Genomic DNA, 223720 nt, shown 5'->3' on the forward strand with positions numbered 1-223720 from the left:
TGCTTTTGTGACTATTCCAAAGCCTTTGAGTGTATGGATCACAATAAACTGTGGAAAATTCTGAAAGAAATGGGAATACTAGAACACCTGACCTGCCTCTTGAGAAACCTATATGCAGGTCAGGAAGCAACAGTTAGAACTGGACATGGAACAACAGACTGGTTCCAAATAGCAAAAGGAGTATGTCAAGGCTGTATATTGTCACCCTGTGTATTTAACTTATATGCAGAGTACATCATGAGAAACGCTGGGCTGGAAGAAGCACAAGCTGGAATCAAGACTGCTGGGAGAAATATCAATAGCCTCAGATATGCAGATGACACCACCCTTATGGCAGAAAATGAAGAGGAACTCAAAAGCCTCTTGATGAAAGTAAAAGTGGAGAGTGAAAAGGTTGGCTTAAAGCTCAACATTCAGAAAACGAAGATCATGGCATCTGGTCCCATCACTTCATGGCAAATAGATGGGGAAACAGTGGAAACAGTGTCAGACTTTATTTTGGGGGGCTCCAAAATCACTACAGATGGTGACTGCAGCCATGAAATTAAAGGACAGTTACTCCTTGGGAAAAAAGTTATGACCAACCTAGATAGCATATTGAAATGCTGCAGAGAGACATTACTTTACCAACAAAGGTCCATCTAGTCAAGGCTATGGTTTTTCCAGTGGTCATGTATGGATGTGAGAGTTGGACTGTGAAGAAAGCTGAGTGCCGAAGAATTGATGCTTTTGAACTGTGGTGTTGGAGAGGACTTTTGAGAGTCCCTTGGACTGCAAGGAGATCCAACCAGTCCATTCTGAAGGAGATCAGCCCTGGGATTTCTTTGGAAGGAATGATGCTAAAGCTGAAACTCCAGTACTTTGGCCACCTCATGTGAAGAGTTGACTCATTGGAAAAGACTCTGATGCTGGGAGGGATTGGGGGCAGGAGGAGAAGGGGACGACAGAGGATGAGATGGCTAGATGGCATCACCGACTTAATGGAAGTGAGTTTGAGTGAACTCTGGGAGTTGGTGATGGACAGGGAGGCCTGGCGTGCTGCGATTCATGGGGTTGCAAAGAGTCGGACACGACTGAGCAACTGAACTGAACTGAATTGAACTGATAGGGTTATGGTGGTTTCCAGTGCTTATAGACAAGTGAAGGGTGATTATAAAGGAAATATAGAAGAATTCTTGGGGGGTGATGGGACTGTTCTGTACTTGATGATGGAGGTGATTATACAAATCTATACCTGTGGCAAAATTTATAGAATTGTACCCCTAAAAGGGAAAAATAAGACAACTTTACTGTATGATGACTGTTTTTAAAAAAAACTGCCTCTCATCTGTAAAATGAGGGTAACTGTTGAGACATAAGGTAAAGTCACTGGAAACACTGCTGCTGCTGCTAAGTCACTTTAGTCGTGTCCGACTCTGTGTGACCCCATGGACGGAAGCCCACCAGGCCCCGCCATCCCTGGGATTCTCCAGGCAAGAATACTGGAGTGGGTTGCCATTTCCTTCTCCAATGCATGAAAGTGAAAAGTGAAAGTGAAGTTGCTCAGTCGCATCCGACTCTTTGCGACCTCATGGACTGCAGCCTACCAGGCTCCTCCGTCCATGGGATTTTCCAGGCAAGAGTACTGGAGTGGGGTACTGGAAACACTGCCTAGTCATAAAACACAATCTATAAATGTTTGCTGTCATCATTTCTATCAATGTGTTTCTTAGGAAGCTTGTTTTACATCATGAAAAGAAGTGTTCAGAAACACTTCAATAACCTGAAATAAATGGTGGACTCTATACCTTGCCAACATTAAAGGCAATTAAGGAGTATCCCCATGGGGTATTTCTTTTCTGTTTCTGTTTTTTTTTTTTTCCTGTTTCTGTTTTTACCTAATTCCAATTTCAGAAATTTTGCATGGCAAACCCTTGGTGCTGACAGTCTGTTGAGTGGCTACTCTAACTTCAAACACTTGCCAATCTTGTCCGGTGTGCTGGTCACACAGAGGAAAATATGACATGGTCCCAGGAACAGAAGAATTGTCAGTGTATGAAAAAGAGACAAGAAACAAAGAGTGGTCCAATGGCTATGACCCCGTGTTTCCAATGCATGGGACCCAGCTTTGATCTCTAGTGGAAGAACAAAGGTCCCAAACACTGTGGGGCAACTACTGAGCCTGTCCATTCTGGAGCCCATGTGCCACAGCTGGAGAGAACCTCACAACAAAAGATCCCGCGTGCCGCAATGAAGATCCTGAGTGCCGCAACTAAGACCCAATGCAGCCAAATAAATAAATATTAAAAAAAAAAAAAGAAACAAAGAGCCCTAAGACATAGGTGAGTCAAACTATACAGCAGAAAACAAATGTTATCACCATCACTCTCCAGAGTACAATGCTCTCGTGTCCCCACGCTTTCTCAAATGAGTGTCATTTTCCAAGCTGCAAAAATAAAAACCTTCAAGTAGCTGCTGACATCTCCCTTTCTTGGTTTTGCATATAAACAGTGTGTCATAATCAGTTTGGGGCAGTTATAATCACAAATCGGTCACTATTGTACTAACTCAGTGTTGGAGACTTGCTTTAAAATGCTAAACAACAGCAACAACAAAAATTGGGAGAGAGGATGTGTTGATACGAGACTGATGAATGATAACACGGGTTGAATTTGGGTGATGGTTCTCCAGGGGTTCATTATTTTATTCTTATTACATTTGGCTCTGCTTGTAAATTTCCATTGTAAAAATTTAACAGGAAAATAAAATCTATCATACCTATTTTGTAAAACTTCAGTAAAAATCCAAAAATAAATCTACAGAACAGGAAAACATTAAAATTTACTACTGTTATCTCTATATCCTGTACTACATCCTTATACTTCATGTATTTTCTTAATTCTCTATAATATGCAAGCATTATTTAATAATCAAAATATGAGTTACAATATTATTTCAAATAAAACACAAATAAACCACAGATGTGGAGAAGGCAATGGCAACCCACTCCAGTACTCTTGCCTGGAAGATCCCATAGGCGGAAGAGCCTGCTGGGCTACAGTCCATTGGGTCACGAAGAGTTGGACAAGACTGAGAGACTTCACTTGCCCTTTTCATTTTCATGCACTGGAGAAGGAAATGGCAACCCACTCCAGTGTTTTTGCCTGGAGAATCCCAGGGACGGTGGAGCCTGGTGGTCTGACTTAGCAGCAGCAGCAGCAAACCGCAGATGACTGAAAAGCTATCATGAAAAACTCAAAATTTTCATGGCCCCATACAAAAATCCAAAATTGCCTTCTCAACGTGACACTAAACACATTAAGAACCAAAGCAGCATATTGAAACTTCTCGTTGCTGTTCAGTTGCCCAGTCATGTCCGACTCTTTGCGACCTCATGGGCTGCAGCATGCCAGACTTCCCTGTCCTTCATTATCTCCTGGAATTTGCTCAAACTCATGTCCACTGAGTCGATGATGCCATCCAACCATCTCATACTCTGTCGTCCCCTTCTCCTGCTCTCAATCTTTCCCAGCATAAGGGTCTTGAAATTACCTGAATTCTAATCCCAGTTAAGCCTCTTACTATGTGGTCTAGAATAAACAGCTCATGCTCAGAACTTCCCTGGTAGCCCGGGGCTAAGGCTCCGTGCTTCCAACACAGGGGGCAAGGATTCAATCCCTGAACAGGGACCTAAATCCCACATGCCACAACTAAGACCCGGCGCAACCAAATTAACAAAATTACTTAAAAAAGAAAGCATCATACTCTCTGTCTGTTTCCTCATCTTTAACATGAGAATAACAGTATCCACTCTTGTAAGGATTAAGTACATTCATTCATAGAAAATTCCGAGACTAACGTTTAAATACTGTCATTATTAGCTTCCCAGGTGGCTCAGTGGTAAAGAATCCCCCTGCTGATGCAAGAGACATAGGAGACAGGGTTTTGATCCTTGGGTCAGGAAGATCCCCTGGAGGAGGAAATGGCAACCCACTCCAATATTCGTGCCTGGAAAATTCCATGGACAGAGCAGACTGGCGGGCAACAGGCTTTGGGGTCACAAAGCATCAGACATGACGGAGCATGCAAGTACGGCTGTAATCATTAACTATGCCCAAGCACTCCCCCATCCCTTCTAGCATTTATTCAACAAATATCAGGGCATCTTTGTAGAAGAATTTGTCCATGAGTGGCATGAATGTCTTCTCCCCTGTGAAGAGATGATGTAAGAGGAAGAAGGATGCTAAGTCCCACTCAGGTGAGGCTCTGCTGTCTGGGGCCAAAGGGGCATTCCCTTCTCACTGCAGCTTTTTTCAAGAAGTCAAGGCTGTGAAGCAGAAAGGAACCTGAGAGAAATCGGAACTCCATCAGCATTCCCGCATAAATCTCAGTGCACACCCCAGACTACGGGCAGAACTGACCCTCTCCAAAAATTTAAATTTAAAAATCATTAGGAATCTGGGTACAGCCCTGACTCCTTCTGGGATTAGAGAACGGCCAGGAACACTGCTGCAAGAGCTCTGACCTCAACCCGGATTCACAGAAGCCTTTAGGAAACCAAGCGCTCCTCGGGAAATTAAAAAATACTAGTAACAAGAGACCTTGTGATTTTTAACCACAGGTTAGCCTCTGTTCTAAGTCTTTCCCTATACATTCTCATTTAACTCTCAAACTACCCCTATTAGGTTGACACTGCGGCTTCCCATATGGCTCAGTGGTAAAGAATCCGCCTGCCAAGGCAGGAGACCAAAGACACGCGGGTTAGATCCCAGGGTTGGGAAGATCCCCAGGAGGACAGCTCGGCAACCCACTCCAGTATTCTCACCTGGAAAACTCCATGGACAGGGGAGGCTGGCGGGCTGTAGTTCATGGGGTCGCAAAGAGTTGGACAACCGAGCACACATACACAGGTAGACACTAATATCAACTTTAAAGAAGAAGAAACGGAGGCAGAGACGTTAAGACTCTCGTGGAATATACTGTTAGGAAGCGTCATCACGGGCTGGTGGTCAAGAAACGGGTTGGGAAAGTACAGAACCCAGGAGACAAACCAAACCCAGCGACAGAGGGCCCTGGCCGGGGGCCCCTAAACGGGGGATACACCGACAGTCCCGCGCTCCAGGAGGCTTAGTCAAAGGGAGCACCATCCCCGCTGCGCCGCAGGCGGTTCCTTCCACCAGACCGAGGGCCAGGTCGCTACTGGCCCACAACAAAGCGAAGAAAGGTCAGTGTGGACGCGGAGAGAGGGGACCGGCAAACGGAGGGCTCACCTTTCCGAGAAGAACGAAGGCCGCGGCCTCGCGTACCTGAGCCGGAAGTGACTCTGCCTACAGAGACCTCCCGGACTACGCTTCCCAGAATTCCCGACAGGAGCATGGACACAACCACCGCCTGGAGCGGAAATTCTTCAAAGGCGGTATTCCCGTACTACACTAACCAGAATTTCCAGGCACGTCCTAATCTTCGAAAGGGCTGGTCGCTATACTGAGCTTGTGGATTGTATTTTCACAGCATCCCTGCTCGGAACGAATTTCGTAACCCCGCCTCCCTGGAGCCGAAACGTTTCCAAACCTAGAGCGCTCTACTACACAATTCTGTTATTTTCTCTAGCAGACAATGCATTAACACCGCCTTTTCAGAGCGTAGTTGTCTCTGGGATTATTAAGAATTCAATATTTTCTTTATGCTTTATATAGTCTCTTAATTATCTACAACGTTTCATTATTCAGTTATCCAACCATTATTTCAGTAAAGTATCTACTTACTATTACTTGAAATAAAATACAATAAAAAGCTGGATATGCATGAGAAAGCTCACTAGAAACACAATCATTTACATACTTTCTTGGTCTTTTACAAACTATTCCTTCTAGACTAGACAACAAACAAATCAAAATGAGGTTGGGGACTGCAAATACCTTGGTTCAATTCCCAATTCAGGTTCTTAGTAGTTGGATGACCTCAGCTAGGAAAATTTTGCTCTGAGTCTCAATGTCCTCCTTTTTAAATGGGCAGATAACCCACCTCCCTGGGCTTTTGTGAGAATTAAATGTGGTGATTTGTATCAAGCCCTTAAAATGGCTATTATCAGTATTATTTATGCCCAAGTATTCCTCCTACCCACTCCTATTTTATTCAACAAATATTTAAATATGTAGCAGACTGTGTAATAATTATTAAAAGAAACTTCTCCACTGAGAAGAGAGATGATATGGCAAAAAGAAGGATGTTAAATCCTACTCAGGCTAAGGTTCTGCTGCTAGGACCTGGAGTTATTCAAATCTCCTTCCTACAGCCCTCTTCAAGTTAGGGCTAAGAAAGGAAAGGGAGCAGGGAGAAATCAGAACTCTGTCTCCCTTGCGCACACACACTATCCTGGAGACACATACACACATACCAACTCCACTTCTGAGACAGAACATGAATCCAGAAGGAATCAAGGAATAGCCCAGATTCCTGCAGGGATCAGAGGGCTAGTAGTACTGCAGGTGGAAATCTGATCTCTTCCTGGACTCATACAAGTTTTCAGGTAACTGAATATCTGGAATCAAGATTGCTAGAAGTATCAATAATCTCAGATATACAGATAACACCACCCTTATGGCAGAAAGAGAAGAAGAACTAAAGAGCCTCTTAATGAAAGTGAAAGAGGAGAGTGAAAAAGCTGGCTTAAAACTCAACATTCAAAAAACTAAGATCATGGCATCCAGTCCCAACACTTCATGGCAAATAGATAGGGAAACAATGGAAACAGTAAGAGACTATTTTCTTGGGCTCCAAAATCACAGCAGATGGTGATTGCAAGCATAAAATTAAAAGATGCTTGTTCCTTGGAAGAAAAGCTATGACCAACATTGACAGCATATTAAAAAGCAGAGACATTACTTTGCCGATAAAGGTCCATCTAGTCAAAACTATGGTTTTTCCAGTAGTCATGTATGGATATGAGAGTTGGACCATAAAGAAAGCTGAGCACCAAAGAATTGATGCTTTTGAACTGTGGTGTTGGAGAAAACTCTTGAGAGTCCCTTGGACTGCAAGGAGATCCAACCAGTCCATCCTAAAGGAAATCAGTCCTGAATATTCATTGGAGGGACTGATGCTTAAGTTTCAATACTTTGGCCACCTCGTGCGAAGAGTTGACTCATTGGAAAAGACCCTGATGCTGGGAAAGATTGAGGAGAAGGGGACAACAGAGGATGAGATGACTGGATGGCATCACTGACTCTATGGTCATGTTTGAACAAGCTCCAGGAATTGGTGATGGACAGGGGAGCCTGGCGTGCTACAGTCCAGGTGTTCCAAAGAGTTGGACAGGACTGAGTGACTGAACTAAACTGAACATTCCTCAGGAAATACATTAGCTAAAGAAATCTTTCACCCTTTTATTTGTGACTATCTTATTTAACTCTCCAAACAATTTTACTAGGTAGTTAATGTCATGCCCCTTATTTTACAGAAAACAAATCCCACCTCTTTTAAGTTGTCACAGAGCACCAGGTTGAGTTCCCTCTGTACCCACAATTCTTGATTATGCTCCCGGAATTCCCCAGGAGATAATGGTCACACCACGCCCCTCTGCAGAGGCAGTTGGCTACCTATACAGAGCTGTTGGACTACACTTTCCAGAACCCCTATGTCATAGCCTTCCTAGGACAGAAGGTCAGCTACTACCCTTAGAGCCTGGATTACATTTCATAGGATTCCAGAACACAGTCAAGCAACTTGATTCAACATGTTTATTTATTGGATAATCAATCTAATTTTTCATGTATGTACTTGCTATAGCAATTGCTTCTTTTAAAACCTTGCCTATTCATATCCTTTGTAGTCATATCTATATTCCTATTGGGGTTTCATTATCTTAAGATTCATGTTAAGGATTTTAATCCATTTTCTAGCATATATGCCAGTATATGTCAAATAGGTTAATATATGTCAAATAGGTCAGTATTTTCAGCCCAGTTGACTGTCTTACTTTCACGTATGCTGCCTTTTTAACACAGGGAAATCAAAATTGTTTCATACATAATTGATTATTGTTGGCTGGAGCTTTGTGCATCCATAACAAGCAGCTTTTTCTGTGCGCCATTACTATTCCATATGTTTTAAAGTTATTAACTTCATTTAACTTCCACAATCCCACTGAGTAAGTACTATATAATTATACGCCAGCCATTAGGCTTCTCTATCCATGGGATTTTCCAGGCAAGAGTACTGGAGTGGGGCGCCACTGCCTTCTCCGGATTCAGAGATTAACTTGCCCAAAGTTATAACACTAGCAAGTGGCCGTGCTGATTGCGAATCAAGGAGAGGCTGGGGGAATACAGAACCCAGAAGTGAAGTGAAATGAAATGAAAGTGTTAATCACTCAGTCGTGTCTGACTCTTTGCGACCCCACAAACTGTAGCCCACCAGGCTTCTCTGTTCATGGGATTCTCTAGGCAAGAATACTGCAGTGGATTGCCATTCTCTTCTCCAGGGGATCGAACCATGGTCTCCTGCATTGCAGACAGATTCTTTACCTTTGAGCTATGGGGAAGTCCAAGTGCTAGTGGTCACTAGTATAGTGAGTGCTCAGTCGCTTCAATCAAGTCCGACTCTGTGCAACCGCATGGACTGTAGCCTGCCAGGCTCCTCAGTCCACGGAATTTTCCAGGGAAGAATACTGGAGTGGGTTGCCAAGTCCTCCTCCAGGGGATCTTCCCGACCCAGGTATCCAACCCGTGTCTCTTCTGGGTCTCCTGCACTGCAGGCGGGTTCACCGGGGAAGCCCATCCATCAAAAAAGCCATGTACTATACCAGCCCGCTCCCAACCAACTGCTCTGCAAACGCTAGGATTTTCTGCCGAGAAGGAAACGCAAATGCTTCTAACCATTGTCACCCACCGACCATCGCTTCTCTTCCAGGACCACTGTTGGCCCCTTGCCTAGACTGAGGAAGCGCGGAGCTGTTACTGGGATTCAAGTCAACACTGCACAAAGAAAGTGATGGCCGCAACCTCCCGTGAAACGGAAGTTCTTGCGAGTCACTTCGCAGGTTCCGGAGACTCTCCGAGAGGGCAACACCCCGCACTCCTGAATAGGAAGTGTTGATTGCACGAAACTTCTGGACTACAGTTCCCAGGAATCCCAAAGGGGTATGGGACTACAGCCCTGCCTGTCTGGGGTGGAACTGCTTCCGACTACACCTCCCAGAATCCTCTGCATGGTCGTGCTTCCGCCTTCCCTCCACTATTTCTTTGAGTTAAACTCAACCTGAGTCATTTAAGCACAGTTAGCATTTGGCCTTTTTGTTTTTTGTAAATTTTTTTTTTTTTTTTTTCAAGAAGAAAACTAGAACGTGGGCATTTAAAGGAACTATAGATATTTAGAGGGGAAAAAGAGAAGATTCTCACATGTAAAGAAAATGAACAAATTTTAGCAGGAAAGCTATGCCTATGACAAGACTTGCTCTGTGCTGCACTGGACATCGACCTTAAGGAACATGGAATCTCCGATTTGGTTTGACTCCATTGTCTCTTTATATATGTCTGTATTCATCTACTTCTGACTTTGCTGTCTAGCATATACTATGTACTCCAAGATGCCAAGCACAAGGAGTTCCAAGCACAGGCCATAAAACAAACTGCTTCCTTGTTTCTGACAAATGAGAAGAGCAGCATGGGCAAAGAACTGGAGAAAATACTGTAATAGGAAAAAAGTTTCTTTCCTTGGAATTTTTTAAGTTCAAACTCAAGCTTTCCTTTGACTACTCCTATATTGTTCTTTTTGATACTGTATATTTGCTATGAATCTTTTTAGACAAGGTGAGGTCATTATTATTTAGGGCTGGGGGATAGGTAAGTTGATGTGGGAGATGGAGTCCATATAACGACAACAAGTGAAACTACAGGAAGTATGTACTTAGCACTTTCTTCTGGGCAGGAAATAATTTAAAAAGTGAAACTTCTAAAAATAGTACATAGTATTGCGAATAGTAACATGAAGTTCAGTTCAGTTCAGTTGCTCAGTCCTGTCCAACTCTTTGCAACCCCATGAATTGCAGCACGCCAGGCCTCCCTGTCCATCACCAACTCCCGGAGTTCATTCAGACTCACTTCCATCAAGTCGGTGATGCCGTCCAGCCATCTCATCCTCTGTCGTCCCCTTCTCCTCCTGCCCCCAATCCCTCCCACCATCAGAGTCTTTTCCAATGAGTCAACTCTTCGCATGAGGTGGCCAAAGTCCTGGAGTTTCAGCATTAGCATCATTCCTTCCAAAGAAATCCCAGGGCTGATCTCCTTCAGAATGGACTGGTTGGATCTCCTTGCAGTCCAAGGGACTCTCAAGAGTCTTCTCCAATACCACAGTTCAAAAGCATCAATTCTTCAGCGCTCAGCTTTCTTCACAGTCCAACTCTCACATCCATACATGACTACTGAAAAACCATAGCCTTGACTAAACGGACCTTTGAGGCAAAGTAATGTCTCTGCTTTTGAATATGCTGTCTAGTTTGGTCATAACTTTCCTTCCAAGGAGTAAGCGTCTTTTAATTTCATGGCTGCAGTCACCATCTGCAGTGATTTTGGAGCCCCCCAAAATAAAGTCTGACACTGTTTCCATTGTACAAAACACTAGCTTTGTTTGTAGTGATGCTTTCTAAGGCCCACTTGACTTCACATTCCAGGATGTCTGGCTCTAGGTGAGTGATCACACCATTGTGATTATCTTGGTCCTGAAGATCTTTTTTGTAACATGAAGTATTAAATACATATAGGTTAAATTCAACACTTATCAACATTATGCCACACTGGCTTCATGTATCACTTTAAAATTTTGTTACTAAAGAATTTTAAGGACTTCCCAGGTGGTGCAGTGGTAAAGAATCTGCCTGCCAATGCAGGAAACACAAGATATGCAGTTCCATCCCAGGGTCAGGAAGATCCCCTGGAGCAGGAAATGGCAACCCATTCCAGTATTCTTGCCAGGGAAATCCCATGGACAGAGGAGCCTGGTGGGCTACAGTCCATGGGGTTTCAAAGAGTCAGAGGCAACTAAGCACACTTATAAAGAACTTTAAAGCAGTCTTTAACACTATCATTTCCTTTCAAATATCATATTGCTTAAAAATAATAAAATTATTTTACAGCTGGTTTACTCCAGTCAGTATCCAAATTGATGACTTCTTTGTATTTGATTGCTATCTCACCTGAGGCTCATTTATTCTAAAACTATATCCTACACCATTTACAGCCACCACCACCTCTAATGTCCTTGAACTGTTGGAGAAACAAAGATGTCAAATTATGTGTCTGAATTCTGGATTTGTCTATTGGCTTCTCGTACTTTCTCCTCAAAACTTCTAAACATCCTATAAGTAGAATTTTTATTTAAAGGCTATCTTAGATACAGGTTTTTTGTTTTTCCTTTTGGCAAAAACATGTCACAGAAAGGAACGGAAATATTTGAACATGAAACATATTCTGTTCAAACAAAGCCAATGCAAAGCCTGGGCAAGTTTCTGGAGAGAAAAACCAAAATAAATAACAGCAAATATGTTAAAAACACCTAACTTAAAACAAGGAAACCATTACCACAAATCACATCTCATGATCCTCTATATTACAGATTCTATCTTTAAGAAAGGAAAGAGAATATTTGGTCATCTCAGTTTTGAAGTTTCACATATATTAAACAGGATAAGATAACAGCAAAGATTTTTCATATGAGGAAAATAATTTGGAGAAAACATTTCCTATGTTAGACATATCCCCACTTGTGTTAAATCCCCCAAGCAAACCTTGCAACAACACTGAGAAGTGCAATGTAGAGCAGTGGTGGAGCACTGGTCCCAGTGCTGCTCTGCATCCTATTGTCTATTATAGATCATACTTGATCTTCTATAACTTGATGTTTTCTCCAAACAATATGTGAAAACGTATAGGTCTAAATCATTTTAATGGTTGGTATTATTCCTTTCTGTGGGCTTCCCAGGTGGTACAGTGGGGTAAAGAATGCACCTACCAATGCAGGAGACTTCAAGAGATGCAGGGTCGATCCCTGGGTCAGGAACATCTCCTAAGAGAAGGGAATGGCAACCCACTTGAGTATTCTTGCCTGGAAAATTCCATGGACAGAGGAGCCAGGTGGGCTATAGTCCATGGGGTTACAAAGAGTCAGACACACCCACACATTATTCCATTATATGAGGATGACATAATTTGCTCAATCTCTTATTCATAGAACTTTAGGTTGTCTGCAACTTTTATTACTGCAAATATTCTTAGAATATGCTCCCTTCTTTAAACTGTCTTTTCCAACCTGTGCAATCATGTCTTAAAGACAAATTCTGAGCAGTTGCATTAGTGGTTGAAAGATAATGCTCCTTATACACTTTGATACATATATATAAAATCCTCTTCAGAAGTTACACCTGTTTTTGTTTTTTTTTTTTCACTAACATATGGTAAGGATGCTAACTTTTTTCTACTCCCTTACTGACACTGAGTTTAGTTAATCTGTCACTATTGCCAACCTGAATTGGTAAGAACGTAATACTTCAGGGGTGGTTTTATTTGCATTTGAATGGCTGTTTCATATACAAACAATAACTAGTATGAAAATGTAATGTAAAAAAAAAAAAAAACAACTAAAGGGACTTCCCTGGTGGTCCAGAGGTTAAGAATTCACTTTGCAATGCAGGGGTTTCAGGTTCAATCCCTGGTCAGGGAACAAAGATCCCACGGGCCACAGCTAAGACCTGATGCAGCCAAATAAATACTCTTTTAAAAAGGAAAGAAAACTAGGGATAAAATATGATCAAAATAACAAACAAAATAAACATACAAAAATACATTGTTATTGAAGATAAAGATACTGTAAAAATATGTCCTCCTCCAAAATCCAACTATAATCCCAAACTGAATCGTGGTTTTGATAGGAACATGACAAAATGAGCACCTTCTAAAAACCCATTATTAAACAACATGCTGAGAAAGAGTGGTGTCTGCTTCTGACAATGAACACTTTGGCTTGGAAAATAGAACCAGTAGGAATATGAATACATATCAGTGTCTCTGCCACACCCTTAAAATATCACTTCCATAGAGCTTCTCGACTGTATGAAGAATCTAATGGATTTGAAAACCTGAGTATGGCCTAATTCTTACCATAATAATAACACAGCTTTCATCTCTGAGCACTATTTTGAATGTTCTTAGCAGAGAATACATTTCTAGAGGAGATTCTAAAAACAAGCAAAAACACCTACAGGTTTTGGCTGGACTGAAGTTCTTGCTGGCTCCATCCCAATTAGAATTTCCTTCCTGGGCACACCCATTAATGGAAATTTGACCTCTAAATACTGTCATTGCCACAAACAGCCCATTTGTCAAGAATCACTTTCTTGGCCTATGACAGCTGATGGGCATTTCAAGAAAGGTGTTGAGATCCACAGTAGTTTCCTGGAATGCCCTTAAGAAACATGTGCTTTAGTGCTGCACGCTGACATCATGGGTGGCAGCATCCCTGTCCTTTGCTCCTCCAGCCCTCCCAATGGCTGAATGTCTATCATCTGAAACACCTAGAGTGGCTTCTGTTTTCCTCATTGAACCCAGACTGGCTACATTTATAATGTTTCTGTCCTCTTGTGGAGTCTTGGCTGAGTAAGAAGGTCCAAGCTATATATTTCCTGAGCCTTGTCGTGCTCATGACATGCATAATCCATCTCATCCCTATGAACTCTCTAATGGGCAAGAAGATATGAGTTACAACTGATGCCCTTCTCACACTCCTTACACTTATAGGGCCTCTCTCCTATGTGGACTCAGAGATGAACCTGAAGATCTGAGTTCCAACTGAAGCCCTTCCCACAACCGTCATATTTATATGGCTTCTCTTGGGTGTGATCTCTCTGATGTAAGTGAAAATAGAAGCCCTTATCACACACTTGGCACATGTGAGGCTTTTCTCCTGTGTGAACTCTCTAATGAGTGTGCAGAACTGAGCTGTATGTGAAAGCCTTCCTGCACACATCACATTTGTAGGGTTTCTCCCGTGTGCACCCTCTAGTGAGTGTGCACGTGTGTGCTTTGGCTGAAGCTCTTCCCACCCTCGTCACACTCGTAAGGCTTCTTCCCCATGTGCAGCTTCTGGTGAACTTGGAGAATGGAGCTGGAACTGACGCATTTGCTGTACTCGCTGCATTTGTAGGGTTTCTCCCCTGTGTGGACAAGAAGGTTGGAGCTCTGATCAAAGTCCTTCCCACACTTGGTGCACTTATACGGCCTTTTCCCACTGTGGACCCTCTGATGGAAACACAGGAGCAACCCAAATCCGAACCCCTTCCCACACACATCACAGGTGTAGGGTATCTCCCCCATGTGGACTCAGCAATGGTTATGAAGAGAGGAATCGCAACTGAAGCCTTTGCCACATTCCACGCATTTATAGGGCTTGTCTCCTAGAGGGCCATTGGGATTTCTAGGAAGGTTTGAGTTCTATTTGCAGCCCTGAGCCCACTCTTGACCTTCACAAGTTTCCTCCCCTGAATGGGTTTTATCATGAACAGTATGTTCTGAGCTCTGGCTAAAGTGCCTTCCATACCTATGGTGTTTATAAGATATTCCTCCGTGTGAGCATTGTGATGAACATGAGCATCATCTGTGAAGCCCATTCCAGGGTTATTACATCTGAAAGTGTGCCACACTGCATGGACATGTGACTGTGTTTGACTGTTGACTTTATAACCAAGTGTTTCCCACAGTTGGTGTATCTACAAAGTTCCTCTCCTTTACATTCTTGGGAATCATCATAATCACTCAAGGTCTGAAAGAAGCTGTCATCACACCGAGCACATCCATCCAGTTTCTCTTCTATCTGCTTTCTCCGAGAATTATGGGGCTCAGTCGTTAGGTTGGCTTTCTTCCAGGATTCTGGGGTAAGGACCTGTGTCAGGATTTTCTAAGCTGTGATGTCTTGATTTTCTAAATTAATGGCATTTATTACATGGTTTTCATTTTCAGAAATCTGAACAGACACTCCTGGCCACTCTTCACAGAGGGAAATGTCTCCTAAATACTGGGGACAATCCCCTTGAAGATTCATAATAACATAATCATGACTCATGGTCAATTCACTGATCCTTTGGTTCCAAATTTGCCAAAAGTAGAGCACTTCTGGAGAAGGCAATGGCATCCCACTCCAGTCCTCTTGCCTGGAGAATCCTATGGACGGAGGAGCCTGGTGGGCTGCAGTCCATGGGGTCGCTGGGAGTCGGACACGACTGAGCGGCTTCACTTTGATTTTCACTTTCATGCATTGGAGGAGGAAATGGCAACCCACTCCATTGTTCTTGCCTGGAGAGTCCCATGGACAGAGGAGCCTGGTGGGCTGCAGTCCATGGGGTCGCACAGAGTCGGACACGACTGAAGTGACTTAGCAGCAGCAGCAGCAGCAGAGCACTTCTGGTGAGAGGTAACTCAAGCCTTTTTCCTGAAGGTTCATAAGGTTGTTTTTAATCCTGTCTTCTATGAGGAGAAAGAGAATTTGGCTAAGCAAACAAGTAGATCATCTATCCAAAGGCTCTGAGGATATGAAGCTGGGTGGGATGAGAAGTTGCCACTGGATCCTAGTTGTGTATGAAACAATTAGAAACCTAATCTGTGAGCTGCCAATCAAAAACCACTGACTGCAGATGCATCAAAAGAAATACTGGAAACAATTTATAAAGGAAGAAATTCACCTCTCTGCTATTAGAGTAGTCCATAAAAAGACTTTAGTCGTTTTGCTAATTTGTTTTTAAGTAATGGATTTGATATCCATGACCTCTAAAGCCTATAGTTTTTTCAGCAATATTTAAAAATAAATTTATCTAGAATAATTTTTCTTCCAAAATACACAAGCTTTTATAGTTTTTAAGCACATATTTACTGTGAGACAACTTTAAAACTTAATAAATCTCTGTGTGGGTACTTTTGTAAGAATTATGTATATCTGTGAGGCTTTAAGGAGAAGGCAATGGCACCCAACTCCAGTACTCTTGCCTGGAAAATCCTATGGATGGAGGAGCCTAGTAGGCTGCAGTCCATGGGGTCGCTAAGAGTCAGACACAACTGAGCGACTCCACTTTCACTTTTCACTTTCATGCATTGGAGAAGGAAATGGCAACCCACTCCAGTGTTCTTGCCTGGAGAGTCCTAGGGATGGGGGAGCCTGGTGGGCTGCCGTCTATGGAGTTGCACAGAGTCGGACACGACTGAAGTGACTTAGTAGCAGCAGCAGTGAGGCTTTAAAGGGAGATGCCCTTTTAAACACTGTACATATTGAACCACACTGAAATGGAATGCACCATACTTGAAATGTGTTGTTCACTGTGAATTCATTTTCAACATATTCTTGGTTATTGCTGTTTCTGACTGAAGGGGTGAGTATACATCAGAAAGAATCATCATAGCTACCACACCATGTGACTATTTATTCATTACATGATATGAAGTTAGAAGAACAAAAATATGTAAAAAGACAAAAACAAAAACCCCCAAACATAAGGGGAAGGTTCCTATATGATTTATGTAATATATATAATAATGGAGTTCTGGACATGGTGAGAGATATAAAGGATCACAGAGACCTTCCAGGATCCTGTAGAAGGTTGCAGAAACAAGCAGCACGTCCTCTCTCCTAACCAAGTCCTTGCCTTTACATCAGCTATTAAACATGATAGAACTATCATGTATATTTGTGTACCACATGCACAACTGAACACAGCGGGCCTACAGCTGCAGTGGGGATTGAAATGGGGATAATTTTGTGAAATATGGGACATCCTTTTTATTTCCCTGAGGTTTTCTGGCTTTGTGAAGAGACAAAATCCCTCAAGACCCTATAGTCCAATTCCCAACTTCTCCCCTTTGAGGTTATTGCAGAATCTCTAACAGCCATGGCTAGGAGAATGGGCAGCGTGGAACTGTTCACGGCCTGGCACCCAGGAAGCAAGATTGTACGAAAAATTCATAAGAAATAGATGGTCACAACACCTTGGCACCCAAAAATAGGCTTCACAAAATGTCACAAACATCATCTGGACACTGCTTCTAGTTCAAGGTAATTTTCTGATTCATTTTATTGAGTGACTTTGGTTCATAAAGTGGTGTCAGAGGAAACAGGAACAGGCTTAAAGCAGTAGTTTTCCAACTGTTTGGACTGTACCCATAGCAAGAAAAGCATTTACACTGTGACCCAGTAGCTACACAGACACACAGACCAGAAACTAAAATACTGTGATCAGTTGAGGCTTACCTTACCAGGTGCAACGTACTCTGATAAATCCTTTCATGTTCTAGTCCATGGATTTGTTTTGCTTTTTAAAAACTGCTAGCTATGGCATGGTCACTTGATTTCAGGACTCACCAATGGGGTCAGTCCTGCACATTGAGGCCAAGGATCTCTGTTTACAATCTATGGACATGGCAGTACTTCATGTCACCTGGTTATTACAAGCACAGGGCTGAGGGTCAGACTGGGAGGTTCAAATCCCAGTTCCTCTGACAAGCTGGGTGATCCTGGGCAAGTTACTCGTCTACTCTGCACCTCAGTTGTTTGCTCTGTAGAAGGGGGACAATAAGAGCAACTATCTCATAAACTAAACTGAGGTCACAGATACCTGTATACAGGGCTCTGAGAAATTGAAGCTAGGATAGATATTGATCAGCAAGAGGGCAAATAAGCGGACACTCACAGTGTACTGACTACCAACCTGATCCTAACTTGGTTCCTTTAATACCAGTTTTTCCAAAACATTGGTTAAAAAAAAAGAAAACTGAAAAAAAAAAAAAAAAAAAAACCCACCCTGGTTTTATTCTAGAGGCAACCAAGGGACCAAGGCCTTGGTAATGTGTGAACTTCCTCAGTCCTGTTCTGGAAAATATGAAGGAATGAGAGCCTAAACACGTGATGAGATCAACGTAGGTTTGCCAACTGCACCGGATGCCCACTGGCAGGGGGCACAGGCCAGAGGAGAGCTCCCTCACCCACCCACAACTCACAAGGGACCACCTGCTCACAGTTATTAAAACTCATTAACTGCAGGTTGTCATCTGCATGTGTATCCCTTAGGAGGTTTCCCTTTGTGCTCCAGCTGAAATATTCTATCCAGTTTGAAGCTGCTCACTTGAGAAAATGGGACCAGTGGTCTGATGCTTAGTTATAGGGGCTTGTTGTCCTCACCCACGGAGACCAGGTTCCTGAAGTTCTCCAGCATCACATCTTGGTACAGGTTTATCTGGGCAGAGTCCAAGAGTGTCAGCTCTTCCTTGGAGAAGACCATGGCCATGTCCTTGAAGGTCAAGGTTTCCTGAAACATCAAGCACATGCCACGTTCATCATCTGGACCAATGGCTCCTGGAAGAAGAGCTACATTGGAAGCTTCTGTATCAGTCATTAAGTTTTTATCTTTTTGCTCCAAATCCTCTTAGTTCCCTGACCAGGAATTGAACCTAGAGCCACAGCTGTGAAAGCATGGAGTTCTAACCCCACCAAGGAGTTCTCCAAACCCTTGCTTTTGTTTTCTTTTAAAAAAATATTTATGTATTTGGCTGCCTTTCAGCATGCTGGTTGTGCCACAGCATGTGGGATCTTAGTTCCCAGACCAGGAATTGAACCCATGTCCCCTGCATTGCAAGGTGGATTCTTAACCACTGGATCACCAGGGAAGTCCCTTACTCTTGATTTCTGTACTTATCTCTCATGGACCAGGGACAAGCACCTCATTGACTGGCACTGGTAAGCAAACTGAACTTGGGAGCAACCCTGGATCAGACAGCCTGACATCTCTGAGCCTGTTGCTTAATTTCTCCAAAGGGAATAATACCACTACCTTTCCCAGCTGTTATAAATAAGGTAAAGTGCCTACCACACAGAAGTCACTCAAAAATTGCTGACTTCCTTTTGGAAAATAGAGATACCCAGCTCCTCAGAATGGACATAGCATTTAAGACAAAGAAAGGAAACTTCAGCTTACCTGGAGCTTAATCATACTGTCTTCCTCTTAGAGAGAGCAGGAGCCAGAGAAACCAGAACTGCAAAGGAGAATCCATGAGACCGGGGGTTTAACAAGTTGTGAATGAATATTGGTTCCTTGTGGACTGGACGGTTTTCTCACACATTCTTTTTTTTCCAAGATGTCTTTTCCTCTCCTCTTACTCTCACCAGACGAGATTCCCACCTCCTCAAGCCGCCCACCCACCAATCCCATCCCAGACACCTGTATAACTCCTCTTTCCTCAAGCTTTCGGGTCAAACTGTCACATTTTCTTTCAATATTTATTTTTTTGGCCGTGCTGGGCCTCAGGTGTGGCACACAGGATCTTCAGTCTTGACTGCAGCATAGTTGTGGCATGTGGGAATCTACTTCCCTGACACGGAATTGAACCTGGGCCCCCTGGACTGGGAGTGTGGAGCCTTGGCTACTGAACCACCAGGGAAATCCTGCCATTAGGTTTTCAACATAATGAATTTGAGGGGGACACAAACATTCAGACTATGGCAGGTACCACTTCTCCTACGATAGCATTATACTGCAGTGGCTTAATTGCCTTCTGTCTCTGTCTCTAAGCTCAGAGAGGACAGGGACTGCATTCCCTCATGTAACACATACTTATTTAGTGCCTACTGAGTACGAAGATCATGGCATCTGGTCCCACCACTTCATGGGAAATAGATGGGGAAACAGTGGAAACAGTGCCAGACTTTATTTTTCTGGGCTCCAAAATCACTGCAGATGGTGACTGCAGCCATGAAATTAAAAGACGCTTACTCCTTGGAAGGAAAGTTATGTCCAACCCAGATAGCATATTCAAAAGCAGAGACATTACTTTGCCTACAAAGGTCCGTTTAGTCAAGGCTATGGTTTTTCCAGTGGTCATGTATGGATGTGAGAGTTGGACTGTGAAGAAGGCTGAGCGCCGAAGAATTGATGCTTTTGAACTGTGGTGTTGGAGAAGACTCTTGAGAGTCCCTTGGACTGCAAGGACATCCAACCAGTCCATTCTGAAGGAGATCAGCCCTGGGATTTCTTTGCAGGGAATGATGCTGCAGCTGAAACTTCAGTACTTTGGCCACCTCATGCGAAGAGCTGACTCATTGGAAAAGACTCTGATGCTGGGAGGGATTGCAGGCAGGAGGAGAAGGGGACAACAGAAGATGAGATGGCTGGATGGCATCACCGATTCAATGGAAGTGAGTTTGAGTGAACTCCGGGAGTGGGTGATGGACAGGGAGGCCTGGCGTGCTGCGATTCATGGGGTTGCAAAGAGTCAGACACGACTGAGCAACTGAACTGAACTGAACTGAACTGAGTGCCAGGCAGTGATCTGGACACTGAAGATACCACAGTGATCAATGCTATGGAGCAAAAAATTAAAAAAGCAGGGAAGGGGGACTGGAAGTGAAACAGGGTGGTCAGGAAATGTCTCACTGAGGTGATACTTAATGAAGTAAGGGAGTGGGCAATGCAAGTATGTGTACAGAGCATTCTAGACGGAGGAAATAGCAAGTGCAAAGACCTTGGGGTGGCAGCATGGACATGGCTCAAGTGGAGTGAGTGTGAGAATGAGCCAGAGGGAACAGAGTGCAGGTAAAGGGAGCCAGGTGGTAGATGCTATAAGAACACTTGAAGGTTTGGGCTGCTAGTCTCATTAGTTAGAAGTAATGGGAGGATTCTGAACAGAGGAGTGACATGATTCAAATTAGGTATTAACAGGATCATGCTAGCTGCTGTGATGAATGGACTGCCAATTGGGATTGACATATATATATACTATTGATGCTATGTATGAAATGGATAACTAGTGAGAACCTACTGTATAGCTGAGGGAATTCTATTCAATGCTCTGTGTTGATCTAAATGGGAAGGAAATCCAAAAAACAGGGGATATATGTATAGCTGATTCAGGGCTTCCTTGCTGGCTCAGGCAGTAAAGAATCTGCCTTCTATGTAGGAGACCCAGGTTCGATCCCTCAGTTGGGAAGATCTCCTGGAGGAGGGAATGCCTACCCACTCCAGTACTCTTGCCTGAAGAATTCCATGGACAAAGGAACCTGGCGGGCTACAGTCCACAGGGTCACAAAGAGCCAGATACGACTGAGCGACACACACACACATACACACACACATAGGTGATTCATTTTGCTGTACAGTAGAAACTAACACAACATTGTAAAGTAACTATACTCCAATAAAAATTAACTTTAAATCCCCACAAAACCAGAATAGACATATACACAAAGAATGGACTACCAACGGTAAGAAGGGGAGCAGGAAGACTAGTTAGGTGGTTTTCAGGAAATCCCAGTCAGAGATGACGGTGCCTTGGATCAGAGAAGCAGAGGTGGAGGTAGTGAGAAATGGCAGGGATCAGGATTTATACCAATGATCTGGTCAATACGATCTGTTGATGATTTGCATGTGGGCAGAGAAAGAAAGAAAGGAGACGGAACTTTGGCTTCAGTTACTGCAAAGACGGAGTTGTCCTTGACAGAGATGGGGAAGTCCATAGGAGGGACAGGTTTTGTAAGGAGAATCAGAAGTTCAGTTTTGGAAATAATAGGTTTGAGATGTTGAAAAACACACTGATATTCACAGAGATAGAATTGAAAAACTGTCCCATTTACAAGGGGCAAAAGACATAAACGACCTCAACTTTACTGAGAAAGGAAGAAAACTACAGAATTTTATTGAAAGGCCTGAAACTCTGACTACACCTTGGAGCTCACAGGGACTCCCAGGGCATTGGGGTCTAGTCTGAAGGGGGATTTCCAAGGTCTGGCCCCACATACTATGTGCAACTAAGAGGAAAATCCAACTTTCCTATGCTTCAGGTATTTCCTAGCTAGTTAACTGGAAAATTGTTTCCAAAATATTGTATTATGGAAATTTCTAACATATACAGAGGCAGACAGAATAGCACAGTGAACCCCCAGGTACCAGTCACTTGGTTTAAACAATTATTAACATGTGGTCACTCTTGTTTCAACTACACCTCTACCCATTCCCCACATATTCACATACTATTTTGAAGCAATTCCCTGACATATTATTTTGTCCATACATATTTCAGTAAGTAGCTCTAAAAGATATGAAATCATCTTTAAAATGTTAATGTGACACCTCAACAATTCCCTAATGTTATCAAATGTAGAGTCAGTGTTCATATTTGTTGACTGCAGTTTAACAATTTACAATTTGCTATGTGTCTTATAATCCTCAAAAATAGCACTCTGTCTTCATACTGTATTCAGAGACATACTCCCGGCCAGGACATACAGAGAAGGGATGTACAGTTTGAGTTGCCCCCCTATTTCCAGAGGTCAGAACTTCTGCCCTAAAGTCAAGATTGCCCCGCTGGAGTCAAGAGCTGCCACACCCCAAACGCAGAAACCTTCAGAAACTAAGACTCCAAGGATGTTGGATGCTGAGCCGGAATCGCCCCTCCGCCGAAACGAGGAATGAACAGACCAAGCTGTCCTTCCTCTCGGAGATGACCCAACTGCTTGGGTCAATTTCTCTCCCCATCAGGGAGGGAGGGTGTGTGGGTGTGTGTGTCACTCAGTCCTGTCCGTGTCCGACTCTTTGTGACCCCATGGACTGTAGCCCGCCAGGCTCCTCTGTTCTCTCCAGGCAAGAATACTGGAGTGGGTTGCCATTCCCGACTCCAGAGGATCTTCCTGACCCGGGGAATCGAACCCGGGTCTCCGGCATTGCGGGCAGATTCTTTGCTGACTGAGCTACCAGGAAAACCCTCCCCATCATGGGCGCCTGGCCCAAATCAGCATCTTCAAAACCTGAGGCCACGCCCCCTGCCCCCCGCCTGGGTTGAGATGCACGTGCCAAGACTCACACCAACTCTGACCCGGAGTTGCACATCCTACAAGCCTGCAGGGGCACCACCTCGCAAACCAGCCCAAGCTCCCCACTCCGGATCCCATTCCAGGGATGCCGGGCGGGAGCCCCTCACCACTTCACCTCGCCAAGGAAGTCCTTTTATCGGTCACTAGTCCCCGCTTCCTACGCCTCCCATTCCAGTTCACAAGGTCGGGCTACAGTTTCACAACCCCCACCCCCCACCCCCCCTTACACAGTGACTCCGAGCCACACTCACCTCAGCGCCCCAAATAATGTGGCCCATAGCATCTGTCCCGGCCCATGGCGCATGCGCGAGGTAGCCTGTGGACTACAATCCCCAGAAGCCCCTGCGCGGCACTAGGGCCGTGCCAGGTTGCTCGTAGTTTACAGTGCTGCAGGGACTAAAGCTCAATATTCATCAGCCGTTAAAAAGAATACATTTGAATCAGTTCTAATGAAAAAAAAAAGAAAAAAAAAATAAAGCTCAACATTCAGAAAACGAAGATCATGGCATCCGGTCCCATCACTTCATGGGAAATAGATGGGCAAACAGTGGAAACAGTGTCAGACTTTATTTTTGGGGGCTCCAAAATCACTGCAGATGGTGACTGCAGCCATGAAATTAAAAGACGCTTACTCCTTGGAAGGAAAGTTATGACCAACCTAGATAGCATATTCAAAAGCAGAGACATTACTTTGCCAACAAAAGTCCGTCTAGTCAAGGCTATGGTTTTTCCTGTGGTCATCTATGGATGTTAGAGCTGGACTGTGAAGAAGGCTGAGCGCCGAGGAATTGATGCTTTTGAACTGTGGTGTTGGAGAAGACTCTTGAGAGTCCCCTGGACTGCAAGGAGATCCAACCAGTCCATTCTGAAGGAGATCAGCCCTGGGATTTCTTTGGAAGGAATGACGTTAAAGCTGAAACTCCAGTACTTTGGCCACCTCATGCGAAGAGTTGACTCATTGGAAAAGACTCTGATGCTGGGAGGGATTGAGGGCAGGAGGAGAAGGGGACGACAGAGGATGAGATGGCTGGATGGCATCACTGACTCGATGGATGTGAGTCTGAGGTGAACTCCGGGAGTTGGTGATGGACAGGGAGGCCTGGTATGCTGCGATTCATGGGGTCGCAAAGAGTCGGACACGACTGAGTAACTGAACTGAACTGAACTGAGGGACCACCTGGACTCTATCTTTGTAAAATAATAACAACAATCACAGCAGTGATAAAATAACAGCAAAATGTTAAAAATAAATTTTAAAAATCTCTACCCAAGATAAAAAAGAAGAGTGAAGAGTCAATGTCTTACCACCTAAAAATGAGCACTTGTTATATTTTAGTGAAAATCTTCAAAGGTACTTATTCTGTAGGCATATCCTTTACTTTTGTTTGTTTTTGTTTCAACTGTTTATTAACCAGATTACAAAAATAATCCTGCTAGATACCTTAGTTCATCCTTGTAATAAGCCTGGTCTTCCCTGTTGCCAGCATCTCCACCTTCTACAAAATGGGTGGTCTTTTTCTTAATTCCACTTCGTAGAGAAGACAATTTAAAGGGCCAAAGGAAGTTGTTTGCTTCTTTGAAACGTTTTCCAATGGTATAGATCTCATGAATCAGATCCTCCATGCATATTTCCCAAGAGATCGAGCAATCAATGCGTTGTCTGTCAGGGCAATTCGCTTCTTGTTGATTTTGCCATAACCACGCTTGTAGATCAATTCATTTGCTGCAGTCCATGGGGTCGCTAGGAGTCGGACACGACTGAGCGACTTCACTTTCACTTTTCACTTTCATGCATTGGAGAAGGAAATGGCAACCCACTCCAGTGTTCTTGCCTGGAGAATCCCAGGGATGGGGGAGCCTGGTGGGTTGCCGTCTATAGGGTCGCACAGAGTCGGACACGACTGAAGCGACTTAGCAGCAGCAGCAGCATGCAATGTATGGCTCCACAATTCTCAGAATGTTAATTGAAGCCTTGTTGAGCTTCACAAAGGTGCCACAGAAGATCTGCTGGAGGCGAAGGAGCTGCAGCACCTTTCGAACTTTCAGGCTCACACCGTTGATACCTCTGATTCTGATGACAAATGCCAATTTGGGTTTCGCGGGTACATAGAAGTCGCCGGCTTTTCGTGCCATCCTAGCCACTCGAATGTCAGTTCTGTACGTCTGCCTGTATTCCTTGTGATATGCTTAGCTTTTTCATAGATAAGCTTCCTCCTTGCCATTCGAAGCATCTTTTAGGCAAACTTCCTTCGCAGGCGCTTGATCTTAAGCTCTGAGAAATTCTTTCGCTTTTTCGTAAGGGTTTCTGACACAGCAGGAACCTTCTTTTTCTTCTCTTCTGCTCCCTCCATGGTGCCAGCCGGGAAAGAGGCTATCTTTTACTTTTATAAACACACAAGTTTTCAATTAAAATTTACTTCCCTTTGTTTTCAGGATTTGTTTCCATTTAAGAAGACTCTGGGAAATCTTCCACAGGACACCTGACTTTTCCCCTTAGGAGAAGCAGAAAGACGTAGGAACTAGTCAGTAGGTGCTGTCCTTTATCAGGCAATTGTAGGAGTTTGGGGTTCTCTTCAAAGAGATACATTTCAACAAACTATGAAAACATGGAAAGCTTTCACATTCTCTTTGAAAGCTCCCTTGTTGGGACTTAATGTTTTTTCTCATTTTAAGATTTCTATTAAACATTTTCATTTTTCAATACCTTAAATTTGAATTGGGATTGATTGGGCCTTAAAATTAAATAAGGAGTATATTAGAGCCTATAATTCTGACCTATAAAGGGTCAAAACAAACAAAACACCCCAAAAATGGATGAGAACTATCTCTGTCGGCTCTAAGTCTAGATTAGACAGTTGGTGATTGGCAGGAGCTGAAAGGATTACATTCAACAATAGCTTAACATTGAAACTTGGGGCACACAAAGAGAATAGTGAAATAAATGCTTTGGGCCTGTCTCTTGTCATTTGATGAAATGTTTCACTGTGACTTTTTTAAAAATCTAGTAAAATCTGCCACAGAGATGACAGTCACCCTTAATTATGGCAGAGCTTAACAGTCTTTTTTTATCAGATGGAGAGGAGGATGGTTTCTATAATACATCTCAGTAATATTTGTGATAAATAGGTAGATCCTCCATTTCTAAATTAATTTATCCACTTTAGTCCCTCCTCTCTTACCTAATCTTCCATTACGTCCTCACTTGCCCATTCTGGTCCAATGTTGGGCTTTGTGTTATCCGTCAAACCTGATCACTGTTCCTCTGCTGGTATGTTCTTTACCTCAGTGGCCACAAAGTTTGCTTCACCTTCTTTATTCTTTGCTGAAATGTTACTCTCAGGGAGGTCTACTATTTAAAAGTGTAACAGCCCCGGGCACTTCATCACCTGCCTCACCCCACTTTCCCTTTCCTTTCTTGGTACTTATCACCTTCTGAAATGCAGGCAAGCATTGAAAAGCAGAGACATTACTTTGCCAACAAAGGTCCGTCTAGTCAAGGCTATGGTTTTTCCTGTGGTCATGTATGGATGTGAGAGTTGGACTGTGAAGAAAGCTAAGCGCTGAAGAATTGATGCTTTTGAACTGTGGTGTTGGAGAACTCTTGAGAGTCCCTTGGACTGCAAGGAGATCCAACCAGTCCATTCTGAAGGAGATCAGCCCTGGGATTTCTTTGGAAGGAATGATGTTAAAGCTGAAACTCCAGTACTTTGGCCACCTCATGCGAAGAGTTGACTCATTGGAAAAGACTCTGATGCTGGGAGGGATTGGGGGCAGGAGGAGAAGGGGATGACGGAGGATGAGATGGCTGGATGGCATCACTTACTCGATGGACGTGAGTCTGGTTGAACTCCAGGAGTTGGTGATGGACAGGGAGGCCTGGCATGCTGCAATTCATGGGGTCGCAAAGAGTCAGACATGACTGAGCGACTGAACTGAACTGAACTGAAACCTTGTTTTATTGAACTCCACAGATACTGTGCTTTTACAAAGTGACAGTTTGTAGCAAGCCTGTGGCAAGCAAGTGTATCAGCACCATTTTTTCAACAGTATTTGCTCACTTTGTATCTCTGTGTCACACTTTGGCAATTCTTGCAATATTTCAAACTTTTTCATCATTGCTGTATTTGTTAGGTTGATCTATGATTGGTGATCTTTTAAAAAAAATTTTGTTTGTTAAAAACCTTTTACTGTGATCAGTGATTTCTGATGTTAACTGTTGCAAAAAGATTACAACTCACTGAAGACTCAGACGATGGTTAGCATTTTTTAGCAAGAGTATTTTATCATTTTGGCTGTGCTGTGTGGCTTGCAGGATCTTAGTTTCCCAATCAGAGGTTGGGTCCACAGCAATAAAAGCACCCAATTCTAACCAATGGACCCCCAGGGAAAAAGTATTTTTGAATTAAGGTGTGTATTTATTTTTTAGATATAATGCTACTGCATACTTAATAGACTACAATATATAGTACTACAGACATAAGTTTCATGTACACTGGGAAACCAAAAAAGTCATGTGACCTGTTTTACTGCAGTATTTGCTTATAGCAGTGGTTTGGAATCAAATCTGCAAATCTTTGAGATATGTGTGTCACTTAGATTCCTTTCCTTGCAGCCCCAGGTAACAGAAAGGGACTCAGCCCAGGTCATGCCTCAGGCCTCCTGAGTCATCCAGGTGGAGACATCAGACTAGAGTTATGGTGCACTATTCTCTATTGAAGCCAGGCTTGTGGGCTCCGGATCCCAGAAGGCCAAAATGTAGGACAGAAGTACTAAACAGGTCCTCCCAATGATCCAGAACACCTCATCTTCTACCAGCCAGCAAAAATGATGCAGCCTCTGAAAGTATCTAAATCACAAATTTCACAGTTCACTTGTACACCTTGTATTTGGTACTAGGTGCTAAGTGAATAGTAGAAAAAGAAAAAAAATTATAGAGTTTATAACCTGGATCCTTGACCATACGGGATTACTCCAGCAGACTAATTTTTTTTTTTTAAACAATAGCTTTACTGTTGTTATAAAATTAATGTATACTTTTTGTAATAAATATGTAGAAGTCCGTGAAAGTATTACAGACCCCGTATTCCGTCTGCTAGAAATAAGCACTTATGATACTGACCTTTCACACATTATTTTTCCTTCTCTCTTTATAAACACACAATATGAACAAAATGGGGTCATAGTATAATTGTCATTCTACAAGTTTTCTTGTTCTCTAAATAGTTTGTAGGCAACTTTTGATGTCATTACAGGTGTGCCTGAATATTTTTAGTGGTTTGTCCTCATATACACATGCCTTAACTTACTACAACTGGAGAATTAACATTTGTGGGGTTTTCCTATGGTTAAAAAAAAAATACTGAGCTTGGTCATATGCACACATCTTTTCCCACATCTGTAACTATCTCCCAAGTATAAATTATTACACACTGATTGCCACTTTGAAGGTTACACAAATTGAATTTGATACACTGAGAAATTCTTTCAAAAAAGGCTACCTATTTTCATTCTCATCAATAAGTGTGTAAGAGTACATGTTTCTACAGCTCCATGGACATGGCTTTGGTGACCCTGTTTTACCACTGCTGTTCTGACAAGTTAAAAATGCTATTTCTGAATTTTAAAAGTGTATGAATATTTGTCTTACAAGTTAAAAATAACCCAACCCTCTATGAAATAAAATGGGTAAAAATATATTCATGATAAACGTAAAACAAAATCCTAGAAATATATTTAAGAATATTCAGAACCTATCTTTTAAAATCTCTAAAAAAATATGACTGAAAGATCATTTAAAATACTTTAGTAAGTGGAAATAAATAGCATTTTCAAAATGGAAAAAAATCAGCATTTCAAATATGTAGATTCTTTCTAGATTAACCTATAAATTCCATACAATGCCAATTAAAAGCCCAATCAGATTTTACTTAAAATGATAAAACATTCCTTCAGTTTCCAGCACCTTTGCTATGAGAGCAGTTTATCTCTGTGAGATAAAACCCCATCACAGAAGCATGATGAAAATGTGCTAGAGATACATTACCCAGGCCTGCCAAGAGAATGTCTCTCCTTGAAGCCATTCCTGGCCTTCTAAAGGTAACTTGCCTCAATGAATGTCAACATTTTTACTTTTTATAAAAACTATCTTTTTTTTTTTTTTTTTGCTGTGCCACACAGCACATGGGATCTCATTTTCCTGACCAGGGATGGAAACCTCACCCTTGCATTGGAAGTGCAGAGGCTTGATCACTGGACTGCCAGGGAAGTCCCTATAAAAACCATCTCCTAAAATGTATGGACATTATTGGTTTGAGTAAGAGGACAATGTTTTTCTTACATTTGCTCTGTTTACAGGTATTTCCCCCGCCACAAGTACTGTGTATAATCTGCTCCTAGGATACATTCTCGTTACTGTCATCATTTGTAAAACCTCCCTCCTAGGCCAGCTCTGATGAAGGTGACCATTTTCACTGAAGCCGCTGGCCAGGTCATTGCCTTAAGGAGTATTCAACTGTGCAACAGACTCTTGAAGACTGAAGTTTGTGACTGAAGTGCTTTCCCTATTTACCAAACTTGCAGATTTTCCCTTCCTAGGCAGACCAGTAGCTATGAAAACATCAGCCCTTCCTGAGGATCTCCATACACATCACATCTATAATGTTTTTCTCTTGTTTGGGCTCTGAGATGAAGGCAAAGTTCTAAACTGGAGACCTTGACTCACATCTACTTGTAAGGCTTCTTGCTTACACGCACCCTCTGATGATTTCACAGACCTGAGCTATAACTGAAGCCTTTCCCACACTCTGCACATCTGTAGGGCTTTTTTTTTTTTCACACATTGGCCGCAACACTATTGCATGTGGGATCCTAGCTCCCTGACCAGGGATCAAACCTGCGCCACCAGCGTGGAAGTGCAGAGTCCTAATCACTGGATTGCAAGGGAAGTCCCCCAAAAGAAATTCTGAATAATATTTTACACACACGTTTACTTCTTCATTTTAATAATGCTGTTGTTAACAACAATGTCAAACACCATTACAACACTTCTATGTACCAAAGAGGTGCATATACTAACTTCTTTAACCCTCAGAGGAACATGGAGGTAGAAACTGTCATGATCTTCATTTTACAGAGGAGAACACCCAGGCACAGAGAGGGTAAGTGGCCGAGTTAAGTTACTCCAGCATGCCTGAGGAAGTGTTGAGCTGGGACTGCAGCACACAAGCCTGGTCTTAGAGCCCACACTTGGTGGGCATTCTCATCACACCATCTTGCAGGGCAACTGTGAGGCTGGGTACATGTGAGCTGAACCTCCGAAGGGCTCCATCTGTGGCTGTGTGTTCTGTGAGCATATTCAGGAGGAATCAGGCAATACGGATAGGTCTGGACACATAAAAATCTCAACATACCCGGGTCACTGCTGGCGAGCCAGCAGACTGTTGTATTTACTGCAGCATTCCATGTGACCTGAAAAATGTGTCCATGCTGTCTGACACTCTTCATTGGCTTTTCTCTTTTAAGGTTCAGGTAACACGAACCTGTTTATGGCCATGAATCTGTAGAATATTGGAGGTAAGTGAGAAATCCATCAGAGGATAGAGTCAACCTTCTGGAACAGACTGTCTACTACCGGCTTGCTTGTCTTACACTGCCTCTTTCTATCAGAGAAAAGGCACTCCAGAGACCATTTGCTCCCCCTGGGGATGCTACTCTCTGGAAAGCATGAAGGCAGCATGAAAAGATGGGGACTGAGTAAGAGAAATGAGGCTGCACAACAATCACCTACCACGGTACCTGCTGTATCCACAGGAAAGACCAAGGTCAGGGAATGGCCTCTGCATGGCCAGCTAACCCTTCACTGTCAGGCTGGGACTCTAGCCTGGGGAACGGCTATTGTGTTTCCCTGGTTGGTTCAGTGGTAAAGAACTTACCTGTCGAACCCTGGGTTAGAAGATCCCCTGGAGAAGGAAACAGCAGATGGCAGAGGAGCTCGGTGGGCTACAGTCCATGGGGTCACAAAGAGTGAGACACGACTTAGCGGCTAAACAAGTACTTTTCTTAAAGTTACCTCTTAGTACTAACATGTTCACATTGTAGAAAGTCTGACATTATTCTCAAACAAATCCACAATCTTTCACAGGATGCAAAAGCATTATTGATGTTTTGGTGTGAATTACATATAGAGAAGGGACTTCCCTGGTGACTCAGACGGTAAAGAATCTGCCTGCAATGCAGGAGACCAAGGTTTCATCCTTGGGTCAGGAAGGTTCCCTGGGAAGGAAATGGCAACCCACTCCAGTATTCTTGCCTGGAAAATCTCATGGACAGAGGAGCCTGGTGGGCTTCAGTCCATGGGGTTGCAAAAGAGTTGGACACTAAATAACAAATCCCTATCAGATGTCATTTTAGCTTTTTGTTTCTTCAGGGAATTTACCTCCATTCTGTGCTCTCTCAGTTCAACTCTATTTTTCAGTAACTCTCCAGGATCAGAGTTTTCAGGTCCACGATAATCCATAGGATTAGAATTCATGATTTAGGGGCAAGGGCCAGAAAGACTTGTGAACCAAATCTAAAAAAAAAAAACAAAAAACCCAATGAGAAACTACAATTATTACCTCACTAAAAGCATTCTTGTGAACTTAATTTAGGCGGTGAGCACTTAGCCAGGGCAATATCTTCCCACTCAGAGGATTCTCGAATTAGGGAACATATCCTGGATGGTAAAAAGATAATACTACATAAGGAGAGAAAAAGAAAAAAAAAAAAAAAAACACCTTAAAAACAGAGCTCTTTTATACTGCTTTGGATAAGATGGGTTTAAAAGAAAAAGATAAAAACTCATCTGCCCTCTGTACTACCCATGAATTCTCATTTAATTCTCTGGCATAAATTTCCAGTTCCACATTGCCAGGAAAATATTTAAGTTCTGATTTTATTTATTTTTGACCGTGCTGGGTCTTTGTTGCTACATGGTCTTTTCTCTAGTTGCAGAGAATGGGGGGCTACTCTCTAGCTGTGGTGTGTGGGCTTCTCATTGTGGTGGCTTCTCTTGCTGAGCACAGGTTCTAGGGTATGTGGCTCAATAGCTGCAGTTCCTAAGCTCTAGAGAATAGGCTCAATAGTTGTGGCACATAGGCTTAGTTGCTCCTTGGCATGTGGGATCTTCCTGGATCAGGGATGGAACCCATGTCTCCTGCATTAGCAGGTCGATTACTCACCACTGAGCCACCACAGAAGCCTGAAATATTTTATTTTCAATAAGGAATATTCCTGGGAATCTACATCCTAAGGAGTGACCTATTCATGCTAATCCAAATGAACTCTCAGAAGCATGAGGGATCTCTGTTATCTGGCTAAATGGTCAAAGGAGATGGGTATTTTTCTATTTTTGGACTATTTATTTCTGATATCATTCATTAGTATTATAAAAAAGCACACAGTCCAAAAAACAAATGAAAAAAGTATAAATCTAAAATTAAAAGAGATACACCTAGAATCCCTTTAGATTCTGATCCAAGCACAAATATATCTTTTCATGATTCTAGAAATGAATGTTCTATACTCTTGCCCTGCAATTTTCAGTTCACAGCCATTTCCCTTTTTTTTTTTTTTTTTTTACAAAATATTTACATATAAGATAAAAGTGCTTATGAAACAAATCACCAAGTAGTGCTGGAGAAATCACATTGGAAAAGGATACACTGAAATTCTGTTTTCCAGTCTAAGTTCTAATGTGCTGTGTGCTAAGTCACCTCAGTCATGTCCAACTCTTTTGCAACCCCATGGACTGTAGTCCCCCAGGCTCCTCTGTCCATGGAATTGTCCAGGCAAGAATACTGGAGTGGTTTGTAATAACTACAGCAATTTCCCAACATTTTCAACAAGACAACCAGTATTAGCATTCTTTTATTCCTTTTTTTTTTTTTTTAGGTGCCATAGCTTTATTCTCTTTAGATTTACTATCTTTTTTTAATTGCAGGATAATTGCTTTACAATATTGTGTTAGTTTTTGCCATATATCAACATGAATCAGTCATAGGTGTATATATGTCCCCTCTCATTTATTCTTTATTGGAAAAGAGGTCTACCTCACTGGCAATCACTCCACAGCATATTGACCATTTAATAATTCTCTCAAATTCAGGTCGAAGTGCTTTCTTCAAGGAAAAGTGCCAAGAGTTATCATGCTCATGGGAATGTTTAACAAGGGTCAAGTTTGATTTTTTAAAACATGGAATTGCCAAGTAAAATACATGACTCATACTTTTTCTTTCTTCTCCAGAAAGAGTTTTCAGATACACAGTTGAACAGAGAGCTAATGGAAAGCTTTTTTTCCACACACACTATTTTCATGCTTGTTCTTTCCAATACATGTAATCCTGGAGGAATGGAAGGAGGGAACAAGGGAATGAGGGGCTGAAGGGAGAAAGGGAAAGAGTGAGGGAGAAAGGGAGGCAAGGAGGAAGGGATATCCTCTGCTGAAAGATTTCCAGGCTAGTTACATCCATAGGGTTTCTCTTCTGTATGAGTTGCCTGATGTCTAATAAGTTTAGAACTATTAATGAAAGCTTTCCCACATTGATTACACGTAAAGGGTTTCTCTCCAGTATGAGTTCTTTGATGTACAATAAGTCGAGCACTCAAGCTGAATGTTTTCCCACACTGATTACATTCATAGGGTTTCTCTCCAGTATGAGTTCTCTGATGTTGAGTAAGGCATGAACTCTGCCTGAAGGATTTTCCACACTCACTGCACTCATAGGGCTTTTCGCCAGTGTGAGTTCTCTGATGTACAACAAGGACATAACTCTGGCTGAAGGACTTCCCACACTGGTTACATTCATAGGGTTTTTCTCCAGTGTGAGTTCTCTGATGCATAACAAGGTGAGAACTGCGGTTGAAAGATTTCCCACACTCATTACATTCGTAGGGTTTCTCTCCAGTGTGAGTTCTTTGGTGTGCAACAAGTTGAGAGCTCCAGCTGAAGGATTTTCCACACTGATTACATTCAAAGGGTTTTTCTCCTGTGTGAGTTCTCTGGTGGGCAACAAGTTTGTAACTTTGACTAAAAGACTTTCCACATTGATTGCATTCATAGGGCTTTTCTCCAGTATGAATTCTTTGATGGGCAATAAGTTTATAGCTCTGGATAAATGATTTCCCACATTGATTACATTCGTAGGGCTTCTCTCCAGTATGAGTTCTTTGATGTGCGATAAGTTTGTAGCTCTGTCTGAATGACTTTCCACACTGATTGCACTCGTAAGGCTTCTCTCCAGTATGAGTTCTCTGATGCACAACAAGGACATAGCTCTGGCTAAAGGATTTACCACACTGATTACATCTGTAAGGTTTCTCTCCAGTATGAGTTCTTTGATGGGAAACAAGGTGAGAGCTGCGGCTGAATGATTTCCCACATTCATTACATTCATAAGGTTTCTCCCCTGTATGAGTTCTCTGATGTGCAACAAGATGAGAGCTCCAACTGAAGGATTTTCCACACTGATTACATTCAAAGGGCTTCTCTTCAGAATGATTTCTCATGTTTTGAGCAAGGGATGAACTCTGGGAGGTCTTATGACATTTATACTGACTCTCTCCAATGGAGTTTCTCTGTTGTTCGTTATGGGATATGCTGTGGTTCAAAATTTGCCCACATTCTTTAAAATCAAAGGATCTTCCTTGTGCATGTGTTTTCTCATGTATGTTTAAGGGTGTACCATGGTTAAAAGGTTGAATACTGTCACTAAATCCATAGGATTTATCTTCTGTTTGAGTTCTTGTAAACTGAATAAAATGAATACTCTGGGGGAGGTTTCCAAATTCATTATTTTCACAGAGTTTCTCAGTATCAGTAATCATCTGATGAGTGTTTACCATAGAATTATAATGTAATTTTTTAACATGTGAAGCGTGTTTATGAAAATGGTTCCTTATGGGTATCATCTGTGATGAAAGAAGATTGGAATTCAGACCAGCCTTCTCCTCAGGGCTATCATTTTTGCAGTCTCTCTCATGAGTAATGGCATTCCTGTGAGTAAATGTCACTTCCTTCAAAAGTCTCTCTTGTTTTTCCTGTTGCTTCTCCAACAGCTCCTTACAATCCTGAAATTCTTTGCATGAAGATAACCAAGGATCATCTCTTGTCAACTTTTCTATCTTCACACTATGGGATAGTTTGTCATCAAAAACGCTCTGCTTCAATCTTGATTCTCTTCTTCCAAGTGCAGTTGCCAAGTCTGGAAGAAAGCAAAATAGAATACCCTAGCCAAAAATTGTTAGAGCTGGAATAGTGGGGGGAAAGCTGACAAGAAAGTATGAAAATTATATGTAGATTTATTTTCAGCTATAGACCAAAATATAAATTGAAAAGCAAAATGATGAGATGAGCAGTAAGCAGAGAACTACCACAGTCAGAGAGCATAACAAGGAATTAATATGAAACTATATCATATCTTAGTGTTGCTGAATAAAGACTTTAGATGTCAAATATCTCCATATTCCAAAATAGGATCATCTATGCAAAACTTACAGGATTTTAAAACAATTCTGCAATTCTTAGTAAAAACACAAAGGATCCTTTCTACCCTCTTTAGTGCTAAGACACATGTTCACTGAAATAGAAATTAATGTTTACATTTCTAGGACTTTCTGAAGGCATGAAACTTGTTAGTACAGTCGTGTTAGTAAGATGAAGTCAAACTACTTTGTGAACCAGGAAAAAATAATGAGTGCACTGTTATCCCAGGTTCCCTAAATGCCTTAGAGGCTAATATGGCCCCATGGATTCCTTTGGTCCCAAGTGAGAGAGGATGGAGATCTGCTCATACACAGAAGCCTGAGTGGCTATTAGGCCAAGCAACAGAAGGTACATTTGGGAAAAAGTGGTGATGTATATAGTCCTCTTTGAGTGGGAGAAAAGATAAATATGTGGCATGCCCTATGGGGATTTCTCAAACAAATCTATACCTGTGAAAGAAAGTGAAAGTGTTAGTCATTCAGTCGTGTCTGACTCTTTGCAACCCCAATGCACTATAACCCACGAGGCTCCTCTGTCCATGGGATTCCCCAGGCAATAATACTGGAGTGGATTGCCATTTCCTTCTCCAGGGGATCTTCCTGACCCAGGGATCGAACCCACATCTCCTGCATTGGCAGGCTGATTCTTTACCACCCAGCCACCAGGGAAGTCTACCTGTAATGACTCCTAAATGTCTATTTCTCACCTGGATATGTATGTGGGGAAACTCTTTTTATACTCATCCTCTTGTTTGAACTAGATTACATCTAGTTTGGAAAGCTGAGAGGAAAGATATAGAACTTTGGGTGTCTGGACTGGGGACAAAAGAAAGTCACTGCAGAATCTGGTCCCTGTCTTTGGCTCTTAGGAACCTAGCAGACTGAATAAGCTCAAACTCACGAAGTTGTACCTTTGTTACCCTACAAACTAAAACTATATCTTTACCATACTAATCTTTGTGTGGCCAAAATCATTCTGGCCTCTGAACTCCCTAGATCCTGATCTGTAGAAATGAGAAATTATTTCAATATACAGATACCATTAAAGGGGACTGTACTCTTACCCCAAGAGTCCCCGTGGTTTTCCAGGATCACATCTCTGTCCAGGGTCCTCTGAGCAGAGCTCAAAGTGCCTTCTTCTTCCTGAGTGAAGTCCACAGTCACTATTTTGAAGTTCACTCCCTCCTAAAACAGGACACACATTCCTACTCAGCTGGGTATCATTTCCTTCCAGTGTTCAGAGAGGAAAAGTTTGACAGATGGAAGAAGGAAAACCTGATGGCCTGGAAACAGTCCTGAGATAGTCAACATTCAAAAGATTCTAGGGGTACAAGTACCTTTTAGGCAAGCCCCTTTGGGTTTTGGATGCTGGACCTGTTTATATATAACCCCAAAGAGGAACATCAGAAAGAAATGACAAACTGTTATCTTTCTTGTAGACCTTAAAGAAAATGCTAATTCTGATTTTTGTGTTGGTGAATATGGAATTCCAACTTAGGAATTCCCTCCAAATTATCAAGAAACTAACAAAACAGGTTCAGCAAATTTTTAACTGTCAAAGGTCAGAGAGCAAATATTTTAGGCTTAGCAAGCCATACAGCCTCTCTTACAATTAGTCAGCTCTGCTGCTATAGCAAGACAGCAGCCACAGAAAATATATGAACAAATGGTTGTGAGTATATTACAATAAAACCTTATTTACAAAAACAGGTGATGGGCCAGATTCGGCACACAGCTTTGGTGATGCAGAGAATGAAATGTGGGACAGAAAATGAAATGTAGGCCTTAATGAAAGGCAGGATGTATAAGCTAAGAGCACTGGATTTGGAAAAGAGACTTGGGTTTTTTCCTCTATTAAGAGCATATGTCTGATTTTTTTTTTTAAATGTATCTAATCTGACTGTCTCTTAATGGTGAGGTTATTCCATTTCTACTTATTAGGCTTAACCATACCCAACTCATATGTTGTTGAGTGAATTAAATTGTAATGATACATAAAAAGCCATTAGCAGAGTTTACTGAACAAAAAACAAAGGCTGGTAATTATCAGGATGCTTAGGTTTGAGAACACTGAAAAATTAAATGACAGTCAATGAGAGATCTTTATCCTGAACTCTTAGTCTTCAGAAAACAGTTCTATTTTGCCCACACTATGAGCTGCACCACAGAGCCTGTCATTACTGCCATGTAAACAGGGGGTCTCTTGAGCTGCCTCCTGTAAGCAGGAAGAACCCTCCTTTTAGGACTCTGTGTGTGTATGTGTATGTGTGTGTGTGTGTGTGTGTTTTAATCACTCAGTCGTGTCCGACTCTTTGCGACTCCATGGACTACAGCCCACCAGGCTTCTTTGTCCATGGAATTTTCCAGGCAAGGATACTGGAGTGGGTTGCCATTTCCTTCTTCACCTTTTTGGACTATTTGGTGATTAATCAAACTACACTCCAATAAAATATTTTTAATTGAGTTTAAAAAAAAAAAACTATTGGGCAGGAATTTTGTTCCAAAAAAGTACTGGATGTGATCTGTCCTTATCCAAAGGCAGCAAAAGCCACTGAAGTCAAATGCCACTTGCCAGGACATTTTAAAACAGATGGAGTGTTCTTAAGCTGTGGTTCATGAATAGGACACAAGGTCCCTGAAGTCCATAAAACTTGATGCAAAATGCTACTGTACTTGCATTTTTCTAAGCTATGGCTCATAATTTTCACTAAAAATCTCAAAGATTTTCATAATGAGCCCAAAATGAGATTCAGAAAACTGCTCCCTGTGTTCAACATGGATCTATAGATACTGTTTTTCAACTTCCAATCCATGCTTCCTTTTTAAAATTAAAAAAAAATAAATTTATGTGCTTATTTTTTGGCTGCACTAGGTCTTTGTTGCTGTGTGGGCTTTTCTCTAGTTGTGCTGAGGTGGGGCTACTCCCTAGTTGCGATGCCTGGGCTTCTTATTGCAGTGGCTTGTCGTGTTGCAGGGCTCGGGCTCTAGATCACAGGCTCAATAGTTGTGGCTCACAGGCCCACATGTGGGATTTCCCAGAGAAATAGAACCTGTGTCTCCTGCATTGGCAGGCAGATTCTTTACCACTGAGCTACCAAGGAAGCCCCATGCTTCCTTTTAATTAACATGTCTCTTCAGTGTTTAATGTAGTCCCTTTAATATCAAACTTCTTCAAATGTCAAATAAATAATACTAGACTAGATTATCACCCCCCCTCCACGTCAAGCTTTATATTCTCAAAGTTCCAGGAATTTCTATCATAAGACCCACCACCCTTTCTTATCGTTTGCATAGTGGTCATCTTGGTCACTAGGCTGTAATCCATGATGGCAGGGACAAGGTATTTATTTATGCTTAGTACAGTATTGGTGTATAGTACAGACTAATTACATATTTGGTAACTTATTTCAGTAAGTGAAACAGTATATCAATAGACTTAGTAATACATCAAAAAAATCCTGGTTCAAATTCTGATTTAAGTCCTCTCTGTTCACCTGAATCTCACAAGGCTTATCACATACTCATTAGAAAAAGTCCCTTAAGTATGGATACTGGCTTTTCTGGACTTCTATCCCTTCTTATTCTATACTTCATCTACTTGTCCCCAGCTCCTCACTGCTCAAAATTCCTTCCCAAACCTTTCAATTTGGGAATTCTTCTATAATAATGAAATCTTACATCTTCACCAAATATTCTCTCTGCATCCCTGTTTTTTTTTTTTTTTAAATAAGTATAGTAGTCTTTTTTTTGGCTGTGCTAGGTCTGCATTGCTGTGTGGGTTTTTCTCTGTAGTTGCAGCAAGTGGGGGCCACTCTAAAGCTGCAGTGTGTGGGCTTCTCATGGCAGTGGCTTCTCTTGTTGTGGAGCGTGGAATCTTGGACTCTAGGGCCATGGCATGGAATTCAGCAGTCATGGCATGTGGGCTCCACAGCACAGACTCAGTAGTTGTGGCACATAGGCTTGGTTGCTCTGTGGCACACGGGATCTTCCTGGATTAGGGATCAAACATGTCTCTTGCATTGGCAGGCGGATTCTTTACCACTGACCCATCAGGGATGCCCCATTCCTGAGTTAATAAAAACCTACACTTCCCTGCAAGGACTCCCTCCTCTGCAGACCTCACAGGCTCAGGGTGGTCATGCTCTCCCATCCAGGGGTCTCAGCATCAAAGCTGGAAAAGAGTGTGTATCCTCCCAGAAACCCTGAAACTCATGCCATTTACCTCACTTCTTGGAGCCTTGTTCTACCAATAACTTGACCACCACCTCCCTTCCATTCCACTGAAGATTTATATTAATAACACCTAGGATTTATCCTCTAATTCAACAAGTTGTATTGTCTTGTCTTGGATGGTCTATAGCATCCATTTGTAGAGTTTTCTGGTAATAATAGAAAAATAACTGACTCTAATGAAGCACTTACTGTGCGGTGTCAGGTAATGTGTTAGCCTATTGCATAAATTTGTTCTTGTTGTTCAGTCGCTGTGTCCAGCTCTTTTTTGACCCCATGGACTGTAGCCCACCATGGGATTTCCCAGGCAAGAATACTGGAGGGGGGTGCCATTTCTTCCTCCAGGTGACCTTCCTGTGGGATTGAATCCCTGTGATCTTCCTCCAGGGAGTGAACCTGTGTCTCCTGCACTGGCAGGCGGATTCTTTACCACTTTAGCCACCAGAGAAGCCCACTGCATAAATTACTGTTCATTGATTTCTTACAAGGTCCCTGAGAAAATACTATTAGCAGCACCATTTTTCAGATGAAAAGCCAGAAGGTTAGAGAAAGTAACACATATGCCTAACTGGGATGCAACTTCAAGTTTCCCTAACATCATAGACTATGTTCTCAGTCATCAATTCATACAGCCAGCCTGACTTATAGCCCCTCACTCTTAGCGTGAGACCCTAGATCTTGAAACCACCATAAAGTACTCCACCTCCCAAGTCACACACAGAGAACTGCTCACTCTTTCATTACAACATCAGATTTCTCCACTTTACTTGCTCAGTTGTCCCCTTTACTCTTCTCATTCTTTGATGGTTTGGGGTCTTTATTCTATTGAAAATGAAGTCGCTCAGTCATGTCTGACTCTTTGCAACCCCATGGACTGTAGCCTACCGGGCTCCTCCGTCCATGGGATTTTCTGGGCAAAGGTACTGGAGTGGGGTGCCATTTCCTCCTCCAGAGGGTCTTCCCAACCCAGGGATCGAACCCAGGTCTACCTGCACTGCAGGCAGACGCTTTACCCTCTGAGCCACTAGAGAAGCTCTTTATTTTATTCTATTGAAACACCTACTATGACTATTCTCTAGTCTATAGTCTTTTCCTTTCTGTTTAGTATCCTTTTTATCTTTTCTATCTTAATTATTCAGTTGAGAGTCTATGGATCATTCATCTTAATCTTTCTATTTGATATAGTCAAAAATTCCCTTTTAAATATTGCCTTAAACCTGTGGGCTGTGGGGCTTCCATTGAATGTAACTAAATACATCTAAATATCAACCTGCTCTCCATTATTATTAATGGCTACTATCTCAGAATGCCATCTGATGTGAAGAGCCAACTCATTGGAAAAGACCCTGATGCTTGGAGAGATTGAGGGCAGGAGGACAAGTGAGTCAAAGAGGATGAGATGGCTGGACAGCATCACTGACTCAACAGGAGATACTGAAGGACAGGTAAGCCTGGCATGTCCATAGAGTTGCAGAGTTGGACACGACTTAGCGACCAAACAACAATCTCAGAATGAATTTTTGGGACTGACCAGAAACCTCACTGTACCTCCTGGAGCAGCCTGTCTCCCCTAATCCAAGTTACTACTTTAAGCCTTCTCCACTCTTCATCCAACATCTCTCCATTCTGATTACCACCCTCATGCTCAACAGAACATCTGATGGTTCACAGAGAAAAATGTAAGCCTTCCAATAATTCCCTCAACCTCACTTTTCTTATATGAGCCCTTCTTCCTCTAACAGAGCCAATGCATTCACATATGTTCTGAATTAATTCCCCTGACACTAATCAAGGACTGTTTTTTTAATGGCTATTTTTAATTTTTATACAATTTTGAAAGGTTACTTTCCCTTTACAGTTATTACAAAATATTGGCTGTATTGCCCATGTTGTATAATCTACCCTCAGGCCTGTCTTATACTCCATACTTTATACCTCCCAATTCTTCCCCTCAGCTTCCGCCACCTCCAGCACTAGTAACCACTTGTTCTTTGTATCTGTGAGTTCTGCTTTATAGTTGTAGCTTCTCTCTCTCCTGACCCTGAATTTTTTTTCACTTACTCTGTCCTGCAACCATTTAAACCAAGCCAAATTCTTTCAAACCTTTAGAGGGAAGAAAATGACAATACTCACTCTCAAGTTTCCATGCAGTTATCACTCTCCTTGCATTATAACCAACTTTGTGTAAAAAGTATCCATTCATCTCAATTTCCTCATTTTCTAATCATTTTCTAATCAGTTCACTTCAATGTGGCTTCTGCTGCCTGTCAGCCATGCACATTTCTCAATCGAAAGACACAAAGGCCCTGTCCAACTCACCTGGGATGGGACGGCCAGTGACCGGGCATCTTCTCCCTCAACCTTGATGATAATCTCCTGAGGAAGCAGAGAGTCCTGAGAAGGCAGAGCAGATGAGAAAAAGGAGAATAATCAGGGCTCAAAATGCCCACTGTGAGTTGGCTAGGACCCAGTAGACCACCTGTTTTAACACATCCCACCAACAAAACTTCTGCTCCTTCCCACCGGTAAGCACAGGTAGGCCACGTGGGGAGAGACATGGGATACCCAGAGGAGCACTGAGGCACAAGACATGGCCTGCTATCTCTGTGCATCTTTCAGACCAGCCCAGTTAGCAGCTGAATGGAGTTGAGTGACCCCAGACACCATATAGAAGGAAAGAACTGTCCAGCTGGGCCCTGCCTGAATTCCTGGAACACAGAATTGTAAGCAAATAGGATGGAATACAGCATGACTGAAGAATGATAAAGGAAAAGAACACCAAATTAACTTCATAAAATGTTTGGCAAAAAATACCACCGATAAGAATCTATGCTGTTACGATTTCTTCCAAATCAGGAAGAAAAAGGTAGAGACGTCCCTGGTGGTCCAGTGGTTAAGACTCTAAGCTCCCAATGCAGGGGGCCCAGGTTCAATCCCTAATCAGGGAACTAGATTCCACATGCTACAACTAAGATCCAACACAGCCAAATAAATACATATTTTTTAAAAAAGAAAGAAAAAGGTAGCTTCAACCGAAAAATGGACAAAGGAAAATGCACAGGAAACCCAACTATGAAGAAATAAAACGGCCAGTGAATACACAAAAAGATGCTCATCTCTTTCAATCAGATAAAATCACATCTCTATTTCTATAACTATCTCTGCCCATTAGAGACCATAAATTCACACTGATATTTCCAATTTAACAACACATTTTATTCTGGCCTCCCTGCTTTCTATATTTTTACCCTCCTTACCTGGATCCCATTATTCTATTTATATTTACTTCTTTGCTCAAACCCCTGTATGTAACCAATATCCCAACCACATGGACTATTTCTTGGGCCTGTTGCTGATGACCTCTGCCCTGGTGGCCCACGATTTAAGAGATTCATATTCATATACTCTTAGTGGAGTTTTAAGTTGATACAACCTTCCTGGATTGGCGATATATTTTTTTAAATAACATTTTACTTGGAAATAGTTAAATACTCACAAGAAGTTACAAAAATAAAACAGACTTCCTGTGTCTGCTTCACCCAGTTTCCCCCAATGATAGTATCGTATACAACCACAGAACACTGTCAAAACCATGAAACTGATATTAGATCCACATTTTTAACTCGGGTACACACTTTATCCCGATCTTATCAGTTTTTATATATACTCTTTGCCTTTATGTTTGTTTTTTAATGGTAATGTTTAAAAATATGTAATAGCCAATAAGTCTACTTGAAAGCATTTCCTTAGGAAATAACAGAAAATACACTTAGGGAATCTCCTGGCAGTCTAGTGGTTAGGACTTAGGACTTTCACTACCGTGGCCTGAGTTCAGTCCCTGGTCAGGAAACGAAGATCCTGCAAACTGTGCAGCACAGTCCCGCCCTCCCCTCTAGCCCCAGAAAACAAGAAACCTCATTAAAAAGTTACATTAACATAGCAAAAATGGGAGGAGGGATTAAGTGTCCATTAGTAAGTGCCTATTTAAATAAATTATGCTTCATCCAGGTAACTGACTACTCTTCAGCAGCCAAGAGAAGAAAAGATAGATTTGCATGGATTGAGGCATACAAATGACAGAAAGATGTCTGTAACATATTGTTGAGTAAAAAAAAAATTAAGAACAGCATATGGACTATGAATAAATTTTTATAGAATATAAATAAGCACAGAAAAGTCTGGAAAGACAGTCTCAAAAGCATTAAAAGCAGTTGTATTTTGGAAACGCAGAATTGAGGGACAAGTTCACAGTCTGTGTTTCAACACTGTATCCATTTTTAAACGACATTTGTTTTCCTATATTCAATATAGAAAAAAAAAAAAAACAGCAAAAAATGTTTCCTCTTGAATAATCACTTTGAAACAAGGCAATTCCTTTGTGGCTTCCTGAAGTTTTTACTACCGAGTATAATGACTCAATCCGTCAACTGACAGTCCCTTCAAGAATAGGCGTATCTCTTTTTATTGTGCTTTACAGATACTGCCTTTTACAAACTGAAGTCTGTGGCAACATCACATCAAGCGAAGCTACTGGTTCCATGTTGCCAACAGCATCTGCCCACTTCCTGTCTGTATGTCACATGTCATTAATTCTCAAAACATTTAAAACTTTTTAAGTATTACTGTATTTGTCATGGTGATCTGTGATCAGTGATCTCTGATGTTACTATTGTGATTGTTTGGGGCTTCCCAGGTGGCTTAGCTGTAAAATATCCTCTTATAATGCAGGAGACTTCGGTTCAACCCCTGGGTCCAGAAGATCCCCTAGAGAATGAAAGGGCAACCCACTCCAGTATTCCTGCCTGGGAAATCCCACGGACAGAGAAGCCTGGTAGGCTACAGTCCATGGGGTTGCAAAGAGTCAGACAGGACTCAGCCACTAAACAACAACAAAATTGTGATTGTTCTGGGATGTCAAGAATCGTGCCCACATATAAGAGGGCAAATTTAACCCATAAATGTTGTGTAGATTCTAACTGCTCTACTGACTAGCCCTTCCTCTGTCTCTCTCCCTCTCCTCAGGATTCCTAATTCTCTGAAACACAACAATATTTAATTAGGCCAATCAATAGCCCTTCAGGGGCCTCTAAGTGTTCAGGTGAAAGGGACAAATTTCATGTCTCTCAATTTAAAAGCTAGAAAGGATTAAGTTTAACATGGAAGGCATGTGAAAGCTGAGACAGGCCGAAAGCGAGACCTCTAGCACCAAACAGCCAAGTTCTGAATACAGAGGAAAAGGTCTTGAAGGAAATGAAAAGCACTACTCCAGTGAGCACACGGATGACACAAGAAAGCAAAACAGCTTTATTTCTGATATGGAGAAAGTGAGTATTCTGGAGAGAAGATCAAACCAGCCACAACATTCCCTTCAGCCAAAACCTCATCCACAGTAACATGCTATCCCTTAAATTCTGTGAAGGCTGAGAGAGGTGAGGACGCTGCAGAAGAAAAGTTTGAAGCTACCAGAGATTGGTTCATAAGGTTTAAGGAAAGAAGCTGTTTCCTGTGACATAAAAGTGCAAAGACAAACAGCAAGTGCTGATGAAGAAGCCGCAGCAAGTTATGCAGAAGATCTAGCTAAGTAGTTACTGAAGGTGGCTATACTCAACAACAGATTTTTCATGTAGACAAAACAGCCTTATACTGGAATAAGATACCATCTAGGACTTTCCTAGCTAGAGAGGAGAATCGATGTTTGGCTTCAAAGTTTCAGAGGACAGGCTGACTCTCTTGTTAGGGACCAATGCAGCTGGTGACTAATTTCATGCCAGCGCTCATTTACCACTCCGAAAATCCTAGGGCCCTTAAAAATTATGTTAAATCACTCTGCCTGTGCTCTATAAATTGAAAAACAAAGTCTGGATGATGGCATATCTCTTTACAACATGGTTTACCAAACATGTTAAGCCTGCTGTTGAGACCTATTGCTCAGAAGGAAAGATTCTTTTCAAAATATTACTGCTCACCTGAGAGCTCTGACGGAGATGTACAATGAGGTTAATGTTGTTTTGATGCCAGCTAACACAACTTCCATTCTGCAGCCCATGAAGAGGGATCACTTCAACTCTCAAGTCTTATTTGAGAAATGCATTTCATAAGGTCATAGCTGCCAAAGACAGTGATTCTGCTGGTGGATCTGGGCAAAGAAAATTGAAAATCTTCTGGAAAGGATTCATCAGTCTAGATGCCATTAAGGAGATTCATGTGTGTATGTGGTGTGTGTGTGTGTGTGTGTGTGTGTGTATGTGTGTGTGTGTGTGGAAAATCTTCTGGAAAGGATTCATCAGTCTAGATGCTATTAAGGAGATTTATTTGTGTGTGCGTGTGCATGCGCATGCACACATGCTCAGTCATGTCTGAGTCTTTGTGACCCCATGGACTGTGGCCTGTCAAGCTCCTCTGTCCATGGGATTTTTCAGGCAAGAATACTGGAGTGGGTTGCCATATCCTCCTCCAGGAGACCTATGGGACGAGGAATTTGGATGAAGCTGATGCTAACCCTCATGGATGACTTTGAGGAGTTCAAGACTTCAGTGGAGGAAGTCACTGTAGATGAAGTGAAAATATCAAGAGAACTAGAATTAGAAGTGGAGCCTGAAGATGGGACTGAATTGCTGCAATCTCATGGAAAAAAACTTTAATGAATGAGGAATGGTTTCTTAAGGATGGGTAAAGAAAAGTGGTTTCTTGAGTTGGAATCAATTCCTGGTGAACACGCTGGTGAAATGACAACAAAGTATTGGACTTCCTTGATGGTCCAGAGATTAAGAATCTGCCTGCCAAAGCAGTGGACACGGGTTCAATTCCTAGTCCGGGAAGATCCTACAAGTCGTGGGGCAACTAAGCCCAAGGGCCCTAGAGCCTGTGCTCCGCAACAGAAGCTACCACGGTGAGAAGCCTACGGACCCCAACTAGAGAGTAGCTTCACTCTCCACAACTAGAGAAAGCCCGTGCACAGCAACGAAGACCCTAGTGCAGCCAAAAGAAAGAAAGAAAGAAAGAAAACCTAAAAAAAAAAAAAAGGAATTAGAATATGACCTGAAGTTAGTTGATAACTCAGCAGGAGGATGAGAGGATTGACTCCTATTCCGAAAGAAGTTATATTTTCAGTTATGTGGGTTAATGCTACCAGACGGCACTGCAGGCTACAGAGATACTGTTCATAAATGAACAAGTCAATTGATAAGGCAAATTTCACTGTTACCTTCTTTTAAAAAATTGCTACAGCCACCCTAACCTTCAGCAACCACCACCCCAATCAGTCAGCAGCCACCAATGAGGCAAGGCCCTCCACCAGCAAAAAGATTATGACTTGCTGAAGGCTCAGATGTTGATTAGCAATTTTTAAGCAGTAAGATATTTTAAAATTAAGGTGTGTACCTTGTTATGGAGCTTCCCTGGTGGCTCAGAGGTAAAGAATCTGCCTACTAATGCAGGAGACTGGGGTTTGATCCCTGGGTCAGAAAGATCCCCTGGAGAAGGAAATGGTAACCCAATCCAGTATTCTTGCCTGGGAAATCCCATGGACAGAGGAGCCTGCAGGTTTACAGTCCATGGGGTTGCAAAAGAGTTAGATGCAACTTAGCAACTAAACAACAAAAACACTGCTTATTTAGACACAGTGCTACTGCACACTTAACAGACTCCAGTATAGTGTACACGTAACTCTGATATGCACTGGGAAATCAAAACATTCATGTGCCTCCCACTGATAGGGAACAGAGTAAAGGGACAAAGTAGGTAATTAAACAGTTAATCCCACTAGGGGATTTAAGTAAAGAAAAATGTATAGGAGACCCCTGTAAGTTAATGATCACTCAAGAAAGCACGCTTGCCTAGCAACAAAACCAGGCAGCAGGAGCATATGAGACACGCCCCCAAAAGAATAAAAGAATGGTGGTGTGAGACCCGCATCCTGATAGGCGAGCTCAGTGAGTTAATGATTCCTATGACACGCTCCTCTGTGTACACAAAAACAAAAATATAAGTAAATGGTGACATTCTGTTTACTAAAACCTGAGACAATGTACCATTTTTAGCATGAGCATATGTTATTTCAGTTCAGTTCAGTTGCTCAGTCGTGTCCGACTCTTTGCAACCCCATGAATTGCAGTACACCAGGCCTCCTTCTCCATCACCAACTCCCAGAGTTCACTCAAACGTCCATCGAGTTGGTGAGGCCATCCAGCCATCTCATCCTCTGTCGTCCCCTTCTCCTCCTCTCCAATCTCCCCTTCTCCAATCCCTCCCAGCATCAGTCTTTTCCAATGAGTCAACTCTCTGCATGAGGTGGCCAAAGTACTAGAGTTTAACCTTTAGCATCATTCCTTCCAAAGAACACCCAGGACTGATCTCCTTTAGAATGGACTGGCTGGATCTCCTTGCAGTCCAAGGGACTCTCAAGAGTCTTCTCCAACACCACAGTTCAAAAGCATCAATTCATATGTTACTTACCCTTATGCAAAAGAGCATAATCTCTTTTGTTCATTTCCACTGCGCCATGATAGTCCCATGACCATGTAGGGACAAGAAAACTTCCCTGCCCAATGTGGAGGAGGAGTTAATGATAGAAGCATGACATCTACTCAAGAAGGAGGAAGGTGGTCCTCTCCCCCTCCTCACTTTTCCCTTGATTATAAAACTGTAGCCCACTAAGTTTCAGGGGCATGGCCCCCTCTCGCCCGCCTGCTTGTAAGCCTCACAAGTGTCCTATCCTAATAAGTCACTTTTTTAGCTATCACTTTGCCTCACTGTGCTGAGATAGAAAGAACTGGAGCTCCTTGGAGCCCCAGAAATGCCACCCAGCGGTTTCTGTTGTTGTTGTTAAGTTCTTAAGTCATGTCTGACTCTTTGTGACCCCCTGGACTACAGCACACCAGGCTTCTCTGTCCTCTACTGACTCCTGGAGTTTGCTCAAATTCACGTCCATTGAATTGGTGATGCTGTCTAACCATCTCATCCTCTGCCACCCCCTTTTCCTCCTGCCCTCAATCTTTCCCAGCATCAGGGTCTTTTCCAGTGAGACAGCTCTTCACATCAGCTGGCCAACATACTGGAGCTTCAGCTTCAGCATCAATGCTTCCAATGAATGTTCAGGGTTGATTTCCCTTAGGATTGGCCTAAAGTGGTTTCACCATGACCCTTTTTAGATTTACTTATCTGATCAACTCCTCTGTAAGTAACTGATCTCCCATTTCCACTGCCACGCTCTCTCCCACACAGGCACCCCTTGGCCCACCAGGACTCTGCTGCCCCACAGGAGGCCGGCCTCTGCCAAAAAGCCCTTGTCATGCTGCCTGGGCTCTGACTCTGCAGGCCTCTTCTCACGTGCCACTTGGCTGTGGCCTCTGTGTTGATGCCCTTATCATCCTGCCTGAGCTCTGATACTCCACGTTGGGGCACTCTCACATGTAGATACTCTCTGCCTGCTCAGGCTGTGACATGCCACACCAGGATGCACCTCCACCCCCAAACACGGGTGCCTGTCTCACCCTGCTGTGGCTCGGACACCCCAGGCCGGACCAGCCCTTGCGTGGACACCCCCACTGCACTTGGGCTACCCACACTGGTGCATCCACTCCCGGGAAGTCCTTCTCACCACTTCTGTTCCTGTCACCCCAAACGAGCATCTCCTCCTCTGTATGGGCACTTACCTCACCTGACCTGGGCTCGGACTCCTGATGCCACCATCCTCACCCTGCTTGGTCACTGACGTCCCCACACATGGACACCCTCATCACCCTGATCAGGCTGTGACGCCCCATGGTAGGTAGCCCTCCCTTAGCTGCAGACGCCTAACTGGCTCTGCTCCACCTAACAGCTTCAGGACTGAACTGTTCAGGAAGGGAAAGGTGAAATTCTAATTTAACTAATTTTTTTTTTAAGTTTGATTTTTTTTTTTGATGTGGGCCATTTTTAAAGTCTTTATTGAAGGTATTACAATATTGTTTCTGTTTTATGTTTTGGTTTTTTTGGCTGGGAGGCATGGGGGATCTTAGCTCTCCCAACCAGGGATTGAACCCACACCCCCTGCATTGGATGGAGAAGTCTTAATTACTGGACAACCAGGGAACTCCCCTAATTTAACATTTTAAAGAAATGAAATGTTCTCAAAGAAGATGTGCTGTAGGAAAATGCTTTAAACTGTTTATTTCCTAGACTTAAAATGCACTGCATAAAAGGACAAAAATAGAGCTAAATGAAAACAGAAAGTCATTCGGAATACAACTTACAGATAATCTTTGTTAACTGATAAATTTATAACATATTTTCCACGTACATACAAATTATACCCCTTTATAAAAAGCATTTTGAAATGCTATTTACTTAACCCAGATCATAAATATCTTTTCAGCCTATCAGTATCTACAGTGAATTCCATTCAAGGTTTTACTATAACTCATTTAACTCTCTTCTTACATTGAATATTCTTGAAATTTCTTTCCAACTGCTCATTCCCAAGCAAAGCTGTGAGTTGCTGGTCAAGAGGGAAACAGTAGCCTAAGGGCTTTACATTGTTGTCATTTAGTTGCTCAGCTGTGTCCAACTCTTTGCAACCCTATGGACTGTAGCCCGCCAGGCTCCTCTGTCCATGGAATGTCCTAGGCAAGAACACTGGAGTGGGTTGCCATTTCCTTCTCCAGGGCATCTTCCCACCCAGGGACTGAACTCACATGTCCTACACTGGCAGGCAGATTCTTTACCACTGACCACCAAGGAAGCCCAGGGCTTTTGATACGAGATGCCAAATTCCTTCCAGAAAGAGTTATTGGGTAAAAGGGTGAGGAAGAGTAGGGAGCTCCATAAAATGTAGAAAAAGTGTGAGAAGCTTGCTGACTGGGAGGGACCAGAAGCCCCAAAACATGACAAAGAGAGCCAGACATGCTCCCTCCTCCCATGCCCAGAGGATCAGACTGTGAGGCATAGGGGGAGCAAACTCTGGTCTCCCAGGAGAAGGGAAGCTCCACTCACCTGCACGCAGACCTTCAGGGACCCTTGGGGCTTCTCATCCTGCTCTTCCATACTCTCCTCCAGGCACAGGCAGGGACCTGAGATCCTGAGCTGCAAGAGGAGAAGCCCTGAGTATAGCATCCTCCTGTAGGTCCACTGTGGGCCACACCCCACCATCAGCCTCTGCTTCGGGGATGCAGTCTCCATGGCAACTGTGTTTCTAGAAGCTCCTGCCCAGATAGAGTCTTGCCTGAATAGCTATGCTTGTACCTAGAGTCGCTAGTCCCTCTCCCAGGCCAAGACTCTGCAGTTCCACTGGATGGTCCAGTGTTTGGGGCCTCTGGGCCACCTACCTGGAAGCCCACCATGTGCCCGAGCTCCACCTTACACCCATCACCAAAATCTGCAGCATGAATCAGTCTCTGTCCCACTGGATCCTGGGACACCCCCCACCCCCACAAACACCCAGCACACTGAGGATCCCCTAGTGTCCACCTGCCACCCTCAACCTGAATCTGCAGACCCAAATCAGCACTTCTTCCTAAGGCAAAGAGCAGGGCTCTGGCCTTGATGTTGTTGTTGTTTACTTGCTAAGTCATGTCCAACTCTTGCAACCCCATGGACTGTAAACCCACAGGCTCCTCTGTCCATGGGATTTCCTAGGGAAGAATACTCGAGTGGGTTGCCATTCACTTCTCCAGGGCATCTTCCCATCCCAGGGATCGAACCTTTGTCTCCTGCACTGCAGCCACTGAGCCACCATGTAGCCCCCTGGGCTTGATGATCCACAGTCAAATACCTGATTAACTGCGTGAAGTTCATTACTTAGCCGTGCCCCTCCCAGGATCCTATCCTTCCACTGACCCTCCAGCACCTGGCGATTGCCTCTCACTTCCTGTTCAAAAAGCCAAGCATACGCACAGAGCTCAGCTGCACCCACGACCTCCTCCCTCCTGGGATCGGTGGGCCCCTACCAGAAGAGTACCAGCCCAGACTCCCCACCACTCAAAATCCTCCTGGGCCCCCCATCAACCCGGTGTCCTCACCGCTGAATCCAAAACGTGGCCAGCATGGGGCTGGGGGGCGCCCTGACAAGCATAGTACCTGCTAGCCCCTCCTAGGCCCTTAATGTGGACCTGTTGTCTGCGTACCGGCTCGAAGTTTCTGGGTCTGAGACTCGAACAGTTCCTGGCAAATCCCCGCCTCCACAAGCCATCTCTGCCCCATTGCTCTCTCTTACCCATCCCTCAGCACCCCTGGATCCTCACTCAAACAGTACAGTGTGAGTTCATAATGCAGCTGTACCCTGAACCTGCACCCAAACCGCTTTCTCCACCAATCTCCCCAGGCCCCTACGTGCGTCGCACCTGGGACGCGCGCAGAGCACAGTACCGGGATCTGCAGTTGCCCCAGCATCACCACCAACTTCTGTAATCTGAGGCTGAAGCACCGCCCACGCAGGTCCCAGATCGCCCACCCACATACTCCGTCCCAGCCACCCGCCCAGACCCTGCGCATGCGCGCACCAGGCACCCGGCGTTGCCCCGCCCCCTCACCAACCTGAGAGTCCACCAGCTCGAGGTCCAGGCAGGGCCTGTCACAGCTTCAGTGCCCACCACCGCTCTGCGGCAAGACGAGCTCGGTTAGGCAATTCTCTACCACGACTCTGCACACGACAGACTAGGCTTAAGCTAGTTCTATCCCCTCCCTTAGTCGGCATCCACAAGGCCGCTCGGCTTAACCGCCAAAGGGCCGAGGTGCACGTAGATTGCAAGCGTCCGCGCACGGGACAATGGCTGCACTTCTGCCCGAACCCGGAAGTGCGTTTGGACTCTGCGAGCCGGAACTACAATTCCCAGAAGGCCTCGGCGGTGCGGGCGGTAATTGTGGGGTGTTTCCAGCTTCATACCCGGGGTGGACTCGGGAGGTGGCCACACAAGAACCAGGAGTGAAAACTGAATTAGCGGCTGAGGGGTGAGAGTGTGCGCGTCCGAGTTTTTGCGCGGCGTTGAGACTAGGAAATGGAGGCCAAAAGACCGATGCGTGGGAAGTGGCTGTCTTGGGAAAGGCCGGCCCTGGGCTCGGCTAGACGTTCAGGAGTGACAGTGAAAACGGGATGCGGTTGGAAACGTGTTTTCATACAGCTTTATTTTTAAGCTTTCTCTTTTAATACTATCAAGAAACTGTAGTTTTCCTCACGTAAATCTGACTTTAACAACAAAAAATTATTGCTGTTTGAAATGTAATCTCTACCCCCCAAAGTTTCTTATAGCTGGTTATTGTGGTTGATTTTTTTTTTTAAGTATTTATTTTGTATCTGGTTAACCTACTGAAATGTTCTGAATTCTCATAGTATTCCATTTTATTTTCCTGGCTTCTCTAGTGAGCCAGTCATCTACAGATAGTAATTTCATCTCTTCCTTACCGGTATTTTAAACCAGATACTCCCTTTTACAAAAAATGAAACTGAAGCCCAGTAATATTAAGTAACAGGTTGTATTGTAAGGGCAGAATTAGTATTTGAGTTCAAGAAGTCTGACTCTGCAAAGTACATTGGTAGAAACATGGGATGGGGACAGTTTCAGTTTAGGAAGGTGAAAAATTCGGGACATGGAAGACGCTGAGATTTTCACAATAATATCAATGCACTTAGTGCCACTGAACTGTATGGTTAAATATAGTTAAGCTAGTATGTTTTAAATTATGTGACTTTTACCACAATTAAAGAGAAAAGTCTGACTCTGGAATCCATGCTCTTAATTTCTACATTACACAATTTGCTCCTTGCCCACATACCAGCATCTTTCCTCTACAAAAGCAATATTTAGTTTACAAACAAGACAGAGAAAGGAGCTTCCCTGGTGGCTCAGCAATAAAGAATCCGCCTACCGATGCAGAAGACATGGGTTCAATCCCTGTTCCAGGAAGATCCCACTTACCATGGAGTGTATCTATGGAGTGTATCTATCGAGCCTGTGCTAGAGCCCAGGAACTGCAACTATGGAAGCCTGTGGGCCCTAGAACCCATGCTCAGCAAGAGAAGCTCACGTACCAAAGCTAGTGGGTAGCTCCTGCTCACCACAACTAGAGAAAAGCCCAAGGAGTAACGAAGACCCAGCACAGCCAGTAAATAAAATAAATTTTTTAAAAAAGACAGAGAAAGGTTCACATTTATTTATAAGAGAAGCAAAAAAGAAGCCCTACAAATAAATTTAGTAAAATATATAGAGACATTAGTAGAAGCCTTCAAAACTACTGAGATCAAAGACATACAAACGCCACATTACAATGGTTGTGTTGTAAAGAGGTAAAACCTTGTAGATTGATCTACAGATTTAGTATAATAAGACAAAATCACAATGGGGTCTTTGGAGCGTTATCTCCTCTTTTTTCTGTTCACTTTTTTGTTTTCATTGTTTTTTTCACTTCAAGATATTCAGACATTAAATCTGAATATTTAGACACTACTACTATATAGCTTAAAACTGACTTTGTCTTCTGTTTTGCCATTTTTTTTTTCTTTAAAAACAAATAAGATGGTAATATCTACTTGCAAGAGCACCTGAATCCCTGACCTAACCTGAATATTACAGACTTTGGAATAGCTACTCCTGAGGAACAGAAACTCACTCTACACAGATGACCTTGTAACCCAGAGATTTCTCTCTCAGTTGCTTGAGAATTGGCTGAGACCCAAGTTTCATACTGAGGTTCTATTGGCCAGGAGTTGGGTGAGGGCTCAACATCTATGGAAGAACAAGGAAGTTATGAATTCATCTGCTTCAAAGACAAAGATAAGGGAGAGGGAGAGTGTAATCTGTCTCTCTGATATTCGGGGGAAGCAAGGAGGAAGTTCTCAGCAGGATAAAAAGGACAGTCCTTTTCCTTTGCTGAATCCTCTACCTCAAACTATAAATGTTGAAGGGACCCATGCTTAGTTTATCAGCCCCTACTCTTCTCTGTCGTCATCTACTGTCTTTGGGATCTGTAGGGGAAGAGGTTAACTCAGCAGGTCTGAGTTACTCAAACCCTACCTATTCCCCCCAAAAAGCCTATTTCCAAGGACTATTTCTTGGTCAACTTCCTGGAAACTGAGGAACATGGTTTCTTCCAGACTTCATCTGTACCTTTTCCTCTTGCTGATTTTACTCTCTGTCCTTTTGCTGTCATGAGCCATAACAATGGTCATAACAACTTGGAGGTCCTGTGAATCCTTTTAGCAAATCATTGAGCCTGAGGGTGGTCCTGGGGACCCTTGACACAAGATCTCATCTAACCCCATAACTTCAAATCCCACTGACAACTCCTAATGTATATTTCCAGCCCTGCTCTATGTAGACTTTTTAAAAATTTTTTCTGTTTACAGGTTTATTCAACACAAAGCAATCTCTTTCAGCTTTACTGAGGTGGCTGACCACGTCCGTGACCAAATTCACCTCTAAACGAATTCAGTTGCTGACCCAGCCCCAGCCTCAGCTTTCCTGTGGGCACCAGGGGGCACGGCATTTTGTCTGTAGGTGTTTCTTTTGTCTGTAGCTTCCCCTTGCGTGAGCCTTGCAGGTCGCTCTCCCTGCAGACCTTGGGCCGTGGCTGGCCAGTCTCAGGATGTCTGTGATGCTGGGTGGCAGGCACAATTTCAGGGGGCAGGTTGGAAGATGCCCTTGTTGGTGAGGTACCAACAAAGTGAGTAGAAGTGTCTCCAGGCAAACTGTTCCTTCACATAGCCTCGTGATTTGAGAGACTGCATGGCTTTTAAGACGTGCAGATTGGGCACATTCTTATCTGCCAGCTCTGGGTGATATGGCATGTGGACATCCTTCTTGGCCACCATCATCCCCTCCTTAAAAAGAGTTCATAAACGGCAATCCAGTTCTTCTTGGGCATCAACATCATGACCGCTGCTGCATTTGGGGCTGGAGCTGGAAAGGGAGCTTCCTAGACTGTTATGAACATTTGCCTGCTTGATTCTCTGCTTGATCCTTGACGTGCAAGCCAAATTCTTGATTTCTCTCTCTGTCCCAGATTTACTCCTTCCCCACTGTTGCTTCAGAAAGTGGCCTGAAGAAACTGTCATCCAGTTGCTCTGGCCAGAAACCTGGGAGTCATCCTGGACTCCTTGTTCCCTTTAGCAAATCTCATCCTCACTTCTCCATCCCTGAGTCTCTTGGGATTCAAAGCATCTCGTGCCTGCACCTCCCTAGGTGCCTCATTCCCATGCTTCATTCTGTGTTTTCTCTTGTCATCTCTTAACAGCTCCTTGTTCCTTATCCTCTACCATGATGTGAAAAGACACTGCTTGTCTGACCCATGGATACATCCCATGCTCCACTCGGGCTGACTCAAGCTCACACTTCTCCCCGCCTGCTTTGTCCACCAATGATGTATGTAGTAAACACTATGAGATCCCCAGCTTCTGGGTATCAGACCTTGGTCCTTTAATTCTAGGTGGCTTTTGACTTGTTTCTATTGCTTTTAAAGAAACATGAGCCCAAAGCGTAAGATTTGGTGAGAGCTAGGGTCTAGAGACTGAAAAAACATCGAAACAGAATGTCACAAGGTTTGCAAAGAGAATGGCTGGAACATAATGTGTATTAATAAACATCATTGAATATATGATTGAACGTGACTTCTTTAGGATTTCTGGAGGAAGGATCTCTGCTTCCATTAGGTGGAACGGTTGATTTGGCAGTAGATGCTGTGTTCTGGATTCACAAGCGCCTATTACACAAAGAGAAGAGGTAAGTTCCAGTTCTGGTGGGCTTTCCTGGGCTACCTACTGTAGGGGCTCAAACTCTCTGGCATTCTCCTTTCTCAACCTTGAAAATTCCAAAGGGCTTCCTTTCTCATTGTACTTCAGTCATGCTGACACCTTTCCATACCTGGAATGGCCTTTGCTTCCCCATTGTGGAGGACAGAGTCTAAGGTGACCCCCATAATCCTCACCTGTGGGTATTCATGCATGCGTCTGTGCTTAGTCCCTCAGTCATGACAGATTCTTTGCCAGCCTATGGATTGTAGCATACCAGGCTCCTCTGTCCATGGGATTTCCCGGGCAAGAAGACTGGAGTGGATGGCCATTTCCTTCTCCAGGGGATCTTCCCAACCCAGGGCTCAAAGCCGGGTCTCCTGCATTGCAGGAGGATTCTTCATCATCTGAGTCATCAGGGAAGTCCCTTGATTTTCATGCCCTGATGCAGACCTCCCCTTGAGGGCAAGACCTGTGACTTACATCTAACCATTTGAATATGGCAAAGGTGACAGGTGGTATCTGCTTACATTAAGTGATTCTGTTATATAACAGTGTGACATCTGTCTTGGCTTTGAGGAAGCGAGATACAATGTTCTGAGCTGCCTATGGAAAGCACTGAAAAGACTGAATGCAGCCTCCAGCTGACAGCCAGTAAGACACTGAGGCCCTCATTATGACAGCCTGCAAGGGACTGAATGCTTCCAACAACCGTAAGAGCTCAGACGTGGATCCCTTCCCAGTAGAGCCTCAGATGAGACCTGAGACTTGGCCAATGCCTTTCTTGCAGCCTTGCAGAAGACCCATCTGAGAATTGCCCGAACTCCTGATCCAGGAAACTGTGAGATAATAAGTGGGTGTTGTTTTAAGCTGCTAAGTTTGTGGTAATTCTTTATGCAACAATAGAAAAAAATACATTCACTTCAGGACCTTTTCACCTGATGCTCCTCAACTCAGAACACTCTACTCCAAACCCTCTGCATTGTTTGCTCCTTCTCATCCCTTCAGAAGGTAGCAGACACTGAGGAGGCTGACTTGACACTCCTGTATCTTCCCTCTTGCCTGCTTCTATTGGAGAGACTGGGAAGGATAACAGGTAATTTTCTCAGCCTTCCTTGCAACAAGTGCCACACGACAGCATCCCAACCCAAGCAGACATAAGAGGAAGTTTAGTGGGTGAGATTTCCACGAAGAGCTTTTGCTCCACTGATAAAAAGGAACAAATGAGACTCCTTTCCCCTAGAGCCTGATGAAGAGAGGGACCTAAGAGGCTGTGTCTGTTCACAGCTAATTAGAGAGCTGACAAATGTCAGCACAATCCATACAATGGCCTGAACAACTGTGCTTCTCCTCTGAAGAATCTGAACCTAGAAACCCTTAGATAGTAGTAGAGGGTGTTGTCATATATAATTTGAAGTTATAGAGGAGCAGTGACCAGGAAGTTTGTATAGGAATTCAATCTGAACCAAGGAGAATGGAACAAATTCATTGATCAGCAAAAATGAGCAACCACCCTTATTAAAATGTACAAGGCACAAATAAATACTTTTCCTTATTTAAAAAAAAAAAAATAAGCAGCCATAAGAGAGAAAAACTTCCTGATTCTAATCCCCACAAGGCCCACAAGTAATTTCTGACATTGGTTACCTGAGATTCCTCAGTGTTTTCTCAATTAATCCCCGCTTTAATTAATCTGAACTACTGTCACGGGGTTTGTTTTTCTTATTAAAAATCCTGAAGATATTTAAACATTCACATCTTTTGAGAATGCTTCATATGACAGGTAATGGAGCAGAATGGAATGTGGTACAACAGGGTGGGATGGATTAAAGAAGAATGAACAGGAAACAGAAGAGTGGTGGTGGGGTGGATTGGGAGTTGGAGATTAGCAGATGCAAACTATTACGTGTGTGTGTGTGTGTACATATATATACAAATATATATGTATAACTGAGTCACTTTTCTGTACACAAGAAGATAACACCACATTATCTCAGTGAAGTAAATCAAGTAGACGTCAATAAAATAATTTTTTGAAAGTAGAAATAGAATGGAAGACAATGCAATGAAAGGGAACAGAAAATAATGAAACAGAACTGAATGGCAGGGGAAGGGATGAGGAAGAGGAAATGAAAGAAAGAAGGGAATGAAAAGAAATAGAATGAGAAGAAATGGAAGGTGGTGGAATGAAATGAAAGCTGACCAAATGGAAATGAACGTCAATAGGACACTGACTAGAAAGGAGTGGACGAGTAGGAGACAGAACGAAAGGAGTGGATTAAACATGTGGGTGGAAAGGACAGGAGTGATAAGGAACAGGAAGGAGAAGAATGGAAATGAAATAAGAGAATAATGAAAGTGAAATAATAAGAGTAATAAATGAAAGTTATGGTATGGACATGGCAAAGTGATAACCAGGATTAAAATAGACATAAATGGAGTGTGGAAGAAATGAACAGGTGGGATTACAAAGGAAAAATAAAAAGGAATAAAAGGTAACAGGGAGAAGTGGGAAAGAATGGAAAGGAATGAAAGAAGAAAGAAAAAACTTGACACAATGGATGAAGTAGAATGGAATGGGATGGAATGCATAGGAATGCACCGAGTGGTGGGAAGCGATGACAAGGGATGGAATGGGAAGTAAGAAGAGGAACAGAAGAAATGGAAAGGAAATAAAAGGAATTTTATGGAAAGAAATGGAGTGAGAGGGAGTGGAATGGAATGAAAAAAAAATGGACTGGAGAGGAAACAGTTGGAATAAAATGAGAATAAATGAAATTAAATGGATAGAAAGTTAAAGGGGTAGAGTGAAAATAAGTGTGATGGGAACATGGGATGGAGTGAAATGGATGGACAGGAAGGGAATGAATGAAATGAACCAGAAAGTGAGAGGATGGAAGTGGGTGCAAAGGGATTGAAAAGATTTTTGAAAGGAAATCTCGTGATAGGTTATCCTACAGACTCTTTAGCAAGGAGGAAAAGGGAGATTGGTGGCAGCTGTCCATCTGTCCAAAGACTCTGTGTGGCATAAAAATACCTCATAGTTTGACTCTGCATTTTCTTTTTGTGGAGTTGGGACCAAGGGATTGGAGGATGGCTTCCTGGGGCCATGAGAGTACCGGCTGTGGCTGGTGGGAGGTGATAACTGCTGCAAGTGAACAGAGAGATCAGTTAGGGCCCACAAGCAGTTTGTCTTAAAACCACAGCGTCTGGAAAGTGCCAACGTGCACTCTTCAGAGATCCAAAGACAAAGAGATTCCCAACCAGGGTCTCTCAAGGGATCAGAAGCAGAAGTAGGTCTAGGACCAGGACTCTTCCTTTTCACCTGGCTACGTCTGCAACTTCTACTCCGAAACTTCCTTTGCATCCCGTCACATGTTAGGCCGGTATTAGCTTATTTGCAACCCCACTGCAAGCACTGGAAGCGGAAGCAGCACAGGGCAGGAGCTAGAATCCTAGACTCTAACCCAGGGACTTCCCTGGTGGTCCAGTGGTTAAGAATCCGCCTTCTAATGCAGGGGATGTGGATTCGATCCCTGGTGGGAAACTAAGATCCCACAGGTCTTGGGGAGACTAAGCCCACACTGCAACCACTGAGCCCACGCATTCTGGAGCCCTCGAGCCACAACTATAGAGAAACCCACCACACTACAACGATCCCACATGCTGCAACAAAAAACCACACTACAACGATCGCACATCCCTGCCGTGCTGCAACTAAGACCTGACACAGCCATAAATAAACAAATAAATATATTTTTTAAAAGAAACCTAGCCCAGCTCCCTGTGAGGCCTAGAGCCACTTGCTTCCCATTCCTGGCCCAGCAATGCTCAATGAAAGATTTAGACAAGATGATTTCTCATACTTGTCAAATATAACATCCTCAGATTGTATTCCTTTGCAACTTCTTTAATAAAATCAAGCAAGGCCAACCTACCTCATATAATTGCTCTGGAGGGTCTACTGGCAGCATCTGGGGGGAAAAGAAAATAGTGAAGAGGTCCTGAGGCCTGGGATAAAAGATCACCCCTGGAAATTCTTGGAAATAGCTCAGGCCTCAGAGGCAGTTACATCTCTTCTGATTCCCAGAGCGGGCTCCAGGTTAGGCATTGTCAAGTGAAAGAGAAAACAAGGAGAAGAGATGAAAAAGCCATGGAAGGTCTTGAGATCCCCAGAGAAAGTAGGGACCCAAGCTACCACTGGGCATCCTTAAGAGAACATGCCTAAACTTCACCCCCACCCCAAGAGGTGAGACAAAACAGCCCTGCTGGGCTGGGAAGTGCCGGACAGTCAGGGGAGTAGAGGGGGTGCCTCTGGAGAATTACCCACCTTTTTGACTGGTATCTGTCCTTCAATGGCGGGTGCATTGGCATACACAGGCATGGGCCAGCCTAGAGAAAGTGAATGCCAGCCCAAGGCTGGAGTTAGGGAGAGATATGAGGGAAGAAGGGGCCTCCCCAGTGTCTCAGCGGTAAAGAATCTACCTGCAATGCAGGAGACACGGGTTTGATCCCTGGATTGGGAAGATCCCCTGGAGGAGGGCATGGCAACCCACTCCAGTATTCTTGCGGGTAAAATCCCATGGACAGAGGAGTCTGGTGGGCTACAGTCCATGGGCTCGCAAAGAGCCGGACATGACTGAAGTGACTGAGCACGCACACATGCATGAGGCTCAAGGGGCGATTTGTCCAGGCAGGGCACTTCTATCCCCAGGAAGGATGTGGTAGAAACCTTCCTTCTTTTATCCCCAGGACTACCCCATCACATCTCCAGTGATCTTGACCTGGGAAGGTCTTGGAAATCAAGTTCTGGGTTAGATAAGGCTGTTTGATGACACAGATGAGGGCAGAAGTCTTAGATCAAGCCCCAGGTGCACCAGGGTCCTCTGTAGCCTGTGCTTATCATATATCCTTCCTGGCCTTGGTTTTCTTTTCTGTAAAACTGAGCTGAATTGGACAGTCCCCAGAGGACTTCTGCTTCATGAGCCCATCTTACCAGAATCTTAGACCAGATATAGCAAAGATGTTTTGTTTTGCCTTTGGTCAGAGAAGGCTGCATGAGGTACTATATTGAGATGGACAATGACACTTGTTTTGAATTTAGCAGGCAGGAGTGTCATGACTGATTCTCTCTGCTTATAGCAATCCATTAACAAAGTTTTCTGAGTGTGAGGAAGACAGAATGGCGGAAATGTTGTTGTATTTGTGTTGTGGCTGTTGGGACAGGCAGAACTCCTCAGAGTTCTCGACGCTGATCTCATCCATTTTCCAGATGGGGACACAGAGGGTCCAAGACTACAGGGCTTGCCCATGATGTCATAGTGACCCAGGGGTGAAGCTGGGAGCAGAAGCCTGGGCTCTCGGCACCAGCCTCTTCTCCAGACCTCACTGCTGCCCTGGGTATCAGCTATGGAGGCACTTACTGCGACCGAGCTCTTCAGGGTGACCCTCTTCAGAAGTGGGTGTCATGTTCTCATAGGCGGTATGCTCTGTTGTTCTCCTTGAGAGCCTGAAACCCCAAGACCCTTGTTCACTATGCCTCTAGTCCTTGCCCATCTCCACAGGCTCCCGTTTTGGGCAACGTCCCAAACCCTCTCAGTGCCCAACAGGCACCACTCAGCACCATGGTCAGCAACCCTCCTACTGGGCAGGTCCCCCATAGGCCACACCCCCACCCCATTCTGAGAGTTACCCTTCGGCATTTCCAGTGTGTATGAAGCAGCCCAGCCCTATGGCCAGGGCAACGATAGCCAGGATCCCGACGGTAATGCCAACGATGGCCCCTACAGAGAGGGATGACCGGTGACCTGGGCAAGGAGAGAGAATCAGGACCTCATCCCTGTCCCCAACCTCATTCCCAATCTTAGGGCTTTATCTCCACTGTCATTTGATGAGTACTTGTTTTCCAGCCATTGGGAGGCAGAAGTTTGTAGTAGTAATAGAATCATTTCTGGAGTCAAATGTCCTAAGTTCACATCTTAGCTGTGTGACCCTGGCCATGCTACTTAACCTCTTTGTGCTTCCTTTGGCTCTTCTGTAAAAACAAAGATAATATGAAGCCTATTCCATATTGTTGCTGAAAAGATTAAACACATATGTATTCATGTTCAGTAAATGTAAGGTTCGGTATGTTCAATGTGGGTGAAGTATTTAGACCCATGGAAAGTGATCAGTCAGTGTTGGTGTGATGATGTTACTGATTAAGAGGAAGAATCAAATATGGTCGTCACAGCAAAGGGCTTTGGCAACTGGAAACTTGAGTCACCTTTGATTCTCTGGGGTTCTGTGGACACAGACAAAAGTAACTACTCTTTCTGAGTCTCATTTCCTCATTTGCAAAGTCGGGGAAATGGTACCTACTGTATAGGGATGTTTTGAAGATGAAATGAGATCATGAATTTTTTTTTCTATTTTTTGACCACTTTGCAGCATGCAGCATCTTAGTTCCCTGACCAGGGATTGAACCCTTGCCCCCTGCAATGGAAGCACACAGCTTCTTAACCACTGGATCTCCAGGGAAGTCCTGAGTCTGAGTGTTAGTGGCTGGAATTCAACAGCTCTGGACTAGGAACCTGCCCACGCAGGACAGTCAGTGCCACACTCCAGTCCTTAGTAAGGGAAGATCAGAGTGCTAAGGCCAGCATCAGAGAAAGTCACCTGGACCCAAGGGGAAGGCGTACCTGAAAGACTCACCTATGACGCTGACCATGACCGAGGCAGAGCAGGTCAGCATTGTGACAGAGTTAGAAGCTGTGCAGCTGTAATTCCCTTGGTGTTTCCAAGTCAGGGCCTCGATAACCAGCTGCTGCCCCTTGTACACACTGGTGTTGTCATGGGTCCAGTTAAACTCAGCATCCGGCTGGGATTCAGCCCAACACCGCAGGGTTAGGCGGGAGTTGAGCTCCACACTGACCGTGGTGTCCGCCAGGGTCTCCGACCCGCTGGTGAAATACATTCGATCGGGGCCGTCTGCGTGCAGAGCCGAATATTATGCTCCCATCCTCCACTGGTGAGATAATCTATTTTATCCCATTCAATTCCACATATGAAGTTCTGCTTTCTTTTTTCCCCCCTTCTCAATTCTAACTGAGGGAATTCCTGGGAGTCAAAGGCTCTTCCAACTGCTGCTGAAAGGAATCTCGGCAAGAGAAGGAAGATACAAAGGTCCCTTTTCCTCCCTTAGGTGCGGAGCAAGCAGAATGTAATCCACAACACAGAGGGGGAAAGTCCAAAACAAAACAAAATTAAAATCAAAAACAAAAACCCCTGCCCTTGAAAAAGTGAATTCTAACAAGGGAGCCTCATAAGACATCCAGGCTTCAGAAATTGTTGCTGTGTCCTGTGACATGTAGCCCCTAACTTCCAACATGTTTATAGTTCTTATAGTTCTGATGGTAGCTTAGGCCAAAAAAAAAAAGAATCTTAGAGTCATTCTTGACTCCTCCCTTTCTCTCTTGCTTCTTGTCAACTAGCAGTAAACCCTGTGACTTTGATATTTAAAATATATTCATGGCCTGATCGCTACAGCTGTCGCTGGCTCAGCCTCGTCATTTCTTGATGGATGACTGTGGCTACCACGAGAGGATGCCTCACAGACCTCCATGGGTAAGAGTGGAATTGACCAAGGGCCCAGCTGCGGTACCCCGCAATCCACTCCCAGACCTCTCCTGGGCTGCACCCTGCCAGGACCTGAGAGTGTTGGAGAAAGTAAGGCAGACCCCTTCCTAGGAGACCTGGGCTCCCCGAGAGTCCTGACAACGTTCCTTAGACTCCACGGTGGTCTACATGCTCCCACCAACTCTGTACTCTGTCTTCCTCCCTCGCTCCAAGTACCTCGGTCTGAGGGCAATCACATTCTTTTGAGGCTCCCTCCCTACTTTTTCTGCACAAGAGCATTCCCTTAAGAAAATCTTTGCATGTATAATTCCATTGAATCCTTGGGATCTGCCTCTCCATGGAATCAGACAAAAACAACTGCATCACCTCCTCCCTCTCCCCTGTTCCCACCCTTTAGACAAGAGCCAGAGAGACTGTGCAAACCCCAGTCTAATCCTCTCTCTCCTCTGCTCAGAGCCTTTTGTAGCTCAAGTGTCACACGACGGCCCCCCACCCTCCCAGCTTCTTCTGTTCCATTCTCGCTATAATTTATCTCTCCAGTCATCTTGGCCTCTGGGCATTCCTCTGACAGGCCAAGCAAGTCCCACCTCCCCAGCCTTGGAACTCACTTCCCTTGGTCACCTGCACAGCTCTCTCCCTACCTCCTGCTGCACACATACCGCCTACTCCAGGAAGCCTCTCCTGACCACCCCAGCCAGGACTGCAACACCTCTCCGGCTTCCCAGCCTTGCCTGTCTTTCTCACTGCCTCTAGTCCCATCTGACACAGCATGGATTTCCCCTTGTTCAGCTGTGTATAGTCTGTCTCCCCCGACTAGAACATAAAGCTCCGTGAGGGTGGCCTTGTCCCCTGCTCAGACATGCCTGTCACAGAGCAGGTGTTTGATAATTATGGGATGAGTGGCTGGAAGCAAGAACTTCAGCAAGGGAGAGAGGAGGAAGGAGGAGAAGATCCAAGCTAGGGACGACTCACAGCTGATGTTCAACTTCAGGGGTTCACTCCGTGCCTGGCTGCCCCAGTTCCAGACCTCGCACGCATAGGGCCCTGTGTCATTCCGCCGAAGGCCGTGGATGATCAGGTCCCTGTTGTTGGGTGCCAGGTGCTCGCTGGACTGGAGGAGCTGGTCCCCCAGGAACCACCGGACTCCAACTCCCTCATGGGTGGTCTGGCAGGTCAGGACCACAGAGCTGGTGTCCTCCACGAGAGTCCGGTTTGGGGCCATGACGTAAGGCTTGGTCACTCTTTCTGGAAACACAGAGAGAGATGGGACAGGGTCCAGGGACACCCTATGCCAGTCTCCTGCCCATATGGGGCCCACAGGATTTCCCAGGGATGTGTGTTTATGTGGTGTGTGGTGTGTGTGTGTGTGCTTTGCATATGACTGTGCTGTGTGGGTGGTCTTTTGTGTATGAGCGTGTGTTGTGTGACAATTATGTTACAGGTTTTGTGTGCATGGAGGGTGTGGTATACGGATGAGTTTTGTGTGTGAGTGTGTGCTTGGTGTGTATTTTTGCCTGTGCTGGGTTTTTGTTGCTGCATGAGGGCTTTCTTTAGTTGTGCTGTGTGGGGCCTGTTCTGTAGTTGCGGTGCATGGGCTTCTCACTGTGGTGGCTTCTCTCGTTGTGGAGCACGGGCTCTAGGGCGTGCGGGCTCAGTAGCTGTGGTACACAGACTTAGGAGCTCCCTGGCATGAGGGATCTTCCCAGACCAAGGACTGAACCCTTGTCTCCTGCATTGGCCACTGGACTTAACCACTGGACCACCAGAGAAGTCCCTTTTGTGTCCATCTACATGTGTGTGTTGTGTATACACATATTGTGAGTGTGAGGTATGGCAGTGTGTATATCATACATACACACATATACACACACACACACGTACTTTGTGTGCAAGTGGGTATATGTTGTGTGTATGTATCTCTGTACATGAGTATATGCTATGTGTCTGTGGGAATGTATGCGTTCTGTGTATATGCTCTACTGTGTATTCACAAGCACCACACATGGAGCACATACCTACATGCTTGGTATATCACTACCATGTGTGAAGTGCAGTTACATACTGTGTGTGTTCTGCATGTGTGGAGGGTGTTAAATGTGTGGTGTGGGGGGTGTTTTCTGTGTTGGACATGAGGATGTGGAGTGTCTGTGATATGTGTTGTGGGTGTCTGTTGTGTGCATATTATGTTTCGTGTGTATACGTGTTTTATGAGAGAATATGTTGTGTGTCTGTGGTATCGTTTGCCGCATATTTGAGATGTGTGTCTGTGTTTTGTAAGTATTGTGTATGTGCTCTGCCTGTGTGTGAGTACGTTTCTGTACATGCCGTGGGCTTTATGTGTGCATGTGGTGTGTATGATGCGTTACGCCCCGTGTGTTTCATGTATTGTGTGTCTGTTGGGTACATGTTATATGTCTTGTGTGTGTGTGTATTATGTGCTTTTGTATGCTGTGTCTATGTGTTGTGTGTGAGTTGTGTGTGTTGTATGTGAGTTGTATGTGTCTGTGGTGCACATGTGTGTATCTGCGATGCATGCATGACTGTTTCTTTTTTTTTGGCCATGTCATGCGGCATGAGGAATCTTAGTTCCCCAACCGGGAATCAAACCCAGGCCCCTGCACTGGGAGCACAGTCTTAACCACCAGAACACCAGAATCCCCTGCATGTGTGATTGTTATGTGTGTGTGTCCACGTGTGTATGGGGATGTATGAGTGCTGTGTTAGTGTTTGTATGTTTAGAGAATCGCCTCCCACACTTCATGAGAATTAAGTGACAGACATCCCACAGAGAGCCTCCAAAGCCTTGTGGAGGATGTGCCAACAAGGACCCAGGTCCTCCCTGTGCCCAGAGCCACAATCTGCCACGAGCCACAAGGGCAAGCCCCGCTCCACTACGTCCTCCTCAAGCTCCAGGACGTCAGTGCAGCCCTGATTCTCAGAGACACAAAGGAGAGGAATGGGGGAAAGAGACTCACCAAGGACGCGGACTTTGACAGCATCCCTGAGGGACTTCTGGGCGGCAGCATTGGACACCAAGCACGCGTAGGTGCCCTCGTGTTCCTTGGACACGGCAGGGATGGTAACATTGCTCATGTTGAAGAACAAGCTCCAAGTGATGGGCTTGGAGTCATTGGAGAAAAACCATGAATATGAAGCTTGTGGGTAAGACTCAGTTTCTGCTGAGAAGGTCACACTGGAGCCCTCCATCACCTCAACTGTGTCCCCGTTGGGTACACCAGGCTCCACCTTGATCGTGACTGAGTCAGGGCCATCTGGAAGGACAAGAACAATTGTAGCAGCAACAACAGCATCAGTGAGAGAGCTCTCTTGGGGGACCCAGCCATTCAATAAGCAGGAACTTTTCTCTTCTCTCCCCTCAAACTCTGGAACCATTACAAAGGAGATGTTAGAGTCTGACAGTGAGGGTATGTCACATGCATCCCTGGGTAAGCCAGGATTGAAAGACACACCTAAAGCTTGCCAGCAAGGGACTTCCCTGGCAGTCCACTGGTCATGAATTTGCCTTCCAATGCAGGGATGCAGGTTTGATCCCTGGTCGGGGAACTAAGATCCCACATGCCGTGGGGCCACTATGCCTGTGTTGCAATTACTGAGCCCAAGTGCTCTAGAGCCTGTGCCCCACAACAAGAGAAGCCCGCCTGTCACCCAGAGCAGTAAAAAGAAAAACAATACATAAAAAAATAAAGCATGCTGACAATTGCTCTTTCCTCACGACTACCTAGGCAATATTTTGGATCAAACATTCGAAAGTTAAGGAGCTCGATTTTAGGCACGTCACGTTGGACGTTCCCAGGAGAATCCAACTAGAGATGTCAAACAGCTATGTGTCTGGAGTTCAAGGATGGACAAGTCTGCATTTGGATGGTATGTGAAGCTGTGAGACTAGATGAAATCACCGAGGAAGTGGGTGTTGCTGAGGGGCTGGGGAGAATGGAAAGGCACTCACAGTACACAATCAGGTAGGTAGGGTCACTGCTCTTCATCTGGAGGTCACCCCAAGCTTCACATTGGTACGTCCCAGCATCCTTCCGCTGGACACTGAGGATGGTGAGGGTCTTGCCATCTGTGGACAGCTGTATGCGCTCATGGAATAACAGGGGCTGGTGGTTGAAGACCCAGTGGATGGTGATGTTGACGTCTGGGGTGTCACAGTAGAAGGTCACATTTTCCCTGTGCTCTATGACTGTGCCCTGGCTGACTGAAATGGTGGGCTTGGCCAGAGATTCTACAGAGGGAGAAACAGAGTAGGGGGAGACAGAAGCAGAGACACAGGTGAAGGACAGACCAAGCAAAATACAGTCACAGAGGGACCCCGAGAAACAGGGAGGGGTTGGGGTTGCAGGCAGACACCCCTCAGCTCCATGACTGGCCGCCAATGCTGGACCTAGTTCTCATTCTAGGTGAGGTCTTGGGACCCTCGAGTCTCCTCTCCCCCAGTAAATGAGATGTTGCAAATAAAACAGATGGTCAGGGACATGACGGTGGGTCAATTATTGGCTGCAAAGAAGTCAAGCTTGTACTGGGGACAACAACCAGGTCCCTCTACCACTTCTTAGCCAATTTTCCCTAGCCCCAGCCAGGACAGCCACCCCTTCACACCCCCCGCCCCCTCTCCAACACAACTGACTGGACCAGTTGTTGCCTGACTGGGCCAATCAGGTTTGTCCTGTTGGGACTTTGGGCACGGAACCCTGATGAGCAGTTGAGGGTGGAGATAGAGACCAGAATGAGAGCTTTGTTTTCTGTGCTCCTAATCTACCATGAGTCTGGGGTAACCAAGGGGCCCCAAATGTAGACGGAACAATATCCTCCTCACTTTGGATGACAGCATCACGGGAGATCTGGGCTGCAGCTGTCAAGCTCCACACGGTCAAAAGTGAGGCTGGAGGGAGAAAGAGGAGGCGTTCAGGGAGGAAGCTGCGTTGGGGGGGTCCAGTTGTGGTCTTCCTAAGTGGAGGGAGGTCTGAGGTCATGAATGGGGCCCTCTACCCCTAGAGGCTTGACTTTTACTCACCACTTCCTGGCTATGTGACTTGAGGCATGTTTTGTTGTCGCTGAGCCTCAGTTCCCCCAGCTATAAAATGGGAGTAATATCGTCTGCCTTCTAGGATTGGAGGGGGTGGTAATGAACACTGACCAGTTTTGACTGGGTCCCCTGAGGGTCACTGCGCTCTCTCCAGTGATGCTCATTCCATGGAAGATGCCTCTCCCTTCCATTGCTGCTGCTGCTAAGTCGCTTCAGTTGTGTCCGACTCTGTGCGACCCCAGAGATGGCAGCCCACCAGGCTCCCCTGTCCCTGGCATTCTCCAGGCAAGAACACTGGAGTGGGTTGCCATTTCCTTCTCCAATGCATGAAAGTGAAAAGTGAAAGTGAAGTTGCTCAGTCATGTCCAACTCCTAGCGACCCCATGGACTGCAGCCTACCAGGCTCCTCTGTCCATGGGATTTGCCAAGCAAGAGTACTGGAGTGGGTTGCGCTCAGATCAGTGAAGTCACTTTCCAAAACCAGATAGTAAGCGTCAGAAGCTAGACTTGAACCTGGCTTGCCAGTTCCTAAAGACTTTGCTCTCAACACTGTGCAGTTCCTCTGGTCCAGGGATGGGCACAGAGCCAGCCCCCAATAAAGGAGAACTTCTTCTGTTATCTTTGATGGGAGAAATTAACCGCTTGCTCTCAGGCAAGATTTCCTCTGCACAGAGGGGAGAAAAGGGAAAAAGATAGCATGAGCTTTCGGTTTTCTATTTGGTTATTCTGCACACAGTTTTATGGAAGCTCAGAGACTGTGGGCATAGGTGGGGATGCCCAACCCCAGCAGCTATGGCCATGAGCCGCTGACCTTGAAACTCCTGTCCTTGCCCTAACCATCAGCCCAATTAACAAAGGCAGGCAGTCATGACTTTCTCCAGCCCTCTGCTGCTGCTGGTGCTAAGTCGCTTCAGTCGTGTCCAACTCTGTGCAGCCCCATAGATGGCAGCCATCAGGCTCCCCCATCCCTGGGATTTTCCAGGCAAGAGTACTGGAGTGGGGTACCATTGCCTTCTCCGTCTCCAGCCCTCAGATGACCCCAATTTAGATCAAGCATTGCCCCATCCCCTGCTCATTTGGGTTAAAGACAAGGGCTCTTAGGAGCAAATATGGACTCTGATAATGATAATGGACTTTGTCTGTTATCATGGGCAAGGGGCTTTCTCTTTGTGAGCCTCAGTTTCTTCAACTGCAAAACAGGGAGAACGGTAGAACTTAGTTCACCAGGTTATTGTGAGGTCTGATATCAGACGTGACAGTTCGCAGTGTTAGTCACTATTATTAGCACTTAGTTATTATTACTATTATTGTCTTTGTTATTTGCTGTGCTTGTAATAACTGACGGTGGAAAACCATCTGAAATTCTCTATCCTCAGTGCTATTGGAGGTGAAGTCCATAGGCTCATTCACTGGAAGGACTGATGCTGAAGCTGAAGTTCCAATACTCTGGCCACCTGATGGGAAGAGCCAGCTCATTGGAAAAGACCCTGATGCTGGGAAAGATTGAAGGCAAAACGAGAAGGGGTGGCAGAGGATGAGATGGTTAGATAGCATCACCAACTCAATGGACATGAATGTGAGCAGACTCCAGGCGACAGGGAAGAACAGAGCAGCCTGGCGTGCCTCTCAGGGCTGGCATAACCTCTCGTCGCCAGTCTCACTCCTGTCTGTTATACTCCAGCTCTGGTTCTCTGCCTCTCCCTGCCCCGACTCCCCTGAATCTGTTTATCTGTATGTATCTTGAAAAGCTTTCTTTTTAAAAACAATTAATTTTGAGTATGTATGTATTTATGGCTGTGCTGCGTCTTTGTTGCTGCCTGGGCTTCTGTCTGGTTTCGGTGCTCAGGCTTCTCACTATGGTGGGCTCTCTTGTTATGGAGCACGGGCTCTAGGGCATGCGGGCTCCAGTAGTTGCCGCACACCGGATTAGTTATTCCGCAGCGTGTGGGATCTTCCAGGTCAGGGATCAAACCTGCATCTCCGGCATTGGCAGGCGGATTCTTGACCCCTGAGCCACCAGAGAAGCCCTGAAGAGTTTTTTTGCTCTTTGTCCTCAGTCTCCCTCTCTCCTCTTTGCTCTGTTTTCCCCTCTGGTACAGTTTCTATTGTAATTTTCACTCTCTCTTGCCTCTCTCTGGTTCTATGGCTCTGATTCCATCTCTCTCTCCTCCTCTGTGTATGTGTCTTTGTCTCTTTCTCTGTCCCCCTTTGTCAATCTCTCTCTTATTTTATTTGGCTGCACCGGGTTTTAGTTGAGGCATGTGGGATCTAGTTTTCTGACCAAGGATTGAACCTGGGCCCCGTGCATTGGGAGTTGGGAGCATGGACTAGACTGCTGGGGAAGTCTCTGCCAATCTCTTGTATTTGTGTTTATTCCTGTCTCTGTTTCTCTCTTGTCTCTATTTGGGTCTCTTTCGTGCACATGTACACACCCACCCTCCCCTACCCCACCTAAAGGGAGCTGGACACTCACCTGAGAGCAGGATTCCTGCCCAGCGGTGGCCCCGTAGATCAGGGGACTCCATGGGTCCTGACACCTGACTTCAGAGCGCCAAGCTATCTTCCCGGCTTCCGCACGATGACCCGGTCCTCACTCCGTCTGCAGCCTCTCCAGCTCTCTTCTTTTCCTCTCTGCCCAGCTGCCCACTCACAGGCACTTCGGTGACAGTGGCTCCCAGGACAGACAGCGAGGGTGGCAGGGGAGGAACTTTGGCTGCACCCTCCTCAGTCCTCTACCCCAGGCTTTACTTTCCTCCTCCTCCCAGCACGGAGAGAACCAAAGTCCCAACGTCCCCAGAACCCTGGGGTTTCCCCCAAGGCTCGAAAGGAGGAAGAAGCCCCACCTTCTGGCCACGGATCCCCTTGAAAATTACACCGCTTCCCATTCAAAGGCCCACTTGGGATGGGGGTGAGGGAGCTGCCAGGGAGAAGCAGTGCCAGGGAGGGGTAATTTAAGCATATCAGCGTTAAAGGGACCGGGAACTGAGATTATAATGGTCAACAGCTACAACAATAAAGTCAATAATGATGGTTCCTGGTTATCCAGAGCTTAATAAAACAGCGCCAGGTTCACCATAAGCTCAGTCGCATCCGACTCTTTGTGACCCCCTGAACTGTACCTCAGTCCATAGGATTTTCCAGACAAGAATACTGGAGTGGGTTGCCATTTTTTTCTCTAGTAGTTCACCATGAGCTGCCTGGAAATACAAAATGAACTGAAGTGACACATGATATGAAGTCCTGGTCACAAACACGCTGGAGTCCGAAGGGCGGGATGCCTAGAGTTGGGTGGGGATAGCCCCAAGGGGTACCTGACTCAGCCTTCCGGGAGGAGGCAGGGAAGACTTGTTGGAGGTGGGGACATCTGAGCTGAGACCTGGAAGATTAAAAAAAAAAAAAAAAAAGCCCTGTATCTGAGTGTTAATTCTTCTTTTTAAAAAAATTCCATTTGGGCAAGACATGCTGTTGGGAGCCTCAAAAACCAAGACTGAATGTAATCGACCCCGTCAGAGAACTACCTTCAACCTATATCTTTTACTTCAGTTCATTCATTCCTTCATAATAACAGCTGTTTCCCAAACTCTTCCTCTGGGCTGATTCCTGGACCAAATAGTATATAATAATACAGCAGAAATCTCCAGGTCTACCTTCACAAGCTCAAGGTCCAGCAGAGCAGACAGACCTGTCCCCAGTCAGTGATGACCCAGAGTGAGTGGGGCTGGGGTGGGGGAGCACAGAGTGGGTGCCTGACCCAGCCTGAGGATCAGAGATGGCTTCCTGGAGGAGAGGGCATCAGAGACGAAGATGAAGGGATGAGCCGGGGGTGAGTCTGGTAGGCAGAGGGAGCGGGATGTGAGAAGGTGCTGAGTTGGAGGCACAAAGAAAATTCAAGTGGCTCCAGAAGAGAGGAAGTGAGAGGGTGGGTGGTTCAAGATAAGGTTGAGAACACGTCATCGTGATTACTTAGGCCAGGAGGGGCAGTTTGGCATCAGGGGAAAGCGATCTCAGCTCACCTCCAACAGCTGCTCCTGTTTGGGTCCCATTCACGCCACAGCATTCACCAAGGATCTGCTCCAGTGAAGCCTGAGGCTGAGCAAACCAGCTCTGGAGCCATACTGCAGGGGTTGGAATCCTGGCTCCCCTACCTGCGAGCTGTGAGGCCTTGGGCGTGTAAGTCCATCCCCCTCTCTGGTCATCACTTTCCTCAGCTTTAAGATGGTAATGGTTTGCCTCTTCAGGGGCTGTGGTCCAAGCTCTCCATGCCCCAGAAGTGGTTTCTTGAGAAGGTTATATCATCCTGTGGGTGTCAGTGTTCTCGTCTGCAGACTGGACATAAATAACAGTCTCCCCTCACACAGTCCTGTGAAGATCAAGCAAGTGAATGCTGGGAAAGTACTGGGAACAGCGCCTGGGTACTGGCACGGAGTGAGCGCTCAGAACACGCGAAACCCCGCTAGGCGTTGTGACTGGGGGGTGTTGTAAAACTCACAGGAAGTGAGGAATACACTTACTCAGTCATTCAACACACTCCCTGAGCCCCTACTGCTCCTGCTCTAGGTGCTGAGAGAATGCAGGGGACAGAAAAGAGAAAACCCAGCTCTAGTGGGGAAGAGACAATAAAGAAATGTAACAAATAGGCACATTATATGGGATCTTAGACGATGACACATGGTATGGAAAAATGAAAAGTAGAGTAGGCTAAGTGATATTATTCCATTTCATAGTTAAGAACACTGATGCTTACAGAGGTGCAATGACTTGTCCAATTGAGGCCAGGGATTCTGGTCTACCTGGCTTTTAACCTTCTCGTGTGCCACCTTCCAAGGTCCTAAGGTGGCTTCTGGCGATCTCCAGCCCCATCTCTGTACACCCCAATCAGTCAGTGCCTGTGACCCCATCACTCCAGTACATTCTTAAACTCTATGGTTCCCTGGGCAGAGGGCACCTGCGGTAGACAAGTCAGCCTTTAAGGTCTTTACCATCTACCCTGTTCTTCCTGGAATATCTGAGTCTTCTGACCACCCACCCACTCCTCTCCTGACATTCTCTGATCTGTGCCACCTACTTGGGGCCCCCTTCCTTCCTCTCCTCCACCCCACCCAAGAGGACACAGCTGCCACTGGAGTAGGCTTCCCAAATTTGCCTCTTTATAAGGAATAAGGTTTTCTCTCCCTGAATCCGACCTACCCAGCTTCCCCTCAACCCCCATGAAGGTTCTGTCTTTCCCTGTCCCACAAGAAAGAGGGACTTTCTGGGTCCTTCTCATAGCATACCTTCCACTTTCTTTCCAACAGGTGAAAATAAAGCCAGGTCCTTCCCGCCTCCACACCCTTTCCTAGTGGTCTCAGCTGGCTGGGCTGACTCACGGTTGTCTTTCCATGAGCGACCTCAGCTCACCTTCCAACCTGTATTGCTGCCCCAGGGCTGCCCCCCACCATTCACTCAGCAAAGACTTTTTGACTCCACTACATGCCAAGCACTATGTTAGGTGCTTTTTAAAAGCTACAAATAGCAGGTTCAGTGGTTAAGACTCCAAACTTCCACTGCAGGGGTCACAGGTTTGCTCCCTGATCAGGGAACTAAGATCCTGCATGCCATATGGCCAAAAAATAAAGAAAATCAATTAATTTTTAAAAATTGTAAGGATACAAATACTGTATCGAGTTCTCTGTATTGGTATCACAAAACCGATCCTTCACTGCGTGTGCTGTGCTTAGTTGCTCAGTCACGTCCAGCTCCTTGTGACCCCATGGACTGTAGCCCACCAGGCTCCTCTGACGTCCAACTCCTTGTGACCCCATGGACTGTAGCCCACCAGGCTCCTCTGTCCATGGAATTCTCCAGGCAAGAATACTGGGGTGGGTTGCCATGGCCTCCTCTAGGGTATCTTCCCAACCCAGGGATTGAACCCAGGTCTCCTGCATTGTAGGCAGATTCTTTACCAGCTGAGCTACCAGGGAAGCCCACTAGAAAAAAAAAAAAAAGCCTGTATTGATTGAATTGAACAGAATGTGGGGACCTGCCAGTTCTGACTAGCTAGTCCATGAAAACAAGTTCATATATGATTTTAAAAAGAGGAGGGATATTGGCTGGTACAGTGCTCTGCAATCTCTCAGTTTTGATTACAAAAGCAGGCCTTACAATATTGATCTCATACAATATGCATCATTCGCCCAGTTTTGTTTGTCCTAATTAGATAAGATGCACACTGTTAGCAATGAAATATAGGTCTCAGCCCTTAAAGAAATTACATTTTATACAAGGATGGGGGAAGGGTGGAGGGAGACAAATAATAAGCAAGCTACATAATATATAACTGAATTATCTATGATGTTAGAAAGTAATGGAGTCACAGGGGATCAGGGCAAGGGAGTTAGAGTGCTGTGGTGGACGTGCAGAATGTAGGACTGAAGCCGGTGATCTGGGTCGGCCTCACAGTTTTGAGAATGACTTGAAGGAGGTCAAGCAAACCCCCAGAGGTTCCTGGGAATTAATTCACTTCTGGAAAAAAAAATGGAGGCAAGGTCCCAAAGAGCCATCCCCTGCTTCCTGCGGTTCAATAACTGTATGAGAGATTTCCCTGGTGGTCCAGTGGCTAAGACTCCATGTTCCCAATGCAGGGGGCCTGGGCTCAATTCCTGGTGAGGGAACTAAATCCCACATGCCTCAGCTAAAGATCTTGAATGCTGAAGAGCAACTGAGCCCGTGCAGAACTATTGAGCCCTCACTCTAGAGCTCAGGAGCTGCAACCAGAAGCCTGAACACCTGTGTGACCAGGCGCCTGTGTGACCCCCAGAAGCCTGTGTGACCTCTACAGCTCAGGAGCTGCAACTCAGAAGCCTGAACGCCCTAGGGCCTGTGTTCCACAGTGAGAGAGGCCACCGCAAAGAGAAGCCTGCACGCTGCAACGAGACAGTGCCCCCCGCTCGCCGCAACTAGAGAAAAGCCCATGCAGCGATGAAGTCCCAGCACAGCCAAGAACAAATAAATAAATAAAATTTTAAAAAAACACAGAGAGATTCCAAGATCCCCAGCAAACCCTACAAGAAGTCTGAGATACTCCCATCTCTCCCCCGACAAATCCAGGGTGAACGTGAAACTCCTAATTCTAGCATCTGAAGCTTCATTGCCTGGGGGCTTCCCTCTCTTGCTTCTGTCCTCAGCAGCTCCTGCACACACACAGTGCAGGGCTCTTGGGCTCATTTTACCCAGAGGGATTTTATTTTTTTTCTTTCTTTTTAAAAAAGATTTATTTTAATTGGAGGCTAATTACTTTACAATATTGTGGTGGTTTTTGCCATACATTCACATGAATTAGCCATGGGTGTACCTGTGTTCCCCATCCTGACCCTCCCTCCCACCTCCCTCCTCATCCCATCCCTCAGGGTCATCCCAGTGCACCAGCCCTGAGCACTCTGTCTCATACATTACCTAGATGCATTTTAGAGAGTATTTTTCCTCTGAAAGAATATTTCAAAGGTGAACTCCACAGGATTCTTGGGCTGCAGAGAAAGAGACGACGTCTCAAAAGGAAGAAGAAGTTGCAAAAGAAAGGTAGGGAAAGTACCTGCCTCTATGGCTGAGCCGGAACAAGGCCATCTTCCCTCTCCCACTTTCAAAAGAGGGGAAAGAGGGCAAAAAGATGAGATTGCTGCTTTAAGGATGAGCCTGAGGTCCCCAAGAACCTTGGAGGCAGAGCAAACCTGTCATCTTGATGTGGTGACTCTGGGGTCCATTCCAGCAGGTGTGCTTGTTTGGGGTCCACTCACTTGTTCAGCCACTCAGATGTGGTGTGCTGACATGGCATCTTAGTCCCGACCCTCCACAACCCTCTGCTCTAGTCTTCACGTGTTTGAGGGAGCCTTACAGTGGAGTGGTTAAGGAGCCAGGCTCTGGGCCAGACAGAAATGGGTTCAAAGCCCAGCTACTCCCGCCAGCTAGCTGTGTGACCTTAAGCAAAAGGCTGAACCTCTTTAAGCTTCAGTTTATTCTTCTACAAAATGGGTGTAACCAAAGCACCTCCCTCTCAATGAGATGCTGAACCTAACAGCTCAGCAAGGAGTGAAGTAAACTTTTTAAATTAATTCTTTAATTATTTCCCATTTGTATTTACCCTTACACAGGCATAAGTATCAACTCTTTAACTCTTCCTAATAATCCACTGGAGAAGGAAATGGCAACCCACTCCCATATTCTTGCCTGGAAAATCCCATGGACAGAGGAGCCTGGCCGGCTAGAGTCCATGGGGTCACAAGAGTCGGACACGACTTGGCAACTAAAACAAACAATAATCCACTATTACCAGCCTCAAATTTATAGGTCAAGAAACCAAGACTGGAAAGTTCAAGAATTCATCCAAGGTAACAAAAGCCCGGAAGTGGTGGAGCAGGGACTTGAACGCAGGCCTTTCTGCGTGGGAAGCAGCTTGGCATATGAGATCAAGTGCAGATCCTGTGTGACCCTGGCTCTGATTCTTTGAGCCTCCATTTCTCTTCCTCTCAACTGGAAAAAATAATATGCATGGCTTCTTCTTAAATTTGTTGGGAGGATTTCAGAGTAAACCCAGAACCATGATTGGTGCAGTTAGCTCTTTGTAATTTAGCAGTATCTATGATGAATGATGATGTAATTATAATATTGGGCTTCCCAGATGGCTCAGTGGTAAAGAATCTACCTGAAATGCAGGAGATGCAGGAGATGTAGGTTCAATCTCTGGGTCATGAAGATCCCCTGGAGAAGGAAATGGCAACCCATGCAGTGTTCTTGCCTGAAAAATCCCAGGGACAGAGGAGCCTGGTGGGCTATACAGTCCGAAGTGTTGCAAAGAGTCAGACGTGACTGAGCAACTGAGCACACTGAGCAATTATAATACCATAATAGCTAGAAGTTAGCGGGCACTACACGAGCTATAATTTGTCATTTACTTTAACAATATTATTAATAGTAATAGGCTTAGTGACCATTTACATGAGCAGACACTGGCTAAGCCCCAGTGCTGCCAGTGAACTGTCATGGCAATTCTATGGCTATATGCTGTGTGCTCAGTAGCTTCAGTTGTGCTGACTCTTTGCGACCCCATAGACTGTAGCCCACCAGGCTCCTCTATCCATGGGATTTCCCAGGTGAGAATACTGGAGTGGGTTGCCATGCCCTCCTCCAGGGGACCTTCCTGACCCAGGGATTGAACCTTCATCTCCTGCATTGCAGGTGGATTCCTTACCACTGAGCCACTAGCAGAGTCTGCTATGGCTACATTTATCCCCATTTCACAGATGAGGAAACTGAGGCAGGAAGGGGTGGGTCACTTTTCCAAAAGTACCACTGCTAGAAAATGGTGACCAGGTATTTAAGCTCACTTCTGCTAACTGGGGAGCCTAGGATCTAATCACTACACTAAACTGGGAACAAGTGAGAAGTGCCCACCTCCAGCCCCAGTCCTGGTCCCCAGGTCCTCAGGCACATTCCTTCCCCGAAGACCTGCCCTAGGCGATCCCCCAGCTCCCAGCCCACATGGCTTCCAGCAGTGCAGCCCTCTGAACTCCCCAGATGCTCGGCCTCAGCTCTGTGACCTCTGAAGAGCCCAGAGCTGATACCTGGGACCTCATGACCCTGACAAAGGAGCCAGCCACCCCTGTGAGTGCCACATCGATGAGGACACCGAGAGTGATCCCCGCGATGCCCCCCGCAGGAATGGTGGTCCTGAGGAAGACGGGCTGCAGGATGCTCTCTGGAGCCTCTACAGGAGAGAAGGGAAGAGAAAGAGAGAAAGAGAGAGACTGGGAGAGAGAGCAAGGTAGAAGGGCTCTGAGTTTCAGGTCCTCTGGACTTGGCATACCTTTTGTATGCCCTTTTCTCCCTCCATTTTACAGATTTGAAAACTGAGGCCCAGAGAAGGAATAGATAATGATTATTATCTATATAATAGATAATAATAATATAATAATAATTATCTATATAATAGATAATCACTGTTAGTCATGGCTAACAGTGATTAAGACTAGTAAAGTATATGATCTCATTTATTGCTTAACATAACTATGAGATAGGTTTTATTAATATCCCCATTTTTCAGAGGGAGAAACTGAGGCACAGAGAGGTCAAACTACTGAGCCAATATCACCCACATGGTAGAGTTATAATTTGAAACATACTGATGCCAGAGCCCACAGTCTGAATCCCTCCATCATTTAGCCTCTGGGGATCATATTTATCTATTCCCCCATTCAGTAGACATTTATTTAGTACCTACTGTGTGCCAGGTACTTTTTTTAGGTACTGGAGATACAGCTGGAACAGAGCAGGTAGAAATCCCCTGCCGTCCTGGAGTTACACTTCAGGAGAGATATGAGACCCCAAACACACAGTGGGGCAAATAAGTATTATTAAAGTTTTACCAGTGAGTGTGATAAAGGAGCAGAATGGGATGTTCTGTGAGGTCCTTCCAGGAAGATCAGATCTAACCAGGGGTAATCAGGGAAGCTGAGCTGGACGTAATGACATTTAAACTGAGATCCAAAGGTTGAATCCAAGGTCAGTAGGTCTAAGGGTGAGTCTCCTGGGCAGAGTGACTAGAGTTTCATTCATTCATTCAGCAAACTGTTCTAGTCACCAAGGGCACAGCAGGCAACAAGGTAAACAAGGTCTTTGCCCTCATAGATCTGAGCATCTAATGGGGAGACTGACTAATGATTAAAAAAATCAATATGACTCAGTGAAGTCAAAGAAGGCAAAGTATCACATGATGTGGCTTATACGTGGGATCTTAAAACAGTAGTACAAATGAACTTATTTGTTGTTGTTTAGCCACTCGGTCATGAACGACTCTTTTGTGACCCCCATGGACTGTAGCCCACCAGGCTCCTCTATCCATGCAATTTCCCAGGTAAGAACACTGGAGTGGGTTGCCATTTCCTCCTCCAGGGGATCTTCCTGACCCAGGGATCGAACCTGCGTCTCCTGCAAGTTTCCTGCATTGGCAGGCAGATTCTTGACCACTGAGCTACCAGGAAGCCATGAACTTATTTACAAAAGAAAAATAGAGTTAATGATGTAGAAAACAATCTTAGGGTTACAAGAGGTTTAGAGGGGAAGGGATAAAATGGGAGAAATTGGGATCAACACGTACACATTACTATATATAAAATAGATAGCAAGTAGAGGGATTGGGGGCAGGAGGAGAAGGGGACGACAGAGGATGAGATGGCTGGATGGCATCACCGACTCAATGGATGTGAGTCTGAGTGAACTCCAGGAGTCGGTGGTGGACAGGGAGGCCTGGCGTGCTGCGATTCATGGGGTCGCAAAGAGTCAGACACGACTGAGCGATTGAACTGAACTGAACCTACTGTATAGCACAGGGAACTCAGCACTCTGTAATGACCTATATGGAAAAGAATCTAACAAAGTGGATACATGTATATATATAACTGATTCACTTTGTTACACAGCAGAAGGTAACGATACTCAATTTTTTTTTAATAAAAAAATACTGAGAAAAAAATCACCATGATAACTAAGTAAATTATCTACTGTGTTAGGAGATAAGGGCAGGGGTCAGAGAAAGGAACCACAGAGAAGAGACCAGGAGGAGAAGGAGAGTGGGCTAGTTTAGAATCTAAAATAGTGCAGTGAAGGTAGACATCACAAAATAGGAACATCTGAGCAAAGACCTGAACACAGGGAGGGAGCCAAGGACATCATCGAGGGGAAGAGAAATCCTGAGCAAGAGTATGTCAGGCTTGTCTGAGGAACCACAAAGTGGCTGGTGTGGCTGAAAGCGAGAGGAGAGTCATGAGAGCTGAGTTTGGAAGTGTGGGGAACATACCACAAGAGGTGAGTGTGGAAACTGTAAGACTGCCACGGGTCAAGCAACAGACGGTGGCAGCCAGACCAAGGTGGAGGCAAGGGAGGAGGTGAGAAACGGTTCTGGATATATTTTTGTAAATATTTATTTATCTGGGGCATCCCTGGTGGCTCAGATGGTAATGAATCTGCCTGTAATGCAGGAGACCCAGGTTCAATCCCTGGGTCAGGAAGATCCCCTGGAGAAGGGAATGGCAACTCACTCTACTAGCCTGGAGAATTCCATGGATGGAGGAGTCTGGCGGGATATATTTTTAAAATATTTATTTATTAATTTGGCTGTACCAGGTCTTAGTTGCAGCATGTGGGATCTAGTTCCATGACCAGGGATTGAACCCAAGCCTCCCTGTATTGGGAGCACAGAGTTTTAACCACTGGACCATCAGAGAAGTCCCTGGATATATCTTCAAGGTAGAGCCCATGGGATCGGATATGGGGAGAGAGGGAAGTCGGAGTCCAAATATGACCTGAGCATCTGCATGGATGGAGTTTCCACAAAATGAGATGGAAACGAAATCGGTAGAGTGGGTTTTGAGGAGAGTGAAGGGTGCAGTATGGGCTGCATTGAGCTGGAGATTCCCATCAGAACTCTAAGTGGAGGTGGAGGTGTCAAGCGAATACGTATCAATTGAATACACGAGTGGGAGCTCAGCGAGAAACCAGGCTAGGTATACAAAGAAGATTCATGGGCATAGGGCTGGTGTGAACGGGCCATGAGCCTGGACAGGATCTATTTGCAGGGGAGTGACAGAGATGAGAAATGACAAGATGGGGCAAGAAGAGGGCTCCAGTCAGAGGAGTTTGGGAGCAGAAGCCAGAGTGGAGTCACAGGCTGCCAAGGCTTGCAGAATCAGATCATATCAGGTTCTGGAAGTCACCCGAGCGTTCTGAATATGTTCTAAGAGCAACGGGAGGACAAGGCCACTGACTTGACTTTTCTTTTTTGGCTGCACCAAGTATCAAGTAGGATCTTTAGTTCCCAAACCAGGGATTGACCCTGAGCCCCTTGCAGTAGCAATGCACAGTCTTAACCACTGCACCGTCAGAAAAGTCCCCCAACTTGCACTTTTAAAAGCTCACTCTGGCGGCAGAGTTGATGTAGGTAGGGTGGAAGGATGGCACCACAGAAAAGGAATACCAGTAAAGAAGAGGCTATTGTAGGTGTCCGGACGAGGCATGCCACCTGTGCAGTTTGGGCTAAGGTGGCTGCTGTGGGAAGGAGTGATGAGCATGGCTTCCCAAGAGCATGCAAGACAGACTCTCGAGCCAGGGTTCCCAGTTCCAATCCTAGCCTCACTAGCTGGGTGGCCTTGGCAGGTCACTTCACCTCTGTGAAGTCCACTCTCTCCATCTGTAAAGTGGAGGTACCAGAGGAGGCACCTCCCAATGAAGTGGGAGGAGTAAATGAGCTCATACATACAAGGCGCTGGGAGGAAGCCTGACACCTTTGTGCTTTCGTGGTTTTTGTGTGGAAGACCAGGGCCAGGATGAATCTCAGGGCCAGTAGAACAGCAGATACACCCAGAATAGAGAAGAAGTAGGTTGGGGGAGATGACTGGTTTGGACCACATTGGTCTCATGAGGCTTGTGATATGTCTTAGCTAGCTAGTGTTATTCAGTCATGTCCAACTCTGTGACTCCACGGATTGTAGCCCACCAGATTCCTCTCTCTGTCCATGGAATTCTCCAGGCAAGAACACTGGAGTGGACAGCCATTCCTTTCTGCAGGGGAACTTCCCAATCCAGGATTGAACCTGCATCTCCTACACTGCAGGTGGATTTTTTTTTTTACCACTGAGCCACCAGGGAAGCCTGTTGCATAAATTCAGTTCAGTTCAATTGCTCAGTCATGTCCAACTCTTTGTGATCCAATGGATTGCAGCATGCCAGGCTTTCATAAATTACCATTCATTTAATTCTCACAAGGTCCCTGAGAAAATACTATTAGTAGCACCATTTTTCAGATGAAGAGCTAGAAGTTTAGAGAAATTAACACATATGCCCAAGGTTAGTGACTGGGATGCAACTTCAAGTTTCCCTAACGTCGCAGACTGTGTTCTCAGTCATCAACTTATACAGCCAGCCCAATTTCCAGCTCCTCACTCATAGCATGAGACCTCAGATCTTGAAATCACCATAAAGTACTCCACCTCTCAAGTCACACACAGAGATCTTCCTTGATCTTAGAATAAATAAGCCATTAAAAAAAATTCATCTGAGATTTCCCTGGTGGCGCAGCAGATAAGTGTCTGCCTGGCAATGCAGGGAACATGGATTAATGCCTGGTCTGGGAAGATTCCACATGCTCTGAGGCAACTAAATCCATGACTACTGAGCTCATGCTCTGGAACCTGTGAGCTGCAACTACAGAGTCTGTGTACTACAGCTAATGAGGCCCATGTGCCTAGAGCCTGCGCTCTGCTCTCCACCACAGTGAGAAGCCCACATACCGCAATATACCCCCGCTCACTGAAACTAGAGAAAGCCAGTGCATGGCAGTGAAGACCCAGCACAGCCAAAAATAAACAAACTAATTAAAAATGTAAAATTTCATCCATTTAACACATATTTACTGAGAACCCACTTGGGTGCCGAAAAGAGATCCGTGACCTAGTCTCCCACCCAGTGGAGGCGTACATTGCTGCCAGAGCTAGGGTTTCATGTCCTGCACATAGGGTTTGCAGGCCTTTCCCAAGTGCTCAGATGGATCATCTGCTCCTGAGAAGTCGGTAACATGTCTCACAGTGGGATGGAGCATCTCTGGCCTGGAGAAACTTAAAACAGGACCCTCAACTATCATGAGGCCTTTATGCAAATAATACAAGCCCCCTGCCTTAGGGCAGACACCACCAGCTTGGCCAACAGAACCAGCTGGATTTCAACCCCTGCTTCACCCCTCAGACACACTCTTGTGGTGTCCCCACCCACCTTTTAGCAAGGCCCTCAACTCACAAATGACTTTGATGAGAATAGGGTTGCTGATGCTGCTGGTAGCTGAGTTGCAGCTCTCACACTGGTAGAAGCCCGAGTCATTCCTGGTGATGTTCCATACAGTATCCTGTGGTCAGAGGACAGCTCCCTGTGGCCCCCAGTGAAGAGCTTCTGGCCCCGGATGTACCACTGGATGGCCACAGAGCTCTTTGGGTTCAAGCTGTGCAGGCTGATGGATTCCACATGCTCCTGGGGCTGAGTTGTTGACTGTGACATTGGGCTGGGGAAGTGTCTCTGCAGGGAAATTAGGAAGAGGTAGAAATGTTGAGTCCTGACAGGTAATAGGCTTAGGGACAGAATGCCTGGGTAGAATTCAGTACCCTTATCAATCATTCTTCTAATAATCTGTCCACCCAATCACCTGTCCATACACCTGTCCCTAAGTTCATCTGTTTACCCACCAACTCAGCTGTTCATACATCTATCCAGTCAATGATGAACACTTCCTTCCTTCCATCCTACCCATAAATCCACCATCCCATTGAGGAAGCGGAAATAGGACTTGAAACCGTATACAAGCCTCTGTGTCCGTATCTTTTGAACTAAAAGGCTGACTCAAGAGTTAATGATTAGGGGACTTCCCTTGTGGTCCAGTGGTTAACAATCTGCCTTCCAATGCAGGGCACACAGTTTCAATCCCTGGTCAGGGAACTAAGATCCCACATGCCTCGGGGCAGCTAAGTCCTTGCACCACAATCAGAGAGGACCATGCACTGCAACTAATACCTAAAGCAGCCAAATAAATAAATATTTTTTAAAACTTTTTTTAAAAGAGTTAATGATTGGAAAATGTGAAGATGTAGAAACAAACAACGGACGTACCAGACCACTCTATCTGTCTCCTGAGAAACCTGTATGCAGCTCAAGAAGCAACCGTTAGAATCGGACATGGAACAATGGACTGGTTCAAAATTGGGGAAGAGAGTATGACAAGGCTGTATACTGTCACCTTGCTTATTTAACTTCAATGCAGAGTACATCATGTGAAATGCCAGGGTGGATGAAGCACAAGCTGGAATCAAGATTGCTGGGAGAAATATCAACAACCTCAGATACGCAGATGATACCATTCCAATGGCAGAAAGTGAAGAGGAACTAAAGAGCCTCTTGATGAGGATGAATGAGCAGAGTGAAAGAGCTGGCTTGAAATTCAACATTCAAAAAACTAAGATCGTGGCATCGGGTCCCACCACTTCATGGCAAATAGAAAGGGGTAAAGTGGAAACAGAAACAGATTTTATTTTCTTGGGCTCCAAAATCATTGCAGAGGGTGATTGCAGCCATGAAATTAAAAGACACTTGCTCCTTGGAAAGAAAGCTATAGCAAACCTAGGCAGTGTATTAAAAAGTAGAGACGTCACTTTGCCAACAAAGGTTTCCAGTAGTCATGTACGGGAGTGAGAGTTGGACCATAAGGAAGGCTGAGCACCAAAGAACTGATGCTTTTGAATTATGGTGATGGAGAAGACTTTTGAGAGCCCCTTGAACAGCAAAGAAATCAAACCAGTCAATCCTAAAGGAAATCAACCCTGAATGTTTATTGGAAGGACTGATGCTGAAGCTGAAGCTCCAATACTTTGGCCACCTGATGTGAAGAACCGACTTATTGGAAAAGACCCTGATGATGCTGGGAAATATTAGGGCAAGAGGAGAAAGGGGCAAGAGAGGATGAGATGGTTGGATGGCATCACTGACCCAGTGAACATGAGTTTAAGCAGACTCTGGGAGATAGTATAGGACAGGGAAGCCTGGCGTGCTGCAGTACATGGGGTCGCAAATAATAGTCAGACGTGACTGAGTGACTGAACAACAAGCGGTAGTTCTACTTGTAATTTTTTAAGGAACCTCCATATTATTTTCCACGATGGCTGCACCAATTTACATTGCCACCAACAGTGACAAGGGTTCCCTTTTCTCCACATCCTCATCAATGCTTGTTATTTTGCTTTAACTTTTCAAACCAGCAATCCTACTCCTAGGAAGTTAGCCTGAAGAAACATTTCCAACACTGTGAAAACACATGTGCACAAGGCTATTTGTTCCAACACTGTTTGCCATTGAAAAATATTGGAAAGTACCTAAATGCCCAAGCATAGGATAGCGGTTGAATACACATGGCACCTAGAGTCCAGGGAGTACCATGCAGCTATTTTGTAAAAATGAGGAAGAGCTCTATGAACTGACATGGGGTGATTTCCCAGACATTCTGTAAAGTTAAAAAATAAAAAGCAAAGTACAAACAGCATTCACAATATGCTATCTGTTGTATAAGAAAAAAGAGATAATGAGAAAACATACACATGTCTGCTTATTTTTACAAAAAAATAAGAAGGATAAACCAGAAAACAATGAAGCTGGTTGCCCACAAGGATGGAAGAGATTTGGGAGTGAAGGACAGTTCTCTGAGTACATCTTTAGGTGTACTGTTGACTTCTGGAATCACATTACTACTGTACGTATTCAAGAAATTAAATTAAATCATTAAGAGTTGGAAAAGGGAACGAAAACTGAAAAGAAACTAAAGCAAATAAACCTAATTGCACTTCAAATGAATATCAGAATCACACTGAGGGGAAAGGAAGGGAGGAAGGTGTGAGGAGAGGTAACCCAAGTAATTTGTAAACAGACTATTTGACTATATATACTCCCTTTTTGGCAGGAGAATTGCAAATAAGTTCAGAACTCTTTTCAGTAGGATTTTTACACGACTGAGCGACTTCACTTTCACTTTTCACTTTCATGCATTGGAGAAGGAAATGGCAATCCACTCCAGTGTTCTTGCCTGGAGAATCCCAGGGACAGGGGAGCCTGGTGGGCTGCCGTCTATGGGGTTGCACAGAGTCGGACACGACTGAAGCGACTTAGCAGGTTAAGCAATTAAAAAATAGTTTAGATGCATTATAATGAGGAAATTGTTATATTGAGCAATATAAATAAATGTGTTGGGCTTCTCAGGTGGCTCAGGGAGTGAAGAACCTGCCTGCAATGCAGGAGACACAGAGAGATGCAAGTTCAATCCCCGGGTCGGGAAGATCCCCTAGAGGAGGGTATGGCAAAACCAGTTCAGTACTCTTGCCTGGAGGATCCCACGTTACAGGGGAGTGTGGCGGGCTACAGTCCATAGTGTTGCAATGAGTCAGATATGACTGAAGAGACTGAGTGCACACTCATGCAAGTAAGTGTGTTAATGTCGCTGGGAGCCAGCATTCTCACTGTGAAAGAAGAGGCGCACAATTATGGCATGGAGGAAGTTAAGAAAGAACCTGGAATTTGAGGTATTGGTGTAAACTCATGATTTTAAAAATATACATAATTTTGTGTATATGTATGCATAAGTGTACTTATATACGATGCATGCATATAGGTGTGTATATGTGTATGTACATGCGTATTGTGGTTAGTCACCAAGTCAGGTCTGACTCTTGTGACCCCGTGGAGCTTGCCAGGCTCCTCTGTCAATGGGATTTTCCAGGCAAGAGTACTGGAGGGGTTGCTATTTCCTTCTCCAGGGAATCTTCTTGACCCAGGGATTGAACCCAGGTCTCCTGCATTACGGGCAGATTCTTTACTGACTAAGCCACCAGGAAAGCCTAGTTCTGTTCCCTGAAATGTCCTAGACACAAAGGCACCCCAGTAGTAATGAGCACACCCTGATCTTGGTCCCTAATCCTATTCTCCACTAAAAGTTACCCATCCCCCAAAAAAATGGCTGACCCAAGTTCTCGGTTCACATACTGGTGAAGCCTAGCTTGAAGGATTTTGAGCGTTACCTTGCTTGCATGTGAAATGAATGCAATTGTACAGTAGTTTGAACATTCTTTGGCATTGCCTTTTTTGAGGATTGTAATGAAAACTGACCTTTTCCAGTCTTGTGGCCACTGCTGAGTTTTCCAAATTTCCTGGCATATTGAGTGCAATACTTTAACAGCATCATCCTGTAGGATTTGAAATAGCTCGGCTGGAATTCCATCACCTTCACTAGCTTTGTTTGTACTAATGCTTCCTAAGGCCCACTCGACCTCACATTCCAGGATGTCTGGCTCTGGGTGAGTGACCACACCACCCTGGTTATAAGGGTCATTAAGATCTTTTTTGTACAGTTTTTCTGTGTATTCTTGCCACCTCTTCTTTATCTCTTCCATTTCTGTTAGGTCCTTGCCATTTCTGTCCATTATTGTGTTCGTCTTTGCATGAAATATTCCCTTGGCATCTCAGATTTTCTTGAAGCAATCTCTAGTCTTTCCAATGGAAGTCTCAAAGGTCGGATGCTTGTTCTCCCATCCTCCTCTGAGTCAGGAAACAGGCACATGACCAGGGGTCAGGCAACCTGACCCATCTTCCCTGGACTTTGAATTGAGAGCTAGTGATATAAAATAGCAGGACAAGGGAGTTCCCGGTAGTCTAGTGGTTAGAATTGGGTGCATGCTATGATGTCCATGTACTGAGCTTTTCATTTCAGCTGTCAAATTTTTCACAACAAATGCCTCTGGTGGGGTCGTCTTGCTAAAACTGTGCTCCTCCAGCTTCCTACTCCCAGCACTCTTTCATTTACCAGAGAAGATCAAGCTTACATTCACGTCCTATACAGTCTGCTCCAGTTATTCTGCCGTTGGGAATAGGTGATTGACATTCTCTTTATTACACACCACAAGCTTTCTTACGTCTTTGTGCTGTAGTGTTAGTTCTCCTAAATACACGTGGAACCGAGGTTGGTCTGTCTGAACTGACACCAGAATCATGTGTGATCAGCACCTGGCCAGATTCACTTAGGCGGGAAGGAATAAAGGAAGTGAGAGGGGGGAGGGGAGGGCTGGGAGTTTGGGATTAGCAGACGCTAATGATCATATACAGAATGGATAAAAACAAGGTCCCACTGTACAGCAAAGGGAACTATATTCAATACCCAGTGATAAACCATAATGAAAAGGAATATGAAAAATATATATATGTATATGACTGAATCACTTTGCTGTATCATAGAAACTAACACAACATTGTAAATCAACTATACTTCAATAAAATAAAATTTTAAAAAAGGAAGTGAGAGGTGTCAACAGCCTGGCTTCTGGAAGCAGAGGGTTCTGAACATACTGATTCAGAGAGCAAACTGGAAATGCTTTCATGTATGGGCTCTGGGTTTGAATTCTGGCTCACCACTTTCCAGCTGAGTGATCTTGGGTAAATTACTAGACCTCTCCAAGCCTCCATTTCCTCATCTGATTAAAAAAAAAAAAAGAGAGAGATTACAATATACTTTTATCATGAGGTTGTTAAGATATTAAAATGGCTGCAAATTCTTTGTTACTACTCCCACAGAGAGGTGAGGACCACGGCCCCTCCCCTGGCATCTAGGCCAGCTCAGGACTGCTTTGACCAAGACACAAGTGACGCTGCACGACCTTCCTGGTGAGGTTACAAAAGCTCATGGAGTTTCCACTGGTTCTCTTGGTGTCTTACTTTCCTGTGGCTGCTGTATCAAATTGCCACAAACATCGTGGCTTAAACAAACAGCAGGGTATCATTTCAGTTCCAGAAGTCAGAAATTTAAGTGGCTTGGCAGGGCTGCATTCCTTCTGGGTGCTAGAAGGGAATCCATCTCATTGCCTCTTCCAGCTTCTAGAAGAGGCCACCTACTAGCTGATGGCTCCTTCATCGCATCACTCTGACCTCTACGTCATCGTGATGTCTCCTTCTCTGGCTCAGATCCTCCTGCTTCCCTTAAAAGGACTCTTGTGATCACACGGGTCCATCCACGTAAGCCAGGATGATCTCTCCATCTCGAGATCCTTGACCTTATTATATCTTCAAAGTCCCTTTTGACATGTGAAGTAACATACTCACAGGTTCAAGGGACTAAGATATGGACACGTTTGCTGCTGCTGCTGCTGCTAAGTCGCTTCAGTCGTGCCCGACTCTGTGCGACCGACCCCATAGACGGCAGCCCACCAGGCTCTGCCGTCCCTGGGATTCTCCAGGCAAGAATGCTGGAGTGGGTTGCCATTTCCCTCTCCGATGCACGAAAGTGAAAAGTGAAAGTGAAGTCGCTCAGTCGTGTCCGACTCTTAGCGACCCCATGGACTGCAGCCTACCAGGCTCCTCCGTCCATGGGATTTTCCAGGCAAGAGTACTGGAGTGGGGTGCCATTGCCTTCTCCAATGGACACGTTTAGGGGGCCATTATTCAGCCGAGCACAGCTGGATAGATGTTGCCTTTCTGTGCCTCAGTTTCTTCATCCTTAAAATGAAGGTGACAGTGGTACTCAGCTCTGAAGTTGTCTCGAAAATTAAATGAAATCATACGTGCTTGGAAGCAGACCCAGCACCAAGAAGGGCTCAAAAGTATCAGCTATTTTCTTAGTTTAGAATCTCCCAGAAGATGACAGTGAAACCACACAGTCGATCTGGGAAGTGCAGGAAAGAGTGCACTTGTGGGAGGTGATACAGGGAAGAGAAATTAAATAATGAAGGGTAGTCACTCTGCCGGAGAAGACCCCCTCCACCTCCCCACTACCTCCCCATGAACCAAACAGAAGAATGTCCACAAGCTGATCACACACCCCTCTTCCTCACCCTGTCTTTACAAACCTTTCCCTGAAAGCCAATGGAGAGTTTGGGTATTTTGGGCATTAGCTGCCTTGCTGGGTGTACCCCTTGCTTGGTGCCTGCAGTAAATGCTGCACTTTCTCTCACCACAACCTGATGTCAGGAGATTGGCTTTCCTGTGCTCAGGTAAGCAGACCTAAGTTTGGTTCGGTGACAATCCTGAGGTCATGGAGGATAACTGTCACACCCAGCCAGGACTGCTTTAAGGCACAGCCCTAAAGAATCTGCCTGCAGTGCAGGAGACCAGGGTTCGATCTCTGGATCAAGAAGATCCCCTGGAGAAGGGAATGGCTACCCACTCCAGTATTCTTGCCTGGAATATTCCATGAACAGAAAAGTATGGTGGGCTACGGTCCATGGGGTCACAAAGAGTCAGACATGACTGAGCGACCAACACATTTTGATACTTTACCAGCTCTTAGTGCTAGTCGAGGCTGCTTGGGCCTTCTGAGGGAAGGGATCCCCCTCCAAAAAGAGCTGTGAGCTCTTGTGTTGCGGGTCATCCCCACTTCACGCCCTTGGTCATGAGACATGAACTAGATATCAATGGGCAGTGAACCAAGGAAGCCCATGAGACCACAAGAGAGGGAGAGGCAAGCCACTCCTGAGAGGCTGAGGGAATCTGCCCCACTAGATGGACCCCATATTCAGCGAATCAAACCACCCCCAGAGATGGGCACCCAGAGCAACTCAGGGTTTGGGGTCCCTGAGGAGGCCCATGCCTACTGGCCTCACAGGACAGGAAAGTCCAACATGAAGTCATCCAAATGAAAAGAGGTTTATTATCAGGAGACCAAAGGGTGCCTCCAAATCAAATACAGGACGGGGCTGGTCTCACGGACCTGAGCAGCCAGGGCCCCCACACCCTCAGTGTGGCTTCTCTCCATCTCCCTCAACTCAGATGGATCCAGTTCAAATTCCACTTCACAGCCCACAAGCTGTGTGATCTCCAGTTGCTACACCCCTATGACCCTCAGTTTCATTATCTGTTCTCACACACAAGAGGGATAATACTAACTTTCCTTCCGGTGGGAACACTGCCTGACCCACAGTATGGCTTTGAGTTTCTTGTCATATTTTTGTTGTTGTTTAGTTGCTAAATTGTGTCCGACTCTTTGCGACCCCATGGACTGCAGCACACAAGGCTTCCCTGTCCTTCACTATCTCCCAGAGTTTGCTCAAACTCATGTCCAGAGCAGGTGACACTATCCAACCATCTCATCCTCCGCCGCCCTCTTCTCCTTTTGCCTTCAATCTTTCCCAGCCTCAGGGGCTTGTTGTCATATGTTGTTGCTCAGTCACCAAGTGGTGTCCAACTCTTCGTGACCCCATGGACTGCAGCACGCCAGGCTTCCCTGTCCCTCACCGTTTTCCGGAGTCTCCCCAAGTTCATGTTACCATATATATGATGTGCAACTATAACATATAATTACATATGTTACATGTAGTGTATATTAACATTCTCAACTATCCTCTCACTGACAAGTTCTCACTGATTTTATGCCTCTGAAAGGCAGCCACCAGAGGGCGCCAGACTCTTTGGTTTTAAGTCCCAGAAACAACTTCCTGACTCGTTTGAAACTGAGTCATTTAATGCTGGGAAAGACTGAAAGCCGGAAAGGAGATGACAGAGGATGAGATGGTAGGATGGCATCACCGACTCAACTGACGTGAGTTTGAGTAAATTCCGGGAGTTGGTGATGGACAGGGAGGCCTGGAGTGCTGCAGTCCTTGGGGTCACAAAGACTCAGACAAAACTGAGCAACTGACCTGAACAACTCCCTGAAGCCAGCTGGTGCCACAGTCCGGGATATTCTGAGGCCTCTTTTCTAGAAAGTTCATGGAAATGGAATCATAAGTCATGTGGTCTTTCCTATCCAGCATATTTTGCTCAGCATCATGCATCTGAGACTCTGTGGATATTCTGTGGATCCTCAAGTTACTCTGTGGATCAAGCGCTCGATCTGTTTTATGTAAATTGGTGCAGCCACTATGGAAAACGGTATGGACGTTCCTTAAAAGACTAAAAATAGAGTTATGGGTTCCTGAAAACCCACTCTTGAGAATATATCCCAACAAAACTATAATTTGAAAAGATACATGCACCCTTAAGTTCACAGCAACACTTTTTTCACTAGCCAAGATTTGGAAGCAAACTAAATGCCCATCAACAGAAGAATGGATAAGAAGATGTGATATATATATATGTGTGTGTGTGTGTGTGTGTATACACACACAATAGAATACTGCTGCTAAGTCACTTCAGTCATGTCCGACTCTGTGCGACCCCATAGACGGGAGCCCACCAGGCTCCCCCATCCCTGGGATTCTCCAGGCAAGAACACTGGAGTGGGTTACCATTTCCTTCTCCAGTGCATGAAAGTGAAAAGTGAAAGTGAAGACGTTCAGTCGTATCTGACTTGTAGTGACCCCATGGACTGCAGCCTACCAGGCTCCTCCGTCCATGAGATTTTCCAGGCAAAAGTACTGGAGGGGGGTGCCATTGCCTTCTCCGCAATAGAATACTACTCAGCCATAAAAAAGAATGAAATAATGCCATTTGCAGCAACATGGAATGGTCCTAGAGATTAACATACTAAATGAAGTATGTCGGAAAGAAAAAGACAAATACCATATGATATCACATGTATATGGACTCTAAAATACGGCACGAATGAACTTAGCTATGAAACAGAAACAGACCCACAGACACAGAGAATAGATCTGTGGTTGCCAAGAGGAAGGGGATTGGGGAGGAATGGATTGAAAGTTCAGGACTAGCAGATGCAATCTATTAATATTACATATAGAATGGACAGACAGCAACGTCCTACTGTCTAGCACAGGGAACTATATTCAATATCCTGCAATAAACTGTAAAGCAAAAGAACATGAAAGGTGTATATATATAACTGAATTACTTTGCTGTAGAGCACAAATTAGTAACATGTTGCGAATCAACTATAGTTCCATAAAAACATTTTTTTTTTTTTTTAAAAAAGAGCTCATTCTGTTTTCTTGCCAAGAGGTCTCCACTGTGTGGATGGCCCACATTTCGTTTCTCTGTTCATCTGGTGATGGGCATTTGGATGAGTTCCAGTTGAGGCTGTCATGAATAATGCATGAACAGACAGACACTGCTGTGGACATTCAAGCCCAAGTCTCTGTGTGAAGGCTCTGTCTCAGGTTTGAACTGCATTTACAATACGTGGGGGACGGTCATCCTCAGCGATTGAACTTGGTGGAGCCACTGGAGCTTGCGTATTTCTGCCCAGCGCAAGACTTCTCCAAGGGGCTGTCTTGGCTCCAGAGCTCCTCCCCAAGTGGCTAGGACTTTGTCAAGTCAGCACATGGTCTGTGTCCCTCTCTTCTCTCCTGTCACAGGTGTGTCTTCCTACCAAACCTCTTGCACTATTGACTTAGTCTTGATGTCAGCTTTGCAGAGCACCCAGCCCGAGGCACACATGGAATGTGCTCGGAACAGTACCTGGCATATTGTTTATCATTGTGATCATAATGTGGAGGCAGGCACATGGGTTCTGGTGCTGGATGACTGGGTTCAGCTCCAGTGCCCCCTGAGGGGATAACGGCAGTGCCAGAGCCTGTCCCACTTGGGCCCAGCCATCCAGAACTTTCCAGTAAAAAATCCACCTGCAATGTAGGAGAATCGGGCTCCATCCCTGGGTCGGGAAGATCCCCTGGAGGAGGAAATGGCAACCCACTCCAGTATTCTTGCCTGGGAAAGCTCATGGATAGAGAAGCCTGGAGGCCTATAGTCCGTGGGGTCGCAGAGAGTCGGACACGACTGAGCATGCGCAAGTGCCAGGGCTCCGCTCTAAAGAGGGAGGGAGTGAGGAGAGCGGGTCAGCAACCCAGGCAGAGAAAATAGAGGAGAATATTCCATTCTTTTTGTTCTTTTTTTCTGACAGGGAAGTAGGATTTATTAGTGAGCATGTGCAAGGAGGGGACAGCGCCAAAGTTCTCGTGAGTGCTGCTGCTGCTAAGATGCTTCAGTCGTGTCCGACTCTGTGCGACCCATAGACGGCAGCCCACCAGGCTTCCCGTCCCTGGGATTCTCCAGGCAAGAACACTGGAGTGGGTTGCCATTTCCTTCTCCAATGCATTCAAGTGAAAAGTGAAAGTGAAGTCGCTCAGTCGTGTCGAACTCTAGTGACCCCATGGACTGCCGCCTACCAGGCTCTTCCGTCCATGGGATTTTCTAAGCAAAAGTACTGGAGTGGGGTGCCAGTGCAGGATCTGCTATTTATCCAGAGGGCCACGATTAGGGATGTATTTAACCCTTAGGGATGTATTTAACCCCTAGCCATCTCGGATGAGCCGCTTTTCTGCTACCATGTTTCCAAATTCATCCGCCTTAAACTTAGTAAATCCTCATGTCTTGGATCTTCTGGCAGCCAGGGAACTTGAACCTGGCCCTGTGGAGGGCATCCATCACATGCTCCTTGTTCTGCAGCTTGGCGCAGACAGACATTATGACTAGCCCGATGTGGACACCGGCCACTATGCTCTGGGGCTTTCCAAAGGCACTGCACCTACCTGTCTAGAGCCTAGACTGGGGACAGCAGGCCAGTCATGAGTGTCCACTGGAAAGGGCTGTCTCCAAGGTCCCTTAGGGCAACCGGCTGCGGACGTGGCTGAGGCGGCTGCTGTTTGCAGCCATTGCACAGCAGACCCACCCTTTTTTGTTCTGTCCTCAGCTTCCCAGTCTGAAGCCGCCTTGGGGAAGCAAGAATCTTGGTAACATTCTGAGCTGTCATGATGAAATGGTGCTGCATAATTTTATTACTGAACCGAGACAGCTCTTGGGACAAAAGGCAGTTTCAGGGCCTTTTATTACTGAAGAGGATCTGAAACATTTGCATTTTGCCTGATATTGTGTCCAAAGGGCATGGAGGAATTGTCCTTATAATTGTCCACAGGAACAAGGAAGGGAAAAAAAAAAAAAAACAGACATTGGGTCAGCTTGTGCCCCTGGAGTCCTGATACTCCACTTGGTAGACATGGCGATTCCACAATGGTCATTTCCTGCCTCTCCCTGAACACTCTGGGACAAAAGCCATTAGGTGGGACAGAGTTAGTAGGCAAGGGCTGGGGGAGGGCCGTCTGGCCCAGAGAAGGGAGTCAGAGTCTGCCCAGCGTGAAGGAGACATGGAGGCAGGGAGTAGGCATGGGAGAAGGCCACACATAACATGCAACAGGGTCCATCGAGTAAGCAAATGAATTCACGATTACAGGAGCGGGGTTCTCCCTGTCAAAGTGGCGAGGCTGAAACAGGAAGGGAGAAAGCCAGCACGACACTGGCTGTAGGCTGGAATTAGACATCAGTGTGAACCTGAGGTTCTCCATAAGTCGTCAAGAGATACACATGGACGTAAAAGTGTGTGTGCACTAAACGGTATTGAGCACACAGATATCGGCCTCTAAGTACCATTAACCACTATCAAGAACCAGGGATCTTTGTAGAATGGACTCATTTTGAGGGGACTGTGTGTGTATGTTAGTCGCTCAGTCATGTCTGACTCTTTGAGACCCCGTGGACTATAGCATCTGTCCATGGAATTCTCCAGGCAAGAATACTGGAGTGCATTAGCCATTCCGTTCTCCAGGGGATCTTTCCAACCCAGGAATCGAACCTGGGTCTCCTGCATTGCAGGCAGATTCTTCACTATCTGAGCCACCAGGGAAAACCACAGCAGCAAAAGTTCAAGGTGAGTCTGAGACATCAGTAAAGACGTGCACGAGGAAGGATGGGGTCATGTCGAGAGGATGCAGAAGTCACCTGACGTCCTCTGGCCTAAAAAGGGATAACTGGGACATCAAAATAAATCATAGTAACTTGTTTGATTCCTACAGCTGATGTAACCAAGTGCCATAGAGTGGCTCAAACAACAGAAACGAATTTGTTTCACAGGCCTGGAGTCCACGATCCAGGTGTTGGCAGGGCTGGCTCCTTCTGAGGCTCTGAGGGAACATCTGTCCCCTGTCTCTCTCTCAGCTTCCGATGGCTTGCTGGCAATCTTTGCTTTCTTTGGCTTGTAGAAGCATCACCCTGATCTCTGTTTTCATTTTCACAGGGCATTCTCCCCATAGGTCATTGTCCAAATTTCCCCTTTAAAAGGACACCAGTCATGTTGGAGTAGGGACCACCCTACTTCAGTCTGACCTTATCTTAACTAATGACCCTATTTTCAAATAAGGTCACATTCTGAAGTCCTGGGGAGTAAGGACTTCAATAGATTTTAAATTGGGGGGGGTACACAACTCAACCTGTAATACATGATAGCAGATTGTAATGTAAGGGATCAACAGGAAGCCACAGGTCCATATTGATATATAAATACTGATTTAAATAAATTAATTCACTCAAAAAGCCAATGTGTGATGAGGAACAAGAGATTTATATAGTATCAAAGCACCTCCCCACTAGTTACTTATTCATGACCAAGGGTAAAAGGAGAACCTGTAAAGAGGCCCCATCTCCAGATAGAGTCACCTTAGGGTGAGGGCTTCAACATATGAATTTCATGGTCAGGGAGCAAGATTTGGTCCATAACAACTACTTTGCTCCCAAGGAGGGGGGCTGAGGGGATGTCATGCTATGGTTCTTAGAGGTCCCCAGCAGTCACCTGCTCATCAGTACCCCTAGGGTTGCCTCCCTTTCCTCCCATGTCCCCACCCTCTATAGGTGCTTCCGGGGATCCTGCAGCCAAATCAACCACATGCCCTTGAATCCTGGTCACAGGTGCTGCTTCTGGGGACTCCAAACTCACCCGGTGCCCCTACCTCCAGCTTTGAACCAGATCTCCAGCCTGGCATGGAGAGGAGCGGCCAGATGCCACCCTGGGTCAGGGGTGAGCGCACCTGTGCAACTTCAGAATCCCAGTCTGGACGCCTGACTGGCACTGGCTGACAAGAGTCTCTTTCCCGGGGAATTTGGGACTGAGACCAAGAGATTCTGGCTCAGCCTCTCAAAGAGAAGTTATGAAATGGGAGCTGGGGACTCCCCTGGCGGTCCAGTGATTAAGACTCCATGCTTCCACTGCAGGGGGTATAGGTTCCATTCCTGGCTGGGCGATTAACATCCCATGGTTCGGCCAAATAAAATAAAATTAAATTTTAAAAATTAAAAAACAAAAACAAAAACAGAGCTGGAGGAAGCCTGCTTTCCCCATGCCATGACCTGAGAGACAGGGAAAGCAGAGCTGCAGGAAAGGAGGAGAAAGATGGACAGAGGAGCACAGAGGCGAGGTAGTGCGGGGCACTGATGATGCTCTGGCATTGTTTCTTTTTCCTATCTCTTCTGAGGCCTGGCTGAGCCCTCTCACAACACGTGCTGTGTCCTAGCATACCCTCCCTTCCTCCTTCCTATTTTCTTTAAGGTGTCCTGGGTTAGTGCCCCAGTTACTATTGATGCAAAACAAATTACCCCAACATCGAGCAGCTTGAAACAACCACGTTACTCTCTCTCCCAGTTTCTATGGGTCGGGAATGGAGGAAGGGCTCCATGGGGTGGTTCTGGTTTAGGACCCTTCACACAGGTGCAACTAGCCATGCCACTTCCCACAGGGGTGATATGACTGCTTCTTATCTAAGCCACTACCTTTGGGATTCCCTGGTAGCTCAGAGGGTAAAGAATCTGCCCACAATGCGGGAGACCTGGGTTCGATCCCTGGGTTGGGAAGATCCCCTGGAAGAGGAAATGGCAACCCACTCCGGTATTCTAGCCTGGAGATCCCATGGACAGAGGAGCCTGGAGGACTACAGTCCATGGGGTCACAAAGAGTTGGACATGACTGAGTGACTAGGCTCACACACACACACACACACACACACATCTTTGGGAAGCCTGGCATGCTGCAGTTCATGGGGCGCAGAGTCGGACAGGACTTAGCAACTGAACAACCAGCACCTTTGGGGGCAATTTGTTTACACAGCAATATATAATAAATACACCTAGAAAGCGGCAGAGCTGACATCTTGGACTGAGATCTAAAACTAGTGTTTTTCTCCCTAGAAAATATTGAAGCTCCAAGCCTGGGGAGGGCCAGGAGACTTTTGGGAGGCTGCAGGTGGTGATGGTTGAGGAAGGCGGCAGGTTTAATGATTTCCTGAAAGGGGAAGATGGAAGTTTTGTGAATTAACCTAAAGCAAGACAGACAAGGGAAGAGAACAGAGAAGATGGTCTAACTCTGGCCTGTTTCTTTGGGAAAGCTTTATTTGCCTTTAGTTTTACTGTAGTTGTCCGTTTCTTTGTAATTCTACCTCATTTTAAAAATTGTTCATTTATTTATTTTTGGCTGTGCTCGGTCTTCATTGCTGTGTGGGCTTTTTCTAGCTGCAGTGAGGCGAGCCGGGGCTACCCTTTAGTTGCAATGCACAGGCTTCTCCTCCTCTTGTTGTGGAGGACAGGCTCTAGGGCACTCAGGCTTCCACAGTTGCAGTCCTTGGGCTTAACAGTCGCAGTTCCTGGGCTCCAGAGCACAGGCTCAGTAGTTGTGGCTCACAGGCTTAGTTGCTCTGCAGCCTGTGGGACCTTCCTGGATCAGGGATTGAACCTGTGTCTCTTGCATTGGCAGGTTCTTTAACCTCTGAGCCCCCAGGGAAGCCCTCTACCTAATTTTTAATTAGGAATTAAATTTTACAAATTGATTTATTAACTAATTAGGAATTAGATTATCTAATTTCTAATTTTAATTAGGTAAGAACAGTACAACGAACATCTACATCCCTTTACATCAATTTCATAAATGATGAACATTTTCCACATCAGTTTTACCACACTCCAAAAATTTTCTCATGCATTTAGAAGAGAAGTATGCAGGACCTAAGCAGAGAGTTCAAACTCTCACAAAGGATGACGCCCACGTAAGCATGAGCTAGAGCCTGCCAGGGACAGATGCTGCCCTTGATTCCCCTCATCCCCCACCCACCCTCCTCCCCAAAAGCAACTATCGGCATGCTTCTCAAATCACATCACTGGGGCAGGTTTGAAATGAGATTGTTCTCATCATAATCCTTCTAGGGAGGATTAAAGATTCCTTGGAGAATCAGCAGAAAGCTCTCCAGGCCTCTCTTCTAGCTGAAAATGCAGGTAACACATACCAGTTGCCACTCAACTTGTAGAGATGGCCAGCCCTGAAGCTCACCCCAGAATGAACCTCCGGGAAAAGGCGAAAGCAGGCACAGCTGGCTCCCGGGGGCTCCTGGGAGACTTGGCTCAGGCCGTTCTGCAAGGATCAGCGAGAGAGTCCTGCCTGGCCTTCCTCTTCCTCCCCTGGGAATCTAGCTGCTTCCCTCTGCAAGTGACCAGAGGATGCCCTTTGGTACGGTTGCTGGCTGTGTCATCTGAGTCGGGGGGCAGATGAGAACAAGCTAGGGTGGGACTGGAGTCAGGGCTGACTGATGGGTTTGTGAGCACAGGTGGGACGTTTTAGAATGTAGATTTTACTTCTATTCAGGCATGGTGAGGCCAAGAGATCAAGACTCAACTGCCAATGGAAAGATAGGTAATGACTCATAGGTCCCAAGAGGAGGGGGATAAGTCAAGCCCTGAAAGGCCCCATGAGAGAACACTGAGGTTGCTCTCAGGCCTGGGTGGGGAGGTGGGTGAGAGCCTTTATTGTGGTTTATACGGGATGGAACCTCCCGCAGGGTTAAGTCAGCTTAAAATTGGCTTGTTTGAATCATTTCAGTGGGCCCTGAGGCGTTAAAGGGCTGTCCCTAGTTGACTGATGAAGGAAGGCGATACTGGGCCCAAACAGGAGCGTTCCAGAAAAAGAAAGCGGCTGGGGACACGAGTTCTGGGTTGGTTAATTTGCATATGAAAGGCCTGCTAGCAGGCAAGCCTTTTGCTATCTTTAGGAATCAGCCAACTCTGTAGGTTGTCGAGGGTCACCAAGGCCCCAGATGCATCATAATACAGAAAACTTGTAAAATGCGGTTAAAACAATTCATGAGCCAAGAAATCTGTTAAACACTTTCTCTGCGTTAGCTCTTTCAGCCCTGGCAGCGAAATTATGAGGCGTGATCAAATTTATCTGATAAGGACACTGGGAAGGTTTCCCACAGTTTGACAACTCAAATTTATTCATGTTGCAGCAGAGGACTTCCGAATCCTCTGCGCTCTCTCCCCAAGCAGAAGACCTAGGGTTATATTAGATGTGGGGAAGGGTAATGTATGGGTGAAATTTAAATGATACTTTTTTTTTTTTTTGCCATCCCAAGCAGCTTGTGGGATCTTAGTTCCCCAACCAGGGACTGAACCCATACCTTAAGCAGTGAGAGCGTGCAGTCCTAACCACTGGACCGCCAGGGAATTGCTGACTTGGTGTACTGACTGACAAAGAAAAGCAGGGCTGTGAGCAAGAGGATCAATAAGGCCTGAGCTGCGAAGAGAATTCAGCGCCCCGTTTCCTTGGAAGCTATGAAATTAAGCTCAGTATGTAACACTGAGCCTGGAGACCCCTTATCTGAAGCTCTGAACCTGGGCTGGGGCTGGAGATTATGTCTCCAGGTCAGAGTTATTTAGACCCCTCAGGCAAAAATGGAATGTCCCATTCTCATTAGTTTGATTTCAAATGTCCAAGTCTCTGAGAGTCGATTTTAGAGAATGATGTTTCTCCACCTTTTGTCCTTGGAAGTTAATTAACAAAAGCAATTTTACAGATTCATAGATAAATACTATTCAATACCCATTTCACAGATGAGGAAACTGAGGCTCGGCAATATAAGTCTCTTTTTCTAAGTCATGACTGAATCAGCAGCAAACCATACCTATCTGGCTCCAGAGCCTGGAGTCTAATACTTCCCAGACTGCAGTGTGGGCACCAAGAGGGGCGCACTCAGAACCCCCTCCTTCACCCACCCCAGGGCTTCTAATCCATCCCAGACTCCCAAGTGGAAAAAGCTAGACATAAATTTCTTAGTCTTGAGCATGTGTCAAAGTTGATTTCTCACCAACAGTGGGATTGCAGGAGGCAGGGAGTGGTGGGAGGCCAGGGTTGGGGGTGGGGGACCAGAAGATAGAGTGAGCCTGGTGGAGGTGGGCAGGGAGAGAGCAGAGCAGCCAGGCACAGTCTTATTTCCCCAGGATGTCAAAGCACCACATTCTCATTAGCGTAGCATTAGATGTGGGAGGACATCTTTAGGCAGAAGACGTTAATTGGAAATAATAAGCAATTTCTGAGAAGCGAAGCCAATCCACCTGAGGCCATGGAGTTGATCCCCTGCTGCTGCTGCTGCTGCTGCTGCTAAGTCAATTCAGTCATGTCTGACTCTGTGCAATCCCATAGACAGCAGCCCACCAGGCTCCCCCGTCCCTGGGATTCTCCAAGCAAGAACACTGGAGTGGGTTGCCATTTCCTTCTCCAATGCATGAAAGTGAAAAGTGAAAGTGAAATCACTCAGTCATGTCCAACTCTTAGCGACCCCATAGACTGCAGCCTACCAGGCTCCTCCTTCCATGGGATTTTCCAGGCAAGAGTACTGGAGTGGGGTACCATTGCCTTCTCCGACTGATCCCCTGCTGCTGCTGCTGCTAAGTTGCTTCAGTCGTGTCCAACTCTGTGCGACCCCATAGACGGCAGCCCATCAGGCTCCCCTGTCCCTGGGATTCTCCAGGCAAGAACACTGGAGTGGGTTGCCATTTCCTTCTCCAGCCCTAGCAGAAGCCAATCAGCAGCCAGCCACCAACAGTCCATCTCCAAAGGGTCAGGTGGGGGTCTGTCCGGCAAAGGGGCTCCACGAGCAGTGATCTGTACATTTCTCTAGTGAGTAAAGATGCAGAACACATGGTGGGCTTCAGTTTCAGTTTGGGGACAAAATGTTTTCTTTCTCAGAAGCAAGTAGGAGTGGGACGGTGTTTTGTTTGGGGCAAATTGAGCTTAGAGACTGAGACAGTCTTTGTCAAATATTTTACCTAACAGGCTCACTGTGAGAATTTTAATAATTTCAAAAGGCAGCAGCATACAAGATAATGTATGTATGTATGTAAGAAGTCAGTAAAGAAAGATGGCTCAGATGGTAAAGACTCTGCCTACAATGCAGGAGACTTGGATTCAATCCCTGGGTGGGGAAGATCCCCTGGAGAAGGGGATGGCAACCCACTCCAGTATTCTTGCCGGGGAAATCCCATGGACAGAGGAGCCTGGTGAGTTACTGACCGTGGGGTCACAAAAAGTCAGACATGACTGAATGACTAACACTTTCACTTTTCTGCACATCAGTGACAAATGAACTACACTGTTGTTCCAGGCAAGGGAAGATGAAAGAAATATAGTCCAAATTTGGTTGCTGCTGCTGCTAAGTCGCTTTAGTCGTGTCTGACTCTGTGAGACCCCATAGACGGCAGCCCACCAGGCTCCCCCGTCCCTGGGATTCTCCAGGCAAGAACACTGGAGTGGGTTGCCATTTCCTTCTCCAATGCATGAAAGTGAAAAGTGAAAGTGAAGTGGCTCAGTCGTGTCCGACTCTTACTTAGCAACCCCATGGACCTCAGCCTACCAGGCTCCTCCGCCCATGGAATTTTCCAGGCAAGAATACTGGAGTGGGGTGCCACTGCCTTCTCCGAAGTTCAGTTGAGCTGTACCCTTAAACAAATTGGTTCTTGGGAAAGGCTGCTTAACCAACCATGAGATGATGTCCAGCTACCAACCAGGGAAAACAAAAGTCTTTTCATTGCTAGAGCACGTTGCTAGGGGAAAATGTAGGCATTGGCCGGCAGGATGATCTTTCTCTAGGCTGCTGATGGCTTTTTGCCCCTGAGAGGAAAAAAGTCACCTCTGCAGTGGCAAAAGCTAAAAACTCAAGGTCTTCAGAGAGTTATTTTTACTTTTTCTCTTTTTAAAATATGGAGCACAGTTGATTAGTTTCAGGTGTACAGAAAAGTGAGTCAGTTATACATATCCACATACCCACTCTTTTTTAGATTTATTTCCCATATACTGCAAGGAAATCAAACCAGTAAATCCTAAAGGAAATCAACCCTGAATATTCACTGGAAGGACTGATGCTGAAGCTGAAGCTCCAATACTTTGACCACCTGATGCGAAGAACCAACTCATTGAAAAAGACCCCGATGCTGGGAAAGATTGAAGGCAAAAGGAGAAGGGGGCGGTAGAGGATGAGATGGTTAGATACATCCTTAACACAATGGACATGAATTTGAGCAAACTCTGGGAGATGCTGGAGGACAGAGGAGCCTGGCGTGCTGCAATCCACAGGGTATCAACAGAGTTGGACATAACTTAGCAACTGAACAACCACCACCTTATAGGCCATTAGAGACTATTGAGTAGAGTTCCCTGTGCTCTACACCAGGTTCTTATCAGTTTTTTATTTTATATATAGTGGTGTGTATACGTCAATCCCAGTCTCCCCACTTATCCCTCTCCTCTTCATCTCCTGGTAACCATAAATTTGTTTTCTACATCCATGACTCTACTTCTGTTTTGTTAGTTCATGTGTACCCCCTTCCCTTTTTTTCTTAGATTCCACAGAGAGATTTATTTAGTTCAGCAAAAGGTAGTTTTGTCCAGACCGGACACTCTTGGATGGTCCTCGTAAATTCTGCGCATTTATACTCTAAACACCCGATGCCCACAGTTGCCTTTTCATCTGTTCTTATTGACAAGCCCCCAGTGGGGTCTCCGAGCAGCTGAGCTCCTAGTGCTTATCAGCAACCCCAGATGTGGAAGATGACATCCTGACATCCGATTTCATTTTTACCTCAAAATAGTACCTTCATCCTTGAAAACAACTTCACTCTTAAAAACAACTTCATTTTTGCCATAAACAAGTGGATCTGAAATCATATCATAATCACTACAGAGCAGACAGACCGGCTGGACCCAGGGTCTGGCACTTCACCACTAGGCACCACATCCACCTGGGCTTCACACTCCAGCCTAGCAGCCTGCAGCTGCTGGCTGGGGAATCTGCCTGAAATAAGCCCCCGGCAGATGGTTTCCTAAAGAGCCAACCCACTCTGCAGTTTACCTATAACTCACACCCTCTTGAAAGGGTTTTTTTCATTCTTTCGTATTTTCTAGGCTCTTTAAAAAACAATGTGATACTGAATTAACAGCACTGCCCATATCAATTTCCTGATTTTGACAAGGTGCTATTGTTATGTAAAATGGGAGCCTTGAGGGAAAGCTGGGTGTGATACAATAGAAACTAAATATTTGGTCTTTGACCCCAGTTCCTGGCACACAGTTCCTGAAATCTTCAAAGTGAGAGTGTTCTGTGTAGGCAAATGAGGTGATTGGTTATTAGGGGTCCCTAGAAAGCCGGGGGAAATATCAATAACCTCAGATATGCAGATGACACCACCCTTATGGCTGAAAGTGAAGAACTAAAGAGCCACTTGATGAAAGTGAAAGAGGAGAGTGAAAAAGTTGGCTTAAAGCTCAACATCCAGAAAACGAAGATCATGGCATCCGGTCCCATCACTTCATGGGAAATAGATGGGGAAACAGTGAAAACAGTGTCAGACTTTATTTTGGGGGGCTCCAAAATCACTGCAGATGGTGATTACAATCATGAAATTAAAAGATACTTACTCCTTGGAAGGAAAGTTATGACCAACCTAGATAGCATATTCAAAAGCAGAGACATTACTTTGCCAACAAAGGTCCGTCTAGTCAAGGCTATGGTTTTTCCAGTGGTCATGTATGGATGTGAGAGTTGGACTGTGAAGAAGGCTGAGCGCCAAAGAATTGATGCTTTTGAACTGTGGTGTTGGAGAAGACTCTTGAGAGTCCCTTGGACTGCAAGGAGATCCAATCAGTCCATCCTAAAGGAGATCGGTCGTGGGTGTTTTTTGGAAGTACTGATGCTAAAGCTGAAACTCCAGTACTTTGGCCACCTCATGCGAAGGGTTGACTCATTGGAAAAGACTCTGATGCTGGGAGGGATTGGGGGCAGGAGGAGAAGGGGATGCCAGAGGATGAGATGGCTGGATGGCATCACCGACTCGATGGATGTGAATCTGAGTGAACTCCGGGAGTTGGTGATGGACAGGGAAGCCTGGCATGCTGCAATTCATGGGGTCACAAAAAGTTGGACACGACTGAGCAACTGAACTGAACTGAGAAAGCATCAGGATAGGGGCTGGTCACCAGAAAGACCAAGGCACGATTAGAGGGGTCAAACTTTCTAACCCTAACCCTAAACTAACCCTAACCCTCATCCCACCTTGGACCTCTGGGGAAGGGACAGGGGTTAGAGGTTGAATGAATCACCAGTGGCCAATGGTGTAATCAATCATGCCTGTGTGATGAAACTTGCATAAAAACCCTAAGTGACAGGATTCAGACAGCTTCTGGGTTGGAGAAGACATCAAGTTTCTAGGAGGGTGGTGTTCCCAGAGAGGGTATGGAAGTTCTGCACACACATTCCCCATACCTAGCCTTATGCATCTCTTCTATTTGGCTGTTTCTGAGTTGCATCCTTTATTAAAAAAAAAAAAAAAAAGAGGGACATCCCTGGCAGTTCAGTGGTAAGGCTCTATGCTTCCACTGCAGGGGGCTTGGGTTCCATCTCTGGTCAGGGAACAAAGATCCCACATGCCCCGAGGTTCAGCCATAAAATACTAATAATAAACCACAAAATGCAAGTTAAGTGCTCCCTGAGTTTTACAAGCTGTTCTGGCAAATGACTGAACCTGAAAGGGAGGGGGCTGTGGAAACCCCCAACCTTGTAGCCAAGTCTGAGTGAAGTTCAGCTAACTTGGGGACCCAGTGCTTGTTACTGGCATCTGAAGTGAGGGCAATCTTTTGGGCTGAGCCCCTAACCTGTGGAGTCTGACTGACTCTGGGCAGCTGTTGTCATACTGAACTGCAGGACCCTAGCTGGTGTTATGGAGAAGGAAATGGCAACCCACTCCAGCGTTCTTGCCTGGAGAATCCCAGGGACGGCGGAGCCTGGTGGGCTTCCATCTATGGGGTCACACAGAGTCAGACACGACTGAAGCAATTAGCAGTAGCAGCAGCAGCAGCTGGTGTTAGAAACTCAGAGACAGTATGAGAAAAGAAAACCACACATTTAATATCAGTAGTATTGTGAGTAAAAACATCTCAGTAAGTGAAGAGTGCACACAGGAACGCTTGCTCCTATTTCTGCAACTTCTTTTGAATTAAACTATTTCAAAATGAAATGTTATAATTTTCTTTTAAAAGAAGTGAAGGGCACTTGGATTTAATTTTTCACTTACAATAAACTTTTTTCAAATTTGGAGCTTTTTGCAAAGGACAGCATTATATTACACACCTCTCTATTTTATCTACCTTGGCAAGACTTTGTGGACTTTTGAAGCAATTCGCCTAACCACCTTTCCTTTCTAAAATAAAATTTAAATTTAGCTTTCATTGTCCATTAAATGTAACGTAAAATTTCACAACACTCAGATGCAAATACATTCCAGAGGGGTTGAATATAAGGTAAGCCACTCATTCAGAGAAGTCACCCAAGATTTAGAAGCAGGAGTTCAGAACCTAGAACCTGCCTCCTTTGGGTAAGTGGGGGTGTTGTCTGCAGACCAGCTCTACCTAAACCTGGATAATGAAAGTAAACATTTATTGAGTGCGTACTGTGTGCCAGGCACAGTTTTAAGAGCCTTATTGGATTAACTCACTTAATCTTTACGTCAACCCTGTGCTATTTAGTCACTAAGTTGTGTCTGACTCTTTTTCGACCCCATGGACTGTAACCTGCCAGGTTCCTCTGTCCATGGGATTTTCCAGGCAAGAATACTGGAGTGGGCTGCCATTTCTTTCTCCAGGGGATCTTCCTGAGCCAGGGATTGAACCGGAATCTCCTGCATTGGTAGGCAGATTCTTTACCACTGAGCTACCAGCGAAATGTCAACTCTAGGAAGAAGGTATTAGTAGTTTTACAAGATCACACAGCCAATGTGTGACAAGACTGAAATCTGAACCCCGGCCATCCAGCACGAGGTCTTCACCGCCCTGCTACAGAAGCAGGCTGAGGCATGAGCCTGGCTTCAGACTGGTCACGTGTGGTCCCTTCCAAGTCCCTCACCAGACTTCACTGCATCCCTGTTTGCCTGGTGTCCCTGGAAACAGACTCTGAGACAGGAAGCTGTATGTGAGAGGTCTGCCGGGAGAATGTTTTCAGGTCCAGCCTTGTGAGGTGGTGAGGAAGGCAGGGTTGGGTGGAGAGAGAAGCTGATCTACTGTGGGAAAAAAAGGGAGGCCTCGGATCACTCTGAGGCTCCACAGGGAGCTCAAGTTGAGACCAAAGAGTTACTGTGGGTTGAGCTGTTTTCCCACCAAGAAGATGAAGTTCCAGATTCCCAGGACCTGGAGTGAGTGTGAACTTATTTGGAAATAGGGTCTTTGCGCTCATCAAGCTGTGGTCATTAGGGTGGGCCCTCATCCATTAGGACTGTGTCCTTATAAAAGGAGGAGCATCCAGATGGAGGGAGCAGACCGGGCGGAGGACAGCAGTCTACCCTGAGTCAAAGCATGACTGGGCATGGTGCGGTAACAAACAGCCAGGAGATGGGGTGGCCAAAGGAGAATAAGTGTGGTGGGGAGGGGTGGTGAGAGATGAGGGCAGAAAGCTAACTGTGAAGGTGGGGTGAATGTGTCCGTGAGGTGAGGACTTGATATTTACTCTGCTTGAGAGGGAGCAGAACAAAGACACAACTTCGGTTTTAATGGAATCCCTGTGGCTATATGAGGGGGAAAGATGGCGGGGGCAAGAGGGCAATTCAGGGAGATGGGGGAGACTGTGATGACCCAGACCATGGGGGACAGGGCCCAGACCAGGATATTTCTAGTTTCATGAAACTGGAATGGCCCAGGTGTCCATCAGTAGAGGAGTGGATAAACAAATGATGCAAACTCCATACAATGGACTGCTATGCAGCCATAAAAAGGAAAAAGCTATTGATAACCCAGTAACATGGATAAATCTCCAAATTGTCATGCTGAGTAAAAGAAGTCAGGCGGAAGCAGAGTATCTGCTGTGTGATTCCACTTACATAAAAGATGAGAAAATAGTGACAGAAAGCTGACCAGTGGATTCCTGGGGTGTCAGGGGTGGGGGGACCCACAGGGAAAGCAATGGGAAATTCAGGAGATATTCTGGAGGTAGAGTTAACAGGATTTGATGACCTACTGGATCAAGTAGTATGAGACAGAGGGGTGCTGGGGATGACTGTGAGGTGTGGGAGGGCAGAGCATGGATGTACTCGGAACAGGGCAGAGTGCAGGTGACAACGCTGAGTTCCCATATGGGGCTTGAGGGGCCTGTGGGTCCTATGTGGCAACTTACAGGAAACAGGTGAAAAGATTGTTCTGGTTCTCAGAAGGGAGGTGGACAACAGAAGAAGATTTTTGGGAAACATGGAATCGGGGCCACGATGTGTGCTAGTAAACTAGTCCTCTGAAAGAAGAGTAAAAGCCCTGATTTGTTCTGCTTGTTGGTTTCTGTGGAGTGCATATTGCCACCAATTTCAAGCTACTAATGGCTTCACAAGGAGCTGGCATTCCTGAATATTTAACAGCTCAACCAATCTGGTAGGGGTTGGCTCCAGCAGCCATTATGAAGGGGTGGAGACAGTAACTATCCTGAGAATGAACATCTAGCAAGCACTAATTCTGCCCCAGCTGTAACGCATCCTGTCTCCTTCAGTTTTCACAATGTGCTTTCCTCTCAGAGGAGGAAATGGAGACACAGAGGGGGGCTTTGCTCAAAGCCTCAGCCACCAAATGCAAGTGGAAAAACTGGGATTAAGACTCAGCAGACAGAGGCAGCACTGCATGTATTTTGTTTTGCTTTGCTTTTTGATTTATAATGTTGTGTTAGTTTTTGCTGTACAGCAAAAGTGAGTCAGTTATACGTATACATATATTCACTTTTTTGATTCTTTTTCCACAAGGTCATTACAGAATAGAGTTCCCTGTGCTATAGAGTAGGTCCATATTATCCATAATCCCAATCTCCCAATTCATCCCTCCCCTCTTACCCCCCTGGTAACTATAAGATTGCTTTTTACATCGGTGACTCTATTTCTGTTTTGTAAATAAGTTCATTTGTATCACTGTTTAAGATTCCATATATAAGTGATATCATACGCTATTTGCCTTTGACATCACTCAGGAGGACAATCTCTGATCCACCCATGTCGCTGCAAATGGCATTGTTTCATTCCTTTTTTGTGGCTGAGTAACAGTCCATTGTATATATGTTCCACATTTTCTTTATCCATTCCTCTGTCGGTAGACACTCAGGTTGCTTCCATGTCCTGGCTGTTGTAAATAGTGCTTCAGTGAAACTTGGGGTGCATGTATCTTTTTGAATTAGAGTTTTCATCTTCCCCAGATATATGTCCAAGAGTGAGACCGCTGGATCGCATGACAGCTCTATTTTTAGTTAGGGAAACTTCGTATTGTTCTCCATAATGGTTGCACCTATTTATATTTCCACCAACAGGGTAGGAGGGCTCCCTCTTCTCCACACGCTCTCCAGCATTTACCGTTTGTAGGATTTTTTGATGATGGCCATTCCCATGTAGGGTGACACCTTGCAGGTTTGATTTGTGTTTCTCTAATAGTTAGAGATGTTAAGGATCTTGTCATGTTCCCGTTGGCCATCTGTATATATTCTTTGAGAAACGTATCTTTAGATCTTGCACCCATTTCTTGATGGGGGTTTGTTTTTTATATGGAGCTGCATGAGCTGTTTGTATATTTTGGAGATTAATCCCTTGTTGGTCTGTTTGCAAATATTTTTTCCCATTCTGGGGGTTGTCTTTTTGTTTATGGTTTCCTTTCCTATACAAATGTTTTAAAGTTTAATTAGGCCCCATTTGTTTATTTTTGTTTTCATTTTCATTACTCTAGGAGGTGGATCCAAAAAGATCTTGCTGTAGTGTTCTACCTATGTTTTCCTCTGAGAGTTTTATTGTGTCCTGCCTGACACTGAGATCTTTAATCCATTGTGAGTTTATTTTTGTGTATAGTGTTAAGCTGCATAAGTGTTGATACTTTGGTTGCTATGACCCAGAAGTTTCTTGAACTGAGCCACTCATCACCCAGCAGGCACTATCCTAGGACTGTTACTTCTAACAAACCTAGGAGGTAGATTCCATTATAATTCCATTTTAGATAGAGAAACTGTGGGTAGAAGGAACAATAGCTTATCTGATGGCTCATGGCTGGCTGATGATGAAGGCAGGACTTGTACCCAGGCTGGTTCCACGATTATGCCCTCAACCTCTGGGTTATGCCACCCACAGGCCAGGCTGCCTTCCCCACCCTTAATTCAGATCACTGAATCTTACTGAGAAGCTGAGCTCAGAGGTTTCAGCAACAAGCAATTTTATCCCACTCTTAGTCCAGTCCATATTATGTCACCAACATTTCCTCCCATTGTTCAGTTTGTCTAAGAAGACCAGATTTTAGTGACTCAGGGATTGTTCTAGTTGGCACAATCAGGACAAGGGACACCTGACTAAAAGGAGTGGGGAGGTTGGGGAGACAGATGCTAGCGGTTGCAGCGGGCATGGCTTGGGAGGCTGTGAGGTAGGGAAGCTCAGATGCTGCCCATGATCAGAGCCTCAGGTCAGCACCCCTCCAGTACGCCACTGTGCTCACTCAGGATTCCCAGCCAGGGGAGCCTGAGAGAATCTGTTTCCCTTTGGGTGGCCAAAAATGCAAGAGAGCTTAGGGGCTAGGAGCAGTTATGTTCTTGCCTCTGGGGAAAAAGTCAAGCTGTAAGAAGAGAGAAGAATGAATGCAAGGTACAGAGGGAGGCAGATATGAAAGGGAGAACAAAAGTCCCTGCAGAGGTTTGAGCTTCCGGTCTGGGTGTCCTTGAAACGCAGCCCACTCTTATCTTGGAATTCCCCTACAACAACTTTTCCTTTTTCCTTCCAGTGGGATTCCTGTCAAGCAGCCCCAAAAGAATTTCAAGAGATACACTTGACTTGACAGGATGTATCCTGACTTTCTTCTCCATGAGAGAGTATTTTTGTCAAGACTAGGTTGAACTGCACATAATAGAAAAACCCAAAATCATATAACCTAAACAAGCTGGAAGCTTAATTTGTTTTTACAGAGTCTAGAGGTAGGGCATTCAGGGCTAATGTGGCAGCTTCATAGTCATTAGTACCCAGCCTCTTTCAATATTATTGCTCTGGCATCTTCAGTATATAACTTGTGATCCAAGATGGTTGCTGGAGCTCCGGCCATCATATCCACATTCCAGTCAGTAGTATAAAGGACAAAGGACTTAGAAAAATTCTTTAAGATCAACCCCGAGAAGGCCCACACAATGCTTCTACTGGCACCTATTGGCCAAAATGTCATCACCTGGCCACACTTAGGGAAACATAGACAATCTAGTTTTTGCTGGTTTAATGTGTCCATTTAAAAATCAAGGTTTGTATTACTAAGGGAGAAAGGGGCAGGGATATCAGAGGACTCTCTTCCAGAATCTTACCCTTCAGCAGAGATACAAGGGAATCCTGAAGCTTCCACCAAGATCCTCTAAACTGAGAGGTTTCCTCACAGGCCTTCAGAGAATTGATTGCACAAAACCCAAACTATTCACAGTGGACCCGTGGATGTAGCTCACCAGGGGACAGGTGGTGACCTGGGAAGCAGACACAAGCCAAAGAGCTGTTGATCTTCTGCTAGAGCCTAGTTCCATCCCTTCTTATCAACAGAGAAAACCATCCCAGCCCCACCCAGGGCAAGGTTCCCTGCTGCCCAGCTGGGAGCTGACACTAATCAAGAATCCAGACTTCCCATGAGGCAACAACAATGAATGCGTACCTGTGACTCCCAAGAGCTGTAAATGGGGAGGGGCTTTGTTCTCTTGCCACCCCCAGAGATAGAAGACCCCCACTACCCCCAGTTCTCCCCTGGCCTACTGTCTGGACCATCCTACCAATGTCCCCTTTTAAAATACACACCTCCACCAACAGGAGGCGCCATTCACAAAGCATATCCAACAGAGTTATGCAAAGCAGTGGCATCCTGGTCCACATCCCAGTGGGGTGGAAAGGGAGCAGAAGAACTAGGTTGAGGGGGTCTATAAATTTTTTACGGCATACAAGTATTACAGTCATACTCATAATACAGTACTGGGAACCTTGTCGCTTTTTTTTTTTAAATCACTTATCTAAGTAAGTGTAGGAGGACACACAGTTTCTTCAATTATGAGGGGGAGGGAGAAAGATATACTGGAATTTAATTCTTTGAAAGCAAAGTCATAAAAACACTAAGAAAGCTAACATGTTAATTTTATATTAAATGTATAAATATATTCAGCTTATGCCTATGTAAGGATAGGCACCTCAAAACAAGGCTTGCACATGATGTTCTACACATATATTCTTGTGTATTTTTTGAAAAAAAATCTGCGTGTAAGTGGACCCATGCAGCTCAAAACCGTGTCATTCAAGGGTTAACTGTACTCAGCAGTAAAAAGGAATGAAGTACTGGGACAAGCAACCATGTGGCTGAATTTCAAAAACATGCTGAGTTAAAAGACTGCTTCAGAATGGACTCAAAAGAAGGCATTCAGTGTAATTCCTCTGATAAGAAATGCTGAGAGAGACAAACCTAATTTTTTTCCCTAAAAAAAGGCCAATCAATGGTTGCCTGGGATGGGGGGATTAACTGCAAAGAGGCACAAAGGAATCTTTTGGAGTCACAAAAATGTTTTGTATCTTGACTGTAGTGGCGGCTGTGCATGCGTGTTAAGTCGCTCCAGTCATGTCTGACTCTTTGTGACCCTATGGACAGTAGCTCACCAGGCTCCTCTGTCCAAGGGATTCTCCAGGCAAGAATATTGGAGGGGGCTGCCATGCCCTCTTCCAGGAGATCTTCCCAACTTAGGGATCAAACCTGTGTTTCTTATGCCTCCTGCATTGGCAGACAGGTTCTTTACCACCAGCACCACCAGGGAAGCCCAGGGGTGGTTACATGGATTAAATACATCAAATGTGCACTTGGAAAACAATCAAATATAGTTGATTTACAATGTTTTGTTAGTTTCAAGTGTAGAGCAAAATGATTTGAACCTGCACAGATTTTCAAAATCCCCCATGATCTGGTCCTAACATGCTTATTCACAGTTAGCAGCTATCAGTCTCACATAAACCATCTATTCAAAAATCTGGCTTCCTTACCATCATCTTGACTTTCATATCTGTCATTTTGCTTTTTTTTTTTAACTTGACCTGATACGTCTTTCCCTAAAACTTCAAAGTTTGGTACATGGCTTGTCCTCTACAAACCTTCCCTGGCAGTTCCAGTTTATACTGACCTCTTTTCAAACTCAATTGTTCCCACATTCGAATCAGGTATGGAGCTTCTGCCCACCCCTGTGAGATACTGACTTAGTGGCTCTCATATGGAGCCTGAGGATCTGTATGTTCACAGAGCTGTACTAATGATTCTGATATATACACAGGAATGCAAAGTACCTCCTGGCATGTAATATGTCTCCTGTACCAATCATTAAACATGTGTTCAATATTGCCTCCATTGCCTGGGGGCCCTGGGGATACACACACATAGCAGCATCCTTATGTTCAGGTAGCACAGAGTGTACTGTGGCATTCCCTCAAATAAATGTGATGAAGGAGGTATGGATCCAGTGCTTTGGGAGCAGAATGGTAAATGGTTACCAAAGGGACCATGGAGGAACTTGAGGTGGCCCTTGACGAAGAGTTGCATTTTGTTGTTTAGTCTCTAAGCCATGTTTGACTCTTTGCAAATCCATGGTCTGTAGCCCACTGGGCCCCATTGTCCATAGGATTTCCCAGGCAAGAATACTGCAGAGGATTGTCATTTCCTTCTCCAGGGGATCTTTCTGATCCAGAGATCCAACCCATGTTTTCTGCATTGGCAGGGGGATTCTTTACTACTGAGCCACCAGGGAAGCCCAGTTGGATTTTCAGTTCAGTTCACTTCAGTCGCTCAGTCGTGTCTGACTCTTTGCGACCCCATGAATCGCAGCATGCCAGGCCTCCCTGTCCATCACCAACTCCCAGAGTTCACTCAGACTCACGTCCATCGAGTCAGTGATGCCATCCAGCCATCTCATCCTCTGGCATCCCCTTCTCCTCCTGCCCTTAATCCCTCCCACCATCAGAGTCTTTTCCAATGAGTCAACTCTTCGCATGAGGTGGCCAAAGTACTGGAGTTTCAGCTTCAGCATCATTCCCTCCAAAGAAACCCCAGGGCTGATCTCCTTCAGAATGGACTGGTTAGATCTCCTTGCAGTCCAAGGGACTCTCAAGAGTCTTCTCCAACACCACAGTTCAAAAGCATCAATTCTTTGGCGCTCAGCCTTCTTCACAGTCCAACTCTCACATCCATACATGACCACAGGAAAAACCATAGCCTTGACTAGACGAACCTTTGTTGGCAAAGTAATGTCTCTGCTTTTGAATATGCTATCTAGGTTGGTCATAACTTTCCTTCCAAGGAGTAAGCGTCTTTTAATTTCATGGCTGCAGTCACCATCTGCAGTGATTTTGGAGCCCCCAAAAATAAAGTCTGATACTGTTTGCCCATCTATTTCCCATGAAGTGATGGGACCGGATGCCATGATCTTCGTTTTCTGAATGTTGAGCTTTAAGCCAACTTTTTCACTCTCCACTTTCACCTTCATCAAGAGGCTTTTTAGTTCCTCTTCACTTTCTGCCATAAGGGTGTTATCATCTGCATACCTGAGATTATTGATATTTCTCCCGGCAATCTTGATTCCAGCTTGTGTTTCTTCCAGCCCAGGGTTTCTCATGATGTACTCTGCATATAAGTTAAATAAGCAGGAGGAGGCAATAGCACCCCACTCCAGTACTCTTGCCTGGAAAATCCCATGGATGGAGGAGCCTGGTGGGCTGCAGTTCATGGGGTCGCTAAGAGTCGGACACGATTGAGCGACTTCACTTTCACTTTTCACTTTCATGCATTGGAGAAAGAAATGGCAACCCATTCCAGTGTTCTTGCCTGGAGAATCCCAGGGACGGGGGAGCCTGGTGGGCTGCCATCTATGGGGTCGAACAGAGTCAGACATGACTGAAGCGACTTAGCAGCAGCAGCAGCAAGCAGGGTGACAATATACAGCCTTGACGTACTCCTTTTCCTATTTGGAACCAGTCTGTTGTTCCATGTCCAGTTCCAACTGTTGTTTCCTGACCTGCATACAGATTTCTCAGGTCAGGTGGTCTGGTATTCCCATTTCTTTCAGAATTTTCCACAGTTTATTGTGATCCACACAGTCAAAGGCTTTGGCATAGTCAATAAAGCAGAAATAGATGTTTTTCTGGAACTCTCTTGCTTTTTCCATGATCCAGCAGATGTTGGCAATTTGATTTCTGGTTTCTCTGCCTTTTCTAAAACCAGCTTGAACATCAGGAAGTTCACGGTTCATGTATTGCTGGATTTTATCCACTCTCAAATAATAGGGCTATTTTAGCTGTGGCCACATACAGAGTATACACCTCCAAATACTCTGGTGGAGACTATATGAAGGAAATGACAGAGTCAGAATGGAAATGCTGGTAGAGATTAGAACATGAAGAACGTCGAATATCACACTAAGAATGTCACTGATTCCATCTGGAGAACTGAAAATAATTTAAGGAAGAAACATCCAACTTAGTTGTTGTTATTGTTTTCCAGCACAGATTCACATGACAGTAATCTCTTTGAGTATGGTTCTATTCTATTCACTTCTATTAAAACTGTGTCAAAACATTAAAAAAAATTTTTTTGAAAAGGGACCTCCCCAGTGGTCCAGTGGTTAAGATACTGTGCTTTCAAAACAGGGGCATGGGTTAGATCTCTGGTTGGGGAGCTGAGATCCCATATGCCTCGCTGCACAGTCAGAAACTAAAAAAAAAAGAAAAAGAAATAATAAAAATTTTTATAAATTATAAAAAGGTTTATGACAATCGATTTTGTGTAAGAAATACCAAGTCAGAGTCTCTCTAAATGTATAAGAATACTACATTCTCATCTAGTTTTTCTTTCACTAATAATTCACAATACCCAAGTTTCAAGTTATAATTTTCAATGATTCTTAAAACGATATATCTTAACTACATCTAGCTTCAGTTACAATTACTAACAAATCCAAATGCACCAGAAGATGACCACCTGAAACCAATTTTATGTACATGGTAGCAAACAGGTGAAAATAAGTATCCTGTCTGCTTTTTGTTATTATTTACAATTTTTGCCCACAGCCCTTCGCCTGCCACACCCTGCAGCATGCAGGACCTTATTTCCCTGGCTGCTAAGTTGCTTCAGTTGTGTCCGACTCTGTGCAACCCCATAGACGGCAGCCCACCAGGCTCCCCTGTCCCTGGGATTCTCCAGGCAAGAACACTGGAGTGGGTTGCCATTTCCTTCTCCAGTGCGTGAAAGTGAAAAGTGAAAGTGCAGTCACTCAGTCGTGTCCGACTCTTAGCGACCCCATAGACTGCAGCCTACCAGGCTCCTCCATCCATGGGATTTTCCAGCCAAGAGTACTGGTGCCATTGCCTTCTCCAGACCAGGGATCAAAAACCATGCCCCCTGCAGTGGTAGGTGGGGTTTTAACCACTGCACTACCAGGGAAGTCTTTGTCTTTCTGCTTCTTAAGGTAACTCCTAGAAATTTTAAAAACATATATCTATGGCATGCAATATATTTCCATTGTTCAGAACTGCTTCAGACTGCAATGCTACCCACTTCCCAAGGATTGGTACATGGCTCAGTTCAGCTTAAGTCTGTAAGTAAAAGAGACTGATTTTAAATCATTGAGGGGGTAGGGGGAGTTTGATAAGCCTTAGGAAATACTGAAACAGTAATTGGTAGCATTTAAACAGACCGAACTGTGTGCCAAGCACATGTGCTTATCTATTACCTCACTGAATCCGATGAATCCCTAGTTTCTGTGAAGAAGTGTAACAAATTACTCCAAAAACTCATGGCTTAAAAAAAAAAAGTTTTTAAGCACAGCTTCTGTGTGTCAGGAATTTAGGAGCGGCTTACCTGGGTAGTTCTGCTAAGAGTGTCTCTCACAAGGTTTCGGTCAAGATGAGAACCAAAGTAGCAGTCAACTAAAGGTTAAAAGATCTGCTTTCTAGATGGTTCATTCCCTTGGCTGTTGACTGAAGACCCCAGGTCTCCACCAGGTGGACTTCTCCTGAGGGCTGCTTTGAAGTGTGAGGGAACGCAGAGGGAAGAGCCTGAGACTGGAACGGGTGGAAGGGGGCTGTAAACCCGGCTTTGTGAGGCGGCTACCCGCCTCAAATGTAGCAGGTGTGGGAGACTAGCGGAGGCTGGTGGGGTACCTCCCAGTAGCATCCACTCCTCCCTGTCTCCCTTGCTTGAAGTGCTCCCACAGCTGTAAAATGAACACCGTGCCCTTTTCCCTCTGTGGGGAATTAAGGACAGGAACCCGCCAAAAAAAAAAAAAGTCCTGATTGGTAACAGCTGAACCAATCATGATGTTCCTATCCCCAGCAATAGACATGTGACCTGGTACCGAGTGGGATGACGTCTTCTCGGGGGTGCTGATGGGAAAGAGTTTATTCTGTCTTAAAGAGAGCTAGGGGTCCTTTTTTCTGCCTTTGGAAGTTGTTGGCCCACATAGTGACTATCCTGGACTGTGAAGGGATTTGGCCTCAGAGTTCAACCTGCTGAGAGCAGTGAAGGAAGATGCAGAACTTGGGTCTTTGGTGTTATCACCAAGCTGCTGGGTTAACCAACCCAGAACTGCTCTATCCTTGGAATCCTGCTACATAGGATAATACATGTCAGATTTTTAAATCATTTTGAGTTGGGTTATCCATTTTTTTTTTTTTTTTTTGCAACCAAACATATTTTGGAGGCAGATTTTCTCATCTGATCATAGTCCCCACTCAATTAAGCATGATACGAGGTGAGGCGCAGGGACATAGGCAGCAAGAAGGAAGGTCTATTAAAAGGTTTTAAAATGTGACGTTAAGGGGAAGAGCCCCACCCACCCACATAAGACTTGAAGACTGGACTTGTCACCACTGTGGAGTTCTTAACTTTGCAAGAAAACAACAGTTTTTCAAATGCAACTCTCTGAGAAGTGAGGCGATTGTGCAAGGTAGATTTTCCCCCCAATAATTGGGGTATCTGAATGTCATCATTAACCTCCAAATGGGATACAGCTTAAAAGTGACAGGTTATTTATGGGACTTCCCTGGTGTCCAGTGGCTAGCACTCTGTGTTCCCAATGCAAGGGGCTCAGGTTTGATCCCTGGTCAGAGAATAGATCCCACAGGCCAAAACTAAAGATCGGCATGGCTCAATGAAGATTGTAAATCCTGTGTGCTGCAATTAAGACCTGGCGCAGCCAAACAAATTTTAAAAAGAGAGAGAGTATCGCCTTCATACTCAAAACATTAAAAATAAAAAGTGACAGAACCTGAGTCCAAAAGACTGGTTTGGGTTCACAGCCATCCTGGTACCCCTCAAACTACAATTTTTACTTTTCTCTCCAACGTCTTCATTTTAATGGATGCAAACTGTTGCATGCCTCATGTTCTATTTGTTAATAATCATCTTAATCCCATTTGCCTTTACATTGTAAGTTTTGACCATACTGAGACTACTTCTTTGTTTTCTTAACACTGAAAAAAAAAGTGTGATTGCAAGACTTTGCTTTGAAACTCTAGGCTATTTTAACTGGTAACAGAAATCTTAGCAACAATCTCTCTTCTACAGCTTCTGAAAAGCAGAGACTTTGGCTCGTGAAATCCTCTTTGTACATGTATTTTGAATAAAGGAGTCTTATAAGAAACCCGGACTTCAAAAGCTGATGTTGCTTCATCATTTGAAAGCCCCCATTAACCTGCTGTATTAGTTTGCTAGGGCTGTCTTAATAAAATACTACAGGCTAGGTGGCTTAAATGAAATCAGTCAATTCTGAAGGGAAAGCTCTGGAAGTGAGTCACTCAGTTGTGTCTGACTCCTTGTGACCCCATGGACTATACAGTCCATGGAACTCTCCAGGCCAGAATATGGTGTACCCTTTCCCTTCTCCCTTCTCCCTTTCCCTTTCCCTTCTCTTGGGAAGGGGATCTTCCCAACCCATGGATTGAACCCAGGTCTCCCACATTGTGGGAACATTCTTTACCAACTAAGCCACAACGGAAACCCAAGAATACTGGAGTGGGCAGCCTATCCCTTCTCCAGCGGACCTTCCCAACCCAGGAATCAAACCAGGGTCTCCTGCATTGCAGGTGGATTCTTTACCAACTGAGCTACCAGGGAAGCCCCCCTGGAGGAAATCAACCCTGGATATTCATTGAAAGGACTGATGCTGAAGCTGAAGCTCCAATACTTTGGCCACCTGATGCAAAGAGCCAACTCATTGGAAAAGACCCTGGTGCTGAGAAAGATTGAAGGCAAAACAAGAAGGGGATGGCAGAGAATGAGATGGTCAGATAGCATCACCAACTCAATGGACATGAATTTAAGCAAACTCCAGGAGACAGTGAAGGACAGGGAAGCCTGATGTGCTGCAGTCCATGGGGTCACAGAGTTGGACATGACTTAATGACTGAACAACCACGAGATGGCTTAAACAATAGAAAAAATGTTCTCATACTTCCAGCAGTCCAAGGTCAAGGTGCTAGCAGATTTGGTTTCTCCTAAGGTCTCTCTTCTTGGCTTGCAGATGGGTGACCTCTTACTGTGTCCTCAGATGACCTTTTCCCTGCATGCATGCCCATCCCTGGTGTCTTTTCTTATGAGATCACTGGGCCTGTTAGGTTAGGGCTCCATGATTATAACCTCATTAAACTTAATTACCCCTTTAAAGAACTGTCTCCAATACAGTCACATGAGGGTTTAGGGCTTCAACATATGGATTTTGGAGGACACAGTTTAGTTGCTAATACCTCCCAAATCTGGACTGGTTGTTTTAATAATAATCTGTTGCCCCTGATAATAATATCTACATTGATACTCCCTTTTCCTGAAAAATTCCAAGATCAGTTTTCATTGTTGTTTCTCTCTTCTTCTACCCTCATGGAGCTAAGAAGAACACTCATGACTCTTCTAGATCCTTTATTTAAACAAATAGTGTTGTATCACTTAAATTAATGTTTACCTCCTATTGCTATGGGCCGTGTCTTAAAAGAGGAAGGTGAGAAAATCGCTTTCACTTAGAAGATAATATTGCCCTTGTGTTTTCTATATGTTGGGAAGGTAGATGATCTGGTGCTATGACATCCTTGTGTCCATGATTGACTTAAGAGTGGATTGATTTTTTAAATAAATTTATTTATTTATTTTTGGCTGTGCGGGGTCTTCATTGCTGCATATAGGCTTTCTCTAGTTGCAGCAAGAAGGATCTAGTTGCAACGCACGGGCTTTCATTGCGGTGATATCTCTTGTTGCAGAGCATGGGCTCCAGAGCACAAGCTCGATAGTTGTGAGGCAAATGGTTGGTTATATTGGATCTTCCCAGACCGAGGACTGAACCCATATCCCCTGAATTGGCAGGCAGGTTCTTAACCACAAGACCACCAAGGAAGCCCTGGATTAATTTAAATTGGCTGAAAGGGACAGACCTGCACCTACAGATATTACAGATTTAGTTCCAGGCCATTACAATAAAGTGAATATCACAATAAAGCAAGCCACAGGAATCTCTCGGTTTCCCAGTTCAGATAAAAGTTATGTTTACACTATACTGGAGTCTATCAAGTGTGCAACAGTATTATGTTTAAAAAAATGCACATGCTTGAATTTAAAAATACTTTATTGCTAAAAAACGCTAACCATCATCTGAGCCTTCAGCCAGTTGCACTAACAACACCAAAGATCATCCATCAAGGCCACTAAAACAAATATAGTAATAATGAGAAAGTTCGAGAAATTGTGAGAATTACCAAAATCTGACACAGAGATATGAAGTGAATAAATGCTATTGGGAAAATGGCACCAATCGTCTTGTTCAACACATGGTTGCCACAGACCTTCAGTTTGTACAAAACATAATCTCTGCGAAGCACAATGAAACGAGTAGGTCTGTTCTGGCCCCAGAACCACACCATACTTGCTGAGTTCACAAAGAGCCTCTCAAAACACACAAAGCCAGTCACTGGTGGTGCCTTACAATAAACACCAGTCTCTCCATGACTGGCTTTACAAAAATCCATAGCAGAAGCATCATGAGCAAAGCTTCCATTTCACTTTCATTTTCCAAATCTCATGCAAGTATGTCATATTGGCTTTAAGGGAAGTAAGGAAATATAGCTTCCCACCCTCTGTGGTACTGGAAGGTGTTCTAAAAGGGGAAAGTCTCAGATGGTGAGCAAAGAAATGCAACAATCTAAAACCCCTGGGACATTTTCTCTTCAGCTTCCTACATCCAGGGGGAACTCCACTGCTGATCTGTCCCCTGCGTAAGTAAGGCCTGCTTTGCAGAAGAAAGTCCAGATAATCTCTGGTTTCTTTACACCCATTTTTCTACCAGCAACTGGGTGGAGATTGAAGATCTCAGTGAATATCACCCTTTGTCCTGATCTGCAGGTAGTAACAATTGAGAGAGAAAAAGAGATGCAGGGGTGTGTAAGAGAGAGGATAACATGATGGTTTTATTACCTGAACTATAAGCAATAGCAGGGAACATGGCTGAGTCCTGTGGCCCAGTGGGTTTACCATCACCTTCCCCTCCTTTCTGCTGCCCCCAAACTGAATAGCTTAAAATTTGGCTGCATGTGAGATATTCAAAATAATGATAGCTTGCATTACACAGAAATGTTATTTCTCTCTCCTGCCACAGTCCAAGTTGGTGTGCAGCTCTGCTCTGTGAAGGTGCCAAGGGTTCTTCCATACTGTGATACTTGTCCCCTTGGCCCAGGATGCCAGCTCACGATGTCCCCACTCTAGCCTGAAGAAAGGGGAAACGAGAAAGGGAGGCCCTCTTCCTTTAAATTCAGTTCAGTCACTCAGTCGTGTCCAACTCTGCAACCCCATAAACCGCAGCACGCCAGGCCTCCCTGTCCATCACCATCTCCCGGAGTCCACCCAGACCCATGTCCATTGAGTCGATGATGCCATCCAACCATCTCATCCTCTGTCATCCCCTTCTCCTCCTGCCCTCAATCTTTCCCAGCATCAGGGTCTTTTCAAATGAGTCAGCTCTCTGCATCAGGTGGCCAAAGTATTGGAGTTTCAGCTTCAACATCAGTTCTACCAATGAACACCCAGGACTGATCTCCTTTAGGATGGACTGGTTGGATCTCCTTGCAGTCCAAGGGACTCTCAAGAGTCTTCTCCAACACCACAGTTCAAAAGCATCAATTCTTCAGCGCTCAGCTTTCTTTATAGTCCAACTCTCACATCCCTACGTGACCATGACCTAAAAACTCCACCTCTGCTCATGTCTCATGGACCAGAATCTGGTCACACGACCACACCTGCTGTAAGAGAAGCTGGGAAATGTAGTCCTTATTCCATACAATTAAGGGTCCTGCTAAAGTTTCTTTAACTATGAAAGAAGAGGCTAACAGGTCAGGGATGGGGGCACCACTAGTTTCTCTTCCTCATAAACTTACCTTCCATAGGCCCTATAATCACATGACAGGAGGCGACAGACCAAAATGTGCAGATCCAAAAAAAGAGGAACACGAAACAGGACAAAAACCAGAGCCACATGAGCCTTACTCCAATCCCACCTTTCTAACTGGTGTGCTGTTGGCCTTTTCTTTTTTTAAAGTATTTATTTATTTATGTTTATTTGTTGGCCACACAGCATGTGGGATCTTAGTTCCCCAACCAAGGATTAAACCCTTGCCTCCTGCATTGGAAGCACCAAGTCTTAACTACTGGACCACCAGGGAAGTCCCACTATTGGCTTTTCAGGTGAGGCAAATCTCTGGTATATGGGACAGTCCCATCTATTATTGCTGGATCTTTACAGCAATAAATGTCAGTGCTATTTCATCCTCAGGCATGTGACAACCAAAATGTAGAGAGATATTTCCAAAACCCCTGGAAGGGGCTGTGGCTGCCTCTGATGAATGGCAGGACATCCTGCCATGGAAATGTGAAACATGTGGGATAAGGTTTGCCCCATCCACACTTAGCCCCTGGCGGGACTGGGAGTTCTTTTGGCCTTTAAGTTGCATTTCACAACTCTGTCCAAGACTGCACCTCATTGCTATTTGTCCTGTTATTAACAAAATGATGCTTTGGACTTCTCTGCTGGTCCAGTGGTTAGGAATCTGCCTGCCAATGCAGGGGACACAGGTTCAATCCCTGGACAAGGAAAAGCCCACATGCCAGGGAGCAATTAAGCCGGTGTGCCACAACTACTGAAGCCCATGCACATTACAGCCTGTGCTCTGCAAAAAGAGAAACCACTGCAGCGAGAAGCCCACTCACTGTAACTAGAGAAAGTCCGTGTGCAGCAACAGATACCCAGTGCAACCAAAAATAAATAAATTGTTTTAAAATGATGCTTTACTGCTCCTCTCTGATGTACCATCAAACACACACACACACACACACACACGCGCGCGCGCGCGCAAAGAAATAAATGATGCTGCAAGTATTCAAGGAGCCAAGGACACAGGAAATGACCTGTGCCTCGGGGAATGCATTGTCTGAGGACAGGAGGAAGGAAGTGAGGCTGGTTTGGGGTGACTGTGACTTACATGTGTGTGACCTTGAGCAATTTATTTAACCTCAACCATGTATCTCTGTTTCCTCATACGAAAATATGAAAACAATAATATCTGCCACTTACGGATGTTAGAAGGCCCAAATGATTTTTTTAAATAAAATTTATTGGAGTATAGTTGATTTGCCATGTTGTGTTTGTTTCCCAAACGACAATAAAAGATTGTTGTATATAATGTTTAAGATCACAGACTCTGGAAACTGGCGCCTGGGTCTGCCCAGCCATCCACCAGCTGTGTAACCTTAGATAAGTCACTCACCCTCTCCATGACTTCATTTCCTCCTCTGTAATAGGGGAATGGCAGCACTTGCCTCAGAGGGGTGTTGAAAGGATAAATGAGCTAACAGATGATAATGAGCTAACCGATAAATGAGCTAACAGATAATAAATGAGCTAAAGTGTTCACAGCAGTGCCCCATTCAGAGTTGAGTTCTCTGTAAATGTTAGCAATTGCTATGTCAGGATTATGTCCTCCAAGTAGGACTCGCGTTTGTTTGTTTGTTTCCATTACACTCTAGACTGTATTCTAATTTCACCAATTTTTCCGTTAAAGTTCTTCTGTTTCAGGATGCAATCCGGATTACCATATCACATGTTGTTTCCATGTCTCCTGGGTTTCCTTTGTGGCAGGTTCTTAGTCTTACCTTGCTTTTCATGGTTGTCAAAGTTTTAAGGAACACTGGTCAGATTTTGTAGAACGTCTCTCAGTCTGGGTTGGTCTGAGTTTTTCTCAGACTGGGGTTATAGGTTTGGAGGGAGGGGAGAAATACCATAGAGATGAAGTCCCCTTCTTATCACATCATATGAGGAGCTACATAACACTCACATGACATCACTACCGATGGTAGACTAAGCTGTCTGACTCTAATGAAAGAGAAGTAACTTATTAGATATTGCATCTCCCATTTGCATTCTTTCTTCCTATTTGAGTATTCAGTCCCTTCCCCAAGTTAACTACAGACTTGATGATGGTTTGTTATGATTTCTACATAAGTAATTTTGCCATTTATTGGAATATAAGCAAGGGTTTATTTTAGACTGTCAAGACAAGCTATGTACATGATTGCTCCTGGCTCTCTTCTGGTTAAAAAAAAATTTTTTTTTAATTGTGGTTTCAAAAAACACCTCATGATACAAAATTTTAAGGTACAGTTAATTTTATTTTTGAGGTACAGTTCAGAAATGTTAAGTATCTTATCATCATGAAGCAACAGACTAGGGCTCGTATTCTTTTGGTGACACGCCAAAAAATTTACACCATTTATGTGGAAAAATAGGTTTTATATTCATCATTATGTTTTAATTTTCATCTGCGTTAATATAAGTTGCATATTAGTATATAATTTTGTGAATTTTAGTGTTTAAAAACTGAGTTGAGCTTATTTTAGTTGAGTTGTTTTAAGGAAAACTATTAAGTAAATAAGTTGAAATCTATGTGGGTGTGCATATGGAAGGTATTATGATGTGGTAAGAGAATGTGGTAAGTTGAGAAACACCGACCTGCTAAATCCTCCTCCTCCCCCAGGGTCAGTTTAACCATCTCCTTCACAGGGCACTTCCCCTACCATCCTCAGTCTCTGCTAGATCCCAAATCATATGGTCTCAAAACTCTGTTTTTCACTTTTTCTTTCAATCAAATTTCTTTTGGAGACAAGTAACTGAATCCCAAATCAAACTGGTCTGGGAAGATCAATGGAAATATATAGACTCACGCAACACAAAATGTGAAGTCAACATTAGTACCAGCTTCAGGCACAGCTAGATCTCGGTGTTTAAATGATATCCCCTGAAATTTCTGTTCATTCTAGCTGTGCTTTCCTGTGTGTTGGCCTCATTCCTTTACAGCCTCTCTACTCAAGGTAGAAAGAGGGCCCCAAGCAGCTCCACATTTAGATCCCTTCTGCTTAGTAAGCCCAGGAGAAAGCAGTGCTATATTTCCCAGAATTCCAGTAAAAGTCCTCATTTTTCTCCTCCTTGGCCTGCTTTGGGTATGTGCCCAAGTCTCAAGAAATTACTGAGGCTTGAGGCTAAAATGCTCTGATCGGTTAAGCTCGGGTCACAATTCCAGCCCTCACTCAGTCACTGTGGTTGAAGAGTGTGAAGTGCTCTGATAGGTCAGGCCTGGGCTCCTCGGCTCCCTGGAACCAAGAGGAAGTTAGTTTCTCAAAAGAAGCTCCACTTGTTATCACCTAGATAAAAGAACGTGAACACTGGCGGATCAGAAACCACAGAGTTCTCATCCATAGGTGGTTATTAACCATACTGCAAATATTTGTTTATTACCCATCCCTGATCCCCTGGCCTGGCTAGCTGCCCTAGCAGAGGCCTTCAGAAAAATCATAAAAAAGGCAGTATGGCTAGTACCAGTAAAGACATAACTCTGTCACTTGATGATGACTACTTTTAGAGATTCAAGGGGGAGACTTTGTCCCAGGGTGGGGTAGAACCTAGACATCTCTGGGAGAGAAAAATAGGAACTTCTGAGTCAGACATGAGTTCAAATTCCAACACTCCCATTATTTCATTATTTCCAACACTCATTCTTTCATGCATTCACTAAAGGAAATTTATTGGGCACCCATGATGGGCCAGGTATCAGTACTGCTCTAGACCCTGGGACATAGTCATGAGCCAAACATGACTGAAGGGCTCCTCCTGGGTCTGACATTCTAGCCAGGGAGGTAGGTGTGGGGGATAAGAGACAAATAATAAACAAAAAAAGAAATGATTTCAGAGTGTATAATAGCAGATATTATACTGAAAATAAAGCAGTGTATCTTGCTAGCAAGAAGCAGGAGGGGCCTGACTTACAGTAGGTGTTTAGGGAAGACCTTTGTGGGGCATTACTATTTGAATTGATATTTGACTTGAGATTAGAATAATGAGATGATGATTATTCTCATCTCAGCCAGTCATGAGATGATTCGTGAAAGCCTCCAAGAAGGAGCAGCAGTACTAAGGCCCTGAGGTGGCTCACTCCAAGAACTGACAAAAGCCATTATGAATAGCTGTGTGGCATTGCATGAATTTCTTAGCCTCTGTGAACCCTGGAAAATGAGGATATTCATATCAACCCCTCAAGGTACTATGAGGAGCCAACCAGAAAACAATTGTAAATAGCAATAACTGGCACCCAATGGGTATTCAGTAAATCCAAGCTAGTATTTGGGCAGTATTATTGTTAACTTGATTAGGAAAGACTAAGCCTGAAGGGCCAAAAGGATGAGAGAAAGAAGCTTTGGCGGCTTCTCCTTCTAGAATCCAAAATTTAGGATACATAATATGAGCACAGCCATGAGAAAGGGCTCCTGATCATGACTTGAGAACATCCAAGATTCCAATAATAATAATTATAATTAGCATTATTGTAATAGCCACGGCCATTTTTTGAGTACCTAGGACATGCCAGACACTCTGTTGAGCACCTGATTTCTGTACGAATGGGCCCCTCTGACCCCCTGAGTACCTAGGACATGCCAGACATTCTGTTGAGCACCTGATTTCTGTACGAATGGGCCCCTCTGACCCTGGGGAAGGCACTATCAACCCCCTCATTTTACAGAGGCTCAGAGTTAATAGTCTGAAGGTCTAGAGCAAACTCAGGAGGCCAGCACGAGGCCTAGCTCCCCGCCTACCTGGTGACCTTTGGCCAGTCGTTGCCTCTGTTCCAGGGACAGTTCTGTCCTAGTTCTCCATCTTCATCGTTCTCCCGGCCCAGAGGGGCTGGGAGCGGGAGCCGGAGAGAGAGGTGAGCTCAACTCCAGAGCCTCTTCTCCAAAGACCCTTCCCCAGCCTGCTCGCCACCCACCACTGCCACGAACCCAGTGCTAGAGAAGAGACTTCCCAGCTCATCACTGGAGACCAAGGCTGGGCACCGTGTGGGTGTGGCCAGGGAATGGGCGGGGGCTTGCAGGGGCGGGGCCAAGGTTGTGTACTTGACTGTGTGGTCTAGGAGACCCCACTCCAGAAGGGCGGCCTCTCCTGCGCAGCTGCCTCCCGTGCAGGACAGAACGCGGCATGATGTGGCCTCTGGGCACCAGCTCTAGCCACAGCCCCGCCTGGACAAGGCTGCTTCTAACAGGTGCGTTAGAGACAAGGGCTGCACTCACGGGTTGGGGACAAAGAGGAGACATCCTTGCAGAGGAAGAGAGTCTTTATCCAAATCAGAGACGCCCCTACTCTGAGTTCTGACTCTGGTCATGTTACAGCCCACGCAGCATGGGCAACCGACGCACAAGAGCTCTTGAAATCCCCAAGAGGCCTCTGTGATTGACCCCTTTTACAAAGGAGTAAAGTGAGGCTCAGATAAGGGTGGGGTCACTTGCTCAAGAGCAGGCGGCTGGCAAAGGCAAAATAAGAATTCAGTACCCACAAGCCAGCCCTTTTCCACCAGAGCACCCTGTCTGACTCTAGCTATCCATATCTAATAATAATTTTTCAATAACAACCATAACAATGAAAATAGTATAACAATCATAATAAAAAGAGGCCATTGTGACTGAGTACTTCTCCATGTCAGCCTCTTCTAAGTGCTTTCATGTAGTAACAGTTAATTCTTAACCCCAGGAGGCTAGAGCCACAGGAGCCCCATTTCATAGAGCGGGAAACTGACACACAGAGAGGTTATGGGTCCTCCCCAGGCCACACAGCTTGAAAGTAACAGAAGGAGGACTTGGCCCCTTATGATCTGGCCACCAAGAACACACTTTCCAGAAACCACCCACATTTACCTCTTGGAGAGTAAATGAATTGCTTCTTTGTCCAGTCCTTAAAAAGTTCAGTTCTGTGTAATTTCAAAACTTCAGCCACAGTTGAGAACTTCACTCCTGCCCCAGCTCGGACCTGAGTCAGGCTGCAGTGAGGATGTAGGGGGATGTGGTGGGCCTTGTTCCTATGTCTCTCTGTGTCCTTTCTCCCCACCCAGAGGTGAGGTCTGTGCCCACCCCCTCCACCCCACCAGGCCAAGGGTAGAGGAGAGGAAGGCAAGGAGGGTGCAGGAAGGTTTCAGCTTGACTGCTGTAGTGGTAAGGTGGGGACATGGCCTTCTGTGTGGCTGAGGCATGTTGGAGAGATCTTCCTGGGTGGGGAATCTACCCAGCAAGTCATCTCCTATGGGGCTTTTTGCCAGGACAGGCTCCAGAGATGCCCCCATTCAGAGCTTTGACTGGCTCCTTCAGCGCATTCACACTGGCTCATGGGAAACTCGTGGACATCTCTGTTGTCCCACCAAATGCAGGAGGTATGGACCACATCCATCCTGCCCACTCCGCCTCCATCTGTCACCTGAAGACTTACAGGTCTAAGTTCCCACAAACTCCACAGCACACATCTCCAGCACTCCAAGAGGTTCCCTTGGAGCCCCCCTCACTTAGCAGGAGGTGGAGGAAACTCCCAGTCCCAGCGGGGACCTCCAGTCCCCCAAAAAACCTCACTCTGAGCCATCTCCTCTTCTCTGTGAGCTCTCAGCCTTCTCTCTTGGCAGGGGTAAAGTGGCTGGTGCTGGCAGAACTGGTGATGGGTAACCCCTGTTAGCTGGGCTTCCCTGATGGCTCAGATGCTAAAGAATCTGCCTGCAATGCAGGTGAACCCAGGTTCAGTCCCTGGGTTGGGAAGATCCCCTGGAGAAGGGAATGGCAACCCACTCTAGTATTCTTGCTTGGAGAATTCCATGGACAGGGGAGTCTGGCGAGCTACAGTCCTTGGGGTCGCAAAGAGTCAGATAGGACTGAGTGACTAATTCAACAACAACCCCTGTTAGCTAGACCTCAGCTGGGAATGGGGAGTTCTTGGTGTCTGTTCTTTTGTTCTCAGCCTCTGGAAACTTTGGGGAGATTCTGTGACAATGGAAGTCAAGTTTAACATTCTGGTGTATTTATATTTATATATAGTGATTCAGGGACCTGTTCTGGGATCAAACAGGAAAAAATTGAATAGTGACTTTTTCACATTTGATTGAAGGTTAGAAATGAAATAAAATAGCCATGCTCCGGTCAAGTAGGACTTCTGGAATTATCTCTATGGTTCTAGCTCTGAAATTCCATATGTATACACATATGGAATTATATATATATTATATATATATAGGTTTTATATGTATTGTGTGTGTATATATATATAAATTGAGTGTACATGCTAAGTTGCTTCAGCTGTGTCCAGCTGTCTGCGACCCCATGGACTGTAGGCCACCAGGCTCCTCTGTCCGTGGGATTTTCCAGGCAAGAATACTGGAGTGGGGTGCCATACCCTCCTCCAAGGGATCTTCCCCACCCAGTGATCGAACCCTTGTGTCCTGCATTGGCAGGCAGATTCTTTACCACTGTGCCACCTAGGAAGCCCCTTTTTATTTATTATTATCACCGTTGTCACATCAGCTCTCCATGGCACACATTCTCACCAGCACGGGGTTAGCGGCTGGGGCAGCATCTTGCCTTTGGTCCCATTGCTCCCTCGCTCTCTCTTCTCCCTCCCACCCTCCTACAAGGCACCCTGCTCGCATTCAGTACCTGCTCTGCCTCCTTGGAACTGCTCTCCTCTGTGTCTCTGGACCCCTTGACTGAAGGAGCCAGTGCCCACCTGCCAGTCCCTAGAAGCCTGGATAGGGTTCTCGCCACCTCTTGGTTCCGAGGGCATGAAGTCCGGCCAGAAGCCATGATCTTCTCTCCCGAGGGCCTCCCAGGGCCTGGCCACACTGGCCGGGAGACGCTGGACACCCAGGGCAGCCTGATCATCAGAAACGTGACGACTCTAGATGCGGGCAGCTACATGGTGGTACTGGAAACCAGCAGGGGACGCAGGAGTGGGACGGAGCAGATACCGATCAAGGGTAATTTCACGCCCCCACCCCTCCCTCCATGGCAGGGCGGGAGGGACAGAGTTCTCAGTCCGCAGGGCCCCAGGGGACCCATTCTGAACCCATCATCCGTTCCAAACATCCCAGAACTTAGAAGGGCAACCAGTTTTTTTTTAGCTCTTGATTCTTGTCAACAGCTCTGGTCTCAGCTAATTTTAGCCAGGCTCACTCTGGTGTCTGCAGTCAGCAGGTTTGGAAGGATTGCCTAGGCACTGGTGCAGAATGGCCTCCTCCCTGTCTGGCAGTGGCCTGGCTGGCAGTTGGGGCGATGGGAGGAATTAGGCCACGAGCCTTCCCATCCTCCAGCCAGGTAGCCTGAGCTCATTCGGTTATCAAAGGAGCAGAAGCTGCAAGGCTCTGGAGGCCCAGGCTCAGAACCGGCCTGCCAGTACTTCCGCCATGTTTTATTGGCCAAAGTGAGTCACATGACCGGTTTTGCTCCAATGGGAGGGAAATAGTCTGAGGTCCATCAGTCTGGGCTTCTCAGGGGGCTCAGTGGTAAAGAACCCGCTTGCCAATGCAGGAGGCAGAAGAGACCGGGTTTGATCCCTCGGTCGGGAAGCTCCACTGAAGGAGGAAATGGCAACCCACTCCAGTATTCGTGCCTGGGAAATCCCATGAACAGAGGAGCCTGGCAGGCTGCAGTCCACGGGGTCACAACAGTCGGACTTGATTTTGCAACTAAACCACCACCATCGGTCTACATATCTGTGATTTGAAGGCCAGTTCTTCTAGAACTGCCTAGAGCGTGTGCAGATTCTGAAACCCAAACCACCTGTGCCGAGTCCTTGCTCCTTCACTTCCTAGCCACGTCTCTTTGCAAAGTGACTTGCCCTCTGTGTGCTTCAGCATCCTCCTCTGTAAAATAGAATCATGGTAGACCCACCCTTGTAGGAGTGCTATGAGGAACAAACAAATTAATCCACACCAAATACCTAGAACAGTGCCTGGCACCTGTTGCCAAAATCTTGGTTCTCTGTGGGAGATGCCGGGTAAAGATACAGAGACAGGGTTTTGGAGGAAAGAGAAAGAGTCACTTTATTTCTTTACCAGGCAAAGTGGGGACACACTTTTTTACTTTTACTCTATTATAAGAACTGTGTCCCTGCTGGAGGGGCTAGTGAGGAGTTTTATAATCGTTATAATGGGGCTCATGGTCTGGGATACGTGATAAGGATCAAAGTAAGAAAGGTCTTGTGTTCTTCTTCCGTTTGCTGAGTTTCAAAACAGCCCTAGTTGACATCAGGCGACTCTGTGACTCTGGCTGGCTGTCTCCGAGGGTTATTGGCCCATTATCTTCTTTCTGAAAGGAAGAATGCTATAGGGGATTGTTACAAGAAGTGTGGGGGAAGGTGAACCCCAAGTGCAGGGTGTAACTCACATAGAGTCTGAGAGTGGTTAAGGAATTAGCTTTGTGAAAGGCAGGCGTGCACAGTGAATCAGTGGCAGTTAAAGTAAAACTAGGATTGCTTAACTCTTTCAGGCCAGTTTATACTATTTCCCCAGGCTGTTCATTGGGTCCTTATTTTCCTTCTTTATCAGAAAAGTCTCATTTCTATCTTTGCTGCAACACACAGAGTAAGCAAATGTTCGCCATGAGTATTTCAGGGGACTTGACCTCTTTGAGCCCTTGTTTTCCCATTAAAAGGATGATAACAATGAAATCTACCTTGTAGGGTTGTTGTGAGGATTAAACGAGTAAATCCAGTGGCTTTCAAGTTTTTTAAATCATGACCCTGTATGTTCATATATCTACACATCACAAGTTACTTGTCTTTATAAGTGTCATAAAATAACAATTATTGCTAAGTGCAATGCATTCTGATACTTTCTTTTACAGCTCATTTCACATTTTAAATGCTGATTATTCACTCAGTGTGCTCAGTCATGTCTGACTCCTTGGGACCCCATGGACTGCAGCCCTAAATGCTGATTGCTGCTGCTGCTAAGTCACTTCAGTCGTGTCCGACTCTGTGCAACCCCACAGATTACAACCTACTAAAACAACCTACTAAATGACTTCACCCAAGCATGGGTCTTACTCGTAACATAACAAGCCAAGTAATATAACGAGCTGTAGTTAACGTGTGTTTAGAATGGTGCTTGGCTCACAGTAAGAGTCCAAACTAGATGGCTATTAAATCAATTCTTTTTTAAAAAGATAATTTTATTTCTTTTTGGCTGCGCTGTGTCTTCATTGCTTTGTGGGTTTTTCTCTAGTTGCATTGAGTGGGGGCCACTCTGGTTGTGGTGTGCAGGCTTCTCCTGCGGTGGCGTCTGTTCTTGCCAAGCACAGGCTCTAGGTGCATGGGCTTCAGTAGTTGTGGCTCATGGGCTCCAGAGCACAGGCTCAGTAGTTGTAGCACAGGGGCTTAGTTGTTCTGTGGCATGTGGAATCTTGCCAGACTAAGGATCGAACCTGTGTCTTCTGTGTTGGCAGGCAGATTCTTTACCACTGAGCCCCTACATTGATTCTCATTTCCACACCCGTGGGTTCTTTCTCCTCCTGCAAGGCTTAGCTCATGCACCACCTCCTCCAGGAAGACTTCTCTGAGCTCTTTGGCTGGATTGAAGTTTTTTTCACTTTTCATATTGCATTGAATGGTAATCAGCTCCATATGGAGGTCCCCAGCACTCACCATGACATCAGATCCAAATCCCAGCTGTGTGTCTCTCTCTCTGACCATGAGCCCTGGCCCTAAGACCCCCAGACCTCAGAGTCTTTCAGCTGAAAAAAAAAATAAAGAACTATGGTGAGGAAGTGGTGAGGGGAGCTTCCCTGGTGGCTCAGCAGTAAAGAATCTGCTTGCCAATGCAGGAAATGTGGGTTCCATCCCTGGGTCAGGAAGATCCCCTGGAGAAGGAAATGGCAACCGACTCCAATATTCTTGCCTAGGAAATCCCCTGGACAGAGGAGCCTGGTGAGCTACAGTCCATAGGGTCACAAAGAGTCGGACACGACTTAGTGACTCAATAATAACAACAAATGGTGAGGATGATGTATGCTGTCTGTAAGGAGCCCTCCCAGTAGCCAGCGGCCAGGCCCCAAGCCTTGGAGGACCCCTTGACCACCACCACCCTCACCTACACCCAATCTATCAGCAAATCCTGTGGACTCTACCTGCAAAATAATCCAGGATCCAGCCACTCCTCCAGGAGCTCCTTGGCCTTTACCCTGGTCCAGCTGAGGGCAGGGGACCTGGGGTATTTATGTACCAGTCCACACTGGTCACTGTGGAAGGCTGTGTGCCCACTCTCCAGTGCTTTGGCTGCTGCTTCCATGAGCAGAGCAGGCTCTGGCAGCCAGTGAATGCCCTGAAGCCACAGATGCAGTGTTGGCAGTCATATGTGCTGAGGACAGCTCAGCTCCATCCAGTGTCTGGATCAACAGGGGGCACAGACCAGGCCCTCCAAACACGTTGAGGAATGAATGAATGAATGAGTGAGTGAATGAACGAATGCCTCTGTGGTGAACAGAGGAAGTGCTCGGCCTCTCTGAGTGGTCTCCACCCATGTGACCTTGCCCCCTTGTTTGCACAGCCACCTATGATGGGGTGCAGCTGGTGACATTCCCGGGAAATAGACAAGGTATCCTCCGGAGTGAACTCAACTACTCTGTGATCCTGCAGTGGGCGGCTTTAATCACACCTGAACCTGTGCTACGGTGGACCTTCAATGGGAGACCTCGTGGAACTGGGGAAAGGCTGATTATCCACAGGTTGTCCATGCAGGATCTGGGCACCTACTTATGCTTGGCCGAGAATAGTGAGAGGGTGTACCTCTCCCATCCTGTGACTATTATGCTGCCACGTGAGTCTCCCACCCTGACCCCAGACCCCTGGTCAGTGGCCAGCTTTCCTGATTCCACTGAGCCACCTTCTGTGAGCAGTTCCCTCTGAGACCCTTTATAGTCAAGATGACATCCCATTCTTTCATCCTCCTGGCAGAGTGGGGATTATTAGCCCATTTTACAGATAAGAAGCTGTGGCCCAAAGACATGAATGCTAATGAAAGTTCAGGGCAGGACCTGGAGCCGGCTGTCTGGGTCCTCCTGGCTCCAATCACTTTCTACTGTGTGTGTTTGAGAATTCTCTTTGCCGCTCTGAATCTCAGCACATGCCACAGGAAAAATGAAGGTGGTAATATAGCGAGTGGTTCCAAGCACGGGCTTTGGAATTTGAATTCTGGCTCCACTGCTTGCTGGCTGTGTGACTCTGGGCCAGTGCCTTGACTTCTCTGTGCTTCAGTTTCCTCAGTATTCTGAGGAATATAAACTGGGAAAATAATAGTGCCCACCCCGAAAATACAGCTGTGAGCATTCAGTGAGATAAGCAGGTGAACAGCTTAAAGTAAGAGGGCGTAGCACTATGGAACACTGCTGCTGCTAAGTCGCATCAGTTGTGTCCGACTCTGTGAGACCCCATAGACGGCAGCCCAACAGGTTCCCCTGTCCCTGGGATTCTCCAGGCACGAATGCTGGAGTGGGTTGCCATTTCCTGCTCCAATGCATGAAAGTGAAAATTGAAAGTGAAGTCGCTCAGTCGTGTCCGACTCTTAGCGACCCCATGGACTGCAGCCTACCAGGCTCCTCCATCCATGGGATTTTCCAGGCAAGAGTGCTGGAGTGGGGGGCCATTGCCTTCTCCGATGGAACGCTAGTGAGTGCTCAATAAACATGAACTAGTATCATTGCTATGATTAGTATTATCCCTATTGTTATTAATTTTGTGCCTGTTACCAGAGACAAGAGTGTGTACAGAGGCTCAGACGGCAATCACAAGACAAGCCAGTTATTGGGATTAAAAAAAGTGGTTTGGGAGCCAGTCAAAGTGGAGTTCAGTTCCTGCCCCTGTGCCTTCTTGGCTGGGTGACTTAGGACAAGTGGTGTCCCTTCTCTGGAGCTTCAGTTTCCTCCTGTGTATATAACCAAAGTGATCGTGTACACCTCTACAAAATTGCTGTTAAGGAACTGAAATGGTAAACTCTGGAAGCTAGTTAGCTGGTGCTTTAAATAGCAGCAGTTGCCATACATGTTATTTTTAGTATTTCTATTCATAGAGTGGTGGGAGGAGCTGCCTAGAGAAGAAGGGGAGGCATGTAGGCAGCAGGAATCACTTGAGGCAAGGTCCAGAGCACGGGAAAGATGGAGAGGGTGGAGAGCCTGGCTTGGCTACATTCCTAGACCTTGCTTCCTCTCCCCAGCCATGGTTCAGTGGGAGATTTCAGGATTTGATTTTAGGTAATTTATTGCGAGAAAAAATATAAATCTTGGAGCACCTGGTGACCCTGATACATTCACTGAGAATGACAGTACTTCTAAGACCCCCTTCCCTTGTTCATCAACTGTTTAGGAAATGTTTTTTGAGTACCTATTATGTGACTGGCCTATGCTGGGCAGTGCTGAGGACAACTGGTAACAGAGACAGTCCTGGTCCTGCCATCACAGGACTTCCAGTGCAGTAGGGGAAAGGCCTGTCCACAAACAGTAATGACCAGAGTGGGCAGGGCTGGGGTGGGGGAACTCAAGCTGTGAGACCCAAGGGGGCACCTGACCCAGCAAGGGAATCAGGGAGGGCTTCCTGGAAGAGGGGACATCTGAGTTGGTACTAGGACACATAGAAATTGTCCAGGCCAGGGGGAGAAAATGGCATTCCAGGGGCACAGATAAAGGCTTGGAAGTAGGAGAGGGAAGTAGAAAGTTAAATAGAATCCAACAAGGCTTAGTTATAAATGTAGAGGGTAGAGAGAGATGAGACTGGCCAGACGCAGATTCTTGAAGGTCAAGAAGAAGCCACGGGATGGTTCTAGCAGGAGAGGAACAGGGTCAAGTGTGGACTTTACAAAGACCCCTCTGGGGACTTCCCTGGTGGTCGAATGGTTACAATTCTGTCCTTCCAATGCGGGGGGCATGGGTTCAATCCCTGGTCAGGGAACTACGATCCCACATAACAAGATGTGGCCAAAAAAATTTAAAAACCCTCTGGCTTCTTTGTGGTGATGAGATGGGTTGGGGAGAGACTGAGACGAGAGAGCAGGGAGGAAGCTGGTGTGGAGAAGGGGAGGATGGGGAAGGAGGTGGAATGGCGGGGGGCGGGGGGGGTATGGAGGGAGGGTGTCTCCTCCAGTTTCTCCCCTTCTTGGTTCCCAGAAGCTGATGTGGAACCCACAGAACCTGCACCCATCTCTCAGAAGCCCCCGCTATCCCTGTCAGGAGGATCTGCCATTGCTCTCATCATGGCCGCATCTGTGGCAGGCTTGGTACTGGTTGGAAGCATGCTCTTCACCTTCATCCAGAAGCTAAGGTACCTGCCTTCCCTTCCTCCCATCCACTCAGCCTCCACAAGGCACAGAGCTCTCTCTGCAGCAAGACTGAAGCCAAGCCAACAGCCTTATCCCAGGGAGCATAAAATTCATTCAGAGAGGATGACATAGACCCCCAATGTGCCCCACCCTACTAGTCAGTTTCCAAAGTAGCCCCAGGGAAACAAAGAGACAGGAGAGGGTCCTGGAGCTGCGTCCAAATCCCCATTCTGTCACTTACCCAAAGTGAGGCCATGGCAAGTCGCCACCCTGCTCTGGGCCTCAGTTTCAGTTCAGTTCAGTTCAGTCGCTCAGTCGTGTCCGACTCTTCGTGACCCTATGAACCGCAGCACGCCAGGCCTCCCTGTCCATCACCAACTCCCGGAGTCCACCCAAACTCATGTCCATCGAGTCGGTGATGCCATCCAACCATCTCATCTTCTGTCGTCCCTTTCTCCTCCTGTCCTCAACCCTTCCCAACATCAGGGTCTTTGCAAATGAGTCAGCTCTTTGCATCAGGTGGCCAAAATATTGGAGTTTCAGCTTTAGCATCAGTCCTTCCAATGAACACCCAGGATTGATTTCCTTTAGGATGGACTGGGTGGATCTCCTTGCAGTCCAAGGGACTCTCAGGAGTCTTCTCCAACACCACAGTTCAAAAGCATCAATTCTTCGGCACTCAGTTTTCTTTATAGTCCAACTCTCATATCCATACATGACTGCTGGAAAAACCATAGCCTTGACTAGACGGACCTTTGTTGACAAAGTAATGTCTCTGCTTTTTAATATGCTGTCTAGATTGGTCATAACTTTCCTTCCAAGAAATAAGCGTCTTTTAATTTCATGGCTGAAATCACCATCTGCAGTGATTTTGAAGCCCAGAAAAATAAAGTCAGCCACTGTTTCCACTGTTTCCCCATCTAATTGCCATGAAATGATGGAACCGGATGCCATGATCTTAGTTTTCTGAATGTTGAGCTTTAAGCCAACTTTTTCACTCCCCTCTTTCACTTTTATCAAGAGGCTTTTTAGTTCCTCTTCACTTTCTGCCATAAAGGTGGTGTCATCTGCATATCTGAGGTTATTGATCTTTCTCCCAGAAATCTTGATTCCAGTTTGTGCTTCTTCCAGCCCAGCGTTTCTCATGATGTACTCTGCATATAAGTTAAATAAGCAGGGTGACAATATACAGCCTTGATGTACTCCTTTTCCTATTTGGAACCAGTCTGTTGTTCCATGTCTGGTATTCCCATCTCTTTCAGAATTTTCCACAATTTATTGTGATCCACACAGTCAAAGGCTTTGGCATAGTCAATAAAGCAGAAATAGATGTTTTTCTGGAACTCTCTTGCTTTTTCCATGATCCAGCAGATGTTGGTAATTTGATCTCTGGTTCCTCTGCCTTTTCTAAAACCAGCTTGAACATCAGGAAGTTCACGGTTCACGTATTGCTGAAGCCTGGCTTGGAGAATTTTGAGCATTACTTTACTAGTGTGTAAAATTAGTGCAATTGTGCGGTAGTTTGAGCATTCTTTGGCATTGCCTTTCTTTGGGATTGGAATGAAAACTGACCTTTTCCAGTCCTGTGGCCACTGCTGAGTTTTCTGAATTTGCTGACATATTGCATGCAGCATTTTCACAGCATCATCTTTCAGGATTTGAAATAGCTCAACTGGAATTCCATCACCTCCACTAGCTTTGTTCGTAGTGAAACTTCCTAAGGCCCACTTGACTTAACATTCCAGGATGTCTGGCTCTAGGTGAGAGATCACACCATCGTGATTATCTGAGTCATAAAGATCTTTTTTCATATAGTTCTTCTGTGTATTCTTGCCACCTCTTCTTAATATCTTCAGCTTCTGTTAGGTCCATACCATTTCTGTCCTTTATTGAGCCCATCTTTACATGAAATATTCCCTTGGTATCTCTAATTTTCTTGAAGAGATCTCTAGTCTTTCCAAACTATTGTTTTCCTCTATTTCTTTGCATTGATCATTGAGGAAGTGTTTCTTATCTCTCCTTGCTATTCTTCGGAACTCTGCATTCAAATGGGTATATCTTTCCTTTCCTCCTTTGCTTTTTGCTTCTCTTCTTTTCACAGCTATTTGTAAGGCCTCCTCAGACAGCCATTTTGCTTTTTTGAATTTTTTTTCTTGGGAATGGTCTTGATCCCTGTCTCCTGTACAATGTCATGAACCTCATTCCATAGTTCATCAGGCACTCTGTCAGATCTAGTCCCTTATATCTATTTCTCACTTCCACTGTATAGTCATAAGGGATTTGATTTAGGCCATACCTGATGGTCTAGTGGTTTTCCCCACTTTCATCAATTTCAGACTGAATTTGGCAATAAGGAGTTCATGATCTGAGCCACAGTTAGCTCCCGGTCTTGTTTTGCTGACTGTATAGAGCTTCTCCATCTTTGGCTGCAAAGAACATAATCAATCTGATTTCGGTGTTGACCATCTGGTGATGTCCATGTGTAGAGTCTTCTCCTGTGTTGTTGGAAGAGGATGTTTGCTATGACCAGTGAGTTCTCTTGGCAAAACTCTATTAGCCTTTGCCCTGCTTCATTCCATATTCCAAGGCCAAATTTGCCTGTCACTCCAGGTGTTTCTTGACTTCCTACTTTTGCATTCCAGTCCCCTATAATTAAAAGGACATCTTTTTGGGGTGTTAGTTCTAAAAGGTCTTGTAGGTCTTCATAGAACCGTTCAACTTCAGCTTCTTCAGCGTTACTGGTCGGGGCATAGACTTGGATTACCGTGATGTTGAATGATTTGCCTTGGAAACGAACAGAGATCATTCTGTCGTTTTTGAGATTGCATCCAAGTACTGTATTTCGGACTCTTTTGTTGACCATGATGGCTATTCTGTTTCTTCTAAGAGATTCCTGCCCACAGTAGTAGATATAATAGTCATCTGATTTAAATTCACCCATTCTAGTCCATCTTAGTTTGCTGATTCCTAGAATGTCAACATTCACTCTTGCCATCTCCTGTTTGACCACTTCCAATTTGCCTTGATTCGTGGACCTGACATTCCAGGTTCCTATGCAATATTGCTCTTTACAGCATCAGACCTTGCTTATATCACCAGTCACATCCACAACTGAGTGTTGTTTTTGCTTTGGCTCCATCCCTTCATTCTTTCTGGAGTTATTTCTCCACTGATCTCCAGTAGCATATTGGGCAGCTACCGACCTGGGGAGTTCCTCTTTCAGTGTCCTATCTTTTTGCCTTTTCATACTGTTCATGGGGTTCTCAAGGCAAAATACTGAAGGGGTTTGCTTCCCTTCTCCAGTGGACCACATTCTGTCAGACCTCTCCATCATGACCCGCCCATCTTGGGTGGCCCCACATGGCATAGCTTAGTTTCACTGAGTTAGACAAGCTGTGGTCTGTGTGATCAGATTGGCTAGTTGTCTGTGACTGTGGTTTCAGTCTGTCTGCCCTCTGATGCCCTCTCTCAGCGCCCACCGTCTTACTTGGGTTTCTCTTACCTTGGACATGGGGTGTCTCTTCACGGCTGCTCCAGCAAAGTGCAGCCACTGCTCCTTACCTTGGACGTGGGGTAGCTCCTCTTGGCCGCCGCCCCGACCCTGGACGTGGGATAGCTCCTCTCAGCCACCGCCCCTGACCTTGGACGTGGGGTAGCTCCTCTCGGCCGCCGCCCCTGACCTTGGACGTGGGGTAGCTCCTCTTGGCCACTCCTGCGCCGTTGTGCAGCCACCACTCCTGCAGCCTCAGTTTGCGCATCTGCAAAATGGGGGTGGTATTAATAGCACCTGACGCATGGGGCTCTCATTTGGATTTCTCAAGCCTTTTGGGGCTTCCCTTGGTGGTCTTGTAATTAGAGCTCTGAGCTTCCACTGCAGGGGGTACAGGTTTGATCCCTGGAGGGGAACTAAGATCCTACGAGACTCACAGCAAAAAAAAAAAAGACTTTAAAGCAGGGCCTGGGATATGGTCCTCATTTTCCACATGAGTAGAACTAAATCGCAGAAAAATCCATCAACCTGCCCAAAGACATCCTGCTAACAAAGAGTTGACCCTGAATCAAACCCAGGTCTAACTCCAAAGTCATATTCTTAGAGGGGAAAGATGAGATATCAGGGAGTATGAAAATGTTCACTCAGACTACTCAGAGTCCCTGCCTCCATGAACAGCAGAAGGGGTCACTTCCTGTCCTCCCTGCCATTCTGGCCAAGACCTATTTATGACAGACCACTGCTGACGTCGTCCAGAAGGAACCAGCCTTGTCCAATCAGCTGGGACCTTGGAGATGAGGTCATGAGAACAAGCATGGCTCTCTTGACTCTCCCGGTGGGAAGAGGCAGTCTCCAGAAGAGAAGGGTCTGGACTGAGAAGCACCCCAAGAAGGCCTGCCAAACTCACCAAGGACCAAGGGAGATTCCCCGTAGGTTTGCAATTAAGTTCTTGGACCCTGACGCCTTAAGCTCATCCTAGCTCTGCCATATGCTAGCTTTTGGGACTCTGGGTGATCCCTTTAACTGCTCTGTGCTCCATCTGTAAAACAGGGATAATGGTAATATAATATCTGCCTCAAAGAGTAGGTGTGTGAGGGACTTCCCTGGTGGCCCAATGGCTAAGACCCCGTGCTCCCAATGCAGGGGTCGTGGGTTCAATCTCTTATCTGGGAACTAAGATCCCACATGCCACAACTTAAGAGTTGAGTTCACATGCCCCCATGGGGCAACTAAGACCCGGCACAGCCAAATAAATAAATTAAATTTAAAAAAATTTTTTTTAAATAAAGGATAGATGCGGGACTTCCCTGGTGATCCAGTTGTTTAGACTCTGTGCTTCCACTGCAGGGAGCATGGGTTTGATCCCTGGTCAGGGAACTAAGATCCCACATGTGGCCAAAAAATAAAAATAAATAAATATTTTTTTAAAAAACAGGGTAGATGTGTGGATTACATAAAATGGTGGGAGTGAGACACTGTTAATAGTGCCTGGCACATGGTGAGCCTTCAAAAAATGTCAGCCATGTGTATTATTATTATGGCTATTTTTGTTATTATTATTATTTCTCTCTCCATTATAGGTCTGGCTGACAGTGAAGAGATGGGTGAACCATTTGGGGTATTTTTCAGTTTAAATAAATTGAATAAAAATAAAAATACAGACAAATGAATCTAGACAAAAGGAGACATTACAAGCAGATCTTAATCATGATTTTTCCCGTGGTATTAAAATACTAACAGCTATTTTACCATATCCCGTCAAAATATACATTTTGTGGAACATGTGTACATTTCTGTTCAGTATATAATTAGTAGTGGAATTTCACAGTTGTAGAATACGTATATCTTCAGCTTTTATCGAACAGTTTTTATAAAACAGTTTGGGAGCATCGATAACTGTTTTCCAATCAAATTCAGTGTATTTTCAGACAACGGGTTCCACAGTGAAGTACTACGTAGTAGGACTTCTCTGGTGGTCCAGTGGCTAGGACCCTGTGCTTCCAACGCAGGGGACGTGGGTTCAGTCCCCGGTCGGGGAATTAAGAGCCCACGTGCCATTCGGCATGGCTGAAAATGGGCTCCTGGGCTCTGAAATCCCTATTTCCAATCATTCCACCGCCCCGTTGCTCCCTCCCTGGAACCAGACCCCCCCTTCCCATTACTCCCTCCTGTGTCAGGGAGGTGTCCTTGTGTTCATGTACATAAGCTAAAAGCAAGGTACAGAGAGGGCAAGTGATTTGCCCAAAGTCACGCAGCCACGTGCGATGCCAGCTCAAGTCTGCCCAATACCAAAGCCTGTTTCTTAGACTAGCACTGTCCAAGAACACTCTGTGGTGAAGGAAGTGTCCATATCTGTACTGTCCACTACAATATTATGCAACACAAGTGGTTATTGAGCCCTTGAAATGGACATCATGTAACTGAGGAACTGAATTTTTAATTGACTTTTAATTAATTTTAATTTATATATCCATCCGTGACTAATGGCTTTTGCATTGGACAGTGCAACTCAAACTCCTAATTGTTAGAAAATAATAATAATAAACCCCCCAGCAGCCATATGTGTATATTACTGACTCTGTGGCAGTTCTGGGGTCCTTGCCCTGATCTATCCAAGGGTCCAGATTTGCTCAGAAACCCTTAATATTGAACCAGATCCTTTCCTACCTGAGGCATCCCGCCCTCCCACATCCCTCTACTATAAAGGACAAATAAATCATTTCCTGCCTGGGCAGTGGTGAAGACAGCTGGTTCCCTGGGTCTCAGAGTTGACTGCAGCTGCCACTCGGCCACCAGCTAGAGAACAGCTGGCCAGGGCTGTAGAACAGCTGAGAATCATTACGATGTTCCTCCCTCACTAAAAATAAACTGTGCACATTTTCTCAAAGAGATTTCCTGACCACCTCTGTTATAAATTCACTCCCCTAATTGAACTTGCCCACAGGACTGTTCTGCTTTATAATACTCAGCACATTATGTCATTAAATATTTATTGGTTATACCAATTGATAGTTTAACAATTATCTCCATGATAGGGCTTCCCAGGGGGCTCCAGTGGTAAAGAATCCGCCTTCCAAGCAGGAGATTCTGGTTCAGTCCCTGAGTTCGGAAGATCCTCCGGAGAAGGAAACGGCAACCCCCTCCAGTATTCTTGCCTGGGAAATTCCATAGACAGGGAGCCTGGTGGGCTACATACAGTCCATGGGGTCACAAAGAGTTGGACACAACTTAGCAACTCACCAACAGCAACATCTCCATGTTAAATGTCAGCCCCATGATAGCCAGACCTGTATCTGCTACACAGTATGTGCTCAATTAAATGTTTGTTGAATGAATGAATGAGAGACTAAAACCACACCAACTAGGAAAATTCAAAAGCTCAGAAATGAAAGCGCTGACTGAGTCTCCAGCCTTCTCTAAGTTGGAGTTTAACAGGAATAACACCCTGACTTGAACTCCTCTCACTCTGTCTCTCTATCAGAAAAAAATAAAAAGGTCAGGCATCTTGAGGCCCCTCCCCTAACCCCGCGTGGAGGGTAAACGATCATCTGGCTGCAGCAGAAGAGCCCACTCTCAGCAATTGTGGTAGCAGTTACCCTCAGAGTCCCAGAATTCATTCTCTCCTCCCTCTGTAATAACCAAATCTTCAGTTTCAGCTGGGCACATGATGTCCAAGGGGAAAGAAAAACAACCTTGTCAGTAAAATGAGTAAGGGTTATGTGTGACTTGCAGAACATGCCCTTCAGGTGAAGGAGCATCTTCTCCTGTTGGCAGGAATGAGAATGTGATGACTGGAACCAAGCAGATATATAGGATCATGAGGTGACCATCTCACATGGAGGAGGACAGAGTGGCAAGTGTGAAGTGTGCCAAACCCAGCTTGTGCTGGCTCACAAGAACTTACTTTGGGAAATTCCCCAGCAGTCCAGTGGTTAAGACTCTGGGCTTCTACTGCAGGGGGCTTGGGTTCAATCACTGGTCATGGAACAGATCTCATATGTCTCAGGGCAAAAAAAAAAAAAACAGAAAACATAAAACAGAAGCAATATTGTAACAAATTCAATAAAGACTTAAAATGGTCCACATCAATAATCTTAAAAGAAAAACTTACTGTGTTCATCTCTTCCTAACTCTATATTCAATGATGACATGTTGGTAGACTGAAATCAATTCTTATAGTGATATTTGCACCAAGGAAATTGGGAATTACTACAAATCAGGAAATTTTTTTCCAGAGAGATAATTTACCAACCCTCCACTGAAAAACAGATATCTGGAGATTTTGTGAAGCTATTCAACTAGCCCTGTCTTAAACACATTTGCAGTTCCTTTTACAGGAAAGAAGAAACAAAAGTCTATCTTGCCGAAGCCAATCTTGTTTTAGTCCCATTGTTTTTCGCAACCCAGTCTATTCCTTTTTTAAAACATTTATTTATTTGGCTGCACCAGGTCTTAGTTGCAGCATGTGAGATCTTGTTCCCTGACCAGGGATTGAACTTGGGTCCCCTGCATTGGGAGCTCAGAGTCTTAGCCACTGGACCACAAGAGAAGTCGCAGCCTGGCCTACTCCTAATGGATATATCTAACCCTAAGATTTAAGCCATAAAGTCAAATATTTAAATGCCACTTGGGGGACTTCTATGGTGGTCCAGTCGAAGACTCTGACTTCCAGTGCAGGGGACAGGGATTCGATCCCTGGTCAGGGAACGAAGATCACACATGCCTCAAGGCAGTTAAACCCATACGTCACAACTAGAGAAGCCCACGCACCACAAGGAAAGATCTCAAGTGGTACAACTAAGATGTAACACAGACAAATAAGTAATAAATGTTAAAACAAAATAATAAATAAATTCCGCTTGGCAAAACAGAGATTGAGTGGCTGGAAGAGAGCCTGTGACCATATATAGGCTTGAATGAATTGGGCCACGATGAAAGTGTAAGACAAGAACAAGGAAAATAATATGCCAACTTCCCATGGTGGCAGTGGGTGGGGGGTGGGCAGGCTGGGGAATGCAACGATCAGAAACAAGAAAGAACTGAGAATCCCACACCTTGTTTTGGTTTTCTGGCTCTGATTGTGTAGATGTTCTGTATCCAGAAAAAAGAAAGATAAAAACATAGACAAACTGGAGCTTTCCTTCTCTGGGCAGGAATTCTCTCCCTCCCTGGCAGCCACATCTGCTATGATGAGCTCAGTGTCCGTAGGCAGAAGCAAGGAAGGAAGACTAGACTAGACGTGGGGTAGAAGGAGAGGGCAGAGAGAAAGCTGAACTGCCTTCAGGTTAGAGGAGACTCAAAGAGGAGCAGAAACTGATGAGACAAGGTTACCTCCAAGACCTGTCCCAAACTCGCAGCTCATCCTCTCAACCTGCTCTTCTCCCAGGGATCCCCCATCTTGACAGGATATAAGCTTGGCAGAGACCCCAAATCACTGAGGCTTAAACAAGATAGAAGTGGACTTCCCTTGCAGTCCAGTGGTTAAGAATCCACCTTGCAGGGGACCTAAGTTCCATCCCTGGTCAGGGAGCTAAGATCCTACATGCCAAGAGGCAACTAAACCCACATGCCACAACTAGAGAGCCTGTGTGCCAAAATTTAAGCTCCAGTGCAGCCAAAAATAAATATTTAAAAGGAAAAAAAAAGAAAGGTTCCATGCTCCCAATGCAGATGTCATGGGTTCAATTCCTGGTCAGGGAACTAAGATTCTGTATGCCACACAGCATGGCCAGAAAAACAAAGCAAGATAGAAGTGGGTTTCTCTCTCATGTAACAGTCCTGATGGATGCAGCCAAGAATGGCATAGAAGCTGTGCTTGGTGACGTCATCCAGGAGCCCTGGTTTCTTTACCTTGTGGTCTGGCCATCCCCAGGGTGTCACACAGTCAGAATGATGCATGGCCAAGTCCCCATTGCAGCCAGAAGGAGGTGGCAATGTTGGAGACAGTCTCACTGCCTTCCTTTGATGGCATGATCATCAAAGGTGACATGAGAAGTTTCTCACATCACTTGTACTCACATTCCAGGGGTCAGAACTTGGTCACATGACCCCACAAGACTCTACTGTTAATTTGTTGTTGTTGTTCAGTCGCTCAGTCATGTCTGAGTCTTTGCGACCCCATGGACTGCAGCACACCAGGCTCCCCTGTCCTTCACTATCTCCTGGAGTTTGCTCAAACTCATGTCCATTAAGTCTATGATGCCATCCAACCCATCTCATCCTCTGTTGCCCCCTTCTCCTCATGCCCTCAATCTTTCCCAGCATCAGGGTCTTTTCTAATGAATCAGCTCTTCGCATCAAGTGGCCTAAGTATTGGAGCTTCAACTTCAGCATCAGTCCTTCCAGTGAATATTCAGTGTTGATTTCTTTTAGGATTTCCCAGTTTGATCCCCTTGCTATCCAAGGGAATCTCAACAGTCTTCGCAGCCTCACAGTTTGAAAGCATCAATTCTTCAGCACTCAGCCTTCTTTACGGTCCAACTCTCACATCTGTACATGACTACTGGAGAAAAACCATAGCTTTAGCTGTTTACTTTGTTGGCAAAGTGAAGTCTCTGCTTTTTAATATGCTGTCAAGTTTTGTCATAACTTTCCTTTCAAGCACCAAGCATCTTTTAATTTCATGGCTGCAATCACCATCCACAGTGATTTTGGAGCCCAAGAAAATAAAGTCTGTCACTGTTTCCATTTTTTCCTCTTCTATTTGCCATGAAGTGATGCACTATTAATTACCCGCTCACATCTGTAGTCTCACTTTGCCCCCCTTGTTGCCCCTCTCCAGCTGCAGCGACTTTAGTCAGGGCTGGATAACTGCTATAACAAATATCTCCAAAATGTCAGCGGTGTGACCCAATAAAAGCGTATCACCCACTCATACCATAGTTCACTGCAGGTCACTGAGGAGACTCTGTCCCTACACAGTCATTCCCGAACCTACTATGCTTCTAGCCTGAGTCTCTGCCCTGCTCTGGGTCATATGACCATAGTACTATGAGAGATTCTGAGAAATGAAATCTTCCTGAGCTCCTGGAAATAAGAGGAAATAGGTTTGGGGGAACAGCTAGCCAGTCGTACTTAACACAGTGCTCGCACATCACCAGTCGTTTGCACGTGCTATTTTCTCTGCCTGGAAAGTTTACTCCCTTTCTTCAACCAGTTAATTCCTAGTCATTAAAAAAATCTCAACTCAGTCACCACCACCTGCCTGGATTTCACTCCCTCACCCAGGCTTCCCTGGTGGCTCAGAGGTTAAAGCGTCTGCCCGCAATGCGGGAGACCCGGGTCTCTCGAATTGCGGGCAGATGCTTTAACCCTGGATCGGGAAGATCCCCTGGAGAAGGAAATGGCAACCCACTCCAGTATTCTTGCCTGGAGAATCCCATGGACGGAGGAGCCTGGTGGGCTACAGTCCACGGGGTCGCAAAGAGTCGGACACAACTGAGTGAGTTCACTTCAGTTCACTTCACCCTAGCTGCACACACCCAGGAAATCCCTCTTCAGTAATCATCACAAGTTCCCACCTTAGGGACTTCCCTGGAGGTTCGGTGGTTAAGATTCTGCTTTTCTTCTGCAGGGCTGCAGGTTGATTTCCTGGTTGGGGAACTAAGATCCCACATGCTACACAGTGTGTGGGCGGGGGGTGAGGGGAGCTGGGAAGTTGCCGATTTATAAGTGTTTGGGTGACACTTTGACAATGTCTGTCTCCCCGGTCAAGAATGAAGTCCCAAAGGCAGGAACTGTGTTTCCCTTGGCTCAGCATCTTGCCCTCGGAAACTACAGTAATGCCAGGCCATGATGGGCACTCAATAAACACCTGCTAAAGGAATCAATGAATGGATAGAAGACAGTTAAACACTTTTTGAGCCCCCAAAGTTCTGCGGCATGGAGCAAAACACTAACGTAGTTCTTTTCTGTCCTCATGCGGTGAACCAAGGCATCCACGATCTCAGGGAAGGCAAATAAACAAACCCAAATGCATAGGGAATGCCTAACTATAATCTCCAGCCATCATTTCTCTCCCTAACTCTTATTTTTCACATCTATTTGCCAGGGATGACAAGTACATTTCTTCTTAACTACCATTTATTAAAAAAAAAAAAAGTTATCATTGTTTTAAGTCCCAGTGTCTTTTTCTTTCTTTCTTTCTTTCTTTCTTTCTTTTTGGCTGTGCTGGGTCTTCACTGCTGTGTGGGCTTTTCTCTAGTTGTGGCAAGCAGAGGCAACCCTTTGTTGCAGTCCGTGGGCTTCTCAGAGCTGTGGCTTCTCTTGTTACCAAGCCTGGGCTCTAGAGCACCCGGGCTTCAGTAGTTGCTGTTCCCAGGCTCTAGAACACAGGCTCAGTAGCTGTGGCACATGGACTTAGTAGCCCCCACAGCAGGTGGGATCTTCACAGACCAGGGATTGAACCCGTGTTTCCTAAACTGTTAAAGGATTCTTTACCACTGAGCCATTAGGGAAGCCCTCAACTGCCATTGTTGATAGACTGGCAGTGGGTCCTCCAAGATCAGTATTAAGAATTCTGGGAACCTACTCACACTCCCCAGGAAGGAATGCCTGCACTGATTGTTGACACCTGCTGAGAGCTTGGGCATGAGAGTGATGTCAGCAACCCCATATTTGCTTCTGCTGCTCATCAGCCAGGTGTCACATTCTCTGTACTCTCTGATGGGGACTAAAAGAATTTTAGGCTTACTCAGAGTATACTATGAGTCACAATTACAGAGGCACAGCAACACTTCTGAGCTATTTTAACAATGTCTGACACATTCATTGGGCCAAGAAATATGTGGTGAGCACCATCTGTGTGATAGACTTGTGCTAGAGGCCAGCGACACTGCCATGAACAAGACAGACTTGGTCTCTTCTTAATAGTTTACAAATTCAGTCTCCAGCATCCAGCCCATTTCTTGCCCAAATTCTCAGCCTTCCCCCCCCACTTCCAGCCCACCCTCAATTTCTTCCCTCTTTCAAACACAGTCAAAGGCTCTTCCTCAAGTTCTCTCAAGCTCACTCTCTACCTCTCTGTCATATACACCAACACAAGTCAATGAGTAGTGAAAGTGAAAGTCGCTCAGTTGTGTCTGACTCTTTTCAACCCCATGGACTATACAGTCCATGAAATTCTCCAGACCAGCATACTGTAATGGGTAGCCTTTCCCTTCTCCAGGGGATCTTTCCAATCCAGGGATCGAACCCAGGTCTCCTGCATTGCAGGTGGATTCTTTACCACCTGAGCCACACAAGTCAATGAGTAAGTTTTGTCTAAATTACAGTAATTACAGAAAACATAATTGTATATGCTAGAGCAAGAAAGAGGAATTAAGGTTATATAACAATCAGAGCTCAAATAATCACTAAAGTCATTCGTTCATTCATCCAGCACGCCTTCCTCTGTCCACTGGTATTGAATCCTGTGCTGGGCAGTACTGGGGACCCAGAGGTGACCATCACAGCCATGTCCCTGTCTTCCCAGGGCTCACAGTTCACTGGGGGAGACAGAACCATCCCCAGATAGTATCAACCCAGAGTAGTTGGGGCTGGGACATGAGAACCTAGAGAGGGCTCCTGATCCAGTCTGGAGCTCTAAGAGGTCATTTTGTGGGAGGGGTCAGCTGTATTGGAGAACACATTAAGATGATTAACAACAAGAGCAGCCATATATCCTGAAACTGATATTTACCAGACCAGACATTGTACTGAAGGGCTTTAACGCATCATTTCCCCAAACCCTGGAAAGTAAGTGTTATTATTAGTTCCATTTTACAAGATGAGGAAGTTGAATTGTCACTGCCGAGCTGTCAGTTACACAACCTGGGTTCTGCCTCCGTGGAACTTTACAGCCCAGAGGGTGACAGATCCATCCCTAGAGAGTGATAACTCAGAGTGGGCAAGGCTGAGCTCAGGGGGCTCAGGGAGACCTGAGGAGGGATAACCTAGCCTGGGGAATCCAGGAAGTCTTCCTGGAGGAGGGGGTGGCTTGACCTGAAGTGGGAGCCATTAACTAGTGAAGACCAGAGGGAAAGTGTTCTGGCCTGAAGGTGAATAAATATGGTTTGCTTAAAAGGATTACAAGGGTTTCCGTCTGGCTGACACATAAAGGGGGAGTGGAAGAGCCTTTGATCAAGGGCCAGGTCATGCAGAAACTAGTCAGCTAGGATTTAGAACTGGGACTTGTTCCCGCTAACGCTAGGGATGCATCAAAAGCTGTGTTTCTGATGAGTCATCTGTGGGCAGAGGGAAGGGCAGGAATGTTTCATTTCCTTCCTCGGGGGAGCGAGAGGACTGTGGGATTTGGAAGGGAAGGATAGAGGGGAACAACCATTGTGAGGCACCTGCTGCTGCTGCTGCTGCTAAGTCGCTTCAGTCGTGTCCGACTCTGTGCAACCCATAGACAGCAGCCCACCAGGCTCCCCCGTCCCTGGGATTCTCCAGGCAAGAACACTGGAGTGGGTTTGTGAGGCACCAGTACATCCCAAATAGAAGTGAGGTCAGCGGGGCTGGTGGGAGGGGAGAGGGAGGAAGTGACTGCTCTGGTAGCCCTTGGGGAAGGGCGGGAAAGTGGTTTTTATTCGGGGGTTTCTCTGCCAGCTTTTCCTGCCTAGCCTCGGAGTACAGAAGATGAAAGTGCTGCCCTCGCCCACCGCCCTCCCATTCTCTGTCCCAAACCGCAAAGAGGGCAGGACAACGGGGCACGTCACTGCTATTTTCCACATGAGGAACATGAGCTTTATTACCTGCCATGAGGTCCTTGTCCTGCACAACACTGAATGACCCTGCTGCCCAAGACTGTCGTTCATAACAAGGGTGCATGGCAAGGCAATACAAGGAGGCCTCCCAAACCCCAGGAGTAACTGCTGCCATCTGTCAGAGCAGCAAAACAAATAACCTTTTTATCCATATAACTTATTTAACCATCACTCTATGTTTTGGGGAGCTCCTGTTTCCAGATGAGAAAAAGGAGGCAAAAAATCCATACAGGTTGCCTAGGATCACCAGCTGTTAGTTGGTGAAGGTGGGATTTGAACCAAGGGAGTTGCATCAGGAGCCCCCACCGAATCATTCCTGTCTCACCTTCTTCCGTTCTCCCCCACCCCCATTGCCTCTATCTCCCTCTCTCCCTTTCTCCTCCATCCCTTCTGCCACCCCCCCTCCCTCTTTTTCTCTTTTTCCCTTCCAACCCTCCCACCCTGCCTCCAGGTCCCTACATCAAATCGTCTAGGACAAAACTTCACATCTGAAATTGTAAAAGCTTCAGTTCACTAGCACATGATTCCCTGGGTAGGAAATACTGCCACGTTCCTAGCTGGCTGAAAAGAGTACTGAATGACACTTAGCCAGTATCCTCCAAAACCACAAATGTGCATGTGCTTTGACCTGGCAAATCAGCTTCTAGGAACCTAGGGAACTGATACTGTCACAGGCGTGGGAAATGGCGTGGACATGGTCACTCATCAGAGGATAGTTTGCGAATGCAAAGAGTGGGAAACACCCAAAGGGCTCATCTGCTGAGGACAGGTTCACAATTTATTGTGGGTTCATGCATTAGAATGCTGCATAGCTGTGAATGAATGAACCAATGAATGAAAGAATGAATGCTGTGTCCTTGCCTAGAAAGATCACCAAGATGTGTTGCTAGGTAAAAAACAGGAAGAGGCAGAACAATGCTACTATTTATTTTTTTTCAATGTGGGAGGAAAGAATAAGGAAATTATGTATAAGGAATATATATAATATTTATATATGTATATAAGGAAATATGCATATGTATGTATATTTAAGGAAAATACACACATATACAAAAATTCCTTATATACATAAGAAAAGAATAAGGAAATATGTTCATATTTGCTTAATTATACAAACTTCCAGGTGATTCTGTTAAAACACAAATCTGATCACATTGGCTCAAAACCCTCCAAAGTCTTCTGATCTCTTAAAATGTCAATGTCTTATCCTGACCTGTTCTTGTGATTGTTCAGTTGCTAAGTTGTGTCCGACTTTTTTTGACCCCATGGACTACAGCACACCAGTCTCTTTTGTCCTTCACTATCTCCAGAGTTTGCTCAGATTCATGTCCATTAAGTCAGTGATGCTATCTAACCATCTCATCTTATGCTGCCCTCTTCTCCTTTTGCCTTCAATTTTTCCCCAGCATCAGGGTCTTTTCCAATGAGTCAGCTCTTTGCATCAGGTGGCCAAAGTATTGGAGTTTCAGCTATAGCAGCAGTCCTTCCAAAGTATAGTCAGGATTGATTTTCTTTAGGATGGACTGATTTGATCTCCTTGCAGTCCAAGGGACTCTCAAGAGTCTTCTCCAGCACCACAATGCAAAGGCATCAGTTCTTTGGTGCTCAGTCTTCTTTCTTTATGCTTCAGTTCTCACATCCATACATGACTACTGGAAAAAATATAGCTTTGATTATACAGGCCTTTGGTGGCAAAGTGATATCTCTGCTTTTTAATATGCTGTCAAGGTTTGTCATAACTTTCCTTCCAAGGACCAAGCATCTTTTAATTTCATGGCTGCAGTCACCATCCACAGGGATTTTGGAACCCAAGAAAAGAAAATCTGTTCCCTGCTTCCACTTTTCCCCCTTCTATTTGCCATGAAGTGACGGGACCAGATTCCATCATCTTAGTTTTTTAATGTCCTTGTCTCCTTCACTTATTTTTTTCATAGCTTTTACCATCCCATGGTATATATAGTACCTGTCTACTTTTTTTTATTATTATCTTCCTCTCCTCAACTCTCATCCAACCCAGGACCTCCAGGAGGGCAGGAACTTTGTTTCTTGAACATCACTGTATCTTTAGCAGCTAAGAAAGTGAAGCACCTGCTGCTGCTAAGTCACTTCAGTCATGTCCGACTCTGTGTGACCCCATAGATGGCAGCCCACCAGGCTCCCCCGTCCCTGGGATTCTCCAGGCAAGAACACTGGAGTGGGTTGCCATTTCCTTCTCCAATGCATGAAAGTGAAAAGTGAAAGTGAAGTCGCTCAGTCGTGTCCGACTCTTAGCGACCCCATGGACTGCAGCCTACCAGGCTCCTCCATCCATGGGATTTTCCAGGCAAGAGTACTGGAGTGGGGTGCCATTGCCTTCCAGGGAAGTCCCCTATGATTTTCTTAATAATATTTCCTTTTGTCTAGCTTACTTTATTGTTAAGAATACAGTGTATAATTCATAGAAATACAATATGTGTTCACCTGGGACAGGGCCAAATACACAGTAGGTGCTCAATCAACATGTATTGGTTGAATTAATAAAGAGCCAAGGGCCGTGGTGGGAGAGCCCAGGGAGCTGCGAGAGCCAGAGGAGGGTGGTTTCAATGGGACTCCAGACCACTCTCAGGGCTCAGAGGTGGAAAGGGCCTGTAGTCGGGGGCTATCGGGAACCAGACAACTCCTTAACTCCACCCACCCATTCCAGCTGGCATCCATCTCTCTCCATCATGTCCTTGCCTTAGCCATATCCAGACCTGCAACAAGATATTTTATTTGATTAATTTATTTTATTTTGGTTGCGCTGGGTCTTCATTGCTGCACACAGGCTTCCTGTAGTTGGGACTAGACAGGGCTTCTCTTGTTGCAGAGCACAGGCTCTAGGAGCATGGGCTTCAGTAATCGTGTGGTGTGGGCTCAGCAGCTTCTGCTCATGGGCTCTAGAGCACAGGCTCACACGTTGTGGCCAGCATGCTCCGAGGCCTGTGGAATCTTCCCACAGGCTCAAACCCATATCTCTTGCACTGGCAGGAGGATTCTCATCCACTGTGTGTGTGCTAAGTCGCCTCAGTCGTGCCTGACTCTTTGCGACGCTATGGACCATAGCCCACCAGGCTTCTCTGTCCATGGGATTCTCCAGGCAAGAATACTGGAGGTTGCAATGCCCACCAGGGAAGTCCAGGACATTTTATTTAATTCGAAGATTTTGACAGCCTGGAGCTTTTGGCCTTCCCAAGTATTTAGCGACTCAAAGGGTTTTTCCCTGGGAATACCAGCCACCAAAGGACCTTCCCCTCCTACTGACCCTCACCACATCCTAACCCTATCCCCAAGGCCCTCCCTTTTTTGACCCCATCTTTGACTTCATCCCTAACGTTCACCCCATCCCTGACCCTCAGCCCTGCCTTGACCCCACTTTTCAGCTTCAATAACAGAGCCTCTAGTATCCCCATTGCATGAATTGTTTAGGACCAAGGTTCTAATGGTCTGATTTGAAGCAGAGGCCCCACTCTTGTTGCCAGGAAGTCAGATGTCCAGTGGGGAGAAGACAGAAAGTGGGGTGACTTGGGCCCCAAATATGACATCCAAACATTGGTGAGGGCAGGGGGCAGCCGCTGACCATCCAGAGTCAGAGAAGTGGCTATTGAAACCACAGTAGCCGAAACTGGGAGCCCTGGGAGGAGGGGGAACCCCAGAGGTGACATCACAGTTCAGGGGAGGAACAAAGCAACAGCCAGTTTCCCAATTTGGAAATTACTCACAGACCCTGAACAAGAGTGCCAGAAAATTCAGAGATTTTCCAGAGACCAGCTTCCACATTTCCATTCAGAAATTCACCTACATACATGCAGAGTGAGAGACGCCCAGCATCAGAACGGCCCACCCACGGCTGTGTGCCAGGAGTGGGCTCCGGGACCAAGGCAGAGGGGTCAGCAGGAAGCAGAACTCTCCGAACTGGCCAAAGTCCAAGGAGAAGCAACTTGCCCAATATGACCCCAGGGGTGGCAGCTTTAGGGGTTAGGAACTCAGGATCTGTCCCCATGATAGACTCAAATCCCCGCTCTGTCCCTCGCCAATCCTGAACTTTAGAAAGTCGCTGAACCTCTTTGCCAGCGCCTCAGTTTCCTCGGGGCTCAGCGGTAAAGAACCTGCCTGCAGTGCAGGAGGAAACCCCAGCTGGATCCCCCGGTGGGGAAGATCCCTTGGAGAAAGAAATGTCTACTCGCCACAGTATTTCTTGCCTGGGAAATCCCATGGACAGAGAGGAGCCTGGCGGGCCACAGTCCGTGGGGTCACCAAGAGTAGGACACGACTCAGCGACTGAAACAACGACACATCCGAACCCATGTCCTAGAGAAGTCACCGTCGTACGTGACGTCAGTAGAGTGTAGCAAAGGGGCGGAGGGAGGGGCAGTACCCGGCGCCTCCGGGGGCGTCGGAGGAGCCAGACGGGTACCTGGAGGGCGCGCATTTCTACTTCTTCCTCGCTGCTAGTCCGAGGAGGTCCTCCCGGAGGCTGCGGCGGCTGAGTGACGTCGGGATTCCTGCGCAGAAGGTGCGGAATCAGCACGAGCCGCGCCCAAGCGGCTGGCAGAGCGAGCGGACGCCCGGCTCAAGTGAAGAAGGCCGGGCGCGCTCTGCCCAGGGGCGCCGGGAGGAAGCCGGCATGGCCCCTGCTTTTGTCTTCACTCGGCGGCTGCTGCTGCAGTTCCTGCTGTTTTTGTTCTGGAAGAACCTGGGAGCCGGTGAGTGACCCCGCGCGATCGGGCGGCCCCCGTTCCCCCTCTCCCTCCCCACCGGCCAGGGCGCTCGCCCCACCCTGAGTTGCTCGCCGCCCTTCGCCGCGCGCCAGCGCGCCCGCTCCCCTCCGCCCCAGTGGTGCGGCCACGCCGGGCCTGGGCCAGACTCTCCTGATAGCTTCCCCGAAAACCGCCGGACTTCGGGAGATTTCTGAAGGGCAGGGCGGGCAGGCCTCCGGGGAAAAATAAAGCGGAAGGTGAACTTTCTCCGTGCCACACCTGCCCAGGCAACACACCCGCGCACCTGCTCGCTATACCAGCGCACCCTTCTCCCCAGCCCACCGAGGATGCTTGATGAGGGGGAGGAGGGCAGCGGCAGACAACCCTGTTCTCTAGTTCCCCTTCGACCGCGTCTGGCTCTAGTCCGCGGCCGGCTCTAGGCCTCGGCCATTCATTCATTCACGCATTCACCCCACGCACGTGTGTTGAGTGCCTAGTATGGGCCGCGTTCCGCCTGCTGGCAGTATAGCTCTGATGTCAGACAGCGGTGAGTTGAAAATAGCTTTTGGCATTTAATGCCTCTCTGTTTCCCTGAAATGTCTGTTGGGGGCTGGGAGGAGGAAGTAGGGGAGAATGGAATGCCACCTACCTTGTAAAATGGTGTCTTGGAAACACCCTGAGCTAGATGCACTGAAGAAAAACAATAATGACTGTGATGATTCACATGAACAGTAATAATACTGAACACAGACTTGAGGAAACCAGAGTCTCCTCATTTCTCAAAAGGTCTCAACCCAGGCTCTGCCCCCTAGCTTTCTGGTTTACCCAGGCAGATAGCTTGACCATGCAAGGCTCACTTGACCCCTCTGTCTAATGAGGGTGAAAATCCTAGTGCTAGAAGTGTGGATCTCATGGACCTTGGAGGGGGTTGGAGGAGGATTGGCCCAGGGGAGCAGCTCAGGGGCCTGGCATGCAGTGGAACTTGGCCCTGGCTATGGCACAGGGTGTAAGCCTAGAGAAAGGCCACTTCACCCAATGTCATCCTCACAGAGGTCTTACCATCAGAGAAGGAGACACACTTGCCCAGAGCTGCACAGCACATCCATGGTAGAGCTGGCATTCGATCCGAGACTAGTGTGCTCAGCTCACCACTCAATCCCCTCGTGTCCAGACCGTGTCCTCCCTCCACACACCTTGCTCCAAGCCCCCCAGTCCACTATGTCCTGACCTCCTCTTCCTCATAGCAATAATTATAATGTTCACCGGTATAGAGTGCTTGGCATATATCTTTACATAAATTTCATCATTTAGTCCTTCCAACTCCCTCTTAAGTTACAAACACCCCCATTTTACGGATGAGGAGACAGAGGCTCAGGGGAGTGAAACCACGGGCACAAAGGCCACAGTTAGTGAGTGGAAGGACTGAGATTCAAAGCACTTAACTCCTCGCCTTCTTCTTTATCCCTATTATTATTAATAAGGATGCATAGCATTGTGTTTATCAATGTGGATAGGTCAACACATGTTGAGGATCTAGTGTGTGCAGGGACTCTAGGGAGAATGATTTTCATATGCAGTCTGTGGATTAGAGATCAGGAGTCTTGACTGAAGATGGCCCAGGTTCAAATCCCACCTCTGCCACTTGCCCTCGGTGTGACCTGGAGCAGAAGACTGTGCTTTGGATTTCCCCTCTGCAAAGTGGGGCCGACAGTGGTGCTTTTGCCTCAAGGTGCTGCTTAAGGACTAAATGCTGGGAGACGTGTGAAGCACTCAGAACAGCTCCTAATCTGTGTAAGCAACCCCAGAATGTTAACTGTAATTACTCCTATTTTACAAACTAGCAGAAAAGAATCCGAGATGTTAAGGAACCTGCCTGAAGCCCTCACAGCAGAGAGCTGAGGGGATCCAAAACCTGGGGGCTATAATCACCTCCCTTCTTTTAAAAAAAAAACAACTTTTTTTTTTTTTTGGATGTGGATGCTTTTTAATGGTCTTTATTGAATTTGTTGCAATCCTGCCTTACTTTTATGTTTTGGCTTTTTGGCTGCAAGGTATATGGGATCTTAGCTTCCTGACCAGGGATCAAACCTGTGCCTCCTTCATTGGAAGTCTTAACTACTGGACCACTAGGGAAGTCCCATCAATTCCTTTCTTATGCTTGGACCCCCCACAAACATTTTCCCAACCTAAGACCACAAAGAGTAATAATACTACTTTTTTTTTTCTTTGAGGATTTTTTTTTTTAACTTTACAATATTGTATTGGTTTTGCCATATATCAACATGAATCTGCCACAGGTATACACGTGTTCCCCATCCTGAACCCTCCTCCCTCCTCCCTCCCCATACCATCCCTCTGGGTCAAAAGAGACACTGATGTGTAGAACAGTCTTTTGGACTCTGTGGGAGAGGGAGAGGGTGGGGATGATTTGGGAGAATGGCATTGAAACATGTATAATATCATATATGAAACGAGTCGCCAGTCCAGGTTCGATGCACGATACTGGATGCTTGGGGCTGGAGCACTGGGATAATACTACTTTATTTCATGGATCCTAAGATGTTGAGTTTCTTCCCCCTTGTGTGTATGTGTGTGTGTGTGTGTGTGTGCGCACATGTGCGTGCGTGCGTGTGTATGCTCAGTCACTCAGTCGTGTCCAACTCTTTGTGACCTCATGAACTGTAGCCTACTAGGCTCCTCTGTCCATGGAATTTTCCAGGCAAGAATACTGGAGCAGGTTGCCTTTTCCTCCTCCAGGGGATCTTCCCCACCCAGGGATTGAACCAGCATCTCCTACATTGGCAGGTGGATTCTTTACCACTGAGCCACCTGAGAACCCCTTCTTCCCCTTCCCATACCTCTAAATCGGAAATGCTCTAACAGCATCCCAGTGCATTTTAAAATTGATGACTGGAGGTAACAAAAAAGTTTTGGAACTATATAGTGATGCTGTCTGCACAACATCGTGAATGTACTTAATTGCCACTGGAGTATATGTTTTAAAGTGGTTTAAGAGACAAATTTAATTTTTAACCACAACACAGACCGCAATTTTTAAAATTGATGATGCTGAGATAGAGGATATATGGTAATAACAACCCAATTGGGGGGGGGGGGCGGTGCGGGACCCAGTGGCAGACCCAGTTCAGCCCCCATCTCATCCTCACCCCTGGACCAGGATTGGTGCTCTGCATCCCCATTCCCCTCAACACACACACACCCAAGGGGTTCCAAGCTCCAGGAGCCTCCTACCCATCCAGATCAGGGACACTCAGATGTGACCCACCCTGTGTTCCCCCGCAGGGACCAAGATAATCACAGTGCTGGCCCCAGTCCAGGTGTCCGGTTTCCTGGGAGAAAATGTGACACTGCCATGCAAACTGCACCCCCTGGAACACAACGTGACGGTGACGCAAGTGACCTGGACAAAGCAGAGACAGGCAGAGCCCGCCCGCAGCGTGGCGGTCTTCCACCCCACCCAGGGCCCCAGCTTCCACGAGTCCAGCCGGTTGGAATTTATGGCCGCCAAGCCCGGCGAGAAGCTGCAGGACGCCTCACTGGCTGTGCGGGAGTTGCGCGTGGAAGATGAGGCTAATTACACCTGCCAGTTCGCCACCTTCCCTAATGGTGACAAGAGCGCTCGAACCCAGCTCCGTGTGCTCGGTAAGCCGGGAGGAGGGGGGAGCCGAAAGGGAGGGATGTGGAGTCGGATAGGGAGGTGAGCAAAGAGAGGGAAGGGGCCAGGAGGGAGGGAGAAATTCCGAGGGAACAAAAGGAGGTCGAGCAATGACCCTGCGGGATGCAGGGGAGATGAGAAGGGGGAGGGGGTGAAGGACCGGACGAGAGTCCAAGGTCCTGGGATGTAAGAGCTTGGAGACTGTGGGCAAGGGGATTGGAGGATCTGGGGATGCTGGTGGTAGAGAGGGGAGTGGCTGATGCAAGAAGTAGGTGGGGACAGAGACTGGCCTGGGAAGCTGGGAAGCCACTGCCAGCTTGGGCAGGTGGATTCATCTTGAAACCTGCTTTCTTCATCTATAAAAGAGGCTTAGCAACAATAGTGCTGCCTTCAGAAAGCTATCCTGAAGGTCCAAGGAGTTCATCCAGGTGAAACGCTTAGAGCGCAGACCTCTGTGGGCTGGGGATAGTCGGTCAGTTATCGTTACTCCCTTTGGTGAGGAAGTGAGTGAGTGAGTGCTCAGTCATGTCTGACTCTTTGTGACCCCATAAACTGTAGCCCGCCAGGCTCTTCCCTACGGGATTTCCCAGGCAAGGGTACTGGAGTGGTTGGCCATTTCCTGCTCCAGGGCATTTTCCCAGCCCAGGGATCGAACCGTCTCCTGTGTCTCATGCATTCCAGACGGGTTCTTTACCCACTGAGCCAAAGGGAGAGTTGAAATAGACTGGGGGGCGGGTAGATTCTGATATCCAGGAGTGGAGGGCTTTCTCCAACCGAGGTGGGTGGCGGGGAATGCCCTTGGCATTGTCATGGAAACATGCATTCATTTTTATGAGTACCAGAGAAAATATGACAGGCCTTCCTCTTGGCAGCTGAGTATGAAGTCTCTTTGCCTTGGTTTTCTCATCTGTGAAATGGAGATTGCTGTCAGGATGAATAAGAGCTCATGTTTCTTTTTTGCTTCTGTGTCAGGAACTGTTCTGGGCCTTGTATGAATGACTCACCATTCTCCAGGGGGTCTTCCCAATGCAGGGATCAAACCTGGGTTCCCTGCATTGCAGGCAGATTCTTTACCGTCTGAGCCACCAGGGGAGCTCACTATCACTTTCTGTGTCAGGAACTGTCCCGGGCCTTGCATGAATGACTCATGAAAGGTTAATTCCTTGGAACAGTGGCTGACACATGCCACCAACCAAAGGCATCTCTCATCATTTCAGAAAACTTAAGACTTCAGGTCTTATGATTTAGGATGAGAGTAAAACAGAACCGCTGAGTCAAATTAAAGAGAAATCTTGGGTAACAAGAACACAGGTACTGAGGGAAAAGGAACCACATGAAATCCCAGGTCTGGGAATCACCAGAATGATTAAGAAATGGGCAAGGTAGTTTTAGAGTCAGACAGATCTTGTGGGAAGATCCAGTTCTGTCATTTATGACTATGGAACCTTGAGCCAGTCCCTCTTGTCTGAATCTCCAGAGCACAGCTCAGCCCTCCCCTCCTCCGTGAAGCCCTCATTAACCACCATCCCCGAGATTCAGGCACCCCTTCTGGGATCCCCCATCCCAGCCTTGCCCAGTCTGAGTCATCTCTGTCTGGGGAAATCCGTCTTCACTTCCGACAGTCCACCCCAAGAAGGCAAGGGTGGTGCTGTCTCAGTCCTTCCTGAGTTTTCAATACTGCCCATCACAGAGCCAGGCACCGTATTCACTTACCAATCATAATTATATACATTGACGTATTACTTGCCAAGTACCCTTTTAAGAGCTTTACCTATAAATTCTCATGGCTGGTCATCCTCCCCTTATCCCCAGTTGACAGACAAGGAAACTGGGCCAGAGCAGGGATTTGAACATGGCCACATCCGGTACCCTCATCTCGGTACTCCCCTGCTGCTGAGATGTTTGTTGCATAACTGCTGGTGAGGCGTAACCCGTGTCTTTTGCTCCTCTTCTCAGCCCAGCCCCAGAACAAGGTTGAGACCCTGGACATCCCGCTCAGCCCGAACCCTGTGCCGGTGGCTCGCTGTGTCTCCACCGGAGGTCACCCACCTGCCCGCATCTCCTGGTCCTCAGATGAAAAGACCAATACCACCCAGGTGCCAGGGCCTCTGCCTGGCACCGTCACCGTCATCAGCCTCTTAATCTTAACACCGTCCAGCCAGGTGGACGGCAGGAACATCACCTGCAGAGTGGAGCACGAGAGCTTGGAGGAGCCCATGGTGCTCCCCATGACCCTGGCTGTGTCCTGTGAGTGGGTCTAAGTGTGAGCAAGGGCGGGAGGGGCTGCCAGACTGTCTCCACCACCGCCCTGCCAATGGCCACTGTCTCCACCCTCCCCCTGCCATTGGCCAGCTGTCTCCACCCTCCCCCTGCCATTGGCCAGCTGTCTCCACCCTCCCCCTGCCATTGGCCAGCTGTCTCCACCCTCCCCCTGCCATTGGCCAGCTGTCTTCACCTTCCCCCTGCCATTGGCCAGCTGTCTCCACCCTCCCCCTGCCATTGGACAGCTGTCTCCACCCTCCCCCTGCCATTGGACAGCTGTCTCCACCCTCCCCCTGCCATTGGACAGCTGTCTCCACCCGCCCCCTACACTGACTCCGAGGGGCACTTTCAGCATTACATCATTTCATCATCAGAGCTGGCTCTCTGACTATTGCCTTACACCCATCCCCACATCGTCTACACCGACTCCCCTGGGCCATAGATAACCCTGTCCTTTATTGTCTATACCAGCTTCTTTTTTTTTTTTTTTCCCCTTTTGGCCATACCACAGGGTATGTGGGATCTTAGTTCCCGGTGCCTACGTGCATGCTGTCACTTCAGTTGTGTCCAACTTTTTGCAACCCCATGGACTGCACCAGGGTCTTCTGTCCATGGGATTCTCCAGGCAAGAATACTGGAGTGGGTTGCCATGCCCTTCTCCAGGGGATCTTCCCCATCCAGGGAGTGAACCCGAGGCTCTTATGTCTCCTGCATTGGCAGACGGATTCTTCACCACTAGCACCACGAGGGAAGCCTCTTAGTTCCCTGACCAGGGATCAAACCCATGCCCTGTGCAATGGAAGCGCTGAGTCTTAAACACTGGACTGCTAGGGAAGGACTCTACCAGCTTTTTATACCACAGTTCACACTGCTCCCTGGGGGCCGCTGTCTACACGGACACCCCACATATGCTCTCTTGAGCCCGCACACAGTGCCTACACCCTCTTCCCTGGGCAACTGTCCACACTGACCTCGTACACACTGCTACACTGCTTCCTCGCCATCGATACCAACTCCCCTGTGTTTCCCACACTGCCATAATACCGTCTGGGCTTCCCAGGTGGCGCTACTGGTAAAGAATCTGCCTGCCAATGCAGGAGATGCAGGTTTGATCCCTGGGTCGGGAAGATCCCCTGGAGGAGGAAATGAAAACCCACTCCAGTATTCTTGGAAAATTCCACAGACAAGAGGAAGCTGGTGGGCTACCGTTCATGGTGTCACAAAGAGTTAGACGCTACTGAGCGTACACACACACTGTTATCTATACTGGCTCCTGTGGGCCCCAGACAGCATTGCCCTCACTGTCTACACCACTCCTTTAGGCCACCAGCTGAGGGCAGTTGGCAATTGACCACTGCTGCCTTGACACCCTGCATTTTCTACTCAGGTTCTCCTGGATACTCTCTCACACCGACCCACAACATTGTCTACACTGGCTATTCTGGAGAACTGCCTACAGTGTCCCCACCCCCACCCCCCGTGTAGTCTACACTCCCCTTTGCCCCACTGTAGTCTACACTGGCTCATCTACGGACTGGGTCCTCCTATCACTGTCTGGACTGACTACTCCCTGCCTGACAGTTGCTGCACTGTCTACACCCGACCCCCTCAACTGGATCTGAGTGAGGAGGGTGTCTAAACTGACTCCTTCCCAACACACATACAAAAACACCCCGTCTCATTGGCCTTCCCCCTGGGGACTTTAAAAATCTTCCCTGTTGGTCATATTTGAGTTGGGTAACACACAGACTGAAATGCAGTCATCCAGGATTCTCTCCTGCAGGACTTGTCAGAGCCTTGAATATGCTCACATGTGTTATGAACACCCAGAAGGAGGCTTTTTCTCACAGGACATCCCAGGCATGCCAGGACCTGGCTTTATAGGGGAAACCAATAGAGAAGCAGATCCTGAGAAGCGCTCTCTGTGACCCCTGTCCTAGCACCCTGCTTAGGACTCCCAGGCTTCTATTCTTGGTGCGGAAGCTGGAACCCATTGCCCAGACCCCTCCCAGGCCTCTCCACCTTGAGCTGTTCCCCAAACCTGCCAAAGCCCTCTTCCTGTTGTGACATGAATCCCAGCTATCTTTAGGCCCTTGAAGGCTCCCTGTCTCTGAGCCTGTGTGTCTGTTTCCCCCAGACCCCCCCGAGGTCTCCATATCCGGCTATGATGACAACTGGTACATCGGCCGTAGAGAGGTTGCCCTGAACTGTGACATCCACAGCAAACCAGAGCCCACGGGCTACAACTGGAGCACGTGAGTTTCTGGGTCAGAGGAAGGAGGGGCTGGGGGCCTGGACTCCAGGGTCAGAGGAAGGAGGGGCTGGGGGCCTGGACTCCTGGGTCTGAGGAAGGAGGGATGTAGGCAGGAAAGTTAAAAACAAAACAAGAAGTCAACTGTGGGCCCCCAGGAAAATATCTTGTATGCACAGAGTTGATGAGGTGATAAAGTCCAGGTTTGTTGACACACCTGCTCTTTATGGGGTGCCTGCTGTGTGCCAGGTACTTACCTGCACCCCACGTGATCCCCACGCTCCGGCCAGAGTCTGCACTATCGCCAGGACTGAGTTAAAGATCTGCCCGGGAGCTGTGGTCATCTGCCCGGGCACATGAGTATAGAGGTGACTCTCCCGTCGGCGTCTGGCTCCAAACCCAATCCTCTTAAGCCCTGGACTGTGCCACCTCCCCAGCCACCTTGTGTAACCTGCTCAGTCACCTCTTACAGAGCAAATTCTGTCCCATCCCCATTCTCATTTTTTAAAATATCTATGTATTTGGCTGCATCGGGTTTAGTTGCGGCACGTGGGGTCTTTGTCGTGGCGCAGACTCTCTAGTTGTGGCGCGCATGCTCAGCAGGTACAGCGCACAGGCTCAGTTGCCCCAAGGGCATGCGGGATCTTAGTTCCCCAAGTGAAAATCGCTCAGTCGTGTCCGACTCTTTGCGACCCTGTGGACTATACAGTCCGTGGTATTCTCCAGGCCAGAATACGAGTGTGTAGCCTTTCCCTTCTCCAGGGGATCTTCTCAACCCAGGGATCGAACCCATGTCTCCCACATTGCGGGCTTATTCTTTACCAAATGAGCCACAAGGGAAGCCCAAGAATGCTGGAGTGGGTAACCTATTCCTTCTCCAGGGCATCTTCCCAACCCAGGAATCGAACCTGGGTCTCCAGCATTGTAGGCAGATTCTTTACCAAATTTTCTTTACCAACTGAGCTACCAAAATTCTTTACCAACTGAACTCCAGGGATCAAACCCTCATTGCAAGGCAGATTCTTAACCACTGGAAGCTACCACCAGATAAGTAGCCCCTTCCTGATTTTCTCGATTGAGGAGCAGAGCAATCAAAAAACTTCCTCAAATTCCTGTTGAGACCAAGGATAAAAGTGGGGAAAGATAAAGGCAAAGGGGTAAATGGTTTAACCTAATTTTTATTGGGCCCAGTTTTTGTTATTACAAAAATAACTTATGAGCACTGTAGAAACTTTAGGCAATATGGTTATGAGTAAAAAGAAGAAAATAGCTCTTATAGTCCTGTACCCAGTCATCTCCAGAAGCATCACTGTTACCCTTTGTTACATATCCTTCCTGTCTTTTTTTCAATATTTCTAAAAAAAAAAGAAAGAAACTGTGCTGTATGTATAATTTTGAAAACTTTCCTCTGTCCATGAATACATTTCTTTCGTTTTTGTTTCGTCTTTGCCACACCTCACAGCATATCTGATCTCAGTTCCCTGACCAGGGATGGAACCCACGCGCCTTTGCTGTGGAAGTGCAGAGTCTTAACTGCTGGGCCACCAGGGAAGTCCCTCTCGTGAACACCTTTCCAAGTCAGGGCACATAGATCTATTTTCCCCCAGCATTTTATCGGGAAATGTTTCAAGCCTACAGAAGTCTTGTAAGCATTTTCCAGTAAACATTCAAAACCCCGCTGTGTGGATTCTCTCACTAACATTTTCCCGGACTTGGTTTATCACATTCCTCCCCTTCAATCCATCCCTCTTGCCATCTATCCAACAGTCCTCAACATTTATGCATTTCAAAACCCCACCACCTGCTTCTTTGAGGGTCTAGGACTCTGTTGCAGATGAGGCTGTCGATGACATAACCAGTCCCACCTGGGGATACAGAGGTGCTTTCCCGTTCTCAACTATGCAAATGTCACGGTGGCGGGCATCCCCAGCAGTCCAGCTCTGTGGACAGCCAATCATGTGTCAATGGTCGGCCAGTGGGGCTGCCAATCGAAGGTTTTTGATTGGTATTGACAGCTGGCCTTTACCTTCCTGTCTCAAAGCAATGCAATTCAGGCTCACAAACCATACGGCCAGCTTTCCATGCCAGCTCTGCAGAATACCCAAACCCATGCCCCGGTCTCCTCTGTCCATTAAACCAGTGTTTCTTTCGTTCTTTTTAAATATTTATCTATTTATTTGGCTGCACCGGGTTTTAGTTGTGCTATGTGGGATCTAGTTCCCTGACCAGGGATCGAACATGGACCCCCTGAATTGGGAAGGCGGAGTCTTAGCCACTGGCCCACCAGAGAAGTCCCTAAACCAGTGTTTCTTGACTACTTACTGTGTGTCGGATGCTATTGACCCACGTGCTGCGTGCTAAGTCACTTCAGTCATGTCCGACTTTTTGTGACTCCATGTACTGTAGCTCGCCAGGCTCCTCTGTCCTTGGGATTCTCCAGGCAAGAATACTGGAGTGGGTTGCCATTCTCTCCTCCAGGGGATCTTCTCCACCAGGGACTGAATTTGTACCTCTTAGGACTCCTAAGAGTGTGCTCTTTACCACTAGCACCACCCACAGGCTTTGGTAAATGAAAAAAGAACCAAATTCCCCCCTCTCAAATCTCCAGATCTGGGGAGAGAGACAAACAAGGTAATGTCAGAATTCCTTGGTGGGTCACAAGTTATGTTTCCACATTTTCCCTGCCAAGGGCCCCTGGAGTTCAATCACAGGTCAGGGAACGAAGATCCCACAAGCTTTAGGGTGTGGCCAAAATTTAAAAAAAAAATTTTTAATTTACAGAAAAATAAACAAGATACCATTTTTAAGGATGGAGTGTGTCAGTTCAGTTCAGTTCAGTTGCTCAGTTGTGTCCAACTCTTTGCGACCCCATGAATCGCAGCACGCCAGGCCTCCCTGTCTATCACCAACTCCTGGAGTTCACTCAGACTCATGTCCATCGAGTCAGTGATGCCATCCAGCCATCTCATCCTCCATCATCCCCTTCTCCTCCTGCCCCCAACCCCTCCCAGCATCAGAGTCTTTTCCAATGAGTCAGCTCTTCGCATGAGGTAGCCAAAGTACTGGAGTTTCAGCTTTAGCATCATTCCTTCCAAAGAAATCCCAGGGCTGATCTCCTTCAGAATGGACTGGTTGGATCTCCTTGCAGTCCAAGGGACTCTCAAGAGTCTTCAGGTGGTGATAAATGCTGTGGGAAAGATCTTGCAGAGGAGGCGGGGGGTTGCTACAGTTGAAAGGGTAACCAAGGAAGGTGTCAGAAAGGTGATGTCTGAGTAGAGGACTGAAGGAAGTGAGGGTGATCTGTGTGGGTACCAATGGGAAGGGCATTCCAGGCATAGGGAACAGCATATGCAAAGACCTGAGGTGGGAACATAACTGAAGCGTTCCAGGGTCAAGAAGTCAGCCACCATGGATATGGAGGCAGGAGCAAATGGATCAGTGCATCAGGGGGCCAGCTTGTGTGGGACCTGTGCCCATGGTCAGGACTTTTCCTTTAAGGAAGGACTCTGGACAGAGGGCTGAAGAACTGATGCTTTCAAATTGCGGTGCTGGTAAAGACTCTTGAGAGTCCCTTGGACTGCAAGGAGATCAAACCAGTCAATCCTATAGGAAATCAACCCTGAATATTCATTGAAAGGACTGATGCTGCAGCTGAAGCTCCAGTACTTTGGCCACCTGATGGGAAGAGCCGACTCATTGGAAAAGACCCTGATGCTGGGAAAGATTGAGGGCAGGAGGAGAAGAGGGCATCAGAGGATGACATGGTTAGATAGCATCATCGACTCAATGGACATGAATTTGAGCAAACTCTGGGAGATAGTGAAGGACAGGGGAGCCTGGAGGGCTGCAATCCATGGGGTCGCAGAGTCGGACACAACTTAGCAACTGAACAGCAACAGTAACTAGACAGAGGAGAGACTTTGGCTACATTCTCTTTGTTTTTAATGTTTGTTTTTGGTTGAGTTGGGTCTTAGTTGCTGCACACGGGATCTTCCTTGCAGCGTGTGGGCTTCTCTCTGGTCATGGTGCACAGGCTCCAGAGTACATGGACTCTGTGGTTTGCAGCAGACAGGCTCTCTAGCTGAGGTGCCTGGGCTCAGTACTTTTGACTTGCAAGCTTAGTTGCCCCTCAGCATGTGAGATCCCAGATCCCCAACCAGGGATCGAGCTCACATCCCTTGGATTGATTAGCAGGCAGATTCTTAACCACTGGACCACCAGGCAAGTCCATCTGTGTGGATTTTGAACGTGGGGCAGACAGGGTTTGCTGATAGGGTGGATGGGAGTGTGAGAGGCAGAGTGGGGGAACTCCCGGCTTGCTCTGAACTTGTATTGTAGACGGCGTGAGAGTTGCTATATTCCTGCTGTACAGTGGGTGCCCCAACACCAGCTACTCTAGGCCTCTGACTGAGACCACTTCCTCACCCATCTGTCTCTCCTAGGCCCAACGGAACCCTGCCAGTCTCTGCTGTGGTCCAGGGCACTCAGCTCCTGATTCATACTGTGGACGAGACCATCAATGTGACTTTCATCTGCCTTGTCACCAACGCCCTAGGGACCAACCAGGCAAACGTGACCATCCTGGTCAGAGGTGAGGAGCCCCCTGGGTGGGGAGGACAGAGGAACTCAGGATAGATATCAAAGAGGATATCGAAGTAGGATTCCCTCTGAGGGAGGGGTTTATAGGTGGTCCCTGGTTAAAGGAGTCCCTCAACCACAAGAATGCTCCCAAGCTCCCATTCTTTCTCTAAGCCCCTGCATGGAAGGTTCAACGGGCTCAGCTTTACTGTCTGTTAACTCACCATCTGAACCGTTGGAACCACTGTACAGCCACCTGGACACAGCCCCTCTGCAAACCCAGGCTGGGGAGGTTGCATAATGCCTCTTCCCAATGGACTCAGGAAGGCTTTTCCAAGTATATTAGACAGAACTCTGTCATTTGCAATTGATAGAAGCTCAACTCAAAATAGTCCAGGCAAAAATGGTACTTTATTAGAACTTCACCTTCAGGTATGGTTAGATCCAAGTGCTCCAGCTGTGTAACCCAGGAACTTTTCTTGACCTCTGTTGTCTCTGCTTCTCTTTTGCTGGCTTTATTCCCTGGCAGGCTTTCCCCTCAGGAAGGTAAGATGATCCCCAGCAGTTTATAGGCTCACAGCCCACCAGTTTAGTAATCCCAAGGGAAAGAATACCCCACTTTCAATAGCTCTAGCCAGAGTCTGAAGGCTGGCTCTCATTGGCTCAACTTAGATCCCACCTCATGAACCAATTGCAGCAGCCAGAGAGAATGGAATGCTCTGATTGGCCAGGCCCAGGTCAAAGTCCCATCCTCCGGCTTGTACCTGCTGCTATATTTAAAATGGATAACCAACAAGGACCTACTATACAGCAGGTGGAACTCTGTTCAATGTTATGTGACAACCTGGGCAGGAGAGGGGTTTGGGGGAGAATGGATACATATATATGTATAGCTGAGTCCCTTCGCTGTTCACCCGAAATTAACACAACGTCATTTGTTAATCGGCTCTGCCCCAACACATAATAAAAAATTTTAAAAAAAGAAAGCTCAAGTCCCATCCTAGGAACCAGAGGATGGGGTGAAGCTCAGCTAAATCATATAGACTGAGGGAGGTAGAATGGTAGCCTCCTTCAAAAGCGAAGTCTAATATTTTGGGGGGCAAGTGAAACCCCCCCAAAAGTCTCTCAGCTTAAATCTCTGCTTCCTTCTCTTCTGGCAGAACGTCCTAGGGAAAAGTCACAAGAGGGCTCTACGATCTATATCATCCTGGCCTTGGTAATCCTAATCCTGTTTGTTGTCTTCCTGGTGTTCCTCCTGATTTATCTCTGCCGGCGCAAAAACTCCCGTGAGTCCCCTCTTTTTCACAATATCCCCTGCCTGCCTGCTGTAAATGAACATCACCACAGCCGCCATAATTAAGCACCTACTATGAACCTACAGGCTATGTACTAAACCTTCCATGTGGCAACCTCTCCGTGAACCCTCATGCCAACACCATGAGGTTCCCCCGTTTGACAGACAGGGACGCTGAGACCAGGGAGTTTTATTCATTGGATCATTGACTTGTTTTTACAAAGTGGGAGCAGCTCCTGTAAGTCCTAAAAGGCCACAGTAAGGACTTTGGCTTTCAATCCAGGTGACAGAGAAGCTCCTGCCAAAGGGATGCAGTGCAGAATAACACTTAACCCTTTCACCGTCACTTCCTTCATCTGCCTTGCTCAGGACTGGCTCCCTGAAAGGAGGGGTTGCCCCAATCCCTAGCTCTAAAAGGTGCCCAGATCCCTGGCTCAAGGGCTTTGCAAGGCTGTTCCCCTACCTGGAGCCCCCTTCCCCATGGCTCCCTCTGGCAAAGTCCTGTAGTTAATTCTGTAATCAAAAGAGCTACATTTTGCTGAGCACTTTCTCTGCTCCAGGCATTTCCTGTGCACAGCCCCCTTGAATGCTCACAACCACCCTGTAAAGAGAGTCCCCCTGTGAGCCCATTTTACAGATGAGGAAACATTTGCTCAGAGAGGTGACATTACCTGCCAGCTGGCACACAGCTGGAAAGTCAAGAGTTGAAGGCAGATCTGTTGGTTACAAAGTTTTATTCATTCAACCACTAAACAAAAAGGCCTCCTCACATCCCAATGGGAAGCCCTCTCCTCCAGGGAGCCCTCCCTGATCTTTCCCTGAAATGAACCAAACACCTGCTCTGGGCGTCCCCACCTGCACCCCTTGCCCACTCAGGGGCATCATGGTATGGGGACTTGTCTGTCTCTCCAGTGGACTGGGAAACCCAGGAGCACAGAGCTAGACTGTCGATCATGGCTGTGTCCCCAGCACCACCCACCACTGGGTCGGCACGAAAGAGGTGTTTGAGGAAATGTTTGCTGAATGCATCATGTCCAGAGCCAGACTGCCTGTGTCTGAGCCCACAGGCAGTCACCATGGGCAAAAGCCTTACTATGACTCAGTTTCCTCATCTGTGAAATGGGCATGTCCATACCTGTTAGTGTAGACCCTGTACTTACCATAGCATTTGGCACATTGTAAGCCACACGCTGGATATTTTTGTCTGTTTTGTTTACATCTATATCTCCAGCACCCAGAGTGCATCTGGCACAAAGTAAACACTTGCTGTTTGCTGAATAAATCCCTGTTTGATGGTTGAGGAAACTGAGGCACAGAGAGGTTAAGTCAATTGCCCATGGTCACACGGCTCCTAAAGGACTGGGATTTGAACTCTTCCGTCTGGTTCCAGAGCCCATGCTCAATAAATATTTATGTATAGTTAATAACTGAAGGCATAACTAGATGAAGCCTATACCCCCGCTGTGGTTTTAAATGTAGGAACCATTTCGGGACGTGACTCCCCCTTGTCAATAGCAGAGCCAGGACTGGTCTGTCAGTAGCAGAATTCGAGGGGCCTGGTCACGCACGTGTGTCTTCCCGTGCTTTTCAGCGTTGTCATTCACTTCTGATTACTTTTCCTCCTGTCTCCTCAGGTCGGAACCAGTACAGTCCCACTGCTAATGGGGTAAGTGTCATGGTGGAGTTGAGGAGGGGGTGGGGGTCTGCATGAACCCCAGATTAATCTCCGGGGATGTTTCCAAGAAAGGGCCAGGCACCTCTGTGCACCTGCAGCACTTAACCTGGGAATCTGCATTTTCAGATCTCCCCTTTCCTCCCCATTCATGGAGAAGTGCTGCCCTGGCTTCCAGGGTTGGGAAAGGAGCAGGCCTGCAGCTCTCTGCATGCTGGGCTTCGGCAGGAAGAATTTTTTTTTATAAGGGCTTGAGGCTAAAGTTAGGACAGAGGATGAGATGGTTGGCATCATGGACATAAGTCTGAGCAGACTCCAGGAGATAGTGAAGGACAGGGAAGCCTGGTGTGCTGCAGTCCATGGGGTTGCAAAGAGTTAGACACAACTGAGCAACTGAACTAGAGGCTAAAGTTTGCGTATTTCCCTAGACGGTCATCTATTCAGCTGTTGCGAGCAATTCCCAGGATCCATCAACAGAGGGCACCAGGTGACAGCGTGGAGCTGGATGGTGAGAAGAGCTGTTGACGTGGATCTTCCAGCGGACTCCCTCCCTGCCTCAATGGAGGGAGTCTCCCTCCAAAGACACTGGCCACCCTTCCCCTGCCAGACCTCAAGGATGCTCCCTCTGCCTCACAACACAGGCAGAGGGCAAGTTCAGGGGTCTCCAAGACCAGCCTCAGGTTGAGTCACTCGCTACAAGGACTATGGAACTCAGCAAAGCTGTTTACTCACGGATATAATTTACTACACTGCAAGGATGAGGTCAAGAGCAGCAATGTGAAAAGGCACGCAGGGCAGGGTCCCGGCAAAAGCTTCTGGTTGTTCAGTCCCAGTGGACTCACGTGGACAGCACTTACTTCTCCCCCCGATGACACGTGACCGCACACACAGAGTGTGGCCAAGCAGGAAAGCACGCCTGAGCCTTGGTTTCCAGAGGTGTCAATCGTGTAGACATGGCTGACCACCCATGCAGCTGACCTTGGCACCAACATAGAAAGAGTTGAAGAAAGACTGCGTGCATGATCAATCATGTCTGATTCTTTGCGACCCCATCAGTGTCCATGGGATTCTCCAAGAAAGAATGCTGGAGTGGGTTGCCATTTTCTCTTCCAGGGGATCTTCTCGGCTCAGGGATTGAACCTGTGTCTCTTGCATCTCCTGCATTAGCAGGTGAATTGTTTACCGCTGCGCCCCCTGGGAAGCCTGGCACCAACATAGGTCAAGCCATTATTGTGTGGCCTAATGCCCCCACCATGAATCACACTATCGGCACAGATTATCCTATATAGCCCACAGCCCCAGGTAAACAAAGCCTTCTATCAGCCAGGACATTCCAAAGAAGAGCCAAGAGGTTACTTCACAGGAACCAGGGGCAAAGGGCCACATCTTTTTTTGAACAAGGTTAATCCTTTCCTGCAAAGTAGGGCCACACAGAATGTTGCAACTACCGGAGGTTTTTTTGATAAGAATTTGACTTCCAGCCTTAAGCTTCTAAATTTCTGATTTAGTTGAATCTTGGTGAGAACCAGAGGCCGGAACTCAGCTGCCCCAGGACTGTCCAAGGAGCAGGAGCAAGTGGTGGCCCTGAACTGATGCGGTGCCCGGAAAGCATCTGTGGCCAGCGTGCTGGGGTTAACAAGACCTTGGTCATCCACCGAGGAAAGCAGGAAGTTGTTTCCAAAACAAGGAGGAAAAAATAGATGCTGAAGAATCAGAAGCTACAGCTGTGCAGCACAGGCTGCCCTCAGACCTGGATGGACATAGCCCAAGCCCCAAGACGAAAAGCTTCTGTGATACACTGACATGTTTATAACTGTCCGTGATCTTGGGGGCAGGCACCAGAATTCCTCTGTCTGTTGGAGAAAATAGGCATAGAGACCTTGGGCCAGAATGCTAAACCGGAGAGCAGGGCGTGAGCCACTCTGCAAGAGAAAGTGAGAAGGACGTGTGGGCTTCCATCTGGGCAGATGGGAGAATGCAAAACAGAGAAGCGTGGGGAAGAGATGGGACCCAGGCAAACGGGAGGGCTGAGGGCATGACAAGGCCAGTGGGGCTCCACAGTGCAGGGCCATAAAGGGAGTCTGATTACCTAGCTGCCACATAAACCCCTTGTCCGTTCCCAGCCCCAAACACCTTATTAAAGTTAATTTATTACACCTCGAGTGGCTGTGTGCAAGGGGGTCTTTTGTGGAAACTGGGGAGGAACGGAGTTTTGCCCAAACCGTCACTATGAGAGACAGAAACAAAGGCGTGGAGGCAAGACCTTGAATCAAGAGGGCCACAAAGAGGGACTGCCCTGGTGGTCCAGTGGTTAAAGCTCCCAGTGCAGGGGCCCCGGGTTGGATCCCTGGTCAGGGAACTAGATCCCACACGCCGCAACTAAAGCCCCTGAATGCCTCAACTAGAACCGAGCACAGCCAAGCAGATAAATGGGGGTGGTGGTTTAGCTGCCATGTCGTGTGCAGCTCTTGCAACCCCATGGACTGTAGCCCGCCAGGCTCCTCTGTCCATGGAATTTGTCAGGTAAGAATACTGGAGTGGGTTGCCATAACCTCCTCCAGGGGATCTTCCTGACACAGGGATCAAACCTGCAGCTCTGGTGTCTGCTGCCTTTGCAGGCAGAGTCTTTACTGCCGCACCACCACCTGGACTTCAATGTGCACACCCTAATTTTAAAATGCTGTATTGCTAAAAAAAAAAAAAATCCTAACCATCATCTGAGCCTTCAGTAAGTCATCATCTTTTTACGACAGTAACACCAAAGATCACAGATCACAGACCATGATAAAAGATAATCATGAAAAAAGCTTAAAATATTGTAAGAATTACCAAAATATGATACAGAGACACCGAGTCAGCAGATACTTTTGGACAAATGACACAGACCGACTTGCTCAATGTGGAGCTGCTCAATTTATTAAAAATAACACAAACACACACGATATCTGCCAAGGGTAATAAGGCAAAGAGCCATCTAATGAGGTGGGCCTGGACATAAAACCCTCAAACCAAAAGTTATAAAAAGATATCAGGGGTCCGTTTTGAGTTTATTTGTACAGAAGTAATAAAGTGAGGGTTTAGCTCAGTCCCTCAGTAGATGACTGGATAAACAAAATCTGGTCTATTCATGCAACAGAATATTATCCAGCCACGAAAAGGGATGGGGTACTAATGCATGCGACAGTCTTGGAAACATGATGCTAAATGAAAGAAGCCAGACACAAAAGATCATTTCTTGCATGATTCCATGTAAATGAAATATCCAGTATAGGCAAATCCATAGAGACAGAAAAGAGATCAGTGTTTATTGGGGCCTTGGGGGAGGGGGAATGGGGAGTGACTGCTTAGTGGGTTCAAGGTTTACCTTTGGCATGATAAAAAATGTTCTAGCGATAGAGAACAGTGACGGTTGCACAAGATCGTGGACCTACAAATGCCACTCAATTGTACACATTAAAACGGTACATTGTATGTGGGTTTTGTCACAATATAAAAAATAATTTAAAATTTTTATTTAAAGAATTTTTTCATTCCCCAGAGATTACTGGAAGAATTTTCAGGAACCAATTAAACTCATGAAGGGTAGGTGAATTCTTGGAGAAAAAATAATATTCTAACTGTTAAAGAAAAAATTACTTAATGACACCAGTTAAAACATGGTGTTCTCAGACACTCAGTCATGTCTGACTCTTTGTGACCCCCTGGACTGTAGCCCGCAAGGCTCCTCTGTCCACGGGATTTCCCAGACAAGAATACTGGAGTAGGGTGCCATTTTCTCCTCCAGGGGATCTTCCCCACCCAGGGATCAAACACACATCTCTTCCATCTCCTGCACTGGCAGGTGGATTCTTTGCTGATAGCGCCACCTGGGGAGCCCAGTTAAAGCATGAAGTGAAAGTGTTAGTGGCTCAGTCATGCTTGACTCTTTCCAATCCCATGGACTGTAGCCTGCCAGGCTCCTCTGTCCATGGGATTTCCCAGACAGGAATACTGGAGTGGATCACCATTCCCTTCTATAGGGGATCTTCCTGACTCAGGGCTCCAGCCCAGGTCTCCCACATTGCAGGCAGATTCTTTACCATCTGAGCCACCAGGGAAGCCCAAGGCAGACTTTATTTAGGGAGATGGGGTCATCACCTTAGGTATAGGGAGCATCTGCCAAGGGGAGAGGGACTGGACCCAATTCCAAATCCAGTGTGGGCACGTGGGGATTCATAGCCAAGGAGTAGGCTGGGAGTCAGTGGATGGGAACCAACTAAGAGGTGGGCATAGGGAGCGAGACCCCCGTGGGGCTCCTGGGTGCAAAAGCCTTTCTGTGTCCCCCATTTCTTGATTACAGGAAAGATGCTTCATTCAGCCTCCCTGACCTTCCCAGAGTTCCAAGAGCAGGTTCAAACAGTTGCTATCAATATCAGGGAGAAGAGAGGGTGTGGAGACAAGGGAAGAACAGTCAAGGAAAAGAACAGAACACACCTGGGGCAGGGTCCTAGTTCAGCCTCAAGGGATACACATAAACAATATCTTTGAGTTGTTTTGCACACGCTGGAACCCCCACTAGATGAGAGAGGTTAAGGGGTGTGCTGCCCACAAGGACATAGACCCCAGACCGGTTGGCACCGGAAGGTTGGTGATGCTGACTCCTACTTACCTCACCACCAACCAATCAGAAGAATGTCCGTGAACTAATCTCACCCTCTATGAACCATTATTATAAAACTCCTCACTGGAGTTCCCTGGTGGTTCAGTGGTTAGGACTTCATAGATCAACTGTGGGGGACACGGGTTCTATCCCTAGTGGGGGAACTAAGATCCCATGTGCCACCTGGCATGGCTAAAAGTAATAATGACAATAAACTAGGGGCTTCCCTGGTGGCTCAGTGATCAAGAATCCTCCTGCCAATGCAGGAGACGTGGGTTCGATCCCTAATCCAGGAAGATCCCACTTGCCGAGGAACAACTCAGCCCGGGCACCACAACTATTGAGCCTGTGCTCTAGAGCCTGGGAGCCACGACTAGTGAGCCCCCCGTGCCGAAAGTCCTGAAGCCTGAGCGCCCTAGAGCCTGTGCTCTGCAACAAGAGAAGCCTACTGCAGTGAGAAACCCATGCACCGCAACTGGAGAGCAGCCCCCAATTGCCACAACTGGAGAAAAGCCCATGCAGCACTCAAGACCAAGCACAGCCCCAAATAAATAATAATAACTTATGTTAATAATCATAATCAATAAATTTTCAACATATGTTAAAATAAAACTCTTCACAACCCCCTGCAGGTCAGGACACAGTTTCAAGGTCATTAGTCCCCTGTCATCCCCTTACATGGCAAAACAAGGAAACTGTTCTTTTCTACTTCTCCCAAAACTGTGTCTCGGAGATTTAGTTCAGCAGAGGGGTACAGAGGCTGGATTCAGCTTCAGTAGCTTCAAGGGTAAGAAAGAGTTTAGCTATGCCGACCTAACAGGATTCTTACTGGATCAGATATCACTTGGGGGGTGGGGGTGGGGGGTGGAGGAAGACGAACGCGATCAGATATCAAAGGAAGGCAGTTCTAGCTGAACTGAGTTAGAAGCATTCTTGCTCAAAATGGACAAGGCCAAGATGAACAACAGAAGTCAAACATCAATCCTAGCTGGGAAAAGAGTTCAAGAAAGCTTAAGCAGAGTTCAGTCAATGAGAGAATCTTTGTCAGTGTTTGAAAATGTCACACTCCAACAGCAGAAAACCCCTCTCGCCCCTCCCACCCCCACCCCCCAGGCTGAGGTTAAAAACAAAGAACTGGATTGTCTAGTTCAACTCCAGGTACTACGTGTGGTGTTCAGCTCTGCTTCTCTGCTATTTACTCTGTTTTCTTCCACATACTGGCTTGCATCCTCAAGCTGGTGCCAAGGTGGCTGCTGCATTCTGGCCATCACAGCCAAACAACTGTGGGGAGAAGCAGCGCACTCCATTCAGGGAGAGCTTCCCCAGGAGCCTCCCCTCAGCTCTGATTGGCCAGCACTACCCACTGCTCAACCAATCCCTGGCCAGAGAATGGGACCACCTGGGAGTGAGGCAGGAGAGAGATGGGCTCTAGGCTAGGCATTTACAATTATCCTCCTGTTTACATTTCCTGGGGAAAGAGGCAGGCAGGCAGGCTCTAGGCTAGATATTTACAATGAGCCTACTGTTCGCACTTGGAGTTAGAAATAACAACAGGAACAGGGTAAATAACTGGACTTTGTCTCCTGTGGACACTTTAAGATAACAGTCACAGCAGGGACAGAGACAGGCTAAATTCTGTTTGAGTAAAAGATCAAGAGGTCACACATTTCCCATCCTTGGGGCAAGGGAGACACAGCACATGTGCAGAAAGACTCCTTGGGGAGTCAAAAAGGAGGAGGTGCCAAACCATAATAGGCAATGCCAAGGCCCTCCATAGACCTCTGGGATGAAACCCATCTTGGAGAAAGTTGCGCATCCTTGTTGGGGAGGGTTCTAGGGCAGGTCAGGTGTGAAAAAATAAATCAGATAATTGGCCAAAGGTAAACAAAGACCTGGGCTTCCCAGGTGGCACTAATGGTAAAGAATCTGCCTGGTAATACAGGCAACGTGGGTTGGATCCCTGGGTCAGGAAGATCCCCTGGAGGAAGACATAGCAACCCACTCCAGTATTCTTGCCTAGAGAATCCAATGAACAGAGGAGCCTAGTGGGCTACAGTCCAAAGGGTCCCAAAGAGTGGGACATGACTGAAGCGACTTAGCACACATGCTTAAAGACCCAGAAGAATTGCACTGTCTACTGTGTTCCTCCTCGTTAGTGGGGGAAGCCCACACGCTTTCTCTCCAGGTGTGCATCTCTGCCTCGCTTCTGTCTTAACTAAACAAACTGTTTCTCTGTGTGCTTTCCCACTTGTTGTACTCTGCCTCCAATAATAAACCTTGCATGCGTTTTCACAGTTTTTGCCTCCTTAAAACATTTTTGCTTTCAAATGGAAGTGAGAGACAGGGAAATTCTGCTTCTAGCCTCTAGCCCTTTGTGATCTGGTGGCTAGGGTACCTGGTTTTCGCCCAGGTTGCTGCTGCTGCTGCTAAGTCACTTCAGTCGTGTCCGACTCTGTGCGACTCCATAGACGGCAGCCCACCAGGCTCCCCTGTCCCTGGGATTCTCCAGGCAAGAACACTGGAGTGGGTTGCCATTTCCTTCTCCAATGCATGAAAGTGAAAAGTGAAAGTGAAGTTGCTCAGTCGTGTCCAACTATTCGCAACCTCATGGACCACAGCCTACCAGGCTCCTCCGCCCATAGGATTTTCCAGGCGCCCAGGTTACCCAGGTTCAATTCCTGGTCAGGGAACTAAGATATCACTTCAAGTCACCACTCACTGCTGCCTCTCTGAGATTAGGAGGCTTGAACCAGCCAGGACCTGCTTTCTGAGGCTGGTGAAAAGCCAGGATGAGGACTACAGGGCGGAGGATGGAACTAACATCTGGTATTAACAGCAACCAGTTTCCCTGGCAGCTCGGCGCTAAAGAATCCACCTGCTAATGAAGGAGATCCAAGTTCGATGCCTGGATCAGGAAGATCCCCTGGAACAGGAAATGGCAACTCACGTGGGCTACACTCCATGGGGTGGCACAGAGTTGGACACAACTGAGCAACAAACAACAACAACAGTTAACAGTGATTCTCTCTGGGCAGTTAGAAGCCGGCTGAATTTTACTCTCTTCCTTTTAAGTTCATTCTGTCTAAATGTTCTAAATAAACCTTGACTTATCTTTTAGTAGTTGTAAGAGGATCAAAGTCATTAGGTGAGACAGAGGCAGGAAGGAAGGAGGGAGGGAGGGAGGGGTAGAAAGAGAGAGGAGCTTTAGGAACTGGAAAATCTAGAATAACTGGCTTTGCTTGGTGCCCTGTCTCTCCCTCTCCCAGCTCAGAGAACCTTTGCTCCTGAAGTTTAACAGGGAAAATTCATCAGAATCCCTGTGGCCCCTAAACTCCACTTCTGCTGTGCTCCAAATTCCTACCAGAATGAAACCGGTCTGGGCAATCTGACCGCAGCCCAAGATTGGAGCAACAACCTTGGAAATAAAGGCTAGGTTTGCAACAATCCCTCTGAGGCAGATGGACAGACCAAACCTCAAAACAGCAGCAAAAAATCCTGGAAGAATTCTGACCCCAGGAACACAACCAGGAACACCGCCTCAAGACCTTCAAGGCTGTAAAGACCGTTTGGGAGGCGAGGATTGAAAACACCTCCAGGAAAACACACTTCCCATGAGCAGGGTCACAAATCTGGGAGGCAGGGCAAGTCCATAGACAAGTTGGATAATAATTACAAATAATGGGCATTTACTGGCCCCTGCCTGCAAAGTCTCCTTACTCCTCCCAACAGCCCCATAAGTAAGGGTGTTTGCACCATCCTCCAGAGGAGGAAACCAAAGTTCCAAGAGGTGAACTCTTGCGCCCAAGATTCCACAACCAAGTGGTGGCAGAGCTGGGCTGACAGCCAGGCTCACCCACTCACAGCAGGGCAGTCCTGGAGTCTACAGATGTTCAGACATCTGGACCATGCCACTTTGAACTGCCTCGAGACAATTCAAAGTCAAGATTTCTTTCCTGTCCCAACCTAAGGACTCCGGGATTTCCCTGGTGGTCCAGTGGTTAAGACTCAGTGCTGACAATGCTAGGGGCTCGAGTTCAATCCCTGATCAGGGAACTAAGATCCCATGTGCCATGCAGCACTGCCAAAAGATTTTAAAAGAAGACGAAAAAGGAAAAGAAAGAAAAGTGTTCTAACCTGGGGACTCTGGAAGATGCCAATCTCTGAAATGTGTCCAACACATACACACACACACACACACACACACACACACACACACACACACACACACACACTCACACATACACACACACACACATACACACACACACACACACACACACACACACTGCTACGTGATGTACGGCACCCTGACTTGGTGTTCTCTCCTCCTACAAGACAAGAAATCTCAGCTGGCATCAACCCCCTCAGATCCCTAGGTGTGCGCTGTGCCATAGAAATTTCTCTGACGATGATGGAAATGTCCTGTACCCATGCTCTCAAGTGTGGTAGCCACTGGCCACATGGGGCTGTTGAGCACTTGAAAGTGGCTAGTTCAAGGAACTAGGTAATTTAAATTTATATTTAAATAGCCTTATGTGGCTATGGGCATAGCACAATCCTGGACCCTCCAGCACCCAGGTCATGCCCCAACAGAGCTCAAAATTACACTTGGTCCCTCCCACTTCTCCAGCTTCACCCCCCAACACACAGCTCCTCCCTGCTCGGCCCTCCATCCTTCCAGGATTTTGCTGACTCCTCAGTGTGCCTCGAGGGCTGTCTCAGCCTCCAGGCCTTTTGCCTGTGCTGTTCACACTGCCTGGTATACCTCTCCCCAATCCATCCCACCACATTCCTCCTCCTACTCTAGGTCTCAGCACAGACATGCCCTCCTCCAGGAAGTCTGCCCTGCCCCTCTGGCTGAGTAAGGCATTCCCTCAGGTTCTCCCAGGCCCCGAGGCTCCTCCATCCCAGCATTGATGATCACTCTGTATCGTCATTGTCTGGGGATGGGCCTCTCTGTCTCACACACACACGCGCGTGCATACACACACACAGACCTGTGAGCCCCCGCTGTGGACCGAGGGCAGAGCAGGAGCCGTCTGTCATTACCATGTTCTCAGCATCACTTGGCCCAGGGCTGGGCATAGGGTGTGCATGTTGGAATGAACGAACAGAGGGATGTTTTTGAACAACTATTCTGAGCGCTTCAGAGGGAGCCAGCCACAGGTCAGATTCCATCTCCACCTGCTGATCGACTTGCCTCTCTCCTTGAGCCTCAGCTTTCTCATTCCATGAAACAGAAAGTTATGCATGGTGGATATGGGATGAGGTATTGGGACAAGGTATTACCGACCTCCTTGCCTGGCTCAGGGGGGATTGCTCAATCCGAGGCTGCTGTGACTGTTGTTTTTGCTGTTATAATTACTGCCTTGCTACTGACAGGGAAGAAGAGATGTAAAGGGGTCAAGGGAGGAGTCTTGAGAAACCCTAGGAAGTTCCTCAGTCACCCTGGAAAACTGGTTCAGCCAGCTTCTGTGCAGATCATCCTTCATCTGAAGGAGTACAGGTGAGGCCTTGAGCCTATGGAAAAGGGGTGCCAGGCTGGGCCGGCCTCAGCCATGTCTCAGAGGCACCCCGGGATTCCCACTGAGCGGGCTCACTTCAGATAGCCAGAGGCCCACCCTCGGGCCCCCTCGGTGTCCAGTAGGTGGCCCCTTGGCATCTCCATAGGACACCAAGATGGAGATTCCTGCTGGGTCCCAGCACGCCTTCCCCAAGAGCCTCCTGCTCTCAGGTAAGGAGGAAATGTACCCCCAGTGCTGAGGGGAGAAGGGGTTCTTAGCCCAGGGGCTGAGGTTTCCTCTTGAAAGAGGGAAAATTTGTCAGGGGAAAGGAAATTATGACATTAAGATGGGAGGGAGGGACAGAAGAACCACAACCTCATCTCCATTTAACCTGTGGAGTTTTCTAGAATGTCAGGGCCACGAAGGCTGGAATTTACTTCTGCTTGATTCCCTGCTGAATTCCCAGGGCTTAGAAATCTAGGGAATTTTATTTTCTTTTATTATTGTTTTGGCCGTACCATGCAGCTTATGGGATCTTAATTCCCTGACCAGGGGTTAAACCCACACCCCCTGCGTTGGAAGTCTTAAGTACTGGGCCACCAGGGAAGTCCATAAGGAATTTTAGACATATCATATATAACTAGTATTGTAGCATGAACAATATATTGGTCAAACAATTATTAGTTAGACAAATTAATAAATTAGTTCAGAGAGTCCATGTGTTTGGAGGCAGATCACATACCATCTCCAAGCCGAAAAACTTTCTGGACCAATGGGATGGCAGATCTGTGACATTCATACCTGGGTTCCCACTCTTGCACCCAGAACAGATATCACTAATCAATCCCAGCACTGCTGCCAATGAGCAGCACTCAGAGCCTGCAGTTGAGGACCTATAGGGAGGAGAATGCTATGGTCCCTGCCCGACACTTCTGATCCCAGGCCTCCCATGTAACCCCACAGCCTCCATCCTGGCCCTCTGGGTCCCCCAAGGCTCCTGGGCAGCCCTGCGCATCCAGAAGATTCCGGAGCAGCCTCAAATGAACCAGGACCTTCTCCTGTCTGTCCAGGGCATCCCAAACACCTTCCAGGACTTCAGCTGGTACCTGGGGGAGGAGGCCAATGGCGGTACAATGTTATTCACCTACATCCCCAAGCTACTACGCCCCCAGAGGGATGGCAGTGCCATGCATCAGCGAGACATTGTTGGCTTCTCCAATGGCTCCATGCTGCTACGTCACGCCCAGCCCAGCGACAGCGGCACCTATCAGGTAGCTGTCACCATCAACCCTTCCTGGACCATGCGGGCCAAGACTGAGGTCCAGGTGGTCGGTAAGTGTTGGGCACTGGGGGAAGAAGTGGGGAGGCTAGTGCAACCTGAGCAGCCACCAAGCTCTGCGCAAACATCTGGTCCTCTTTTTCCTTCATGCAACACATATTGGCTGAGCACTTACTCAGTACCAGCCCTGAAGTTGTCATTTAATCCTCTGGTGCATTAACTAAGAACACATCTATTGAATGCTTACTTTGTGCCAGACACTGAGCCGGACCCTGGAGAATGCAGCATTCATTTATTCTTCACATGCATGAATTCATGAAATGTGTATTGAGCACCTACTGTATGCCTAGTCTTGAGGGATCTATGTTCATAAGTCAAGAATTTATTGGGAATTCCCTGCCAGTCCAGTGGTTAGGACTTGGCACTTTCACTGAGGCGATCCAGAGTTGATCCCCGTTCAGGGAACTAAGATCCCACAAGCCTCACAGTACAATAAAAAAAAAAAATGTATTGATGAATCTACTCTGAGCAAAACAGAGATATGGTGGCAGAGAACAGCAACAGCTAATATTTCCTAGGTACTTGTTATGGATCAAAAACAGCTCTAAACACCTGCCCTAGAACACAACTTCTCAATCTGGGCACTGTTAACATTTTGGACTGACTATTCCTTCGTAGCAGAGGCTACACAGTTCTGTGCCCTGTCAAGTATCTAGCACCTTCCCTGGGCTCTAGTCACTAGAGGCTAATAGTGCCCTCCCAGTGCCAAATGTCACCCCTGTTTGAGAACCACTGCTGTTGCTGCTGCTGCTAAGTTGCTTCAGTCATGTCCAACTCTGTGTGACCCCATAGACGGCGGCCCATACCCTATATTAATTCATGTGTTTCTTTTCTCAGAACTCCATGAACTATTATATGCCAATTATATCTCAATAAAGCTGGGAGTGGAATGACTTAACTTTTCCAGGCAGACTTGGTCACTCATCACCTAGGTCCCCACAGGACTCTGCTCGTCCCTTTACCTTTGTGATTGTCATCATGGGTTCTAATTTATCACCTTAAGAACTTGTCTTGTGGCAATTCCCTGGTGTTCCAGTGGTTGCAACTCCTTGCTTCCACTGCAGAGGGCACAGGTTCGATCCCTGGTTGGGGAACTAAGATTCCACACGCGCATCAGTGCGGCCAAACAAACAGACCGCAGAGTAAGATAAATGGAACATACGCACCCTTTTATTTTTTAATTAATCCTTACTGAAGTCTAGTTGCTTTACAATGTTGTGTTATTATCATTCCTATTGTACAGAAAAGTGAATCAGCCATACATACATCCCCTCCCTTTGGAACTTCCTTCCCATTCAACTCACCGTTAAGTAGAGTCCCTATGCTATACTATTAAATGACTTGTTATAGGTAAATGCCAGCTTTACCCATAATAACTCATTTAATCCTCACTGCAGCTCTGCTAAGTAGGTAACATTATTAGATCCATTTTACAGATGAGGAAACTGAGGCACAGAGAGGTTAGACTTGTCCAATAAAAATAAATAAATAATGATGTGATCTAGAATAGGCTTTGCTGAGAAAGTAGGCAAAAGAAGGAAGGGAATCCTGAAGATTTCTAGGGCAAGAGTTCCTGGTAGTGGGAATAGCATGTGCAAAGGCCCTGAGGTTAGACTAGTTTGCTGTGTTTAAAGTATAGACAGATGGACTCCATAGCTAGAAGACAGTGAGCAAGTTGGGTGTGAGGTCTGAGAGGTAGACAGGGGCCAGGTTCATAGGCCATGGCAAGACTGACAAGAAGCCATGAGAGGGTTTAAACAGGAGAGTGATCGGATTCACAGCTTAACCCATCCATTGGGCACAAGGCAGGTTGAATCTCTGTTTTATCCTGAAGGTTTGAAGCAGGGTATCACGCATCTCACCATCAAATCAGCAGCAGAGATGGGACTCGAATGCAGTGCCTCCTGAATTAGACACACAACTGCCTCTGCAGGAGCTAAATTCCTCATTCACTCCTCCTTCAGCAAGCACCCACTAAGAGCCACCTCCTCCAGGCCTCCTCTGTGTCTGGCCGGTGCTGGGCAGTGCTGGGGATGGAGTGGTGACCGAGGCACACTGACCTTCCCCTCCTGGGGCTCACAGCCCAGTGAGGGAGACAGATATTAACTTCATAATCACACACACCTACAATAGAGTCTTAGGCACAGTGCAGGTACTGGGAAGGAAAGTGCAGGAATTATGAGATTGTAAAGAGGGATGTCAGGGAGGTTGCCTGAAAAGGTGATCCTTCAGTTTGAATGATGATCGACAGTTTCTTCTTCCTTTTTTTTTTTTTTTTTACTACTTTTTGTTTTGGTTGCTCTGGGCCTTAGCTGTGGCATGCGATCTCTTAGTTGCACCATGTGGGATCTAGTTCCCTGACCAGGGATTGAACCCAGGCCCCCCCACATTGGGAGCACAGAGTCTTAGTCACTGGAACCACCAGAAAAGTCCCCTGGAAGTTCTAATTAGAGAAGAAAGGAGCTCTGGAAGGTATATGGGCAGAGGGCTCAGCCTGTGCATAGGGCCTGGGGCAGGAAGCTGCAGGGCTCATGAATTAGCTGGCAGGAGGCCATCATGGCTGAGACAGGGCAGTGAACAGGGGGCATCCTAGGAGGCCAGCACTGCAGGATAAATTTGAGCCAAGGTCAGGGGCTTCCCTGGTGGCTTAGACAGTAAAGAATCTGCCTGCGATGCAGGAGACCTGGGTTCGATCCCTGGGTTGGGAAGATCCCTTGGAGAAGAGAATGGCAACCCATTCCAGTATTCTTGCCTGGAGAATTCCATGGACAGAGAAGCCTGGCAGGCTATACAGTTCATGAAGTCATAAAGAGTCAGACATGACTGAGCAACTAACACTTGGGTTGTAAGGATAGAAGCTCTCTCCAACTGACTCAGAGTGGGGGTGTCTTGTAGAACCCCAGAGGTAGCCCCTGGGATGTGGGCTCTATATTAGGCCTGCATTCACAGCTGCTTCTTCAGAGCCTAGAACAGGGCCAGTCACAATGTTGCATGAATGAATGGACCAGGCGCCCAGCCTGGAGGGTGGGAAAGGAAGCTTTGCGAGAAAGCAGGTTCTCCCTCCCACTCCAGGGGGTGCCATCTCTGGTCTCATCTCTGCTCCAGGGCTCCATTCTCCTCTCACAGCCAAGGATTCCTACCAAGACACTACACGGGCTTCTTTGCATATTCTGAGTCTTCTCTTCCAAGATGCAGAGATAGGGAGAAAGGGAGCTGGAGAGACAGACAGACAGAGAATCTGGTTGGCCCTCTCTGACCTGTGGGTCTGCTTCCCCTTGAGTCAAAGGCCCACCCCTTTTCCAAGGAGATGGGATCAAGTACAACAAACCAGAAGGGGAGCTGGAGATGACGGCTGGGAAGATGAGCCAGGACTCAACAGTCACAAGGTAGACTTTATCCTTTTGTTCATCATCAATCTCCTACTGCCTAGAGCATGGCTTAGCACACATGAGCAGCTCAGTAAATATTTGCAACCCCACCTCTGATTTATGAAGCACTTACTACTTGCCGGTACCTCCAACTAAGTGCTTTGCCAACCTCACTTCATTCCATTCCCATAAGAACTTTGCAGGTAGCCCTGGGATGGTCCCCATTTTACAGAAGGGTAAATGGAGGCCCAGAGTGGGCCCCAGAGCATGCCTCTGGGAAGGGGAGGAGCCAAGTGCATAGCCCTGTCCCTCCTGCTATGAGCTTCTTACACACGGACTCCCATGGAAGTACTGAGGGGTCCCCGTGGAGAAAGCAAGCAAAGGAGGCAGGGAACGGCCTTGATTTCAGAGGGCTGAGCACAGGGAGCAGGGAAGCCAGGCAGTTCAGCCCAGCATGAAAAGAATAGCAGAGGAAAAGGCAGAGGGAATTAGGGATAGGCTTGGCTGGGAGGGTCCTCATGTTAGGGTGGGTGTCCTCAGCCCCAGACATTTATATTGGAGGGCCCCAAATTCAGCCCCCCAACCTAGGTGGGAATGGAAATGGCCAACAGCACTTCCAGCATCCCAGGTAACTCACACACTCAATCTCTCTTCATCATGAGGGAGTTTGGCTGTAACCGAAGCCAACTCCGACTGGCATGTGCAGGAAGGTGTTTTAAGGGTTTTTTAAAAAATATATTTATCTTTTAAGTTTATTTATTTGGCTGTGCCAGGTCTTAGTTGCACCACATGCGACCTTCTAGTTCCAGTATGTGGACTCTAATTCCCTGACCAGGGATTGAACCCAAGCCCCCTGCATTGGGAGTGTAGCGTCTTAGCCACTAGACCACCAGGGAAGTCCCCAGAAAGGGGTTTAATAAAGCTTAGCATGTCTAAAAAAAATAATACACATCAATTTATTTAAAACTCAGAAATAGACTCACAGATATGAAAAACAAACTTATGGTTACCAAAGGGGATGAGGAGGGATAAATGAAGAATATATATATAAAATAGATAAACATTAGGGATTTACTGTATAGCACAGGGAACCATTGGAGAAGGAAATGGCCACCCACTCCAGTATTCTCGCCCGGAGAATTCCATGGACAGAGGAGCTTGGCAGGCTACAGTCCATGGGGTCGGACATGACTGAATGACTAACATTACTACAGGGAACCATAGTCAGTATCTTGCAACAATTTACAATAAAAGAATCTGAAGTTATACAACTAAAACTAGCCCAACGTTGTAAACCAACTATGGTTAAATTAAAAAAAAAAAAAACTATAAAAAAAATAAAATAAAAAGGGTAGTACATGTTCGCAGGACCTTCCCGAGGCTAGAAACAAGGAACAAGGTATAAATACCCTTGGTGGAACTGCTCCTACTGGAGTAGCCATTGCCCACAACATCTGGGCCCCTGGGGCCCAGAACCCCTGCCTGAGGGCCCTTGGAAGGCTGCATTCATTCATGTATTCATTCAATGAGCATCTACATCGAGCACCTACTGTACGCCAGGCACTGAGTTTACAGAAGGAAAGTACAGAGATCACTGCTCTTGTGGAGTTTATACGTTGGTGAACGTGCCGGCTCCAGCCTCACCATCACAGGCCCCACGTGGTACCTGCATCTCTGGCTTCACATGGACCCATCTAAATCAGGGAGCCTGGCTCACATGACAGGTCCCCACGGAAAAAGAACCTAAGAAAGAGAGTCTCTGGCAGGACTCCCAAGGCGTATGATTCACAGAAACACAAGCGAAGGCTCAGAATGTGTAGATACGGTAAACCATCCCCAGTTCACAGATGACAATACTGGGGCTCAGAGACGGGAAGTCAGTCTCCCGAGGTCACACAGCCCGCAAGCAACAGCAACTTGGCTCAAAAGTACAGAGGGGAGCTACAGTCCCAGAAACCTAGTCATGAGGGTTTGGGGCCTTTGAGAAACTCTGCCCGGTTTCCTCAGTCTTCAGGCCCTTTGGTACCCATGGGGATTAATTGTGGAGCCTGACTGCCCCTGACTGACCATGTACAGTGTGTTTCTCACACAGGTATCGTCTATGCCCTCCCAATCATGGCGTGATGATCCCCATTTTACAGATGGGAAAACTGAGGCACAATCTGAGTAACTTGTCTAGGTCATCCACATAGGGAGAAGCAGATGCTGGACTGGAACCCGGGCTAGTTGGCTCCAGAGTCTATGCTCCTAGTTAGGTCTTGATTCTGCCTGGGCGTTAACAGCTATCATCGTAAACTAACTATATGGAGTCAAGGGTTTAGTCCTGACCCACAATGCAGTTACAGAATTAGACACAAAACCTGCCCTTGAGGCCCTAGCTAAACCCAAAGCCCCCCCTGGCTCAGGGAGTTCTTTCCCACTCAGGCTCAAGTTTGAGCTGCCAATAATGAAATTGAATTTGGTGAAAGCAAGACAGGCTTGAGAGTGGCCAGAGAATGGAGAAGGGGAACTTCTACTCTAAAAGCCTCTTCCCTCTGAAGGGAGAGGCGTAGGGGGAGTTTAAGGGCTCCAGGAAAGAGGTGGAGATTTCAGGGGCAGCTTGGGCATGTGCAGTCACCATGCTCCTTTGCACATAGCTCTAACTGAGCCTTTGTTTTAGTTAAGTCACCTCTGACTCTTCAACCCCATGGACTGCAGCCCACCAGGCTCCTCTGTCCATGGGATTTCCCAGGCAAGAGTACTGGAGTGGATTGCCATTTCCTTCTCCAGGGGATCTTCCTGACCCAGGGATCGAACCCAAGTCTCCTGCGTTGGCAGATGGATTCTTTACCACTGAACCACCAAGGAAGCTAATTTTGCCTAGCAGAGTATAAATCCCCTCTTTGGCCAGAGATCTAACGAAACAAAGGTAACTCTCGGACACCTCCAGGTCTCAGTTGCACAGGTGCACTCATGGGGTCATGTCAGAGCCAGTTTTGGGGCGGTTGACCACTGTATATCTCTTAGCGCACAGCTGCAAAGCATCGCTGGAAGATATCAATTGCTTTGAAGCAAACACGAAGATAAATCAGAGCAAGTGTTCTTCAGCTCTCGGGGCCTGGTATGAAAACACAGAGATAAACGAGGCGAGGACAGTCGGCCTTCTTGGATCTAGCCAGTTCAGTCTGGTTTTGTCTCAGGTCTTTGCAGCATCCTGTTGATAAAATACAACTAACCTGTGTGGTTTAAAAAAAAAAAAAAAAACAGTTTCTGTACCTGGGACCTGGACTGCATAGACTGCATAACACGGGTGTCAGTATGACCTTTAGTGAAATGGCCAAAACGTTCAGAGGTTTTGTTCCTATGTCTGTAAAATGGGGACAACGACATCACCACCATCACAGGATCCTTTAGATCCCCAACATTTTTGGCACCAGGAATGGGTTTCGTAAAAGACAATTTTTCCGTGGCAGGTGGGGTGGGGTGAGTAGTTTGGGGATGATTCAAATGCATTACTATTATTATGCACTTTATTTCTGTTTATTATTACATCAGCTCCACCTCAGATCATCAGGCATTAGATCCCAGAGTTTGGAGACCCCCTGCTTTAGAGGACTGCCTTGGCAAGTCCATGTGAAGCTGCTACTTTTGAAGCTGTGGAAATAAAGGATAACCAAAGGAGGAAAACAAAGGCTATTAATTCAGAGCTTGTGTATAGCAGGGGCATCATCCACTATCCCTTGCATTTTGGCAGAGACTCAAGGGCAGGCAGAGAGGTGGAAAAGCCTTGGAATGAAAAACAGGAAAGGCTATAGGTGTGTCTTTGTGGGAGGCGGTTGGCACAGAAAGGCAGGACACCCTAGGTGATTGGTTACGATACGTGTTTGGCTTTCTCTGGCTGGCCCTGAGTTAGAAAGGAGGGACAAAAATTAGGGAGGCTGTTAGTTAATCAAGTCCTGGCCATTTGGCACTGATTGTTACAGAAGGTATTGTTCAGCTTCCTGCGTTGTCACTAGAGATAGAAATCTGGCTTCCTGTAAGTCTGACTTTAGCTAGCTTCCTGGGCTGTTTGTAAGAGGGTTAGTTTCCTAGGCAGTTTGCTGTACCTTGTGAGTCAGAATTCTGTTTTCAGAGCTGGTCTGACAGTTGTCGGTTTGCATACTGGTCTCTCAAAGCACTTTTTCGATGTGATTCTACCTTATCAAAGATCAACATGGAGGGACTTCCCTGGTGGTGCAATAGTTAAGAATCCACCTGCCAACACAGGGGCCACAGGTTCGATCTCTGGTCCGGGAAGACTCCCACATGCTGTGGGGCAGGTACGCCTGTATGCCGCAAGTACTGAACCCACGCTCTAGAGCCTGAGAACCACAGCTACTGAAGTCCATGCGCCCTAGAGCCTGTACTCAGCAACAAGGGAAGCCACTGCAATGAAAAGCCCTCACACAGCAACGAAGTGCAGACCCCGCTCCACAACTAGAGAAAGCTCCCATGCAGCAACAAAGACCCAGTGGAGCCAAAAATAAAATTAAAAATAAAAGGATCAACATGGATAAATCTACTCAATGGAAGACCCAGATTTTTTGTTAGTAGAACTGAGAATAGATGGTCCCAGAGACCAGTGAAGAGAAAAGCCAAAAGAAAAGAAGTTTCAGTCCTGGAAGAAGAAACAGAATGTGAAAAAATAAATAAATAAAAATTAAAAAAAAAAAAAAAGAAACAGAATGTGAGGCTTGGGTCCAGCTACTTCTTGCTGTGGGACAAACTCAGTGGTATAAAACAACAACCATTTTATTATGTTCATGATTTCTGGGATCCAAGAATACAGAGAGCTTCGTGATATCCAGCCTCAGATGAAAGGCTTCAAAAGGCTGAGCTTGGCTCAAATGCCGGAAGCCAAAAGCACCCAGAGGTGTCTTCATGTACTTGCTGTCAGCTGGGAGCTCAGCTGGGGCTATCAATAAGCTCATTGATCCTATTGATCAATGTGTCCTCACCAGTGTGACTGCTTGGGCTTCCTCACAACATGGTAGCTCGGTTCTGGGTTCATGATGGGAAAGCATGGAAAGAGGAAGTGTTCTGGAAGACCACAGCAGAAATTCCGTGCCTGCTTCCGACCTAGCCTTGGAAGTCACACACCTTGATCTACACCGTATTCTTCTGATTTCAAGTGAATCACTAATGTTGGCCCACATTCAAGGGAGGGAGATTAGACCTTCCGCTAGATAGGAGAATGGCAAAGTCATATTGAAGAAGGGTGTTCGGTTGCAATCAACTTCGGAAAATACAGTGATTCACAGGCTGGCTCTTCACAAGCTCACTGTCTATAATAAAAGGCAGAAAAACTTCCTTGGTGGTCCAATGGTTGAGAATCCGCCTGCAAGGCAGAGGATACCATTTGGATCCCTGGCCCGAGGAGTGTTCACATGCCTTGGAGCAACCAAGCCTGCACACCACAACTACTGAAGCCCTCGCACCGAAGAGCCCTGGATGCAGGACACAACGAAGACCCCGCACAGCCAAAAATAAATGAAAAATTTTAAATACAAAGTGTTTTTAAAAAATAATAAAATAGAAGGCAGAAAAGATGGCCAAACATAAATAAAATTTTAAAATAAATAATATTTTTAAAAATAATAAAATAAAAGCCAGAAAATATAAACAAGCTGTGGAAATCATGTGAATCAGGAAAGTTTTCTGCTACAGCAACAGAAACTGCTTCTGGCTGATTTAAACAGAAAAGGAACAAATTCAAGGATCCTAGACAACTCAGAGAGTCTCCAGAATGGCAGGGAGCCAGGCTTGGAACGTGTTGTTTGTTGAATTGCATGCTCAATTGCTTCAGTCGTGCCCAACTCTTTGCGATCCTGTGGACTGTAGCCCACCAGGCTCCTCTGTCCTGTGGGGATTCTCCAGGCAAGAATCCTGGAGTGGGTGCCATGGCCTCTTCCAGGGGATCTTCCTGACCCGGGGATCAAACCCGTGTCTCTTATGTCTCCTGAACTGGCAAGTGGATTCTAAACATCAGGCTTTGCTACCAAGAAGGACTGGGATAAAACAGATGTCCAGATTGAGATTAAAGGCTGGAGGTCCTCTTGGAGGGGGCCAGAGTGAGGTAAGGCTTGGTCCCAGATCTGGCATGTTGAGTTTGAGAATCCTACGAGTCCTTTATGTTCCTGACAAAACACAGTCCAGAACTTCACCCTTTTCCTGGAAGGATGGAGGCGTCATCAGCTGAGGCAAGAAAAAGCCAGTAACTGAAGCAAGGGTGGGGCAGCGTGTCATAAGGTAGGTATGGGATGTGCTGAGGTTGGAAGAAAATCCTAGAGAAGCAGAGATTTTGAGGTGGGGGGAACCAAGATGTTCCATCTGGGACATGTTGACTTTTCCGTGCAGCAGAATCAACCAGACAGTTGGATGCTCAGATCTGAAATACAGGAGAAAGCTCTGAGCTGGGAAGATGAAATCACACTTCAGTGTTCTATGGACTGTCACTGATACAGTGGGGAGGGTGGTGGGGAGGCCTTCCAAAGAATCACATGGCCCTCTCCCTCTCTCTTTCTCTCACTCCCCAGAAAAGCCTAAGGAGCTGCCCGTTACCAACCCGCCTGTGAGTGCTGGGATTGTGGCTGCTATCGTCATTGGATCTCTTGCCACTGGGTGTATGTCCGTCGGCATCATTGCCTATCTCCTGGTGACAAGAGGCTGGAGGGCTCAGAACCACAGGTACAGGAGCCCCAGCCCTCTCTCCTTCCTGTCAGTCTGCTCCCCCTGCCCTCTTGGATCCCCTTGATTCTTCTTCCCTAAGTCACATCATCCAACTCATACACAATCTCATCCATCCTGGAACCCCTGAGGTGGAGAGGATCTTCCTACCTTGTATTAGACAGAATTCTGCATTGCAAGGGACAGAGACCTTACCTTTATATTGGCTTACCGAGTAATAAGAAACATTCTTGTCCTATATAAGTGAGCTTCAGGTATGGCTGGATCCAGGGGCTCAATTCTATCAAGAAACTCTGATAGAATGTAGACCTCTCAACTCTCCTTTTCTCTACAGTCGCTCCATTTCCAGGAAGGTTCTCCCCTTAAGGTGTGACAAGATAGCTCTCAGTGGCTCTAGCCTTATATTCCAGCTCAGCCACCCAAGCGGAAAAATAGTACCTTTTTCCTGATAGTTCCATCAAAAACCCCAGAGCTGCCTCTCACCAGCTTAACTAAATCACATGTCCTTACATGAAATAATCACCATGGCCAGGTCTTAGAATGCAAAGTTGAGCTACTTGTATAACCCTGGAGCCAGAGAGATAAACCTGGCTCCACATGATGAAATGGATTGAGAGTGGGGAAGGTTCCTCAAAAGAAAACCAGATGTAATTGCCAAAGAATGGGAGTGGATGGCGGGCAGGCAAAGGCATCAGATGGTGCTTACCTCTGAGGGGTTGGGTAGGCAGGAAGAGGGAGAGGCAAAGACACAGAGAGAAGGGGGAGGAAGCCTGTTTTCCCAGGGAACAGTGTATTCATGAAAAATTCCTTTCTCATGAGATCAGCCTCTTCAGAACTTTGTCTCCTATCTTGATTCTGAGTTAAGATGTCTAATTTTGCTTCCACTCAGTAATCCCTAGAAAATGAAAGCAGTAATTCTGTCTCCTCCCTCAACTCTTCCTTATGTGTTATAGCTTCCTGACCTTCAAGATTTTGTTTTCCCTGAATATGTTCTAATTTAGGGGTGGCAAACAGCTTTCACCTCCCAGCCCAATTCCGATCAGTAAATTAACCTACACATATTTGTTGAGGACCTGCTATGGGCCAGGTACTATTCTAGGCACTAGACAGCTTAATGGAAAAGGAGGTGGGGAGTCCCATCTAAGTTAGTGAGAAAAGATGCTGCGATGGATTAACAATGTCTGCCACAGTCATATCAAAGGAAGTGGAGGCACATGAGCCATACCTGCTAGATATCCTTGTCATCTCAAAAGTGATACTTTGAGGTGATGGGGGACGTCTCTGGTGCTCTGGTGGTTAAGAATCCACCTTGCAATGCAGGGGATGAGGGTTCAATCCATGGTCGGGGAACTAAGATCCTAAGCCTGTGTCCTGCAACTAGAGAAGCCTGCACGCCACAACTAAGCCCGGATGCAGCCAAAATAAATAAGTAAATAAAAGGGAGCTACAGTCCATGGAGTCACGAAGAGAAAGGACATGACTGGACAAACACACACACACACAAACACCATAGTTTGCCAGCACCTTAGAGACTAGAAGTCATTCAACAAATGGCACCGAACTGGCTCATGAATGGCAAAAGTTCTCAAGATAGTGAACCTTACCTGCCTACCTTGTAAGCTCCAGAACCAAAGCTAGACACCGTATAACCTGACCCTCTGACCAGCTTCCTTCCCACAGGGCCAGTGATTCTAGGTAAGTTTGAAACATTTCAAAATCTAAAAAAATTTTAACCTTTTGATGACATTTTTAAAGTTATGATATTTTTAAAGGCGTTGAATCAGATGGGGAAAAGAATTCCTTTTTCTTCTCTTTCTGCATGATTCTGAGAGCGGTAAATGAACACCTTGATCGGGTTTTTTTAACGCCTTTCTAATGCTTGCTATCTTCTATGAAGAGAAAATCAGCAACATATGGAGCTATGAATCTAAACCATTGTTTGACTTTTCCTTTCTCACTTTCTATACTTATGTCCAGCTGTATGGATCCCATGGACAGAGGAGCCTGGTAGGCTGCAGTCCATGGGGTCCCTAGAGTCGGACATGACTGAGCAACTTCACTTTCACTTTTCACTTTCATACATTGGAGAAGGAAATGGCAACCCACTCCAGTGTTCTTGCCTGGAGAATCCCAGGGACGGGGAGGCCTGGTGGGCTGCCGTCTCAGGGGTCGCACAGAGTCAGATAAGACTGAAGTGACTTAGCAGCAGCTGTATGGAGTTGTACTTTCATTCACAATGTAACAGCTTCCAACTGGTCTCCCTGTTGCCACTCCCACCTGCACAGTCTGTCTCCCGTTCTCCCGTTTAGCAGCCAGAGAGTCTGTTAAAATTGGTCAGGGACACCCCTGGTGGTTCAGTGGTTAAGAATCAGCCTTGCTAGGCAGGAGACATGGGTTCGCTCCCTCGCCTGGGAACTAAGATCCCACAGGCAACTAAGCCCGGGCGCTGTAGCTACTCAGCCAGCAAAGATCCCACATGATGCAGTGAAGATTCCCCTGGGCTGCAACTCAGACTCGACAGAGCCAAATAAAGAAATAAATCAGTCAGCTCTGGTCCTGGAGTCAAGGCCAAAGTCCACACCATGGTCACAAGACCCAGCTCAATCTGCCACGCACCCTCTCGCCTCCCTGACCTCACCTCTTGCCACTCTTTCCCTCACTCTCTCTGCCCCAGCCACACTCCGCTCCTTACTATTCCTTTGCTGTCCCGGCTCCTGCCTCAGGACCTTTGCACAGACTGTCATCTCTACGTGGAACTTTCTTCTCTTGATTTCTGCACACCTGGTCCCCCTGGCTACTCCAAGCCTTTGCTCAGCTGTCACCTTCTCAATGAGGCACCCCAAACCGCCCTGCCTGAAACTGCACACACACACACATACACACACACACATATACCACCCTCTGCACACACACACACACACATACCACCCTCTGCCCCCTGCAGTCTTCATTTTCCTTCATCCCACTTTTCATTCCCTGATGTTCAATGTCCCATCATTTATTCTAATCCTCTCCCTCTCTCCTCACTATGGCGTCCACTCCAGGAGACCAGGTGTCTTTGTCAGTCTTGTTCCCAGCTGTGCCCCCAGTGACTTCAACAATGCCCAGCCCGTGGTCAGTGTTTTTATAAATATTTGTTTAGTGAATTAATGAATTCATGGTAGGGAGGTCACATACTTTTTAAATAAGGGTATTCAAAAGAGCCGATTTAAAGAGGAATATTAAGGAAATCATGAAACAGGTAGGTGGAGCTGAATCGTTCAGGTGGTCTGTGTAACTGACGAGGTTAAGGATGCCCTCTGTAAAGCAGCGGCAGGGGAAACCTGAGGAACGACTGTGAGCCTGGGGATTATGGGTGGAGAAGCTGGGATGGGGCAGAACTTGTCCAGGGTCATTCTGAAGCGGGGATCCTCTCTCTCTCTAGGGCCTGATGGGGTTTCCAGCTTCTCTGAGTCTCTCTCCAGCCACCTGAGCATCTTTCAATTCTAATATCCTTTCCTCCATGTGCCCCCAGGATAACAGCCACAGAGAAACCAGAGCTGGGCCCCAGTCATCGTGCTGGTAAGCCAGAGACACCTGTCTCGCAACCTGGCTCTCCTCAGGGCCCCCTCCTCCTCTGCTTCCCAGCCAAAAACCCCCTTGTGGTCCCCAGTTTGGGGCCTCCCAATCACTTCCCCCACCCAGACCTTGCTGGGACTCCCCAGATTCAGCCCACGGAGTCAGTACATTAGCGCTCACCCCAAACCTGTTTCTCCTCCTTTTCTCAGTGTCTAGTACTCCTGTCCTCTACCACTCCTGTCCTCTACCACCACAACACTGCTGGCTCCTGTCCTCCAACGGGTCACAACCCAACCCAAGCTCCATCTTCTGGATCTCCCAACCCAGTTCCCCACTGTCCTCCCAGCTCCCACACTCGCCTCCACCCCATTTCTGAGCAGAGTCCTTCTATATCTCTGACCCTGTCTCTCCTCTGCTCAAAAACCCTCTATGGCTCCCTAGTACCCTTAGGACAAAGTTCAGACTCCTTAACATGACTCTCAAGGCCCCTCATTAACTGGTCCCCTCTGTCTTTCTTGGCTTCATCTCTCATAAGTAACATTTCCATCTCCAAAACAATACAAAGAAATATATATATATATATATATATATATATATATTGGGGTCGCCAAGAAGTTCATTCAGATTTTTCCATAAGATCTTACGGAAAAACCCAAACAAACTTTTTGACCTACCCAGTGCAATCCAGACAGAGGAAACATAGTCCCTCAAACACCAGCATTCTCACCGCCAGGCCTCTGCACACCCGCGTTCTTGCCTTTGTGTGGCTCTCACTTCTCTTGCTATTCTCAGAGGTCCCCTCCTCCAGGAAGTCCTCCCTGACCCCCCTCCAGGAGCCCTGTGGGCTCCCCTACCCCAGCTCTGCACACTCTGGGTCATCCCCAACTGAGGACAGGTTTGTCTCCCCCACTGAACCATGAGCCCCAGGAAGGCAGGGCAAGGCCAGCGCTGCCTCAGTCACTACTGTGTCCCCAGCACAGGGCTGGGCAAGAAGAGGGCTTAACACAAATGTTAGTTGCAGTAGCTGGAACGGACCTGTGGGCCACCTGTCAGCCGGTTCCTCCTCTTGTCCTCTGCTTCAGGTGATGACAGCATCTATGAAGCAATACCATCGCCAGTCCTCCTGGTGTCCCCTTGTGACACGGGGCCCATGAACACTGCCACAGTAAGCCCCCGCCCCTCTCCCCTAAAGCCTCCTTTTGACCTGTTGCCTCCCTTCCGAGTGTGCTGGGGCGCCCAAGGGTGCCTTGTCACACAATTTGGGAACTGCTGTTCCCTGTCTAGGCCACTCCCTATTTTAAAAATATAAGCCAAAGAAATTAAAAGGAAACAGCACAACACAAAGACAGTTTGTCTCTGGGCATGGAGGCTGGTGGGTGGGTTTTATCTTCTTCTTAGAAGTGTGGCAACTTAAGACAGGATTCTTATAAGAGGATTTTCTACACTGAGCAGATATTTCCTTTACAGGTGGAAAGGGTTGCTTAAAGTAAGAAATGAGAGAGGCTGGGGATTCCCTGGCGGTGCTCTGGTTAAGACTGCACTTTCACTGCCGAGGGTGCAGGTTCAGTCCTTGATCGGGGAACTACGGTCTCACAAGCCTCCTGGTGCAATCAGAAAAAAAAAGAAATAAGAAGAAGGTGGAGGAGAAGGAAAAGGGACTTAAACAGTTAAGACTGAAAGCTTAGACCCACGTGTGTTGACGGAGAGGCTGAGCATTATCTGGGTGATTGTCAGGCCATTGGCTGCACCTCCCATGTAGCCATTTCTCAGAGGAGAACACTGAGTACAGGGAGGTTAATTCCCTTCACTTAGAGGCCTGAGAGTCAGGGAGGGGCAGTGGGGACCCGGAGTCCAGGTCTGTCCCGATACCACAGGGCAAAGGTGGGGGGTGTTAGGGTGCCGGGGCCCTGGCTCACCTCTGTTCTTCCCTTGCAGCCGCCAGACCTGCCTCTGCCCCCGCCCCCACCCCCACCCCCACCGCCCCCGGTGCCGCAGCCTGAGAACCACCCCTACCAGGTACGGAGCTGGAGGAGGGGGGAGGGGTCAGGAGCGCCGGGCTCGATGGGCGGGGCTTCCTTTCCGACCCCGCCCCCGACTCCCGAGCTCCCGGGAAGGAAGTGCGCAGCCCCCTCGCCGAGACTTCCCGGGCAAGTCATTTCCCGTCTCCGGGACGAGGGGCGGAGGAGGGGTGCGTTACAGTTTGTTCCTGCGTCAAAGGAAGCCAATGCAGGAAGAAATGAAGCCCAGAGAGGGGAAGGGCCTTGCCCAGGGTCCCACAGCGAGTCGGGCCCCACCGCAGGGCGCCCCCGTTCCTGGGCCTGGGTCTCAGCCAGTCGCCCGCCGTCTGCCCCTGAGCTTCTGCCTCCGTCTGTGTCCCTGTGCGTCCTATCTTACGTTTCTCTGTACGTGTCTCGCTACCCCTGAGGGGTCTCCCCACCCCGCCCCCGGGTCCTTGTGATCTTGTGTCTCTCCCTAACTCTTTTTTCTGTATTCTGCACGGAACTTGGTTTCTCTGTCTCTCTCACTCTCCTTGTTCCTCCTTTTCTGTGTCTCTGTCTCCCGCTGGCTCTCACCCCCAAACCACAACAACCCCTCCGTCTCTTTCCCTCCCCTTCCCCACCAGGATCTGCTGAACCCCGACCCTGCCCCGTACTGCCAGCTGGTGCCCACGCCCTGAAGGGGTCCCAGGTGAGGCCAGCCGGGGAGAGGAGACGCGTCAGACTTCCCCCGGGCCTTGAACCCGCAGAAAAGCCTCCGCAGAGACGCAGCACGACTGGGACCCCGGGGCTGTAAGGTCGACAAGATGGACGCGGCCTTGGCCTAAGCAGCACAGCAGGACGGTGACGGGCCTAGCTCCTCACCCCGCAGCCAGCGAACAGCGCGCCCTGAGGTCTGGCCCTCCAGCAACCTGGCCTGGGCCCATGCCTGGGAAAAGCAGGCTCTTGCTACCCCCGCTCCACTCCAAAGCCCCCCAGAGGGTGGTCTCAGGCGTGCTTCCAGCCAGACTGCACAAGCCCCTGCTTGGCCGGGCTCCCTCATCTCACCCCACAGTGCCCCACCCAGCTCTGTTGACCTCCCTAGAAGCCCCTTCCCCTGAGCTCCCCACCACACGTGCCCCAGAGCACAAGACACATGACCGCAAGCTCCGGCTTCACGAACCTGTGGCCCCAGAGGACAGTCCAGGCCAGTTTCCATGGCCGCCAGGGCCCCTTCCCTGTCCAGGCAGATCCAGCCCCTTTTAAAATTCAGTTTCTCAGAACCTGTGACCAGCTTCTGCCCATTTCCCGCCGCACCCCCAGTTCGGGGCAGCCACTTTCTCCTTTACCCCCACGTAACCCTGTCCTCAATGTGGGTTCCATCTCTCACCCTCTAATTTATTCATTCATTCAGCAATAAAAAAAACTGTGTGCCCTGCACAGTTCAAAACAAACATCCCTGCTCTCCTGGAGGGTCACTCTGGCAACAGAGAGTCAATAAACAAAATAAATAACATATGTGGTGTGTTGGTGGGAGGCATGAAGAGAGAAGGAGGGCAAGTGTGTTGGGGAACTGTGTGTGTGTGTGTGTGCACGCACGCACATGCACACACGTGCTCAGTCACTCAGTTGTATCCAATTCTTTTGCAGCCCCATGGACTGTAGACCACCAGGATCCTCTGTCCATTTGATTTTCCAGGCAAGAATACTGGAGTGGGTTGTCATTTCCTCTTCTGGGGATCTTCCCAACCCAGGGATTCTTACCACTGAGCCACCTGTGATGTGCTGGGGTGGGAGGGATAGAGAAGAGTGAGAGTGTTTGGGGGTTGAGGTTTTAAACAAAGGGCAGAGGGGGCTTAGCTGAGAAGGCAACAGTGGGCAAAAACCTAAAGGAGCAGAGGGAGGGAGCCCTGAGGGGATCTAGAAGGAAAGCATTCCAGGCGGTGGGAATAGCGAGAGCAAAGGCCCTGAGGTAGGAGTCTGCCTGGTGAGTCCCAGGAGCATCAAGGAGGCCAGCACGGCAGAAGCAGAATGAAGAAAGGGGAAAGGGTGGGAGGCGAGGTCAGGGAGATGGGCAGGGGCAGACCATGCAGGGCATGTAAGCCCCTGCAAAGACTGGCTTTTCCTCTGGGAGCCAAAAAACAGACTGTGTGGTAGGTGGAGGAATGACCCTTGCATTACTTAGGGATTCTGTTACACCCAGCTCCCTGTAAATCCTGACTGAAACAACCCCACACCCATGATGGCAGGACTTTCAAGAGAAAGTTCTCTGAGGCTGACTGCGTGCCTTCTAGCTCCCTTGGTACCAGCTTTGTTCTACAAAACGTTGTGTTCCCCCCCCAAATTCATGTTGAAGCTCTAATCCCCCATGTGACTCTTTTTGGAGTAGGACCTTTAAAGAGATGATTAAGACTCTTGAGAGTCCCTTGGACTGCAAGGAGACCAAACCAGTCAATCCTGAAGGAAATCAGTCCTGAATATTCACTGGAAGGACTAATGCTGAAGCTCTTGAAGTTCCGATACCTTGGCCACCTGATGCGAAGAACTGACTCGTTGGAAAAGACCCTGATGCTGGGAAAGACTGAAGGCAGGAGGAGAAGGGGACGACAGAGGATGAGATGGTTGGATGGCATCACCAACTCAATGGCCTTGAGTTTGAGCAAACTCCGGGAGTTGGTGATGAACAGGGAAGTCTGGCGCGGTGCAGTCCATGGGGTCGCAGAGTAGGACACAACTGAGCTACTGAACTGAACTGGAAGTTTAAATGAGGCCAGGGGGTAGGGCTGCAATCCAGTACAATTAGTGTCCTTACAAGAAGAGGAAGAGAGAATTCCCTGGTGGTCCAGGGGTTATGACGCCTTACTCTCATTGTGAAAGGCCTAGGTTCAATCCCTGGTTGGGAAACTAGATCCCACTAGCTGTGCAGTGCAGCCAGAAGTAAATAAATAAAAATTTAAAGTAAAAATACCATTAAAAGAGGAGGAGGAGACCCTAGGGTTGCACATGCATGGGAAAAAAAAATGTGAAATCATAATGAGGCAGTCATTTGCAAGCCAAAGAAGGAAGCCTCAGAAGAAGCCAAGTCGGCTGACACCTTGATCTTAGACTTCCAGTCTCCAGAACTGTGAGAAAATAACTGTTGTTAAAGCCATCAGGTCTGTGGTATTCTGTCATGGCCATTCTAGCAGGGTAATACAGGTTTGTACTACAGCCCTAGGAAACGGGCACCATTCCTTCTTCCTCCACCACGATGAAGCCAGATTTAAATATAATGATAACTGGACTTCCCTGGTGGTCCAGCGGTTAAGAATCTGCCTGCCAATACAGGGGACACAGGTTCCATCTCTAATGGGGGAAGATTCCACGTGTCGAGGGATGCCTAAGCTGCAACTGCTGACTCGACTATGCCTCTCCCTATTTGAATTTAAGTTCTCAGAACAGCTCCGGGAGGCTGGGACTATTATATTCCCATTTTGTTGATGGAGAGGTGGAGTGACTGCCTCAAGGTCACGCACCAAGCATAAGGAAAGACCAGTGATGCATCGGATGGGCTGGGTTATGCTGCGGTAACAAGCAACCCCACACGTTCCATGGCTTAGAACATCGAAAGGTTCGTTTCTCTCTCTTCTTTTTTTTTAACGTTATTTATCTATTTGGTTGCACCAGGTCTTACTTTCAGCATGTGGGGTTTTTGATCTTCACTATGGCATGCAGGATCTTTAGTTGCAGCACGTGGGCTTGAGTCCCCTGACCAGGGCTCAAACCTGGGCCTCCTGCCCTGATAGTGCAGAGTCTTAGCCACTGAGCCACCAAGGAAGCCCATACCCAGAATACGTGCGTGCGTGCATTCTAAGTCACTTCAGTTGTGTCCAGCTTTTTGCATCCCTTGGACTGTAGCCTGCCAGGCTCCTCTGTCCATGGGATTCTCCAGGCAAGAATACTGGAGTGGGTTGCCATGCCCTCCTCCAAGGGATCTTCCCAACCCAGCAATCAAACCCGTGTCTCCTGTGGCTCCTGCATTGGCAGGCGGATTCTCTTACCGCTGAGCCTCCTCATACCCAGAATATGGAGAATCAAAATATATGTGAATAGCTCAGTCAATACACCTTCAGGATTCATGTCAGAGCCCACGCTCTCACCCACTATGCTTTCTAGAGAGAAATTCTCTGGCAGGTCTGCCTTGCCCCATCTATTCATTCAGTGACTCGTACATTCATTCAGCAAGTGCTAGATCAGGGTGGAGGGGGTGGCTGGGGAAGAAGTGCACAGAGCTGAAAGATATTTAGAATGAAACATTGATATTATATAATTTTATCCTGGATTAGAGGAGGCGGATGAAGGAGAAGGGTGTTGTCAACAATGTGTCCATTCATCTATTCAACACATTAATCGATCACCTGCTGTGTGCAGCCGTTCTAGGCTCTGAGGAGACACCTGTGAACAACATATACAGAGATCCCTGCCCTCAGAGAGCTGACAGCAAGCAGCACTGAAGGTAATGTCTGAGCGGGATGAGGGAGAGGGGCTATGAGGGAGAAGGAAACAGGCACCGAGGAAGCCAGGGTACCAGAGTGCCCAGGTGCCTGGTTTGCCACTGAAGGGTAGAAGACAGTAGTGCCATCCAAGCTGCAAGAGGGCAAGGTTTGCAAGAAATGAAGACATACATCCCCACAGAAATGTGTTCACAAATGTTCATAGTAGTGTTGTTCATAACAGCTAAAAATTAAGACAACCCAATTGGCTATCAGCAGATGAATGGATAAGCATAATGTGATCTACCCATAGAGGAATGAAATAGGAGCTTCCCTGGTGGCTCAGTGGTAAAGAATCTGCCTGCCAATGCAGGAGACACAGGTTCAATCCCTGGTCCGGGAAAATCCCACACACCAAGGAGTATCTGAGCCTGTGCGCCACAACTACTGAAGCCCATGCTCTGCAACAAGAGAAGCCACCACAGTGAGAAGGCTGAGCGCTGCAGCTAGAGAGCAGCCCCTACTCGCTGCAACTAGACGCAAGCCCGTGCAGCAACAAGGAAGACCCAGCAAAACCATAAATAAGTAAATACATGGAATGAAATACTGATCCACACTACAACTGGAGGAAACTTGAGAACACTATGCTAAGCGAAAGAAGCCAGACACCAAAGACCACCCGGTGTATGACTGCTGCTGCTGCTGCTAAGTCGCTTAAGTCGTGTCCGACTCTGTGCGACCCCATAGGTGGCAGCCCACCAGGCTCCCCTGTCCCTGGGAATCTCCAGGCAAGAATACTGGAATGGGTTGCCATTTCCTTCTCCAGTACATGAAAGTGAAAAGTGAAAGTGAAGTCGCTCAGTTGTATCCAACTCCCAGCAACCCCATGGACTGCAGCCCACCAGGCTCCTCTGTCCATGGGCACACGAATGAAATATCCAGAACAGGCAAATCCAGAGAGACAGAAAAGAGATTAGTGTTGGGCAGGGGACTGGGAGGGAGAGAGAATGGGGAATGACTGCTAATGGAGACAGGGTTTCTTTTGGGAGTGATGGAAATGTTCTAAGGTTGATTGTGGTGATGGTTGTACAACTCTAGGAACACACTTAATACTTGGTACGTGTGTTGCATCTCAATAACACTCTTTAAAAAGAAAGAAACGGGGAGGGCCTGGGAGGCCAGTCTTGAGTTTAGTTCAGCGTGTCGGCAGGGGAAGGCAGCTGAAGATCCAGGTCGGTGGTGTTAGACTGGGGACAGTGAATGGGGTGCACCCTGCAGCTCGGCTGCCCAGGTAATACCTTCTTTGTCACTGGTTGGGTTTGGGCTTACTGGACCCATCCTGGTTACCAAGACTTACAGGCAGGACGCGAGTCAAAGTGGAGCCAGCAGGGGGCAGCAGAGGACCGCGCAGACCCACCGGCCAGAGCCGGGCGGCGCATCCACCTGCCTCCAGCCTCGGCCCCTTTCTTTGCCCTTCTGGGCGCCTATGGAGTCTACACGGCTGCCCAGACCCCGAAACATGGGTGCCTCCCTCCCTCGGTCTCACTGAGGCAGGCAGCAGACCCTGCCCCCTAGTGTCCTGAGCTAGGCCTTCCATCCTCTCTAAAATCACCACAGCTTTCAACTACCTGCGGGGTCTCCCTCCTGGGGGCCCCTCAGTCTAACCTCTCAGACTTCTGCCCCTCCCCCCAACCCTGTGGTCTGTGATCTGAGGGGCTGAACTTCTTCAAGAACCTTGAAGAAGGTATTCTCTTCTATCTGCCTGGAGTATGCCTGTAGCCATATCACCCCACTGTACCTGCCTTATACATTCATTTATCCTCCAATCTTGATTCAGATACCTCTTTCTTCAGGAAATCCTCCCTGACTCCCGATCTGGGTCAGATCTCCCATTCTGAGTTCCTATCCACCCCATCCTTGCCCATGCTAGGTCATCATCACTGTCTGGAGATGGGTTTATCTCGCTGCTGGACTGTGAGATCCCCAGAGAACACAGTCAGGGTCACCCGATGAGTCCCAGCACCACTCAGCACGGGGCACAGGGTAAGGGTTCCAGAAATGCATGTGGAATAAGTGAACCTGTGTGAATCCTCATTATCTGTATCTTCTCTTCCTGTGTCCAGCATCTCCATTCATTCATTGACAAATGTTTATTGAGCAGTTACTATAGGAGATCAGCCCTGGGATTTCTTTGGAAGGAATGATGCTAAAGCTGAAACTCCGGTACTTTGGCCACCTCATGCGAAGAGTTGACTCATTGGAAAAGACTCTGATGCTGGGAAGGATTGAAGGCAGGAGGAGAAGGGGATGACAGAGGATGAGATGGCTGGATGGCATCACTGACTCGATGGACGTGAGTTTGAGTGAACTCTGGAAGTTGGTGATAGACAGGGAGGCCTGGTGTGCTGCGATTCATGGGGTTGCAAAGAGTCAGACACCACTGAGTGACTGAACTGAACTGAACTGAACTATACATCAAACTCTTGTCAAGTGAACTCAACTGAGCACCAGAGACAGGAAGATAAACTGGACTAACCCCCAATCTCAGGGAGCTCAAAGTCTAGTGGGGGAGGAAATATGGAAGCCAATGTAATAATAATAATAAATGTCTCTTGAGCATTTACCAAACGCCATGCAATAAGTGCTTTACTTATTTATTTTATCCTCAAAAGTTTCATGAGGCAAGTACTATGATTCCTCCTATCTTATAGACGCAGAAACAGAGGCTAAGAAAAGTCAAGTGAGGGACTTCCCTGGCGGCCTGGTGCTTAGGACTCCGAGCTTCCACTGCAGGGGGCATGGGTTCAGTCCCTGGTTGGAGAACCTTTAAGATTCCACATGACGCATTGTGCAGCCAAAAAAGAAAAAGGTCAGGTCACACAGGCTGTAAAGGGACAAACTGGGAATGGAACCAAAGACTTTCTAACTCCAAGCTTTATCCTCTGCACGGTTCCAGTCTGAAAGGACTAGGGACCAGGATGTAACCCACACCCACTCAAATGCTGGGATCTGCGTGTCCAAGCAGAGGGGAATGCTTAATCCGAAGGAGGTATAGCCGATGGTGGAATTTCAGGCACTGGCCCAGTTTTTGGCCCGGTTAGGAAGAGACCAATGTCCTTGGCTGGGACTGGGAGCCCCCAGGCTCCTTGGCTCGCTCGGCCCCATCTCTGTCCACTAGGGGTCACTGCCCACCACCACCTACTTCCAATGAGTCCAGGGGCACCTCTAGACTCTCAGGCCTGTGGCTCCTTGTTTTATAAACGAGGAAGTGGCTGCGTGGGGAAGGAAGTGTGCTGGGCCATGACCAAGAATGATAATGATTCATGGGGAAAACCCTTTTCTCCCAAATTCAACCCCTTTGTGTGCAAACGGGCATTGCACTCTGAAAGAGACGGCCGGGATCAGATGGTGCGAGTAGCCTGGCCTCAGAGGTGTGGACGCCCCTTCACCACCCTCCACACCTTTGATGGGGGTGCAGGTTGGATCCTCTACTCGGGAGAGGGGGCTGAGTCAAACCCCAAGGTACTTTTATCTGCTGGATGCACTGGGGTTCCACAGACGATTTCGTCTGAGGAAAGCATTCCACTGAATGGAAGCAAACACATCTGAAGTGAAGCAAACACTTCAAAATATTGAGCCATTTTTTGATCTTGGCACAGGGAAACCCTTGAGGGGTGATGAAAGGGTTCTAAAACTATATTTGGGGGATGGCCGCATATTATGAATATTATGGGATGAATATTCCAAGGTGAATATTATGGGATGGAAAGTATGCCCCGCAGTGAAGCTAGCAAAGAGATTATGACGTTCAGGAGGTGACTGGAAATTTGGACCCATTGGGTATATGAAGATACTAAGGAATTGTTCACTGTTGGTTTTGTTTTCACTTTTTAGGTGAAACAATGACATTACAAGTTTTTTTTTTTTTTTTAATGAGTCCTTACCTTTTTAATGAGTCCTTACCTTTTGAAAAGACCCTGGTGCTGGGAAAGATTGAAGGCAGGAGGAGAAGGGGACGACAGAGGATGAGATGGTTGGATGGCATCACTGACTCAATGGACATGAGTTGGAGCAAACTCTGGGAGTTGGTGATGGACAGGGAAGCCTGGCGTGCTGCGGTCCATGGGATCGCAAACAGTCGGACACCACTGAATGACTGAACTGAACTGAACTGAACCTTTTAGAGATACAGACTGAAGTATGAATAAAAGCAATACCATGGCTGAAATTTGCTTTCAAAATCAAATGGGAGAAGAGCATGGGCAGGGACAAGAAACAGGATTGGCCTGAGCTCGGGGGAAGGGCGTCCTGCCCTCTGTTTTGGATAAGCATGTAAAATCTGAAGTTTTCCAAAGCTTTTAAATTGCTTTAAACCATAACTCAAAATCCAAGTCCAGCCCCTTCCCATATTCTTGATGGGGAAAAATGAGGCCCAGAGAGTAAGGACACAGCCAGGTCGCCCCTCCCAGGCCCCTTCTGCTCTTTTGGGGTTCCCAGAGAACCCCGGCACTCTCTCTGCTCCCCTCCGCCTCCCTAATTCTGCCCTTCACTTCCAGGCTTTGACCACCTTCCAGAAAAACCCACCCCCTCACTCATGCCAACCTGGCCCCCTGTGGCCCCTCGCCCTACACCTAAACCCTTCCCTTCTGTTCCTGGAGAAGGGAATGGCAACCCACTCCAGTATTCTTGCCTGGAGAATCCCATGGACAGAGGAGAGCCTGGTGGGCTACAGTCCATGGGGTGGCAAAGAGTCGGACACGACTGAGCGACTTTCACTCACTTCACTCACTCTGTTCCTCATCGGCTCTTATCCCAAGTTCAAGCTTACCATCACGTGACTCATCTATAATGGGCCATCTTGTGTCCAAAGGGCCCTGTTCTGGGTCCCCTGCTCCTTTTTCTATTTTTTTCTTGGCTGTGCCACACGGCATGTGGGATTTTAGTTAGGGATCTTGGCTCTCCGACCAGGTATTGAACTTGTGCCCCCTGCAGTGGAAGTGCAGTCTTAACCACTGGCCCACCAGGGAAGTCCCCTACCTCTTCTACAACCAGCTCCTCCCACTGTCCTGTCTCACCGAGTTCCAGCCACACCCCGTCTCCTTGCCTTCCTCACACTCATCCTCGCCCTTGCTGCCTCAGGGCCTTTGCACTTGCCCATTGTTATTTAGTCACTAAGTCACGTTGGACTCTTTTGCAACCCCATGGACTGTAGCCTGCCAGGCTCCTCTGTCCATGAGATGTTGCCCAGGCAAGAATACCGGAGTGGGTTGCCATTTTCTTCTCCAGGGGATCTTCCCAACCCAGGTATCCAACCCACGTCTCTTGAGTCTGCAGTATTGGCAGGGGGATTCTTTACCACTGAGCCACCTGGGAAGCCCAAGATTTCTGCCAAAAACACAGCTCCCCTAGATAGTCACAGTCTTCCTTGGTCTCCTCCTTCAGGTCTCAGCTCAAACATCACCTCCTAGAAAGATTCCCTGACCTCCCTACCAACAGAGCAACCCCTGCCACTCCCAATCCTCTGGCCCTATCTCATATTTTTATAACACATATCTCCACCTGACATGATATTCTCTATCAGTCTTTCCATTACGACCCGTCTCCCTCCAATAGGATTTAGCCCCACAAGGAGCGGGATGTTGCCTGTCTCCCCAGCCATCCTGGCAGGTAGTCAGTGTTCGATAAATATTTGTTCAATGATTGAATGACCTGGAAAAACCCAGGTGAATAAGGTGAGACTGGGATGGGGGCAGGGAGCAGGACAGGTATCCAGGCAACGGGAACAGCCAAGGTGAAAGTCTGAGGCTGGCCCCTCCAGTCCACTGTCCACCCCCTACCAGGCACAGTAGCCTGGACGTTCTTCCGAGGGTGAGGAATTAAGGGGACGTGGAGTTCTTTCTCCCCCACAACAGCCTCCCCAAGACCAAGCCCAGACCTTGCCAAGCCAGCACAGGAAGCCACACCCTGAAGTCAGATCCATGAGTAAATATTACAGCACCCTCAGCCTCGCCCTGGAGAGATAAGGGAAACAGAAAAGAGGGGTCCAGAAACCTGCTTCAGCCTTGCTAAGTGAGTAGCTCTCAGAGTGAGGGCTCCAACCAGAAGAACAGGGCAAGTGTCCTGGCATGAGAGCCCCAGCCACGAGTTCCACCTTAGGAATGTCGTCAGTCATGGGCGGAGTCTCGGAGAGGAGACAGAAAGGAGGAGGCCCAGGTCACCCCCAGCTCCCTAGGGCACTAATGACGTGGCTGGTGAGATAAGAGGGCAGGGGTCAGGGGACAGAGTGGACAAAATAAAGTCAGAGAACTTTGTCCCCAGCTGCAGAGAAGAGTAAGGCCCTGCCCACTTCAATTTCCCAAAGCTAAGGTCTGGGCCTCAGTTTCTTTGTCTGCAAAATGGGTTTTCAGGGAGGGAGGGTGATGCTGGTTGAGACAATAGGTAAAGCCAATAATGTCAAAATAATGCATAAATCATTAGTAAAATATATCAGTGACCCAACCACTTCTCCCCTCCGTGGGCCAGCCATGCATACACTTTAAAACGTTTTGGTATCACATGAAGAATAATAAAAAGAAACAGGTGAAACAAATTTATGTCACCCAACATAGGCAAAATGTTATCATCTCAACATGCTAAGTCTCTTTAGTCGTGTTCAACTCTGTGTGACCCCACTGACTGTAGCCTGCCAGGCTCCTCTGTTCATGGGATTCTTCAGGCAAGAATACTGGAGTGGGTTGCCATACCCTCCTCCAGGGGATCTTCCTGATCCAGGGATCAAACCCATGTCTCTTATGTCTCCTGCATTGGTAGGTGGGTTCTTTATCACTGGCTCCCATCATTTAAACATGGACTCAATATAAAAAGTGAACAATAGGTTTTGCATTCTTTGTGTATGTGTCTGTAATAAATCTTCAATATTTTTGTGAGCTTTTGTTCCTTTTCACTTTCAGGGTTGTTTTTTTTTTTTTTTTTTTTTCCCCAGTTTTATTAGGAAAAACCTTATATAGGGAGTTCCCTCATGGTCTCCATGCTCTCACTGTAGAGGGCCTGGGTTCAAATCCTGGTCTGGAAACTAAGATCCCTTAAGCCAGGCAGCATGGCCAAAAAGGAAAAAGAAAGACAAAGTTGAATATATCACTGTTTAAGGTGCACAGCAAGATGGTTTGATTTACATATTTTGTGAAATGATTGTCACAACAGGTTTAGTTAAGCCTATCGCTTCCTATAAATACAATTTAAAAAGAGAAAAATAATTTTAAATTTATAGATGTTATAAGACATGAAGATTTAACATCTCCACTTCTCCTTCCTCATCCTCTTCAAAATTTTATCACGCATGCATGCACGCAAGCATGCTCAGTCGTGTCTGACTCTTTGCAACCCCATGAACTGTAGCCGCCCAGGCTCTTCTGTCCATGGGGTTTTCCAAGCAAGAATTACTGGAGCGGGTTGCCATTTCCTTCTCCAGGGGATCTTCTCGACCCAGGAACGGAACCCACGTCTCCTGCATTGCAGGCAGATTCTTTACCACTGTGCCACCTAAGAAGCCCATGCTTTTAATTATATCAATAATTAGTGTTTGCACCATTATGATGACAATGTAAATATTGTTCACTGCAGGACCTGTTAGGATACTGTGATTCGGTGTCTTTTCTCTTAGTTGAAGTGTAATTGACCTGCGACACTGTTCGTTTCAGATGCACAACATAATGATCCAACACTTCTGTATATTACAAAACGATCGCCTCTTCGGTGTGTACTTTTCACTCAGAGCTCATCTAAACTCGGAGAAGCTAATCGCAGTGACTGCCACACTGGATGAGACGGTTGGATGGTGTCACTGACTCAATGGACATGAGTTTCAGCAAACTCTGGGAGATGCTGAAGAATAGGTAAGCCTGTCGTGCTGCGGTTCATGGGGTCACAAAGAGTCAGACACAACTGAGTGACCGAACCACCACCACCACGCTGGACAGTGTGTCCAAACTTCTGTAGTCACCCCACTGCCTCCCAGCATCTGCTGTCACCTCCCACAGTCTGTGCCCCACACACAGCCAGAAGACCCTATTAACACCTAAGTCAGCTCCCATGCCTTCTCTGCTCACATCTCTCCCAGGGCTCCTATCTCAGAGTGAAAGCCAAAGTCCTCCTGTGGCCCACAAGGCCCTGCAGGATCCGCCCATGTTTCCTCTGTGCCCCCCTCCGCTCACTGTACTCCAGCCACACCAGCCTCCCACTCACCAAAACACGGCTGCCTCGGGGCCTCTGCACTTGCTCACTTGCTGTTCTGTCTGCCTGGAATGCTTTTCCCCCAGAATCCCCCAGATTCAATTTTCCCTCATTGAGTCTCTACTGTGATGTCACCTCCTAAAACATCTTCTGTTGACCCTACATAAACCACTGCCCCAGGTACCTCCATCCCCTCTCCTGCTTTGTTCCTCTCCATCACATTATCTCCACCTGATATATTACATCTATTTATTTGTCAGCTGACTATCGCCCCAAACAAAAGGTCAGCTCTATGGGGCAGGGATTTTTCCAGTCTTATTCGTAGCTGTAAACCAGCACCTAGCACAGTGCCCGGCACCTAGGAGATGCTCAATAAATGTTTGTTGAAAGGTGAATGAATGATGGCCCCTGAGTACCCAGTGCCCACTCTGGAGTAGGCATGGCACTGAGCCCATGCACCTGGTCTCCCTCACCCCCAGAGAAACCCCAGAGAGGTCAGTATCATGATCACCTACCACCCACCTGCCAGACAGGCAAAGGCCCCTGCCCAGGATGGCCAGTTTTACTTTCTGCCCAGCTCTGGGCCTGGCACATAGTAGGTGCTCAAGAAACCACAGCACTCAATTGGACCAAAAGTCCAGGCTCATGTCTGGGAGCACCAGGGGGAGGGGCTGGGGAGATGGAGCCAGGAGTGAATCAGGAAGCACAAGGACCACAGAGAGAGGAGGGTCTGTGTGTTGCTGAGAGTGGTAGGGAGCCATGGTGGAGTCTGGACAAAAGCCAGGATCTGTCCTCAAGACTCTCAGAGCCAAAGCCTCTTCTCGCTACTCAGCCAGACGGCAAATCCCCAGAAGCCCAGACCTCCCTGGAGACTCCTCTGTCTGTGTCATCCGCCCCTGGTGTCCAGTTCCACAAACACTCTCAGCCTCTGCTCCATCATCCGATCCTGTGCTGGGCAGTGCGGGGGACACGGTGATGCCCACAGCACAGCGGCCCCAGTCCTGCCCTCCCACGACTCAGTCACTTTGAAGAAACAGACCTACCCCCTGACAGTGAAGACCCAAGGTGGTCAGGGCTGGGACTGATTGGGGATGAGGGGCGCACCTCATGAAGTCTAGGAGTCCAGGAGGGCTTCCTGGAGGAGGAGGGGGAGTTGTTGAATAGGCAGTGAACTAGAGCAGGGGGAAGCAGGGATGTGCTGGGTGGAGAGAGCGCCAGTGAAGCAGAATAACTGGAGCAGAGTTCCCAGAAGGAACGGGTGTTCAAGCAGGCAGGGGCCAGGCCATACGGGGCCACAGTGACAAGCTGGGCTTTCTCCTGAGGGCATAGCTTTCTCCTGAGGAGCCGTAGCAGGTTCTGGGCACTGAGAGGGAGCCAAACCAGGGTCAGAGACCAGGGAGGAGTTGGGGAGGGGAAGCCAGATGAGGGGGCCCGTGCAGGTTGGGGAGACGTGGACTAAGGCAGGAGCCACAGGGAGAGAGACAAAGACGCATAGGGCATTTAAGAAGCAGGCATGATAGAGTGTGGCATGCGGTGGCAGGGGTGGGGGGGTAGATTAGAATCAGGGACAAGGCCCCGTCTCTGCCCCAGTGACGGTAGAAGGTGGCGCCATCTCTGATGAGAGGGTGGGGAAGAGGAGCAGGTCTAGGGGAAGATCTCGAGGTCAATCTGGGACGGGGTGAGCAAGAGGTGCCCAGGGACATCCGGGGAGGTGGGGAGGGGGAAGCATCCTGAATGATATCCTGAGCCCCTGGATGAGGTTCCCAGGGCTCAGGGGAGAGGTCTGGGCTAGGACAGAGAAGGGTGAGTTGAGGTCACAGGAGGGATGAGGGGAGTATGCCAGGTCACCCACAACTCACCTGGCTGCACCCACCCCTCTCAGCTCACACTGTCCTCCACGTCAGAGCCCCGCCCTGCCAGGGCAGCTGAGGACACAGTGCTGGAGGAGCAAATCAGGACAGGTGAGCCACAGGTATGGCCCCCGGCCCAGAAGCAGGATGCTGGAGCCTCAGAGACACCAGGATCCAGACGCCATCGAGATACTGATAACACATTTGTCAAGAACAAATGTTCTTGACTTGGTGGTGGGGGGTGCTTTCCACCCCTGCCCCATCCCCCCACAGCCTCTACCAAGCATCACCTTCCCAGAGACAGCCTCCCTGCCCCACCACCTCTGGCCCCAATTCCAAAATCGCCAGCCCCCTTCCTGGCTTGATTTTTCCCCACAGCACTTATCTCCATCCGACATGGGATAGATTTTATGTTTGGTTTGTTTACCCCACAAATCTCAGCCCTACAAGGGCAGGGATTCTACCTACTAGCCCCAGGATAGTGCTTGGCAGACCAACAATGCTGATTAAATATTTGTAGGGTGAATGAATGAGCATCTTTTTAAAAAATATATGTTTTATTTGTTTATTTGGCTGCACCAGGTCTTAGTTACAGCATGTGGGATCTAGTTCCCTCACCAGGGATCGAACTTGGGCCCCCTGCATTGGGAGCATGGAGTCTTAGCCACTGGATCACCAGGGAAGTCCCTGAGTGATTTCTTCTTGAGCCTCTGCTCCGTGCCAGGCATCATGGTAAGTACTTTACACAAGTTCATTCATTTCATCCTTCCAACAGCCCATGACGTGGGTATTATCATCACTCCCATTTTACAGATGAGGAAACTGAGGCCCAGTGGGCTCTATAACTTGCCTATGGTCATGGAAAGTAGAAACAGCGGAACTAGGTCCAATAACACCAACCACCCCTTGTGTTTGGAACCCAACTCTGCCAGGTGCTAAGTTCCTGACATGTGGCATCTCACTAACCGCTCAACAACCCTGATTAGAGTCTATACATCCCTGGTTTTCAGAGCAGTCAACAGAGACTCAGGAAGAGGCTGCTTCCAGCCTCATTTCCAGAAAGTGTACAGCCAAGGTCAAGACTCTCTCTGGCCCCAAAGGGTTCGCATATGCCCATTTCACAGACAGAAAGAACAAGGCTTCAAGGGAAGAAGAGAGAGAATGTGGATTGCTCAGCCCCATGTAGGAAACCAACAGGAAACACGGCCCCTGGGACTTCCAGTGGTTAAGATCCCACACTTCCAATGCAGGGGGAACCCAGTCAATCCCTGGTCAGAGAACTTGGACCCTATGCTGCCACTAAAGATCCTGCCTCCCACAACGAAGATTAAAGATCCTATGTGCCGCATCTGAGAACCGGTGCAGTCAAATAAATAAGTATGTATAAAAAACAAACAAAAAACAGGGCCCCAGAGATAGTGTACAGTCACTGGCCTCCTTCCCTTCTGTGTGGGTTCAGAAACAGAGCAGAGTTCAGAACCCCCTGCCTGCAGGAACTTGGGCAAGTCAGAACCTTTACCCCATGCCTCAGTTTCCCCATCTGCCTGCTCTGACAGTGATCGCATCACAGGGCAGCCACTGAGATGAAACCTGAGGGTCACCCGCAGCTTTGGGCCTGGGAAAACGGCAGTCACTGTGGATGTTTTATCCCTCGGTGTCCCCCCCAAGTCGGCCTGCGCCGTGGGTAAGAACTGCCCTAAAATCTTCCCCTGGCCCTCCTCCCACCTCCCTGGTGACCTGTTTCTTCTCCCGGTACCAAACCCGGGCCCTCGGCACAAAGAAGGGCAGGCAGCGCCCCAGGAGGCCTGACCAGGTCGTGGCCCCTGGCCCGTGCCTGCCACACCCGCTCTGGTACCCAAACGGGGCCCCAGATCCTCGGTGACTCGATCCCTCCAAATTCAGGTGATCTCCCCCAGCTCCAAATCACCGAATCCTCCCAGGTCCAGCGCCAGACGGAGCCAAACCCCAACCAGGAAGGGCCTCGGAGCGCCGGGCCGCCAACGCCGTTGTCTCCAAGAGCCGGCTTTGGGGTGAAAGATGGTGCTGATCCGAAGCAGATGGCTCCTTCTCAGTGGTGAGCGAGAATGGCACCCCTAGAGCCTTAGCCCCATGGTCTCAGGGAAGGGAGGGGAGCCTGGGGAGGGAAGATGTGAGCCAGAAACCCAGCAGGTAGGGGCGACAGCTCTGCTTCATGCAGGCACAATTTGCTCCTCCAAGAATCACCAGTGTGGGGCAGGCCGGGGACTGTCACCCAAAGATATTTTTGAGGTAACTTTGAAGATTTCTAAAACTGGGGTGTAAGTTAGGGTTAGGGAGCCACTGCTGTGCTTCATTCATGTAGCAAACCCTTACTGAGCTACAGAAGCCTTAACTACCATGAGTTGTAATCAACAGCTCAGCCCCTCCCTCAGGATGTGGTTTGGGCAGTTGCTTTCCTCTTCTCAGCCTCAGTTTCCTCATCTATGAAATGGGTCTAACTCCTGGGGTCATTTGAAGGTCATACCCAGCAGCATTTACTACCATCTACTGGGTGTTGTCCTGTACACTTTTTGTGTATTCATAACCACCCCACCCATGACCCCCACTCCATAGACCAGAAGCCTGAGGTTCAGAGAGGTGAAGTCGCTGGTCAGGGTCACACAGCCAGAAAGCGACAGGGCTGAGTGCTAGATCCAGAGCCCTAGCTCATAGCCAGGCTCCATCAGCATGGAAAGTACCAGAAACCAGGCCAGGCCTGTAAACACTTCTTACGTGAGAACCGCCACAGCTTCCTGATCCAGTCAGCCACGCACAGTTCCATCCCAGGCAGACCCGACCAGCTAGTCGGGTTTGGGGCTTATCTCCTGGGTTGAGAACAGAAGGGGTGGAGTGGATTAATCACAGCCCTACTTTCTGCTGTGGTTGAGCCTGGGGAGGCAAGGGAAGGGCACCCAACCGGGAGCTGGGGTTCCCAGGGGGGCTGGATGAGGCAGCTTAATCTTGTAAGTGGAGGCCTGATGACTCTCACGGCCGGGGAAAACCCTCTGGGTCTTGTCCCAGGTCCCATAGGCTGAGTGGGTGCTGTGAGCTTGCTATGAGCAAGGCCTATGCTAGATCCTTAGCACAGCCCATCAAATCTGGTCCTCAGATCACAGCCCCTATCCTCCCAGGACTAAGACCCCCTTTAGCACCTGGCTAACAGTTACTGAGCACTTACTGTATGGAAGGAACACATGTGCCAGGAGCCCATTGTCTCGTCCCCCATCAAACGTGGGGAGTGGTCAAACCTGCCTCACCCCACCCCTCTGGCTCCTTTTCAGCCGCGATCCTGAGTGCGGGGGCCGAGATCATTATCACCCCCGAGCCTGCCCAGCCAGCCGAGGGCGACAACGTCACTCTGGCTGTCCAAGGGCTTTCGGGGGAACTGCTGGCCTACAACTGGTATGCGGGGCCCACGCTCAGCCTGTCTTACCTGGTAGCCAGCTACATTGTAAGCACAGGCGATGAGACCCCTGGCCCAGCCCACACGGGGCGGGAGGCTGTGCGCCCCGACGGTGGCCTGGACATCCAGGGTGCCCTGCCTGGGCACTCGGGCACCTACATTCTGCAGACTCTCAACAGGCAATTTCAGACGGAGGTGGGCTACGGACACATGCAGGTCTATGGTGAGACACCCCAGAGAGCCCCCTCTACCCTAGCTGGGTTTTCCCATCTTCTGCCCAGTCCTTCTTTAAAAATAAATAAATAATGTGCCATCAAAAAAAAAGAGAAAAAGTCCTAAAATAACATTAAAATGCTCACCTCCTCCCAGATGGCTTCCAGGATTAAACCTCCCTCTCATCCTGTTCTTTGCCCCTCTGGCTGGGGTTTCAGGGGTAGTGCTGGGATCCAGCCATGCCCCCTGCCTGGGGAGGGGGAGACCCTGGGAGCAGGCAGTGCCCGGCCCCCTCCCCCTCTGTCTCTTGTCCCACAGAGATCCTGGCCCAGCCCGTGGTCGTGGCCAACAGCACGGCCTTGGTGGAGCGCCGGGACACCCTACACCTGACGTGCAGCAGCCCCAGCCCTGCTGAGGTCCGATGGTTCTTCAACGGCGACGCCTTGCCCATCGCCGTGCGCCTTGGCCTGTCCCCCAACGGCCGGGTGCTGACCCGGCATGGCATCCGCAGGGAGGAGGCCGGCGCCTACCAGTGTGAGGTCTGGAACCCTGTCAGTGTCAGCCGCAGCGAGCCCGTCAACCTGACCGTGTACTGTGAGTCCTCCCGGCCCAGCCCCCAGCCTCGTAGATGGGGAAACTGAGCCCAGGAGAGGGTGCCTGAGGGCACACAGCGAGTCAGTAGGCCAGCTGGGGTTAGAAACCAAAGAGTCCCCTCAAAATGCACTCGACCCATCTCCAAAGGACAAGAAGACCACGTTTGAAATTGAATCATCTTTCCCTTTGAATCGATACCTCCAGGACTGGTTGTTTTCAAAAGGGAGAGGGGACATGAATGGTGGAATGGGAGGGGGAATAAAATTAAAAATATAACCAAAGTATGGAGTCATCTCCAGGAGTAGCAGATACACCATGTGGCATTCAGAGAAAGGACTTCCCGGGTGGCTCAGTGGTAAAGAATCCACCTGCCAATGCAGGAGATGCAGATCCGATCCCTGGGTCGGGAAGATCCCCTGGAGAAGGGAATGGCAACCCACTCCAGTATTCTTGCCTGGGAAATCCCACGGACAGAGGAGCTTGGGGGGGGTGGGCTACAGTCCATGGAGTCACAAAAGAGTCCAACACGACTGAGCAACTAAACGAGAACAACAACCCAGAGAAAAGAAATCACTCAGGTACACAAGGGATGGCAATGTAGAACAACTTAGAACCTAGAATCCTACAACCAGGGAATTCTAGATTTGAGAAGCTCTGGATTCTAGACTCTGAGAACCCCAGAAACTCTAGAGGCAGAGATTCTTAGACTGTAATTCTAAAAACTTAGAGCTGCCCAACCCTGCTGCTGCTGCTTAAGTCACTTCAGTCATGTCCGACTCTGCGACCCCACAGACGGCAGCCCACCAGGCTCCCCCGTCCCTGGGATTCTCCAGGCAAGAACACTGGAGTGGGTTGCCATTTCCTTCTCCAATTGCATGAAAGTGAAAAGTCAAAGTGAAGTCGCTCAGTCGTGTCCGACTCTTAGCAACCCCATGGACTACAGCCCACCTGGCTCCTCCGTCCATGGGATTTTCCAGGCAAGAGTACTGGAGTGGGGTGCCATTACCTTCTCCGTGCCCAACCCTAGAATCTTAGAAACATAGATTTCTAGACTCTTAGCCTCCTAGAACATAGAAACACCTGCTCTTGGAACCCTAGAATTCTAGATTCTTAGAATGGCTTATCGGAAACCAATCATTTAGACCTTTTTTTCCCTTAATGAACCCGTAGATGTCAAAAACATCTTGCAGTGTTTTTGTGCAGTGCCCCAACGTCGTTTTTCTACAGAAAAGACAACTGAAATCCCCTGAGAGGGAAAGTGATCGTCAAGATCTTAGGGCAAGTTAGAGATCCATGTGGGATTTGCAAAGGCCAGAGCACTTTTTTCCTCCAGATTTTCCCAGGGGCCCCTCCTGGTGGAAAGAAAGCCAGGCGGGTGCCCGCCTCGACGGCCCTCTCCCTCCACTGCCCCGTTTGTCTCCCTCCCACCCTCACAGTTGGCCCAGAACGCGTGGCCATACTCCAGGACTCCACGACCCGCACAGGCTGCACCATCAAAGTCGACTTCAACACGTCCCTCACGCTGTGGTGTGTGTCCCGGTCCTGCCCGGAGCCCGAGTACGTGTGGACCTTCAATGGGCGGGCCTTAAAGAGCGACCAAGACCACCTGAACATCAGTAGCATGACAGCCACCCAGGAGGGCACGTACACGTGTATTGCTAAGAACCCCAAGACCCTGCTCTCTGGATCTGCCTCAGTGGTGGTCAAACTCTCTGGTGAGTCGCCCCCAGCCTGGCCACCACCCCCTCTCCTTGGAGGCCCAGTTGGACCCCAGCTTTGGCTGCTCCACCCACCATTCTGCTGCCCTTTGCCCAGCAGATGATGGGAAAGGGAGAGATTCTCACCCCATTCATTGGCCAAAGGACAAAGTGGCATTTCAGGTGGACTCTCTTCATCCCCAGGTCACAAAAGGAAGGCAGTCTGTGCCTTATCACACCCCCCTCCCCCGAAAAAAAAATCGACATATCAGACTCTCTTCCTTGAGGGGTGGCAAAGCCAGAAACGGGCCACGTGTTCCAAAACGTGCAGCGGTAGAGCGGAAAAGCATTCGATGTCCCTTTACATGAATGTCCCTGTTTTAAATTCAGTCTGTCACAGCAGCTGCAGGCTGGACCCCATCCCTGCCGCAGAAACAGCTGAACCTCCGCGCAGCCAACTCAATTATTCAGTTATCTGGCGCGGATGCTGGTGTGCGCATGCGCACACCCTCACACAGGCAAACGCGCTCCCGGGAAAATTACAGCCATTTATTGGCAAATGGAAAAACACAGCGAGAGAGGCACTGTCTTGCCTCTGTCCTTAAACAACCTGGCAGTGGGGGTAGCATGGACACAGCTGGTGTTCTCAGAGCCATCAGGATCCTCAGGGGACGTCTGCTCATCCCCTGGGGATGGTGGCTTTGAACATGAGGGCCTCATTCATTCCGCCTTGGTTCCTTCCCAAGTGGCCACCATCCCCCGGGGACAGGGGGAACAACCCTTCCCTCCCTCGTGCCTCCCTCCTACTCACAGGCTGGGTCTCATCCAAGGGGTGGAATCTCTTTCACCCAAAGCAGAAATGGCATCCCCAGAGGTAAGTGTACCTCCTGCCCCACCCTACGGGGGGCCTTGGCAGCTGGTCTTGGCAAGAGACAGGGGGGTGGACCAAATGACCTGAGGCGCTGCCCAGAGCCCTGTCTCTGCAGGTCAAGATAGGGGTGTCCAAGCTGTGCAGGTATGTGCAGGGAGTGGGCACAGCACCCCCAAGGGCCTCCTAAACTGTTGGCCACCCTGTGGCAGGTACCAAGGGGGGAGACAGAGGAAAGGGAGCCACAACCCTGCCCCCACCTGGTCTGATGGAGGAGACATGGTCTCTGCCCTCAGAGAGACGGTCTTGAATTAGGGAAGAAGCCTCCCTATTCAAGAGCTGCCAGTCAGAGAGAAGAGGCAACGCCTCACACGCCACCCGAGCAGTGATGAAGACGGCATGACTTCTGATCAGATGGAGGAGACACAGCGAGCACTGAAGCAGATTTTGTATTCTGATGGGGGAGACAGGGTCTTAAAGAGACATGGCTTTTTTTTCTTTGAGAATTCCTAGTCTGATGGGGGAAACACAGTTTCCACTTTTGGGGGTACTCCCAATCTGATGGGGGAGTACAGGCCCCCCACCTTCTAGGAATTTCCAGTCTGATGGGATAGACATGCCCCCCGTTCAACTTCTGGGGTCCCCAGCTGACTGGAAAGACCCAACCCAATAATAAATTGGAATTTCCAATCTGATGGAGGAGACATGGCCTCCACTCTGTGCAATCTTTCAATCTAATGGGGAACTATAGCTCCCCCTATTCTGAGGCCTTGCAACTCACAGAAAAGACAATACCTGGAGCTCATAGCTCCCAACGATCTAATGGGGGAGACACGGCCCCCATAACCTGAGAATTTCCAATCTGATGGGGGAGATGCAGCCCCTGGACTTTTAACAATTTCCAATCTGATGGAGGAGACATGACTTGGCCCTCTAGGGTCTTCCAGTTTAATGGAGAGAGACAGTCCCCCAAGAGCTGGAAATTCTTAGTCTAATGGGAGAGAGACGGCCCCCACGCACGGGGGTCTCCCAAACTGATGAGGGAAAATGCAGCTCCCTGGCGGGCAGGCATTGTTGAGACACAAAATCCACCTCCACTGCCACACAAGTCACCACCTCCTTCCTCTGTCTCCCTCCTGGCACCCCAGCACGGGGAGGGCCAGTCAGTTGGGGGAGGCATAGATGAGCTGGCTGGGGGTGGGCGGGGGGCGCTGTGACCCATGCAGGCCCAGCTGACCCAGCAACCCTCGCTGTCTCCCCAGCGGCCACGGTCATCATGACCATCGTTCCGGTGCCCACCCGGCCAATGGAGGGCCAGGACGTGACACTGACCGTCCAGGGCTACCCCAAGGATCTGCTGGTCTATGCCTGGTACCGTGGGCCTGCCTCCGAGCCCAACCGGCTTCTCAGCCAACTTCCTTCCGGGAACTGGATCGCAGGCCCTGCGCACACAGGCCGGGAGGTGGGCTTCCCCAACTGCTCACTGCTGGTGCAGAAGCTGAACCTCACAGATGCCGGCCGCTACACCCTCAAGACCGTCACGCTGCAGGGCAAGACAGAGACACTGGAAGTGGAGCTGCAGGTGGCCCGTGAGTGTGCAGGAGGGGACGGGAGGGGCGGCTCTTTTCAGACAAGGGCTCCCAAAAGTGGGGAGTCCAGCTGACTCAGTCCTCCAGCTGACTTGGGCCTCCCCAGATGGAACTCCTGCCTCGTCTCTCAAACCGACAGACCAGGGGCAGACTGGCTTCCTCCATCAGACTGGGGGCACTCAGTGGGACTTCCATGCCTTCTCTCTTCTGTAAAAAGCACACCAGACCAAAGGTTTCAAAATACAGGGTGTAGACTGAGGGTAAGGTACCCTTTTCCCTGGAACATAAAACACAGGAGATACCGCCGCCTCCCTCACACTGTACCTCTCCCATCAGACGGAGGGTATAGGGTGAGGGTGGATCCATGCCCCCTCCTCAGACTGTCATCTTAGACAATGCGGATCATGTTTCATGCTTTGTGCTACAGTAAGAGAACAGAATTTCTACCCCCAGAGGGTACATTTCTCTCTCAAGCTGAAACAAAGACGATCTCCTCCATCTCTTGGAGACCCCTAGGTGGTAGAAATTGTGTTTCCTCTTCAGACTGGAAATTCCCAGTGGTCAGGAACAATGTCTCCTCCATCAGACTAGGAATTTCCAGATGTTGGGGACCATAACTCCCAGTCAGACTGGGAGCTCCCAGAAGTCAGGAATAATATCTCCTCCATCAGACTGGGAGCTTCCAGATGTTGGGGACCGTGTCTCCCCATCAGACTGGGAGCTCCCAGAGACAGAGCTCATGTCTCCTCCATCAGACTGGGAGCTCCCAGAGGTAGGGACCATGTCTCCTCCATCAGACTGGGAGCTCCCAGAGGTAGAGCTCATGTCTCCTCCATCAGACTGGGAGCTCCCAGAGGTAGAGCTCATGTCTCCTCCATCAGACTGGGAGCTCCCAGAGGTAGAGCTCATGTCTCCTCCATCAGACTGGGAGCTCCCAGAGTTAAGGATCTTGTCTCCTCCATCAGACTGAGAGCTCCCAGAGGTAGGGACCATGTCTCTTCCATCAGACTGGGAGCTCCCAGAGTTAGGGATCTTGTCTCCTCCATCAGACTGGGAGCTCCCAGAGGTAGGGACCATGTCTCTCCCATCAGACCGAGCATCCTCAGAGGTGTGAGAGGCCATGTCCCTGGAGCCTTGCCTCCCACATCAGACCCGGCAGTCTCAGAAGCCATGTCTCTGAGTCAAGGACTGTGACCCCCCTCCCTCAGACTTGAAGCTGTGAGGATCAAGGACCCAATCACTTCCAGACACCCCTAGCACCATCCTTCATCCATTCACTCATCAAAACCTAGTTTTCTGAGTCAGCGCTGGGGGGAGAATGCTGGTCCATGACAGCAGGTCGCCCCCTGATGATGCTTCGGAACCCCTTTTCACCCTGTCTCTCTCCTCACAGTCAACCTTCCTTCCTCGCCCAAGGACCAACGCCACACCTTCCTGAATCTGAACCTGGCGCAGGCTGAGCATGGGGCGGGTGGGGCCACCGGGAGGCCAGGGTCGGGCAGGGGCGCAGGAGGAATGGGGGCGCCGGGGACCTGGTCCCCTACCTCCCCTGATGGCTTCCTCCACCCCTGTGCCCCGTCCTTCCCCCACAGTCCTGGAGTAGCACTGTGGACCTGGAGACCTCCAGAGAGACGAGCTCTTCGTGTCACTGTCCTGTCTCCTCCCCTGGAGCAGAGGGCCACTCGCTTCCAGCAAGGATGCCGGACCAT

The 223720-nt window shown here is 47.1% G+C and overlaps 8 protein-coding genes, 2 long non-coding RNA genes and 3 pseudogenes across 26 annotated transcripts in view; 4 read left to right on the forward strand and 9 right to left on the reverse strand.

Moving 5' to 3' along the window:
• Nucleotides 1-5648, reverse strand: part of ZNF112 (zinc finger protein 112) — a 28008-nt gene extending 22360 nt beyond the window's left edge. For 2 of the 4 annotated variants that reach the window (XM_015458207.3, XM_015458206.3), the window contains exon 1: nt 5250-5304. Coding sequence is in view for 2 of the 4 variants with exons in the window: in XM_024979145.2 (XP_024834913.1) it covers nt 5250-5355 (106 nt within the window). In the remaining 2 variants the exon portion in view is untranslated. Of the gene's footprint in view, nt 1-5249 lie in introns of all 4 variants that reach the window. The other 2 variants (XM_024979145.2, XM_024979144.2) reach the window with 2 other exon arrangements.
• Nucleotides 5649-11910: 6262 nt separating this feature from the next.
• On the reverse strand, nt 11911-15814 carry ZNF285 (zinc finger protein 285). The gene is given in 4 exon segments (XM_059877575.1): nt 11911-14012; nt 14014-14584; nt 14587-14688; nt 14691-15814. Coding segments are annotated over 4 exon segments (1683 nt in total). The 5' UTR covers nt 15277-15814; the 3' UTR covers nt 11911-13588.
• Nucleotides 15815-17058: 1244 nt separating this feature from the next.
• Nucleotides 17059-42012, reverse strand: LOC112442328 (large ribosomal subunit protein uL30-like; annotated as a pseudogene).
• ZNF180 (zinc finger protein 180) lies at nt 32760-59434 on the reverse strand. 5 transcript variants are annotated; one of them, NM_001075644.2, is given in 6 exon segments: nt 32780-35105; nt 36450-36570; nt 41935-42009; nt 50587-50661; nt 52159-52188; nt 59349-59434. In NM_001075644.2, coding segments are annotated over 4 exon segments (1992 nt in total). In that variant the 5' UTR covers nt 50638-50661; nt 52159-52188; nt 59349-59434; the 3' UTR covers nt 32780-33360.
• On the reverse strand, nt 53043-56037 carry LOC132342863 (small ribosomal subunit protein eS10-like; annotated as a pseudogene). The gene has a single exon (XR_009491434.1). The product of XR_009491434.1 is annotated as a small ribosomal subunit protein eS10-like (transcript).
• On the reverse strand, nt 56136-128019 carry CEACAM20 (CEA cell adhesion molecule 20). 6 transcript variants are annotated; one of them, XM_024979148.2, is made up of 17 exons: nt 127792-128019; nt 83790-84062; nt 76407-76477; nt 72989-74941; nt 72287-72351; nt 71449-72172; nt 68766-68831; nt 67896-68174; nt 66904-67200; nt 64901-65173; nt 63005-63280; nt 62004-62118; nt 61735-61820; nt 60642-60703; nt 60250-60285; nt 59349-59459; nt 56136-56283 (listed from the first exon to the last, which is right to left on the reverse strand). In XM_024979148.2, exons 6-17 carry the CDS (start codon nt 71498-71500, stop codon nt 56230-56232), a joined length of 1707 nt encoding a protein of 568 aa, XP_024834916.1. In that variant the 5' UTR covers nt 71501-72172; nt 72287-72351; nt 72989-74941; nt 76407-76477; nt 83790-84062; nt 127792-128019; the 3' UTR covers nt 56136-56229. The 6 variants fall into 6 exon arrangements, 4 of the variants coding, with proteins under 4 accessions (XP_024834916.1, XP_024834917.1, XP_024834915.1 ...); XM_024979149.2 differs by lacking the exons at nt 72287-72351; nt 72989-74941; nt 76407-76477; nt 83790-84062; nt 127792-128019 and having other exon boundaries at nt 71449-72274; XM_024979147.2 differs by lacking the exons at nt 71449-72172; nt 72287-72351; nt 72989-74941; ... (1 more) ...; nt 83790-84062; nt 127792-128019 and having other exon boundaries at nt 59349-59456; nt 68766-69065.
• Nucleotides 95043-95163, reverse strand: LOC112442423 (uncharacterized; annotated as a pseudogene).
• Nucleotides 128020-128121: 102 nt separating the features above from the next.
• IGSF23 (immunoglobulin superfamily member 23) lies at nt 128122-142580 on the forward strand. 2 transcript variants are annotated; one of them, NM_001193648.1, is given in 5 exon segments: nt 128131-128237; nt 130638-130979; nt 134547-134816; nt 137155-137308; nt 142377-142580. In NM_001193648.1, coding segments are annotated over 5 exon segments (840 nt in total). In that variant the 5' UTR covers nt 128131-128173; the 3' UTR covers nt 142387-142580.
• Nucleotides 131544-156062, reverse strand: LOC132342864 (uncharacterized). Its single transcript, XR_009491435.1, has 3 exons — nt 155974-156062; nt 134128-141064; nt 131544-133734 (listed from the first exon to the last, which is right to left on the reverse strand). It is a non-coding gene; the product is annotated as an uncharacterized lncRNA (long non-coding RNA).
• On the forward strand, nt 155928-174151 carry PVR (PVR cell adhesion molecule). 3 transcript variants are annotated; one of them, XM_005219427.5, is made up of 8 exons: nt 155928-156262; nt 159560-159919; nt 161889-162179; nt 164332-164449; nt 168888-169036; nt 170184-170309; nt 171952-171983; nt 172418-174151. In XM_005219427.5, exons 1-8 carry the CDS (start codon nt 156184-156186, stop codon nt 172478-172480), a joined length of 1218 nt encoding a protein of 405 aa, XP_005219484.2. In that variant the 5' UTR covers nt 155928-156183; the 3' UTR covers nt 172481-174151. The 3 variants fall into 3 exon arrangements, with proteins under 3 accessions (XP_005219484.2, XP_005219485.1, XP_059733559.1); XM_005219428.5 differs by lacking the exon at nt 170184-170309; XM_059877576.1 differs by lacking the exons at nt 170184-170309; nt 171952-171983; nt 172418-174151 and adding an exon at nt 169553-170177.
• Nucleotides 174152-182151: 8000 nt separating this feature from the next.
• CEACAM19 (CEA cell adhesion molecule 19) lies at nt 182152-200532 on the forward strand. Its single transcript, NM_001080261.1, is given in 7 exon segments — nt 182152-182362; nt 183096-183464; nt 193394-193544; nt 197059-197105; nt 198185-198267; nt 199038-199118; nt 199726-200532. Coding segments are annotated over 7 exon segments (840 nt in total). The 5' UTR covers nt 182152-182307; the 3' UTR covers nt 199780-200532.
• On the reverse strand, nt 191594-198196 carry LOC104974891 (uncharacterized). Its single transcript, XR_003030428.2, has 2 exons — nt 193756-198196; nt 191594-193245 (listed from the first exon to the last, which is right to left on the reverse strand). It is a non-coding gene; the product is annotated as an uncharacterized lncRNA (long non-coding RNA).
• Nucleotides 200533-216313: 15781 nt separating the features above from the next.
• CEACAM16 (CEA cell adhesion molecule 16, tectorial membrane component) lies at nt 216314-222498 on the forward strand. The gene is made up of 4 exons (XM_015458210.3): nt 216314-217273; nt 217582-217857; nt 219294-219572; nt 221685-222498. Exons 1-4 carry the CDS (start codon nt 216829-216831, stop codon nt 222083-222085), a joined length of 1401 nt encoding a protein of 466 aa, XP_015313696.2. The 5' UTR covers nt 216314-216828; the 3' UTR covers nt 222086-222498.
• Nucleotides 222499-223720: the final 1222 nt, after the last annotated feature.

This window comes from Bos taurus, chromosome 18, assembly GCF_002263795.3.
Source record: "Bos taurus isolate L1 Dominette 01449 registration number 42190680 breed Hereford chromosome 18, ARS-UCD2.0, whole genome shotgun sequence".
NCBI lineage: Eukaryota > Metazoa > Chordata > Mammalia > Artiodactyla > Bovidae > Bos > Bos taurus.

Bases quoted from the DNA above. Each gene is read 5' to 3' on its own strand.
- ZNF180 (XM_059876670.1), bottom strand. From the start codon at position 51,809: ATGGGTAAGAGAGAGCAATGGGGCAGAGATGGCTTGTGGAGGCGGGGA. The intron at 36,571-41,934 runs GTGAGTTGGACA...GTCCTGTTTTAG, and splicing joins CACTGGCCGTCCCATCCCAG to GAGGGAGTGAACTTCAAAAT. The intron at 35,106-36,449 runs GTAAGAGTACAG...GCTTTCTTCCAG, and splicing joins AAACCACGGGGACTCTTGGG to ACTTGGCAACTGCACTTGGA.
- CEACAM20 (XM_024979146.2), bottom strand. From the start codon at position 68,922: ATGACCTCAGACCTCCCTCCACTTAGGAAGACCACAACTGGACCCCCC. The intron at 63,281-64,900 runs GTGAGTCGTCCC...CTCTGCACGCAG, and splicing joins CCTGAAGTTGAACATCAGCT to ACGGCCCCGATCGAATGTAT. The intron at 60,704-61,734 runs GTAAGTGCCTCC...CACTTTCTCTAG, and splicing joins CCCTGAAGAGCTCGGTCGCA to GCTGGCCCATGCCTGTGTAT.
- IGSF23 (XM_005219387.5), top strand. From the start codon at position 128,174: ATGATGTGGCCTCTGGGCACCAGCTCTAGCCACAGCCCCGCCTGGACA. The intron at 130,980-134,546 runs GTAATTTCACGC...TTGTTTGCACAG, and splicing joins GGAGCAGATACCGATCAAGG to CCACCTATGATGGGGTGCAG. The intron at 134,817-137,154 runs GTGAGTCTCCCA...CTTGGTTCCCAG, and splicing joins TGTGACTATTATGCTGCCAC to AAGCTGATGTGGAACCCACA.
- PVR (XM_005219427.5), top strand. From the start codon at position 156,184: ATGGCCCCTGCTTTTGTCTTCACTCGGCGGCTGCTGCTGCAGTTCCTG. The intron at 159,920-161,888 runs GTAAGCCGGGAG...TCCTCTTCTCAG, and splicing joins AACCCAGCTCCGTGTGCTCG to CCCAGCCCCAGAACAAGGTT. The intron at 171,984-172,417 runs GTAAGTGTCATG...GTATTTCCCTAG, and splicing joins ACAGTCCCACTGCTAATGGG to ACGGTCATCTATTCAGCTGT.
- CEACAM16 (XM_015458210.3), top strand. From the start codon at position 216,829: ATGGAAGGAACACATGTGCCAGGAGCCCATTGTCTCGTCCCCCATCAA. The intron at 217,858-219,293 runs GTGAGTCCTCCC...CCACCCTCACAG, and splicing joins CGTCAACCTGACCGTGTACT to TTGGCCCAGAACGCGTGGCC. The intron at 219,573-221,684 runs GTGAGTCGCCCC...CTGTCTCCCCAG, and splicing joins AGTGGTGGTCAAACTCTCTG to CGGCCACGGTCATCATGACC.